Source organism: Dreissena polymorpha, chromosome 12 (genome assembly GCF_020536995.1).
Source record: "Dreissena polymorpha isolate Duluth1 chromosome 12, UMN_Dpol_1.0, whole genome shotgun sequence".
Taxonomy (NCBI): Eukaryota; Metazoa; Mollusca; class Bivalvia; order Myida; family Dreissenidae; genus Dreissena; species Dreissena polymorpha.
The window spans coordinates 19,374,313-19,603,566 of record NC_068366.1 but is presented as its reverse complement, the minus strand read 5'-3'; the positions used below and the strand labels follow the sequence as shown (position 1 = coordinate 19,603,566).

At 35.7% G+C, this 229,254-nt stretch overlaps 3 protein-coding genes across 5 annotated transcripts in view; all 3 read right to left on the bottom strand.

Annotated features, from left to right (window-relative positions):
* Positions 1 to 18,863: 18,863 nt before the first annotated feature.
* LOC127852419 (uncharacterized) lies at positions 18,864 to 189,485 on the bottom strand. Its single transcript, XM_052386374.1, has 35 exons — positions 189,332 to 189,485; positions 173,749 to 173,877; positions 172,670 to 172,825; positions 171,479 to 171,598; positions 170,656 to 170,844; positions 169,941 to 170,162; positions 168,985 to 169,140; positions 167,852 to 167,974; positions 167,114 to 167,305; positions 166,597 to 166,818; positions 165,671 to 165,826; positions 165,056 to 165,178; positions 164,214 to 164,405; positions 163,431 to 163,649; positions 161,838 to 162,011; positions 160,613 to 160,735; positions 159,908 to 160,049; positions 159,241 to 159,314; positions 158,926 to 159,068; positions 157,757 to 157,860; positions 156,071 to 156,201; positions 39,877 to 40,110; positions 38,585 to 38,749; positions 37,813 to 37,938; positions 36,953 to 37,132; positions 35,534 to 35,673; positions 29,798 to 29,978; positions 28,873 to 29,046; positions 27,041 to 27,184; positions 23,253 to 23,438; positions 22,325 to 22,512; positions 21,936 to 22,039; positions 19,709 to 19,934; positions 19,346 to 19,561; positions 18,864 to 19,139 (listed from the first exon to the last, which is right to left on the bottom strand). Exons 1-35 carry the CDS (start codon positions 189,483 to 189,485, stop codon positions 18,864 to 18,866), a joined length of 5,784 nt encoding a protein of 1,927 aa, XP_052242334.1.
* LOC127853146 (uncharacterized) lies at positions 79,086 to 91,431 on the bottom strand. Of its 3 annotated transcripts, none has more exons than XM_052387382.1 (5): positions 91,115 to 91,431; positions 81,207 to 81,371; positions 80,528 to 80,638; positions 80,063 to 80,233; positions 79,086 to 79,844 (listed from the first exon to the last, which is right to left on the bottom strand). In XM_052387382.1, the coding sequence occupies exons 1-5, from the start codon at positions 91,344 to 91,346 to the stop codon at positions 79,600 to 79,602; spliced, it is 924 nt and encodes a 307-aa protein (XP_052243342.1). In that variant the 5' UTR covers positions 91,347 to 91,431; the 3' UTR covers positions 79,086 to 79,599. The 3 variants fall into 3 exon arrangements, with proteins under 3 accessions (XP_052243342.1, XP_052243345.1, XP_052243343.1); XM_052387385.1 differs by having other exon boundaries at positions 80,063 to 80,213; XM_052387383.1 differs by lacking the exon at positions 80,063 to 80,233.
* Positions 189,486 to 228,630: 39,145 nt separating the features above from the next.
* Positions 228,631 to 229,254, bottom strand: part of LOC127853147 (uncharacterized) — a 2,589-nt gene continuing 1,965 nt past the window's right edge. Inside the window, exons 2-3 of the mRNA XM_052387386.1 lie at positions 228,895 to 229,040; positions 228,631 to 228,770 (exon numbers count right to left, since the gene is read on the bottom strand). Coding sequence (XP_052243346.1) covers positions 228,633 to 228,770; positions 228,895 to 229,040 — 284 coding nt within the window. The 3' untranslated portion in view covers positions 228,631 to 228,632. The remainder of the gene's footprint in view (positions 228,771 to 228,894; positions 229,041 to 229,254) is intronic.

Below are 229,254 nucleotides of genomic sequence, written 5' to 3'. Positions count from 1 at the left end.
ATATGCATAAACGGGATCTATAACTAAATGCGATATAAACGTCCACATACCGAGTGGACTCAAATCTCAGAAGATAATTGACAGTATACGTGTTGTATGTTGATTCACATGCAAATAAGCAATTAATTTATTATGCATATCGTGTAATAAGCAATCAATAAACAACCATAGAAAGAAAGTCACCAAGTTATTTTTTATGTATTCGAGATTGGCAGTTGAATATACATAAGATACCGTAAATAAACATTTTTGTTGTTGTTTTAACCGACCAATAGTTGTAAACCAATTTGCATCTAGCAGAATGATTGGCAATAACATTGAAATGGATCTAAGGTGATATTAACGTTGAGAAGAGAGCTTGACCTTCACTGGTGGACGTACCTGCTTTATAAAATACACCGTCAGGTGTGTTAAATCTTACAGCGTGTTTCTAGATTACTTACATTTGATTTCGAAGTCGAACGAAGGATTTACATCTTCGAAAAATGAGAGCCTTTTTGTCAGTGACGCTGTCCCGGTAGTGAAGTTAATGTAGTTTTCGTTTACACGCACACACGGCACGGTGTAGTCATAAAACTCAAAAGCATTTACGCAGAACTCCGCAATATCGCAATCGTCGCACAATTTGTTCTGACATTCCTTCTTATAGACCGCAAAACCTGAGTGGCATGCATGTTTATAAAATGACATTTTATAGCATGTTGTATTCATTTTTTAAATTATTTTAAGTAATTGGGACGATGTTTATTAATGTCTTATAATTGTTATGTAAAACGTAGTTCGTACACTCGTTACGCATAATAAAGCGTAAGCAAATAAAAAGATATCAAGTAAACAAACCTTAAAAACGCAAAAGTGTGCTGTTTTCGTAATAAACAGCTTTTACTATATATATTGAATATGGTAAGACATTACGAAATATAAATAGTCATTAGATCTAATTATCTTAATGAAATTTAGTTATAATACCATCAATTCCAAAGAAGTTATCAGAGTTGGAAACGGAGCAACTGTCGCAGTCTACGCTCTTTGAGCATGTATAGTTTGTGAAACATGTATACGTGATTTCGCAAGTGGCCCTGACGTCCCAAATGAATTTCTTGTCGTCCGTGTTCTCGTGGAGGTCAGATATATATGGGACACTGGTAATGCTATTGTAGTCTGGAATACAAACATGTATCGGTATAATTCTTAGTTAAAGTCTGATGTGCAAGTAAATAAGAACAAATTGAAAAAGCAACAGAACACAAACATTAATTTAACTATTACAAAACAACAAAACAATAACTACAAATACTTCTTTTACTATAAAAAAACTTTAAAAACAACCACAACAACTACTACTACTTCTACTTGCATTACTTCTATTACTGCTACGTATCCGTTCCCTACTTATATTACTTCTATTAATACTCCTATTATTACTTCTCCTCTTCCTCCTTTTGCTACTGCTAAAACAACTATTAGTACGATAACATTTTATGGCTGAAAACACAACACATATATTTAGCATATTTTCGAAATGCTTCATGTACTTACACATAGTTATATCAAGGTCATTGCACGTTGCCAAATTTCGTCGGTTTTTCGCACACACGTTGACTGTGTAAGACTGGGAAGTTTCAGACGTCAGTGTTGATATAACCTTTATATCTCCGTTGACTACAACGATGCATAAAGTACTTAAATACTTAAAGGATTTACGTTTCAATGCATTGGTCGAACAGTTTAAAAAAATATTCACATTTGCGACCTTCTTTTGTAGGCTTTATTACAGTTTTCAAATAACTTACATAGTTGCAATCATTCAAACTAGAGCTTGTCACAGTAGAGAAGTGGTGATATAACTGAACTATTTTGAAATTATGCCCCGTTATCAACTCGGTATATGATTTAACCATTCCTCTATCCTGATTTATAAGAAACAACTAAATCTTTGACAATTCATTGGGATTGACCTATTCCGATGGCATTCTCTACGAGAAACATCTATGTAGATGAATTTTGACCAAACTATTCGGATGGAATTCTTTACGAGGAACAACTAATGATATTTATTGTGATTTATCTATTCGGACGGTGTGCTTTATGAAGATCAAATAATGTGATAAATTATGATTGAACAATTCCGATGATTTGCCTTTCGAAGATCAACTAAATTTATAAAGTATTATTTATCTATTCGGATATCATGATTTACGAAGATAAGCTGAAATGATGAAAGAATGCCTTGCACATGAAGTTACGGATTATTATTGGGATAATCTGATACTTGTGTGCAATACTTGGGTCAAATATTGTAAATATTCTGATTGTTTGCAATGCCAAGCTCAAATAAAAAGATGCTTTGTAATTGAACTGTTCTTAAAGCATACCTTTAAGGGAATCGTCTAAGGTCGTGACTTTCGCTTGAACTAGTCTGACGATCGATAAAGTGATTTATTTACCGATGCATCCAAAGAAAATAAGAAATATAGATCTGGACACAGTAAATACCTGAATCGACATTTAACCAAGACGGTCTGCCCCCTTCAATGGTGAATGTAACGTTGTCGTTGTCATCACTTGTCTCCTTGGGGTTAGAGAAGACCTTGTTGACGACGCTGCCCGTTCGGATACTTTGTCCTATCGTTATGCTAGAGCCCACTTTTTTACGAAAGAGTGTTAAAAAGAACGATCACATTTTTAGTATGTGTTAATTAATAAAAGTACCTCAGACTTATTAATCTCTAGTATTAACTTATTGTGAAAGTGATGTAAGGAATTGGAATCGGTTTTTGGACAAAATTATAGGGAAATGAGTTTCAATGCAAGTCAGCAGTAAATATTTTCTCCGAATGTGTATATAAAATCTCTTCAAAATGAGGCTTAGGTGTCATTTGGTAACAACGGATCCAGGCTTGAAATGTGTTAAGGGACTTGTTCACAGATTTGGAAACATAATATTTTTTCAATACATTATCATTAAATCCCAGAAGGAAGTAAAAATCATTCAAAAATGAATTTTACAATGTTTGTAAATTTTTTCATAGATAATTTGGACAATACTTATATTATAAAAGATCGCATTGAAGATTCTCTAAAGCCTGAATGTCTAAATGGTAGAACACTTGATTTTGTCGTAAAGGATTCGTGTTCGAAATTTGCAATCGCCAAACATATTTGTAACTTGTTTAACTGGTAACAGTGCTTAGGACTGACCGTTCCAAGGCGGCGATCCCAGTTTTATTCTACTATATGTGTATGTTGTTTTGTATTGTTCCGTAATGTTTTGTCCGTTGGTCACTTGCCATAAATAAAAGACCACGAACGTGTGTCTAATAGGAATGCAATACTGCTGGAACAACTGGAGTTTCACTTCTTTATATAAGTTTATATCCAAATAAATTAACCAAAACAATTAATTCAGATTTTCTTAATTCACATTCGTTTAATTAACATTTTAACAAAATGCGAACATATGTGAACAAGTCTTTTTTATTCAATTTTGATTTTTTTTACAGACACTATACATAAGCAGTATCAATTAAACAAACACAACTTTTTGGATATTGTAACAGCTGGTTTAACTCACGATCGACCGCAAACGCAAACGGGGGCTTGACGTCAGCCGTAAAAGTTAAAGTCGCTGATGCTGTCGCAGTTCCAGTGGATATATATCCAGTAGCTGTACACGAAACTGTGTAGGGTATTGAAGTGTCTTTAGTTCCACAGAAATCGGATATATAGCATGGGTTGCAAAGTCGTTTGGTACATGCTCGTTTGTAGATGTTTAAAACTAAAAATATGCAACACATAAGTAGTTATGTTATACATTATTTGTATGAGCATTTAAGACATTTGGAAAATTTATCTAGCAAAAATGTATCGTGAAATATACAACACAAAATAAAATTGATGTCTTATATAATCTAAAGATATATTGGACTTTCTGGAACTTTTCTAGAAAAAGCGTGTAACGAAATATGACAAACAAAAAGCGTACTGATATATGACATAATCTATAGACCTTTTGGATATTTCAGGGGCGTTTCCGGCAAAAGTGTACAGTAAAATATACAAAAAAGAAGTAATGTCCCTCATTATTTATGAGCATGCTAGACATTGTAGCATCTGTTTTAGTACAAGTGGACTTGAGAAGTATGCAAAAAAAAATAGTACTAATGTCTAAAATTATTTTGAGAAAATATATATTGGATATTGCAGGAACTTTTCTAGTTAATGTGTAACGTGAAATATGCAATACATAAATAGTGCTAATGTCTAACATTGTGCCATTGAGACATTCAGGACACTTTGGTAGTAAATATGCTGTAAATGGCGGGCGTAGGTTGTTACCGTCGACCAATACACGTATTGCCAGTTAGGAACTAAAGATAAAGAAAGAAACTGCAAAAGTATTTACCATTTGCGCCAAATAGGCCATTATCAACCGAACACGAATCGCAGATTGCGAGTGAGGAGCACGTGAAAGCTCCGCAAGTATGTGTTACATCACATCTAGCGGCTACTCTCCACACGTTCTCCTGATTGTCTGTGTTTTCGTGCAGCGAGGTTGTGTGAGGCAAGTTATTCACATAGCTGGTATCTTGACAAACACTTTTAGAAATTACAAAGTAATTCAATAACATAGTGCATTTCAGGTTTGGTGTACTACATACAACAACCTCAATTAAAAAGCATTTGAAAATACTTTCCAATTAATTTTTATTAAACGTTGTACAGTATTAGAATTATTGTCAACTCAGTCTTGATGAAAAGAAACTATATAAATCAGTAATTCAAATCGCAGATTTTATTCGTTTGCAAGTCAAAATACATACATATAGTGATTGTCAGCTTTTTACAGCTGATTTTCTCTCGACGATTCTTAGCACATATTGTACAATTTATCTTCCCGGAATCAAAAATTGGTCCAGTTACAGAGATATCGCCAGAATCTGAAACATTACTTCTGTTTAGCAGTAAGCCAATTGATTGAAATACGAATGCATCCCATTTATGCAAGACGCGAACAACAGAACAATTTACTCAGGTGCTCATCATGATGTTAACGTTAATAAAGTCACAATTTGTACGTCTCAAGTACATTTGTTTGTTTCTAGTGTGCTGACACGAATCGACCAACCTGGTTCAACGAAAAGCCAAGCAGGAGCATCGTTGGTGTAGAAAGAACAAAAGTCCTGTTCCTCTGGAAAATCGGTTGTGTTACAGTAGACCTTATTTATCAAGCTTCCTTTACTGATAGATTGTGACACCTCCATGTTGTTTGTAACTTAAATAAAATAAGCAAGGCAATTGTTTAATTCCCTTCCCTACGAACGGCTAAAATAAATCACAACTACTTGCAACAACAATACGAAAATTTGCCAATTCGACATGTCCACATTATTTCATTTCCAGATGTGCTATGAAATGATATGGACCACACAACTATCAAATACCGGTATTTGTTGACAGTTACAACTATATTACAGATTAAAAATATGTGTTATACTGTGCATAGTTATTATGTGAATTATTTAAGCAGTGCCAGTCTAGGATGGTTTTGGTTTTCAAATTGGACACGTATTTTCTATCTCGTTGACATTTGTGTAACGGTAAGTTTCATCTTTGCATGTCACATTGTCAATTTGAGCTAAGATTGAAGGCTTTCGTTATGTTACGAAATTCTACCTGAACCTTATTAAGGTAGCTTAGTTTTAGCAATTGGAGGATTGCTACGTACTGATCAACCATCCTTGAAAAAGCTCACATTATTATGACATGTGGAACGTGTGCGCGTGGTTTCTATCCAACCTACCCAAGGTGTCAAATGTCAGCAGTGGTTTCGCGTCGTCGATGAACTTCAGCTCAAACGTTTCATATAATGTGTCACTTGTGAAATTACTCAATGAAGAAGGATTTGTAGCAGTACAGGTCACCTTGTAACGCAGGGTTAGAGGAGTTGCGCAAGGTGGTTTGCACAACGAGTTGGTGCAATTGTGATCGAGGCATTCACTCTTTTTAATGCTGTTACCTATAAAGATATTTCTTTCACGAAAAAACGCTCTTGAAAAACGGGCTTTTTCAACGTGCGTAAAATGTCGTCCCATATTTGCAGTGACGTTTGCAAAGGCTTATCAGGGACGACGCTTTCCGTGTTTATTGAATGTGTAGTAACAAGGAAGTCTCGTCGAAACGAACTCCTGTTCAGGCCGAAATTGTCGTCACAGATTGTGACAACACAGGCTTTTTTGGGACGAAATTTACGCACATATATTAAGCCTGGTTTTCGAGAGACCGGCTAAAATATGAAAACTAACACAACTTTTATTTTGTTGTTCATGCAAATTCAATGAGTTACTTTCATTAGTGTAATAAAAATTTATTTAGATAAAGACTTTTTTTTCAAAAGATATGTGCTGTTTGTTAATACTATGACTTTGTTGAACTAGAAAAATGCGCAAATCAATTTGATTTGTTTTTTTTTCTCTTCTTTTTATCGTTGTTCTCAACATTTCTTATACAATATGATTGTTGATTTAAAAGCATACACATTTCGCCATTTTAAAATAATGAATTTAGAGCTTATACATCACTACATGATCTGGTGTTAAATAACACGTGCGCATTTTTGAAATTTAAAGCTGGTTTATTAATTCATTAACACAACATGATTTCGCACATGCACTGTTATTTTTCATCTGCAGGCTTTATTAGCATTTGCCTAACCTATGCATTAAGTTGGTGTATCAACTCATTTATTAACTACCATTATTCGATTGCATACATACCATCAATGTCTAAGTATGCTTTTTTATTGATGCTGCAGCTGTCGCAATTTATCAAATCATGAACTGTTTCAATGCACGTATAAGAACAGTTATTTGGGTTTATTACCTCTCCATTTGCTTCGATTTGATTCGACCTTAAACAATAAATGCTTAAGAGTAAATCATTGCATAGATACAGTTCATGTTTTCGAATGTGTTTAATAACAAATGCAATTAATATAAACATATTCAGGAGATGTGTGCCTTAACATTAGATGTAAGAAAGTGAAACTTGATATTTTAATTATAATGGCTTCTGGTTTAAGTATTAGATTGGTTGCTGAATAAAAACCTCAAAGCAAACAGAAATGCTTTATATGGGATAAAAGGTCAAATAGAGAATGTCCAATAACAAATCTATGATAGTTCCGCAAAACCTTTTTACAAATTTTAGAGCATATACCATATCGATACGAGCGATAACAAAATTTCACATTGAACACATTTCTCAAAAACAAGAATTAATAGATACATACTGACAATCACTGTCTATACATGTCTTTTCTTTTGTATATGTAACACCACATTCTGCTTGCACATTTTCCCATATCGTTATTTCATTATCGAAGTTCACGTCAAGTGAAGTCACGTTAGGTCCGTTTAAGAAAGCAGAGCTGTCTGCAAAACAAAAGTATGCAGTTTATCTGTAACATTTGCTTTATGCAGTTTATCTGTAACATTTGCTTTATGCAGTTTATCTGTAACATTTGCTTTCATAAAACATCATTTTAGGGTTACACTTGTATTTCATAGAACGTAAGATAATCTAAGCGGTGGCTGTATTGTATTCGTTTCTTTATGTCTAAAAAATATATTTGTGTCACAAAATATTATCTACATGTAGATTGAAAACGCAAATCATTCTTTGTTTTTATTATTCAATAACAACTAGCACTATTCGGCGGACCTAAAAAAGTGTATGCATTACACTTAATACTTCCTATTTATCTTTAAAAAAGACAAATAGACCACTCATTATAAAATCTAAACACATAACATACCCAGTTTGTCCACAGAGAGCAACAATAAATGGCAAACTAGAAGATAATTAACTTGAAAAGCACCCATTTTTCATGTTTCTCGCAATTGTTTAAAAATAAATCCACACAAATATATTCAGCAAACTCCAACCCATTGCAATCCACACCACTAGTTTCCACAAAAGTGTTTGTGAATGTTCTTTCAAATTCGTGTTCAATGTTATTTGATAGTGTCAAGGTTGATGAGATTTCATAACGAATATAAAAGCGACACTTCTCAAGTGTTTCCCAATATTTCCGTCCTTAAGATTATATTGATTTTGATCGGTACTCAAACCTTTGACTTAGGTACAAATGAAATTAGTCTGTTCATTACGGCAAATGAAGAACAATGGCTTTGTCATTCAAATGTTCAGGTCATGAATCATTCAGCTCAAGTGTTGTTTATAAATAAATGACATTGTTAATACGACTTAACATACACGCGTGCTTCATTGTTTTGAGTTCTTTCCTATAATTTCATTCATTAATACAGATTTAGCCAACCCCATATTTTGTTTAATATATTACCTATTTTTGTATCAAACTTGATTTATTAATCTTTATTTTAAAAAAGTCAGTCGAATAGATAATTGTTTTCATCACATGAGTGTTAACTGTACTTTTAATGGATATTTTCACGTACCTTTATTAACCATAATTAATTTTTTGGGGGTAAAATGACCGAATTTACAAGAAAAGCACATTATAGCTATACATCATCACAGGTGCATTGATCGATTATCAAGATTCAAAAGAGGATTTTGAATTTCAATGGAAAGCACACCAGCGCGATACATTTAAGGGCCGACTGATGTTGGAAAAAGAAGAAACAGTACAGTTTACAATATCATCAAAATGATAATATTGTTTATATTTATTAATTAATGCGAAACTCTCTTTACGAGCATTGCGTGTAAATCACGTTATTTGCGCATCAATGCATTGACCAATTATGTGATCCGACAGTATGAGGTAAACATATTTGATAAACATCAATGACACCATTTGGCTGCTATTAATTTATTCCATAACCAAAATGACGATGCACAACAAGATAGCACCACAGCTTGACATATGTAATACAAGAAACCGTCGGAGACGGGTGATGCTCCCCAAAGTTTTTTTTGTCACAATATTGCACTATATATTCAGATAAAATGAAACGTCTTGAGGGCACAGTAGTTGGGGGGACAAGAATTTTTTTTATAGAAAATTTCAAAGGGCCATAACTCTGTGAAAAATAATCCGACCAGAACCCGCTGATAATAGGCACATCTCCTCTTGGTAGTGAAGCTTCCCATAAAGTTTCATTGAATTCCTGTCATTAGTTGCCGAGAAATAGCCCGGACAAAAATTGTGCACGGACGGACTCACGGACAGACGAAGCGGCGACTATATGCTCCCCCCAAAATAAATTTTGGGGGAGCATAAAAATACCAATAACAATAAAGTAATGCAAACACGAATGACATTAATATTCCTTAGAAATTATAAAAAGCGCGATTTTTTAAACATGCAAATTAAGTGTCGATGTAATAAATATTTTGCAATCCTTATATTTTATATGATGAAGGTGGACAGCGAGATACATTAAAATCAACACATTAAAACCAACAATTTTAAATATTTAATCATGTGGTACAACAACATATTTACGATGATTTGTATATATTGCACTAACAGAAAACACGCTAATATAATGTTTTTTAATAACCTGATGCTTAGTAGCAATTTGAACTTTCAGAAAGAAAACGCCTTTCTCAAGAACCAAAAAGTACAGATTTCTACTTTTGCGTGCCGAAAGGATCGGTAACCTCTTTTTCGAATGTCCATCTCTGGGTCTGTCACGTTGGGTATCTACACAACTGTCTTTAGTCGATTTCTGTGCCATCTTTATGACTGATCTGGTGATAATAAAAAGTGTACGTGCTTCTGACAGAGCTCTCAAAGCCATGGTCCAAGATAAATTCATTGTTTGCAAATTACGAATCCGTTTTGTGTATTATCAATTTAAAACATTTTTGTTCATGTTTGCTGAATAAGCGGTTAAGCTCTTGATAATGAACGGAATGTAATTATGTAAAGAACCGCACAATTGCATGTTTTTTTTTAATTACTATTCTTCAGATCGAATAATCAAAGTGATAAAAATCAAATTTAAAAACTTGAATTGTGTTATGAAGCGATGAATCGGGTAATATTTAAAACGCATGCATTTTATATTCATTTAAAATTAATGTGTAGATCTACATGTTGGTATTTAGAAGACAAAAGTAATGACTGAAATATATGTTTCCGTTAATATGAAACAAATTACACTGCAAAACACAATAAATAAAGTCATAGTTAATCAGCATAAATGCACGCGAATGAAAGTTGTGTGAATACTTCATACTGCTTAATGTACTTGTGCCGAGCTATGTGAAAAGGGGTTTTAATGCATGCTCGTACAGTGTCTTCCCAGATTAGCCTGTGCATTCCGCACATGCTAATCAGGCAAGACACTTTCAGCTTAAACTGCATTTTTTGCTAAGAAGAGTCTTTCTGTAAACGAAAAATATCATGAAAGCGGAAAGTATCGATCCTGATTTGCCTGTATGGACTGCGAAGGCTAACCTGGGAAGACACTAATCGCACATGCATTTAACTCCCTATTCAAATAACACGGTCCATTCATATTATTATACATTGGACAGGCCCCTTTTGAAATATAAGACACCTGAAAATGACGTCATCAACGACGAAATGACGTCAACCATTCACAGAATTTTCATAAAAACTAAACATAAATAAACGTTCAGATTGCAAACTGTGTTGAATTGTTTTTAAACGGTAAAATAAGACATTTATATATAAAAACGCATTGAAAAAAACCCACAACACTGTGTAATATTTGCATTTGTGAAACACAATCTACACATGCTACATTAATAAACGAACGCCTTTAACTAATTATTTTCCGACTAAGGTGTAGTTGTTATGGAAGCTGTGTCTGCATTTATCATGTGGTTAATTACGTTGATTGGGTCATTGTCGACCTAAAGTGGCTTGAAGTCACCCGGAGGTGACTAGAAGCCGATGCTTGTCACCCTAGGGTGACTTCAAGTCAGTTCATGTCACCCTGGGGTGACTACAAGCCGACCGGGTTACTAGAATCCGCTTGAAGTCACCCCAGGGTGACATGAATCGGCTTCTTGTCACCCCCGGGACACTTAAACCCATTTCAGGTCGACAATGACCCAATGAGCGTTAATTATGATAAATACATAAATATTTTTTCAATAAGAAATACAAGTAAGCAATATATTATCGATGGACATTTTTCGAAAAACATTCAACAAAATAATACCAACAATACATGCTCCAATACTTAAGGATTGTCATGTTAAAGAACCCTACTACCAATGCAGAAGTGAAAAGCGAATTTACACATGATGATAATAAAACACAACACATCAAAACGTCAGTTCTATAACAAAAAGGTAGTTGTAAGAAAGGCAACGGTATTTGCAAAGCTGACGATATTTGCCGTATTAAACGGACAATCTGCGAATTTGGTATTTATTCCACAGCCTTATATAGGCATACAATCGTATCATATACCTAGATATTTACATGCAATACTATAAATCTGTAAAAAAGACAATTCAAACATAGGAACTCATGTAATTTAGAATGGAAAAAAAACAACACATTTTTATGAAGTGCATACACATTATTATATGCCATGTTTACATGATGCCATAAGTTAGACATGCAATTTAATAATATGCAGGTTTGTAGTAATCACTCAACCGTGTTTAGTTGCAATAAATCATTTGTTTAAAAAAATAAAAAAAATAAAGAGGCGCGCCAATGCCACCAACGTAATTATTGGATCATAAATACGATCGTGTTCGTTCATTTAAAAAAATATGATTTTTGTCATTCTTTCAGGAAAGTTTTATTACTATGGAACTCATTACACGTTGACGAAGTGACACATGCAAGCACTAACGCGCATATTTATAACATCAACTCACAATGCGTAAACACTTTCTTAACAAACTTTTCACAGCATGTTATATGTCATTCAGGATAGTGTTTATGAACGGTCCGCATTTTTGTGCGAGCCAACATAGATCCCGCCAGGCAAGCCCGTTGACACACCGCTGCCGCCAGCATAAATCCCCGAAGGCAATCCCGTCGACGCTCCGCTGCGGGGTGCATTGGCCGGATTAGCGATTGTAAATACACCACCCGTTTGTCTGTAATGTAGTTAAGAATAAAACCGAGTGATTCATCAATAATATTGGGTTTCAGAGAGTTGTCTTTTGTTAAGTGGTATTCAATAACTCTAATATTGTTTGCGCTTGGGTCCAATAGTACAATAAGTGAAAAGAGAACGCATTCACTGTAAATATTAAACTACATCCTAAATATGGTATGAACGCTTTTTAATAGCTATCTTTTCTTCGTTAAGTCACTGACACCAGTAAGTTAAAGCATACAACAACTTCCACATAAAGTGCATACCTTGATGTAACTTAAACGCCAATAATGAGAAAGTACTTGCATCAGTTTCGTACCACGTGAATGAACACCTATATAGCACGAAACCGGTACCATGCCCGCAATTACTAATTATACACTACATATTGAAGAGGTTGTAACAATTAAAACTAGTAAAAGCTCGAGATACCTACCACACACAACACAATATTGTTTTATGCTCAAATACAGTAAACGGAAAAAAAGTATGATGCCGATGTTGACATTTTTCTGCCTTACCTTTCACTTCCAGAAGCGTTCCTGCTAGATAGACCACTCTTAGATAGAAAGTGGACCGGGTGTGTCCGCGACAATGACCCGGTCTGTGGCATCTTGATCTGACGGTCATAAACTGGTGCGGGAAACCCCGAATTGGAAGGCACTTTTGAAGCAAACCTGTTCAGGCGTGAAGTCGCAAAGAAGCCAGATTTTGCGACATGGTCTCGTCTGTCAAAAGACGTTATTGTAAGACTTTATTCCAAAGAAAATCGATTAACATCATTTTCAAATTCATGCTTAAGGGTATTAAGTGACATGTTGAAAGTACACAACACGTCGACTGTTTCTAATATATATATAAGACAAGTTGTGGGACGTGAGATAAAAAAGCGAAGAACCATGTTGATTATTTTATTTTGCATTTCTCGAATTAAGCTACACCTGGTTTCCCTACCTATATCGGACCTTAACATTGTTAATTGCCCTAAACTAGAACAAAGCGCACACTCCAATATGTTGAACATGAAAAGTGTTAATTGAACCGTTGCATAATAATCGATCTGCTTTTAGTCTGTTTGAAGTATGCCAATAGGTTACAATATACTAAATACTCGTTTCATGTAGGGCTGTACTCTCTAAAAAAATATCATAGTTGACTCGAAGGCATGTTTTACATCTTAAACTATTGTTCGGGTTTTATCTTTCGGAGATAATGGTAGGGCATAAATAGGTGTTCACGACCGAATCCCTGAAATATGATAAACTTGGAGACTTTAGTAAAGCCTTGCACTGAAAAAGGTTACATTCCACTAAGAAACGGCCGAAAAAAAAGTTGCAAAAACAGTCGATTTTGATTAGCGTCAAATTCTTTTTTGGTTTGAACATGACATATCTTTTTTTAGAAAACATACTTGGAAGAAAAAACAAAACAAATAAAATATTTTACACACTACAAATTAAAAACCCTACAGAAAACTCCAAAATCCAAAATAAATGGCAAGTCCATTTTGGAGAAAATGAACTTAATTGGAAACACATATTTACTATGCCATATAAAGCAACTATTGAAAGCACACTGAGAAATTTTCAATATAAATACATCCATAGAATTATAGCTACAAATAAATATCTCTTTAAATGCAAATTATCTAACTCAAACCTTTGTGACATCTGCAGTGAAAACATTGAAACTATAGAACATCTTTTTTGGGAGTGCAAACACATACAGCCTATTTGGAATCAATTAATATCTTTTCTTGAACAACATCAACTAAACGTTAAACTATCTTTCTTAAATGTAAGTTTCGGAATTAACTCATTGAAATCAATAGACTGTAATAATATTGTGAATTTTATGGTTATATTGATGAAATATTTTATCTTAAACATGAAGTACAAAAAACAAGTACCAAATTTTAATTGCTTTGTCGCTAGTCTTAAACTTAAAATCCAGATTGAGAAAGAAATAGCCCTCAGTAATGACACATTACAAATCTTTGAACAAAAATGGAATCGGATTAAATTCTCATAATGTTTTGTCCACTTATATACATTTCACTCAAATGTTAGTTTATCACTCTAAAAAAGTTTTGTTGATTTTTTTTTTAATTTTATTTTTCAATCTGACAAGATCGTTGTGAATATAAAACAAAAATCACAAGTCCAGTATGCTTTCTTCCGACTTTATACAACTCATCATTTTTCATAACTATTCCTCCGTTGTGCTTTTCTTTTCTCTCTAAAAAATATATATATATATATTAGCATATCTTGTAAAACATGTCTGAACTTTATTGCTTTGTAAATCACTATGTTGTATGATCATATACATGTTTACATTATATGTATGATATTGAATAACAAAAAAAAAATGACATATCTTTTTTATTGCATAAATCGATTCCGCTAAGAATGGTCTTTAAGAAAAGGTATAGTTATGGGGGTCTCTATGTGCAAAATGTTGCATTTATTTTCGCTCAAAGTTGTCGCTTTTACATTGAATTATATAGGGAAACTATTTAGTATATTGTGACCAATAGGCTATAGAGCTGAAAATCGGAAACACGTTTTGCAGTAAGGTGCTTATTATTGCGGTCCGAAAAATGCCCGGATGTTGGCTGACGGTATAGATAACGTTCACTTTAGGAGTAATGTTTCGCGGCACTGCAATACAGTTTTCGTAGCACAGTGGTAACGCATTCGCTTACGGTCCTAGAGGACAGAGTTTCGAATCCCAATTGCTTAAGATTGTTTTTGTTCAACCGTTTGTCTTACTTTAAAAATTATTAAGACTATTCAAAACGTTAATAATTTGTAAGCATATTTGAAACAAAAAGACAAAATCTGTGAACCCTTAAAAACGTGGAAGGGATTTGATTTAATTATCGCAGTTTCACAGCTAATTCCATAGATGCTAGAATTCCATTAAAAGTGTTCCTAACATTTAAGCTAACTTTTTGCATACTTCGTTATGAGTTTTTAGCGAGATGAATCTCATCTCGTCGTTTTTGATGTTGTGATAACATACTTTTCAATGCAGTTATTAATGGCGTACGTTACTTTAAATAGTTTTAACAGATAAATTATTGTCTTGTTTCTTACAGGAGACAGACGAGTTCTTTTAAGGCTGTTATATCGTTAAACTTTGTGATGGCAATCATTCACCTTGCGATTTTAGGCGGCGAGACAGGATGGGAAGGGGGAGGGGGATGAAAGTCAAGTATTTTAATATTAACTTGCTAATTATGTTGCTTATTATTTGAATACTTTGAATAAGGATAAATACCTTAAAAATGTGTGCTCCAAAATTCAGTGTGCATGCAATATTTTGCGTAATTAAAGTGGTCGGTACATATAACAACAGAAACAACACAACAACAAATACGAGTTGTTTCTTTCTGCTGTAACGAAAATGAAGCGTTTGTAACAGTAGAAGGAGATATAACAGAGACAACAAGTTAAACAAAGATGGCCTTAGCTTCCGAATGCAAAAGTCGTTCAGTCTCATGAATAATAATGATGTAATGATCCGATCATTTACTGCTCGCACAAAACCATGATTCCGTGATACGTGTTTATAATTTTCCGATAGGATCTTTTGCGCTATCTCATCCCTTCTTGTTTCATTTATTTGTACTTATTCTTTGAAAAACTGTTTTTGCGATATCCTTTTAGATTTTAATTCAGTCAACTCTTCCTTTATCATTTACTTCAGAAGACACTTCCCAGTATCTTACCAACCGACTTTAAACGTCGTCGGCGCTTTGATGTACATGCAACGCTGATTCCGTTACTACGGCACTCTCTGTTGGTCGGGAAAATGGCGGAGATTAACGGTATCTATTTGGCTGATTAATCAGTAAAAATAGCAACTAGATAAACCAAACAACTTAATGCGACAATGAAATAAATAACTTAAAAAAGCGATTGCAAACCTTCTGTTAACATGCACGGCTTGATCGCTGTCACTCTCAGATGAGGAACTGCTGTCGCTGCTGCTGTCCAAATTGGTCAGGGTCATCGTCTTTGTCGACGCAAGCGCCGTCTCTTGTATTTTCAAACGGTGTGCTTCCTTTGTTATGTTTCCGATTTGAGTCACACGATTCTTGTTGAAATGAAATCGCTTGTTTCCCGGATTATTGGCAAGTATAGGCGGTCTAGAAAAGTTTAAAGATAACAAGGCTATTGTCAAGCAATATGGTCCCCTACCGGCTCCACCATTGTCAGAAATTCCACCATTTTCAGAATATTTTTTTTTGGTTGCCATAGCACACACAATTTTTGACGTAGGAACAAAATGAAATGACGTGCATAATGTCTATATTGCCATCTATCCATGTTGCAAGTTTCATGAAAAAATATTAAGAACTTTTAAAGTTATCGCAGGATTCAGAAAAGTGTGACAGACTGACTGACAGACTGACTGACTGACAGACAGACGGAGTGCAAACCATTAGTCCCCTCCGGTTTGACCGGTAGGAGACAAAAACACTTTATTGAAATGCATATAGGTTGTAAAAGGAATTGTCTCCGCGAGTGAGACAGAGGTTAACATGAAGGCAACACTTATCTCCCCTCTCACACACAAAACAAAAAATAACAATAAACAACCAAAAACAAAAAACGAAAGCTATAGGAAACAGTTTTAATTAACGTTAGTAAAAAATGCATTTTCGTGTCTTTTTAAGGGTATACAGTCTAAAACAAACGTAAACAATGCCATGATTGCGTGTTGGATGAATTGGAACGCATTGTCGCTAGCGTAGCTGTAATATGTGTGTACACACTGCATATATCAAGACAATCCTACTACAGGTAAAAGGTTGCCTTCGTGTTTAAATAAGAATCTAATTTTCTTTGATGAAATTAAATGTTAAATATGCCTGAACATTATCAGTTCTTTACATATTATCAGCGTATAATTAAATAAATAAAAACGCGATAAATCCACAAAGAGACGTCGCGATTTCAAAAAATTTTCAGTTTGTTTTGCAGATTTTATATCTTACTTGAAAATAATGTAAAGCTCGCAAAACGGCAATGTTAACTAGAGCTTTGTCACAGACGTGACGAATACCCCCACATGCTGCATTGACACAGAATATTTTGCCTGTTGTCTTCACTAAAAACAGCGGACACCATGCTCAATGTTTAAAACGCACAAAGTGACCCCGTGACCTAGTTTTTGACCCGGCATGACCCATGTTCGAACTTGACCTACACATCATCTAGATACAAGTTCTGACCAAGCGTGGTGACGATCGGATGAAAACTACTCGAATTAGAGAGACACCATGCTAAATGTGTAAATCGTACTTAGTGACCCCGTGACCTAGTTTTTGATCTGGCATGGCCCATGTTCGAACTTGGCCTTAAGATCATATGGATAAAACTTCTGACCAAGTTTGGTGAAGATTGGATGAAAACTACTTGAACGAGTAATTTTAAAATCTCACAATGAATGACATAGTTATGGCCCGGAAAAGATCATTTATGGCCTTTTTATACGTTTGACCACAAAGTGTGACCTTGACCTTGGAGATATTGATGTAATTCTTTTGCATGACACATCGTCCAATGATTGTTAACAAATATACCGAGTAATTTTAAAATCTCACAATGAATGACATAGTTATGACCCGGACAAGATCATTTATGGCCATTCTTGACCTTTGAACTCGCAGTGTGACCTTGACGTTGCAGATATCGACGTAATTCTTTCGCATGACACAACGTCAAATGATGGTGATCAGATGTGTCAAAAAATTAAATTCTCACAATGAACGACATAGTTATGGCCCAGACAAGCTCATTTATGGCCATTTTTGACCTTTGAAATCAAAGTGTGACCTTGACCTTGGAGATATCGACGTAATTCTTTCGCATGACACACCGTCCAATGATGGTGAACAAAAAAAAAACGTGCCAAATGATTTTAAAATCTCACAATGAACGACAAATTTATGGACCGGACAAGCTCATTTATGGCCCTTTTTGACCTTTGAACTCAAAGTGTGACCTTGACCTTAAAGATATCGACGTAATTTTTTAGCGCGACACACCGTGCATTGATGGTGAACAAATGTGCCAAATATTTTTAAAATCTTTCAATGAACGACATAGTTATGTCCCGGACAAGCTCATTTATGGCCATTTTTGACCTTTGAACTCAAAGTGTGACCTTGACCTTGGAAATATCGACGTAATTCTTTCACGTGACACACCTTCAAATGATGGTGAACAAATGTGCCAAATGATTTGAACATCTCACAATAAACGACATAGGTATGGCCTGGGCAAGCTTATTTATGGCCATTTTTAACCTTTGAACTCAAAGTGTGACCTTGGAGATATCGGCGTAATTCTTTCACGCGACACACCGTCCTATGATGGTGAACAAATGTGCCAAATGATTTTTATCTCACCATGAACGACATAGTTATGGCCCGGACAAGCATTTAACCTTTGAACTCCAAGTGTAACTTGACCTTGGAGATATCGGCGTAATTCTTTCGGTCGACACACCGTCCTATGATGGTGAACAAATGTACGAAGTCATTTGAAAATCTAACCATAAATGACATAGTTATGGTCCGGACAAACTTTCGGTTTAAAACTCACTAAGTGACCCCGTGACCTAGTTTTTAACCCGGCATGACCCATATTCAAACTAGACCTAGAAATCATCTAGATACAACTTTTGACAAAGTCTGGTGTAGATCGGATGAAATTTTCGGGACAGACCGACAGACCGACAGACAGACCGACAAAGTGACTCCTATATAGCCCCCATAACCAATAGTACTGGGGGTATAAAAACACAGTCATACATTTTATCAGAAGAACCAATGATCCTTGTGGCGAAGAGCGCGTGAACAATGAGGCCAAGCGCTATGGCACACTCGACTGCCAACACCGCTATCAAGCTCTGACCGGATTTTGAGCACGTTATGCATTTGGAGATGTCCGCCGCTTTTGGAACGTGTGGGTCGGGGCTGTATTGGACGGTTATTTCTAACGTATCGAACTGAGGAGGCGTCCCACCGTCACTGATCTGTTGTAATATGAGTTGTATAATACGAGAGTTGTATACGAGGTATTAATTGTCGTAAGATATCGTTTTTGTATAACGAGATGTATATGTAAAGCATTTAATTGCATAGCTCTACTCGAAGATGCACATGCAATTGCATATTTAAAAGTCATATTCATTGACAGAAGAGATAACAAGATAGGGATTCCACTAAAACAACACACTACCTTTACATAAAAGATGAATGTTTTCGTGTTGCTAAAGTCTAATGGTTGTCGCAACTTCAGCTCCGCAGTTGTCGATGTCGCGCGCTTCCTGGAAACACGCTTCTCCATCCGGAAGTACTTTCTACCGAGGCCATTACCCAATATGTCGTACGAAATGTCTGGATCCGTGGCACTGAGCGTCAGCAAGGATGTCGACAAGGAGGCGTTGGAAGCAAGCTGAATTCAGATCAAATGACACAATTTTGATGCAAATGAATATATGGAAGTTTAATAACATGATTTACCTGAAAAGAGTATTTGTAATACATTAAATGATATTCAACTTTCCGACTGTCAAGGAATACAGATTCAAACAAATCTTACTTTAAATTTAAAGTCGGTCTGACCAGGCGGGAGAGTGTAATTAAACACCGGCTTGTGGTCATTGACGTCCTCAATCAGGAAATAGAGGTACACGTCGGAAGTGAGGCCCCCGGAGTCCTCGCACTGCACCACCAGCATGGTACTCGTAACCCCGTAAATACTCGCCGTCCCGTCCTCAAGATCCCATGATTTTGTCAGGTATATGAGAGGACTTGAGCTGTCCATCCTAGTATAAAGCATGTGAGTTTGGTTGGTGGTCACCATACCGGACAAGTGGGGTACTCAAGATCCCCCCCCCCACCCACACACACACAACATAGGATCACAACAAAATTAAACAAACAGCAAATAGCTAGACATTGCAGCTTAAAGTTAAAATTCGTCCAAACTTTGTGTGTCAAATAGTTAATTAGGTAGGAGTGCTGAGACGCAGGCCAGGTCGTCACATAATTCAGCGTCAGACACGAAATGACCTCGTAAACTTCGAAATACACAAGTGAGTTGTAATGCGAATTGCAACGTTAAGCTCAAATTTATATTGTGATTGATTTAATTATAACCAAGAAACGTTGTTTAAAAAAGACAAGCGGCGTTGTAGTAAAAATGAAGATGTCAGTTTCGCCCTAAAATAATGCACGATTGCAAAATGATCATTTATGTAACTCTCGTACCCAAGATTATTCGGTATACACTGAGAAAACATCACGGATCCGAGATTTGTCGTAGACCGTCAGAAAAAATAAATTGGACAGAAACTCAAACATAAATATCAGTGATGAGAATAAACTGCTGTTTTTACCAATGTTTTCAGTATCTTTGACCTAAATATTGGTAATTTACGGAAAATAACGTGTAAACGAATTCTAAAAAAGGTATACATACTTAAATCACATAATTGACTATATTTACCAGTAGAGAGGCAACTAGTGTATTCTTGCTTCGCAGATGCCACTAAAGTAATATTGATAACAATTTGTCGAATATCGAGACTTATTAAAAAAAAATATTGGCTATTTTTGAACGATGTTCTGTACTTTAAATTGGACTGCCACAACGTTAGAGGTTCATAAAAGCACAACTATACATAACTCGCAATCACGCAATCTCAATTCATAAAAAGTAAAAATGCGCAGTAAATTTACAAATATAATTGACCATTTATTTAACGCTCTCCTAGGAATCCGGAACGAGAGCTCAACAAGCATTTGTACGTTTTATTCTCGGACCTCGCATTATCGCAGCATACAATGTATCGCGCTATTTTTTTTTAACTTTAACGTCGATACCTTCGCCACCTATCGTTCGTTTACATAGAGAATAATAGGTTAGTGTTGAATATAGATCAGGTTTATCATGCGAGGCTTAGAAAACAAGGCCAAGGCTCGTGCTTTTTCGTTTTCGTGCCGAGCATGATAAACCTGATCTATAATAAACACTAACCTATTATTCTATTTATTCCACTTTTTATTCAGTAAACCTTTTTATTTAAACAAAATTAGTTTAACTTGATAATTTCGCGTTTTCATGAGTGTTTGTCGTACTTTGAAAATGACTGTAATTTAACCAAGGTCAGTGTATTACTCCGCGTTCCAAAAATAACCGCTGATCAAAGAATCATTTTTTAAAATCAGAATATCGTTCTGTGACAAAGAGTCGTGCGTTATTAATTACAAGTGTATTCATGTTGAATTGCAAATCTAGAAGTTGTAAAACATCAATATAACATTTAGTTGTTATATACAAGGAACTACATTTGTTTACAACGTAGCCTAACAACGTAGCACGTGCCGTTGATTACAGATGAAATTTAATAAACGGGGCTTTAATCAACCGAATTCGCTGTAAAAGTGGGATAAATAAGTTACTTCAAACTTTCGATATCGAATTTCCAGCGAATAGCTGTTGTAATTCGTGATAATAAGCTTCATTTATCAATCGAAAGTGATAGTGTAGTTGATTTTATCATTTTGTTTAAGAGTTTGTTATAAATAGTGTGTGTTTTTTTTTTGCTAAAAAATACGTTTTAATTTTGCGGTCGTCTGTTTAGTTTGACAGTCACGTCATATCCTCTCTTAAAAATAATTACGGAAGTGCAGATGGGTCAAATGTTTTAATTTTGAATTTAAGCTTTGATTTTTTGCATTGCATACTGACACTGAAACATTGTGTGTGCAATAGGTTTTAGCGAGCATACATATTTTCAAGAAGATAAAATATAAAATAGTACCTGAAGTAGTCTTTGTGTGTTCCACTTTTTATGGAAAACGTTTGCGTGTCAAAATCATCAGCATCCGTACACCTGAGGCCAAAGTTAAACGACGTCCCAACTTTCTGTAACCAATGAGACATGTTCAAAAACATGGGTACTTGTAATTAGAAAAATAAATAATAAAAAAACAGCCATTGCAAGGAATTGCATAATGACATACTCCTTATGATTCATGGAACATTCTCTATATGATTTTGTTATGTCGTTTGTTATTCAAACGGTTAACGTAAATGGAATCCAACAGGTTAAAAAGCATTTTCAAATGTTAAAGTTATCAGTCTGTGGCGCATACAATCAAACTCATACAACACACGCAATCTAGATGCTAAATAAGTATTTCATCTCACCCGCGTTTCCTTAAAACTAATTGTTGTTTTCTTTGCCGTTAACGTGTTTGGTTCGTTGACGTTAGTGACGTTAATTATCAGACGCCCAGACGACTGGCTCGATAGGTATGGGTCCTTAACGTCGATGTATAGGGAATATGACGATGTTGTCTCATAATCCAAACCCTTCGCTAATGTAACAAACCCGGCTGAAAACAGGAGATACCCAATACACTATCCCATCACATGTAAATAGGTTGAATATATATTTAAAAGCTTTGATACCGGTGTGTCGTTGAATTCTGTTAACATCTTAGAATATCAAAATAGTTTTCAGAAAGGGAAAAGGATTTTGTACTGAACTGAAAAGATTAAAGGGAAAAAAACGTGAAAGATTCCTGTATAACTTTTGAACGAGGGACCGAACTTTTACGTTTTGTCCCTCGTTGGACGTCATGTTCGTACGCATGCGCCACATTTTGTACCCTACTTGCTGTACAACGACGGGGTATTAATACCCTATGTTTAACGATGTCATGTAAAATGAATTTTTTCTGTACAGTGTTTATTTTTTAAATAGTTATTTCATACATCTGCTGAGCTCTTAGCTTGTGTTAGTAAAGAGAAATAATGATGAAACCAATAACGGAACATGTTTAACAGCCGTTTCCATGTGAATAATATATATTCTGTCATTTTCAAGTCCATTTCTTGACAAAATAAATAATCACTTAAATACCCACCAGGTGTATTCAGAAGATATAAATTACTAATACAGCCAGGGATGTCGCGGGTTCGATCCAAACTGTGGGCGATCGCAGAGTTTCAGACCTCCAATAGACACCAAGTACTGGTTCTACCCAGAAAAAGGACTCGAGAGTGTTTCAATAAGCCTTAGGCTTTCGATGCAATATATCATAAATAAATAGGTTCAATCTAATTTACTCACTGGTTTTATCCAAAAGAAAATAGGAAGACGCCGACGCCGGTACGACTTTCATGGAGAACTGTTTGGTCTCCACGGGAACGTCCAAATCAAAGACAACGGGCTCGAACAGCGTGGATCCTACTGCCTTATCCTCTGGCACCAAGATGCTCGTAGGGAGATTGGTGATGGAAGGATACGTGTGCTTGGCTTGATATAAAATATAAGCATAATTGAGTCGTGTTCTGAGAAAACTGGGCATAGTGCATGTGCGTAAAGTGTCGTCCTACATTAGCCTGTGAAGTCCACACAGGCTAATAAGGGACGACACTTTCCGCTGTTATGGTATTTTTAGTTTCAATGAAGTCCCTCCTTACCGAAAACCAAGTTTAGGCGGAAAGTGTCGTCCCTGATTAGCCTGTTCGGACTGCACAGGCTAATCTGCGAAGACACTTTACGCACATGCATTAAGTCAAGTTTTCTCAGAACGCGTCTAAATTGTATATCGTCTGATAAGTATAACACCGCCAGGTGAACATGTTATATATAAACCTCGGTAGGGGGAAACTAAGCTTTATGCATGTGCTTTAATGGTGATTTAAGTTTTGTTGGGAAGTGTTGTCCCTGATAAGACTTTGCGGAGTGCACGGGCTAATCTGTGACGATACTATAAGCACATACATTTAGCCAAGTTTCCAAAGAAAGGGGTTTCTTAAAAAGTATGTTATTGTATAGCGTTATATCATTATAAAAGTGGCATATTAACATGTTATATATGCATTTGGAATCTTTAAGGTTGTTTTGTTTACAGTCCAATAATTATTGTGTTTTGATATATTTTGAATTGTTTCGCCTTTGGAAGTCACATGTCGTTTCTTTCCTTTTTTACAGTGATTATATTTTGTTCAATATAAAAACATCAATTAACGCTACAATCCATGTTTTCAATATACTATATGAAAGGTCAGATGTGTCCATAACTGTGCTTTTAAATGATAGGAGGATATCCTACCTTGACATAATTGCTAAAAACGTTGTTTCGAAATGTGCTATGTGCACGTACATATTTTTATGCGGTATCCCATGTCTGACTCACGCTTTCAACCGGTATGAACATTTTTATGCAATACCTAAACATTTAAGATGTATGGGCGTGGAGCTTTAAAATACATACATCTATAAATGTCGATTTATACCACAGGTGGTTAGCGTTTGGCAATTATATTTATTAGTAAAAACATCATTTTGAATGAAAAATTATCAAATTATAACGAAAAATCAACGTCTCTGATAAAAATGTCACTATCAAGTAAATAAAAATATAAAAATATAAATATATAAATATAAACATGCATATATTAATATAAATAAGTAAATAAATAAATAAATATTTGATAATTAATTCTTTTTCAGAGAAGTTGATTTTTCGTTCAAAATGATGTTTTTTAATAATTAATATCAAAGCCACACGCTAACCACCTGTGCTTTATACTCGAGTTTACGATTGAACGTCAAACTGGCGTATCTATTACAAAATATTAGGAATTTACAACAGTGTAACAACCATCGAGTCATCAAGTCATCGATTTATAAAATGTCTGTGCACTATGTATACGTACCTGTAAATACTATAGTAAGGATACCACAGCTATGCTTGACGTGTTTTTCGTCGCCTACACACACGTCGATAGAAAACACTTTGTCGTTTTCCCTTCCGATACTCACGTTCCGTCGCATCTTTATTGATAACGTGTTCTTGTCTAGAAGCCAATTAGAAATAATTGAATGTTCCGTATATGCGCCCCGTTCTGAGAAAACTGGGCTTAATGAATGTGCGTCAAGTGTCATCCCAGATTAGCCTGTGCAGTCCGCACAGGCTAATCAGGGACGACACTATCCGCTTATATGGTATTTTTATTTTCAAGGAAGTCCGTCCTTGCCAAAAATCAAGTTTAGGCGGAAAGTGTCATCCCTGAATAGCCTGTGCGGACTGCACATCTAATCTGGGATGACACTTTACGCGCATGCATGAAGCCCAGTTTTCTCAGAACAAGGCTCATATGCATTCAATATCCAATCGGTAGTTGATTGCTCGGTAAGAAAGTCCGATATAATAGACGGTTAATTTTATAAAAGGAAAAAGACAAATAAACAATATTTTAGTAGTACAATTGTGTAATGTTTTATTTATATTTTGCATAAAACCACAAGGTTTGCATAAGTAACACCATCAACTAAGTATTTATCAATATTTAAGACCGTGCTATCCCGTTGGACATCAAACGTTTTACGAACGTTGCTGCAACGTAATATTCGGCAACCATTACCGAACGTTTCCATAACGTTGCATACAAAACATAAACAGGACGTTTCATCATAACGTTGCAATGACGTTGCATTCTGGTCGCGAAATTAGTAACCACTTCCTAACGTTTCTGCAATGTTGCACGCGAAACGTCGGTCGAACGTTTGAGAAGGATGTTGCAACAACGTTGCTTCTAGGTAATTGTACACTCTTTTAGCGTCTGCAGTTTTTTTTTCTGCAGTTTTCTCCCTCATATTCAGTATCGCCGCTAGTTTTTCCCTTAAATTTAGTATCGCCGCCAGGTGGAATATATACTTTATTTCTTTTCAAAATAATTATTTTGCTTGTAGGATAACATAAACATTTGTTAACTATCGATATTTGAGCTTTTAAAGACAGAATATTTAAATAAAAAGAAAAACGTACATTACTCTATAATAATACAGTCATCGCATGAATGAACAGATGAGTTCTTGTACATTTTAGAAATTCATTTTTTTATTTTTCAGATCAGTTGCAAAATGCTTAAGATTAACTTTTACTCAAAATCGCTGGATAAAATAAATTATTTAAGTCTAAGATAACAAAATTTGCTGAAACTGTCAATTGTCACGGTGGTGTTGTGTATGAGGTGTCCGCCTAGCGATCGGGAGTTAGTGAGTTCGAATCCTACTCGGTGAGCGTTCTCATTATCACCTCCATATACTCGACAGTGTCCATGTCTGCCTATAATACTCGAAACAGAGACAGATAGATCGCAAAATATGTTTTTTTTTTACATACTTGATAGTAAATATATAATTAGTTTTAAATTTAAAAATACTGCAACGTTGAAATGCAACCTAAATACAACGTAGTAGCAACGTTCGGAAGAAACGTCATAAAAACTTTCATATACACCATTGTGACAAACAAACTGCAACGTTTGAATGCAACCTAAACACAACGTTGTATGCTCACTCGGATTATTCAGATACACAAACTATTTAAAAAGTGCACGTCGCTATTAAAATACAAATACAACTGTACCAACAAATGCGTTATGCTATAAGGTAAACCATTTAAAGAATTTTTAAATGGTTTGTTCTATAACAACAGAAGTCTACACACAGCGTTATTAAGACAAGAGCTAATATAATATGCATACAATTTTTTATACGCATTTGTACTAAGCTTAGCCATCAATCCAAATATCACGGATTGTAAACATGAGTGAAAGACCTTTATCGGAACTCAACTAATCCATCTGTATTAAAACACGTATTTTAGAGTTAATGTGATCCCATGTCACATGAATATTCGCATACTGACAAACGAGTGGTTTTTTTTTAAGCTGGAGTTATAATACATAATCCCATGGATTTAGGCCAGATGTACATTCACCACATGCATACTAGCGAAAACAACCTAGTTGATATATAGTTCTGAAACACAACTCTTATCAGACAAACAAGTTTGAACTGATATCGGAAAATCACTTTAACCACACTACTGATATGTAACCTACCCACGGCGCATGTTAGTGGGTTGTTGCTGCTGTTCACAGTGCACGTGTACGTCAGCGCATCGCCCTCGGGGTCTTTGGCCGCCTCTGTCAAGAGCACGGCTCCTTTGAACACCGTCGACTGGTCAACATTCCTGCTTATCGTGCCTAGAAAATGAGCATCGTTCTGGGGAAACGGGTTTAATGCATGTGCGTAAAATTTTGTCTTATATTAATCTGTGCAGTCCTTACAGTCTAATAAAGGACTACACTTTTCGCCTTAACTGAATTTTTCCAAAGAAGAGGCTCCCTTTAAACTAAAAATACTTTAAAAGCAGAAAGTGTCGTCCCCGATAAGCCTGTGCAGACTGCACAGGCTAATCTGGGACAACACATTAAGAACATGCATTTAACATTGTTTTACCTTTGTAAGGCTAAAAAATGAACATTACATTTAAACGTTAGAAATATAACACCCGCTAGTCCTTTATTTAAGGCAAGTGACCAAATTCCTATACAATACAAAGCAATACAAATATCAAACAATACTCCTCCAATGAAATGAGCATGATGTCTGATTATCAATTATTTGAGATCGTATTACGGACTATGCAAACGGATGATCGCGCATTCAGATAGATATGAACTGCGACTATGACATTATTGTAACGTAATGTACATATAATATATATAATAATAGAATTTATCTCATAGAACCTTCGGGTAGGGTATACATATAATATATATAATAATAGAAAAAAATCATTTGAAAGAGTGAGTTGTGTAACGTCATAGAACTTTCGGGTAGGGTATACATATAATATATATAATCATAGAATTTATCTCATTGTACATTATTGTGTTGTTATTGTCGTGTTATTGTTGTATAAACAAACTAATTTAGGAAATAGAACCTTCGGGTAGGGTGTAATGAAATTTGAAATTGATTATGTAGATGTGTAATGTAATGGGTTATAATGAATATGTTACTTTATGAAAAGTCAATAGAAATATTTCAGCGAGATGTAACTAACAGAAAACATGGGGGTCGTGACTCGCAAAATGCATATAGGCAATTAGTAAATCCATTAAGCAAGATTCGTGACTCGTAAAATGCATATAAATGGTTGGTAAATACGTTAAGCGAGAGGACTGACGTTCCGATGCGTGTTCCAGGTGTGAATACACCTGTGAACACAAATTGGCTTGTCAAATTACATAGGGGCCCGCGATTACAGGCGGTGTAAAATCTGTAGGGATCATACATCATCTGTCTATATACGTCAAGATACACACGTTGACGTCCATTACTTGTTGACAGGCGTGGGTCACGAATTAAGCGAATACACAACGGGATCAGTATAAATGACCCTCAAAATAGGCAGACGGGGCATCGCTTTCTCTTAGAAATTATTCACGTTATGTTATTTACTTTGACTTTGGAATTATTATAGTACAATTTTGGTGTTAGGGAATAGAGTAAAATAAAAGAAATATTTTAGACATCAGAGACTTGTTTTATCTTCACTAATGTACATCCGATTACGTGACATTATAAATGCCTTGACACGACTTATTCTGTATACATTTAGAATACATATGTCATTTATCTAAAATAACAACAGGCGACCGGTTTTCTTAGTTAAAACGACTATGGTATTATGATTTTTATTTTTCATTAAGAGATTACTATTGTAACTAAAACAATAAGTCTATGTTAATGCTCATTATATTATCGTGTACTATTAAATTTTTATCATATAGAAGCACTACGTGAGCATAAAATAATAACAATAATTTATTTGAGCTTTTGTTCAATTCGGTTCAAAGCTACTTTCCTGAAAAAAATAACCTACCAATAATTGTGGTGAGACTGGGCCCCTCGTTGGGTATGACGTTTATCTTGAGGTCGCCAGTGTCGCCCTGACCGATGCTGTCGTTGCAGCTGATGCTGACGGTATACGCAAGCTTTGCGGATGAGAGCTTCCGTTCTGTGTTTGTCCCAGCTACATAGTTCTTCACAACAAACACTGCATACAGAGACACAAATTTACTTTCTACTGAATGCGTTTCAATCATAAATTTGGATGCCCAACTTACGGCTATAAACGGTAGTTAAAAGAACACGGTTCCATTACGTCCTGTTATTAAGCATGATTAGCATGTAAAATACTGATCGGTCTAGACGTTAATATTGTTTATTAAAATGCTTTTTATATATAGCTTTTTATCATATGTGTCTTGTTCTGAGAAAATTGGGCCAACTGCATGTGCGTAAAATGTCGTCCCAGATTAGCCTGTGCAGTCCGCACAGGCTAATCAGGGACGACACTTTCCGCTTAAATGGTATTTTCCGTTTAAACGAAGTCCCTTTTTGCCGAAAATCTAGTTTAAGCGGAAAGTGTCGTCCCTGATTAGCCTGTGCGGACTGCACAGGCTAATCTGGGACGACACTTTACGCACATGCATTATGCCAAGTTTTCTCAGAACAAGACACATATGAATTATTCGTGAATGAAAGACTAGCAAAGCTTAAAACTCATAAAGATAGTGTTCAAATTAAAAATAAACTAAACATTATTTAAAACATTGGCTTTTACCCATGTTTGAATTTTAGAGCATTTGAATAGCAGTTTTCTGACGTGTTTCATTTTGTTGGTTTTGATGATGATGCATAATATACCAAATGATAGTGTTTTCCGAATTTTTTTTTTATAAATAAATGAATAAATCAATAAATAAATAAATATATCATACGGCGGTGCTGCTTTTTTTTCCTACCTCCCGATCCAATGAATGTTTCAACCATGTAAAACGGTTTGTTGTCATTGGGATTGGTTATAGCACATATGACTTCATCATCGGTATTCTGGTCTGACGTCATAACAGTGAATAGCAACACGGTGAAAGACGTATCTTCTTTTATTGTGACTGTAGCTGGCAGGTTCGTTATATTTAGCGGCTTCAGAATAAAAACGCATGATTACAGGAACACATATGCTGAGTAAACAGGTAAACTTTACTTAGTTTATAAGTATATATAATTTATCAATTATTTTGTTATTGCTTTTTCATTAGTACATATAATTTATCAATTATGTTGTTGAATTTTCCATGACAATAACAATTGCAAAACATGTAAGTGCACAGATTGAATTTGTATATGTAAAGGCCAAATACATACAAACAGAACAATACATACAAAATACGAAATGGGAAAGCTACATAAACTTTATACAAGTTAACATTAATTTAAACATCCACCATATTGAGCACGATACAATAGCGACCTACTAGTGATCAGTGATGCACGCATGATAAACATTGAAATATGTGTGATTGAAATGTACACATGCACGTTTTGTAATTTGTATAACCTGACAGCATTTTGTTAACATTGTATACAGTTATGCCTCAAAGTCTATTAAAAATGTGCTGATTGTGGAACAATGCTGCATTCTTACGATGCCGACTTATCACGTGTATCAAAGTATACATAACACTTTTCATATTTTGATTGCAGTAGTTGCTACAATCTTAACTGCATTAATGTTAATTGTTCAATCCTATTTAGACACTTTGCTACTGTTAACTTGGTCAAGATTTTGCTGACTCATATCATAGCAAATAATTACTCAAATGTTAATAACTATTGTGACACCCTTTCTTATTTGGCATATGTTACTCAAACCTGTATACATATAGCATAGTTGAAATTATGTCCATTGGACATAATTATGTTGACATTTTTTGCTATTATCTACTTTTATGGAGTCGCTGATCATCCAAAACATAGGTAACACTTACTCAAAGGTAAATAAGTAGTCTTAACACTTTTAAGTACTTAAAGCACGATACCTGCTAGTGATTATCGAGCATCACAAACATTGGAAAAACTCTGATAACGAAATACGCCCATTTGCGTTTTGTATTTTTCTAACAGCATTGTGTTAAACGTGTATACAGTTATTTATCAAAGTTATTGAAACTTATAATGACTTTTTTGTAACAATACGGTTTGCTCATGATGTTGACTTATCATGTGCAAACAAGTACATACAATACTCTGCTTAATACGACTGCTCTTGTTGTGACTCAATGTAAATGTCAACTATGTGTATCTCATGTATTTTAGTCAACTTGTTAATCTTCATGTTGCTTCATGTAGGAGTTCTATTTTTCACGAACTATGCTTTACGAAATAACTTTTTTTTAAAGCTTACATATACGTATATAACTTTGCATACTTAATATCACGTGCTCCGACAACATCTATATTCACTTGCTCAAGCTGAACGTTCGCATACAAAAGAATTTAATGATTATCACATGTGCCCATAACGTCCCAACCTTCATCCCAAACAGCATGCTTTTGCATTTCTTTTCTTTTTTTTTTTATCTCTATCTGTATAACTTTGTCACACACGTCAGTGGGTCTCGGGCGGTTTCTGATCCGTATCATTCTCTCTACGTTTCTGATTCGTTCGTTTATGGCGTCAAACATCAATATGCATGACGTCTTACCCCCATAGTATGTACTCCCTTATAAGACGAACGACCACGACGCCATCAGCCTGGATGCGTATTCACAATTTATTCATTTGTCCACTATCAGCTGCCCTCTATCTACACATTCTACTCATCTGTAGATCTGGTGATGTTGAAATCAACCCTGTTCCTTCTTTAGAGCCAAATATGTCTGAGTCCACGTTTCATTCAATAACGGAACTTACTTCTAATGGTCTTGCTATAATTCAACTCAATATTCAAAGCATACGACCAAAACGTGATATTCTCGAACTCGAGACTCAACCTTATGATATCCTAGTCTTCACTGAAACTTGGCTTAATTCAACCGTGTCTAACGACGATTTGGTAATAGCAAACTTTAATCTTCCGTTCCGCTGTGGCAGACGAGACAGAGCTGGTGGAGGAGTTGCTATATATGTCCGGAACATAATTAAGGCGGTTGAAAGACGGGATCTCTTAGTGGAAGGTCTGGAAGCCCTTTGGATCGAAATTCATATTAACCAACGCAAACTTCTTATTGGTGGAATATATCGTCAACCCGACTCAAACAACACTCAGTGGCTGAATATGGAGCATAGTCTTGATCAGGCCTTCAGTGGACACTACGACAATATACTTGTAACAGGCGACTTTAACATGAACATCGAAGCCTCACAATCAAATAAAATCTGCAGATTGATAAACTCCTACAACGCAACACAACTCATAAATTCCCCAACGCACTTAACTGAACACTCACAATCTCTCATAGATCTGATGTTTGTAAAACACTCACGGGACGTCCTCTCCAGCTTTGTTGCAGATCCCTTCATACCAGATCTCACACGTTTCCACTGCCCTATTGTCTATGTCTTGAAACTCTCCAAACCAGTACAGTCTTGTTATAGGCGTCGTATATGGCTCTATAAAGATGGCGACTACAACAAGAACAGACATCTTCTCAATTCTAATGATTGGACCGCAATTCTTAATAACGAAAATCTCGACAACGCTGCCGAAACCTTGTCCAACGTCATTTTAGCTGCTGCATCTTCAAGTATTCCTAACAAAGATGTTATTATAAGACCCAACGATGTACCTTGGATGAACAATACAATACGCCATATGATTCGGAAGCGCACAAGACTTCACAGACTCGCAAAAACCTCAAATGATATCACAGCATGGGCCAACTTTCGAAATGCAAGGAACCAAACAACTTCTTTAATCCGCAAAGCAAAGGCAGATCATCACAAAAGGGCAATTGACCAAATCAACTCAGATAACATTACTGCCAAGAAATGGTTCCAACTGGCCAAACGCCTTACCGCAAGAAAAACCTCCAATCCTATTCCAACACTTATTGACAAAGGAAAAGAAGCAGTAACTGACGAGGACAAGGCAGCTGTACTGAACGCTTACTTCTGTGAACAATTAACCTTAGAAACTGTCAACCATTCTCCCCCATCTCTACCTTATCCCACTGGTGCCGCCCTCTCTTCAATAATACTTTCCGAACAAGATGTTAAAAATGCTATATCAGTCCTCGACCCATCGAAAGCCAGTGGCCCGGTTTCAATCAGCCCAACACTATTAAAAGAGGGAGGCAACGAATTGGCTACCCCACTATATCTCTTTTCAACATGCTTTTATTAAACTCTAATTTTGCCTCATCTTGGAAACTTGCTAATGTCACGCCTATATTTAAGAAAGCAGATCCTTCCCAACCGTCAAACTATCGACCAATTTCCCTACTAAGTTGCATCGGAAAACTTATGGAGCGTTGTGTACACAAACACGTTTACAATTATCTAATCATAAACAACATTTTTACACCCTTCCAATCCGGATTTGTTAAGGGTGACTCTACCATAAACCAGCTTACTTATCTGTATGACGACATCACTAAGGCTATGGATGATGGTAAAGAGGTCCAAGCAGTCTTTTGCGACATATCAAAACCATTCGACAGAGTATGGCACCAAGGTCTATTATCCAAATTATCTTCTATTGGTATAAGCGGCTCTCTTCTGGACTGGTTTTCTTCCTACCTATCTAGCAGGAAACAACGGGTTGTCTTCGCTAATACCTCTTCTTCCTGGTCGTCCGTTACTGCCGGTGTCGCACAAGGATCCATTCTAGGTCCATTGCTTTTTTTGAACATCGTTAACGATATCAGGGCCAACATTCGCTTATTTGCTGATGACACGAGTCTTTATATTATTGTTGAAAATCCTCAATCGTCTGCCCACTGAAAACTGATCCTGGTCGAATACCTGGCTGGTCTCATTTAATCCAGCAAAACAGAATCAGTCCTCTTCTCACGTAAACGTAATAAACACCAACACGCTGACCTATTCATGAACGACGTTCCAGTCACGCAAGTCAAGTCCCACAGGCATCTTGGACTAACCCTTTCAGAGGATGCAAAATGGGCAACTCATATCTCTATCATGGTTGACAAGGCTTGGCAGAGAATCGGCATCCTTAGCTCCTTAAAGTATGTTTTGTCTCGAAAAAGTCTAGAGCGCATGTATTTTTCATTTGTCCGACCCCTTTTGGAGTATGGCGACGTCGTGTGGAACAATTGCTCTAACGAACTCAGTAACGAAATTGAAGCTGTCCAAAAAGAGGCTGCAAGGATCGTAACAGGCGCTACCAAATTCTGTAGCCTTGACCGTCTCATGATGGATCTTAAATGGGAATCCTTAGCCAACAGAAGAAAACATCATAAGCTCATTCTACTTTTTAAAATGAAAAACAACCTTACTCCACCATACCTTTCCAACCTGATACCCGTGCATTATGATCGCACCTACTCGCTTCGTAGCAATAACGATATTCCAACAATCTTCACAAAGACTCAGTTGTACGGATCTTCATTTCTGCCCTCAACTATCCGGTTATGGAATTCTCTTCCAACGCCCACACGAAATGCCCCTATGTTAACTGCCTTCAAACATCTACTGACAGACAGAGAACGTTCACGATCGGCTATTTATTACAATATTGGTAATCGAAAATCGGAGATCTACCACTGCCGTCTACGTCTAGGCTGCAGCACATTAAACTATGAGTTACACCGTAGAAATATCATTAACAGTCCTCTTTGCTCATGTGGTGCCGAACAAACGCCATCCCACTACTTATTGCAGTGCCCAAATTTTGATAACATACGCAACTCTTTCCTTTCCAATCTGCCGTGTCCATTGACTTTAAACAATCTACTATTTGGCATGATCGGCTTTCACTTGAACACAACACTTATTTATTTCAGCCTGTCCACGGCTTCATTGCAGCAACAAAACGCTTCGACATATAGATATATATGTTCGGATCGACCCCCTCCCCCTGATCTCTTATAGGTGTGTGACAGCACGAACTTTCTTCTTTTACATATATTTATGGTCTATAATTACTGTAAACGTTGTGGAAACTCATATAGCTCGTTTTTACTTTTTAATAACAACAAAATGTCATACAAGGAATTATATAAAGATATTTAAGCTGTATAAGAACGACATGAAAAAGTGATGATCATACAATACTATTCTTAACTACCTGAACCATATTGCATTTTATTCTCTAGTAACTCCAGCATGGAACAGAACTCAAATAAGCATCATTGATGCTTGTCTTCTTATCCATGAAATGTTTTTTTTTCTTTTTTGATATTCACATGAATGTAATGTATTATACTTTGAACCAATAAACATGTTTAAACTAAACATCCACCTCTTGGATTGCGTGTTTCATTCATTAATTTTTATTCACGAAATCAATTTGTTATAAGATGTTAAGAAGATTCATGACATGTCTTACACATACACGTTGCTGATTACAGAAACGCCAACGTATGCGCTTAACGACAATAGCATCATACAGTTAAACAATTTGTGTTATTAAATAGTTCTAAACATACGCGAATATAGGGTGCGAGAATAACATTATATATGATATTGTTTGAAATGTGTCGATTTCGATTCTACCAACAACTATAATACGTACAAAGTTGATATAGGTGACGACCACACTCAGTGGGCACACGGAGTAGAAACCGCACGAGTTAACGTCGGTAACAAAGGCGTTCAAACTGTAGGCAGTCGATGGATATGAAGCGGTAAGTTTGGATGTTGTTTTGACAACTCCTGAAACGAGGATTTTATTGGTTGATCATGTTGCGTCAACATTTCGTGTATAGACAATAAGCAATTACAATGAAACGTAAGTTCATACTCTCTGTATTATATCCTCTAGGTGTTCTCTTGTCCAATGTCATGTTTTATATCATTCATGTGTTACCCATTTAAACTTGTATACAGTAGGTATTATGAAGTTAAAATATTAGGAAAATGAATTTCTCTGTATTGATGCTTATTTATTTAAAGCTTGTGTGATTGGCTCTCTCTCTCTCTCTCTCTCTTGAACTCTTTTAATTCTTGCATTACATAAATTGCTTTCCCATTCATTCATGTAAAAGTTTATATAGAGGATATTTGTGGGATCCGGTGGATTATCGATTTTAATTCACGAGTGATCATAGAAAATAATATTTTCACGAGTGGCGCAGCCACGAGTGAAAATATTTGTTTTCTCTGATCACGAGTGAATTAAAATCAATAGTCCACCGAATCCAACAAATTTTCTTTTTATTTAATGCGTTTTTCACAGTTTATATACATTGTTCAAGAGTTCAGCTAACGAATTTTGCTGGGATAATGACGTCATTTCGTCAAAAAAATGACGTCATTTCACAGTAAACAATGAAAATTATCGATAATTCTCACTGATAATTTTCACTGTTTGAAACAGTGAAATTATCAGTTTTAAATCACTGATATTTCTCTATAAACCACCGGAAAGCATTAAATAAAATGCATTATTCGCAACACTTTACAAAGCGTATTTTTTACAGACGGACAAAGTGAGCGATTGCCATATAGCCCGATAGTAAATTAATGTAAAATTTTCTAGTATTGATATTACTTCCTGTTTATTGATAAAAAAATAATTTGATCAATTCAGCGTTAACATGTTTTTCCCGTTGCGTTATTAATGATCACTGCAGTGTTAAAATGTTTTACCAATTGCGTTATTAATGATTTATACAGCGTTAAAATGTTTTACCCGTTGCGTTATTAATGATCAATACAGCGTTAAAATGTTTTCCCCGTTGCGTTATTAATGAGCAATACAGCGTTAAAATGTTTTCCCCGTTGCGTTATTTATGATCAATACAGCCTTAAAATGTTTTACCCGTTGCGTTATTAATGATCAATGCAGCGTTAAAATGTTTTACCCGTTGCGTTATTAATGATCAATGCAGCGTTAAAATGTTTTACCCGTTGCGTTATTAATGATCAATGCAGCGTTAAAATGTTTTACCCGTTGCGTTATTAATGATCAATACAGCGTTAAAATGTTTACCCGTTGCGCTATTAATATCAAACATATTGGCGTATTGCGCTGTCAGGGAAAATTCCATGCTTGTGTAGAGGGCAGCGTTCGTGACGAGGTCAGCAACGCTAAATATCACAGTGCCCGCAGGTGTCTCTGACGTCACCGTCGTGGAACTACTCCTACATTCGGGAGTGGGCCCGCAATAATCTGAAACAGTTAATCCGAGTCTCGATCTGGGAAATCTGGGCTTAATTCATGTGCTTTAAATGACGTCCTAGATTAGCCTGTTCAGTCCACACAGCCTAATCAGGGACGACGTTTTCTGCCTTAACTGGATTTTCGTTAAGAAGAGACTTCGTATAAATAAAAAAATCCATAAAAGCGGAAAGTGTCGTCCCTGATTAGCATGTGCGGACTGCACAGGCTAATATGGGATGGCAATTTACGCACATGCATTTAGCCCAGATTTCCCATAAAGAAAATTTATTTTAATCATTCGATAGCTGCGTCTCTTCAGGGTCTGCGCTGTTTGCTTAAAGGAAATTCTGTAAATATAGAAATAAATATACTAGACATCCCTAATGTTGAAAATACATTGATCCAATTTAGAAGGATGGGAGAGTCCACTAGGCATAAATGGGTTAATGAAAAAATTAATGACAAACATCATTCTAACATGAAATGCCCAATACATGTTTTAGATGGTATTAAGAAATTTAATGATATGTGTTACTTTTTACATTCAAAGGTAAACATCATATGGCAAGCTCAAGATGGAAATAAAAATAACGAATATAAAGCTTAATATTTACCGTATTTTGGTATGCACATGTTAAAAGTAATATCTGAATATACATGTATGCAAATCATATACTGAACTGTCTTACCTCTGAAATCCACAGTAAGGTATTCGCATATCTCATTCCGCCGCTCGTGGCCACATATTAGTATCTTGTACGTGGCGTTGGGCGTTTCGTACATATACGTCGTGAGGGACACATTGCCAAGCTGGTCTAAAAGACGACAATAGTACTTTTCAAAGCAGAATGAAACACCCATGATAAGCAATAATACTAATTTATAGCTTGGTTTTGTCTACTACACGAGGTTCGTAAATAAGTCAGCTCAAAAACACACAGATGAGCAAGTACTTGTTTTTATCAAGCATTATTGATTCATCTTGTGGATGGGTATGCAAATAATCAGAAAACCGAGGATCTTAAGCAATCTAAGTAAAAACATTGCACCTTTAAACGAAGATTTTTAAAGAATCATCCCATAAGGCTTGTAACTAATATATCGTATTAAATATTTACACTTAACACAATTTTTGTTGTTCTTACATTTTGAACACGATTTAATCGTGGCATGAAGATTCAACAATAAGTATTGTTGAACTGTATATAATCATATTTTGTTGTAAGCCAGAACGTTATGTCTTTCTTTTAAATTCTTTTGCATTCACGTGAAAAGTACAGCCATTAAAAGTTGATCCACATAAATCATTTCTAGATGTAAATCATGCGTATTATAGTATGACAAGAGTGTAGTTAAATATGAAGGTTTAACAACAGGACAAGACGATTCTTTTTGAACAATAGTGACATAATTGTCACTGGTGGTGATCTAATTGTTGGAATATTATCAAACACATTATACTGAAATAGTTTCCACTGGGATCGCCTTTAAAGTAGGTCACGTCGCCCCCGCCCTGTTTAACGAACGTATACTCATATGTGAGATTCTCATTCTCAGCGTCTCGGTACATGGTGGAGAAAATGATGTCATGTTCACTTCCGGTCTTTACGTTCAGCGTTATGCTCTCTGCAAGATTACACGTTTATTAAAGTAACATTACAACTCAAAATCAACGAAAATTTCGTACAATATTTCGTTAAAAATAATTGTTCCTTATGGCAATTGCCAAACTTTCAACGCCTGATGTGGTCTGGTAAAATAGATGTTTGTAGATACAAAATGCTCGTTTTTATTATTGTTTTGCATATTTAATTCCATTTTACTTTCCCACAACGATATCTATTCATACGACACATGAACACTAACATGGTACCATTTTAGTGTTCGTGTGTCGTATGAAAAGGCATATTCGCGGGAAATTAAAATGAAATTAATTGTGTCAAAAATAAATAAAAACGAGCATTTCGTATCTACAAAAATCTATGTAATTATACCACATCTAGCGTTGAAATTGTAGCTATTGCTATAAGGAACACTGATTGTTTAGGTGTTAACTTTATTTTACGAAATTTTCGTTGATCTTGAGCGTTATAGAGGCTTTAACCGACTATGTTCTAAGCGGACCGCATTAGTGTTTCCATTCTTTTCAGTATCTTATTCTACGGCCTGACTTCTAATCCACAAACGTCAACAATTATAGTTATCATGAAACGCTTGAATCCGCTTGATTAACGATGTTAGAAATCTTTCAGTATCGGACTGAAGTCATGTAAATATAAGAATATAGTACAATAAACGGATGATCCTTACTTAGCTTTGTCAATAAGTACAATTGCAATCAGAAGGGCAGAACAATTAAAATGGCAAAATATGTATACAATTAATAGCTGCATAACTATACCTCAAATCAAAAGAGACGGATAGTTACTGTTTAGTTGGTTACATGTTTTCATCCCAGTTGTTATTAGACCAGTATTTACGGAGAGATATCCCAAAAAGTACCCACCTATCTATTTTTCCAATCTTCAAACGTACCATAACTTTCAGTGGGCATTGATTCGGCTTCATCAGAGACAAATCGACAAATCGGGAACGACGGCTTCCCAAAACTTCCCGCACAAGAGTCCGATATTACCCATGTTTTTTTAGCTTTAGCGACAATTTCTGGGCCATAATCGGGGTTGTGTAACTGTGTAACTATGAGTTAATAGATATTGCGATATACATACACAGACAATTCAGGCAATACATACTAGGTAAATTCCTATACGTCGGAGCCACGTTATGCACGGGATAGAACGAGAAGTTTCGGTTATCCTCGGCCCCATATCCGTCCCTGCATCGGATTGACACGTCGTACCACTGAGTCACGTTGTGGGTCATGCAGCCCGTGTGTTTCGGGCACGTGAAGTTTTCCCGCTTGTACCCGCATGGTGGGGTATACGGAGAGCCGGGGACGCGGCACTCTCGTTTGTACAGCGAATAAGCTTTGTAAAGCAAAATGTTTTTTCATGAAGAAGACTTTCAAATATGACCAGTGCCTTTCATACATTAGTTTATATACAGAAACATGTGTCGGGCATTATTAATTAAGCTAAATATGCTTGAATCAATTGATGTTTAAACAAAAAACGTACTTATTAAAGAACTTAGTGTGTCGTCATCGTAAACTCGCTTTGAAGTTACTGTAGGACTTTTACAGCAAACTTCATAAAGCGAATCAAATCGAGAATACTTTAATATAATAATTGAACAGTTTTATTAATTGAATTAAAATATGCATTTCGCGTCAACATAATGAAAAAAAACTAGTCCATAGTCGATAGTTAGTACTTAAGTCACAATAATAAATTCAATGTCTGTTACAATTGTTTCACATAAAACAATGACTGAAACTCACAGTTCCATCTTTTCGGATTGTTTGGATCCTCTTTCAGTTCAAAGAGCTCCATGTCGTTCTCACCCCACTGATCGAACACGTATTCAATCCAGCAAGTCGAGTTGTCCTCAAGCGCATGGCCGTCCGCAGGCCTTCAATTACAAAAGCGCAATAATAACCTCTACATAAATATGTTACTTGATACGAACAAGTGAATCAAATCAGTTCAGCTGTACTAACAAACGTCTATCTCGTTATGAAAAAAGAACACCATGTGAAACTTTAAACCCTTGTTTTTTGAAGGTTACTTTTAATGTGTTTTTTTAATATAAAAATTTGATGTGTAATAAATCAATCGTTATTAATAAATTTCACATTGTGACAATATGCCTGTATCATTATAATGAAAATATATTTTAATTGAAATGTTGTAAAAAGTAATTCTTTTTTCTTTTCAAAATTGTTTCCACTAAATTTTATCATTTAAAATCTAAATCAAGATATTTCGAGGCGTTTAGGGTTTTAGTTCCATAACACTTATTTCCGTTTTATTAAACTCATCATTCATTTTATCTGATTGATCTATAAAACCTTTTGTGTTGCTCTTTTTGAAAAATGTCGTTATTTACCGTTCTACTTTGTATTCACGTTTATCTATTCATATCATTTTGTTTCACTAGTTTCATTACTAAAACGTTTAATTTTTCTATGTTTAAATGTGTTAAATAGTAATAAATAATAAAAGTATTTAATATTTAGTGTTGTCTCCCTTTTTCTAAATAGTGTACTTGAATTACTTAACATACAATTTAATCATTCTTTGTTTAAAATTACAATATCAATACAATGTACGACATTTAATTAAAAAAAACACAACATTTTTATTATAAAGAAGCATCCTTTTTAGGAAGATGTGCCAAAATTCAGCTTGATATATGAAGAAACAAACGGATATAGTATTGCACGAATACAATTAGCACCGCCCCGTCCCCTCTATTTTTTTCTAATGATTTCTTTTTAAACCGTGTAAAGCGCATGCGCGGAAAACTGATGTTGGAGTGTGCTATCTATAAAAAAAACATTCAAAAGTGTATATAGAGGTAGACAGTAGGTTATAATAGTTTATTTTCATCCAGGTTTCTTCTGTTGTGTCACTGTATTATATGAGTCGCGTTCTCAGATAACTGGGCTTAATGTATGTGCGTAAAGTGTCGTCCCATGTTAGCCTGTGCAGTCCGCACAGGCTATTCAGGGACGACACTTTCCGACTAAATTGGATTTTTACTAAGGAGAGACTTCATTTCAATGAAAAATGTCATTAAAGCGGAAAGTGTCGTCCCTGATTAGCCTGTGCGGACTGCACAGGTTAATCTGGGACGACACTTACGCACATGCATTATGCCCAGTTTTCTCAGAACACGACACATATTTTAGCTTTTGGCATTCCAACCTTAAATAGTGAGATTTCGAACAGTGAACTACACACGTAAAGTTTTCTGGCTCCAATTGTTATATTTTGATTTGCGTCGTATTTTAAACACAGTTCTGCCTGCATAGAAGGAAAGATTTTCATATGAAATATTGACAACACTCTTAAGGAAAGTGTTGCACCCAAGTACTTTTATCAGCGAGTATCATTCTACATTAATAGCTATCCTATAATTGTTGTATGGCTTTTTCTGATCACAATATTGAAAAGCCGCATCCACATACCTGTCGTAGTTGTAGTCATACACTTCAAGGTTGTGGAGCCACGTCTCAGCGTCCGTATCCTCGTGCAGGGATTTCTGGGCTGGTAAGCTGCTAATCCGGGGTTTCTGAAAGTTCAGATTTTTTATCAGAACCCCATGTATAGGCCGTAAAACGATAATCGTTCAGAAAGACACTGCACAGATTGTTGTTGGCTTGCAGCAAAAAATCCCATTAATTGTAAAACTGCAAAAACAACAGTTGTTTTCCTGCAAAACTCTTTACTTATTTATTATGTATTCTTCTATCTGCATAAGATAATAGTACAACCATATATAAGTAAGGATATAAGATGACCATTTTGTTATTGGTCGATCAACGCCTTGTTATAGGTTTCCGTTGTGTGTTTCCAGATAGCTTTTACTTTCAGATCGATACATGATGATAACAAAATATATACTTTCTTTTTGCAAAGCATGATGGATTACAATTGATATAATGATACATTTCCTTGCCATAAGTTCTTCGAAATACCTTATATGGTAATGCAATTATCATATGACCATGATATACAACAATGCGTTTTCAAAGTATATCGAATTTCTGATATATACGTTATTTTGTTCACTTCTGTATGCGGCGGATTGATGAAAGTGCACAGAAAATTCAACATTATTTTTTTTATTCCACGGAATCAATGTATATTCCTCTATTGTCCTTTCGAATGTAGTATTTCTAAATAGTTTGTTTTGTTTTCCGGTATAAAATCCATTTAGGATTTGCATTGAAGCAGTTTGTGGTTATTTCCTATATATCCGATGTGTGTCTGCAACATTTAATTGGAGACTACGGTGGAACATGAATCGTTAGGGCGTCTTTGTGTAATGCGCTTTTGTTAAATTTCACTACCGAAACCCAGTTTTCTGAGAGTATCAGCATTCACACAAATTGCATTTTCAAATTGTAAGAATTACACCACATATCTTGGTATTATATTGTTCTGAAGAGTACATACTTATCTTTAAATCCATAATATATTGTCACAATCGGAAATAATAAAATGCTTTACACATGACTTGAACGTTGGCAATGTATACATTGTAATTGGACACGATTTGTGAAACTTACAGTTAATGTATACACTTTAATTAAATACTTGTTACAAATATCTTAGATCCAGTATTTTAGTTGTTCGCACTCACCCAGTTCGTATACCAAATGGTGACATCCATTTGACACGTGGTGGTGTAGCATGACTCGGAGTTGGCCACTGTTACAGTCTCTATATAGTGTCTGGTCGGCCACGATGGCCAGATACTGATGTTCTGTGTCAAGTAGATTTCACCTGAAATAATATCACAATATAATCGGCAAATTATGCGTTTAGTCCGAATGTTCTTTGCGATCATTGTGTCCACAGGTGTCGCTATCAAAATGTTACTATGCTTATTATTAATTGTTTAGTACAATATAACGTTGATGGTGAAATTATTCAATGTATTCAATGTTGGTCCTACCCGTTAAAGGGTTGATTGTTGATTCAATAAATCCACCATTATCCAGCGTCCACGTCAGATTTGACCAAGTATTCCTGAAAGGGACCATATTATAAATGTCTACAAATGCTTAATCCCGTATGTTATTTAATTTCGTGTTAAATTAAGTAACATTAATGATACATGCTTCATCTTTTCTGTATATTATAACAGGTAAGGCCGTTCATAAAAAAAGTTTTTCATAAGAAGACAAAAGAGGCGAAATGAAATTCAAATTACATGCCTGCATATGGAGACTGAAATAACATATATTAAATATTTTGGCTATTATTTTAACTATAAACAATGCTTCATTTTGTTGAAGATGCTATATGCATATTTGAATGGAGATAATTGTAATCGCGTTGTTAGTAATAAATATCGATATATACAATAAATTAGGCATTCCAAAAGGAAGAATAATGGAGAAAAAAACTAGAAAACCTAGGAATTAGATTTCATATCACACGTTATAAAACATTTGTCAAAAGAAAGAACTTAATAAACGAGAAAAGAAGCATAAGCAAATCATTCGTATACCAAGCGTTTTAGAAGAAACTTAAACAAGAAAAAAGACAGTACAATTTGTGGAAATCACTAAAAAAAGGCAACAAAACATAGGTAAATGTAACAAGAAATAAAACCTTACCTGAAGTTGGGGAAGTGGTAGGTGGGTTGTGGGTAGATCATCTGGAACAGGGATTTGTTGTTACTGTGTCCATAGATGCCATGGGTATCCTTGAGGTCAAGTATTTCCTGGTCCGTGCAGTTCGGAGTCTGGTAACACGCCCCTGAATGCATTTAATAAAAAAATATGAGCCGCTTCGTGCGAAATTTGTATTATGTTGCTTGCAGCCAGCGTAGCACCATACCAGCCTGTGTATTTGCGCACAGTCTGACCAGGAGCTACCACGTCCACTTAGAATCAAGCGTGGTGTCATTGCAGGACATTACGACTCAAAATCAGAGGTATTGCTGGAGCCACTGTGTTCGGATATTTCCTTTAGTCGATTTTCGCTCGACATGGCTACTAATGTTATAAATGAAATCATGTATGAGAGTGGATAGACATTAACGTTTATATTTACATGTTTTCATTTGTATATTATACGTTTGAGTATTACGTAAAGTTTTCAAACACAAGCAAAAGATCACGAAATCAGCCTCTTGTGGGGTGTATTGCTGCTGTAAAATGAAATATTCTGTCATAACCTGATCGAATCCTTAAACTATTTTTTTGCTCAAACCCAAGTTAGCTTCATGAGGAAAGACTGGGGTTCTATTTCAATAACAGTTGAGCACTCTACCAACGAAACACGCCGTTTTTGCTGATTATTTATGTGCGGTGATCGGTAAAACTTACACAGTGTTATGTCGAATGTGTCACAGTTAATAAACTGTCGACGATTTCGGACGCACAGCCTCATGTCGAATGTGTAGGAAAATTCAAACTCGAGTGTTTTATTGACTTTAACAAAGCCATTGCCTGAAAAGATACAAAACACATTTAAAACGATAAATTTAGATGGGGAAACATGTGCTAATATAATCAAGTAAATATGCCTGATCTGTTCTCAAAAATTGCTTTTACGGTGTGTGTTCTATTGCAGCGATGCTTTCGTAGTTAGTGAAATACTACGAAAAGATAGCATTATAGTCATAAGCGTTGCACAGTTTAGGGCGCAGGATCAGGTGACTTTGTTGGATTTTCCCAATTAAACATTATTATATGTTATACCCCCCGAAAGTGCTCCTTTTTTCCAATTTACTTTTTAAAAACAATTTTTCTTAAGAATTTCAACTAGTGCACAAAAGACATATTTTTATGCTGCTAATGGCAACGTGAAGTACATCAGAATTAATTTATTTAATAAGCCTGTGCTCTTGTTCGAAATTCCATGTTGACTGCACGACTATGCGTCACTCAAGGTGAAAAGTCACCGATTTCACACGTATTCAAGAATTTATCCTTATACCTTAAGATATCGGCACAAACTGCAAGAAAACCTGTCTTGTATGCACTAAAGGTTTAAAAAAAATAAGTGTTTAACGTTGTGTTTACATTTTGTCTAGCCCGTGTGTAACCCAGTGAAAACCCCTTTGATTCTGCACCCTGATATATAACAACTATAAGTTTTAAATACTTGATAAATAAACATGGTCAGTATGTTTTTTTTCACATACTGTGCACACATCTTTCAGCAAGTGACTCGTTTCATATTTAAACTTATAAATAATACTTTGGTTATCACAAATGATTATTGCTATCTTTAAAATTGGTCATAAATAAACCGATCATAAATATATTCAAAATATCTAAAACAGCTAAATAACATGCTGTTTATCGGAAACAAACATTATATTGACAACCATGGAACTGCACCAAAAAGCAAGACATGCTCAATACACATTCATCTTTCAATTAAATGCTCCGAAAAGTGGCACACATACAAACACACAAATAGGATATAGAAAATAACCACAGATGGCATATCTGCGATTTCTTATCTTATTTTATACCAGAACTAAAATGAGATGTACAATTCCAAGAAAAAACAAAATCTACATACTAGTGTCCAATACGAACAGGATATTTTCGTGTATCCAAGACGGTCGCGGTTCGCGGTCCGTGTAGTAGAATATCTCGTCATTATCGTCGGATTCGTCAACCGGGTTAGAGATAATCTTGTTGATGATGGTGTCCTTGTAGGAATTGTTCTGGAATACGACGATGTTATTTCCGTCTGTAAGAAAAGAATCAATTAAAATTGAGTTGCGCTCAGGGAAAACTGGCCGGTACGCTCAGGCAAATAAGGGACAGCACTTTCCGCATAAACAGGATTCGCTAAAAAAATCTCTCTTTAAACGCAAAATTCAACAAAAGCGGAAAGTGTCGTCCTTGATTAGCCTGTGCGAAATGAACAGGTTAATCTATGATGGCCATTTACGCACACGAATTAAGCCCCGCTTATCCTGAGCAAGGCTCAATTACAGTGTTACATATCACCTTATTCATTATTCATTCAGCCTTTTATCCTCGGAATCATTGTACAAAGTACCTGTTATGAAACATTTAATGAACCCGTGTAAAATGTCGTGTTCATTTACTCTATTATATCATTCAACAGGATAAGGCTAGTATAATTGAATGTTGAAACAATAAAACATGTTCACATTCGATCGCTGTATCTGTACATGTAGTAACTGGCGCATACCCTGTCAGAATTATCAAGAAACATATTTATGAGACAAGTCCTTACTCACAAGGTTCACTAGTTGAAATGTTTTAAAGATTATACATGTGAATCTCTGACAGCAATACGTTTTGGTGACTCAAACAATCCGAAGGTCGAAAGGACGGACGGTTTAACGAAGAGAATAAACGACACACCCTGCTCTCATAGCGGAGGCCATTATTGAAATTTTATGTTTCCACAGGAGAACTCCCGTTGGCAGCCAAGCGCCTTTTTTATGAAAAACTAGCAATTGAAAACAGTTTTACTGCTTAACTTACTTACAGTCATACTTGAACGGTGGTATAATATCCGTGTAGAAATACAGAGACGGTGTTCGCACGGCGTGCCCGGTGGTGAATTGAGAGAAGCTCCTGTAGTTTGTCTTGACGCAGTCCACGGTATACGTGTACGTCTCAGCTTCGTTGACGCAGAAGTCGCTGATAGAGCACGGCTCACAGAGTGGCTTCAGGCAGGTCTTCTTGTGCACATCGTGGGCTGGCTCTGAAAGACCGGTAAAGCTTTTCAGTTTAAGGTTACCAGCGAAATACTATGCATGTTTTCATTAAAACTGTACGGGAAGTAGAGACAAAAACGTTTCATTCAATGTAACATTGTTATGAACTAAAAAAAAAATCTTAAATTTTTGCACATTTTTTTGTCTCTCACTTTTCTCACGTTGAGTGTATACAAAACGTTTCAACTCACCGTTCCATAAAGGTGCATTTTGTATACTGATTTCGTGATGATTTAAATAAAATGTAATGGAAAGTCCTTTGTAGATTTTGACATAAAGAATATCTTAAAACATATTTCAACACAGTTGTTTTGTAACATTTAAAGTTTCTTGTTCAATATCCTCCCTTCCTTATATACAAATGTAGCCGTACCTTTAAAAAGAATATTTGTAGAAATAAAATCGCATGCACAGAGGCATAGAACTTGTGGACGCCATACGTATACCCGTTTACCAGTTTGAATAGCGACGACAAGAAAGCAAAATAATTGCCAACAGCCAGTTTGTGTAAGAAACCACAATAGAAACTGAATAATTAAAACACAAAATACCATCAATATAGAAGAATTTGTAGGTGTCAGTAACAACGCAGCTATCACAAACGTGAGTCTCGGCGCACGTGTACACCGAGAAGCACTGGTACGTGATGTCGCACGTGCCCGTAACGGTCCATAGCAACTTGTCGCGGTCCGTGTTCTCGTGCAGACGAACGATAGACGGGTTGTTCGTAATGGAGGTGTAATCTAAAACAGAAATGTAATTTTCGACTGCGGTCTTATTGTTGAGTTCAACACCTATTTAACATCATATGCTACAGTGCAGACTTTACAACTGTACGTTTACACGCACGTATAAACATTGAATCACATGCGTTGTCACGCCGGACACTTGTCTTCCCGACACAGTCCAGAAGTCAATCCGGGCGTCTGTGTTCTCTAGCAATGACATCGTATGCGGAACACTTGTAACCGTGTTTTAGAATAGGAATAATTGATCCGTTTCAATCGTCATACGTATATGGCAAATGACGAACTTTTAACAATTAATTATTAACCAAACCTTTAAACAAAACAAAACAGGTTTTCAAAATATGTTTTCTCAATATGATTCAAAATGTTCAAGAAGTGATGCAAATTATAAAAAAACGAGGATTCGCTAAACAAACAAATATAATTATGGTGTCGACATTAATATGCATGTAGTTATTAATAACACATAAGCAGTTATTAATGTACTAATAGATCAGTCCATGTAACATGTTACCAAGTTCCGTAATAAACACGTCTAGGCGAAACACGTGTAACAGCCGTGTATTTAAAAGTAGAATTATTGAAAAAGGATTTTTTCAACGGACACATGACAATCTTGTTCGTTTAAATAAATGCGGTGCACGTACAAATTGTTATATTCAGCGTTTGGCACGTTTTCTGATGACGTCTGTTCTCAGCGCACATGACCATGCTCATGGAGGTAGCAGTCTCCGAGGTCAATGCTGACGTCACTTTGATTTCACCAGTGTCTGCAAACACATGACATTAGCAAGATAATGAAAAATTAGATATATAAGTAAATTAATACATTTTTACACTGACGCTGGGGACGTTTTTATATTTAAAAATACAGCTAACGAAACGCAAGCGGCGTCGAAAGGATAGCTATCATTAGCTGCACGTGACCTGTATGGATGACAAGTGACCATTCGCCAGACAATTCGTCGCAATACGTTAACAATTATACACACAAACAAATAAGTTGAAAACTTGCGTCTTTGTGTTGGATCGGAAATAAACGTGTAGAATTGTTCGACTCTTGGATAGAGTTCGTCTGGAATCGAGAATCATAGGTAGACTTGTGCGTCTTGCCGTGGATCGTATATAACAGACTTTTTCGACTTGGATCGCTAATTTAAGTGTAGACTGGTTCGTCTTGGATCGGTAGTAAAAGTTAACTCTGATTTACGCTGCTCGAACCCCACACGTGCTACTTCTATATTAAAAATGCACTTATATTTACGTACAGAATATAATATCTTTTGCGTGTTATCTTGTTTGGTTTTTCACTTAATAGAATCGTATAACATCATTACAAAGATTTCCTCAAAACTAAAATTTCTACACAAATAGAAATATTTTTTAAATTGCTGAAATCAGTTTTCAAAAGACAGCTATTCAAATGTCACAATAAGATTAATACAAATGGACATGAACCATCATTTAATTAAGATATTTTGCATTAGCAGATATTTAACCTTTGAAGCTTACGAATAACCAATAAAACATCCATGGTGGACATTTTCTTATCGTAAGTATACGTAAAAAGTGGTTATTTTTAGCATAAGAGACGCGACATCAACTGAGTTATGTTCGAATCCTCTATATAGCCTTGTACTTTAAGTTGCTGTGCTCTACAAACACCGGAAGATAATATTTTGGACAACTGTTAGCGAATGCACGGAACGCAATTGTTGCATTAACCCATTTATGCCTTGCGTCTAGAAAAAAAGGCCTTGACAAACAGCGTAGACCCAGATGAGACGCCGCATGATGCGGCGTCTCATCAGGGTCTGCGCTGTTTGCTTAGAGCAAATTCTGTAAGAAATATACTAAATATAGAAATAAATATGCTAGACATCTCTAATTTTGGAAATAAATTGATCCAATTTAGAAAGATGGGAGATTCCACTAGGCATAAATGAGTTAACCATACATACACAAATAAATTAAAAAATGAAACGCTCACACCAGATGCAACATAATTATAAAGATAGAAACATCCACCTTGAACAACGGTCAGCCAGGCGGGGTTGTCACCGGAACTGCGGTAATAAATATTCAAGTCGTTGTCATCTGTTGTCTCCTCTGGGTTGGAGAAGATCCTGTTGACCATCTGACCCGTGCCTGGGATGCTTTTACCGATGTTTATGGCGCTTCCGACTAAACAACATACAGTCATAATTCTTGTACATGTATATAAGCTGAATCAAGCACAGCCTTAAGAAAAACGGTTAAGCGCATACGCGCTGTGATATAATGGTATATTGTTGGAGTGAGTCGTAGTTTGCGCAATAAACATCAAACAGTCAATCAATCTTTATAAGCAATACGTACACCGTTAATAAAGCAGGTTCAGGGTATAGTGGTAAGTTTGTAATATATCATGATACATGTATTTGTGTTGTTGGTAAAGTATTGAGTTTTAAAGAACCATGCTTAGAGACCCGTCGCTTCTGATGTAAAACGCACAGTTGCTGATAGTATGGTAGTGTTGAAGATTCGTATTTATTTTGGCTGATTTCTGCAATATCGTTCTGACGTTATGGTGTGTTTGAAGTTTGCCAATTGATACGAGAGCACGCAGAACGTTTTGGTGGGTGCATTTGTCGTTCTATTGTGTTTGCGTTTCGTTGACCGTCTTTAAACCCACCATCAAGCCAGAACGATTTCGAGGGACTAAGCAACCATACATATTATGATTAAGACAATTGTGGTACATAATTTTATCAGCAGTGCTTTGATTTATGCCTTCTATAATAAAGTGGCACGATGCTCGTTATATTGAACCTCCTCTATGATAACAATATAGCGAGCCATTTTTGAAAGCATCTACTACAGTTCTTAGAAAACTGAAGTTTGGAGTGTAGAGACCCATCTATCGGCGTATTGCATATTGCCTATCTCGAATATAAAATACGATCTTTAGGAATTGGCATATGTGACTATGTTTATCTGCTTATTGGAACACACAGTTCGATTCAACACAAACCTATATTGGGAGTATTAGCATCCCGAAATATATTCTGTCATAAACCTTTAATGTTCATTATGATAATGTATATCAACGTATCAAAACTTACGACTGGACTCGAACGCAAAAGGCGGATTGACATCAGCGAAAAACGACAGAGTAACTGTCTTTGAAGCTGTTCCGGTCGTGAAGCCTGAGTAGCCGTAGGTGTTGGTGCGGACGCAGGACACAGTGTAGGTGTAAGTCTCCCCTCGGTTAGCACAGTAATTGCTTACGCTGCACGTGTCACATAAAGGTGTGGTGCATTCCTTCTTGTACACGGTGTGAGTACCTGTTTGGTGATAAAATTTATCGAAGAGTCAACATATGGGTCGAGTTCTAAGAAAACTGGGCATAATGCATGTGAGTAAAAAGTCGTTCCAGATTAGCCTGTGCAGTCCGCACAGGCTAATCAGGGATGACACTTTCCGCCTCAATTGGATCTTTGCTAAGAAGATACTTCATTTAAATGAAAAATGTCATACAAGCGGAAAGTGTCGTCCCTGATTAGCCTGTGCGAACTGCACAGGCTAATATAAGACGACACTTTACGCACATGCATTATGCCCAGTTTTCTCAGAACACGACTCATATGTTATCGCTGTTATCGATGTTAGAACTGTGATAGAAAATATGCCAAACTATGATGGGGTGCATTTTGACAACACGCTTAATTTATTTCTACTACATGGTCCGTGATTCAAAATATTAAGGTATTTTATTTAAAATAGACTTATATAATGCGTAACTTGTGTGTTCTTCCCAAATTTTTCTATATTTTACCATAATTTCTGTATACAAACCCATTTTAGCTGTATATCAAGCTATTTCGTTTGGACTAACGTTTAGGATGCGATATGCAGATGCAGACAAAAAGAAATGGTTCTACTGTTTTTAACTTTTCGATTTCTTGCGAATGAGATCTGTGCAATACGGATAAACATAAATAAGTAAATAGATTCTTGTTTTGCATGTTTCATTTTTATTTATTAATTCATACATTGAGAGCGCAATGTTATTTACATACATTGTATTATAGTGCTTTTCAATATATCAGTATACGCACCCGTATTGCACAAATCTCGTCCGCAGAAAATCGAAAATCGGAATTGTTTTATTACAGTTTCGGTGTAAAATATTACCACTCATCGCAAAGAAGTTCTGTGTATTGCTGACTGTGCACGAGTCACAGTCTGGTAGGGCCGAGCACGTGAACCCTCCGCACGTGTACGTGATGTCACACTTCCCCGTTATAGTCCACAGATTCTTTAGCGCGTCTGTGTTCTCGTGCAGGGACGTTATGGCCGGTGAGTTGCTAACGTAACTGTCATCTACATGAATACATTTATTTCAAGTCAAAGCCATACATATCAATACAGAATTATAGAAACAAAGTCCTTATTATTACGCGTTAATTTGCTAACAGTTTGTTGTAATATAGTTAGTGGTAATGGTAAAATATAATTATATAAATAGGCGTTTCATCATCAAATTAGCAAGTTTCAAGTGGTAATGCTTGTAAAGTGTGTGTGAATAATTTATTTATCGCTCATTCGATTTTTGTTTCATGTAATTTTTTATTAAAATATATTTCTTTATTTTTAATATTATTTTCTATAAATTACTCGAGCCCACAAGCCCAAATGTGTAAAGGATGGTTATGTCATGATATGCAATGCCTACCCAAAGATATCATACAATGTTTAAAGAAATACATGTATGCGGATCAGAGTGTTTTTCCATGCACGGTTCTATATCTCCCAGCTTTTGTACAAGGACTTTCTTCAATTTATCGAAACTTACAAACACAACAATGCGCACTTCGGAAAATCATAGACAACATGCACGATCACCAAATGACCTAGCTTAACCCATTTATGACTAGCGTCTAGAAAAAAGGCCTTGGCAAACATCGTAGACCCAGATGAGACGGCGCATGATGCGGCGTTTCATCAGGGTCTCCGCCGTTTGTTTTAAGGAATTTCTGTAAAAAATATTCTAAATATAGAAATAAATATATTAGACATCTCTAATTTTGGAAATAAATTGATCCAATTTAGAAGGATGGGAGAGTCCACTAGGCATAAATGGGTTAACAAATGGAAATTGAGTGACCGGTACAAGACTTTACAAATATTATTTTATAAAATACTAAACTAAAATATATTTAAGGCGGAAAGCAGTCGCGAATTAACCTATGAGCCTTGTTCTGCGAAAACTGAGCATACTGCATGTGCGTAAAGTGTCGTCCCAGATAAGCATGTGCCGTCCGCACAGGCTAATCAGAGACGACACTTTCCGTCTAAATTGGATTTTTGCTAAGAAGAGACTTCATTTCAACGAAAAATGTCATTAAAGCGGAAAGTGTCGTCCATGATTAGCCTGTGCGGACGGCACATGCTAATCTGGGACGACACTTTACGCACATGAATTATGCCCAGTTTTCTCAGAACGCGACTCATATATTAAAACGGTATGAGAACTTACACACTGTGATGCTCAACGTCGCACATGTCGTCTTCGAGCGTCGGTTCCGGGCGCAATACACTATACTGTATGTTCCCGCAGAGGTCGAAACACTGCTGGTCACTTGGATATTGCCATTTGCTGATCAAGAAAGCGATTAGCATTTGATTCGTGCTTAACGACAAAACGATCGGGTAAAATTATATTAAGTGATGATTGACTAATTTAATCAAATAATCAATAAGTTAATTCATGTAATACGCGCATTCGTCGATCGATAAATACACGATATATAAATATGATAAGTTTCTTAAATATATACATATAAATACATATAAATATTTATTTATTTATTTATTTATTTAATTAAATATAAATATTGAAAGGAAGAGCTATTTGATACCAAATGTCAATAGTCCAGAGGCACCATCGGTAAAGAAAAAAAGTTAAGCATCCGCTGGTACTTTTTTTAACCCATTTAAGCCTAGTGGACTCTCCCATCCTTCTAAATTGGATCAATTTATTTCCAAAATTAGGGATGTCTAGTATCATTATTTCTATATTTAGAATATTTCGTACAGAAATTCCTTTAAGCAAACAGCGCAGACCCAGATGAGACGCCGCATGATGCGGCGTCTCATCTGGGTCTACGCTGTTTGCCATGGCCTTTTTTCTAGACACAGGGCATAAATAAGTTCATTGCAGGAAAGAAAGTGCCTAAAGATCGGCCGACTCAGGGTGCAGAAGAAATGGGGGTTTCAGGGGTTAACACACGGGCTGGACAGAATGTAATCACACCGTTAAGAATTTTATTTTTGCAAATATCTTAAGTTATTGAAATACATATGCAAACAATCTTTAGTGCAAAAAAGACAGTTTTTCTTGCAGTTTGTTCCGACGTCTTAAGGTATAAGAATAAATCATTGAATACGTTTGAAATCGGTGACAAAATTTCGCTTTCCGTGAAACATAACCGTGAAGTACAAATCGAAATCTGAACAAGAACACGGGCTTATAAAATTAAGTTATTCGAATGTATTTCACATTGTTATAAGCAGCATAAACATCTGTCTTGTATGCACTAGTTGAAATTCTTAAAAATAAATGTTTTACCAAGTTATTTGAAATAAAGCACCACTTACCGGCGTGATTAAATCCATTAAAGTTAAAAGGGGGAACCCCACAAAGTCACGTGATCATGCACCCTTCAACTTACATGATCCAAGGGATAACCACGAGAAACTACTGCCACTGCTTCTGTAGAAGGTCACAAAGTCTTTGTCCAACGAGTGGTCCACGGGATTGGAAACGATTGTGTTGACAAGGTTGCCGTTGCCCGCCATGCTTCGTCCAATTTGTATGCTTGAACCCGCTAGAATTAATTTCAACGTGTTCAGTTAAACTTTGGCCATGAATGCATTTCATTTTTCTCGAAACAATTGTACATTTATATCATTTAAGGTTTTAAAAATAACGGATGTTATTGGATGTGGAAAATGTTGGCGGATAATAATTGATAATCTTATACATACAAGTTTTTTCTGATTTACTGTAAACAATTATGTTAGATAATACCGTATATTGTATTCCTTCATTTCATGCAATATGAACCATAAGCATGGGTCTAGCAAGAACCAAAAGGCGATTACATAGAAATGCTTGCGAACAAATGAAATAGCATACAGAACTTATAATGGAATTCACAGCTTCTTCGCTTACTTGTTACAAGTTGTGCTTTTCAAAAAATCATTAAATTAGTGTGAAATTGTATTTTGTGTTCCAAGTCTATAAAGCAATCTTTGCATATAACCTTTTGACTCCTGTGTGAGCGTCCAGTTTCAGAAAATACACATCAGAAGAGCTTTGCGTATTTCTAATGTTGGTTTGTAATTTGTCTGCATGATTACTATAAACGAACTTTACAAAAAATGTGTCTTGTTCTGAGAAAACTGGGCATAATGCATGTGCGTTAAGTGTCATCCCAGATTAGCCTGTGCAGTCCGCACAGGCTAATCAGGGACGACACTTTCCGCCTAAACTTGAATTTCGGTAAGGAGGGACTTCATTGAAACTAAAAAATACCATAAAAGCGTAAAGTGTCGTCCCTGATAAGCCTGTGCCGACTTCACAGGCCAATCTTGGACGACACTTTACGCACAAGCGTTAAGCCCAGTTTTCTCAGAACGCGGTTCAAATTATGGTCAACGTTATTACCGCTGTAAGAGAACGGCGGTGCGATGTCATCTGTGAAAGTGAGAGTGTAAGTCCCTGACGCGGTGGCAGACCAGTAACTTCCGTAACCGTTGTAGTTTGTAGCATAGCAGCTCACTGAGTAGTAATAGTTGCCGGCATTTGGGCATGCGTTGTAAGCACTGCAACTGGTACACAGAGGATCAGAGCAGCTCTTCTTGTACACGGTTTTATCTGAAGTGGAAACAAACATGAGCCTCGCTCTGTGAAAAGAGGTTTAATACATGTGCGTAAAGTGTCGTCCCAGATTAGCCTGTGCGGACTGCACAGGCTAATCAGGGACGACACTTTCCGCCTAAACTAGATTTTTTTTGCTAAAAAGAGACTTTCTTTAAAAGAAAAATATCGATTAAGCGGAAAGTGTCGTCCCTGATTAGCCTGTGCGGACTGCACAGGCTAATCTCTGGACGAAACTTTACGCACATGCATTTAAACCTCCTTTTTTCACAGAGCGAGGCTCATATGCATGTTCAAACGGCGTTCACGTATTTTGTAATCCGTTTGCTAAAGCTTTGATTTGGAAACGGATATTTATGGCAAACAAATATAAGAGTAGAAAATAACTGGTAAAAGAGAATAGATTGTATTGCGTTCACGTATGATGTGATTTTGTGCTAAAACCTTTGTTTTGCAATTTGATATAAATGCACAACAACATATAAACGTTATAAACAATTTGGATAAAAGATAATAATTTTACAGAAAAGAGAAATGCACATAACAATCAAAACGGAACAAATTCTTGGGGAAAAGATTATTATTTTTTAATGTTCAGATAGATGCATATTTAATGAAAAAAAGTGTTTTCATTGAAACAATGTTAATGGACAATGGGTCTCAAGCCTTATCGGTATGGCGCAACTTAGGGCGAATGGTACACAATCAAACAAAGGTCAAATACCGCTCAAAGCGAACATAGAATACGTATCGCTGATTGAGCACGCGTTGCAAGTCACAGTGTTGTAGCATGTTTGTGGGCACCAATCCAGACACGATCCGTATTGTGCTGGAATGTTCCACCACCCCCACCCCCAGCCGTCGTCTAGATCAGGTGAACCTGGTGGCCTGCATTACAAATATTGCACGCACATACAATCATAAACAAGTGCTTATATAGTTATAACATTTGGTAACTTAGTTCATCTTATAAGTCCGAAAACGGATTCGAAACCGCAACAAAACGATCCGAAATAAGTACAATTAAATAAGTACCATTTTTTCTAGAAATAAAAGAGCGGAATCCGTTTTAACTTAGCTAAATATATAAAACTTTTGCAAGCAATATCTTGTCAAAAGTTTTCCAACAAACGAAGTAACGTAGATCAAAGAAATGTTGATTTTTGTCATTGAGTTGTTGCCAGAATATATGGTATCTTTTATTGTCTCATTCCGCCATGTATATATGTGAACATATGAACGCTATGCACCTTTCTGTTTAACATAACATTACATTAATAATATGAATACCCAATAAGCAATAGAAGGAACGTAGCATTTCACTTAAGATGTAATGATGCACTTACAGACATTGGGAACAATCCGTTGGCAAATCATAGTAATATCCGCATTGGTGATTCCAACAATGGTGCGAGCAGTCCCACGAGGTTTCGCACTGAGCGGACACGGTCCACAGATTCTGTTGACTGTCCGTGTTCACATGCAGAGATGTGGTGTAGGGAGAGGAGGTGAAGTAGGCGCCATCTGTTAGAGAAAAACACGTGTAAGTACCGCAATTTGTTTAAATCTCCACTAATAAGTATGTCAATCAGGAAACTATCTGAATAATCGTATTATCAAATGTTATTGTAAAGAGGAGTCGCCTTTGTTTCATTATATGAACCAGGGTCACAAAAGGATAAGGATAATTTGTGCCAAGTTAAAAGTGTTTATAAATAGCCATAATATTGTAATCCAGCGAATTGTTTGCTTAACGATTTTACTGTCGCCCCTTAGTCTTTTATATAAGGTAATGTGATTTTAAATTAGGAATATATTCAAAGGGAACAATATTCCCATTTAAATTCTAGTATACTTTAATTAAACTGTTTCTTCCACCGATCCGATGTACCGGTAAGTTACCAAAAAAAAAGTCGCATTTCTTTCGTTTGTACTTCTCTTGCCTCTGTATAGACAAAAATATTAATTTGACGCAAACACATATCTTTCCGGTCAAATTGCGTTTTTGGGTGCATTATGTATCAAGCGTTTTAACTTGTATAAAGTCCGAAAGGTTGATACGCTGGTCATGGCTGGTTGAGCTTTCATCAGGCAACGAATTACGGGGCTGCACGCCAGAAGGATTTTTTCTGTGTTTTCAGACGGAGAGATTTTATGACTGGTGTTCAAACCCGGTTCTTGGACATGGGGTTTACCAATGCGGCGAGCTTCAATAATTCCATATTCATGTAAGTCCAGATTGGCCTTGCTTTTAGAAACAGCTCAATCTTGAATGCTGCCACTAGAATTTTGTGGATGACCACTTAATATCAAATACGTTTGCGACAAGCGGGCGTCCGTGTATTTATATTTGTTTATTTCACACGTCATCGACTAGACGAATAGATAAAAAAGATGAATATCAAATGATACCAATGCAATTACGTGGCTGCAGGTGAGTATCAATTCTATTTACAACAACGATTCCGCATAATAGTGATAATAATAAAAAAAATAATAAATAAATAAAATAATAATAATAATAATAATAATAATGATGATGATAATAATAATAATAGTAATAATAATAATAATAATAATAATAATAATAATAATAATAATAATAATAATAATAATTAATAATAATAATAATAATAACTATAGTTGTGTAATAGTTTGATAATTACACTTTTATTCAACATGTAGCGGCCGCAATAAAACAACAACTAACAGATTTGACGGTTTCTGACGCAATTATATGTTCACATGAGACACGACATGTATTAAACGGATAATACAAAGGTCTTTTAATGTGTAGCGGCAAAAATAAATTAGATTGGATATATATTACCAACATCATTTATAATATATAATTACATCAACAGAAATACACTATCATTCGATGTATTCTTACACATTCATATATGTAACTTGTACACAAAATAATACAACAGTCACTTTATGTGTAGTGGCCACATAAACATCATATATGCAGTTGATACACAGAAAATAAAACATTTAAACACTGACCGCCATATACGTTCGAAAATACGAACGTAGCCAAACGTAGCGAATAAGAAAGAACCATCAGTTTTTAACTTTATGTCAGTATATATGTTAATGAAGTTATTAACGCCAAAGTAAAAAAATCACAGACTTAAATATCATATTTATTCATGCAACCATAATTTTACATAACAATAAACATCGCAATTTTATTTCAGCGCAAACTTTGAAATCATTACTGACAATAATAAAATAAGCCGATCTTAATTTTTCGTCTGGTAAGTTGTGAGGCAAACCAAAATCTATACAATTAAGCGGTGATTATCTTTTCTTCTATATGCTAATGAACTCGATTGGTCATTGTCGGCTCGGGTACTACTTAAATGTACCCGGGTACTTTTTAATTATACTTAAATGTACCTGGGTACGGAAAATATACTAACACGTACCCGGCCAATTTAGACTGTTCCCGACCTTAATTCACGCCAAAAAAAAACAATGTCGTGAAACGCGCTACGGAATACGAAACAAATTCTCTTTGAACAAAACCTTCATCGACATGTATGCTTTTATGAGTAGGAGTTTCTATAATATAGAGGCCATTTTACAGAATATTAACATAACTGTGAACATAATTAATTTGAAAAAAAGCCGACAATGTCCAATTTAGCATAAGAATTCCCGGGTACGTTTGAGTATATTTTCCGTACCAGGGGTACATTTAAGTATACTCAAGAGTATCCGGGGTACATTAAAGTAGTACTTGAGCCGACATTAACCAATCTAGCGTTAATGAACGTACACCAAACTCACTTACCACATGGCATGATGACAAATATCGCCAACGCTAAACTTAATATAACATTTTGCAATGCGTTCATCGCTTTTGTCGAGCTAGACATTTCCAGTTACCATTTCACATTTGAAAAAATAATTCTTTTCTTAATGCGCTGACGATTATGGGCTGAAAACGTTGTACGTAATATTATATATATCAAAATGATTAAGCGTTGATCGGTAAGTGCCAAAACGTCAAGTACTATACAATAAGTGTATTACATTCAATAAATTCAGTGTTTCGCTCGACCAATATTTTGACGTTCTTTGTTCTAAATGAAAGACATTGTTTACCCTTATCTGTGATATTAGATTTACAAATATCTAAATTGGCACAACGCTCACCGCAAATGAAAAGAAATACAATTAAAAGATCCCCAAATACCACCAGTAGCTCTTCTTAAATAATATTTTAATGTTCAGGTGACATTTGAATTATAAGTCTCATTGGTTCATCCATATCGCATCTGGCATTTCACTTTCTTGTATAGAAAAGTGTTCGTTTCGGGTTCGAGTTTGCCTCACCGCACATAACCGAGTTTGTACAAAACAGAAATAAACAAGTCACGTGCGGCCTTCAACTCTAATATTTATTGTACTATGTTTTGGCACAAGACAAGTAGTGTGCATTTCGTATATAAGACGCGTTCTGACAAAATTGGGCTTAATGCATGTGCGTAAAGTGTCGTCCCAGATTAGCCTGTGCAGTCCGCACAGGCTTATCCGGGATGATACTTTACGCACATGCATTTAGCCCATGTTTCTCATAACGCGTCACATCGTATATTACATAAAGTGAAACTTCAGCCGCATACCAAGGAGAGGAACCTTATGATACTATGGCGTCCTTATTTATGACAAGAAACCTATTTTTAAGGGGCCTTTCACGTTTTGGTAAATTGAAAAAAAATAATAAAAAAATGTTTCAGATTCGCACATTTTCGTTGTTCTTATGATATTTGTGAGGAAACAGTAATACTGAACATTTACCATCCTTAAAAATATCCATTATATGCATCTTTTGACGATTTAAAACTTCAAATTATAAAGCGTTGCAACGCGACACGATTACAAAATTTGGACAGTTCTATTGGTGTCGTTAGTTTTTGTGATACTACGAGGATTGCTTATATATAGTATAAAAATACATCGCTCATTACATGAGCACGGATGGCCGAGTGGTCTTAGCGATAGACGTTTACTCCAGGGGTCAGTGGTTCGAGCCCATTTGAGGGTTGCTTTTTCTTTCTTTAATCATATCACTTTTTTACTGGAGCTTTTAAGATCCATTGTTTACATATATCAATATAAAGCATTTAATGATAAACTTCAATACCTGCCAAAATCTGTGACAAGGCCTCTTTAAACTTTTAATAAGCTCAAAACTTCCCTAAATTAAAAAATAAAAGCATAATTAGAGAATTAAATTGCATTACAATTTAACTTCTCCATGGGTGGATAAAAACCAGAGCATCAGAATTGCGACTATTTGATGAAATGAAAGGAAAAAAAACTGGGTATCGGCCACATCGTGTTTGATTAAATATACGGCTTATGAGCCAAAGCATTACATTGCAGGGCAAAATAATGTAAAGGGCAAAATAAGATAACATGATGGATATGTCTTTCTTTAGCTTCATAAATATAGTAGATATTAGTTTGTTTCCAAACATGAAGAATCTTACAGCCAATAACACTCTGCATGTTTGAATCTATGTAAAAGTCAACTTTTGTCATTGAATTTTTAAAATAAAATAATACTTTTAGCCATGTTTACGAGGTTGCATCTTCGAGATTTGAATGCAGAATGATGGAATCATTGAAAATAAACCTACTGGTATACAAGCTATTGTTCTTCCGGCGAAGATCGTGTTTGGTCCGTATCGCTGCCGGCCTTGTCCGTTTCGTTGTCGTGTCGGTTCGGGATAGTCCATTGATCCCGTGATGGTCCCTGTTTATCTGTGTCTTTACCAGGTAGGTCCTTAGTTCTCCCAAGACTGCCCGTGTAGGCACCGCGTTGAGTGCGTGTTGCTACTGGGTCGGTCCGTGTGGATGCCGTGATGTCATCGGATCGATGGTCGTTGGAAGACCGTCGACGGTAAAACAAAATCCCAAAAGGCCACGGATCATCACGGATCTTGATCCGTGGAGGGGAAGGGTCCGGGACTACCGTATCCATCCGTGCTTATATGGGAGTTGGGCTTTACTTAAAGTGAGTATAAACGATTTCAGAGTCAACATTTTATTACAGCAATCTAAACCCAAAATATGCATAGTACATAGGAAGGTTATATAGATATAATTATAATTAGCAATCTGTATAAGACACTATCAACCAAACATTGCTTGCTTCAAAGAACTATTTTACGAACAAGTTTACACCGAAACCTACACGTTTGGTCGTATATGCCACAGGCTCTAAATTGTCTTTATATGTCGTATGAATAAATCTTAACATAATTATGGGGATTTCCGAACAGTGATTGAGTTTTCTGCTGAATACCAGAAAATTACTTGCTACTGTCCACTGAATAAAAAATATTCTACAGTGGATTTCTGCTATTACTTCTTCTGAACGTGTATTACTGCTTCGCAACGTTATTGCACTTCTGTTACATTAACTTATATATATTTTGATAAACAATCGTATATACTTGCTTTAAGTATGTCTGTCCTTAAATAAGTGTGCTAATTTGTTTGTTGACCGATATATTTAAACGCCTTTATCTTATAATCAGAGTGTTTATTCCTTTTCGTATCAATTTACACCAATGGACACTTAGGTAATTTTTAAAGCTGCGTAATAACAAAAGCTAGGGTTACTTTTAATTGTTCGTTAATAACAAGGCTCAACAACCGCATGTTATCTGATATATATGTCAAACATATGGGGCAACTATATAGTAAGAAATAACACAATACGACATTAAATCACTCAAGACATTTGACATAAAGCCAATCAGGCTGGTTATAGTAGTTAACCGAAATTTTATGCACATGAACATTGTGACAATTAAATGCAAATACGTTTAAACCTAGTTTAGGTTAAGAGTGAACAATATTTATTTACCATGATATTTTATAATTCAAGGGCATAATCCTTACGAGCTTAATGCAATCTTTACAGTTTTCGAACTTGACCGAGATTTCATGCCAACACACATTATCACGACGTTTCATCATGATCCGTTTTGAGTTAGAGAGCAGACAGGGTTCATTTGGTCATTTTTGTATCACTCAATGGCCTTCATTAAAAAGTGATACGTGCAATCTGATAAGTTATCGATCTTTGTACAAAAAACTCTGCCCTTTAATATCATCCATATGTTAAATTATTATCGGATATGAACTTTTTCGCATTAATGAGCGGACAACGTTCTCTGGCCCGCCACCCACCCTTCTTTCGCACGCAAAACCGCCGCCTACCCTCCCGCCGCCCGCCCGAAATCCCGCAAATCTTCCGTCACACACCAGCCCTCCCGCCGCCCAAACACCGGCCGCTCGCTAACATTCCCAATTCCCGCCTTCAAGCCGCCCACCGCGACCCGCGTATCCGTCATCCTTCTGCCACCTTCCCACCCGCCACCCGCTTTCCGCTCTACAACCACCCGCCCGTCATCTATCCGCCCGCCCTATCGCCGACTGCCCCCTTTCCGCTTGCTCTTCCGTCCGCCTATATGACGCCCGTCCTTTTTCCGCCCGATTAACCTCCCGCCCTCCCTTTCAAGCATTTCCACCACCCTTCCGCCGCCCGCCCTACCGTTCACCCTCCCGTCCTATGATGCCCACCTAACCGCCGCTCGACCTGAAGCTGACCAACCTCCCGCCCTACTATTGCCCGCCTTCTCGTCTCGCCCTACCGCCGCCCTCCATCCGCTGCCCGCCCTCCCTCCGCTCATCCTACCGCCGCTCGCCCTTCCGCCGCACACCCTTCTGCTGCGCGCCCGCCTTTCTGCCGCCCGCCCGCCCTTCCGCCGCCCGCCCTACCTTCCCTCCTCTCGCCGCCCGCCCTTACCTCCTCTCGCCGCCCGCCCTTCCGCCCTCTTGTATCCCGCCATTCCACCGCCTGGTCCCGACCCAGATTTTACCTTTTTATGTAACGGTCTTATAAAACTAAAATTTTAAGAGTTCAGAAAACAAAAAAAACGTATGGGTTAGGGTGAAACACTAAATGAAACGTTTGCTATGCATTACTTATTACTTAGCACCTAGTTTATTTAACAATATCTTTGAAAAATGCGTGTGACTGAAAAATATGGGTCCGTCTCTATTATTTGTAAGTGTATTTACATTCATAACAAAACAAACACATACATTAACATTTTGAAAGCGCCTATTGTCTTCCTAAAATGAGACCTAAGTTTATCAAATTTCCATACGACCTCTTTTAAAAATAGGGCAAAATTGGCAAGCCGTTTGACTTGCCTTTCCTTGATTTCATATTTTGAAAGCCTGACATCAATTTAAATATCATTAATAAAAAAAACACGTCACACGTCATGTTACTTATATAAGAACATGAATCGACTCAATACAGGCACTGGTATACAATGGTTTAGTGAAAATTTGCCTAAATAAATAAGTTTAATGGAATTCAATAAAAAATAGCATGAGATACATAATTTTTTTTTATTGACGACCATATTGAAAAAAAAATCAAGGGAACATACGCCATCAACGCTTCGCAAAAACACGAGACGTCACTCTAAGTCCACAGGCTGGACATACGCTGGTCTTCAGTCCATACGCTACACAGGTCCACAAATGTCCGCACGGTAGGAGGACCACACGTCTCTCTCTACTGATACGAAGCATGCACAGGTACAGCTGTTTCAGTGATGCGCTCTCTCGCTGAATGTTTCTAACTGGAATTTTGTTAATTATTATAAAGTATCTTATACTATCACAGTATTTTTTATTTTATAACGCCTAGTTGCTTTCTTCAAAAATCAACAATTAAAAGGCTGCGGATATGTCCTAACACAGCCAAAGTAGTCAAAATGTTCATTATTTGTTGTGGAACACGTATTTTTACTTATGTAACTAATCGCTAAAGAAAAAAAAAATCGAAGAATAAGTGGATTTTAAAAATCATGATCATTTCGTTTGAAAACATATTAAAACTACATTTTTTGAACAATTCTTAATGAATAATAAAATCAAAGACAAATAAACAAAATGAGTACATTTTCTTAATGAACATTCTGTAATTGCTTGCCTACCGTCTGAAATATCATTTAGTTATATGGTTAATTATAAATACATGTAGCGTGAAATATATATTACCAAGAAGAGTAAAAGGTTTGAAGGCATTAAATAATAAAACATCTTACCGTCCTCGTTCCAATTTCCATTATTCCGAAATCAAAAATATCTGTTGCCATGGAATCTATATTGTATCTTTGAGCGTAGATTGTCAAGCATGACCGGACGTTCAAGATTTGGTAAAGAACGCCCCATTCGCAACGTATCACCATCTGCGCGCCGAAAGTCACAATTTGGCTTTGTAGTATAATTGGCATTGGTCTTGAATTATTGAGCATGCAGACGTCTATAACCGTTCACGAGACACTGCAGAGAAGTTTACCAAGCTAAAAAAAGTGATAACTTTCATGAATACCGAGTCATCATATGGCGGCACTGGTTTTGCCATCATTTAGTTCCCTTTACTTCAAATCATCAAACTCGTCTGAACGTACAGTGAGATTTAAGTTCCGAGTAACGATTTGTAAATCCTTATTTTTACCTACGAATGTACAGAATTTGAAACCCCAACTGTTCTGTGCCGATGTTCAAAGATACATTTTTGTTTTACTCAAAACAAAGACGCAGTGTAACAATACGGAATACCGTTAGTGCCATCGTGGTTACACATTAAAATCCAGAGGGCGACGATGCAATAGTGCGATAGTACGATGGCGACAATGCGATAGTACGATGGCGACAATACGATAGTACGATGGTGACAATGCGATAGTACGATGGCGACAATGCGACAATACGACATTGTGATAGTACTATGACGACAATGCGACAGTGCGACAATACGATGGCGACAGTGCGATAGAACGATGGCGAAAATGCGATAGTCATATCGTACTGTCGCCATCGTATCATCGCATTTTCGCCATCGTACTATCGCGTTATCGTACTGTCGTCATCGCATTATCGAATTGTCGCCATCGTACTATCGCAATGTCGTCATCGTATTATCGCATTGTCGCTATCGTACTATCGCACTATCGCATTATCGCATTGTCCCGATCGTACTAGCGCACTGCCGCTATCGTATTTTTGCACCGTCGTCATCGTATTATCGCACTATCGCCAACGTACTGTCGCACTATCGGCATCGTATAATCGCATTGTCACCATCGTACTATGGCGTTATCATACTGTCGTCATCGTATTATCGTATTGTCGCCATCGTGCTATCGCATTGTCGCCATCGTATTGTCGCACTGTCGTCATTGTACTATCGCACTGTCGCCATCGTACTATCACACTACCGCATTGGCATTGTCGCCTACCGGATTTTAATGTATAACCACGATGGCCCTAACGGTATTCCGTAGTAAAATACGTTTCGTTTGTAAACGCATGTATTTGCAATTTCGCTTAGCGAATATATATTTGTTAAGGGGACGCAACCTTTTCGAATTCGAATGAAAACCATTGTTCAAGCGGGTCAAACCATTTCTTCGAGTCAGTGTTAGGTCGGCGGGTAGTAGTAAAAAAATAGCCGTTGAATTCTGGTCGGTTCGGGTCAGGATTTAAATACATATTTGTATGTGTGTGTCGAGTTCTCATTTATATGTTAGCAAATAGTTTTATATATAACTAATTCGTTTAAACAATTCAAACAAATCTCGGCATACGCATGGTAAACAATACGTATAAATACTTACTTTTACAAAATTGATGCAAGTGGGCTAAGTTAAGACTAACAATGTGTGTATTATGTGTTTTTCTCCATAAAATCCACGTTTGAATATTGTATTAAACAATATGTTTGACATTTACAAAATCGTAAAATATATTAAATAATGTGTATTGATTGTGATCGTTTGTTGTAATTGTAAACTTAACTTTTCGAGACTTGACAAGATGTATAGAAACACTCATTGACTGATATGCGTTATAAATTGTGCGTTAAATTCTAAATGGAACAAGATACGATTATGCTCTAAAAAAATACGAAGTGGTCTGTGGAAAAAACCCATAAATTCGATAAATATAACTTGACCTCGGCTTTTCCCATGCTAATTTTAGATTTTGCTTTATAGATTATCCCATTATAAACAATAAGTTTACCGTAAGGAATGTCATTGTGTACACACCGGTCTAACTAACTAACAATAACGTAGTGACGTCATCATCTATGTATAGAATGTAAGTAATGTAGCTAGTTAGTCAAGAACTCGCGTAAGTACTGGAAGCGCGACCGCAAAATAGATTTTGTACACTGATTGTGTAATATATGAATATTTGGTATTATATTCCACACCTTTGTTAATGTGTATCTGCTGGTATACAAACCAATGTAAACTTCGCACGTCTTCCTACAAGTTTATGTACATGTACATGTGCAAGCCAGTATTATGGACATTGCGATCAAGCTAATGACTGGCCTAGATATAGCTTGGAACAACTTTTGTTACCGTGAAGAAACAAAAAGTTACATATACACACTTTTAAAAGAATGGAATAAGACGCAGTTTGTAAAATTGGTTTATGTATTAAAAGGCTGTTTGTTCATTGACCGTGAGATCCAATTTAAAATGCACATTGTGCTTTAAAGTCACATTTTGTAAATATTATTTTATTTTGTGTGCGCTAAAGTATACACAAAGCTTTACCTGCTACTAACATATTCTTTTGTTTTCATCATCATGTGAATGAGCTATTCATATATTAAAATTACGATTTATTCCCAACAACACAACGTTTCATTAGCTGTATCTCTTACGTCGGTGGCAGACAGTACATGTCGTGTGGTTGCCTTTCATAGTAACCTTAGCAAAATCAGGGCATCTTCATCCTTCATAAAATCATGTTTAAAGGTCAAATATAAAGAAAAATCAAAGGTCAATTAATTTTACTTCATTTGGCAAAATTGGCAGGTTCCAAAGTTTCAATGACATGCTTTTGTTCCGCGTCGAGCACTGTGAAAACATCAAAACATTTGCTCATGTAAATGAAAATTTGAGTCATATACAAGCATTTTTGGCTGTTTATTTACGTCTCTTTTCTTTTATTCTCTAATAATTCAAATGAAATAAGATGAACAAACAAAACAGAGAGCAGCAAAAAATAAATAAGTGTAGTTAAACTAAAATAAAAAATAACTTACATCCCAGATAGTTAATTTGGAAATACATGCATTAACAAAAAATGTGTTGTCGTATTTAACACATCTTAACATACATCTAAGTGAGATTGGCAGTAGGTATAGAGAATATAAAGTGAGCGCTGGGAAATAATGATACGTTTTTATCATATGGATTAGCCGAAAATATGTCTTAACATATCCTCAAGGAATACACGGACCTCAGAACACAGATGAGAAATGTATGACCGCAAGCTGTGAGCCTTAAGAAGATGCTCTATGGACATATGAGGCACTACAAATGAACTTCCGTTACATCCTGGCCTCCAAAGTTCGAGTAGAATCGATCGAGAAGAAGATCATGCAAGTCTTAAACAAGAAAAAAGCGATGCTTATCGACCGCTTAAAATTTTGTGCCGAAAATGTTATTTATTTATCCAGTACCATATGTATCTGACAGTCAACTCATATTATTTGTGTTGTATGAATCAAAAGGTTTGTAACATAATTGAATGTATGTAAACAATACAAAACAATAATTCATACAGATTATAATTAACACATGCTCGGAATACTCAATTCCTCACCACTGCAAGAATATGTTCACGTAGTCTTGATATGCAATAATTACTTGGTGCAATTAAAGTTACCGATTTTTACCTGATTGGCCAAAGAAGACCCTTTCAGCGGAAAAATTACAGCTCAGTCCAGTAACCGCATTTACCAACCCATGCTTATACTTAAGAATAAAGAATTGACTTAGAACCAAGAAAATACGTCTAGTTTTTAAATATGTTTAGGTACCACACCCAGAGGGTCAGATAAGATGCGTATTTGCGTAAAATACGCATGAAAACAAAGAAAATACGCATGACTTAAAATTGTGCTGAGTAAAAAAACTCTTGGCTAAATTCGGATTACGCATTGTGTGCAACTTCAATGCGTATTAGCCGTTTATATAAGTGACATCACCATCTATGTTTAGAATGTGGTTCCCGACCTAATTTACTCCTCAGTCAGATCATTTAATTTTGGCCCACGATAAAAGCCGATGTTTGCACAACGGGCTCCTCGCTGCATTGTTGAGAATCGAGATACGCTTACGGTGAAAACATTTGACATCATCTTCGATAAAACCCCAATCGTCCAACATCAAGCATATAACTTTTGCTATCAGTTCATCTCTTGTGTGGCAATATGGAAAAACCTTTTTCTACAAGCACTTTTTTAAATGGCGGCCGACATACACATATAATAAACAAGTTTTGTGGGCCAAGCTTAGATTTTGATCGTGGCTGTATAGTGTGTGCTAAACAGTGGCTTGCTAAATCAAGACGGAAAAAGAGAGTAATGGCTGCTTATTGTAATATTATCACAACGAACATGCTAGATTCCATTTGATGACGATGATTTGATGTCTATATAAATATACGACACTTATAAGCCAAGGGCAAATAAAACAGAAAAACTGTTAAATAAAACAAAAGGGATTGCTTTAATGTGTACAAGACTGCTTGTTATAGAGAGTTAACACTACATGTACAATTTATTATTAATTCTGATCCTTTGAATATAAATGCTTCTTAAAATTATCGGATTTCGATTTATACTCCTCAATAAAAAATTTGTTGAGTGAAATACGCCTGGGCTGAAAACATTATCTGGAGCTCTGACCACATCACTTGTGATTGTTTAATTTTCAAAATGTTCTATATGAAGATTGGCGTAAATAAGGGTGGTTAATGCCAAGTTTGACTCAGAATTTAAGCAATTATTTAATGTTCCAATTTAAAGAATATAATTTATTCTCTGGTTTTTGTCAACGAATTTGTTGCTGAATACGGGCCCAAAGACATGCTGGTTCGCAGGGTGGTCAGTCAAAAAATGTAAGAACTCTTGGTGGTTCTCGCCGTGAAGTGTAAACTCTTAATTTTTTACTTGTTTAAGTAAAATACACTGATATTGTATTGTTTATGTTGCCGTTGAAAATGTTAGCTACCACCGACATTTAAGTTCCACCAAAGTCAACATTAAAAGAAACATAACCATCGTTGAAATCTTAGTTGAATATTTCAGGAAAACCATATTTACTTAATCCTGATATTTACAAAATGAAGAATCGTTTGTCTGAAATCAATCGTGATACATCGGCTATCTCGGATTCCTCCGTAAGATAGGCCTCGTGGCTAACGGTCGCCATCTTGCCTTGTATTACTACTTTACTACCCAAAAGGTTATCAGTCTATTGTTATGAGGCTTTAAACGATGCGCGTTGAACTAGCGCCAAACTTTTTACCGAACTTTGATATTAAGAGCCCTATTAACGTTCATTTGTATTGCATTTTGACCTATTATCCAAATGATTTACTTTTCTATTATTATTTAATCACCATATTTTCCAGTTTTTAAGATGCAATTACGGTATTTACAAAACCAACCAAACCGAAAGTGAAACTGTATGCATAACGTTACGCTATGTAAACATTAAATATATGTTCAGTTTGAGGAAGCGAATCGATCAGAGACGATAGAATATGTATGCAATACAGACTATCATTGCCGATTGTAGTACTGGCTAAAAAATACCTTTGATGACAGGTCATGTATAGAATGTTAATCAAAATAGTGACCATAAATCACTACAAATGTCTGGGTTGATCATTAATATAATTAATGCACGTTTCTGATATAATTACCTGCATCTGGTTGTAAATACCATGAAATTGATAAATTAAAACGTTTTTTCATAAATTAACATTTCATGTGTTATTATTATCATTTAGGTAATTTAGAATCATATCATTATCATCATTTACTATTCTTAAAATTGAAAAAAGCTTATATTATCATTATTACTTTAAATTAGAATTTTTAAATTTTACTCATTATTTTAATAAATTTCCACATTTGATTGATTTAAAATAAAATGTATGAATAAGGGTTTCAGTTTTTAGTTTTAACCTATTTTTTGTTCCATTAAATTTAAAGAACTAACTACGTACATGTATTTGAAATGCTCTTTGAGTTCGTTTCCTGGGCCTAGAACCAGTACTTTGGTGTCTCTTGGAGATTTCCTTAAGAATACTCCCACACTGGGGATCAAATCAGTGACCTCCAAATCATTAGGTGGACACCACATCCGTTACACATCAGCGACCTTTAATTATTTTAGTATTGCAGCATTACATAATATAATGTTGCTACATAATTTTGGAAAATGATTTATGTGCAGTACTAAATAAATCTAAATGCATACAATTTTAATTGTGTATATTGTGTGATTATTAGTTACAAATTCACTTTTAACAAGTATACTGGTATACAGGGAAAAGTCTCGATTTTTTACTATATACTATATATACTAACGTTAGTATATATAGTATATAGTAACAAGAGCTGTCACAATATGATGACTTATGCCCCATATAAACGCTTGATAGAAGTTATGAGCTTTTTTCGAAAACTAAACGCAGATTTCGAAACCTAAACGCGGACCCTAAGTTCAAGGTCAAGGTCACAGGGGTCAAAATTTGTGTGCGTATGGAAAGGCCTTGTCCATAGACACATGCATACCAAATATGAAGGTTATATCTCATTGGACATAGAAGCATTGAGCATTTTTCAAAACCTAAACGCAGATTTTAAAACCTAAACGCGGACCCAAACTTCAAGGTCAAGGTCACAGGGTTAAAAAATTGTGTTCGTATGGAAAGGCCTTGTCCATATACACATGCATACCAAATATGAAGGTTATATCTCAAGGAACATAGAAGTTATAACATTTTTTGAAATCTAAACGCAGATTTCGAAACCTAAACGCGGACCCTAAGTTCAAGGTCAAGGTCACAGGGGTAAAATTTGTGTGCGTATGGAAAGGCATTGTCCATATACACATGCATACCAAATATGAAGGTTATATCTCAAGGGACATAGAAGTTATGAGCATGTTTCGAAACCTAAACGCAAAGTGTGACAGAAAGACGGACAGTCAGACAGACGGTCAGACGGTTAGTCCGATCACTATATGCCCCCTTTAATTCGATGGGGGGGGGGGGGCATAAAAAATCGAGACTTTTCCCTGTGTACTGGATTATGAAAGACTGATAAGCATAAAATTGACAACTCATCTCCCCAATGATACATGTACTTTGGTGTGGCTCATTCTCAGAACAAACCCACAGTCAGTGAGAAAACTACAGTGTAAAAAGTCCACTAAAGTGTTACAATTATGGCTGACCAAGCAAATGTTATCATTTAAAACAAAGAAAACTTCCAGTACAATATAGATGTTATACCAATTATGGCATTGACCAACACAGAACATAATTCTAAGGTTGAATTTCCCAAAATTGACTGTTACAATTGGATACTGTTTTAATCTTCACTCTACTTTGTCTGAAAATAAAAGTCTTAAATGATGTAATAGAAACATACATATTTAATTTTCAGTTTACAAGTATATATATACATATATTATAATATCGTTTATCAATGGTCAATAAATTTTAGTTTAACTAATATACATGTATATATACATGTTTATGCTTTGATTTGTTTCTATTGAAGCCAAATTAATATCCCATTTCATAAATTAATATCACAGCAGATAATTCCTTGTTTGTCTGCAAGTACTGCAGAAATTAGGGATAATTAGTTTACTGACTCAGCCTTAATCTTAATATATTATAATTGTTAAAACAGATTTGGATGTTTATAATACAATTGAAGATGCATCAAGATTAAAAAATGATACATGTATAAATTAATGAAGAATCAATAACAATCATAAACTGTGCAATTTTTTTTCATTGTGTGAAAGGATATGAAGTAACTATGTGTTTTTGAAATATGATTTATGTGAATTTTAATAAAAATATAAATATTTTGTGATTTTTCAGATAAAACAGTTAATTACATATTAAGAATGTATTATATTATTTAATATTCATTCGATTTTTTAGTACAAAAAGCACTTATCTGGCATTTGTATTTATAGTAATTGCATATTTTATCATTCTGACAGCATTTATAAACTGTGTTCATGCAAGCATGGACACGGTTTCATTGTTTGAGTATTTAAAAAATCAAATTAAAAATTTAGTTTTGATGTAAAATCAGTTTTCATATGCAAGTGTCTATTTCACTTATAAATTAAAACAGCATATTATACATTATTGAAAATATGATTTCAAGCTTGATGTCATATTCCAACTTTGCATAGTGTAGTTAATCGAACATTGTATTGAACTGTATGGGAAGCTATATTTTTTAAGAAATGTATGTTGTATTTACTAGTATACACAATGCATTATTTCTACCACAAGTAGACCATATAAGGCCTACTGCTACTAAATAGGCACTGGTATGAATTTGACATTGTATTTGATGCACATACAAAACTTCAATTATTAATACACAGTATTTTTCCAAGGTTTTGTACGACGTTTTTTGCAAAATAGTGTCTTAATGCATTTGAAAATATACTTAAAACAAACTTAAAATGATTTTAACATACCTTTTTCCTGGTAAAGTGTATTTTGGATGATAAAAAAATACACTTGAAGAGTATTAATGCTGGAAAAATGCAGAAAAAAACATTTTTTCTGTTAGAAGTGTATCTTGTCTGCATTTTTAAGTGAATTAAATGCACATTAAATGCAGATAAATACAATGCCAATACTGTTACATGTAATGGACATTAAATACACTTTTTTTAATGTAATAAAATGCTTTAGTGAATTGAAATCATCTTTTAATAACGTTTTAACAATTTATAATACCTTTTTATATAAATTTTCTTTTGAAATGTGACACTTTAATGATTTTTGCACCACTAGTTAGAGATATAATTTGTGCTCATATGCTTTATCATTACACTATATAATATAATTTGTTGTATGAAAATAACCCGTACAATTCATGTGAAAGCTCAAGAGATAAATAGCAGCGTGCTACACCCTGCTCCTTTTTACATGACTTGATGGTATTTATTTAGTCCCCAATTTTACATGGCCAAGGGCAAATGTGAAGATTTGACAAAACAGGCTTAACTGGGATCCCATAGGCAGACTTTCATCTCACTTGTATTTAAAGGGGCCTTTTCACGTTTTGGTACATTGACCAAATTTAAAACAGTTGTTTCAGATTCGCAAATTTTCGATTTAGTTATGATATTTATGAGGAAACAGTAATACTTAACATTTACCATGCTCTAATATAGCTATAACATGCATCTTTTGACAATTTAAAAACTTGAAAATTATAAAGCGTTGCAACGCGAAACAATTGAATAATTTGGAGAGTTCTGTTTTGTGTTATATTTTGTGAAACTACGAGGATTACTTATATATAGTAATAAAATACATCGTACATTGTATGCGGAAGGTTGGGCGAGGGGTCTAAGTACGAGACATTTTAGGCCAGAACTCCAGGGGTCAGTGGTTCAAGCCCTGTTGAGGGTTACTTTTTTTTCTTTTTTGAATTTTATTCTTAATTTTTTACTGGAGCTCTTTAGAGCAAATGTTTACATTTATCAATAGAAAGCATTTAATGACAAACTACAAAACATGCCAAAATCTGTGAAAAGGCCCCTTTAATTTAATTCATGATCGGAATTGCTATTTGGCAAATCTTCAGTTGTCACAGTATTCAACTGAATTTTTTTCACTTTGTAGTGATTATATTTTCATTATTTACCAGACAACATCTCTCTTCAAAAGTTTAACATGATTGCTTTGTTAATTTAGAAACAAGATCAATAACATAAATAACATATAATGAAAAAATGTGTAATAGTAAAAATGGCAGCAAAAAAGCACTAGATTATGTGCCTTTAATCTGAGATGATATGGTGATGTATTGGAATTTCTCATAAATAATGTGTCCCATAGTTGTAACTTGTATAATTGTATAGTCGCATGCATGAGTGGTGTCAATGTCACAATACCAATTAAAGCCTATAATTTACTAAAAGAATGTGAAGTTTGATGTGTGTTTTTTTTTCAAGATTTGTTATATATAACATAATTTTATATATATATTGTTGAAAAGTTAACATGCAATAAAGTTACTGTAATTAAGTGACAGTAAGTTTTACTGATTTTATTGGATGCATATGCAGATATATCATGGTTTGTGCAGAGGACAGTAGCAAAAAAACAATTAAGTGCTTTATCCATAAACGCTTTGATAGAAGTAATGAGCATTTTTCGAAACCTAAACGCATTTTCAAAACCTAAACACGGACCCTAAGTTAAAGGTCAAGGTCAAAGGGGTCAACATTTGTGTGCGTATGGAAAGGCCTTGTCCATATACACATGCATACCAAATATGAATATTTCATCTGAAGCGACATACATGTTATGAGCATTTTTCGAAACCTAAACGCTAAGTGTGACGGACATACAGACAGACGGACAGTGCGATCATTATATGCCCTCCTTCGGGGACATAAACATGTGTTTCACATTGTTTTGGTAAATTAGAAATGTAGTTATTAAAAAAAACAGATTCATCAATTGTTATTGATTATAAAGTGTTGCTGGCATATTGGATGTGTTCATCTAGCTATTAGAAGGTCCCTGTTTTATTCCCACTGTCACTAAGTGAGGGTTCTCAAAATCTTTAAACAAAATGAATAAGTACAGATAGGATCGAGAAAACCTTGTTGATAGGGGGGCTAAACACCTGAAATCAAAGCGAACCAGGTTAAAGGCAGAGGTCAAATAAATCAGAGGCAGCATGAGCCTGCTATACTCTGAACAAGTATTACTCAGGAAACTGGCTTTAGTGTCTTACTAAGCTTTAGAATTTAAGTTTCAGTGCAATCTAAATTGGTTAAAATAAATGATAATTTGTAAAAAAAAAAAAACATTCTGCACAAATTCAATTATTTACTTTACCTGTGTGCAGGAATTATTTCAGTGTTGATGGTTTGTGAACTATCTCAAAAGCACCATAGCTATGAAACACGTGTATTTTTAATATTGCAATGTTCCACAGAAATGATGCTGATGATAATTCTACACGATGATGAATTATTAGATATATTTCTAAATTCCATTTCCACCAACAATTCCACTACCAGTTCAAATGCGTTCGTAGATCTACACAGTTGAACATAACACTATTCCATTCAACAACCGTGACACATGTACTCAATTTTTCAAATTTTCGCAATTAAAATTGACTTCTACTGTTTATATTGTTGTTGTTTATTTTTGAAAGTAGTTCGTAAGATGGCGACCATTAACCCAGAGATTGATTTATGGAATAAATCGTCTGCTGATCCAGAGTGGTCTGAAATATGCACCAACTCTCTGAAGAAATCAATGTTAAGCACGTTATTAAATTATCTTGCGATGCGCATCGCGATGTTTTGTCAGAGTTAATGTGACAGAAGGTCGTGTTATCAGGAACAAATCATTTATTAATTCAAAAATGTATTAAGAAACCTTTGCCTCTCCAACAATTTACTGCACTTCGATGTAATAATACTAGACGAAACGCCATCACTTCGCGCCACTGCGGTCTTTGCTAACGCATCATCCTAAAAAACGTTACCAGATTCGGATTCTATTTTGACAATGTAAAGATTGCTTCACCAACTGGAATTGGGGCCGAATGGGTGAACCGAGTACTTAGTCGTTTACATAGACTGCCCTGCAAACCTTTTTCGCAGCAGTCAATCTTGTTTGTATGTGTAGTAATTATGAATTGTAAGCAAGCTTTAATTATGTTCACAGCGACTGCACTGAGAGTACAAGTACTTTCGATTATGCTTAAGTAGTAGTTTCACATTGTCCATACGCAAAATATTTACTAATTCACGTTGTTCAGCCGCGAAATAACGTTGATCCTAGTCGGAGAGGAAAATACAATTAAACTTTGATCTCAAAAGAATGTGATTACAAAAGTCAACGTCTACAATAAAATAATTTAATAACCATCGGCATTGCTTCCGTGTTAAATCTGTTTCAGGTCAAACTGATTCCTTACAAAAATGAAAGATTGGTTATTGTCCTCTGGTGTTGTTTTATTAAGGGAGATAAAGACAACAACCTAAACGTGAAGACCGGAATTACATTTCTTCATTTGAACACACACATGTGCGTCAGTTAGATCATAGTCCTAAGCAAAGGTATTCTTGAAGATATATTACATGACACCGATCACCGATTAACGGGTACATGGTGCGATGTTTATATCGTATAATCAAAATTCTATTGCTTGTTGATAAATCTTAAGTTTAAAAATCAAAACTAATCACAGCTCATTATCTTCACCTTGAGTGCCACATAAACTGGTACATGCTATCAATTACTTACACGGGGCGAAAGGACCATATTTATTTGGCCATGCGTTATACAATATGAGAAGTAATTAATTCTTCCTGATTTATATTCAAACAATATTAAGCAATTACTCTACAATTTAGTTATAAAAAATGAACTTCTTTTATTTTCTTCAATTCGGATAATTTGTTCCTGACATCTTGCCAGGAAAACACATCCATTAGAAAATAATATTTTAATATTCGAATGGCAATAATTTCCTGACAAAAAGTCAACCAAATAGGGATTTTGCATATCAAGTTTCATAAAAGTCGAATCACTTGTTCCTGAGATTTCGCGCGAAAACGCAACATGTTTGTCTATGTTTTTGTTCCATATATGATTCAGTCTGTGAAGGATACAATTGTACCTTTTTATTTCTTTTAATGCAAATTTAGTTGTTGAATCGAGCTACCATTTGTATTATTCTTTTCAATTTTGTATTTTTTTACATGAATTCAATACAAAGATAATTCACGTGACCAGCAAAGTCAAATGTATGGTTCATGAAAACTGAAACACAACATCTAGCGTTGAAATTTTGGCTATTGCTATAAGGAACATTGAATTTTTATGTGTGAACTATATTTTTTCGAAATATTGTACGAAATATGCGTTGATGTTGAGGTTTATGGGCTTTTAGGTATTTACAAGGGAATACGAAAATGTTATTCACTGGAAATATTGAGAAGAGTTTATGCATGTACAAACTTACAGGTGTAAAATTTGAGCAAATGTTAAAAAAATGTAAAAAGTTAAAGATGCATTTAACCAGGTATGAAATCGGTAAATAATCACGACCAGTGGCACATTAGGCCATGCCAATGGTGACATCTTCGGCGCATGGTCGTTTACATCCTCTGTGATGAAATACAACTCCACGGAGGAAACGTACCTTCCAGTGTCTAAGTACTGAGTAGAACATCGTGCTGGTTGGAAGGTATTCCATGTAAATGAAGATCTCGAGATATCATTGTTTCTCCATGTTTAACTATATTTCGTCATTATTTCTGCTTGTGTTCATTTGCATCGATACTAAATGCATACGCCTTTCCCTTGGTGTGTGGGTTGTTAAAGTGGTGTAAGTGATGCGGATTATACCACTGCACGTTCAATAAACAAAATCAGTAAAAGTAATATTAACTTCATATTGTTAAAACATATTTCAACAAATATTATTTTTAATATGTTGGAATCTAGTGTGTATCTTTGCAATTCATACGATTATATAACTGTTTACATAGACGAACGAGATTATTGCGTATATATCGATATAAAAAACTTAAAACACTTTAAACTTATGTGGAATTTTTAAATGTCTAATAGTCGTGCATTGAACTTAAGAAATTCACCTATAACAAAGTTACTGTACGTCGATTATCAATAGTGAACTGTTTCCGCGAAGAAAAGACATTTGGAAGATTCAGCTATATATTGAACAACGCCGAGGTGAAATGGGATATTATATCAAAACAAAACATAAATAAATAGAAGAAGCTCGTTAAAAAAGAGTTTCCACAAAAATATCACTGAACTTGCGTGTTATGACACTTGTGTTTGTTTTGTTGAATCTGATTCCATTGTACTATAATATTCTTCATCGATCACATAAGTGATGTAAAATATTATGATCACTATTATACAGGTTGCAGGATCAAGTGATCCGTTTGTGGAGTTCCAAATTAACCGTGAAAGGATGTTAACACAGATAAAACAATTTTTCTTAAGAATTTCAACTGGTGCATAAAAGGCAGATTTTCATGCTGCTTATGTAAAAACATTAGAATTACTGTATTTCATAAGCATGTGTTCATATTTAAAAATTATATCTTTACTGCATTCATGTATACGGTTATGCTTCACGTGAAATATAAGATTCAATATTAATTTTCCAATTATATTACTTTTAAACAACACAGTCATTATAACGATTCCAGTATGATCCAGCCGTTCATGGCTTATCATTACGTTAGACATTTAGGCCCACAATTAATAGGAGAAACAATCTTTTGAACACCAGAACGGAAATCGTTAATTGTCCTTTTGCCTTTCGCGTGGGCATCACTATAAGGTAAAACTCGATGAGATATTTGTGCTTCTTTGGTCTTTTTGATATTACGTTTTATAGTATTGAACTCATTAAGGGCTTCTCGGACTGTGTAAAGTATACCCGGAAGGTGATGGTCGATCGTAGAGCACTTCTCACACCCTAAAATGAAGAATATATAGTTTGTTATATGAACGCATTGTATACATTTTGTACTGAACACTATTAGCATACGTTGCACAAGTACAAACATAATTGTGTACAATTTTAGCAAAGTAAATACAACGTTGGGAACGTTTTTGATTATGCATTTGTTTTCGACGTTTGTAATTTAAATGTAAATATTAACGATATTGTTAATGTTTGCTGTATGCATATACCTGCATCACACATTTCAACGCTTATTTCACGTGTGTCGTTCAACCAGTGTAGCATATAAATGCCCCTCTGGCGTATGTAATCTTTTAGAATTGAATTGATAGAGCCCATGTGCTGCAAACAACGTGTACATGCCTTCATCAGACCGACCTTCTGTAACCATGTTTGACACACTGCAAATTTAAGGACGATGAAATTCAGAAAAATATCGAGGAAAAAACCCCATATCTTTTTCGTCTGTAGGGTTAAATGAAATGTCTAATTTATGACTGTCATAGAATCCATGTTTATTGGTGGGTAACAGTGGGATTGGACATTACCATTTGTGGTGTGCATATTCACTATACTACCGTTACATGTTTGTTTATTCTATATTTGAACATAACATATACTTTCTGAACAATAGTTTACATGTATTTCGTAGTAATAGTCTGAAAAGCATATTAGTGTGATTAAATATCATTTACCCCATTTCGTGAGCACAATCTTTGCTTCTGGCATCCAACTTCGAACAACTGTCAGAAGCTCATGCTTTTCGACATCAGAAATGTCATCGAAAACAACAATAGTGAATACACCTGAAAATGTGTGAGAAAAGGTCAATATACAAACTATTAATATAGTTCCACATTTTAACTGTTATCATAAAAACAAACAAGATTTCTTATTGTTATTTTTTTGACATTGGAATATAATATATACTGTTATATATCAATTCGTTTTATTTTCATGAAAACTCTAGACACATCAGCAATCAGTAACATGTCTTTTCAGTAAAAACTTAAAAACAGAAGAGAACGATTTGTTACAAGTTGAAGAATACATCACGCCAAATGTGCAGTTGATAGATAAGAAGTTAATTCATTTGTTCTTTCGCAATAAAACATAAAAGCCACAGTCAAAGTTTTTCTAAATAATTGTTCACGGTGTATAAACATGGGATTTTTTAAGCACGGATGAAGTCATCATCATGACTAAACATTAGTGATGACTCAGATGCCATCTCTTAGTAATGTGATAAACATACGTTTGTTGCTACTGTGATTTTGTTTTATGTTGTTTCTGGTATAGTAAAACTGATACTTGAACAATCTATTGTTAAAATACAGGAGTTACGTTATCGATGATGTTCCTATTATCCCTTACAGTTAGCCACTTGGTGCAAATGAACCAAGCAATGCTTCTGTGCAAAATCCGTCATCAAAAGAGCTGTATCGAGTCGTCCGACGATAATCAGTAAGACTTGCAGATACAGTATGCGTTTCTCCTCCGCAAGTGTGAATGCCACCAGACATGGATTTTCCAATGGATCTGCAATAGTATACATATAAGTATAATTAATAACTAATAAATATCAGCATGCATGCATAAATAAATAAATAAATAAATAAATAAATACGTAAATAAATATATAATAAAAAAAATATATATATTAAAATAAATAAATTGATAAATAAATATATAAATTAAAAAATATACATATATATGATGATAAATATGTGGTCTTCCGAGAAAAGACATTGTAATGTGCAATTTCATGTAGTAGCCTAGGGACCTAATCCGATCGGTAATATTCGGCAATGATTAGTTATCTACGTCAAAGTCCGGAAGTAATTCTTAAAACACGAAATAAATGAGTGCGTTTTAATTTTACAACTAAAAAAATGAAATAAATGTGTGTTTTTATTTGAGAACTTAATTTGGTCATCTTCTAAATATTTACTTTAAAATAAAAATATTATATTCTTTTCCGCTTGAAAAAAACATTTTTCGTTTATTACGTCATGGCCGTTGACATTCTGTTGCAAAATGAAAGTGCGTGAAAAGAGCAGCTTGTTGAAAACACAAAAAATGACAATTATACCGATTACTAACGATGTTAAATGAAGGCAGTTTATTGCAGACACATTAATATTACGGTATGTTTTATTCACATTTATTGTTCATAAACAAACAATACTATTATCAATTGTTGCTTCTGAATTACGCTGTTTTAGAACTGCGTGATGACTGATGTATCAAGAATTTCTGTGACTTATTGACACATTGACTTGCAGTTTTTTTTTTATTTATGTGTCGGATTTCTCTCAGATTTTATGGGGAAGCATTGCCTGGAGCAGTTTCCAGAGGCAATTTCCATCTTGTCAAGTTTGAGTAAGAGTCAGCCTAAGTTACCTTTCACATTGGAACAACGGATCTAAGTAAGACAAAATTGTTTTTGGATTTTTTTCATGCGATTAAAATAAAACTCATTTACAAGACTTTATATTGTTTAGAGTTTCAACGTTTCAAAATATTACATAAAGCAATCTTTTCATGTTTGATAATTTGTGGTCAACGATTTTGTGAAGTTCTTGTTGTCCTTAAAATTGATTGTTTCTTAAAACACACAATTGTATAAGGCGTTAGCATCAAACTTGAAAGTTGTTATTGTACTCATGGAAATGGCATTGTTTGAATTAAAGTTTTTATTACAGTTCGATGTACGGTTATTACGGAAATAACTCTGATTGCTGCCGTGGATTTGGAAATGAGTTCAAAGTTTACCACATATGTGAAGCCGTGAGTGCCTTATTCTGCTACCCACACAGTAGCTGGTATCTATGTTTATGCTAATGTAAACATGTTTGTAAATGGTGGCAATGTGGACAGTGTCTCTATGACCACATATATTATTTGCTATGTAAGATTTGAAATGTTTTGTCATTTTGTGGTGAACTAAGGCTCTATGCATGAGTTACTTTTTGCGTTTGGGTTACTTTAAGATTGTGTTATTAACGTATTATTATATCAATATTAAGCCAAATTGAGCCAAAATTGTACAATATATCAGAGTTTATAACTGTCGCGTTTAATGAGCAACTACAACCCCCAAACGAGATGTGATATACAAATGTACACTTAAATCATTCCAGTGCATAATTAATGAGGGAAAACTTACTCAAAGTGTAATTTCTTGATATAGAAATGGTAAAACAGTCGCACATTCATTTAATATATAGAAAATATGTTGTGTAAAATAAATAAGTACAATATATGCATTTCATCCCATTACAAGTGACAAAAAACATTATTAAAGTTTCTTGTCAATGAATTATTTGGTGTTTTTTTGCCATTTTATCCAGATAATTGTACATATTATTGGAGATTAAAGGGAGATTATACGATTTTTTTATGTGTTAAATTGTAATATATTGAAAAAAAATTGTTACAATAACGCAAATAGGCCAACAAAAATTATACACTGAAAACGAATTTCATAAAATGCAGCAAAAACAAATTAGCGCCACGAGCCGATTGTGTCGAAGATATTTCGTACATATTTTCCTACGATAACCGAAGCATTCGTCTTTTTATAAGAATCGGAGTTCGTGTCGTATGAATAAATATCGTTGCAGGAAATTAGAATGATCCATAAAACTAAATTAAGATTCACATCGTACATGCATGATATACATGCGAATTCGACTGTACAGACATTTTCGATTTCAAAATTAAATATCTGTCTTATTTCGGATTTGCGACACATGTTCTTCTTTACTTTTATTGTAATTGATATTGAATTATATGTATAATAATTTTTTACACATTTTATATAAATTCATAAATATTTGAAAAATCGTATAGTCTCCTTTTAAAAGCACAGTTCGCTTTCAATGACACTTTTTTCATGCTGTGTCTACTAGTACAATCCAGTTGAGTTCGTTTATTATGTTGTGTAGAATACAGATACTACTGCACAAACCACTTACTCATCAGCTGGGAACTGCCTATCATCAAGTGTTTCTATCCTTTAATCCCAGGACACTATCCGGGCAGTGGATCCGTAGTGTTGGCCAAACACTACGGGTCAGTGGTTTAGCGTCCAGCTCTTCTCCTCTGTCATCATCCACAGCCAGTTGGATGCTCTTTCTGCAGCTTGTCCAAGTCTGCCTACAGCCCTCTTCCTGTCTACTCCCTTGATCCCAATGTTGCTGAGCATTCTCCATACTGATTGGGCTGGGAATCCTTTGCACCCTATTTCAACGGGGAACAGACAGGCACTCCAACCACGACTTTTACACTGTTCTTGTAGTTCAGTGTACTTTCCCATTTTCCGCATAACACCTTGTATCCCAGGGTACAGTGAGTTCTATCATCACCAGTTTCTTGTCCTTGGGAGACCATATAACTATGTCTGGTCTCTGTGTGGTATGGACTAAGTCTGGGAATACCAGCTGTTTTCCTAGGTCGACCTTCATCTCCCAACGCTCTGATTCATCAAGAAAAGATGTTGCTGCGGTTCTTGCCTTCATGGCAGTATGTCCTTCCTTGACGAATTTGATTGTTGGTACTGCCTTATTGTTGGTAGGTCTTGTCTTCCTTCTCTCCCGCTCTAGTATGTCTGCTAGCTGTTTGAGGACCGTGTCGTGCCTCCATCTGTAGCGGCCTTGCGTTAGCGCTGTCTGGCAAGATGAGAGGGTGTGCTGCATGGTTCCTGGTTTGTGGCACAGCTGACACTTTGGGTCTTCCACTTACCCCCATCTGTGTAGATTGACTGGAGATGGCAGCAGATCATATACGGATCTCAGTAGGAATTTGAGTCGTAGTGGTTCGTAGTGTCAAATGTCTACCCATGTCCGGTGTCTTTCTTTGGTCTGCCATTGTGTCCATGCGCACTGTCCTCCCATCCCGACTGCTCTGGCGCGCCTGTCTTCCTCTTCTGAAAGCCTGATCTCATGCTGGATCATTTGGCTTCTTTCTTTCTTACCGGCAGTGCTCCAGCGTTGTGGTTTTGTACTGCCTAGGCTTTGTCTTCCTATAGCTGTGGTGCCTACGATGTATTTTTGTCGTAGCCTGCTTTATGCCTTGGTGACTGCCTGACTTGCTGACCACTCTCGCCCTTTGCGTGTCTCGATGCCTGCCTTCCATATCATGTCATCTGATGACTTTTTGAGGGTTACGAAAAGTTTTCCTTTGGCAACCTTGAACTCTTCAACTAGTGAGGTCATTGGGAGTTGAAGTTGGTTGGTTCTGCCATACAGTCCAATGCTGGTGAAACTAGGAGTGACACCAAGCCATCTCCGGAGATGCCGGTTGATCACTCTCTCGAATCCTTCTACAGTGGTTGTAGCTATCTCGTACAGCATAAGGGGCCACATAAGCCTAGGTAGTAACCCATGTTGGTAGAGCCATGATTTTAACTAGCCTGGAAGTCCTGTCTGGTCTATAAGTATCAGGCCATCTTGGAGCTGGTTTTTGACTCTAGTGATGTTGTAAGTGTCCTTCAGGCTGGCGTCGTACCACTTGCCGAGGCACTTGACTGGTTTGTCAATAATGGATGGAATGTCTTCCCCTTGGACCTGTAGATTATATCTTTTGGTGACCTTTCCCTTCTTGATGATCAGGCTCCTTGACTTCTTGGGTTTGAACTTCATTCGTGCCCATGTGACCATGTCCTCTAGGGCTGTTAGTACCCAGCGGGCCTGTGCATGTGTGGTGGTAGTGATTGTCAGGTCATCCATGAACCCCCTGCTGGATAGGAGGTGTATCTGACGCTGTTTTTGGTCCTCTGGTTTCCCTCTTCGCGGCATTGATGATCAAGTTCATGCCCATCACGAATAGTACCACTGATATGGTGCAGCCAGTTACTATCCCCTTCTCTAACCTCTGCCATGGCGTTGTCTGGTCACCGATTGAGAATCGAAGCTATTTGCTATCAAAGTAGCCATGTGTGGTCCCCTGCATATGCTCTGGGATATGAAAGTGCTTCATTGCTTCTTCAATAAGCTTGTGTGGTATGGAGCCATAGGTCTAACCAGACGACTGTGAGGTCATTTTCGTTCACCTTTGCTTTACGGATGTCTGACTGATGGCACTGGAGTGTTCAATGCAGACAGAGAAGCCCGGACCCCCCTTTCTGTACTGATGTGTGAATGTACTGATTGTTTGTAAGGAACGTGGTCATTCGTCTTGCCAGGACAGCGAAGAATATTTTCCCCTCCACATTCAACAGTGAAATGGTTCGGAATTCGGTCACATGTTTGGAGCCCTTTTCCTTTGGAGTAACTATTCCCTCTGCCTGTTGCTAACAATCTGGGACTTTTACTTTCCTCCATATCACCTTAAGTAGGGTCCATAATCTTCTTAGTAGCGTCGGGCACATCTTGTATACCTTATAGGGTATACCGTTTGGTCCTGGTGCGAAGCCGCTTCTTGCTTTCTTCACTACATCAGATACTTCCTTCATTGTGGTTCTTTTATGTTAAGTGCAGTTGTGGGTTCTGGTACTGGTTCAATTCTTGGACAGCTTCCTAATGGATTATCGCTCGCTGGATCGGAGTGCGTGTCCTTTAGATGCTGGTGTATCTCCTCCATACTGCTTTCAAGCTTCCCAGATTTTTCTTTGTCTAGGAGTCTTTTGGAAAACTTGTATGGATAGGCTATGAACTCAGCTCGCCTCTTGGGTCGCTTCTTCCGCTTGTATCGCAGTTGTTCTGCCTTACGAAGATCGGTCAGTTTCTGTCAGAGTTCATCTCTAAGCTGCTGACGTCCGGGTCTTTCCCCTATATTTGCTTTTTGGTAGGATTTCCTCAGTGACTTCAGCTCTTTCCTAATCTCTGTGATCTGTTGTTGTCTTCTATTTGGCTATAATGGATGGAATGTCTTCCCCTTGCACCTGTAGATTGAATCTTTTGGTGACCTTTCCCTTCTTGATGATCAGGCTCCTTGACTTCTTGGGTTTGAACTTTATTCGAGCCTATGTGACCGTGCCTCTAGGGCTGTTAGTACCCAGCGGGCCTGTACATGTGTGGTGGTATTGATGGTAAGGTCATCCATGAACCCCCTGCTGGATGGGAGGTGTATGCCTGACGCTGGTTTTGGTCCTCTGGTTTCCCTCTTCGCGGCATTGATGATCAAGTTAATGCCCATCACGAATAGTACCACTGAGATGGTGCAGCCAGTTACTATCCCCTTCTCTAACCTCTGCCATGGCGTTGTCTGGTCACCGATTGAGAATCGAAGCTGTATGCTATCAAAGTAGCCATTTGTGGTCCCCTGTATATGCTCTGGGATATGATAGTGCTTCATTGCTTCTTCAATAAGCTTGTGTGGTATGGAGCCATATGCATTGGCAAGGTCTAACCAGACGACTGTTAGGTCATTGTCGTTCACCTTTGCTTTACGGATGTCTGACTGATGGCACTGGAGTGTTCAATGTAGCCAGAGAAGCCCGGACCCCCCCCCTTTCTGTACTGATGTGTGAATGTACTGATTGGTTGTCATGAACGTGGTCATTTGTCTTGCCAGGACAGCGAAGAATATTTTCCCCTCCACATTCAACAATGAAATGGTTCGAAATTCGGTCACATGTTTGGAGCCCTTTTCCTTTGGAGTAAATATTCCCTCTGCCTGTTGCCAACAATCTGGGACATTTACTTTCCTCCATATCACCTTAAGTAGGGTCCATAGTCTTCGTAGTAGCGTCGGGCACATCTTGTATACCTTATAGGGTATACCGTTTGGTCCTGGTGCGAAGCCGCTTCTTGCTTTCTTCACTACATCAGATACTTCCTTCATTGTGGGTTCTTTTATGTTTAGTGCAGTTTTGGGTTCTGGTACTGGTTCAATTCTTGGACAGCTTGCTAATGGATTATCTCTCGCTGGATCGGAGTGCGTGTCCTTTAGATGCTGTTGTATCTCCTCCATACTGCTTTTAAGCTTCCCAGATTTTTCTTTGTCTAGGAGTCTTTTGGAAAACTTGTATGGATAGGCTATGAACTCAGCTCGCCTCTTGGGTCGCTTCTTCCGCTTGTTTCGCAGTTGTTCTGCCTTACGAAGCTCGGTCAGTTTCTGTCAGAGTTCATCTCTAAGCTGCTGAAGTCCGGGTCTTTCCTCTATATTTGCTTTTTGGTAGGATTTCCTCAGTGACTTCAGCTCTTTCCTAATCTCTGTGATCTGTTGCTGTCTTCTATTTGGCTATAATGGATGGAATGTCTTCCCCTTGCACCTGTAGAGTGAATCTTTTGGTGACCTTTCCCTTCTTGATGATCAGGCTCCTTGACTTCTTGGGTTTGAACTTCATTCGTGCGTCTGTGACCGTGTCCTCTAGGGCTGTTAGTACCCAGCGGGCCTGTACATGTGTGGTGGTCGTGATGGTCAGGTCATCCATGAACCCCCTGCTGGATGGGAGATGTATGCTTGACGCTGTTTTTGGTCCTCTGGTTTCCCTCTTCGCGGCATTGATGATCAAGTTCATGCCCATCACGAATAGTACCACTGAGATGGTGCAGCCAGTTACTATCCCCTTCTCTAACCTCTGCCATGGCGTTCTCTGGTTACCGATTGAGAATCGAAGCTGTATGCCATCAAAGTAGCCATTTGTGGTCCCCTGTATATGCTCTGGGATATGATAGTGCTTCTTTTCTTCTTCAATAAGCTTGTGTGGTTTTGAGTCATAGGCGTTGGCAAGGTCTAGCCAGACGACTGTGAGGTCATTGACGTTCACCTTTGCTTTACGGATGATCTGACTGATGGCACTGGAGTGTTCAATGCAGCCAGAGAAGCCCGGAACTCCCCCTTTCTGTACTGATGTGTGAATGTACTGATTGGTTGTCAGGAACGTGGTCATTCGTCTTGCCAGGACAACGAAGAATATTTTCCACTCCACATTCAACAATGAAATGGTTCGAAATTCGGTCATATGTTTGGAGCCCTTTTCCTTTGGAGTAAATATTCCCTCTGCCTGCGGCAAACAATCAGGGACGTTTACTTTCCTCCATATCACCTTAAGTAGGGTCCATAGTCTTCGTAGTAGCGTCAGGCACATCTTGTATACCTTATAGGTTATACCGTTTGGTCCTGGTGCGGAGCCGCTTCTTGCTTTCTTCACTACATCAGATACTTCCTTCATTGTGGGTTCTTTTATGTTTAGTGCAGTTGTGGGTTCTGGTACTGGTTCAATTCTTGGACAGCTTCCTAATGGATTATCTTTCGCTGGATCGGAGTGCGTGTCCTTTAGATGCTGTTGTATCTCCTCCATACTGCTTTCAAGCTTCCCAGAGTTTTCTTTTTCTAGGAGTCTTTTGGAAAACTTGTATGGATTGGCTATGAACAGTTGTTCTGCCTTACGAAGATCGGTCAGTTTCTGTCAGAGTTCATCTCTAAGCTGCTGAAGTCCGGGTCTTTCCTCTATATTTGCTTTTTGGTAGGATTTCCTCAGTGACTTCAGCTCTTTCCTAATCTCTGTGATCTGTCGTTGTCTTCTATTTGGCTGTGCAGGCGTTCTGGTGGGTTTCCGTTTCACCTCACCAAATCGTTCTTTGCCGAAAGAGTGGACAAGGTTGGTCAGAGACTTCAATTTCTTCTCTGCTGGTCCTTGGAGTGTTGTTTCCAGGATGGTGTTGAAGTCTTCATCGAACTGTTTCCACAGGTTCCTGTCACTAGTCTTGGGCCATATAATTCTCACCTTCTGAGCTGTGGCATTAGTATTGGAAGCTGTATTTCGGGTGTTGTGCTGTGCGTCTGTGTTTGGCCTCAGGTCTTAAGGATTTCCATACAGCTCTAGAAGAGGGTCATCCTTTTCGAAGATGTCGCTGACTTGCGAGACAATATCAGGATCTGCCGAGTTTGTGCGTGGCTTCTCAGCTGCGTAGAGGTTCCCAGTACTGTGGGTTGAGTCCTGACTAGGATCCTCCAACGTCTCAACAGATGTTAAATCTGAGCGTTGCCGCTGCCTTGCCGTGCTCCCGGAAGCCGTTCTCCCTTGATGAATACGCAAGCTTCTTAAGGTTCTTGCACACCTTTCCACATCTACACTTCACCTCTGCCTTTGCTCCGGTCAATGTCGATTGGACTAGCCGTGTGGTTGTCGTTGAATCCGTCTGATCGAGTCTCTCATCCTTCCCCCCTCTCGGGAGACTCTGGGGGTATTCTTCTGAATTGGAGTCAGAAGCTTGATAGTGGGTGTCTTCTCACGAAGACTGCAATCCGGGATGCTACCCCGTCATGCCCCGGGTCCAGTCTGTTCCTGGTGTCATCTGTCTCTCCAGTGTCACTGTTCTATTCTCAGTCGTCATCCAGTCTTTCCTGGATGTCACTGGTTGCCCAGATGTGTAGAATACAGATACTACTGCTCAAACCACTGACTCATCAGCTGGGAACTGCCTATCATCAAGTGTTTTGATCCTTTAATCCCAGGACACTCTCCGGGCAGTGGATCCGTAGTGTTGGCCAAACACTACGGGTCAGTGGTTTAGCGTCCAGCTCTTCTCCTCTCTCATCATCCACAGCCAGTTGGATGCTCTTTTTGCAGCTTGTCCAAGTCTGCCTACAGCCCTCTTCCTGTCACTAACCTTGATATCAATGTTGCTGAGCATTCTCCATACTGATTGGGCTGGGAATCCTCTGCACCCTATTTCAACGGGGAACAGCCAGGCACTCCAACCACGACTTTTACACTGTTCTTGTAGCTCAGTGTACTTTCCCATTTTCCGCTCGAAGGCCTCATCACACCTAGTCTCCAAGGGTACTTGTCCTTGTGAGACCATATACCTATGTCTGGTCTCTGTGTGGTATGGACTATGTCTGGGAATACCAGCTGTTTTCCTAGGTCGACCTTCATCTCCCAACGCTCTGATTCATCAAGGATAGATGTTGCTATATTATATGCAAAAATATATATTTATCCATTTACAAAAACTAAACATTTTGGATAAACGAAATCGAAATCGTCCTACCGAATCCAGGGGTATGTGTGTATTCAAACAAGTATAAATAGTTAAATGTCTGGTGAAAAGTTTTCAATTTTGCAATAAGTCATGATACATGTATATAATATACACTTTGGAAAAAATAACAAATTTCGTTTCTGGAAAAGTACCCATAAGGCTCCTACTACCTTAATGCCAGATGTAGGTTTGGTGAATGGTAAAATGTGATCTAATCATAAATGGCTTTTATTTTAACCAAACAATGTGATTCTTGTCTTGGGTACTGAGAAGATTACTCCACATTCATGTTGTTTAAACGAATATTTGTCTTATGATAGAGCCCATAGGCACAATTGTACTTACAACTAACGCTATCTTTGTTTACCAATGCCGCTATGTCTTGAAGTTCAGATTCTTGTAATTTACCAAGCAGACGGTGTAACTGATCCTCTGACAAATCGTTGGGTGTTTCAGCATTCACAGAATTCACAGCTTCACATCTATTTCCAATAAGTTCAACATCTACAATGTTACTTCGAACAATATTCTCATAATCGGAAACCTTAGAGGCTGATATCGTTGATTTCGTACCCATTTAAAAAGTGATGAAGAAAAATACATTGGTTGTTTTAAATCCTTCTCCTTGCGACTGATAAATATCAAACTACTACTAACCAACCCATGACGCGATGATTGTGTAATTGAAACATGGCAGATTTTTATCTTATCATAAACAACACAGTGACACGATAACGTTTGTTTCATATCAGACAAATTTCGTGGTATGAATACATATATCTTTTTATCCTGTCACAAGCCTTTAAATCAGCTGATAACCAGGTAACCTAATACCCCAAAAGATGGTAGGCTAGTTGACCACGTGACCTCGAATATCCGTCAGTCGGTAAAAAGGCTTTATGTACGAATGTTGTAAATGTGACTTGATAAATAGAATAATAGGTTGGTGACGTGGATGGAGAATGGTTATCTGGCTCGTCGGAGGATCGTAACGGGTATGCCGAACTTGCCAGATAACAATTCTCCACCCACGTCAATAACCTATTATTCTCTAAATCAACTTTGAATCCCGGTTGAATATTTTGCGATACATAAACTAAATGTTGTACACATTTTTGTGAGGGCCTTTTGACAAAGCTCTTAAATATGGTGCATTTGTATAGACATGGTACAATTTAAAAAAGAGCGTTATCATGAACTGCGTGTTACCATTCGATAGGATTTCATTAGAACCATGCGACTTAATTACGATAAAATACCGGAACAATTACAACTGCACAATACTTCGTGTGAACAGGATAGGGTTACTGACCTAGAAATACATTAAAATGCAAATATTATTTTAATTATCTGGCTGTTTAATGTATCGGGATTTTTATATTACAAAAGCACACAAAAACTGAACAAACTAGAATATAATGCTCAACTGATCATTTATGTCGTTCTGTATGCATGAATCTGTCAAATGGAATGGATGAAGCTACAGTTACAATTTTTTAAATTAAGATGTTAAAATTTCGTTCATTTGCGTCGTCTTAACCGGCCAAGCAATTAGCTTATTCAGCAATTTTTCAAATAAATGCACGCAAGTAACTTTGTTAAACGGCAATTCACTCGTCATAAATATATAGCAAGTTTACTATATATATATAACTGCAGTTTACAACTATATTACATCTATATAAATTAATGGAAAAAACTATCAATTAAATATTATAATGGATATTTTCTGTAAAAAACGGCATTTTCTTTTAAATAACAAACAGCCTAGACTAAGCAACATAATGACTCCAGAACACTCCTTTGAAAATGTGTAGGATTTGATATTTTCAAGAAACATTGTGTGTGTCAGTATGATGCATAAGCTTATTAAATGTTTTACGACTTGTTTTTCATAAACCACTTAAGAGACATTGATGAGTCAATTTGCTCGTGTTTTCAATGTACATGTATATGGGAACTTATAACGACAATAACGAGTTGTACGAGTAAAGTCTTTTTTTATAAACATCATTATACATATGAAGTGTTATTAATCTATGTTTCTTTTTTATCATTTGTATTACTGGCACACTGACGTTCTTAAAAACCATTCAGACAAACGTCGGCTGTTTAATATAAAACTTGAAGATAAAACATAAATGTCATCATTTCAATATATCGGCACATTTGATCATTAAAATGAACAAGCGAGAACCATGAACTTATTAAACAATTTGAATATACATTAATTAAGTATTGTACAGTTGATAATATCGTATGAGTAATAGTATTGTTCGAGCATGACGTTGTTTTCAATTGCGATAATGTTATAATTAGAGAGACAGAGTAGTATGAAGAGTGTAAAGCGTTGTGTTCGTTAACATCGGTAACCCTGGTGACACATATATCCTGGCTGAGATAAAACTGGACAGATATGGACCATGGAATCCGTCATTATCTAAAACGTGACAAATAATTCAGCCCATTACTCATCAATAATTGGAGCATTTATGCCACACTGCGAAGAAAACATACAACACTTAAACCGGTATTGTTTTACCTAGGCAATCGTATAAATAGATATTTAATTAATCGTAAAATACTTTGACAAATATATAAACAATATTAAGCCATGCATATCGATGCTTTGTTTACATATAAATTGTATTAAACATTAAATAATAAGTACGAATGTTGCTGTGTGAATCGGCCAATGTTAAAGAGGCGACAATATACCAATGTGCATAAAGAGTAAACATTAAACTGTACCTTGCTGTAAATGCGACGTACTAGCCCGACCCTGTACACACGTAACATTGAGTACGCGATGATAGACTGCTAGTGCAAAAACTTGAACACATGCTTATGTCTATATGTACTAATGCATATCCTATTCTAGATCAACTGTTACATCAAATAACGTTTATAGACTATTTTTTAAGCCTTATTGAATATATGTTATTTAATAACTTGATGTCATGTTCATAATATATTTTGCACAAATGACCACAGATGGTTAGCGTGTGGCTATGATATTCATTAGTAAAACCAATGCGGGGAATCAGGTGGTTAAACTTGAGAAAACATGGCCGCCGATGCCTCGATAAGATGGAACATTTGAGTGTTTAAACATGTACATCTTCCTTATTACTTATTTGTTTTCAATCGGAAGACGCCTATCATAGGGCCAGCCGGACGCGGTTTCATCGAGTATCAACCGTTGTCTTCTGGTTTGTCTGAGTGGCGAGATTACTCATGGAATATCAAATATAACTTTTTAACCATTTGTTTAGTAGATTAAATAATTGTACCCCACTCTTGATTTTCCCAACGATGGTAGCTTCCAAGTCCATATTAAACCATCTTGCTATTTTACTATAAAGGTCGTGTCCAAAACATATTTGATACGTATTATACGTTATTCTATGTCTGATATTTTCAGTACTAATTCATAATGTAATAGCTTTTTTAGCAAAGTACTACAGAAAAACTTACCTGCGGTCACGCTGGCCTAAACTTTATATTGCCACTGTAATGAAGTTATAGGATCAAAGCTTATCGATGAGTGTTGTTCTAAACTAGTTACCTTGTAAATTGAAATGTGTCTGAGTTGGTGTCTGTAGCTATAAGGTTTTATGTCTACTTCGGGGTTATATGTACAGTCTGTCCTCTATCCGGCTCATGTACAACGAGTACTGAAAAGAGACCAATGCAACACTATCATTTCAATAAAAATATTCTTGATAATACTAACCTCGGACGAAAAAAAATGCTACTAATCTACATCATCAAATGTGTTAAGTATATTCACTCGAAAAAAATATACTTTTTACAAAAATACTTGATGAATTGATCTCTGAAAGCGTAAAACACAGTGCACAATCTGTAGGAAATAACATACATTTTCAAGTTGTTTAAATTCATGCCCAATTCCAAATCATATTCACCCTTTATGTTCTGGTCACACACTGTATAGTAATAGGGTAAAATGTTATCCTGTCTTTATAAAGTTTATATGTACTTGTCCCTTTAGCATGAAAAATTGTTCTGAAAACAATTGAACATTCACTTAAATGACAATATCATGAAGGGATTTCTTTAAGCAAAAAAAAGCATTCCAAAACAAATATAAATAAAACTGTCTGGAGAAAAAGCAACATTTTCAAATACTCGCAAGCCATTACAAAAGGCAGCTACACCGAAAGAGGCTAGCCATAAAATTCCTATTGAAAATAAAATGTTAATGATCCAGATTTTCAGTGCGTTTGCATAAGCTATGTATCGCTACATGTATCACAACATGCCAATGTGACGTTGTTTTAGACTTATTCGGCGGAGAATATGGTATTCCTTGACATGTGCGTGCTCAACAACAGTTGTTCTAGAAGTTGTCCGTGTATAACCACCATGTGCGTGCTCAACAGCAATCGTTAAAATCAATCGAAACTCCACTTTATCTTGAAAATAACGCCATTAGCAATCGATGTATCCATTTTTTGCCAGTTTCAATGCGTCCGCATGAACAACTGGTTCTTAAACAGTGCTAATTAGTGTGAAAACAGTTATATTATTGTTAGTCCGTGTACAACAGCAATTGACGGTTGAGGAAATCGCAAAATATTCCATGAGTAATCTCCACACTCAGATCAACCAGAGGGAAACGGTTGATACTCGATGAAACCGCGTCCGGCTGGCCCTATGATAGGCGTCATCCGATTAAAAACAATTAAGTAATAAGGAAGATGTACCTTTTTAAACACTCAAATTTTCCATCTTATCGAGGCATCGGCGGCCATGTTTTCTCAATTTTGACCACGTGATTCCCCGCATTGAAAACCATCATTTTGAACGAAAAATAATCAAATTATAACGAAAAATCAACTTCTCTGAAAAAAACATCTCTATCATGTTTTTATTAATTAAGTTATATCATAGCCATAAGCTAATCACCTGTGCAAATGACGTATGACGTCATAGCCTTTAAACACTGGCAAAACAACGAAACGGTCACTTAAACTGAGGCATCGCCAAAAAGGTACCCTGAAGGACATTTACCCAATCGAGTTGGGACATGAATTACGCAGCTGACGAGAAATTACCGAAAAGAACGCTGTGCTAGTATGACATCTTTTTAACAAGCAGTCGCAATACCTGAAATAATCCTTGTAAGTCCCACTGACTATTGTCAAGGTCTGTTGGTCGTAAAAATCCTCGTCAGAGCATTCGAGTCCAAAATCGAACTTGATTCCCCTTTTCTGAAACAAAGAATGGCATACACTATTGGATCAACAATTGTGTGCACGAAACTGGAAAATGAAAAAAACGTACAATACATTTGTACACTGAGTACATTAATTACAATATTCCAATTTCGTTTGCAGTGACTAGCAAATAGATTGACAAATTGACTGTCTACAAAAGGGAGCCATACAAATCTATGAAAAAGGAATTCGACTGGAAACCATTTTCGTTTATCACTAATCATCATTTTGAATCGAAAAAAGGTATACACAATTTATAGTGTTTTTATTTTATATTCTTATATATATGTATATATCTTTATTGTCTGTTAAACTATTAAACTTTAAATTGTCGAAACATCTGCCACCAAGAGTGCAATCCGTATACAAAATCTTGTTTTATACTACTTCAGGAACATAACATACACATTGAATAACAAGCAAAACATATAACCTTTGTCTCCTTAGAGGTCTTAGTTGTGAACTTGGCACTGATTTTATTCGGCTCGTTAACATCAGTGACGTTTATAACGAGCACCTTGGAACTTTGACTGCGCAGGTACGTATCGTGCACCCTCATCAGTACGTGGTATTTCTGCAGTGACTCGTAGTCCAATTTCTTCGAGAGTATTACGCTTCCCGCTGAAATTACACTACTGTGTTTTGTACTTTACGATTTTAAACCATAACAAAATAGAGGAACAGGTCATGCTAACACGTTTGACAAATCTTATTTTCAAGATCGAATACTTTTGGACCATCTACACATTTCAAGCGCGATCATGGAAGTTTAACATTTGCAATTAAATACAATTAACGAAGACTCAAACAATGCTCCTAACCTCAATTCTCAGTAGACACACACAAAAATTAACTGGTACGTTAAGATTAACCATTTACCTCTCAGATACACACTTTGACGCTGTTGAAGTTGCTTAGAAAATCACATTAAATGAAAGCCTTTCTTCTTACAAGATTCAAGTTTGAAGGGTTTTATTTCCAACCTTAAGGTACTGGTGAGCAGCAATATTCATACAACCTGAACAGTCGGCATGCAACTCGCAGGCTGTTTTGGTTTTATGCTGGTTGCAAATAGCCTTTTTCACTCTGTTTCTGAGTGGGAAAATGGTCTATACCCACCTGGGGCGTTATGCACGTACTTGATTTATCGAGTGAGAAGTACCCAGACGCCGAGGCCGGTAACACGGTTATGTCGAATGTCTTTGGTTCCACAGGAAGGTCAATATCCTCTACTTCTGGTGTGAACAGAACGGTCCCTATGACACTGTCGTCCGGTACATGTTTTACGAATGGGAGATTGATGATGGACGGGTAGGAATTGGAGGCTGAAATAAAGATGCATAAAATGAAGTATGCTTTTGCAGTCCAATTGGTCGTCTTAAACGTTTGATCTTTTCGCTTGGGTCGACCTTGACTTGACCGAGTTAACTAAAATGCCAAAAGTAATTTTTGTACTGACCGTTGTCACTAGAATAATTCGTGGTGTTATGAATTTATTTACTTCAAGGGAAAATAACGAAAAAACTAAAAAGACCGATAAATAACGTACCATCAATGACTCTTTTTATTGAATGGCTATGGTTGTGATATAAGACAATGTAAGTAAATGAATTATCAAACAACCCATTGAAAAGAACACAGTCATAACATGAACCTTCGAAGACAAAATATCAATCAATACTTCAAAACTCGGGTGGTTTAAACATCATTTAAATGTAAGAGCTTCATTGTCGATGGTCTACCTTAGCAAATGTTTACCGATGAAGTAGATTGAGACTCTCTAAGGTTATAAATGTTTTACGTTTTGAGCCGATTTGATGTTTTATAATAAAATGAAGGCATTACAAGAAAACTTACAGTTGAACGTAACTTCCAGTCTTCCGCAGTCGTGATTTGGATGTTTTGGGTCGCCGACGCAAACGTCAATAGCGAAAACCTTTCCTCGTTCCTTCGTGATGCTTACATTCCTTCGAAGTTTGATTAAAATAAATGATTCGTCTGAAACAATAGTTTTAATTGTTTTCAGTTTCAAAACATCATTATACCTATGTCAAAAAACTCTAAGAATGTCGTGCAAAGTAGTGAATAATCCAATATGATATATTCTTTATAAAAACACAACTCTTATACTGAACAAACAATATTATGTATCCTTTGAATTCGAATTATTTACTAAAATTTTGATAAAAGCATTTCATGACGATAAGTTAAATCAGTAAAAATTATCGAAGCACGTACCGACAAAGCACGTGAGCGGATTGTTGCTATTGTCAACTGTGCACGTTTAGTTGAGAGAATCTCCTTCAGCGTCCATCGCCCTCTCGGTTATCAATGTCATCCCCATAAACACCGTTGACTGATCAACGTCTCTATTCAACGTGCCTGTGATAAAACGTACACTAAACAGACCTATCCAAAGCATTACGCCTTCTGATATTGATGAAAGTTACAATAAACAGCCTCATACGCGTGTTTGGGCATCATTTCTGCGATAAACGGTACACTAAACAGTCCGCTCAACGTGTTTGTGCATCGTGTCAGGAATGAAAGGTTCAATAGACAACCTGGTACACGTGATTGGGCATCATTCCTGCGATAAACGGTACACTAAACAGTCCGCTCAACGTGTTTGTGCATCGTGTCAGCAATGAAAGGTTCAATAGACAACCTGGTACACGTGTTTGGGCATCATTCCTGCGATAAACGGTACACTAAACAGTCCGCTCAACGTGTTTGTGCATCGTGTAGGGTATGAAAGTATCAATAGACAACCTGGTACACGTGATTGGGCATCATTCCTGCGATAAACGGTACACTAAACAGTCCGCTCAACGTGTTTGTGCATCGTGTAGTGTATGAAAGGTTCAATAGACAACCTGATACACGTGATTGGGCATCATTCCTGCGATAAACGGTACACTTAACAGTCCGCTCAACGAATTTGTGCATCGTGTCAGGTATGAAAGGTTCAATTGACAACCTGGTACACGTGATTGGGCATTATTCCTGCGATAAACGGTACACTAAACAGTCCGCTCAACGTGTTTGTGCATCGTGTAGGGTATGAAAGGTTCAATAGACAACCTGGTACACGTGATTGGACATCATTCCTGCGATAAACGGTACACTAAACAGTCTGTTCAACGTGTTTGTGCATAGTGCCGGGTATGAAAGGTTCAATAGACAACCTGGTACACGTGATTGGGCATCATTCCTGCGATAAACGGTACACTAAACAGTCTGTTCAACGTGTTTGTGCATAGTGCCGGGTATGAAAGGTTCAATAGACAACCTGGTACACGTGATTGGACATCATTCCTGCGATAAACGGTACACTAAACAGTCCGCTCAACGTGTTTGTGCATCGTGTCAGGAATGAAAGGTTCAATAGACAACCTGGTACACGTGATTGGGCATCATTCCTGCGATAAACGGTACACTAAACAGTCTGTTCAACGTGTTTGTGCATAGTGCCGGGTATGAAAGGTTCAATAAACAACCTTGTACTTGTGTTTGTGCAATCGATCCAGGTATTAACGGTTCAATAAACAACCTGGCACTCGAGTTTGTGCAATCAATCCAGGTTCAATATTTTATTTGTGCATCGTGACTGGGATGAAATGTACAATAAACAGCCTGAGCCAATTGTTTATAAATTGGTCCCTGGAGGAATGGTAATATAAACTAATTCAAACCGGTTTAATCTCCCCATGTGTTTTTTGCCTTGTTTTCCCGATAAGGTGACCTCATATTTATTTAGTTTCCGTATTTGGTTTGTTTTAAAGTTCTCCGTGTTATAAGTTTGTAAGTTGTGTCATTTTATAATAGAATAGCTCTGTGCTAAGTGTGATGTTTTGACCTCCATAAAACCGATTTATAATCCCAGCACTTTTGCATAGACCGATAGATGGCGATGACCTCAGTTATTTTTCATTTTGTGCGCTTGTTATGTACGTGTGTGTCATGTCTGGTGTGTTTGTGTTTGTTTTTTCACCTTGTTTTGGCATTTGGTTCATTTCCATGAATGTAAGACCGCATTGCGTTTTAAGGATTTTGAAGTTTAACTTTAAGTATATATTATATAGCTTTTACTAAAATTAATAATAATAATTTAAATACACAGTTAACAAAAATAAAATTAAATATATCCACGTAGTTACAGTTAACAAAAATAAAATTAAATATATCCACGTAGTAGTTTTTTACATATTTTTTACACAAATAACATGATCCGAAATCGGGAAAACGGCTTTGTATTGCAATCGGTTATCAATGGCTTATAAACACCACGCACAAACCTTCCAAACAGATACGGTTTTTGAGCATTTTTATGGTTTTAATACAGCCGATCGTCGGTAATCAATAACTTTGGCGTAAATCTTGTTTTGTAGACTGATCATAATATATACCTTATAATGTGGTCAAGGTCGGCCCAGTGTTTGGGATGACATCAATAGAAAGGTCTCCATTATCGCCGTCCCCCAGGCTGTCGACGCACCTTATCGTGATGGTGTATGAAGGCTCTACCAGCTGCCGTTCTGTGTTGGTTCCTGCGACATGGTTCTTGATTACGAATACTGCAAGATAAGTTATTATGTTTTTGTTTTTGTTTTTTTGTATTGCGCTGCTTTGTTAACATGTAGGTACTTGAAAGTTTTACTGAGTTTTTATATAATCAACTTAATATAAGCAAATGTGCAATATATTATTAATATGTGCTGGGATTTAATATGACAGATGCGGCAAAGCTTTTACAATATACTAGTATATGTTTATAAAAAATTTCCTTTTCACTTACTTCCAGAGCCTTTGAAAGTTTCATCAATGTAAAATGGTTTGTTTTCATCTGGATTTGATGCAGAGCAAAGCACGTCGTCGTCAGGATTTCGGTCATATGTTTCTATGGTGTACAACAACATGTTGGTGTCTTCATCCTCCAGTATTTTCACTGGGCTCGCGTTTGGTAGATTGGTAATATTTAAAGGCTGTAACATGCAGGACACCATTATTAGAAGTCATTAATTTTAAATGCACTATTTCTTATATTTCGAACTCAAATTAATTGTTTCTTTGATTGTCACTAGAATACGAACGCAATGTAACACGAAAGCTACACTGGCAAATGTAAGGGCCAGTAGAAAGCTATCCGCATAGTCATAGAATGGGCGGAACGTTCGTTTATTGACTTGCAAGACCTTTCTTTGTCAACTTTTTATTTTTTTGCAGTTAGAACAATTAAATACAATGTAACTATTGTCGCATTTGTAAGCATACTCGAACAGTATTTATAAGTATGTTGTTGTGTGATTATGCAAAGATTCAAACAGTTATTACACAACTTAAAATTTTCTATACCGTTTAAGACATAAGACAAGATTAGATGAAGTATCGGCTTTATCCTATAGTTCGTTATTTATTCAAACAAGAAGATACTATTACGATCAATTTTTTTAACCGGACTACATTTTTAAATTAATTGCTGAACCCCGTCTGGGTATTGTTATAATTATATCTGATGGCCATTACCACAGTTTATGTATGCATTTAAATATATAAACTTACGTAATTGACGTATGTAACGTGGAGAATCAAAGGGCAGACGGAATAGGTGCCACAGGAATCCACATCTGTCACAAACGCGTTCAGTACATAGGTGGTAGACGGGTACTTAGCGGGTATCTTAGAGGTGGTCCTTATTAGACCTACGTGCAGCACCAAAAATACGTGGATTCAATAATAATGCTATTATTATTATAATAATAATAATTATTATTATTATAGTTATTATTATTATTATTATTATTATTATTATTATTATTATTATTATTATTATTATTATTATTATTATTATTACTATTATTATTATTATTATTATTATTATTTTTATTATTATTGATATTATTATTATTATTATTATTATTATAGTATATATTAGTATTATTACAAGTCTATAAGTCTTTTTATTATTTGCACTATTATCATCTTCTTCATTAATATCATATTATTATCAGAATAAAAAAAACACGTGGATTCATATTATTTCGTTGAGATTCATAAATTCCATGGAATCAAATAATCTGATATATTCGTTTGATCTTAAATTCGTTGATATTTTTATAATTTCTTATATAACACTTGGATATAAATGTCAATTATAATAAAATTAAAATAAATAAACAATACTATTATGTTGTATTATGTTATAAGACCGTGTATTTTTTTATGAACACAACATTTTTGAAATATATTTCTCATCACACATAATACACATAAACATACATGATTGCTTATATTTAGTACTTGAGAATGCTGTCGTCAATATTGTTACATTATAAGAAGCAGTTGCAGTACACCATCATAATATATATAAGTACTAAAATTAAAAACAACTTCATATAGTTGTAAAATCAATGTTTTAATAAATAACAGTTATACATGTAGACAACATACCCGTAGTTGAGTTAATTTCGAACAGGTCCGGGTGTTTCGTTGTCAATGAATACTCCAATGCCTGGAAGGAGTTGGGATTTGTAACCAAATTCTGGACATTGAAAATCACGCTGCTTACAGCCAGCTCGGTGTCATTGGTCACAGAATCTGATGAACATTATGGGGAAGTACCGCAGTATTCTGTCAAATATACAGATAGTATACAGATCCCTTTGAACTAATTTAACAAATCGATCGGATGTGGGTATTAAAAACTGTGGTTAAAGCAAATAATGTTTATTACAAATTTGCCTTTCCAATATCCGACACTCATGCAGGTTAACAATGAAACATTATATAAGGCTTGGTTCTTAACTGGAGGTTTTTTTTGAGCAAGTAACACATTTTTTCACTTAATAATAAATATCTTTATTAGAGTCTCCTCATGGTTTCACATACATACAACAATTATTTTTTACAAACAAGGTTAACAATGCCATTCATATTTGAATTATAAGAGACTATAAAGTAAGCATTAAAATACATACAATAAAACTTATTATTAAAACTAGCATATGCAGTGCCTTTACACTGTTAGTGCCCCTGTCTAAAACTAAAACATCCTGTTAAAGCACATAAAATAGTTTAGTTAAATATAAAACCATCATATTTATACTAAGATAAAATAATATAAGACAAGCTAAAATATACCATGCAAAGAAATATTATATACAACTAACAATGAAATTTGTAGGTACATCAATATTAAAACTCTCTATACAGCTTTCCATTTCTACTTTTTAAAATTAGGAAGCTGGTTTTGGCAACATCTCGAACAATTGCATTGGTGGAGAATAAAAATCTATATTTATCACAGTCAGACAGTTGACTTAAGTTGCTATTATATGAATTGGCCTTCATAAATAGGGAGTTTCGTTCACTTATATATTCTGGACAGTGTATGATAACATGTGCTTCGTTTTCTATAACATTGACACGAAACGGGCATGACCTTTCCTCAACTAGCTGGCGGATATATCTACCAGTTTCTATTTTAAGTGGATTAACTCCAAATCTAAATTTAGCACTTTTGTTCTTTGTGATTCAACGTTCAAACATGTCAAATGCAAATCTTGACATTCATTGTAGTACTTAAGTATTAAAAGCTATGGGATTATACCTTTTAATTCCACGGTCAGGTAGTCGCATATTTCGTTTCGACGATCATGACCACATATTTGTATCTTGTATGTCTTGTTTTTCGGCGTATCATACAAATATGTTGTCAATGATATGTTACCGAGCTGATCTGAAAACAAAATTACAAATAAAAAATACACATATATAAAAATATTTGTTTAAATAAACATGTCCATGTTATATCTGAAAAGCCGAATATCGAAAACACGGTCAAGTTGAACGTAAGATTGGGCGAGATGGTCGGCTAGGAAACGGTCATTAAAACACCAGGGTACGTACCAAAGACTTGTTTGAATCAGTGTTTTTGCAAGTAGAAATGGTACAATATACTAACTTAATCCAAACAGAAGGACATGTATTTGTTTTGAATAACAGCAAAAACGCTCGAATGCGTTCTTAGGGACAAATCTAAGCTAATTTTTGCATATTTGCATTTGGAAACTAGTGACTCAATACACTCATTTGATATACTCATTTGATTATGGGAAAATTATCAAACATATTTTACTGTAATAGTTTCCGCTGGGGTCGCCTTTAAAGTAAGTCACAGGTAGTCCGGTTTCCTCTTGAATGAAAGTGTACTCGTAAGTGAGATTCTCGTTCTCCTCGTCACTGTACATTGTTGAGAAGATGATGTCATGTTCGCTACCTTCTCGGAGATTGATTGCGATCTTCTCTGCAAAATCAAAGCTTTTGCATTTTCAAACTTCTATATGTTTCGATGCAACATTCCATTTTATTGAACGTAGAATATTGTAATCAAACTCAACTCTAGCACTAGAAATAGGATGTGTTTTTTGTATGTATATACAAATACATATTGGAACACACTTGATAAATTCCTAAACGTGGGAGCCACGTTATGCACGGGATAGAACGAGAAGTTTCGGTTATCCTCGGCCCCATACCCGTCCCTGCATCGTATTGACACTTGGTACCGCTGGGTCACGTTGTATGTCATGCAGCCCGTGTGTTTCGGACAGGTGTAGTTTTCCCGCTTGAATCCACAGGGCGGTTGTACAGGGAGTTTGGGACGATACACTGTCTCTTGTACAGCGTGTAGGCTGGTTTTGTTAAAAAGCAAATTTACAGAGACATTTTACACTGTCTCTTGTACAGCGTGTAGGCCGGTTTGGTTAAATAGCAAATTTACAGAGACAATTTACACTGTCTCTTGTACAGCGTGTATGCGGGTTTGGTTAGAAAGCAAATTTACAGAGACTTTTTTATGTGCATTTGGATAAAAGCTAATTGTATGCATAGACATTTGGATTTGTAAAGAAATATGTTAATTGTTTCAGGGAAGTGTGAAATCTCTTATTGAAACAAAAGGACATTATTCTGGAAACAGAGACAATCTTATTTCAAATAGACACGAGACGAACGGAAGTCTCATGACTTGTATATGTTAAGTGTTTTAAACAACTTATTAAAACGAGACTGTTAACGTCGGTAATAAGAAAGCATATACATAAAAGGAGTATCACATATCACATATGTTATTTATTTACCGTTTTCAATATGAGTTTGTAGACAATGTAGTGCCATACTCACAGTTCCATCTATTCGGATTGTTAGGATCCTCTTTCAGTTCAAACAGCTCCATGTCGTTCTCTCCCCACTGATTGAACACGTGTTCAATCCAGCACGTGGAATTGTCCTCAAGCTCGTGGCCGTCCGAGGGTCTAAAGTTATGACGGGTTACGTTTTTGATTGTTTTTTATTTCATGTTGTACAAAACGGAAGGCTGATATGACATATATATGTCATATACTAATATAGGTAATAGTAAAAAAATGTCATATTATGTTTTGTATTTCGATGTGAATCCATAGTAAATTAGAAAATTGCAAGTGGTTTATTTGTTGCATTTTTCGCAAATGTTCACATCGGCTAGAGAAAGCATTAACATAGATATGGTTAACACAACATATGTTTAAGACGTAAACAAGATTTTTGATTTCGTGTTTGATAATTTACAAGTATTTTTTGCACATTTGTTGTATGGAATACTCTTTGCTTACCATGTACCAGAAATTGTGTAGCTTATTTCTGTCTTTAAATAGTACCAATTAAATTACACTATAATTTTTCAATATTTATATGAAATGAATCACATATAGTCTTAAATAGACACCTTTTTATTTTGCACGTTACTTTGTTCATAGTATTATTATTTAATATAATTTAAATTATTTGAAACATTTTTCTATTAATATAGGCACAAAAATAGTCGCGAAACATTACACAGTAATGCAAATAATTATTTTAAATTACTTGTTGCACATAAAGGCCTACATATCCATTCACAATGACTATAGATGAAACAAATATTGGAAGAAATAGTACATGATAAGAAGCTTAATTGTGGCACACGATACAGGTGGTAATACTTCAACTGTTTTATATATATATATATATATATATATATATATATATATATATATATATATATATATATATATATATATATATATATATATATATATATAATTGATACCTATCATAATTGTAGTCATACACTTCCAGATGGTGCAGAAGCGTCTCCTCGTCAGTGTCTTCGTGTAACGTCATTTCCGCTGGCAGGCTACTGATACGAGGCACCTAAAACGTTAGTTCTGTCAATCACCAATTACGCTGATAGTAAGTACTCAGGGCGGTTGAAAAATAATAAGATTTATTATATACCTGTTTATTGCTTTTTACAAAATACAGGTTGTATCAATCGTTGAAATAAAAAATCCCGTATTACGCTACTCGCTGTTTCCAATTCCGTATTACCATACAAGCCGGACTACTTCGACCCTTTTAATGACGTCACATTACGCGCACCGAAAATAGAAATATTTTATATTACGAAATATATTACGAAGTACATCGTGTGACGTCATTTCTGTGACGAAACACAATGGTTTTATCTAAACTCTCTCGAATTTAAGGACATGTCGGACGTGGTGTTTTTAACAGTAAACTATTTGTTAAAACATAGAACAAATTCAAAACGTATTTTGGAGTGTGTGTTTATCATGCATAAATGTATATTTCGATAGGAATACAATAAAATAGTGTGGTTTAAACTAAGTTTCGATAAAGACATGGAAGATAGAAGTGGAAGTGCATATCGTTTCAACGTTTTTGTTATAAACATCGGATTAAAATTTAAAGTTGTCAATTTAATTGTTAGAAACATTGGATTAACGATGGCATTAAGGTAAGCGTTTCGGAAACCTGTGTTTTCCCGGTTAGAATGTTTACACGTTAATTTACATAAACTGTATTCATACGCGTCTTAAATAAACTATGGCGTACCGAACTTTTAGTCATTGTTTTGTTAAAGTAAAAATACAATTGTTAACTGTTTTCGTAAGTTGTTGTATATAATAAAAGGAATATTACGGTAGTCAATTGTTCCAAGAGTTTGTATCACTCTCGTGGCTTGTGCAATTTCGCATCACACTCGAGGCTCCGCCTCTCGTGTGATACGTCATCACACAAGCCACTCGAGTGATACAAACTCTTGGAACAATTGACTACCGTAATATTCCTTATATATTTGGTTTCTTCAGTATGCCTATGGCCTCGACATCGAATGTATAATTTATAATTGTTCAAGTTTTCAATTCATACCAAAAAGCGAGTGTGATAGTGACCTTGTAGTGCATGTTGCGTTTTTAAAACACTTTTGTTTGCTAATTAAATGTGCACGTTTATAAAACTCTTCTAGATTTGAGTTTTCAGATAAATATGATATAACAAAGCCTTCAACTCACAAATACCAACTTTGTGTTTAAAATAGATGTATGCCCCTTTTAACACTTTTCGATATGCGTACAAGTACTCTTCAATGTATGTTCTTGCCCATTTACGTTCGCATATAGCAACGTTAATTTCCACAAGGTCGTACAGTAGAAATGCAAACTTTAAATACTACAATAATTAATACACATACCCAGTTCTAGTACCATATTTTGACGTCAATTTGACACGTGGTGGTGTAGCACGATTCGGAGTTGCCAACAGTCACCGTCATGATGTAGGTCTTGCTTGGCCACGCGGGCCAGATACGGATGTTCCGTGTCAAATATATTTCTCCTTGATTAACAAAATATAATATGTATTTATTTATCGTAAAGTATCTATGGCATAAAGTGGAGCTGTAGACTCACGTATACTTATTTATTTCAAAACCACCTGTTAATTGTACACATTTATTGCAATTGTTTTTATGTGAATACGGCGATATCTTATGAAAACATAATTGAGAATTATGTTTTGTAATAGTATATTACGTTAGCCAGTATCTTAAAACCTTTTCAATTAATTATATTAACTAGTATATAAAACAACGTTTTACCGGTTAATGGATCTATGGTAGCTTCCTCAAAACCACCATTTTCTAGCGCCCATGTTAGTTGCGACGACGTATTTCTTTCGAAAAAGAAATCCAACTGATACTATTTCAAGTTTGCAAACAAATTCATATACAATATAAAAATAACACAACAAATTATGCAATAAGAGATGAACAAGCATATGCAACACATCTAAGTTATCTATATAATAGAATTTAATTACATCCAAAGGATATATGCTAGTAAAGCGTAACTATCTTTACTACACACATGTTGTTTAATTGAAATATTCAACAAAGGCATTTTCATATGAAGTTTCCTGTATATAAAAAACTCGTAAGGGTGAACATATTATTTGTGTCAATATATAACTGAGTTACAAGAAAGAGTATCTTCGTTTGGGATTACATAACTTAACAGTACAAAAGAGATGCTTAATGTTAATAGAACTTTAAAGTTAACATACGTAGTGTCAAATGAAATTAAAGCTTCACGTTTAATCTACGGAAATGGTTACATTAATGAATAAGGTAAACACTTTAAGTATAACATAATTACATGTAATTTTGTGATGGAAAAATGTTTGAGAAATATAAAAAAGAAAAACAATCCAGAGTGTAAAAACAAACAAGGTGTAAACATCGTATTAACAGACGAAAAGCGTATGGGGAAACAATAATATTTGCATATAATTATATTTTTTGACACATAAATCAAGCATATAATTTAATTCTTAGAACGAAACGCTATCAATTGAATTTTTTCTCAAATTATCAAATATATATCTTGTGTATTTCTGGTTTCTAGTTATGCTTGGAATGCATCTATTAATTTTACAATTTTATAAGCATAGCTAAATAAACAAAATAATGCATGGCTCAAGCAGACTTTGTTATATATCCAATTCCCTGAATAAATGTTCTTCATTGTCCTATCTTTGTTTGCGAAATAAACAGAACTGATAATCAGTAAATTTCTTCATTTTATTTAAAAGACTATTAGATTTAAGTATCCTGCAAATTAATCTGTATTGGAACCCCTGAACCTTAACATACCTGTTTCTCCAAAAGAGTAGCTGAAATATGCAATTCCATACCTTTTACCATTAAATATGGCATTGAGTTTTGTAAACCATTTCTCTTTTACTGATGTGATGTGTGTTCATTATTTATATGAAGATTGCGTGAGGTCTTTTTGTACAGGATTCTTTTTTCAGCATAAGTTATAATAAGGGGGCAAAAAGGGTTTGATATTTGCTGGGGAGAGCAAGATATACAACATTTTTTCACAAATATATCTATTGCTTTTATCACTCCTGTATTATTAACGAAATTTATGTTTACATTGTACATTCTTATATACATCAATTATAAATATCAATTTAAATTAAAAAATACCCTTTTTCCGAAAACATTTTTTTAGTAACGGCCAGTGTGCATGTATAGCTAAAGAGAGCAAGACTCTAACTATACCTGAAATTCGGGAAGATGTTTTTAATGTTAAATAATATTTAATTCGTATATGTATTATATTATAATAATGGGTATTTTTATACATGTCATAACATGCTATATTATATTCACCTAAAGTCAGGAAAGTGGTAGATGGGTTGTGGGTAGATCATCTTGAACAGGGAGTTGTTGGAGCTGTGTCCTAGAATGCCGTGGGTGTCCCAGAGATCCAGGATCTCCTGATCCGTGCAGTTCGGAGTCTGGTAACATTCCCCTTTTTATCGACGATATCAACATTTTTTTCATGGAACACTAATACAAAGAATGACTTTACAACGTTGCTTTAAAAATAAAAATATGTATCCTTATTCATAGCAGAATGTGTTTTTTTATCTGTGCACTCATTATCAAATGCAATAAAAGAACACAATATTCACTATTTCTGATCGGTAAAATGTAAACAGCATGCCTAATACAATTTAGGTAAAAGGTGAAGTATGCACTGCCATCATTGTTTAAAGTGATTGATTTATATTTGAAATATCACTAGCTTTGCGTTAATAATCTAATCTTTATCCAATACATACAGTCAGCCTTATGCACACATAATAACTTACAGAGGGTGATATCGAAGTTTTCACAATGTTCAAAACCACGACGATTGATCACACAGTTGGTCATTTTAAAGGAATAAGAAAATTGGTCTGTTAATGGTTCGGCCACCTTTATATATCCGTTACCTATACAAAAGATAATACTTCATATATTCACGGCACTATTTGATCCTTTGTTATCAGTAATAAACCATATACAATTGCTAGTTTCGTTGAATAATACATCAATAAAGAAGTAATCTTAAAAAAGGTCCAATCTCACTTAAGCAAACTAAGCATTACTGGTTATCAAATATCATAAACAATTAGTTTTGTTCTGCGTTTATCCAGAAAGATTAGTCCGAAACCAACTCGTATATAAAATGTTCCAAACGATGTTCTACAGTAGGTACCATGCTATGTCATATTTCAGAATACTGGAGTTGGATATACATTTTCGTTTCCTCCAATCGTTTTTCAGAACTAGATTTGTGTATATACACACATACCATGGTTCATAACCAAAACGCGCAACTTCAAAGCGACACATTTTTAAGACAAGCTTAAATTTACAAAAAAAGAATTATACTTGTGTCTAATGTGAATAGTTGTTTGTTGTGGATCCAAGATGGTCTTGGTTCAATTGTTGTGTAATATGTAATGTTGTCATTGTCATCTTCTTCCTCTATTGGATTTGATATCATCTTGTTGATCACTGTTCCCACGAAGGAATTGTTTTTGAACACGTTTACGTGTGTTCCTTCTATAAACACATAACATGAGATATGTTCTGTTGAAAAAAGTACTGAATGAATCGCTTATATGTATTACTACATTATAAGAGTGTGTAACTAAATAACAAATGAGATTGTTTCTGACATTTCAATTTGATGCGGACATACTTGGTTTTATTATGCTGTATATTGTATTCGTACTTTTACGATTGCTAGAAGTGTACAAACATGAATTAGTTAGTATTTTTTTTTGTACACAACCTATTGTTATTATTTATACCAACACATTAGGTTGATGTAAACACGCTTATAATTCATAACTATAAAACTTTCTATTTACATTTAAGTTTGAATAGACAAACTATCGTATAGATGTGTATTTGTTTTCTCGTATTGTGCTTTTTTAAATTTACAGTTAAATACGTCAGGGCCCTTAGCTTTAGCACACCATTTAGCTTAAAATTAAGAGATAGACCTAGACTCAATAAAAATACTACAGAGTTTAAATATCGACCGACTTCCAAAAGAACTTTGTCATTCAAAATCGTTCAAAATGAAGAGCACTTACAATTACACTTTTAAATTTAACGTCTAAAATAGTTTTGTATCATTTACCCAAAACTCTAATATATACTGGGTTTGCATCACACGTATCTTAGTCACTGAAAAAGGAGAACGTTATAATGTTCATTTTGAAGTTCCTTACCAGCGTAATAGAGTTCTGGTACAACGTCCTTGTAAAATGAAAGAGAGGATGTATTTATACCATGGCCACTTGTGAAGTTGCCGAAATTGTTGAAGTTAGTCTTCACACAATCCACGCTGTAATGGTAACTCTCATTCTCGTTAGCACAGAAGTCCGCTATATAACATGTCTTACACAGCGGAACCTTGCATTGTTTCTTGTAAACCTCATGCTCGGGCTCTGAAAGATAATTTGACTTGTAAATAACTTGTAAACATATTGTTAGGTGAACTATGCCATACTTTACATCGTACATCCACACATTGGACGTATGCTTCATACTTTGTTGTTCGGCATGGTATTACCGATACAAATATTAAAGATAAAACGCAAAATTAGTGAACAAACTGACGTTTGGAACATGTATTAGGTCTTTTTTAGTTCCCATATCAAATCGGATTGTCAGAAATTAAGGTAAATGAATTATGTTTTGAATAAAGAAAAGTATGATTGGTAAAATGACTGACAAGTGACAGGATCAAACTTTGTGACAACTATCTCCTTATGTTAAGAAAATAGAAAATAGCGAGCTTCAGCGTTTTGTTGTGTTTTTCTGTATCTCTTTGGCGCAAGTAAATACATTTCTTATAGGCTGAACACTTTCCTCTTTCTGTAGACAGGAGATACGACGGCGAATAACGAAATCAAAAAAATGAAAATAAGCATCGTAATGATAATAAATATACAATTCATACCAACCGAATTATAGGAGAAAATAATAACACATGTGTATGAAACTGTAATTATAATATACGCAAAAAACTAATAATCATAATTGTTAGTTATCCTTTTAAAACTGCGCATGTACATAAAAGCGGATCACACTCATGACTTCTACACATAGGATCTGATTTGACTTTAGCCCAAACGTAAAATCTTTAATTTGAAACTCATCAGCAATGCGAAAGAAATTGTAATCGTCTGTGACAAGGCAAGAGTCGCAGTCGTGTGTTTCCGAACAGGTATAAATTCCATGACACGTGTACGTGATGTCACACGTGCCAGTGACTCGCCACAGCATCTTCACTCTGTCGGTATTTTCATGAAGCTCCACCATGTCCGGACTATTTTTGATCGACGTATGATCTACATGTGACATAGCATGAAACATAATTGTACAAGGAATTACACGTTTTACAAATTGACTAAAGTCAGTAATTCAGTACGCATATACACAGGTATGAATATTTCACATTTTTTATCGGTTGTATTAAGGAAATAACGTGAATGAGCTCTTGAACGTGGTTAACTTAACATTTACCATTAAGAAAACTGACAATATATTTTTTTTTAAAACACACGTAAAACTTTTTATAAAGCGATAGACGTCTCAAAATTATAGTAAATTATTATATTCTTTGAAAAAAAACGACTATCCAATATGTGTTGCTTACATTTTGTTATGGTAAGATTTGTGCATGTTTTATGATGTCGACGATTCTCCACACATATTTCTGTGCTCAGCGAATCAGCAATCTCTGAGGTCATCTTTTGGGTCACTTGCACTTCCCCTGTTTCTTCAGAACACAACACAACAACATCAATGTATAATAAAACAATAAGTACAATGCCGAGTTAAATAATATGTATAACATTTACAGAACAGTCACCTTTTTATCATTAGTCATACAAACAACAATAACAACATAACACCAAGACGCTTCCGTGAATCAATTAATTCACTTGAATAAATGGAATGTACAATTTCCCTGTGAATCAATTAATTCACTTGAATAAATGGAATGTACAATTTCCCATAGATCTTTTAAACGCAATGAGAAGAGGCAGCAAAGTTAAGATGCACATGTACTGTTATCCACTTTTTACACATGAATTTTTCTACAGTACAAATCTACATAAACTCTGTTTATTGTTAATATATAATGATAAGTGTAATTTCAAATTCTTTTTACGCATTACCTCTTATAACAGCTAACCAATCTGGTTTGTCTCCTGACTCTATATAAAATTTGACATAATCATTGTCATCCGATGTCTCATTCGGAGAAGAAAACACATTGTTCACCGTTTGATTCGTTCCATCGATGCTTTTGCCGGTGAAAATATTGTTCCCCACTGACAAATATATGCATAAACGGGATCTATAACTTAATGCGATATAAACGTCCACATACCGAGTGGACTCAAATCTCAGAAGATAATTGACAGTATACGTGTTGTATGTTGATTCACATGCAAATAAGCAATTAATTTACCATGCATATCGTGTAATATGCAATCAATAAACAACCATAGAAAGAAAGTCACCAAGTTATTTTTATGTATTCGAGATTGGCAGTTGAATATACATAAGATACCGTAAATAAACATTTTTTTTTTTGTTTGAGCCGACCAATAGTTGTAAACAAATTTTCATCTAGCAGAATGATTGGCAATAACATTGAAATGGATCTGAGTTAAGGTGATTTAAACGTAGAGAAGAGAGCTAGACTTTCACTGGCGGACGTACATGCTTTAAAAAATACACCGTCAAGTGTGTTAAATCTTACAGCGTATTTCTAGATTACTTACATTTGATTTCGAAGTCGAACGAAGGATTTACATCTTCGAAAAATGAGAGCCTTTTTGTCAGTGACGCTGTCCCGGTAGTGAAGTTAATGTAGATTTCGTTTACACGCACGCACGGCACGGTGTAGTCATAAAACTCAAAAGCATTAACGCAGAACTCCGCAATATCGCAGTCGTCGCACAATTTGTTCTGACATTCCTTCTTATAGACCACAAAACCTGAGTGGCATGCATGTTTATTTAATGACATTTTATAGTAAGTTGTATTCATTTTTTTTAATTATTTTGGGACAACGTTTATTAATGTCTTATAATTGTTCTGTAAAACGTAGTTCGTACGTTCGTTACGCATAATAAAGCGTAAGTAAATAAAAAGATATCAAGTAAACAAACTTTAAAAACGCAAAATTGTGCTGTTTTCGTAATAAACAGCTTTTACTATATATATTGTATATGGTAAGACATTACGAAATATAACTAGTCATTAGATCTAATTATCTTAACAAAATTAAGTTATAATACCATCAATTCCAAAGAAGTTATCAGAGTTGGAAACGGAGCAACTGTCGCAGTCTACGCTCTTTGAGCATGTATAGTTTGTGAAACATGTATACGTGATTTCGCAAGTGGCCCTGACGTCCCAAATGAATTTCTTGTTGTCCGTGTTGTCGTGGAGGTCAGATATATATGGGACACTGGTAACGCTGTTGTAGTCTGGAATACAAACATGTATCGGTATAATTCTCAATAAAGTCTGATGTGCAAGTAAATAAGTACAAATTAAAAAAGCTACAGAACACAAACATTTATTTAACTATTACAAAACAACAAAACAATAACTACAAATACTTCTTCTACTATAAAAAAACTTCTCCTTATATTACTTCTATTAATACTCCTATTATCACTTCTCCTCTTCCTCCTTTTGCTACTGCTAAAACAACTATTAGTACGATAACATTTTATGGCTGAAAACAAAACACATATATTTAGCATATTTTCGAAATGCTTCATGTACTTATATATAGATATATCAAGGTCATTGCACGTTGCCAAATTTCGTCGGTTTTTCGCACACACGTTGACTTTGTAAGACTGGGAAGTTTCAGACGTCAGTGTTGATATAACCTTTATATCTCCGTTGACTACAACGATGCATAAAATACTTAAATACTTAAAGGATTTACGTTTCAATGCATTGGTCGAACAGTTTTACAAAATATCACATTTGCGGCCTTCTTTTGTAGGCTTTATATCAGTTTTCAAATAACTTAAATGGTTGCAATCATTCAAACTAGAGCGTGTCACAGTAGAGAAGTGGTGATATAACTGAACTATTTTGAAATTATGCCACGTGATAAACTCGGTATATGATTTAACCATTCATCTATCCTGATTTATAAGATACAACTAAATTTTTCACAAAAATGTTAATCTTATGGCATCCATTGGGATTGACCTATTCCGATGGCATTCTCTACTAGAAACATCTAAGGAGGTGAATTTGGACCAAACTATTCGGATGGAATCCTTTACGAGGAACAACTAATGATATTTATTGTGATTTATCTATTCGGACGGTGTGCTTCATGAAGATCAAATAATGTGATAAATTATGATTGAACCATTCCGATGATTTGCCTTTCGAAGGTCAACTAAATTTATAAAGTATTATTTATCTATTCGGATATCATGATTTACGAAGATACGCTGAAATGATGAAAGAATGCCTTACACATGAAGTTACGGATTATTATTGGGATGCTCTGATACTTGTTGCAATACTTGGGTCAAATATTGTAAATATTCTGATTGTTTGCAATGCCAAGCTCAAATAAAAAGATGACTTGTAATTGAACTGTTCTTAAAGCACCTTTAATGGGATCGTCTAAGGTCGTGACTTTCGATTGAACTAGTCTGAAGATCGATAAAGTGATTTATTTACCGATGCATCCAAAGAAAATAAGAAATATAGATCTGGACACAGTAAATACCTGAATCGACATTTAACCAAGACGGTCTGCCCCCTCTAATGGTGAATGTAACGTTGTCGGTGTCATCACTTGTCTCCTTGGGGTTAGAGAAGACCTTGATGACGACGCTGCGAGTTGGGATACTTTGTCCTATCGTTATGCTAGCGCCCACTTTTTTACGAAAGAGTGTTAAAAAGAACGATCACATTTTTAGTATATGTTAATTTATAAAAGTACCTCAGACTTATTAATCTCTGGAGTTATCTTATTGTGAAAGTGATGTAAGGAATTGGAATCGGTTTTGGGACAAAATTATAGGGAAATGAGTTTCAATGCAAGTCAGCAGTTAATATTTTCTCCGAATGTGTATATAAAATCTCTTCAAAATAAGGCTTAGGTGTCATTTGGTAACAACGGATCCAGGCTTGAAATGTGTTAAGGGACTTGTTCACAGATTTGGAAACAGAATATTTTTTTCAATACATTATCATTAAATCCCAGAAGGAAGTGAAAATCATTCAAAAATAAATTTTACAATGTTTGTAAATCTTTTCATAGATAATTTGCACAATACTTTTATTATAAAAGATCACATTGAAGATTCTCTAAAGCCTGAATGTCTAAATGGTAAAACACTTGATTTTGTCGTAAAGGATTCGTGTTCGAAATTTGCAATCGCCAAACATATTTGTAACTTGTTTAACTGGTAACAGTGCTTAGGACTGACCGTTCCAAGGCGGTGATCCCAGTTTTATTCTACTATATGTGTATGTTGTTTTGTATAGTTCCGTAATGTTTTGTCCGTTGGTCACTTGCCATAAATAAAAGACCACGAACGTGTGTCTAATAGGAATGCAATACTGCTGGAACAACTGGAGTTTCACTTCTTTATATAAGTGTATATCCAAATAAATTAACCAAAACAATTAATTCAGATTTTCTTAATTCACATTCGTTTAATTAACATTTTAACAAAATGCGAACATATGTGACCAAGTCTTTTTTTTTATTCAATTTTGATTTTTTTTACAGACACTATACATAAGCAGTATCAATTAAACAAACACAGCATTTTGGACATTGTAACAGCTGGTTTAACTCACGATCGACCGCAAACGCAAACGGGGGATTGACGTCATCCGTAAAAGTTAAAGTCGCTGATGCTGTCGCAGTTCCAGTGGAGATATATCCAGAAGCTGTACAAGAAACTGTGTAAGGTATTGAAGTGTCTTTAGTTCCACAGAAATCGGATATATAGCATGGGTTGCAAAGTCGTTTGGTACATGCTCGTTTGTAGATGTTTAAAACTAAAAATATGCAGCACATAAGTAGTTATGTTATACATTATTTGTATGAGCATTTAAGACATTTGGAAAATTTATCTAGCAAAAGTGTATCGTGAAATATACAACACAAAATAAAATTAATGTCTTATATAATCTATAGATATATTGGACTTTCTGGAACTTTTCTAGAAAAAGCGTGTAACGAAATATGACAAACAAAAAGCGTACCGATATATGACATAATCTATAGACCTTTTGGACATTTCAGGGGCGTTTTCGGCAAAAGTGTACAGTAAAATATACAAAAAAGAAGTAATGTCCCTCATTATTTATGAGCATGCTAGACATTGTAGCATCTGTTTTAGTACAAGTGGACTTGAGAAGTATGCAAAAAAAAATAGTACTAATGTCTAAAATTATTTTGAGAAAATATATATTGGATATTGCAGGAACTTTTCTAGTTAATGTGTAACGTGAAATATGCAATACATAAATAGTGCTAATGTCTAACATTGTGCCATTGAGACATTCAGGACACTTTGGTAGTAAATATGCTGTAAATGGCGGGCGTAGGTTGTTACCGTCGACCAATACACGTATTGCCAGTTAGGAACTAAAGATAAAAAAAGAAACTGCAAAAGTATTTACCATTTGCGCCAAATAGGCCATTATCAACCGAACACGAATCGCAGTTCGCGAGTGAGGAGCACGTGAAAGCTCCGCAAGTATGTGTTACATCACATCTAGCGGCTACTCTCCACACGTTCTCCTGATTGTCTGTGTTTTCGTGCAGCGAGGTTGTGTGAGGCAAGTTATTCACATAGCTGGTATCTTGACAAACACTTTTAGAAATTACAAAGTAATTCAATAACATAGTGCATTTCAGGTTTGGTGTACTACATACAACAACCTCAATTAAAAAGCATTTGAAAATACTTTCCAATTAATTTTTATTAAACGTTGTACAGTATTAGAATTATTGTCAACTCAGTCTTGATTAAAAGAAACTATATAAATCAGTAATTCAAATCGCAGATTTTATTCGTTTGCAAGTCAAAATACATACATATAGTGATTGTCAGCTTTTTACAGCTGATTTTCTCTCGACGATTCTTAGCACATATTGTACAATTTATCTTCCCGGAATCAAAAATTGGTCCAGTTACAGAGATATCGCCAGAATCTGAAACATTACTTCTGTTTAGCAGTAAGCCAATTGATTGAAATACGAATGCATCCCATTTATGCAAGACGCGAACAACAGAACAATTTACTCAGGTGCTCATCATGATGTTAACGTTAATAAAGTCACAATTTGTACGTCTCAACTACATTTGTTTGTTTCTAGTGTGCTGACACGAATCGACCAACCTGGTTCAACGAAAAGCCAAGCAGGAGCATCGTTGGTGTAGAAAGAACAAAAGTCCTGTTCCTCTGGAAAATCGGTTGTGTTACAGTAGACCTTATTTATCAAGCTTCCTTTACTGATAGATTGTGACACCTCCATGTTGTTTGTAACTTAAATGAATAAGCAAGGCAATTGTTTAATTCCCTTCCCTACGAACGGCTAAAATAAATCACAACTACTTGCAACAACAATACGAAAATTTGCCAATTCGACATGTCCACATTATTTCATGTCCAGATGTGCTATGAAATGATATGGACCACACAACTATCAAATACCGGTATTTGTTGACAGTTACAACTATATTACAGATTAAAAATATGTGTTATACTGTGTATAGTTATTATGTGAATTATTTAAGCAGTGCCAGTCTAAGATGGTTTTGGTTTTCAAATTGGACACGTATTTTCTATCTCGTTGACATTTGTGTAACGGTAAGTTTCATCTTTGCATGTCACATTGTCAATTTGAGCTAAGATTGAAGGCTTTCGTTATGTTACGAAATTCTACCTGAACCTTATTAAGGTAGCTTAGTTTCAGCAATTGGAGGATTGCTACGTACTGATCAATCATCCTTGAAAAAGCTCACATTATTATGACATGTGGAACGTGTGCGTGTGGTTTCTATCCAACCTACCCAAGGTGTCAAATGTCAGCAGTGGTTTCGCGTCGTCGATGAACTTCAGCTCAAACGTTTCATATAATGTGTCACTTGTGAAATTACTCAATGAAGAAGGATTTGTAGCAGTACAGGTCACCTTGTAACGCAGGGTTAGAGGAGTTGCGCAAGGTGGTTTGCACAACGAGTTGGTGCAATTGTGATTGAGGCATTCACTCTTTTTAATGCTGTTACCTATAAAGATATTTCTTTCACGAAAAAACGCTCTTGAAAAACGGGCTTTTTCAACGTGCGTAAAATGTCGTCCCATATTTGCAGTGACGTTTGCAAAGGCTTATCAGGGACGACGCTTTCCGTGTTTATTGAATGTGTAGTAAAAAGGAAGTCTCGTCGAAACGAACTCCTGTTCAGGCCGAAATTGTCGTCACAGATTAATCATTGTGGACAACACAGGCTTATTTGGGACGAAATTTACGCACATATATTAAGCCTGGTTAACGAGAGACCGGCTAAAATATGAAAACTAACACAACTTTTATTTTGTTGTTCATGCAAATTCAATGAGTTACTTTCATTAGTGTAATAAAAATTTATTTAGATAAAGCCTTTTTTTTTAAAGATATGTGCTTTTTGTTAATACTATGACTTTGTTGAACTAGAAAAATGCGCAAATCAATTTGATTTGTTGTTTTTTCTCTTCGTTTTATCGTTGTTCTCAACATTTCTTATACAATATGATTGTTGATTTAAAAGCATACACATTTCGCCATTTTGAAATAATGAATTTAGAGCTTATACATCACTACATGATCTGGTGTTAAATAACACGTGCGCATTTTTGAAATTTAAAGCTGGTTTATTAATTCATTAACACAACATGATTTCGCACATGCACTGTTATTTTTCATCTGCAGGCTTTATTAGCATTTGCCTAACCAATACATTAAGTTGGTGTATCAACTCATTTATTAACTACCATAATACGATTGCATACATACCATCAATGTCTAAGTATGCTTTTTTATTGATGCTGCAGCTGTCGCAATTTATCAAATCCTGAACTGTTTCAATGCACGTATAAGAACAGTTATTTGGGTCTATTACCTCTCCATTTGCTTTGATTTGATTCGACCTTAAACCAGTAATGCTTAAGAGTAAATCATTGCATAGATAAAGTTCATGTTTTCGAATGTGTTTAATAACAATTGCAATTAATATAAACATATTCAGGAGATGTTAGCCTTAACATTAGATGTAAGAAAGGGAAACTTGATATTTTAATTATAATGGCTTCTGGTTTAAGTATAAGATTGGTTGCTGAATAAAAGTCTCAAAGCAAACAGAAATGCTTTATATGGGATAAAAGGTCAAATATAGAATGTCCAATATCAAATCTATGATAGTTCCGCAAAACCTTTTTACACATTTTAGAGCATATACCATATCGATACGAGCGAAAACAAAATTTCACATGGAACACATTTCTCAAAAACAAGAATTAATAGATACATACTGACAATCACTGTCTATACATGTCTCCTCTTTTGTGTATGTAACATCACATTCTGCCTGCACATTTTCCCATATCGTTATTTCATTATCGAAGTTCACGTCAAGTGAAGTCACGTTAGGCCCGTTTAAGAAAGCAGAGCCTTCTGCAAAACAAAAGTATGCAGTTTTTCTGTAACATTTGCTTTCATAAAACATCATTTTAAGGTGACAATTGTATTTCATAAAACGTAAGATAATCTATGCGGTTGCTGTATTGTATTCGTTTCTTTATGTCTAAACAATATATTTGTGGTACCAAATAGTATCTACATATAGATTGAAAACGCGAATCATTCTTTGTTTGTATTATTCGATAACTACTAGCACTATTAGGCGGACCTTAAAAAAGACAAATAGACCTCTCATTATAAAATCCAAACACATAACATACCCAGTTTGTCCACAGAGAGCAACAATAAATGGCAAACTAGAAGATAATTAACTTGAAAAACACCCATTTTTCATGTTTCTCGCAATTGTTTAAAAATAAATCCACACAAATATATTCAGCAAACTCCAACCCATTGCAATCCTCACCACTAGTTTTCACAAAAGTGTTTGCGAATGTTCTTTCAAATTCGTGTTCAATGTTATTTGATAGTGTCAAGGTTGATGAGATTTCATAACGAATATAAAAGCGACACTTCTCAAGTGTTTCCCAATATTTCCGTCCTTAAGATTATATTGATTTTGATCGGTACTCAAACCTTTGACTTAGGTACAAATGAAATTAGTCTGTTCATTACGGCAAATGAAGAACAATGGCTTTGTCATTCAAATGTTCAGGTCATGAATCATTCAGCTCAAGTGTTGTTTATAAATAAATGACATTGTTAATACGACTTAACATACACGCGTGCTTCATTGTTTTGAGTTCTTTCCTATAATTTCATTCATTAATACAGATTTAGCCAACCCCATATTTTGTTTAATGTATTACCTATTTTTTTTTATCAAACTTGATTTATTAATCTTTATTTTAAAAAGTCAGTCGAATAGATAATTGTTTTCATCACATGAGTGTTAACAGTTCTTTTAATGGATATTTTTACGTACCTTTATTAACCATAATTTTTTTTCGGCGTAAATGCCCGAATTTTCAAGAAAAGCACATTATAGCTATACATCATCACAGGTGCATTGATCGAATATCAAGATTCAAAAGAGGATTTTGAATTTCAATGGAAAGCACGCCAGCGCGATACATTTAAGGGCCGACTGATGTGGGAAAAAGAAGAAACAGTACAGTTTACTATATCATCATAATGATAATATTGTTTATATTTATTAATTAATGCAAAAATCTCTTTACGAGCATTGCGTGAAAATCACGTTATTCGCGTATCAATGCATTGATCAATTATGTGATCCGACAGTATTAGGTAAACATATTTGATAAACATCAATGACACCATTTGGCTGCTATTAATTTATTCCATAACCAAAATGACGATGCACAACAAGATAACACCACAGCTTGACATATGTAATACAAGAAACCGTCGGAGACGGGTGATGCTCCCCAAAGGTTTTTTTTGGTCACAATATTGCACTATATTCAGATAAAAGGAAACGTCTTGAGGCCACAGTAGTTGGGGGGACAAGAATTTTTTTATAGAAAATTTCAAATGGCCATAACTCTGTCAAAAATCATCCGACCAGAACCCGCTGTTAATATGCACATCTCCTCTTGGAAGTGAAGCTTCCCATAAAGTTTCATTGAATTCCGGTCATTAGTTGCCGAGAAATAGCCCGGACAAAAATTGTGCACGGACGGACTCACGGATAAATAAATTTTGGGGGAGCATAAAAATACCAATAACAATAAAGTAATGCAAACACGAATGACATTAAGATTCCTTAGAAATTATAAAAAGCGCGATTTTTTTAAACATGCAAATTAAGTGTCGATGTAGTAAATATTTTGCAATCCTTATATTTTATATGATGAAGGTGGACAGCGAGATACATTAAAATCAACACATTAAAACCAACAATTTTAAATATTTAATCATGTGGTACAACAACATATTTACGATGATTTGTATATACATGTGTATTGCACTAACAGAAAACACGCTAATATAATGTTTTTAATAACCTGATGCTTAGTAGCAATTTGAACTTTCAGAAAGAAAACGCCTTTCTCAAGAACCAAAAAGTACAGATTTCTACTTGTGCGTGCCGAAAGGATCGGTAACCTCTTTTTCGAATGTCCATCTCTGGGTCTGTCACGTTGGGTATCTACACAACTGTCTTTAGTCGATTTCTGTGCCATCTTTATGACTGATCTGGTGATAATAAAAAGTGTACGTGCTTCTGACAGAGCTCTCAAAGCCATGGTCCAAGATAAATTCATTGTTTGCAAATTACGAATCCGTTTTGTGTATTATCAATTTAAAACATTTTTGTTCATGTTTGCTGAATAAGCGGTTAAGCTCTTGATAATGAACGGAATGTAATTATGTAAAGAACCGCACAATTGCATGTTTTTTTTTAATTACTATTCTTCAGATCGAATAATCAAAGTGATAAAAATCAAATTTAAAAACTTGAATTGTGTTATGAAGCGATGAATCGGGTAATATTTAAAACGCATGCATTTTATATTCATTTAAAATTAATGTGTAGATCTACATGTTGGTATTTAGAAGACAAAAGTAATGACTGAAATATATGTTTCCGTTAATATGAAACAAATTACACTGCAAAACACAATAAATAAAGTCATAGTTAATCAGCATAAATGCAAGCGAATGAAAGTTGTGTGAATACTTCATACTGCTTAATGTACTTGTGCCGAGCTATGTGAAAAGGGGTTTTAATGCATGCTCGTACAGTGTCTTCCCAGATTAGCCTGTGCATTCCACGCAGGCTAATCAGGGAAGACACTTTCAGCTTAAACTGCATTTTTTGCTAAGAAGAGTCTTTCTGTAAACGAAAAATATCATGAAAGCGGAAAGTATCGATCTTGATTAGGCTGTATGGACTGCGAAGGCTAACCTGGGACGACATTAATCGCACATGGATTAGACTCCATATTCAAATAGCACGGTTCATTCATATTATTATACATTGGACAGGCCCCTTTTGAAATATAAGACACCTGAAAATGACGTCATCAACGACGAAATGACGTCAACCATTCACAGAATTTTCATAAAAACTAAACATAAATTAACGTTGAGATTTCTTAATATGCAAACTGTGTTGAATTGTTTTTAAACGGTAAAAAAGACATTTTGTTATAAAAACGCATTGAAAAAACCACAACACTGTGTATTATTTGCATTTGTAAAACACAATCTACACATGCTACATTAATAAACGAACACCTTAAACCTTAAACTAATTATTTTCCGACTAAGGTGTAGTTGTTATGGAAACTGTGTCTGTATTTATCATGTGGTTAATTACGCTCATTGGGTCATTGTCGACCTGAAGTGGCTTGAAGTCACCCGGGGGTGACTAGAAGCCGATTCTTGTCACCCTAGGGTGACTTCAAGCCGATTGATGTCACCCTGGGGTGACTACAAGCCATGTGGTATGAATCGGCTTCTTGTCACCCCCGGGTGACTTAAACCCATTTCAGGTCGACAATGACCCAATGAGCGTTAATTACGATAAATACATAAATATTTTTTCAATAAATACAAGTAAGCAGTATATTATCGATGGACATTTTGCGAAAAACTTACAACAAAATAATAACAACAATACATGCTCCAATACTTAAGGATTGTCATGTTAAAGGACCCTACTACCAATGCAGAAGTGAAAAGCGAATTTGCACATGATGCTTATAAAACACAACACATCAAAACATCAGTTCTATAACAAAAAGGTAGTTGTAAGAAAGGCTACGGTATGGTCAAAGCTGACGATATTTGCCGTATTAAACGGACAATCTGCGAATGTGGTATTTATTCCACAGCCTGATATAGGCATACAATTGTATCCTATACCTAGATAATTACGTGCAATACTATAAATCTGTAAAAAAAGACAATTCAAGCATAGGCACTCATGATATTTGGAAAGGAAAAAAACAACACAATTTTATGAAGTGCATGCTCATAATGATATGCTATGTTTACATGATAGATAATCTATTGTGAACATTTATTTTACGGAACTAAATATGTATCTTTATGTATATATGTAACACACATGTTTGATTATACAATTTGCTGCCTTATATAACCCAAGCAATATATGTTGGCTATTTCCTTCTATTTGGTAGCATTATACAATTTAGTTCATTTTTCATAAATGTTAACATCATAATAGCTGATTGCCACCATGTCGCATACATACTTTGTAAAAATGCGATTACCGGTATTTTGTGTTTTTCAACTCCTGTCATATATTATGTTTTGGTTTAAACATATTTATTCAAGAATGTGTGTTACAACGTAATTTACACGCATCTAAAGTTTATAGGATTGGAACGATAGCTAGGCTAGTAGGGTTCTTTTCCTCAATGTTTTATAGTATATACACTCCTAAATTCTGTATTATCAATAACTTTTCACATTTTTTAAAATGTCTATTATAGCATAGTTAAGACTGACGATGTGCTTTGTACAAGTCGTTATAAATATCTGTTCTGTTCTAATATGACAATATTCCTTTGTGCATTATAGCGTTCATAGTGAAATCACAACTTTTTGTTAGCGGAGTTGTTCATTTGGCAGTTAGACACATTTTGGTTATGCAACTTACACGAGTATACGTGTTGTTCATGGCTTTTACAAAGAATAACGGTACTTTTGCCGAAATGCGAATATCGGAGCCTAATTGTATGTAACTGTCAGTTCACGCAAAATGCTTATGGTTATCTTATACATATGTCTGATAAATTGTGATGCGAATATAACTAAATAAAATGTTATTTAAACCTTAGCAAAAAAGGCTTCTCAACGTGTGTAAATGCAAATAATTTGGAAAGTATTCACTTTTAAACACTATGCTGGTGTTTATTAGTCTATACCAAGATTTATGTAATGCTTTATATCAAAATAAATACACAAAAATAGTATGCTTCAATAAAAATGATGACTTAACATATTGATAGGAACCACATAACGAATCAGTGTTACTAGGATGCCTTCGTAGAATGGGTATGTTACCAAGGAATAGCTTATATGCTTATTTTGGGGGCCTTAATTTTGTTGTAAAGCAAATGTGAAATTAAAAGTCGCTCTTGCGTTGAAAACGTTTTTATTCAGTACTAAAGTCAATCTAACTCCGAAGTGGCCGAATAAACAAGAAAAGCGGCTTATAGCTATTCATCATCACAGGTGCATTGCTCGAATATCAAGATTAAAAAAAAGAGGAGTGCCATACTAAATATAAAGGACTGGATGATATTGGAAAGAGAAGAAACAGTACAGTTTACATTATTCACATAATTATAATATTGTTTATATTCATTCCTTACTGAAAAAAACACTCTTTTTGAGCATTAAGTCTAAATCACGTTTTACGAGTATCAATACATTTACCAATTATGTGATCCGACAGTATGCGTTAGATCATATTAAGAGACGATTGTTTCAAGAAATTTAATTAAGAACAGCGATTACGAAATTACGCATATGTACACATAACCTGGAACTACAGACTGGAAGATATGATGGAATGGAACGAAGCGTGCGACAATGCCAATTATGTGACAGCGATAAAATAGCAGATGACTACCAATTTTTGTTGAAATGTTCTAAATTTGCTCAAAGTACTTAAAACAACATTAAAACCTATTATAGAGTCGGACCTAGAATGTTCAATCTCACAAAATGACAGAAACTACAGAAAATTAAAATGAAATGCTAAAGTTATGAAAGTTCATGTCAGAAGCACTCAAGATTCATAATCGTTATATTAATAGTAATGTGTAATTATTTTATATGTTCAACTTTATACTATACATATACAGTCATTATGGGTTATATAAAACATAAACTTATTTATTTTGATTTATATTAAATACATTATTACATCATGTGATATGCCATATTTGAACATATTATATTTTGAAATTTTTATAATTGTTATATTTTACTGATTAAAGACTGTATGCTGATTATGTATTATACATATACACCAAGTATAATTATAATTCGTAATTTTGCCATTGCTGCTTCAATAATATGTGGTTTGGAATCGTATTGTATTATTTTATGCTCATCAAAATTACAATTAATGTTTGACCTTAATGATTATAAATACATTCATGTATTAGAAGGATTCCACATGTTGCTAGATACACTGCTAACATGCGATATAAAACGAGTTTAGTTCAATTATCTGTAAGGTGCATCCATTACTTTTTTTATAACATTTCTGCTAAATCCACTTACTATATTCATGTATTTTGTATCGTTATTTTGTTTCACACTAGAGACTGGAAAGTTTATGTGTAAAACAATTTTGTTCCGCCCTGTTCCTTTAAACATATTTGATAAAGAAAACAATGACACCATTTGACTGCCATTTATTTATTCCATAACCCAAATGAAGATGCACAACAAGATAACGTCACAACTTTACATATGTAATAAAATAGCAATAACATTAAAGTAATGCAATCACGTATGACCTTAAGATTTTTTCGGAATTATAAACAACGCGGTATATTTTTTTCACATGCAGAGACATTTGTTGATATCGTTCATAATATGCAGTCTTTAAATTTAAAATGCGGATGGCGGACTTTCAACAGCAAGATACCTTAAAAGCCACACATTAAAAACAAAAACTATTAATCTTTTGTCATATGGTACAATAACATATTTGATGATTTGTATATATTGCAGTAATATAAAACATTCTTATTACATGTTTTTGAATAACTTCTTAATGGGCGCTTAGTAACAGTTTGGAAATGCTTTTTTTGCGGACTTTCAGGAAAAGAACGCCTTATTCAAGAAGCGAAAGATACAGATTTATACGAGTGCGAGCCTAAAGGATCAGCTGTCAGCTCCTTACTTTGTGTTTTTAATGTCCATCACTGAATTTTTCATGTTGGGTATTACACAAGTCTTCAGTCGATTTGTCTTCCACCTTTATTACTGATAAGGCGATTATAACAAGTTAAGGTGCTTTTGATAGAACCCTCAAAGCAACTGTCCAAGACTTTTGATAGAACCCTCAAAGCAACTGTCCAAGACTTTTGATAGAACCCTCAAAGCAACTCTCCAAGACTTTTGATAGAACCCTCAAAGCAACTGTCCAAGATAAATTCACTGTTTGCATTATTGTGTCGATATAACCAACTTTACAGGCAACCACGTGAACAGACACTTAAAGAGACAAATAAGCAAAATGTTATAATTGCTAATAACGAACCCTTTTTGTGTATTGTCGATTCAAAAGATTTTTGTTAATGTTTGTTGAATGAGCGGTCAAGCTATTGATAATGTATAGGATGTACATGTAACTATTTAAAGAACCGCAACATAGTATTGTATCTTCAGATCGAATAACCAAAGTGATACAAATCAAATTTTAAAGCTTGAATTGTGTTATGTAGCCTTAAATCAAGTTATATTTAAAACGTATGCATTATATATTTTTTTATTAATGTGTAGATCTATATATTGGTATTTAGAAGACAAAGATAAATGACTGAAATGTATGTATCCGTTAATATTAAACAAATAACACTGCAAAACACAATAAATAAAATCATAGTTAATCAGCATAAATGCACGCGAATGAGAGTTGTGTGAATACTGCATACTGCTTAATGTACTTGTGCCGAGCTATGTGAGAAGGGGTTTTAATGTATGCTCGTACATGTCTTCCCAGATTACCCTGTGCATTCCACGCAGGCTAATCAGGGAAGACACTTTCAGCCTAAACTGCATTTTTTGATAAGAAGAGTCTTTCTGTAAACGAAAAATATCATGAAAGCGGAAAGTATCGATCCTGATTTGCCTGTATGGACTGCACAGGCTAATCTGGGACGACACTTTACGCACATGCATTAAACTCCCTATTCAACGAGCACGGTCCATTCATATTGTTATACATTGGACAGGCCCCTTTTGAAATATAAGACACCTGAAAATGACGTCATCAACGATGAAATGACGTCAACCATTCACAGAATTTTCATAAAAACTAAGCATAAATTAACGTTGAGATTTCTTAATATGCAAACTGTGTTGAATTGTTTTTGAACGGTAAAGTAAGACATTTTGTTATAAAAGCGCATTGAAAAAAAAACACAACACTGTGTAATATTTGCATTTGTGAAACACAATCTACACATGCTACATTAATAAACGAACACCTTAAACCTTAAACTTATTATTTTCCGACTAAGGTGTAGTTGTTATGGAAGCTGTGTCTGCAATTATCATGTGATTAATAACGTTGATTGGGTCATTGTCGACCTGATGGGGCCTGAAATCACCCGGGGGTGACTAGAAGCCGATTCTTGTCACCCTAGGGTGACTTCAAGCCAGTTCATGTCACCCTGTGGTGGCTACAAACCGACCGTGTGACAAGAATCCGCTTGAAGTCATCCACAGGGTGACTTAAACCCATTTCAGGTCGACAATGACCCAAATGAGCGTTAATTACGATAAATACATAAATATTTTTCCAATAAGAAATACAAGTAAGCAATATATTATCGATGGACAGTTTTCGAAAAACATACAACAAAATAATTACAACAATACATGCTCCAATACTTAAGGATTGTCATGTGAAAGAACCCTACTACCAATGCAGAAGTGAAAGGCGAATTTACACATGATGATAATAAAACACAACACATCAAAACGTCAGTTTTTTAACAAAAAGGTAGTTGTAAGAAAGGCTACGGTATTTGCAAAGCTGACGATATTTGCCGTATTTAACGGACAATCTGCAAATTTGGTATTTATTCCACAGCCTTATATAGGCATACAATCGTATCATAGACCTAGATATTTACATGCAATACTATAAATCTGTAAAAAAAGACAATTCAAGCAAAGGCACTCATGATAATTGGAATGGAAAAAACAACACATTTTTATGAAGTGCATACACATTATTATATGCCATGTTTACATGATGCCATAAGTTAGACATGCAATTTAGTAATATGCAGGTTTGTAGTAATCACTAAACCGTGTTTAGTTGCAATAAATCATTTGTTTAAAAAAATAAAAAAAATAAAGAGGCGCGCCAATGCCACCAACGTAATTATTGGATAATAAATACGATCGTGTTCAATCATTTAAAATAATATGATTTTTTTTTGTCATTCTTTCAGGAAAGTTTTATTACTATGGAACTCATTACATATTGACGTAGTGACACATGCAAGCACTAACGCGCATATTAATAACATCAACTCACAATGCGTAAACACTTTTTAAACGATCTTTTCACAGCATGTTATATGTCATTCAGGATAGTGTTTATGAACGGCCCCCATTTTTTTGCGAGCCAACATAGATCCCGCCAGGCAAGCCAGTTGACACACCGCTGCCGCCAGCATAAATCCCCGAAGGCAATCCCGTCGACGCTCCGCTGCGGGGTGCATTGGTCGGATTAGCGATTGTGAATACACCACCCGTTTGTCTGTAATGTAGTTAAGAATAAAACCGAGTGATTCATATCGGGTTTCAGAGAGTTGTCTTTTGTTAAGCGATATTCAATTAATCTAATATTGTTTGCGCTTGGGTCCATAAGTACAATAAGTGTAAAGTACGCATTCACAGGAAATATTTAACTACATTCTATATATGATATGAACGCTTTTTAATAGCTAACTTTTCGTCGTTAAGTCACTGACACCAGTAAGTTAAAGCATACAACAACTTCCACATAAAGTGCATACCTTGATGTAACTAAAACGCCAATAATGCGAGAGTACTTGCATCAGTGTCGTACCACGTGAATGAACACCTATATAGCACGAAACCGTTACCATGACCGCTATTTCTAATTATACACTACATATTGAAGAGGTTGTAACAATTAAAACTAGTAAAAGCTCGAGATACCTACCACACACAACACAATATTGTTTGATGCTCAAATACAGTAAATGGAAAAAAGTATGATGCCGATGTTGACATTTTTCTGCCTAACCTTTCACTTCCAGAAGCGTTCCTGCTAGATAGACCAATCTTAGATAGAAGGTGGACCGGTTGTGTCCGCAACACTGACCCGGTCTGTGGCATCTTGATCTGACGGTCATAAACTGGTGCGGGAAACCCCGAATCGGAAGACACTTTTGAAGCAAACCTGTTCAGGCGTGAAGTCGCAAAGAAGCCAGATTTTGCGACATGGTCGCGTCTGTCAAAAGACGTTAATGTAAGACTTTATTCCAAAGAAAATCGATTAACATCATTTTCAAATTCATGCTTGTATTAAGTGACATGCTGAAAGTACACAACACGACGACTGTTTCTAATATATATAGAAGACAAGTTGTGGGACGTGAGATAAAAAAGCGAAGAAACATGTTGATTATTTTATTTTGCATTTCTCGAATTAAGCTTCATCTGGTTTCCCTACCTATATCGGACCTTAACATTGTTAATTGCCCTAAACTAGAACAAAGCGCACACTCCAATATGTTGAACATGAAGTGTCAATTGAACCGTTGCATAATAATCGATCTGCTTTTAGTCTGTTTGAAGTATGCCAATAGGCTATAGAGCTAAAAATCGGAAACACGTTTTGCAGAAAGGTGCGTATTATTGCGGTCCGAATAATGCCCGGATGTTGGCTGACGATATAGATAACGTTCACTTTAGAAGTAATGGTTCGCGGCACTGCAATACCGTTTTTGTGGCGCAGTGGTAACGCATACGCTTACGGTTCAAGAGGACAGAGTTTCGAATCCCAATTGCATCTGATTGTTTTTGTTCAACCGTTTGTCTTACTATAAAAATTATAAAGACTATTCAAAACGGTAATAATTTGTAAGCATATTTGAAACAAATAGACAAAATCTGCGAACCCTTAAAAACGTGGAAGGGATTTGATTACATTATCGTAGTTTCACAGCTACTTCCATAGATACTAGAATTCCATTAAAAGTGTTCCTAACATTTAAACTAACTTTTTGCATACTTCGTTATGTGTTTAAGCGAGATGAATATCGTCGTTGTTGATGTTGTGATAACACACTTTTCAATGCAGTTACTAATGGAGTAAGTTACTTTAAATAGTTTTAACAGATAAATTATTGTCTTGTTTCTTACACGAGACAGACGAGTTTTTTTAAGGCTGTTATATCGTTAAACTTTGTGACGGCAATCATTCACTTTGCGATTTTAGGCGGCGAGGGAGGATGGGAAGGGGGAGGGGGGGGGGGGTGAAATCAAGTATTTTAATATTAGCTTATTATTTGAATACTTTGAAAAAGGATAAATACCTTCAAAATGTGTGCTCCAAAATTCAGTGTGCATGCAATATTTTGGGAAATTAAAGTGGTCGGTACATATAATAACAGAAACAACACAACAACAAATACGAGTTGTTTCTTTCTGCTGAAATGAAAATGAAGCGTTTGTAACAGTAGAAGGAGAAGTAACAGAGACAACGAGTTAAACAAAGATGGCCTAAGCTTCCGAATGCAAAAGTCGTTCAGTCTCATGAATAATAATGATGTTATGATCCGATCATTTACTGCTCGCACAAAACCATGATTCCGTGATACGTGTTTATAATTTTCCGATAGGATCTTTTGCGCTATCTCATCCCTTCTTGTTTCATTTTTTGTACTTATTCTTTGAAATACTGTTTTTGCGCTATCCTTTAAGATTTTAATTCAGTTAACTCTTCCTTTATCATTTACTTTAGCAGGAACGTCCCAGTATCTTACCAACCGACTTTAAACGTCGTCGGCGCTTTGATGTACATGCAACGCTGATTCCGTTACTACGGCACTCTCTGTTGGTCGGGAAAATGGCGGAGATTAACGGTATCTATTTGGCTGATTTATCAGTAAAAATAGCAACTAGATAAACCAAACAACTTAATGCGACAATGAAATAAATTACTTAAAAAATCGATTGCAAACCTTCTGTTAACATGCACGGCTTGATCGCTCTCACTCTCAGATGAGGAACTGCTGTCGCTGCTGCTGTCCAAATTGGTCAGGGTCATCTTTGTCGACGCCAGCGCCGTCTCTTGTATTTTCAAACGGTGTGCTTCCTTTGTTATGTTTCCGATTTGAGTCACACGATTCTTGTTGAAATGAAATCGCTTGTTTCCCGGATTATTGGCAAGTATAGGCGGTCTAGTAAAGTTTAAAGATAACAAGGCTATTGTCAAGCAATATGGTCCCCTACTGGCTCCACCATTGTCAGAAATTCCACCATTTTCAGAATATTTTTTTTGGTTGCCATAGCAACCAATATTTTTGACAAAGGAACAAAATGAAATGACGTGCATAATGTCCATATTGCCATCTATCCATGTTGCAAGTTTCATGAAAAAATATTAAGAACTATTAAAGTTATCGCAGGATTCAGAAAAGTGTGACAGACTGACTGACAGACTGACTGACTGACAGACAGACTAAGTGCAAACCATAAGTCCCCTCCGGTTTGACCGGTAGGATACAAAAACACTTTATTGAAATGCATATAGGTTGTAAAAGGAATTGTCTCCGCGAGTGAGACAGAGGTCAACATGAAGGCAACACTTATCCCCCCACTCACACACAAAACAAAAAATATCAATAAACAACCAAAAACAAAAAACGAAAGCTATAGGAAACAGTTAAAATCAACGTTAGTAAAAAAAATGCATTTTCGTGTCTTTTTAAGGGTATACAGTCTGAAACAAACGTAAACAATGACATGATTGAGTGTTGGATGAATTGGAACGCATTGTCGCTAGCGTTGCTGTAATGTGTGTGTACACACTGCATATATCAAGACAATCCTACTACAGGTAAAAGGTTGCCTTCGTGTTTAAATAAGAATCTACTTTTCTTTGATGAAATTAAATGTTAAATACGCCTGAACATTATCAGTTCTTTACATAAGCGTATAAGAAAATAAATAAAAACGCGATAAATCCACAAAGAGACGTCGCAATTTCAAAAAAATTTCAGTTTGTTTTGCAAATTTTATATCTTACTTGAAAATAATGTAAAGCTCGCAAAACGGCAATGTTAACTAGAGCTTTGTCACATACGTGACGAATACCCCCACATGCTGCATTGACACAGAATATTTAGCCTGTTGTCTTCACTTAAAACAGCGGACACCATGCTCAATGTTTTCAACGCACTAAGTGACCCCGTGACCTAGTTTTTGACCCGGCATGACCCATGTTCAAATTTGACCTACACATCATCTAGATACAAGTTCTGACCAAGCGTGGTGACGATCGGATGAAAACTAATCGAATTAGAGAGCAGACACCATGCTGAATGTGTAAAACGTACTTAGAGACCCCGTGACCTAGTTTTTGATCTGGCATGGCCCATATTCGAACTTGGCCTTAAGATCATATAGATACAACTTCTGACAAAGTTTGGTGAAGATTTGATGAAAACTACTTGAACGAGTAATTTTAAAATCTCACAATGAATGACATAGTTATGGCCCGGAAAAGATCATTTATGGCCATATTTTACGTTTGACCACAAAGTGTGACCTTGACCTTGGAGATAACGACGTAATTCTTTCGCATGACACATTGTCCAATGATTGTTAACAAATGTACCGAGTAATTTTAAATTTTCACAATGAATGACATAGTTATGACCCGGACAAGATCATTTATGGCCATTTTTGACCTTTGAACTCGCAGTGTGACCTTGACGTTACAGATATCGACGTAATTCTTTCGCATGACACACCGTCAAATGATGGTGATCAGATGTTTCAAAAAATTAAATTCTCACAATGAACGACATAGTTATGGCCCAGACAAGCTCATTTATGGCCATTTTTGACCTTTGAACTCAAAGTGTGACCTTGACCTTGGAGATATCGACGTAATTCTTTCGCATGACACACCGTCCAATGATGGTGAACACAAAAAAAACGTGCCAAATGATTTCAAAATCTCACAATGAACGACTAAGTTATGGACCGGACAAGCTCATTTATGGCCATTTTTGACCTTTGAACTCAAAGTGTGACCTTGACCTTAAAGATATCGACGTAATTTTTTAGCGCGACACACCGTGCATTGATGGTGAACAAATGTGCAAAATATTTTTAAAATCTTTCAATGAACGACATAGTTATGTGCCGGACAAGCTCATTAATGGCCATTTTTGACTCTTTGAACTCAAAGTGTGACCTCGACCTTGGAAATATCGCCGTAATTCTTCCACGCGACACACCTTCAAATGATGGTGAATAAATGTGCCAAATGATTTGTACATCTCACAATAAACGACATAGGTATGGCCTGGACAAGCTTATTTATGGCCATTTTTTAACTTTGAACTCAAAGTGTGACCTTGACCTTGGAGATATCGGCGTAATTCTCTCACGCGACACACCGTCCTATTATGGTAAACAAATGTGCCAAATGATTTTTATCTCACCATGAACGACATAGTTATGGCCCGGACAAGCATTTGACATTTGAACTCCAAGTGTAACCTTGACCTTGGAGATATCGGCGAAATTCTTTCGCGCGACACACCGTCCTATGATGGTGAACAATTGTACGAAGTCATTTATAAATCTAACCATAAATGACATAGCTATGGTCCGGACAAACTTTCGGTTTAAAACTCACTAAGTGACCCCGTGACCTAGTTTTTGAACCGGCATGACCCATATTCAAACTTGACCCAGAAATTATCTAGATACAACTTTTGACCAAGTCTGGTGTAGATCGGATGAAATTTGCGGGACAGACCTACAGACAGACCGACACAGTGACTCCTATATAGCCCCCATAACCAATAGTACTGGGGGTATAAAAACACAGTCATACATTTTATTAGAAGAACCAATGATCCTTGTGGCGAAGAGCGCGTGAACAATGAGGCCAAGCGCTATGGCACACTCGACTGCCAACACCGCTATCAAGCTCTGACCGGATTTCGAGCACGTTATGCATTTGGAGATGTCCGCCGCTTTTGGAACGTGTGGGTCGGGGCTGTATTCGACGGTTATTTCTAACGTATCGAACTGAGGGGGCGTCCCACCATCACTGATCTGTTGTAATATGAGTTGTATAATACGAGAGTTGTATACGAGGTATTAATTGTCGTTAGATATCGTTTTTGTATAACAAGATGTATATGTAAAGCATTTAATTGCATAGCTCTACTCGGAGATGCACATGAAATGGCATATTAAAAAGTCATATTCATTGACAGAAGAGATAAAAAGATAGGGATTCCACTTAAACAACACAGTACCTTTACATAAAAGATGAATGTTTTCGTGTTGCTAAAGTCTAATGGTTGTCGCAACTTCAGCTCCGCAGTTGTCGATGTCGCGCGCTTCCTGGAAACACGCTTCTCCATCCGGAAGTACTTTCTACCGAGGCCATTACCCAATATGTCGAACGAAATCTCTGGGTCCGTGATGTCTGGGTCCGTGGCACTGAGCGTCAGCAAGGTTGTCGACAAGGAGGCGTTGGAAGCAAGCTGAATTCAGATCAAATGACACAATTTTGATGCAAATGAATACATGGAACTTTAATTACATGATTAACATGAAACGAGTATTTGTAATACATTAAATGATATTCAACTTGCGGACTGTCGAGGAATACAGATTCAAACAAATCTTACTTTAAATTTTAAGTCGGTCTGACCAGGCGGGAGAGTGTAATTAAACACCGGCTTGTGGTCATTGACGTCCTCAATCAGGAAGTAGAGGTACACGTCAGAAGTGAGGCCCCCGGAGTCCTCGCACTGCACCACCAGCATGGTACTCGTAAGCCCGTAAGTACTCGCCGTCGCGTCATCCAGATCCCATGATTTTGTCAGGTATATGAGAGGACTTGAGCTGTCCATCCTAGTAAAAAGCATGTGAGTTTGGTTGGTGGTCACCATACCGGACAAGTGGGGTACTCAAGATCCCCCCCCCCACACACACACAACATAGGATCACAACAAAATTAAACAAACAGCAAATAGCTAGACATTGCAGCTTAAAGTTAAAATTCGTCCAAACTTTGTGTGTCAAATAGTTAATTAGGTAGGAGTGCTGAGACGCAGGCCGGGTCGTCACATAATTCAGCGTCAGACACGAAATGACCTCGTAAACTTCGAAATACACAGTTTGTTATAAGTTGTAGTAGTTGTAATGCGAATTGCAACGTTAAGCTCAAATTTATATTGTGATTGATTTAATAATAACCAAGAAACGTTGTTTAAAAAAGACAAGCGGCGTTGTAGTAAAAATGAAGATGTCAGTTTCGCCCTAAAATAATGCACGATTGCAAAATGATCATTTATGTAACTCTCGTACCCAAGATTATTCGGTATACACTGAGAAAACATCACGGATCCGAGATTTGTCGTAGACCGTCAGAAAAAATAAATTGGACAGAAACTCAAACATAAATATCAGTGATGAGAATAAACGGCTGTTTTTACCAATGTTTTCAATATCTTTGACCTAAATATTGGTAATTTACGGAAAATAACGTGTAAACGAATTCTAAAAAAGGTATAAATACTTAAATCACATAATTGACTATATTTACAAGTAGAAAGGCAACTAGTGTACTCTTGCTTCGCAGATGCCACTAAAGTAATATTGATAACAATTTGTCGAATATCGAGACTTATTAAAAAAAAATATTGGCTATTTTTGAACGATGTTCTGTACTTTAAATTGAACTGCCACAACGTTAGAGGTTCATAAAAGCACAACTATACATAACTCGCAATCACGCAATCTCAATTCATAAAAAGTAAAAATGCGCAGTAAATTTACAAATATAATTGACCATTTATTTAACGCTCTCCAAGGAATCCGGAACGAGAGCTCAACAAGCATTTGTACGTTTTATTCTCGGACCTCGCATTATCGCAGCATACAATGTATCGCGCTATTTTTTTTTTAACTTTAACGTCGATACCTTCGCCACCTATCGTTCGTTTACATAGAGAATAATAGGTTAGTGTTGAATATAGATCAGGTTTATCATGCGAGGCTTAGAAAACAAGGCCAAGGCTCGTGCTTTTTCGTTTTCTCGCCGAGCATGATAAACCTGATCAATATACAACACTAACCTATTATTCTATTTATCCCACTTTTTATTCAGTTAACCTTTTTATTTAAACTAAATTAGTTTATCTAGATAATTTCGCGTTTTCATGAGTGTTTGTCGTACTTTGAAAATGACTGTAATTTAACCAAGGTCAGTGTATTACTCCGCGTTCCAAAAATAACCGCTGATCAAAGAATCATTTTTTTAAATCAGAATATCGTTCTGTGACAAAGATTCGTGCGTTATTAATTACAATTGTATTCATATTGAATTGCAAATCTAGAAGTTGTAAAACATCAATATAACATTTAGTTGTTATATACAAGGAACTACATTTGTTTACAACGTAGCCTAACAACGTAGCACGTGCCGTTGATTATAGATAAAATTTAATAAACGGGGCTTTAATCAACCGAATTCGCTGTAAAAGTGGGATAAATAAGTTACTTCAAACTTTCGATATCGAATTTCCAGCGAATAGCTGTTCTAATTCGTGATAATAAGCTTCATTTATCAATCGAAAGTGATAGTGTAGTTGATTTTATCATTTTGTTTAGAGTTTGTTATAAATATAAATAAATATTTAAAAATAACTACGGAAGTGCAGATGGGTCAAATGTTTTAATTTTGAATTTAAGCTTTGATATTTTGCATTGCATACTGACTCTGAAACATTGTGTGTGCAATATGTTTAAGCCAGCATACATATTTTTAAGAAGATAAAATATAAAATAGTACCTGAAGTAGTCTTTGTGTGTTCCACTTTTTATGGAAAAGGTTTGCGTGTCAAAATCATCAGCATCCGTACACGTGAGGCCAAAGTTAAACGACGTCCCAACTTTCTGTAACCAATGAGACATGTTCAAAAACATGGGTACTTGTAATTAGAAAAAATAAAAAGCAAAAACAGCCATTGCAAGGAATTGCATAATGACTTACTCCTTATGATTCATGGAACATTCTCTATATGATTTTGTTATGTCGTTTGTTATTCAAACGGTTAACGTAAATGGAATCCAACAGGTTAAAATGCATTTTCAAATGTTAAAGTTATCAGTCTGGGGCGCATAAAATCAAACTAATACAACACATGCAATCTAGATGCATTTCATCTCACCCGCGTTTCCTTAAAACTTATTGTTGTTTTCTTTGCCGTTAACGTGTTTGGTTCGTTGACGTTAGTGACGTTAATTATCAGACGTCCAGATGACTGGCTCGATAGGTATGGGTCCTTAACGTCGATGTATAGGGAATATGACGATGTTGTCTCATAATCCAAACCCTTCGCTAATGTAACAAACCCGGCTGAAAACAGGAGATACCCAATACACTATCCCATCACATGTAAATAGGTTGAATAAATATTTGAAAGCTTAGATACCGTTGTGTCGTTGAATTCTGTTTACATCTTAGAATATCAAAATAGTTTTCAGAAAGGGAAAAGGAATTTGTACTGAACTGAAAAGATTAAAGGGAAAAAAACGTGAAAGATTCTTGTATAACTTTTGAACGAGGGACCGAACTTTTACGTTTTGTCCCTCGTTGTACGTCATTTTCGTACGCATGCGCAACATCTTGTACCCTACTTGCTTTACCACAACGGGGTATTAATACCCTTTGTTTAATGATGTCATGTAAAATGATTTTTTTTCTGTACAGTGTTTATTTTTTAAATAGTTATTTCATACATCTGCTGAGCTCTTAGCTTGTGTTAGTAAAGAGAAATAATGATGAAACCAATAATAAAACATGTTTAACAGCCGTTTCCATGTGAATACTATATATTCTGTCATTTTCAAGTCCATTTCTTGACAAAATAAATAATCACTTAAATACCCACCAGGTGTATTCAGAAGATATAAATTACTAATATAGCCAGGGATGTCGCAGGTTCGATCCAAACTGTGGGCGATCTCAGAGTTTCAGATCTCCAATAGACATCAAGTACTGGTTCTACCCAGAAAAAGGACTCGAGAGTGTTTCAATAAGCCTTAGGCTTTCGATGCAATATATCATAAATAAATAGGTTCAATCTAATTTACTCACTGGCTTTATCCAAAAGAAAATAGGAAGACGCCGACGCCGGTACGACTTTCATGGAGAACTGTTTGGTCTCCACGGGAACGTCCAAATCAAAGACAACGGGCTCGAACAGCGTGGATCCTACTATCGTATCCTCTGGCACCAAGGTGATGTTAGGGAGATTGGTTATGGAGGGGTACGTGTGATTGGCTTGATATAAAATATAAGTATATAATTGTTTCTTTTCTGATAAAACTGGGCATAATGCATGTGCGTAAAGTGTCGTCCTACATTAGCCTTTGAAGTCCACACAGGCTAATAAGGGACGCCACTTTCCGCATTTATGGTATTGTTAGTTTCAATGAAGTCCCTCCTTACCGAAAACCAAGTTAAGGCGGAAAGTGTCGTCCCTGATTAGCCTGTTCGGACTGCACAGGCTTATCTGGGACGACACTTTACGCACATGCATTAAGCCAAGTTTTTTTCAGAACGCGTCTCAATTGTATATCGTCTGATAAGTATAACACCGCCAGGTGTACATGTTTTATATAAACCTCGGTAGGGGGAAGTAAGCTTTATGCATGTGCTTTAATGGTGTTTTTAGTTTTGTTGGGAAGTGTTGTCCCTGATAAGACTTTGCGGAGTGCACGGGCTAATCTGTGACGATACTATAAGCACATACAGTACATTAAGCCAAGTTTCCAAAGAAAGGGGTTTCTTAAAAAGTATGTTATTGTATAGCGTTACATCATTATAAAAATGGCATATTAACATGTTATATATGCTTTTGGAATCTTTAAGGTTGTTTTGTTTACAGTCCAATAATTATTGTGTTTTGATATATTTTGAATTGTTTCCCCTTTGGAAGTCACATGTCGTTTCTTTCCTTTTTTTACAGGGATTATATGTTGTTCAATATGAAAACATCAATTAACGCTTCAATCCATGTTTTCAATATACTATATGAAAGGTATGATGTGTACAGAACTGTGCTTTTAAATGTTAGGAGGATATCCTACCTTGACATATTTGCTCAAAACGTTGTTTCGAAATGTGCTATGTGCACGCACATATTTTTATGCGGTATCCCATAACTGGCTCATACTTTTAACCGGTATGAACATTTTATGCAATACCTAAACATTTAAGATGTATGGGTGTGGAGCTTTAAAATACATACATCTATCAATGTCGCTTTATACCACAGGTGGTTAGCGTTTGGCAATGATATTTATAAGTAAAAACATCATTTTGAATGAAAAATTATCAAATTATAACGAAAAATCAACGTCTCTGATAAAAATGTCACTATCAAATAAATAAAAACATATATTAATATATAAATACATATATAAATATAAATAAGTAAATAAATAAATAAATATTTGATAATTAATTCTTTTTCAGAGAAGTGGATTTTTCGTTCAAAATGATGTTTTTTAATAATTAATATCATAGCCACACGCTAACCACCTGTGCTTTATACTCGAGTTTACGATTGAACGTCAAACTGGCGTATCTATTAATAAATATTAGGAAGTTACAACAGTGTCACAACCATCGAGTCATCAAGTCATCGATTTATAAAATGTCTGTGTACTATGTATACGTACGTGTAAATACTATAGTAAGGTTACCACAGCTATGCTCGACGTGTTTTTCGTCGCCAACACACACGTTGATAGAAAACTCTGTGCCGTTTTCACTTTCGATACTCACGTTCCGTCGCATCTTTATTGATAACGTGTTCTTGTCTAGAAGCCAATGAGAAATATTTGAATGTTCCGTATATGCGCCCCGTTCTGAGAAAACTGGGCTTAATGAATGTGCGTCAAGTGTCATCCCAGATTAGCCTGTGCAGTCCGCACAGGCTAATCAGGGACGACACTATCCGCTTTTATGGTATTTTTATTTTCAAGGAAGTCCCTCCTTACCAAAAATCAGGCGGAAAGTGTCATCCCTGAATAGCCTGTGCGGACTGCACAGTCTAAACTGGGATGACACTTTACGCGCATGCATTAAGCCCAGTTTTCTCAGAACAAGGCTCGTATGCATTCAATATCCAATCGGTAGTTGATTGCTCGGTAAGACAGTCCGATATAATAGTCGGTTAATTTTAGAAAAGGGAAAAGACAAATAAACAATGTTTTAGTAGTTTAATTGTATAATGTTTTATTTATATTTTGTATAAAACCACAAGGTTCGCATTAGTAACACCATCAACTAAGTATTTGTCAATATTTAAGACCGTGCTATCCCATTGGGCATCAAACGTTTTACGAACGTTGCTGTAACGTAATATTCGGCAACCATTACCGAACGTTGCCATAACGTTGCATACAAAACATAAACAGGACGTTTCATCATAACGTTGCAATGACGTTGCATTCTGGTCGCGAAATTAGTAACCACTTCCTAACGTTTCTGCAATGTTGCACGCGAAACGTCGGTCGAACGTTTGAGAAGGATGTTGCAACAACGTTGCTTCTAGGTAATTGTACACTCTTTTAGCGTCTGCAGTTTTTTTTCTGCAGTTTTCTCCCTCATATTCAGTATCGCCGCTAGTTTTTCCCTTAAATTTAGTATCGCCGCCAGGTGGAATATATACTTAATTTCTTTTCAAAATAATTATTTTGCTTGTAGGATAACATAAACATTTGTTAACTATCGATATTTGAACTTTTAAAGACAGAATATTTAAATAAAAAGAAAAACGTACATTACTCTATAATAATACAGTCATCGCATGAATGAACAGATGATTTCTTGTACATTTTAGAAATTCATTTTTTTTTATTTTTCAGATCAGTTGCAAAATGCTTTAGATTAACTTTTACTCAAAATCGCTGGATAAAATAAATTATTTAAGTCTAAGATAACAAAATTTGCTGAAACTGTCAATTGTCACGGTGGTGTTGTGTATGAGGTGTCCGCCTAGCGATCGGGAGTTAGTGAGTTCGAATCCTACTCGGTGAGCGTTCTCATTATCACCTCCATATACTCGACAGTGTCCATGTCTGCCTATAATACTCGAAACAGAGACAGATAGATCGCAAAATATGTTTTGTTTTTACATACTTGATAGTAAATATATAATTAATTTTAAATTTAAAAATACTGCAACGTTGAAATGCAACCTAAATACAACGTAGTAGCAACGTTCGGAAGAAACGTCATAAAAACTTTCATATACACCATTGTGACAAACAAACTGCAACGTTTGAACACAACGTTGCAGCAACGTTGTATGCTCACTCGGATTATTCAGATACACAAACTATTTAAAAAGTGCACGTCGCTATTAAAATACAAATACAACTGTTACAACAAATGCGTTATGCTATAAGGTAAACCATTTAAAGAATTTTTAAATGGTTTGTTCTATAACAACAGAAGTCTACACACAGCGTAATTAAGACAAGAGCTAATATAATATGCACACAATTTAGTATACGCATTTGTACTAAGCTCAGCCATCAATCCAAATATCACGGATTGTAAACATGAGTGAAAGACCTTTATCGGAACTCAACTAATCCATCTGTATTAAAACACGTATTTTAGAGTTAATGTGATCCCATGTCACATGAATATTCGCATACTGACAAACGAGTGTTTTTTTTAAGCTGGAGTTATAATACATAATCCCATGGATTTAGGCCAGATGTACATTCACCACATGCATACCAGCGAAAACAACCTAGTTGATATATAGTTCTGAAACACAACTCTTATCAGACAAACAAGTTTGAACTGATATCGGAAAATCACTTTAACCACACTATTGATATGTAACCTACCCACGGCGCATGTTAGTGGGTTGTTGCTGCTGTTCACAGTGCATGTGTACGTCAGCGCATCGCCCTCGGGGTCTTTGGCCGCCTCTGTCAAGAGCACGGCTCCTTTGAACACCGTCGACTGGTCAACAGTCCTGTTTATCGTGCCTAGAAAATGAGCATCGTTCTGGGGAAACGGGTTTAATGCATGTGCGTAAAATTTTGTCTTATATTAATCTGTGCAGTCCTTACAGTCTAATAAAGGACAACACTTTCCGCCTTAACTGAATTTTTCCAAAGAAGAGACTCCCTTTAAACTCAAAATACTTTAAAAGCAGAAAGTGTCGTCCCCGATAAGCCTGTGCAGACTGCACAGGCTTATCTGGGACAACACATTAAGAACATGCAGTTAACATTGTTTTACCTTTGTAAGGCTAAAAAATGAAAATTACATTTAAACGTTAGAAATATAACACCGCTAGTCCTTTATTTAAGGCAAGTGACCAAATTCCTTTACAATACAAAGCAATACAAATATCAAACAATACTCCTCCAATGAAATGAGCATGATGTCTGATTATCAATTATTTGAGATCGTATTACGGACTATGCAAACGGATGATCGCGCATTCAGATAGATATGAACTGCGACTATGACATTATAAATGCCTTGACACGACTTATTCTGTATACATTTAGAATACATATGTCATTTATCTAAAATAACAACAGGCGACCGGTTTTCTTAGTTAAAACGACTATGGTATTATGATTTTTATTTTTCATTAAGAGATTACTATTGTAACTAAAACAATAAGTCTATGTTAATGCTCATTATATTATCGTGTACTATTAAATTTGTATCATATAGAAGCACTACGTGAGCATAAAATAATAACAATAATTTATTTGAGCTTTTGTTCAATTCGGTTCAAAGCTACTGTCCTGAAAAAAAATAACCTACCATTAATTGTGGTGAGACTGGGCCCCTCGTTGGGTGTGACGTTTATCTTGAGGTCGCCAGTGTCGCCCTGACCGATGCTGTCGTTGCAGCTGATGCTGACGGTATACGCAAGCTTTGCGGATGAGAGCTTCCGTTCTGTGTTTGTCCCAGCTACGTAGTTCTTCACAACAAACACTGCATACAGAGACACAAATTTATTTTCTACTGAATGCGTTTCAATCATAAATTTGGATGCCCAACTTACGGCTATAAACGGTAGTTAAAAGAACACGGTTCCATTACGTCCTGTTATTAAGCATGATTAGCATGTAAAATACTGATCGGTCTAGACGTTAATACTGTTTATTAAAATGCTTTTTATATATAGCTTTTTATCATATGTGTCTTGTTCTGAGAAAATTGGGCCAACTGCATGTGCGTAAAATGTCGTCCCAGATTAGCCTGTGCAGTCCGCACAGGCTAATCAGGGACGACACTTTCTGTTTAAATGGTATTTTCCGTTTAAACGAAGTCCCTTTTTGCCGAAAATCTAGTTTAAGCGGAAAGTGTCGTCCCTGATTAGCCTGTGCGGACTGCACAGGCTAATCTGGGACGACACTTTACGCACATGCATTATGCCCAGTTTTCTTAGAACAAGACACATATGAATTATTCGTGAATGAAAGACTAGCAAAGCTTAAAACGCATAAAGATAGTGTTCAAATTAAAAATTAACTAAACATTATTTAAAACATTGGCTTTTACCCATGTTTGAATTTTAGAGCATTTGAATAGCAGTTTTCTGACGTGTTTCATTTTGTTGGTTTTGATGATGATGCATAATATACCAAATGATAGTGTTTTCCGAAATATTTTTTTTATAAATAAATGAATAAATGAATAAATAAATAAATATATCATACGGCGGTGCTGCTTATTTTTCCTACCTCCCGATCCAATGAATGTTTCAACCATGTAAAACGGTTTGTTGTCATCGGGATTGGTTATAGCACATATGACTTCATCATCGGTATTCTGGTCTGACGTCATAACAGTGAATAACGTCACGGTGTACGGCGTATCTTCTTTGATTGTGACATTAGCTGGCAGGTTCGTTATATTTAGCGGCTGCAGAATAAAAATGCATGATTACAGGAACACATATGCTGAGTAAACAGGTAAACTTTACTTAGTTAATTAGTATATATAATTTATCAATTATTTTGTTATTGCTTTTTCATTAGTACATATAATTTATCAATTATGTTGTTGAATTTTCCATGATTATAACAATTGCAAAACATGTAAGTGCACAGATTGAATTTGTATATGTAAAGGCCAAATACATACAAACAGAAAGCCAAGTCACAACAATACATACAAAATACGAAATGGGAAAGCTACATAAACTTTATACAAGTTAACATTTATTTAAACATCCACCATATTGAGCACGATACAATAGCGACCTACTAGTGATCAGTGATGCACGCATGATAAACATTGAAATATGTGTGATTGAAATGTACACATGCACGTTTTGTAATTTGTATAACCTGACAGCATTTTGTTAACATTGTATACAGTTATGCCTCAAAGTCTATGAAAAATGTGCTGATTGTGGAACAATGCTGCATTCTTACGATGCCGACTTATCACGTGTATCAAAGTATACATAACACTTTTCATATTTTGATTGCAGTAGTTGCTACAATCTTAACTGCATTAATGTTAATTGTTCAATCCTATTTAGACACTTTGCTACTGTTAACTTGGTCAAGATTTTGCTGACTCATATCATAGCAAATAATTACTCAAATGTTAATAACTATTGTGACACCCTTTCTTATTTGGCATATGTTACTCAAACCTGTATACATATAGCATAGTTGAAATTATGTCCATTGGACATAATTATGTTGACATTTTGTGCTATTATCTACTTTTATGGAGTCGCTGATCATCCAAAACATAGGTAACACTTAGCTCTCAAAGGTAAATAAGTAGTCTTAACACTTTTAAGTACTTTAAGCACGATACCTGCTAGTGATTATTGAGCATCACAAACATTGGAAAAACTCTGATAACGAAATACGCCCATTTGCGTTTTGTATTTTTCTAACAGCATTGTGTTAAACGTGTATACAGTTATTTATCAAAGTTATTAAAACTTATAATGATTTTTGTAACAATACGGTTTGCTCATGATGTTGACTTATCATGTGCAAACAAGTACATACAATACTCTGCTTAATACGACTGCTCTTGTTGTGACTCAATGTAAATGTCAACTATGTGTATCTCATGTATTTTAGTCAACTTGTTAATCTTCATGTTGGTTCATGTAGGAGTTCTATTTTTCACGAACTATGCTTTACGAAATAACTTTTTTTAAAAGCTTACATATACGTATATAACTTTGCATACTTAATATCACGTGCTCCGACAACATCTATATTCACTTGCTCAAGCTGAACGTTCGCATACAAAAGAATTTAATGATTATCACATGTGCCCATAACGTCCCAACCTTCATCCCAAACAGCATGCTTTTGCATTTCTTTTTTTTTTATCTCTATCTGTATAACTTTGTCACACACGTCAGTGGGTCTCGGGCGGTTTCTGATCCGTATCATTCTCTCTACGTTTCTGATTCGTTCGTTTATGGCGTCAAACATCAATATGCATGACGTCTTACCCCCATAGTATGTACTCCCTTATAAGACGAACGACCACGACGCCATCAGCCTGGATGCGTATTCACAATTTATTCATTTGTCCACTAGCAACTGCCCTCTACCTACACATTCTACTCATCTGTAGATCTGGTGATGTTGAAATCAACCCTGTTCCTTCTTTAGAGCCAAATATGTCTGAGTCCACGTTTCATTCAATAACGGAACTTACTTCTAATGGTCTTGCAATAATTCAACTCAATATTCAAAGCATACGACCAAAACGTGATATTCTCGAACTCGAGACTCAACCTTATGATATCCTAGTCTTCACCGAAACTTGGCTTAATTCAACCGTGTCTAACGACGATTTGGTAATAGCAAACTTTAATCTTCCGTTCCGCTGTGACAGACGAGACAGAGCTGGTGGAGGAGTTGCTATATATGTCCGGAACATAATTAAGGCCGCTGAAAGACGGGATCTCTTAGTGGAAGGTCTGGAAGCCCTTTGGATCGAAATTCATATTAACCAACGCAAACTTCTTATTGGTGGAATATATCGTCAACCCGACTCAAACAACACTCAGTGGCTGAATATGGAGCATAGTCTTGATCAGGCCTTCAGTGGACACTACGACAATATACTTGTAACAGGCGACTTTAACATGAACATCGAAGCCTCAAAATCAAATAAAATCTGCAGATTGATAAACTCCTACAACGCAACACAACTCATAAATTCCCCAACGCACTTAACTGAACACTCACAATCTCTCATAGATCTGATGTTTGTAAAACACTCACGGGACGTCCTCTCCAGCTTTGTTGCAGATCCCTTCATACCAGATCTCACACGTTTCCACTGCCCTATTGTCTATGTCTTGAAACTCTCCAAACCAGTACAGTCTTGTTATAGGCGTCGTATATGGCTCTATAAAGATGGCGACTACAACAAGAACAGACATCTTCTCAATTCTAATGATTGGACCGCAATTCTTAATAACGAAAATCTCGACAATGCTGCCGAAACCTTGTCCAACGTCATTTTAGCTGCTGCATCTTCAAGTATTCCTAACAAAGATGTTATTATAAGACCCAACGATGTACCTTGGATGAACAATACAATACGCCATATGATTCGGAAGCGCACAAGACTTCACAGACTCGCAAAAACCTCAAATGATATCACAGCATGGGCAAACTTTCGAAATGCAAGGAACCAAACAACTTCTTTAATCCGCAAAGCACAGGCAGATCATCACAAAAGGGCAATTGACCAACTCAACTCAGACAACATTACTGCCAAGAAATGGTTCCAACTGGCCAAACGCCTTACAGCATGAAAAACCTCCAATCCTATTCCAACACTTATTGACAAAGGAAAAGAAGCAGTAACTGACGAGGACAAGGCATCTGTACTGAACGCTTACTTCTGTGAACAATTAACCTTAGAAACTGTCAACCATTCTCCCCCATCTCTACCTTATCCCACTGGTGCCGCCCTCTCTTCAATAATACTTTCCGAACAAGATGTTAAAAATGCTATATCAGTCCTCGACCCCTCGAAAGCCAGTGGCCCGGTTTCAATCAGCCCAACACTATTAAACGAGGGATGCAACGAATTGGCTACCCCACTATATCTCTTTTTCAACATGCTTTTATTAAACTCTAATTTTGCCTCATCTTGGAAACTTGCTAATGTCACGCCTATATTTAAGAAAGCAGATCCTTCCCAACCGTCAAACTATCGACCAATTTCCCTACTGAGTTGCATCGGAAAACTTATGGAGCGTTGTGTACACAAACACGTTTACAACTATCTAATCATAAACAACATTCTTACACCCTTCCAATCCGGATTTGTTAAGGGTGACTCTACCATAAACCAGCTAACTTATCTGTATGACGACATCACTAAGGCTATGGATGATGGTAAAGAGGTCCAAGCAGTCTTTTGCGACATATCAAAACCATTCGACAGAGTATGGCACCAAGGTCTATTATCCAAATTATCTTCTATTGGTATAAGCGGCTCTCTTCTGGACTGGTTTTCTTCCTACCTATCTAGCAGGAAACAACGGATTGTCTTCGCTAATACCTCTTCTTCCTGGTCGTCCGTTACTGCCGGTGTCGCACAAGGATCCATTCTAGGTCCTTTGCTTTTTTTGAACATCGTTAACGATATCAGGGCCAACATTCGCTTATTTGCTGATGACACGAGTCTTTATATTATTGTTGAAAATCCTCAATCGTCTGCCCACTGAAAAATGATCCTGGTCGAATACCTGGCTGGTCTCATTTAATCCAGCAAAACAGAATCAGTCCTCTTCTCGCGTAAACGTAATAAACACCAACACGCTGACCTAGTCATGAACGACGTTCCAGTCACGCAAGTCAAGTCCCACAGGCATCTTGGACTAACCCTTTCAGAGGATGCAAAATGGGCAACTCATATCTCTATCATGGTTGACAAGGCTTGGCAGAGAATCGGCATTCTTAGCTCCTTAAAGTATGTTTTGTCTCGAAAAAGTCTAGAGCGCATGTATTTTTCATTTGTCCGACCCCTTTTGGAGTATGGCGACGTCGTGTGGAACAATTGCTTTAACGAACTCAGTAACAAAATTGAAGCTGTCCAAAACGAAGCTGAAAGGATCGTAACAGGCGCTACCAAATTCTGTAGCCTTGACCGTCTCATGATGGATCTTAAATGGGAATCCTTAGCCAACAGAAGAAAACATCATAAGCTCATTCTACTTTTTAAAATGAAAAACAACCTTACTCCACCATACCTTTCCAACCTGATACCCGTGCATTATGATCGCACCTACTCGCTTCGTAGCAATAACGATATTCCAACAATCTTCACAAAGACTCAGTTGTACGGATCTTCATTTCTGCCCTCAACTATCCGGTTATGGAATTCTCTTCTAACGCCCACACGAAATGCCCCTATGTTAACTGCCTTCAAACATCTACTGACAGACAGAGAACGTTCACGATCGGCTATTTATTACAATATTGGTAATCGGAAATCGGAGATCTACCACTGCCGTCTACGTCTAGGCTGCAGCACATTAAACTATGAGTTACACCGTAGAAATATCATTAACAGTCCTCTTTGCTCATGTGGTGCCGAACAAACGCCATCCCACTACTTATTGCAGTGCCCAAATTTTGATAACATACGCAACTCTTTCCTTTCCAATCTGCCGTGTCCATTGACTTTAAACAATCTACTATTTGGCATGATCGGCTTTCACTTGAACACAACACTTATTTATTTCAGCGTGTCCACGGCTTCATTGCAGCAACAAAACGCTTCGACATATAGATATATATGTTCGGATCGACCCCCTCCCCCTGATCCCTTATAGGTGTGTGACAGCACGAACTTTCTTCTTTTACATATATTTATGGTCTATAATTACTGTAAACGTTGTGGAAACTCATATAGTTCGTTTTTACTTTTTAATAACAACAAAATGTCATACAAGGTACATGTATTATATAAAGATATTTAAGCTGTATAAGAACGACATGAAAAAGTGATGATCATACAATACTATTCTTAACTACCTGAACCATATTGCATTTTATTCTCTAGTAACTCCAGCAAGGAACAGAACTCAAATAAGCATCATAGATGCTTGTCTTCTTATCCATGAAATGTTGTTTTTTTGATATTCACATGAATGTAATGTATTATACTTTGAACCAATAAATATGTTTAAACTAAACATCCACCTCTTGGATTGCGTGTTTCATTTATTAATTCTTATTCACGAAATCAATTTGATATAAGATGTTAAAAAGATTCATGACATGTCTTACACATACACGTTGCTGATTACAGAAACGCCAACGTATGCACTTAACGACAATAGCATCATACAGTTAAACAATTTGTGTTATTAAATAGTTCTAAACATACGCGAATATAGGGTGCGAGAATAACATTATATATGATATTGTTTGAAATGTGTCGATTTCGATTCTACCAACAACTATAATACGTACAAAGTTGATATAGGTGACGACCACACTCAGTGGGCACACGGAGTAGAAACCGCACGAGTTAACGTCGGTAACAAAGGCGTTCAAACTGTAGGCAGTCGATGGATATGAAGCGGTAAGTTTGGATGTTGTTTTGACAACTCCTGAAACGAGGATTTTATTGGTTGATCATGTTGCGTCAACATTTCGTGTATAGACAATAAGCAATTACAATGAAACGTAAGTTCATACTCTCTGTATTATATCCTCTAGGTGTTCTCTTGTCCATTGCATGTTTTATATCATTCATGTGTTACCCATTTAAACTTGTATAGGTATTATGAAGTTAAAATAATAGGAAAATGAATTTCTCTGTATTGATGCTTATTTATTTAAAGCTTGTGTGATTGGCTCTCTGTCTCTCTCTATTGAACGCTTTTAATTCTTGCATTACATAAATTGCTTTCCCATTCATTCATGTAAAAGTTTATAATGCATTATTCGCAACACTTTACAAAGCGTATTTTTTACAGACGGACAAAGTGAGCGATTGCCATATAGCCCGATAGTAAATTAATGTAAAATTTTCTAGTATTGATATTACTTCCTGTTTATTGATAGAAAAATTAATTTGATCAATTCAGCGTTAACATGTTTTTCCCGTTGCGTTATTAATGATCACTACAGTGTTAAAATGTTTTACCCATTGCGTTATTAATGATTTATACAGCGTTAAAATGTTTTACCCGTTGCGTTATTAATGATCAATACAGCGTTAAAATGTTTTCCCCGTTGCGTTATTAATGATCAATACAGCGTTAACATGTTTTCCCCGTTGCGTTATTTATGATCAATACAGCCTTAAAATGTTTTACCCGTTGCGTTATTAATGATCAATGCAGCGTTAAAATGTTTTACCCGTTGCGTTATTAATGATCAATGCAGCGTTAAAATGTTTTACCCGTTGCGTTATTAATGATCAATGCAGCGTTAAAATGTTTTACCCGTTGCGTTATTAATGATCAATACAGCGTTAAAATGTTTACCCGTCGCGCTATTAATATCAAACATATTGGCGTATTGCGCTGTCAGGGAAAATTCCATGCTTGTGTAGAGGGCAGCGTTCGTGACGAGGTCAGCAACGCTAAATATCACAGTGCCCGCAGGTGTCTCTGACGTCACCGTCGTGGAACTACTCCTACATTCGGGAGTGGGCCCGCAATAATCTGAAACAGTTAATCCGAGTCTCGATCTGGGAAATCTGGGCTTAATTCTTGTGCTTTAATTGACGTCCTAGATTACCCTGTTCAGTCCACACAGCCTAATCAGGGACGACGTTTTCTGCCTTAACTGGATTTTCGTTAAGAAGAGACTTCGTATAAAATAAAAAAAATCCATAAAAGCGGAAAGTGTCGTCCCTGATTAGCATGTGCGGACTGCACAGGCTAATATGGGATGGCAATTTACGCACATGCATTTAGCCCAGATTTGCCATAAAGAAAATTTATTTTAATCATTCGATAGCTGCGTCTCTTCAGGGTCTGCGCTGTTTGCTTAAAGGAAATTCTGTAAATATAGAAATAAATATACTAGACATCCCTAATGTTCGAAATACATTGATCCAATTTAGAAGGATGGGAGAGTCCACTAGGCATAAATGGGTTAATGCAAAAATTAATGACAAACATCATTCTAACATGAAATGCCCAATACATGTTTTAGATGGTATTAAGAAATTTAATGATATGTGTTACTTTTTAGATTCAAAGGTAACCATCATATGGCAAGCTCAAGATGGAAATAAAAATAATGAATATAAAGCTTAATATTTACCGTATTTTGGTATGCACATGTTAAAAGTAATATCTGAATATACATGTATGCAAATCATATACTGAACTGTCTTACCTCTGAAATCCACAGTAAGGTATTCGCATATCTCATTCCGCCGCTCGTGGCCACATATTAGTATCTTGTACGTGGCGTTGGGCGTTTCGTACATATACGTCGTGAGGGACACATTGCCAAGCTGGTCTAAAAGACGACAATAGTAGTTTTCAAAGCAGAATGAAACACCCATGATAAGCAATAAAACTAATTTATAGCTTGGTTTTGTCTACTACACGAGGTTCGTAAATAAGTCAGCTCACAAACACACAGATGAGCAAGTACTTGTTTTTATCAAGCATTATTGATTCATCTTGTGGATGGGTATGCAAATAATCAGAGAACCGAGGATCTTAAGCAATCTAAGTAAAAACATTGCACCTTTAAACGAAGATTTTTAAAAGAATCATCCCATAAGGCTTGTAACTAATATATCGTATTAAATATACACACTTAACACAATTTTTGTTGTTCTTACATTTTGAACACGATTTAATCGTGGCATGAAGATTCAACAATAAGTATTGTTGAACTGTATATAATCATATTTTGTTGTAAGCCAGAACGTTATGTCTTTTTTTAAATTCTTTTGCGTTCACGTGAAAAGTACAGCCACTAAAAGTTGATCCACATAAATCATTTCTAGATGTAAATCATGCGTATTTTATTATGACAAGAGTGTAGTTAAATATGAAGGTTTAACAACAGGACAAGACGATTCTTTTTTAACAATAGTGACATAATTGTCACTGGTGTTGATCTAATTGTTGGAATATTATCAAACACATTATACTGAAATAGTTTCCACTGGGATCGCCTTTAAAGTAGGTCACGTCGCCCCCGCCCTGTTTAACGAACGTATACTCATATGTGAGATTCTCATTCTCAGCGTCTCGGTACATGCTGGAGAAAATGATGTCATGTTCACTTCCGGTCTTTACGTTCAGCGTTATGCTCTCTGCAAGATTACACGTTTATTAAAGTAACATTACTACTCAAAATCAACGAAAATTTCGTACAATATTTCGTAAAAATAATTGTTCCTTATGGCAATTGCCAAACTTTCAACGCCTGATGTGGTCTGGTAAAATAGATGTTTGTAGATACAAAATGCTCGTTTTTATTATTGTTTTGCATATTTAATTCCATTTTACTTTCCCACAACGATATCTATTCATACGACACATGAACACTAACATGGTACCATTTTAGTGTTCGTGTGTCGTATGAAAAGGCATATTCGCGGGAAATTAAAATGAAATTAATTGTGTCAAAAATAAATAAAAACGAGCATTTCGTATCTACAAAAATCTATGTAATCATACCACATCTAGCGTTGAAATTGTAGCTATTGCTATAAGGAACACTGATTGTTTAGGTGTTAACTTTATTTTACGAAATTTTCGTTGATCTTGAGCGTTATAGAGGCTTTAACCGACTATGTTCTAAGCGGACCGCATTAGTGTTTCCATTCTTTTCAGTATCTTATTCTACGGCCTGACTTCTAATCCACAAACGTCAACAATTATAGTTATCATGAAACGCTTGAATCCGCTTGATTAACGATGTTAGAAATCTTTCAGTATCGGACGGAAGTCATGTAAATATAAGAATATAGTACAATAAACGGATGATCCTTACTTAGCTTTGTCAATAAGTACAATTGCAATCAGAAGGGCAGAACAATTAAAATGGCAAAATATGTATACAATTAATAGCTTCATAACTATACCTCAAATCAAAAGAGACGGATAGTTACTGTTTAGTTGGTTACATGTTTTCATCCCAGTTGTTATTAGACCAGTATTTACGGAGAGATATCCCAAAAAGTACCCACATATCTATTTTTCCAATCTTCAAACGTACCATAACTTTCAGTGGGCATTGATTCGGCTTCATCAGAGACAAATCGGGAACGACGGCTTCCCAAAACTTCCCTCACAAGAGTCCGATATTACCCATGTTTTTTTAGCTTTAGCGACACTTTCTGGGCCATAATCGGGGTTGTGTAACTGTGTAACTATGAGTTAATAGATATTGCGATATACATACACAGACAATTCAGGCAATACATACTAGGTAAATTCCTATACGTCGGAGCCACGTTATGCACGGGATAGAACGAGAAGTTTCGGTTATCCTCGGCCCCATATCCGTCCCTGCATCGGATTGACACGTTGTACCACTGAGTCACGTTGTGGGTCATGCAGCCCGTGTGTTTCGGGCACGTGAAGTTTTCCCGCTTGTACCCGCATGGTGGGGTATACGGAGAGCCGGAGACGTTGCACTCTCGTTTGTACAGCGAATAAGCTTTGTAAAGCAAAAAGTTTTTTCATGAAGAAGACTTTCAAATATGACCAGTGCCTTTCATACATTAGTTTATATAAAGAAACATGTGTCGGGCATTATTAATTAAGCTAAATATGCTTGAATCAATTGATGTTTAAACAAAAAACGTACTTATTAAAGAACTTAGTGTGTCTTCATCGTAGACTCGCTTTGAAGTTACTGTAGGACTTTTACAGCAAACTTCATAAAGCGAATAAAATCGAGAATACTTTAATATAATAATTGAACAGTTTTATTCATTGAATTAAAATATGCATTTCGCGTCAACATAATGAAAAAAAACTAGTCCATAGTCGATAGTTAGTACTTAAGTCACAATAATAAATTCAATGTCTGTTACAATTGTTTCACATAAAACAATGACTGAAACTCACAGTTCCATCTTTTCGGATTGTTTGGATCCTCTTTCAGTTCAAACAGTTCCATGTCGTTCTCACCCCACTGATCGAACACGTATTCAATCCAGCAAGTGGAGTTGTCCTCAAGCGCATGGCCGTCCGCAGGCCTTCAATTACAAAAGCGCAATAATAACCTCTACATAAATATGTTACTTGGTACGAACAAGTGAATCAAATCAGTTCAGCTTTACAAAGTACTAACAAACGTCTATCTCGTTATGAAAAAAGAACACCATGTGAAACTTTAAACCCTTGTATTTTGAAGGTTACTTTTATTGTGTTTTTTTAATATAAAAATTTGATGTGTAATTTATCAATCGTTATTAATAAATTTCACATTGTGACAATATGCCTGTATCATTATAATGAAAATATATTTTAATTGAAATGTTGTAAAAAGTAATTCTTTTTTCTTTTCAAAATTGTTTCCACTAAATTTCATCATTCAAATTCTAAATCAAGATATTTCGAGGCGTTTAGGGTTTTAGTTCCATAACACTTATTTCCGTTTTATTAAACTCATCATTCATTTTATCTGATTGATCTATAAAACCTGTTGTGTTGCTCTTTTTGAAAAATGTCGTTATTTACCGTTCTACTTTGTATTCACGTTTATCTATTCATATCATTTTGTTTCACTAGTTTCATTACTAAAACGTTTAATTTTTCTATGTTTAAATGTGTTAAATAGTAATAAATAATAAAAGTATTAAATATTTAGTGTTGTCTCCCTTTTTCTAAATAGTGTTCTTGAATTACTTAACATACAATTTAATCATTCTTTGTTTAAAATTACAATATCAATATAATTAAAAAAACACAACATTTTTATTATAAAGAAGCATCCTTTTTAGGAAGATGTGCCAAAATTCAGCTTCATATATGAAGAAACAAACGGATATAGTATTGCACGAATACAATTAGCACCGCCCCGTCCCCTCTATTTTTTTCTAATGATTTCTTTTTAAACCGTGTAAAGCGCATGCGCGGAAAACTGATATTGGAGTGTGCTATCTATAAAAAAAACATTCAAAAGTGTATATAGAGGTAGACAGTAAGTTATAATAGTTTATTTTCATCCAGGTTTCTTCTGTTGTGTCACTGTATTATATGAGTCGCGTTCTCAGATAACTGGGCTTAATGTATGTGCGTAAAGTGTCGTCCCATATTAGCCTGTGCAGTCCGCACAGGCTATTAAGGGACGACACTTTCCGACTAAATTGCATTTTTGCTAAGGAGAGACTTCATTTCAATGAAAAATGTCATTAAAGCGGAAAGTGTCGTCCCTGATTAGCCTGTGCGGACTGCACAGGTTAATCTGGGACGACACTTACGCACATGCATTATGCCCAGTTTTCTCAGAACACGACACATATTTTAGCTTTTGACATTCCAACCTTAAATAGTGAGATTTCGAACAGTGAAGTACACACGTAAAGTTTTCTGGCTCCAATTGTTATATTTTGATTTGCGTCGCTTACTTTAAACACAGTTCTGCCTGCATAAAAGGAAAGATTTTCATATGAAATATTGACAACACTCATAAGGAAAGTGTTGCACCCAAGTACTTTTATCAGCGAGTATCATTCTACAGTAATAGCTATCCTATAATTGTTGTATGGCTTTTTCTGATCACAATATTGAAAAGCCGCATCCACATACCTGTCGTAGTTGTAGTCATACACTTCAAGGTTGTGGAGCAACGTCTCAGCGTCCGTATCCTCGTGCAGTTTTTTCTGGGCTGGTAAGCTGCTAATCCGGGGTTTCTGAAAGTTCAGATTTTTTATCAGAACCCAATGTATAGGCCGTAAAACGATAATCGTTCAGAAGGACACTGCACAGATTGTTGTTGTCTTGCAGCAAAAAATCCCATTAATTGTAAAACTGCAAAACAACAGTTGTTTTCCTGCAAAACTCCTTATTTATTTATTATGTATTCTTCTATCTGCATAAGATAATAGTACAACCATAGATAAGTAAGGATATAAGATGACCATTTTTATATGTCGATCAGCGCCTTGTTATAGGCTTCCGTTGTGTGTATTCCAGATAGCTTTTACTTTCAGATCGATACATGATGATAACAAAATATATACTTTCTTTTGACAAAGCATGATGGATTACAATTGATATAATGATACATTTCCTTGCCATAAGTTCTTTGAAATACCTTTAATGGTAATGCAATTATCATATGATCATGATCTACAACAATGCGTTTTCAAAGTATATCGAATTTCTGATATATACGTTATTTTGTTCACTTCTGTATGCGGCGGATTGATGAAAGTGCACAGAAAATTCAACTTTATTTTTTTTATTCCACGGAATCAATGTATATTCCTCTTTTGTCCTTTCGAATGTAGTATTTCGAAATAGTTTGTTTTGTTTTCCTGTATAAAATCCATTTAGGATTTGCATTGAAGCAGTTTGTGGTTATTTCCTATATATCCGATGTGTGTCTGCAACATTTAATTGGAGACTACGGTGGAACATGAATCGTTAGGGTGTCTTTGTGTAATGCGCTTTTGTTAAATTTCACTACCGAAACCCAGTTTTCTGAGAGTATCAGCATTCACACAAATTGCATTTTCATATTGTAAGAATTACACCACATATCTTGGTATTATATTGTTCTGAAGAGCACATACTTATCTTTAAATCCATAATATGCTGTCACAATCGAACATAATAAAATGCTTGACACATGACTTGAACGTTGGCAATGTATAATTGGACACGATTTGTGAAACTTACAGTTAATGTATAAACTTTAATTAAATACTTGTTACAAATATCTTAGATCCAGTATTTTAGTTGTTCGCACTTACCCAGTTCGTATACCAAATGGTGACATCCATTTGACACGTGGTGGTGTAGCATGACTCGGAGTTGGCCACTGTTACAGTCTCTATATAGTGTCTGGTCGGCCACGATGGCCAGATACTGATGTTCTGCGTCAAGTAGATATCACCTGAAATAATATCACAATATAATCGGCAAATTATGCGTTTAGTCCGAATGCTCTTTGCGATCATTGTGTCCACAGGTGTCGCTATCAAAATGTTAGAATGCTCAATATTAATTGTTTAGTACAATATAACGTTGTTGGTGAAATTATTCAATGTATTCAATGTTGGTCCTACCCGTTAAAGGGTTGATTGTTGATTCAATAAATCCACCATTATCCAGCGTCCACGTCAGATTTGACCAAGTATTCCTGAAAGGGACCATATTATAAATGTCTACACATGCTTTATCCCGTATTTTATTTAATTTCTTGTTAAACTAAGTAACATTAATGATACATGCTCCATCTTTTCTGTATATTATAACATGTACGGTCGTTCATAAAAAAAGTTTTTCATAAGAAGACAAAAGAGGCGAAATGAAATTCAAATTACATGCCTGCATATGGAGACTGAAATAACATATATTAAATATTTTGGTTATTATTTTAACTAAAAACAATGCTTCATTTTGTTGAAGATGCTATATGCATATTTGAATGGAGATAATTGTAGTCGCGTTGTTAGTAATAAATATCGATATATACAATAAATTAGGCATTCCAAAAGGAAGAATAATGGAGAAAAAAACACGAAAACCTAGGAATTAGATTTCATATCACACGTTATAAAACATTTGTCAAAAGAAAGAACTTAACAAACGAGAAAAGAAGCATAAGCAAATCATTCGTATACCAAGCGTTTTAGAAGAAACTTAAACAAGAAAAAAGACAGTACAATTTGTGGAAATCACTAAAAAAAGGCAACAAAACATAGGTAAATGTAACAAGAAATAAAACCTTACCTGAAGTTGGGGAAGTGGTAGGTGGGTTGTGGGTAGATCATCTGGAACAGGGATGTGTTGTCACTGTGTCCATAGATGGCATGGGTATCCTTGAGGTCAAGTATTTTCTGGTCCGTGCAGTTCGGAGTCTGGTAACACGCCCCTGAATGCATTTAATAAAAAAATATGAGCCGCTTCGTGCGAAATTTGTATTATGTTGTTTGCAGCCAGCGTAGCTCCATACCAGCCTGTGTATTTGCGCACGGTCTGGCCACGTCCACTTAGAATCAAGCGTGGTGTCATTTCAGGACATTACGACTCAAAATCAGAGGTATTGCTGGAGCCACTGTGTTCGGATATTTCCTTTAGTCGATTTTCGCTCGACATGGCTACTAATGTTATAAATGAAATCATGTATGAGAGTGGATAGACATTAACGTTTATATTTACATGTTTTCATTTGTATATTATACGTTTGAGTATTACGTAAAGTTTTCAAACACGAGCAAAAGATCACGAAATCAGCCTCTTGTGGGGTGTATTGTTGCTGTAAAATGAAATATACTGTCATAACCTGATCGAATCCTTAAACTATTTTTTTTGCTCAAACCCAAGTTAGCTTCATGAGGAAAGACTGGGGTTCTATTTTAATAACAGTTGAGCACTCTACCAACGAAACACGCCGTTTTTGCTGATTATTTATGTGCGGTGATCGGTAAAACTTACACAGTGTTATGTTGAATGTGTCACAGTTAATAAACTGTCGACGATTTCGGACGCACAGCCTCATGTCGAATGTGTAGGAAAATTCAAACTCGAGTGTTTTATTGACTTTAACAAAGCCATTGCCTGAAAAGATACAAAACACATTTAAAACGATAAATTTAGATGGGGACACATTTGCTAATATAATCAAGTAAATATGCCTGATCTGTTCTGAAAAATCGCTTTTACGGTGTGTGTTCTATTGCAGCGATGCTTTCGTAGTTAGTGAAATACTACGAAAAGATAGCATTATAGTCATAAGCGTTGCACAGTTTAGGGTGCAGGATCAGGTGACTTTGTTGGATTTTCCCAATTAAACGTTATTATATGTAATACCCCCCGAAAGGGCTCCTTTTTTCCAATTTACTTTTTAAAAACAATTTTTTTCTTAAGAATTTCAACTAGTGCACAAAAGACATATTTTTATGCTGCTAATGGCAACGTGAAGTACATCAGAATTAATTTATTTAATGAGCCTGTGCTCTTGTTCAAAATTCCATGTTTACTGCACGACTATGCGTCACTCAAGGTGAAATGTTGTCACCGATTTCACACGTATTCAAGAATTTATCCTTATACCTTAAGATATCGGCACAAACTGCAAGAAAACCTGTCTTTTATGCACTAAAGGTTTAAAAAAAAAAATAAGTGTTTAACGGTGTGTTTTCATTTTGTCTAGCCCGTGTGTAACCCAGTGAAAACCCCTTTGATTCTGCACCCTGATATATAACAACTATAAGTTTTAAATACTTGATAAATAAACATGGTCAGTATGTTTTTTTTTCCACATACTGTGTACACATCTTTCAGCAAGTGACTCGTTTCATATTTAAACTTATAAATAATACTTTGGTTATCACAAATGATTATTGTTATCTTTAAAGTTGGTCATAAATAAACCAATCATAAATATATTTAAAATATCTAAAACAGCTAAAAAAACATGCTGTTTATCGGAAACAAACATTATATTGACAACCATGGAACTGCACCAAAAGGCAAGACATGCTCAATACACATTCATCTTTCAGCGAAGTCTCCAATAAAATGCTCCGAAAAGTGGCACGCACACACAAACAGGATATAGAAAATAACCACACATGGCATATCTGCGATTCCTTATCTTATTTTATACCAGAATTAAAATGAGGATGTACAATTCCAAGAAAAAACAAAATCTACATACTAGTGTCCAATACGAACAGGATATTTTCGTGTATCCAAGACGGTCGCGGTGGTCGGTCCGTGTAGTAGAATATCTCGTCATTATCGTCGGATTCGTTAACCGGGTTAGAGATAATCTTGTTGATGATGGTGTCCTTGTAGGAATTGTTCTGGAATACGACGATGTTATTTCCGTCTGTAAGAAAAGAATCACTTAAAATTGAGTTGCGCTCAGGGAAAACGGGCCGGAACGCACAGGCTAATCAGGGCCGACACGGGTCGGTACGCACAGGCTTATCAGGGACGACACGGGCCGGTACGCACAGGCTAATCAGGGACGACACGGGCCGGTACGCACAGGCTAATCAGGGACAGCACTAGCCGGTACGCACAGGCTAATCAGGGACAGCACTGGCCGGTACGCACAGGCTAATCAGGGACAGCACTGGTCGGTACGCACAGGCTAATCAGGAACAGCACTGGCCGGTACGCACAGGCTAATCAGGGACAGCACTGGCCGGTACGCACAGGCTAATCAGGGACAGCACTGGCCGGTACGCACAGGCTAATCAGGGACAGCACTGGCCGGTACGCACAGGCTAATCAGGGACAGCACTGGTCGATACGCACAGGCTAATCAGGAACAGCACTGGCCGGTACGCACAGGCTAATCAGGGACAGCACTGGCCGGTACGCACAGGCTAATCAGGGACAGCACTGGTCGGTACGCACAGGCTAATCAGGGACAGCACTGGCCGGTACGCACAGGCTAATCAGGGACAGCACTGGTCGGTACGCACAGGCTAATCAGGGACAGCACTGGTCGGTACGCACAGGCTAATCAGGGACAGCACTGGCCGGTACGCACAGGCTAATCAGGGACAGCACTGGCCTGTACGCACAGGCTAATAAGGGACAGCACTTCCCGCATAAACTGGATTCGCTAAAAAAATCTCTCTTTAAACGCAAAATTCAACAAAAGCGGAAAGTGTCGTCCTTGATTAGCCTGTGCGAAATGAACAGGCTAATCTATGATGGCCATTTACGCTCACGAATTAAGCCCCGCTTATCCTGAGCAAGGCTCAATTACAATGTTACATATCACCTTATTCATTATTCATTCAGCCTTTTATCCTCGGAATCATTGTACAAGGTAACTGTTCTGAAACATTGAATGAACAAGTGTAAAATGTCGTGTTCATTTACTCTATTATATCATTCAACAGGATAAGGCTAGTATAATTGAATGTTGAAACAATAAAACATGTTCACATTCGATCGCTGTATCTGTACATGTAGTAACTGGCGCATACCTTGTCAGAATTAGCAAGAAACATATTAATGAGACAAGTCCTTACTCAAAAGGTTCACTAGTTGAAATGTTTTAAAGATTGTACATGTGAATCTCTGACAGCAATACGTTTTGGTGACTCAAACAATCCGAAGGTCGAAAGGACGGACGGTTTAACGAAGAGAATAAACGACACACCCTGCTCTCATAGCGGAGGCCATTATTGAAATTTTATGTTTCCATAGGAGAACTCCCGTTGGCAGCCAAGCGCCTTTTTATGAAAAACTAGCAATTGAAAACAGTTTTACTGCTTAACTTACTTACCGTCATACTTGAACGGTGGTATAATATCCGTGTAGAAATACAGAGACGGTGTGCGCACGGCGTGCCCAGTGGTGAATTGAGAGAAGCTATTGTAGTTTGTCTTGACGCAGTCCACGGTATAATTGTACGTCTCAGCTTCGTTGACGCAGAAGTCGCTGATATAGCACGGCTCACAGAGAGGCTTCAGGCAGGTCTTCTTGTGCACATCGTGGGCTGGCTCTAGAAGACCGGTAAAGCTGTTCAGTTTAAGGTTACCAGCGAAATACTATGCATGTTTTCATTAAAACTGTACGGGCAGTAGAGACAAAAACGTTTCATTCAATGTAACATTGTTATAAACTTAACTTTTTTCTGAAATTTTTGCACATTTTTTTTGTCTCTCACTTTTCTCACGTTAAGTGTATACAAATCGTTTCAAATCACCGTTCCATAAAGGTGCATTTTGTATACTGATTTCGTGATGATTTAAATAAAATGTAATGGAAAGTCCATTGTAGATTTTGACATAAAGAATATCTTAAAACAAATTTCAACACAGTTGTTTTGTAACATTTAAAGTTTCTTGTTCAATATCCTCCCTTCCTTATATACAAATGTAGCCGTACCTTTAAAAAGGATATTTGTAGAAATAAAATCGCATGCACAGAGGCATAGAACTTGTGGACGCCATACTTATACCCGTTTACCAATTTGAATAGCGACGACAAGAAAGCAAAACAATTGCCAACAGCCAGTTTGTGTAAGAAACCACAATAGAAACTGAATTATTAAAACACAAAATACCATCAATATAGAAGAAGTTGTAGGTGTCAGTAACAACGCAGCTATCACAAACGTGAGTCTCGGCGCACGTGTACACCGAGAAGCACTGATACGTGATGTCGCACGTGCCCGTAACGTTCCATAGCAACTTGTCGCGGTCCGTGTTCTCGTGCAGACGAACGATAGACGGGTTGTTCGTAATGGAGGTGTAATCTAAAACAGAAATGTAATTTTCGACTGCGGTCTTATTGTTGAGTTCAACACCTATTTAACATCATATGCTACAGTGCAGACTTTACAACTGTACGTTTACACGCACGTATAAACATTCAATCACATGTGCGTTGTCACGCCGGACACTTGTCTTCCCGACACAGTCCAGAGGTCAATTCGGGCGTCTGTGTTCTCTTGCAATGACATCGTATGCGGGACACTTGTAACCGTAATTTAGAATAGGAATAATTGATACGTTTCAATCGTCATACGTATATGGCAAATGACGAACTTTTAACAATTAATTATTAACCAAACCTTTAAACAAAACAAAACAGGTTTTCAGAATATGTTTTCTCAATACGATTCAACATGTTCTAGAAGTGATGCAAATTAAAAAACATCGAGAAGTCGCTAAACAAACAAATATAATTATGCTGTCGACATTAATATGCATGTAGTTATTAATAACACATAAGCAGTTATTAATGTACTAATAGATCAGTCCATGTAACATGTTACCAAGTTCCGTAATAAACACGTCTAGACGAAACACGTGTAACAGCCGTGTATTTAAACGTAGAATTAGATATAAAGGATTTTTTCAACGGACACAATCTTGTTCGTTTAAATAAATGCGGTGCACGTACAAATTGTTATATTCAGCGTTTGGCACGTTTTCTGATGACGTCTGTTCTCAGCGCACATGACCATGCTCATGGAGGTAGCAGTCTCCGAGGTCAATGCTGACGTCACTTTGATTTCACCAGTGGCTGCAAACAAACAACGTGTGCTTTTAAATTAAACACGAGTTGATTTAGCAAATTGATACGCTAAATATTGACATTAAATGGTTTTCTAATTTAAATATAAACACAATAAAACGCAAGCGGCGTCAGAATGAGCGCTATCATGGGCATCACGTGATCTGTTATTGATGACAAGTGGCCAAATGATTTAAAATCGTTGAAGCCCACAAACCTCAACTAACGAATCAGTGTTGGAAATATTATTATCGTATTCATTTGTAATAAGTTGCAATTTTCAGCATAAGAGACGATACATCAACCAATTTATTTTTCGTATCCTATTCATAACCAGTTACTCATAGTCAATATGGTCTACACAAACCGGACGATAATGTTTTTACATATATTACCGAAAGCACAGAACGCGTGTGTTGCATTAATCATAAATACACAATTAAATGAAATATGTAACGCTTATACCACATGAAGAACAATTATAAACAAAACACAACCTACCTCGAACGACGGTTAGCCACGCGGGGTTGTCACCGGAACTACGCCAAAAAACGGGTACATCGTTGTCGTCTGTAGTCTCCTCGGGGTTGGAGAATATCCTATTGACCATCTGACCTGTGCCCGGAATGCTTTTGCCGATGTTTATGGAGTTGCCAACTATACAACATTCAAGCTTTATACTATAATACGTGTTATATGCAACAAGCACGGACTTTAAAAAAATAAAGTTAAACGTTGGTTGTGTAGTTGTATGGCGTGTTTGAAGATGGCCTACACGAGATCACATCAGAAAAAACAATAAAAAGGCGTCAAATGTCACGCGTGTTGTCCTTTTTTTGTTCTGAAGGATACCTTTTTTCTAGTTTTCGTGTTAGCGAATTTAAAGATAATCAACATGACAACCTGTCAGAAAACGATTGTCAGAACGACAAAAAGGTCGACAAATGGCAATATTGTCGTATAAACGCTATTTCTTTTTGTTGTTCAGCCAACAGGCAAGGACGATATTGCACAACTCAGTAACCATACATATTATTACAAAGACAAGTGTTGTTCACCGTTTGATTTGCAGTGCATAGTTATATGCCTTCAATAATATAGTGACCAAAAGTTTGTTATATTGAGCCGACTTTATCATAACAATATAGTGAGTAATTTGTGAAAGCATGTAGACAAGTTCCAATGTGAGTGAATTCTCAAGTGTAGAAACCCACCTACTGATTTATTGCTTCTAGCCTATCAGGAATATATAGTATACGATCGTTAGGAATTTTCAAATGCTATTCTGTCAATCTGCTTATCTAAACAAACGGCAAGATTTAACACAGAAAACTTGTTTGGTAGTATAAGCATTCCGAACCATTTCTGATCATTCAATCGCATTTAATGTTTAATATGATAATGCATTTCAGCGTATCAAAACTTACGGCTGGAATCGAACGCAAAAGGCGGATTGACATCAGCGAAAAACGACAAAGAGACCGTTTTCGTAGCGGTTCCAGACGTGAAGCCAGAGTAGCCGAAGGTGTTGGTTCGGACACACGACACTGTGTAGTTGTAGGTCTCCCCTCGGTTGGCACAGTAATTACCTACGCTGCACGTGTCGCATAAGGGAGTGAGGCATTTCTTTTTGTGCACTGCATGAGTACCTGTTTGTTGGTAAGGAAATGAACGAAGACTCAAGATATGTTATTAATCGTCAACGCTGAACTTTATTTTCGATTTTCAAAGATTCGATGTCCTCCCTCCTTATATACAAATTCAGCATTACCTTTCAAAATGATATTCGAAAAAAAAAACACACACGTGCACAGAGTCATAGAACTTTGGGACATCGTTATACCCGTTTACCAGTTTGAATAGCGACGACACGAAAACAAAATAATTGCAAACAGCCTGTATCTGTAAGAACCCACAATAGAAACTGAATAATTAAACAAATACCATCAACATAGAAGAAGTTGTAGGTGTCAGTTACAGCGCAGCTATCGCAGACGTGAGATTGGGCGCAGGTGTACACCGAGAAGCACTGGTACGAGATGTCGCATGTGCCCGTGATGGTCCAAAGCAGCTTATCGATGTCAGTGTTTTCGTGCAGACTATCGTTAGACGGATTGTTCGTAATGGACATGTGATCTAAAACAGAATAAGTATTTGAGACTTTGGTCTAATCGTTGGGTTAAACACCTTTTTACCGCCTCGGTCTTACGCTGTTGCTACTGTGCAGATTTAACAACTGCACGTTTACACGCACGTATAAACATTGAATCAAATGTGCTTGGTATCGTACGTGGCAGACACAGTCCCGTCCGGGCGTCTGTATTCTCGTGAAATGACGTCGTATGCTGAACACTGGTCACCGTGTTGTAATATAGGAACAATTGACACGTTTAAATCTTCATATGTATATGGCAAATGACGAACTTCTAATAATCAATTATAAACCAAAAATAAACAAAACAAAACAGGTGTTCAAAATGTTCTGGAAGTGATGCAAATGAAAAATGAGTCGTTAAACAAACACATGTATAGTAGCGACATTAATATGCATGTCATTATTAATAACACGTCTTGACGAAACACGGGTAAAATCCGTGTATAAAAAATAAGAAGTAGAGATAAAGGCTATTTTAAACAGTCGCAAGACTATCGTGTGATTATAAATAAATGCAGTGCGCTAACAAATTTGGATAGTCAGTGTATGGCACGTTGTCTGATGACGTCTGTTCTCAGCGCACATGACAATGCTCATGGAGGTAGCAGTCTCCGAGGTCAATGATGACGTCACCTTGATTTCACCAGTTGCTGCAAACAAACAACGTAAGCAATACAATTAAAAACGAGATTTGATACGCTAAATACTGACATTGAATGTTTTTATTATTTAAATATAAACACAATGAAACGATAGCGGCGTCAGAATGAGCGCTATCATAAGCATCACATGATCCTTTATTGAAGACACGTTGCCAAATTCCAGAAAACCTGAGTCATGCATAACAATTATACACGTAAACAAACATGACGAAAACTTAGGTCTTTGTCTTGGATATCGGAATGAAAGGTAGACCTGTTTGTCTTGAATCAGATTAATATGTAGACCGATTTATGGGAGCTTGAACCCCATATTTGCTGCTTCTATATTAAGAACGCATGTAAATGTTTATGTAGAACATATTTATACCATCCGTTTTATCGTGTGGTTTTAAGTTAAAAGTTATTTCGATTAAACGGAATATATTGTTGTGGTGGCTTTGCAATTTTGCACTTGCTGCACGCGATACCGCTATCAAGCATACACTATAAAGGAAGCGTCTTTGTTCTCTGTTTTAATTTCGGAATATAACATCATAGCAATCATTTCCCCGAAAGTCGAATAGCTATATAATTGGAAAATCTTTTTTTTTTCAAATTGCTTAAATCTGTTTTCAAAAGACCCAAATTCGAATGTTCAATTAGATAAATACAAATAGAAGGAATCATCATTTGACATGTTTTGCAATTGCAGATATTTAATCGTTAAATCCCACGAACGTCAGCTAACGAATAAAACATCAGTGTTGGCAATATAATTGTCGTATTTATATATAATTAGTGGTAGTTTTCAGCATTAGAGACGAGAAATACACTTACTTTTTTTTCAAATCCTATTTATAACTTGTTACTCATAGTCACACAGACCGAACGATAATGTTTTTACATATGTTACCGAAAGCACGGAACGCATGTTTTGCATTAAAGATAAATACACAATGAAATGAAATATGGAACGCCTATACCACATGAAGCACAATTATCAACAAATCACAGCCTACCTCGAACGACGGTTAGCCACGCAGGGTTGTCACCGGAACTACGCCAAAAAACGGGTACATCGTTGTCATCTGTGGTCTCCTCCGGATTGGAGAAGATCCTATTGACCATCTGACCTGTGCCCGGAATGCCTTTGCCAATGTTTATGGAGTTGCCAACTAAACAACATTCAATCATTATACTATCATATACGCAACAAGCACAACCTTTATACAAACTGTTAAACGTTTACGTCTAGATGGAAAATGGTTTAAAATTGAGAGGGTCATAAATACTCGTATATACAAAACATGCACAGACTTTATACAAACTGTTAAACGTTTACGTCTAGTTATATACAGCCTTTATACAAACTGTTAAACGTTTACGTCTAGTTGGAAAATGGTTTAAAATTTAGAGGGTCGTAAATACTAGTATATACAAAACATGCACCGACTTTATACAAACTGTTAAACGTTTACGTCTAGATGGAAAATGGTATATACGCAACACGCACAGACTTTATACAAAATGTTAAACGTTTGCGTCTAGTTGTATAATGGTTTAAAGTTCAGATGGTCGTAGTTAGCCCCAACCCAACACAGATTCAATCAACGTGTATTGTACTAGTATATAACAAACGAGCATTTATAAAAACGGTTAAACGTATACGTGAAATGGTGTAATGGTTTAAAGCCCAGCTGAACCCAGTGGTGCGAAACAACATTCATATTTTATGCAATAAATTTAGAACATTTTAAGATTAAATATATTGCACACCGATAGTGAATAGATTAATAATTTTTAAAAACACTGGGGATTTGTTTGTAGTTCAATTATATTAAAGCATGAAATAACAAAAATAATAATTAATAATTGTAAACAGAACAGGGTTTCATTCAATCATTTATTTATGTATAATGTATTTATTTATGTATTAATGTGTTCAATATGATAATGCATGTCAGCGTCAACTTACTACTGGAATCGTACGCAAAAGGCGGATTGACATCAGCGAAAAACGACAGGGAGACCGTTTTCGTAGCGGTTCCAGAAGTGAAGCCAGAGTAGCCGAAGGTGTTGGTTCGGACACACGACACTGTGTAGGTGTAGGTCTCCCCTCGGTTGGCACAGTAATTACCTACGCTGCACGTGTCGCATAAGGGAGTGAGGCATTCCTTTTTGTACACGGTATGAGTACCTGTTTGATGGTAAGAAAATGAATGAAGACTCAAAAATGTTATTGTTCGACAACGAGGAACGTGATCTTTGAGTTTTAAGATTCCGTTCGATGTATTAAAATATGAATTGTTTCTGTCCAATAACATTTAACCAGTTTCTACGCATAGCATATTCTTAGAAACTTTACCTTTATAATGGTGGCGTGTTAAACCGATATATAGCTTTTACAGCTTTATAACATAAATGGACGTTGGGGATACGATTTGTAAATATTGACAAACAGAAACGGTTCTTTTGTTTTAAATATTTCGATTTCATGCGCACGAGATTTGTGGAATGTGGATGCTGAAATGGATATAGTCAAAAGCGCTATGATACAATACATGTAAATAATGATGCGCATTCAATTTATAATTTTAAAAATAATTAAACCAGAAACAAACTATACAATGACCTTAAACTTGTTTATGTTAAAATCAGACTAGTTATTGAATATCGCAGATAAATAGTACCACTCATTGCGAAGAAGTTCTGTGTATTGCTGACTGTACACGAGTTGCAGTCTTCTTGGGCAGAGCACGTGAATCCTCCGCACGTGTACGAGATGTCACACTTCGCTGTGATAGTCCACAGATTCTTTAGCGCGTCTGTGTTCTCGTGCAGGGACGTTATGGCCGGTGAGTTGCTAACGTAGCTGTCATCTAAATGAACAAATTGATATGTCCACTTAAGTAAAACCCATACATATCAATACATAATTATAGAAACTCGGTCCTTATCATTACGCGTTCATTTGCTAACAGTTCGTTATAATGAAGTAAGTGACAATGCTTGTAAAGTGTATTTGCATAATGCATGTATCACTCATTCGAACAATAAAAACACAATTACATTTAAAAAAAAAATATGCGAATTTTAATTTTAATATATTTGTTTATTTTTTATCATGCTTTCTATATAGTACTCGAGCTCACAAGCCCAAATATGTACAGAATGGTTATGTCATGATATTTAATGCCTACCCAAAGATATCATACAATTATTAAACAAATATGCGGATCAGAGTGCTTTTCCATGCATGGTTTCATACTTCCTAGCTTTTGTAAAAGCATTTACTTCCATTCATCGAACATTACAAACACAACAATGCGCACTTCGGAAAATCATAGACAACATACATAATCACAATATGACCTGGCTAAACAAATGGAAATTGAGTGATCTGTACAAGACTTTGAAAATATTATTATATAAAATCCTAAGCTAAAATATATTTAAGGCGGGGAGCAGTTGCGAATTTACATACATGTATATTAAAACGGTATGAGAACTTACACACTGTGATGCTCAACGTCTCACATTTCGTCTTAGATCGTCGGTTCCGGGCGCAATACACTATACTGTATGTACCCGCAGAGGTCGAAACACTGCTGGTCACTTGGATATTGCCATTTGCTGATCAAGAAAGCGATTAGCATTTGATTCGTGGTTAACGCCGAAACGATCGGGTAAACTTATATTGAGTGATGATTGACTAATTTAATCAAATAATCAATAAGTTAATTCATGTAATACGCGCATTCTTCGATCGATAAATACACGATATATAAATATGATAAGTTTCTTAAATATATACATATAAATACATATAAATATTTATTTATTTATTTATTTAATTAAATATAAATATTGAAAGAAAGAGCTATTTGATACCAAATGTCAAAAGTCCAGAGACACCATCGGTAAAGAAAAAAGTTAAGCATCCGCTGGTACTTTATTTAACCCATTTAAGCCTAGAGGACTCTCCCATCCTTCTAAATTAGATCAATTTATTTCCAAAATTATGGATGTCTAGTATAATTATTTCTATATTTAGGATATTTCGTACAGAAATTCCTTTAAGCAAACAGCGCAGACCCAGATGAGATGCCGCATGATGCGGCGTCTCATCTGGGTCTACGCTGTTTGTCAAGGCCTTTTTTTCTAGACACATAGCATAAATGAGTTCATTGCAGGAAAGAAAGTGCCTAAAGATCGACCGACTCAGGGTTCAGAAGAAACGGGTGTTTCAGGGGTTAACACACGGGCTGGACAGAATGTAATCACACCGTTAAGAATTTTATTTTTGCAAATATCTTAAGTTATTGAAATACATATGCAAAAAATCTTTAGTGCAAAAAAGACAGTTTTTCTTGTAGTTTGTTCCGACGTCTTAAGGTATAAGAATAAATCATTAAATACGTTTGAAATCGGTGACAAACTTTCGCTTTCCGTGAAACATAACCGTGAAGTACAAATCGAAATCTGAACAAGAACACGGGCTTATAAAATTAAGTTATTCGGATGTATTTCACATTGTTATAAGCAGCATAAACATCTGTCTTGTATGCACTAGTTGAAATTCTTAAAAATAAATGTTTTACAAAGTTATTTGAAATAAAGCAGCACTAACCGGCGTGATTAAATCCATTTAAGTTAAAAGGGGGAACCCCACAAAGTCACGTGATCATGCACCCTTCAACTTACATGATCCAAGGGTTAACCACGAGAAACTACTGCCACTGCTTCTGTAGAAGGTCACAAAGTCGTTGTCCAACGTGTTGTCCACGGGATTGGAAACGATTGTGTTGACAAGGTTGCCGTTGCCCGCCATGCTTCGTCCAATTTGTATGCTTGAACCCGCTAGAATTAATTTCAACGTGTTTAGTTAAACGTTGGCTAGGAATGCATTTCATTTTTCTCGAAACAATTGTACATTTATATCATTTAAGGTTTTAAAAATAACGTTTGTTATTTGATGTAGAAGATGTTGGCGGATAATAATTGATAATCTTATACAAACAAGTTTTTTTCTGATTTATTGTAAACAATTATGTTAGATAATACCGTATATTGTATTCCTTCACTTCATGCAATATGAACCATTAGCATGGGTCTAGCAAGAACCAAAAGGCGATTACCTAGAAATGCTTGCTAACAAATGAAATAGCATAAAGAACTTATTATGGAATTCACAGCTTCTTCGCTTACTTGTTACAAGTTGTGCTTTTCAAAAAATCATTAAATTAGTGTGAGTTGTATTTTGTGTTCCAAGTCTATAAAGCAATCTTTGCATATAACCTTTTGACTCCTGTGTGAGCGTCCAGTTTCAGAAAATACACATCAGAAGAGCTTTGCGTATCTTTAATGTTGGTTTGTAATTTGTCTGCATGATTACTATAAACGAACTTTACAAAAAATGTGTCTTGTTCTGAGAAAACTGGGCATAATGCATGTGCGTAAAGTGTCATCCCAGATTAGCCTGTGCAGTCCGCACAGGCTAATCAGGGACGACACTTTCCGCCTAAACTTGAATTTCGGTAAGGGGGGACTTCCTTGAAACTAAAAAATACCATAAAAGCGTAAAGTGTCGTCCCTGATAAGCCTGTGCGGACTTCACAGGCCAATCTTGGACGACACTTTACGCACAAGCGTTAAGCCCAGTTTTCTCAGAACGCGGTTCAAATTATGGTCAACGTTATTACCGCGGTAAGAGAACGGCGGTGCGATGTCATCTGTGAAAGTGAGAGTGTAAGTCCCTGACGCGGTGGCAGACCAGTAACTACCGTAACCGTTGTAGTTTGTAGCAGAGCAGCTCACTGAGTAATAATAGTTGCCGACATTTGGGCATGCGTTGTAAGCACTGCAACTGGTACACAGAGGATCAGAGCAGCTCTTCTTGTACACGGTTTTATCTGAAGTGGAAACAAACATGAGCCTCGCTCTGTGAAAAGAGTTTTAATACATGTGCGGAAAGTGTCGTCCCAGATTAGCCTGTGCGGACTGCACAGGTTAATCAGGGACGACACTTTCCGCCTAAACTAGATTTTTTGCTAAGAAGAGACTTTCTTTAAAAGAAAAATATCGATTAAGCGGAAAGTGTCGTCCCTGATTAGCCTGTGCGGACTGCACAGGCTAATCTCTGACGAAACTTTACGCACATGCATTAAAACCTCCTTTTCAAAGAGCAAGGCTTGTATGCATGTTCAAACGGCGTTCACGTCTTTTGTGATCCGTTTGCTAAAGCTTTGATTTGGAAACGGATATAAATGGCAAACAAATATAAGAGTAGAAAATAACTGGTAAAAGAAAATAGATTGTATTGCGTTCAGGTATGATGTGATTTTGTGCTAAAACCTTTGTTTTGGAATTTGATATAAATGCACAACCACATATAAACGTTATAAACAATTTGGATAAAAGATAATAATTTTACAGAAAAGAGAAATTCACATAACAATCAAAACAGAACAAATACTTGGACACAAGATTATTTATTTTTTTTTAATGTTCAAATAGATGCATAATTATGAAAAAGAGTGTTTTCATTGAAACAATGTTAATGGACAATGGGTCTCAAGCCTATTCGGTATGGCGCAACTTAGGGCCAATGGTACACAATCAAACAAAGGTCAAATACCGCTCATTGCGAACATAGAATACGTTTCGCTGATTGAGCACGCGTTGCAAGTCACAGTGTTGTAGCATGTTTGTGGGCACCACTTCAGACACGATCCGTATTTCGCTGGAGTTCTCGACGACCACCACCACCCGCCGTCGACTAGATCAGGTGAACCAGGTGGCCTGCATTACAAAAATAGCACGCACACACAATCATAAACACGTGCTTATATAGTTATAACATTTGGTAACTTAGTTCATCTTATAAGTCCGAAAACGGATTCGAAACGGCAACAAAACAATCCGAAATAAGTACCATTAAATAAGTACCATTTTTTTCTAGAAATAAAAGAGCGGAATCCGTTTTAACTTAGCTAAATATATTTAACTTTTGCAAGTTTTCCAACAAACGAAGTAACGTAGATCAAAGAAATGTTGATTTTTGTCATTGAGTTGTTGCCAGAATATATGGTATCTTTTATTGTCTCATTCCGCCAGGTATATATGTGAACATATGAACGTTATGCACCTTTCTGTTCAACATAACATTACATTAATAATATGAACACCCAATAAGCAATAGAAGGAACGTAGCATTTCACTTAAGATGTAATGATGCACTAACAGACATTGGGAACAATCCGTTGGCAAATTATAGTAATATCCGCATTGGTGATCCCAACAATTGTGCGAGCAGTCCCACGAGGTTTCGCACTGAGCGGACACGGTCCACAGATTCTGTTGACTGTCCGTGTTCACATGCAGAGATGTGGTGTCGGGAGAGGAAGTGAAGTAGGCGCCGTCTATTAGAGAAAAACACTCGTAAGTACCGCAATTTGTTTAAATCTCCACTAATAAGTATGCCAATCAGGAAACTATAGGAATAATCGTATTATCAAATGTTATTGTAAAGAGGAGTCGACTTAGTTTCAGTATATGAACTAGGGTCACAAAAGGATAAGGATAACTTGTGCCAAGTTCAAAGTGTTTATAAATATCCATAATATTGTAATCCAGCGAATTGTTTGCTTAACGATTTTACTGTCGCCCCTTAGTCTTTAATATAAGGTAATATGATTTTAAATAAGGAATATATTCAAAGGGAACAATATTCCCATTTAAATTCTAGTACACTTTAATTAAACTGTTTCTTCCATCGATCCGATGTACCGGTAAGTTACCAAAAAAAAAACACAGTCGCATTTCTTTCGTTTGTATTTCTCTTGCCTCTATATAGACAAAAAGATTTATTTGACGCAAACACATATCTTTCAGGTCAAATTGTGTTTTTTTGGGTGCATTATGTATCAAGCGTTTTAACTTGTATAAAGTCCGAAAGGTTGATACGCTGGTCATGGCTGGTTGAGCTTTCATCAGGCAACGAATTACGGGGCTTTACACCAGAAGGCATTTTTCTTTGTTTTCAGACGGAGAGATTTTATGACTGGTGTTACCGACCGGTTCTTGGACTGGGGATAACCAATGCGGCGAACTTCAACAATTCCATATTCATGTGAGTCCAGATTGGCATTGCATTTAAAACAGCTCAATCTTGAATGCTGCCACTAGAATTTTGTGGATGACCACTTAATATCAAATACGTTTGCGACAAGCGGGCGTCCGTGTATTTATATTTGTTTATTTCACACGTCATCGACTAGACGATTCCGCTTAATAGTGATAATAATAAAAAATAAAAAATAAAAAAAATATTAATAATAATAATAATGATGATGATTATAATAATAATAATAATAATAATAATAATAATAATAATAATAATAATAATAATTATAATAATAATAATAATAATGAATAATGAATAATAATGAATAATAATAATAATAAAAATAATAATAATAATAATAATAATAATAATAATAATAATAATAATAATAATAATAATAATATCAACAACATTATTAATAATAATAATAATTATTATTATTATTATTATGATTATAGTAGTAATATTTAGAATAATAATAATAATAATAATAATAATAATAATAATAATAATAATAATAATAATAATAATAATAATAATAACAATGATACGGGATTGCTTATCATTGCAGTTCTTACCAATAGTAAGTGCGCGTACTTTTGCCAGTAATTGATATTATCACAACGATCCGACTTGAAGCAGAGGTAGGAAGTGAGTATCCTTACAAAGAGATATCAAGTACCAATCCCACGCTAGTTATCCGTCCGGGCTAACGACCATATCTGCGATCCTGGGATGGTAAGTCCAGCGCTCTTCTATCCGAGCTAGCCGCCACGACTGATACTAATTTAACTATAGTTGTGTAATAGCTTGATAATCACACTTTTATTCAACATGGAGCGGCCGCAATAAAACAACAACAAACAGATTTGACGGTTTCTGACGCAATTATATGTTCACATGAGACACGACATGTATTAAACGGATAATACAAAGGTCTTTAAATGTGTAGCGGCAAAATAAATTAGATTGGATATATATTACCAACATCATTTATAATATATAATTACAATCAACAGAAATACACTATCATTCGATGTATTCTTACACATTCATATATGTAACTTGTACACAAAATAATACAACAGTCACTATATGTGTAGTGGCCACATAAACATCATATATGCAGTTGCAGAAAATAAAACATTTAAACACTGATCGCCATATTCGTTCGAAAATACGAACGAAGCTAAACGTAGCGAATAAGAAAGAACCATCAGTTTTTAACTTTATGTCAGTATATATGTTAATGAAGTTATTAACGCCAAAGTAAAAAAAATCCCAGACTTAAATATCATATTTATTCATGCAACCATAATTTTACATAACAATAAACATCGCAATTTTATTTCAGCGCAAACTTTGAAATCATTACTGACAATAATAAAATAAGCCGATCTTAATTTTTCGTCTGGTAAGTTGTGAGGCAAACCAAAATCTATACAATTAAGCGGTGATTATCTTTACTTCTATATGCTAATGAACTCGATTGGTCATTGTCGGCTCGGGTACTACTTAAATGTACCCGGGTACTTTTTAATTATACTTAAATGTACCCGGCTACGGAAAATGTACTAACACGTACCCGGCCAATTTAGACTGTTCCCGACCTTAATTCACGCCAAAAAAACATTGTCGTGAAACGCGCTAGGAAATACAAAACAAATTCTCTTTTAACAAATCCTTCATCGACATGTATGCTTTTATGAGTAGGAGTTTCTATAATATAGAGGCCATTTTACAGAATATTGGCATAACTGTGAACATAATTAATTTGAAAAAAAAAGCCGACAATGACCAATTTAGCATAAGAATTCCCGGGTACGTTTGAGTATATTTCCGTACCAGGGGTACATTTAAGTATGCTCAAGAGTATCCGGGGTACATTAAAGTAGTACTTGAGCCGACATTAACCAATCTAGCGTTAATGAACGTACACCAAACTCACTTACCACATGGCCTGATGACAAATATCCCCAACGCTAAACTTAATATAACATTTTGCAATGCGTTCATCGCTTTTGTCGAGCTAGACATTTCCAGTTACCATTTCACATTTGAAAAAAATAATTCTTTTCTTAATGCGCTGACGATTATGGGCTGAAAACGTTGTACGTAACATTATATATATATCAAAATGATTAAGCGTTGATCGGTAAGTGCCAAAACGTCAAGTACGATAAGTGTATTACTTTCAATAAATTCAGTGTTTGCTCGACCAATATTTTGACGTTCTTTGTTCTAAATGAAAGACATTGTTAACCTTTATGTATGATATTAGATTTACAAATGTCTAAATTGACACAACGATCACCACAAATGAAAAGAAATAAAATAAAAACGTCGCCAAATACCACCACTAGCTCTTCTTAAATAATATTTTAATGTTCAGGTGACATTTGAATAATAGGTCTCATTGTGTTATCCATATCGGATCTGGCATTTCACTTTTTTGTATAGAAAAGTGTTCGTTTCGGGTTTGAGTGTACCTCTGTCGGACCGTATTTGGTACAAAAACGAATATGGTACATTTGTACCATATTCGGCCGAATATGGTACAAATGTACCATACTCGGACCGAAGATGGTACAATTTTCGACCGAATATGGTACAAACATTGTACCATATTCGGTTGGAATATGTTTTTCTATGCTCGCCAAAACGTATTTGGTACATACCAAAAAAACTCATAAAAATGAAAATGGCCTACGTATATGGTACATAAATTATGTATTTCTTAATAAATGAAATAGTCTGCCGATGTGTAAACTTTTTTTCAAACTCAAATACATTGTATTAACCTAATATTGGAAGTGACAAAAGTATCATCATCATCATCATCATCATCATCATCATCATCATCATCATCATCATCATCATCATCATCATCATCATCATCGTCGTCGTCGTCGTCGTCGTAACTAGCAGTAACAGAAACAGCTAACCTAACCACACTTTACATGGATTTTGCTGGTTGTGTAACTGTTTCGCCGGCTAGCTCAGTCGGTTGCGCGTCAGATTGGCACGCAGGCGGCCTGGGTTCGATTCCCGGGCGGGCCAGATACTTTCGTGGAGATCATTAATAGCAATTTTCAAATTTTTAAAACTTTTTTTTTCGAAAGTGTATTTTCACCAAAATCCGATTTAAGAGATTTTGAGCTCTTTTAAATGAATATATCTCTCCAAAAATAAGGATGTTTGACTGGCTGCTTTAGACAGGTGTGACTGTATTCCTAAACATTACTTTGTAAAGTTGATTTGTCGTTCCGACGTCATATTGCTGAGAAGCCGACAAAGCTTTGAAGTTTCCGATTTTTTCTTTGATAACGTGCCGCTTTAAAAAGGCGGGAATTTTGCACACGAGTCTTACTCAGAAGTCAGTAACCATATTTGACTTGGCGGTCGGCAAGAAAAGTTGTGATTTTCGACTAGAAAGAATTGAAATCCAAACTTTCTTCAAACTTCAAAAGAATTCTTGACAGTAAGTACTGTACATAATTTTAATTTTCAGTTGTCTTAATATGCATTGATGTTTTAACATGCATTGATTTTTATGTTTTATGCCCCCACCCCCCCTCAGAGTGCATTTGCAGTTGTCCGTCCGTCTATCCAATTGTCCGTGGCATTCCTTCCGGGTGCGTAACTCCTAAACTGCTAAAATATTTAAGCTACAGTCATTTTTTCGAAAGTGTATTTTCCACCAAAATCAGATCGAGCTCCTGTAATCTGTAGATTTGAACATTTTAAATTTTATGGAGTTTATAGGTCTTTGACCTTCGAACCCTGCCTAGTCGTGACTTCTGGTGAGCGACCTAGGCCCCCAGGGCCCCTTCTTTATATCCCTTCCATCCACGTAGCATTGGTTTCTACAGACCGTTTGTCCGTTGACCGCCATAAGTTTGCCCGCTATTTTTCCCCTGAATTTGAATTCGGTTGGATTTCAATGAAACTTTACATGAAGTACTTGCTACTTTCATTGCGCATATTGCCCGGAAGTTCGGATTGTAAATTTTAGCGGAGCTATCAGACGAGTGATTTTAGCTCAGCTCATGTCGTGAGACATTCGTTTTCGACACGCGGTGTTCAATACAAGCTCTATTAACTAATGAAGTATAAATGTATAATAACTTATTATATTATTTCAGATGAAGGAAGCAATTAGGAGAAAAAGGAAGCAATTAGGGTGCTTGCCCAGGTCGAAGTACGACATTATTGTCAGATGTTTAAACGGATCGTTCGATGTCCCTGTGAAGAAACGGACACCTGAAGAGAATAATTGTTTGGCCATGATTAGAAAACGTAAGGACTTCGAGCTTGGTGACCGGGGTTCTTTATTGTGTGGCGGAAAGCAAGTCCTTGTGAAAGAAGATCTTCCTAGATTTGTTGAGAAGATGTTCATGGAAAACAAAGGATGTGGAGCAAGGGTTATTTACAACAAACTGAAAGTAAATTACACGGGGTTCTCGGAACAAGCTATCCTTGAAATACTGTACAATAGCAAGTATTACCATGAGAAGTATCCGAGATTTACAAACAAGCCAAAGCCAAAGACAATTACAGAAGAGGAACCAGGCAAAAGATGGCAGATTGACATAATTAACATGAAAAATCAAAGTGTTAGCTACAAGGGGTCCACATACAGTTATATTCTACAAGTCGTGGACGTTTATTCTAGGTACGTTATGCCAAAACCCCTGAAAACGAAGAGTTCGCGTGAAGTTGCAAAGGCATTAGAGGACGTGTTGATGGTTAACCTTGCCCCTGACATCATCCAATGTGACAACGGACTGGAATTTAAAGGCCCTAGTATGAAACTTTTGTTGAACAAGTACAACATCAAAATGATCAATAGTAGGCCGTATCATCCTCAATCACAGGGCAAGTGTGAAAGGTCAAACAGTGTTATAAAGGCCAAGATTCTATTTGCAACAAAAAGTAAACGTGGATTTAACTGGGTCGAAGGGCTTCAAGATTTAGCCTATGCCATAAACACAAGTTTCAATTGAGTTCTTGGGGGTCTCACGCCCTTTGAAGCCTACTACGGAAGAAGTCATGTTTTTACCAAAGAACGTCATAGTTCTCGTGAAATAAAGAAAACCATACGGCGAGCAAATAAAAAGGCTTACAGGTCGCTGTTGAAAAACGCAACTTCCCCAAGCAAGTACAAAGTAGGAGAGACAGTATTAATTCGCTATCCCTTTCGAAAATCCAGGGTGCCAACCAAAAGATATGTTATCGAAGGCAAGGTAGAAAAAGTAAAACGAAATGGTGTTTATATCGTGTCATTTCAAGTACCGAACAAACCCGAACTTGGATTCGTAAGCAAATCGGTTGGGGTCGAAAACATGACTAGCCTAACTGTTGCGTTAGAGAAACAACGAAAAATTAAAAAACATTCATTAAAACAGAACCGCTCAGAGAAACAAAATCACAGAACTAAGTACTATCATGTTTTAACACACCATGAAAATCTGCAGTTGTTGGATGGGGTGAATATTGCCATGGACCCAAATCCGGATGGAAATTGTCAATTTGCTGCTATATCGCATCAACTTGGTAAAATTGGTATATACAAAGACGTAGATGCTTTACGTAAGGAAGCAGTCCATCACATTGTAGAAAACAGATATTTCTATGAAACTTTTGTCTATGATGAAACATTTGATGAATACGTTAAGAATATGTCTAAGAATGGGACATACGGCGACAACCTCACGCTCATTGCACTTATGAGAGAATATAATTTGCAGTGCCTGGTAGTTTCTACCCGAGGACTAGAACACTCATCAATTGTGTCAGCAGATGGAAAGTTCGATGGTGATGTTGGAACAATTGCATTGGGGTATTTCCCAGAAGGATTTGGCATGCATTACGTTAGTATCCGTATCAATCAACGCGTGTACAAGGACATAATATCACGCTTAGAACAGTCGTATGACAACGGTGACTCTGGCGACAGCGCTGCGTCTGGCGACAACGCTGCGTCAGGCGACAACGCTGCGTCTGGCGACAACGGTGACTCTGGCGACAACGGTGACTCCGGCGACACCGCTGCGTCTGGCGACAACACTGCATCTGGCGACAACGCTGCGTCTGGCGACAACGGTGACTCTTGCGACAACGGTGACTCCGGCGACAACGGTGACTCCAGCGACAACGGTGACTCCGGCGACAACGGTGACTCCGGCGACAACGCTGCGTCTGGCGACAACGGTGACTCCGGCGACAACGCTGCGTCTGGCGACAACACTGCATCTGGCGACAACGCTGCGTCTGGCGACAACGGTGACTCTTGCGACAACGGTGACTCCGGCGACAACGGTGACTCCAGCGACAACGGTGACTCCGGCGACAACGGTGACTCCGGCGACAACGCTGCGTCTGGCGACAACGGTGACTCCGGCGACAACGGTGACTCTGGCGACAACGGTGACGTCTCTGTGTGTTCAGCCCTGAAAGAGCTTCAAGATATGATAAACAATAGGAGGGCACAGAAGCGAACGACTTTTCCATTTCTGATGTTACCACTTCACATTCAAGTTGAAATTTTTAAGTTCTGCATACAATCAAACCCGTCAATCCAGTTTGTGTTGGCGAAGGTCGGCAAACCCTTTAGAGATTTAATAAGGTCAATGAGTTTGCAAACACCTAGAATTTACATTCGGCCGGATATTGGACTAGATACTAGTAACAGAAATCCTGTTAGCGTTCGTTTCCTATTAACAAGAGCGGGCAGAAACAGCGGTCTTATTTCGGCAATAAAAGAAATCATCAAGGGGCCAAAATGGGCAAACGCATGGCTGCGTTTGCGTGTTAGTGGAATCGGTTGGTATGATATCATAGATGTCATGTACAGACATTACAGGTGAAATATACATGTATATCGGTGTTTGGAAACCTGTTATGTTATTTTTGTGATTGATGATTATGTTCTTCTACCGGAAATTTGTTGTCATTTGCTCATTTACTGGTAACTTTTTACGAAGCACATTTGGGATATTTTGGCTGCTACTAAAATGAATGTATATATGTATATTATGTCTTGTCAAAATGCTACAGTTGGATTAAAATTTAAATGCTGTTCTATGTTCTTCAATATTACTTTGAAAAATCCTGTCAGTATACCAATAAATGAAAAAAGTACAAGTTTGTTGAATCTCTTGAATGAAACAAATTATAAAATACAAAATGTAAAATGAATATGTGATGATGATGATGACAAAACATTTGTGATGATGATGATGGTAAAAAAATTGTGATGATGATGGTGGTGGTGATGATGATGACAGTGGTTATGATGATTGGGGTTTGATGATTGTGGTGATGATGATGATGATGATGATAATGATGATGATGATGATGATAACAAACGTTTTGGGATGATGATGACAGCGATGTTTATCGGACGATGATGATGGTTATAATGATGATGATAAGTTTTTAGATGATGATGACGGCGATGTTTATCGGCCGACGATGATGATAATGATGATGATGATAACAAAATATTTGTGATGATGATGATGGCGATGTTTATTGGCCGATGATGATGATGATATTCTCATCGTCGTCATCATCATCACAACATCCTCATTATCGACCGAAAACATCGCTGTCATTATCATCACAAAAAAAACTTTTGTGATCACCATTACGATCATGATAATGGATATGATGATGTTGGTTTTGATGGTGATGATGATGGTGGTGTTGGTAAAGATAACAACGATGATGATCATTGGGGTGTTGATAATTGATGTGATGATGATGATGATGATGATGATGATGATGAGATAACGATGATGATGATGATGATGATGATGATGATGAGATAACGATGATGATGATGATGATGATTACGATGATGAGTGTGTATCATATTCGGAACGAATGTGGTACATTTTTCATCCGAATATGGTACAAGTTTGTACCATATTCGGTCAGGCATTTTACCCCAAAACTGCAGATACGTATATGGTACAATTAGACAGTTGTACCATATTCGGCCGAATATGGTACAAACTTGTACATATTCGTTTTTGTACCAAATACGGTCCGACATACCTCACCGCACATAACCGAGTTTGTACAAAACAGAAATAAACAAGTCACGTTTGGCCTTCAACTCCAATATTTAATGTACTATGTTTTGGCACAAGACAAGTAGTGTGCATTTTGTATATAAGACGCGTTCTGACAAAATTGGGCTTAATGCATGTGCGTAAAGTGTCGTCCCAGATTAGCCTGTGCAGTCCGCACAGGCTAATCAGGGACAACACTTTTCGCTGTTATGGTATTTTTCGTTTAATTGAAGTCTCTCTTCACCGAAAATCTAGTTAAGGTGAAAAGTGTTGTCCCTGATTAGCCTATGCGGACTGCACAGGCTAATCTGGGACGACACTTTACGCACATGCAATTTTGTCAGAACAAGGCTCATATTATGATTTAATGTAATTCTCCAAAATCGAAAGGCGTAACTACTCTATAATACCGCGTGATGAAATTTCTTTGAAAATGCGGTGCTTTTAAATTTAGCTCAAACATAATTACAAAACATGGACAAAAGAATAAAAACATTTTGAATACATTCGATTGACAGTCAAGTTTAGAAAAGTTTACTTGAGTTTTCCTACTAATTTGCAATCGAACAAATAGTATTGAGATTTGTAAAAACATAATGTGACCCAGCACGGCGAGACTGATAGATCACTGTTGATACATTGAGTCGCGTTCTGAGAAAACTGGGTTTAATGCATGTGCGTAAAGTGTCGTCCCAGATTAGCCTGTGCAGTCCGCACAGGCTAATCCGGGATGATACTTTACGCACATGCATTTAGCCCATGTTTCTCATAACGCGTCACACCGTATATTACATAAAGTGAAACTTCAGCCGCATACCAAGGAGAGGAACCTTATGATACAATGGCGTCCTTATTTATGACAAGAAACCTATTTTTAAGGGGCCTTTCACGGTTTGGTAAATTGAAAAAAAATAATAAAAAAATGTTTCAGATTCGCACATTTTCGTTGTTCTTATGATATTTGTGAGGAAACAGTAATACTGAACATTTACCATCCTTAAACTTATCCATTATATGCATCTTTTGACGATTTAAAAACTTGAAAATTATAAAGCGTTGCAACGCGACACGATGAAAAAAATTTGGACGGTTCTATTGGTGTCGTTAGTTTTTGTGATACTACGAAGATTGGTATAGTATAAAAATACATCGCCCATTACATGAGCACGGATGACCGAGTGGTCTTAGCGATAGACGTTTACTCCAGGGGTCAGTGGTTCGAGCCCATTTGAGGGTTACTTTTTCTATCTTTAATCATATCACTTTTTTACTGGAGCTTTTAAGATCCATTGTTTACATATATCAATATAAAGCATTTAATGATAAACTTCAATACCTGCCAAAATCTGTGACAAGGCCTCTTTAAACTTTTAATAAGCTCAAAACCTCCCTAAATTAAAAAATAAAAGCATAATTAGAGAATTAAATTGCATTACAATTTAACTTCTCCATGGGTGGATAAAAACCAGAGCATCAGGATTGCGACTATTTGATGAAATGAAAGAAAAAAAAACTGGGTATCGGCCACATCGTGTTTGATTAAATATAAGGCTTATGAGCCAAAGCATTACACTGCAGGGCAAAATAATGTAAAGGGCAAAATAAGATAACATGATGGATATGTCTTTCTTTAGCTTCATAAATATAGTAGATATTAGTTTGTTTCCAAACATGAAGAATCTTACAGCCAATAACACTCAGCATGTTTTAATCTATGTAAAATCAACTTTTGTCATTGAATTTTTAAGATAAAATAATACTTTTAGCCATGTTTACGAGGTTGCATCTTCGAGATTTGAATGCAGAATGATGGAATCATTGAAAATAAACCTACTGGTATACAAGTTATTGTCCTTCCGGCAAAGATCGTGTTTGGTCCGTATCGCGGCCGGCCTTGTCCGTTTCCTTGTCGTGTCGGTTCGGGATAGTCCATTGATCCCGTGATGGTCCCTGTTTATCTGTGTCTTTACCAGGTAGGTCCTTAGTTCTCCCAAGACTGTCCATGGGGCACCGCGTTGAGTGCGTGTTGCTACCGGGTCGGTCCGTGTGGATGCCGTGATGTCATCGGATGGTCGTTGAAGACCGTCGACGGTAAAACAAAATCCCAAAAGGCCACGGAACATCACGGATCTTGATCCGTGGAGGGGAAGGGTCCGGGACTACCGTATCCATCCGTGCTTATATGGGAGTTGGGCTTTACTTAAAGTGAGTATAAACGATTTCAGAGTCAACATTTTATTACAGCAATCTAAACCCAACATATGCATAGTACATAGGAGGGTTATATAGATATAATTATAATTAGCAATCTGTATAAGATACTATCAACCAAATATTGCTTGCTTCAAAGAAATATTTTACGAACAAGTTTACACCGAAACCTACACGTTTGGTCGTATATGCCACAGGCTCTAAATTGTCTTTATATGTCGTATACATAAATCTTAACATAATTATGGGAATTTCCGAACAGTGATTGAGTTTTCTGCTGAATACCAGAAAATTACTTGCTACTGTCCACTGAATAAAAAATATTCTACAGTGGATTTCGGCTATTACTTCTTCTGAACGTGTATTTCTGCTTCGCAACGTTATTGCACTTCTGTTTCATTAACTTATATATATTTTGATAAACAATCGTAAATACTTGCTTTAAGTATGTCTGTCCTTAAATAAGTGTGCTAATTTATTTGTTGACCGATATATTCAAACGCCTTTATCTTATAATCAGAGTGTTTATTCCTTTTCGTATCAATTTACATCAATGGACACTTAGGTAATTTTTAAAGCTGCGTAAAAACAAAAGCTAGGGTTACTTTTAATTGTTCGTTAATAACAAGGCTCAACAACCGCATGTTATCTGATATATATGTCAAACAAACAGGGCAACTATATAGTAAGAAATAACACAATACGGCCTTGAATTGCGATAATATGGCTATTAAGTACACGAAAAAGAAGATTGAATTACACAATTTCGACACGTGGTATTTCCTAATGTCCTTTTTGGGTCATATGTCGTATTTGAGGCATTGTCTTATGTATTTAAATTACCAATAGGATTCATGTTTCTTAAGTTTTATTTTGAATAATAAATATCGTGAAGTGTAGTATCACGAATTGCTTAATTTCATTAAGTTATCTCTTCTGTGCACAGTAAATATAAAACAAAACATTGATCATGTTCGCTCCAAAGGCGTGTGTCTATTTCAGGTTCTGCAATGTACATGTATGTACCTTGTTGTTGCAAAGTTGCAATCTAACTTTTTTGCAATCAAACCTGAGCCATAAACATAACTTCTTTCCGTCACACCTATTTTATTTATTTATCATTCAAATCAAATAAGATGCGCAAACAAAGCAGGAAGGAGAAGCAAAAGAAAGTGTGGTTAAGTTTATAGCAAGTATAACTAACCTCTTAGCTGTTTAATTTGCATACGCATACATTTGCAAAATGTATTTCGTCGAATTTAATATATCTTCGTCATAAGTCTGAGTAATTGTATCAGTATGTATAGAGAGTATATTGCGAGCGAACTATAAATGTAAGTAAATCATGTAGAGATGCCGACAAAACTGCTTACCACATCCTTCAGTAATAAACCAGCTACTGATGAGAAATCTATTGCCAGAGTCTGTTAGCCTACCTGATATGGTCTATGGACCGGTGGAGGCTTTACGACAACCCGTTTCCTCATTGCCTCCTAACTACAAGTAACTGTAAACGAAAAGAAGAAGATTCGGGTATATGAAAAAGATAATGCTCAACAGACGAATTGTCCTTGCCTTGAATACTCGCCATGTCCTAAATATATGAGTCGTGTTCCGAGAAAACTGGACATAAAGCATGTGCGTTAAGTGTCGTCCCAGATTAGCTTGTGCAGTCCGCACAGGCAAATCAGGGACGACACTTTCCGCTTTTATATTTTTCGTTTACATAAAGTCTCTTCTTTGCATAAATGCAGTTTAGGCGGAAAGTGTCGTCCCTGATTTGACTGTGCGAACTTTTTTTCTTTCTTTTTAAATTTTATTCTTGATATTTTTACTGGAGCTTTTCAGATCCAATGTTTACATTTATTAATATAAAGCATTTAATGACAAACCTCAACACATGCCAAAATATGTGAAAAGGCCCCTTTAAATACGTATTTGTACATATGTTAGTTGGTAAATCAAACGTAAAATCACTCAATACATTTGACATAAAGCCAATCAGGCTGGTTATAGTACTTAACCGAAATTTTATGCAAATGATCATTGTGGCAAAATTAAATGAAAATACGTTCAAAACTAGTTTAGGTTAAGAGTGAACAATATTTATTTACCATGATATTTTTTATAATTCAAGGGCATAATCCTTACGAGCTTAATGCAATCTTTACAGTTTTCGAACTTGACCGAGATTTCATGCCAACACACATTATCACGACGTTTCATCATGATCCGTTTTGAGTTAGAGAGCAGACAGGGTTCATTTGGTCATTTTTGTATCACTCAATGGCCTTTATTAAAAAGTGATACGTGCAATCTGATTAGTTATCGATCTTTGTACAGAAAATCTGCCCTTTAATATTATCCATATGTTAAATTATTTTCGGATATGAACTTTTTCGCGTTAATGAGCGGACAACGTTCTCTGGCCCGCCGCCCACCCTTCTGTCGCACGCAAAACCGCCGCCTATCCTCCCGCCGCCCGCCCGAAATCCCGCAAATCTCCCGTCACACACCCGCCCTCCCGCCGCCCACACACCGGCCGCTCGCTAACATTACCACTTCCCGCCTTCAAGCCGCCCACCGCGACCCGCGTTCCGTCGACTTTCTGCCGCCTTCCCACCCGCCACACGCCTTCCGCTCTACCGCCGCCCGCCCGTCATCTATCCGCCCGCCCTATCGCGCCCGCCCCCTTTCCGCTTGCTCTTCCGTCCGCCCATACGACGCTTGTCCTTTCTCCGCCAAATTTACCTCCCGCCCTCATTTTCAAGCATTCCCACCACCGTTCCGCCGCCCGCCCTATCGTTCACCCCTCCCATCCTCTGATGCCCACCTAACCGCCGCTCGACCTCCAGCTGACCAATCTCCCGCCCTACCATTGCCCGCCTTATCGCCCCCGCCCTACCGCCGCCCTCCATCCGCTACCCGCCCTCCCTCCGCTCATCCTACCGCCGCTCGCCCTTCCGCCGCACACCCTTCTGCTGCGCGCCCGTCTTTCTGCCGCCCGCCCGCCCTTCCGCCGCCCGCCCGACCTTCCCTCCTCGCGCCGCCCGCCCTTCCGCCCTCTCGCAGCCCGCCCTTCCGCCCTCTTGCTTCCCGCCATTCCACCGCCTGGTCTTGACCCAGATTTTGCCTTTTTATGTAACGGTCGTATAAAACTAAAATTTTAAGAGTTCAGAAAAAAAAAAAAAAAACGTATGGGTTAGGGTGAAACAATAAAGGAAACGATTGCTATACATTAATTATTACTTAGCACCTAGTATCTTTGAAAAATGAGTGCGACTGAAAAATATGTTCCGTCTCTATTATTTGTAAGTGTATTTCCATTCATAACAAAACAAACACATACATTAACATTTTGAAAGCGCCTATTGTCTTCCTAAAATGAGACCTAAGTTTATCAAATTTACATACGACCTCTATTTAAAAAATTGGCGGGCCGTTTGACTTGCCTTTCCTTGATTTAATATTTTGAAAGCCTGACAGCAATTTAAATATCATTAATAAAAAAACACGTCACACGTCATGTTACTTATATAAGAACATGACTCGACTCAATACAGACACTGGTATACAATATGGTTTAGTGAAAATTGCCTAAATAAATAAGATTTATGGAATTCAATAAAAAAATAGCATGAGATACATAATTTTCTTTTATTGACGACCATATTGAAAAAAAATCAAGGGAACATACGCCATCAACGCTTCGCAAAAACACGAGACGTCACTCTTAGTCCACAGGCAGGACATACATTAGTTTTCAGTCCACACGCTGCACAGGTACACAAATGTCCGCACGGTAAGAAGACCACACGTCTCTCTCTACTGATACATAGCATGCACAGGTACAGCTGTTTTAGTGATGCGTTCTCTTGCTGAATGTTTCTAACTGGAATTTTGTTAATTATTATATAGTATCTTATACTATCACAGTATCTTTTTATTTTATAACGCCTAGCTGCTTTCTTCAAAAATCAACAATTAAAAGGCTGCAGCCGAAGTAGTCAAAATGTTCATTATTTGTTGTAAAACACGTATTCTTATTCATGTAACTAATACCTTAAGAAAAAAAAATTCGAAGAATAAGTGGATTTTCTAAATCATGATCATTTTGTTTGAAAACATATTAAAACTACATTTTTTGAACAATTCTTAAGGAATTATAAGATCATAAAGAGGCATAAACAAAACGAGTAGATTTCTTAATGAACATTCTGTAATAGCTTGCCTTCCGTCTAAAATATCATTAAGTTATATGGTTGATTATAAATACATGTAATGTGAAATATATATTACCAAGAAGAGTAAAATGTTTGAAGGCATTAAATAATAAAACATCTTACCGTCCTCGTTCCCATTTCCATTATTTCGAAATCGAAAATATATGTTGCCATGGAATCTATATTGTATCTTTGAGCGTAGATTGTGAAGCATGACCGGACGTTCAAGATTTGGTAAAGAATGCCCCATTTGCAACGTATTATCATCTGCGCGCCGAAAGCCACAATTTTGCTTTGCAGTATAATCGGCAGTGGTGTTAACTAGTAGAGTATGCAGCAGACGTCTATAAACGTTCACGAGACACTGCAGAAAAGTTAAACAAGATAAAAAATTGACGACTTTCACAAACACCGAATCATCCCGTGGCGGCACTGGTTTTGCCATCATTTAGTTCCCTTTACTTCAAATCAACAAACTGATCTAAACGCACAGTGAGATTTAAGTTCCGAGTAATGATTTGTTATAATCTTTATATTTACTAATGAATGTAAGGAATTTGAAACCCAAACTGTTCTGTGCCGATGCTTAAACGATACCTTTTTGTCGGTAAACTTTGTCGTTTTGAATGTCACTGAAGTAAACTCATTTGAATAAAGATATGATGGTACCATCACAGTCGTCAATTAACAAATAACATATTAATTCATGTTTTACTCAAAACGCAGTGTAACATCACGGAATACCGTTAGTGCCATCGTGGTTACACATTAAAATCCAGAGGGCGACAATGCGATAGTGCGATAGTACGATGGCGACAATGCATTATCGCATTGTCGCCATCGTACTATCGCATTGCCGCCATCGTATTGTCGCACTGTCGTCATCGTATTATTGCACTATTGCATTGTCGCATTGTCGCCATCGGTCTATCGCAGTGTCGCCATCGTACTGTCGCACTGTCGTCATCGTATTATCGCCATCGTACTATCGCGTTATCGTAACTGTCGTCATCGTATTATCGCATTGTTGCCATCATACTATCGAACTGCATGTCGCCATCGTATTGTCGCACTGTCGTCATCGTACTATCGCACTGTCGCAATCTTACTCTCGCACTACTGAATTGTCGCCCTCTGGAATTTAATGTGTAACCACGATGGCACTAACGGTATTCCGTAGTAACATATATTTCGTCTGTAAACGCATGTATTTGCAATTTCGCTTAGCGCATATATATATATATATGCGTTAACGGGGCGCAACCTTTTTGAATTCGAATGAAAACAATGGCTCAAGCGGGTCAAACCATTTTTTCGAGTCAGTGTTAGGTCAGCGGGTAGTAGTAAACAACAACCCCCTGAAATCTGGTCGGTTCGGGTCAGGATTTATATACATATTTGTATGTGTGTGTGTGTGTGTGTGTGTGTGTGTGTGTGTGTGTGTGTGTGTGTGTGTGTGTGTTTGCGTGTGTGTGCGCGCGCGCGCGTGTGTGTGTGTGTGTGTGCGCGCGCGCGTGTGTGTGTATGTGAGTTGTCAATTATATGATAGCAACTAGTATTTTAATATAAATAATTCTTGTAAACAATTCAAACAAATCTCGGCATACGTATACTAAAAAATACGTATAAATACTTACATTTACAAATTTGAAGCAAGTGGGCTAAGTTAAGACTAACAATGTGTATATTATGTGTTTTTCTCAATAAAATCCACGTTTGAATATAATCATTTTATTTTATTAACTCATTTATTTCTAGTGGACTCTCCCATCCTTTTAAATTGGATCAATTTATTTCCAAAATTAGAGATGTCTAGTATATTTATTTCTATATTTAGAATATTTCTTACCGAAATCCCTTTAAGCAAACAGCGCAGACCCTGATGAGCATCATGCGGCGTCTCATCTGGGTCTACGCTGTTTGCCAAGGCCTTTTTTCTAGACCCTATGCATAAATGGATTAAACATTATGTTTTACATTTACAAGATCGTTAAGTTTATTAAATAATGCGTATTGATTATGATCGTTTGTAATTGTAAACTTAACTTCTCGAGACTTGACAAGATGTATAGAAACACACATTTGCTAATATGCGTTATAAATTGTGCGTTAAATTCTAAATGGAACAAGATACGTTTAGAGACCTATTTTTGCTCAACAAAAAAACACGTGGTGGTCTTTGGAAAAACCATAAATTCGATAAATATAACTTGACCTCGGCTTTTCCCATGCTAATTTTAGATTTTGCTTTAGGATCCCATTAAAAACTAAATTTATCGTAAGGAATCTAGCTATTAGTCAAGAGCTCGCGTAAGTACTGGAAGCGCGACCGCAAAATAGATTAGGCTATGTACAATGATTGTGTAATACATGAATGTTTGGTATTATATTCCAAACCTTTGTTAATGTATATCTGCTGGTATACAAACCAATAGAGCTGCAGCGAATCCAAAGTTTCAATCGAATCCTTATTCGAATTCAAAGGCCCGTCTATCGAATATCGGTTCTAATCCTAATGTGAAAGTAAAAATGCGCAAAATAATTATAATTAATATTGCTATAACCAAAATTATGTTTTGAAACACCAGAACTTATATATTTCTTATGAAAAAAAGTAATTGACTTATATTATTATTATTAACTTTTTTACTCTTTTTTACGGTTGAAGAATTAAGTCTCAAAAACCTTTAAAATAAACAAACATTCTGCAATATGACTAGATTAAAGTACACTGTTTATTTAGGTTGGATGCTGTTCCGGCTCTGTATACAAACGGAACCTTACATACTTTGCAAATGGCGTTTGCTTTGTCCAGTTATGTTGAATTAGTATGCTGATAAAACCCGAAATGCTTCCACACCGAGGTTTTTAATTGTTTAGGTGCATCGTGAATTTTCTTTTGCGCCATTTTGCACCATCGAAAACGATCGTAGATTGTGTACCATGTTTTTGTCGAAAAAGTAGCGAAAATCGTGAAAAACTACGTACTTGTCAGGCTTTCAAACAGAAAGAAACAATTTAACATAAAGTATAATGGCGAAAGAAACAATAACCGCAAAGGAAAGGTTAAACTCAAATAAGATCCCGATTCGAAACCGATTTTACCAATCACGGTTAGATCCGCGAATCCTCGTTTGGATCCGCGAATCTCGGATATTTCGGATATCCGTTGCAGCACTACAAACCAATGTAAACTTCGCTCGTCTTCCTACTCATGCACATGTACATGTGCAAGTCAGTTATACACATTGCGATCAAGCTAATGACTGGCCTGGAGAATCCAATATTCTGACATTTTAAATTTCTACTATCAATACTTTTAACAAGTGTTAAACTCATTTTACTGAGAAAAATAAACATGTAAATTGACGACTAGGCTTCTCGTGCCAGAAAAGTGAGCCGATCGAGAGGCTTCCCGTGCCACAACGAAAGCGAAAGTAGGCATTTTTTAAGTAAAATTGATGAAACTTACTATATAGCGAACATTGAATGTAACGATTTGATCATAAAGATGATATCAATGACACTAGATATTTGACATATTACAGAAAAGCTATGTTATAAAGTCATCAAAGTGGCATGTATGCACGATTGTTCCACCACCCTCGCAATCATTCCATCTTCAATAGAGTTTGTGATAAGTGTTTTGACCTGCGGATTACTGTTAACCTGTGCCTGGATATATGCTTCAACTCATGGACCAGCTCTTGTTATGCACAAATGTGTTTACGGGTTATAATTTTAGATTTTCTGACCTGTTTTGTGCATTACGATCACAGATGGGAAATGTATGACCGCAACCTATGACCATAAGATGAAGCTCTACGGACAGATGAGGCTCTATGGAAGATCACCCGTTACACCCTTGCCTTCAGACTTCAAGTAGCGTCGATAGAGAAGAAGATGCAAGTATTAAAAACGAAAGAGCTAAATGTTTAGTGCCGAACATTATTCAATATCATATATATCTTTAAGTCAAATTGCATTATATGTATTCTATAAATTAACAAGTGTTCCGATCGGAGACATATGCCGCCCCCCCCCCCCGAACGTGACCTTGACTTTTGACCCAGTGACCTGAAAATCAATAGGGGTCATCTGCCAGTCATGATCAATGTACCAATGAAGTTTCATGATCCTAGGCCTAAGCGTTCTTTAGTTATCATCCGGAAACCATTTGGTTGACGGACCGACAGACAGACCGACCGACTGACATGTGCAAAACAATATACACCCTCTTCTTCGAAGGGGGGCATAAAAAGTTTGTAACAGAATTGAATGTATGTAAACAAAAAACAAAAAATAACTCATGCAAAACATTACTCAGAATACTCTATTCCTCACCACTGCAAGAATATATTCATGTAATTGTCTTGATATGCAAAATTTTATTGTAGAAACGTTACGCTTAAAGTTACCGGTTTTAACCTGATTGGACGAAAAGGACTCTTTAAGCAGGACATTTATAGCTCCGTCCAGAAACCGTATTCACCAAGCTATTTTTAAAATTAAGATCAAGAATAGTCTGAGAGCCAAGTAAAATACGTCCGGTATTTGAATATATACAGGTACCACTGGTGAGTATGTCATTTACAAAATGTTCAACATGAAGAGTGATGTAGATAGAACTGGTTAATACCAAGTGTGACTCAAAGTCAGGTTATTATTGAATGTTCCAATTTAAAGACTATTACTTTTTCTCTGGCTTTTGTCTAAGAATCGTTTGGTGAACACTGGCCCAGAAGACATGCTGGTTCTTAGAGTGGTCATGACAAAAAATGTAGGAACTCTTGGTGGATCTCGTCGCGAAGTGCACACGCTTCGTTTTTAACTCGTTTGAATAAAATCTAAAGAGACACTGACACTGTATTGTTTATTTTGCAATTGAAAATTGAAGCTTTCACACACTATAGAAGACATTCTGGTTCCACCAAAGTCAATAATAAAAAGAAACAATTCAGTCAATCTTGTTTTTATCTGTAGTAAATTATGAATTGTAAGCCAGATTCAAACATGTTCACAGCTGCACCGTGAGTACAAGTACTTTCGATTATTCTAAAATACCATACGATGCTTTAGTTTCACATGGTATATACACAAAATATTAACTAATTCAAATTGTTTATTCGCGAAAAATCGTTGATCCTAGTCGGAGAGGAGTATACAATTAAAATTTGATTTCAAAAGAATGTGATTACAAAAATGTACGTCAACAATAATATAATTAAAGGGGCCTTTCACGCTTTGGTAAATTGACAAAATTGAAAAAAAATGTTTCAGATTCGCAAATTTTTCTTGAAGTTATGATTTTTGTGAGGAAACAGTAATACTGAACATTTGCGATGCTCTAAAATATCCATTATGTGCATCTTTTGACGATTTCATAACCTGAAAATTATAAAGCGTTGCAACGCGAAACGATTGAATAATTTGGAGAATTCTGTTGTTGTCGTTGTATTTTTTGATACTACGAGGACTGCATATATGAAGTGAAAAATACCATGCATATTGTATAAGAGCGGATGGTCTAGTGAATAGAGCGGTGGACTTTTGCTGCATGGTTCTAGGGGTCAGTGGTTCGAGCCCCGTTGAGAGCTGCTCTTTAAAAAAATTCTTTATTTGTATTCTTGTTTTTAACTGGAGATTTTTAGACACAATGTTTACATTTATCAATATAAAGCATTTAATGACAAACTTCAAAACATGCCAAAATCTGTGAAAAGGTCCCTTTAAATAACCATTGGCATTGCTTCCGTGTTTAATCTGCTTCAGGTTAAACTGATTCTTGCGAAAAATGAAAGATTGGTTATTTTTCGCTGGTGTTTTTTTAAAGGGAGATAAAGACAACATACTTAACGTTAATTGCTCCAACGACTATCACACAACTATCGTCTAAACACACTATCTCTAATCTATGTAGAAATGTGGGATCCCAATTAATACAAATAAAAACATGAAATATTTATATAAATAGCTCGCAAGAATAGACTTGGGTTTTCAATGATTTTTTTAACTTATTATACCTTAAAAGTATTTGCGATCTTAATGATAGGAGTGTCCATTTGCTTTGAAATGTATATTTTGAAGATGAATGTCAGTCTTTGAGTAACCTCGTCAATGCTGTAATGGTAGTCCGGCCTACGAGGACCATCGAAAAGTTCCAATGTTCTAAGTGTTTGTACAAGTGCGAGTACGAAAACAATTAAGCAAATTCAGATGGCGTATGTTTCATTTGCAATTTGCTATACACCATTTATGTCTGAACATTTACATGCTCTTGTTGGAGGCTAAGTTGAAAGATGACTAAATGTTATACAATTACTGTGCCAAGGGCCTTTTGTCTAAATTTGTTAACATTTCACTGACGTCACTGTGATTTAGCAGATGTCGGCATTAAGCCGAGATGCATCTATAAGATACCATTGTTTTTATTGTAATTTTTGAAATAGGAAAGATTCGTGTACATGGATTTCAGGACTGCCCAATCTGTGATAACGGAATTGCAAAAAAAGCTTGGTCGGTTTTTTAATTCGATCTTTAAGCTGATTGTGGACGTGAGATCAAAGCTTTACTGACCTCATGCTGCCAGGTACAATTACTTATATCACTTGATATAATATCGAGATTTTCGTGCTTTCAGTGTGTTAGACTAACCATTTTTTCTCATCGCCAATTTATTCAATCGCAATACTACAAATGCACCATCTTCAAATTAAAACAACTTTCTAAAGGTAATGATATTTAACAGATTTAATATGAAGTGAACCAATGATTTATATTTAAAAACGATATTTTGCATGTCGAACTTTGGTGAATCAACTGCATTCATGCCTCAACTATTGTGCTTGTTTTAAAATGCTATCGTTTATGTATTCTGCTATTAAATAAATAAATTTAACAAGTGCCTTGTCATCCTATACCTTAGCTAAACTAAGTTATACTGATTTTTGATAAAAAGATGGAATTAGTATCATACAACTAATATGTCTAGGTGTGTACATAAACGCGTTATTGTACGATGACGACACTATCGAAAGCCCAATACACTAGTATATGATATAGTATATATACATATGTGGAGGGTTCTTTCCTTTGTTATCAACTTATAATGCCCCTTCAAAAACGTTGGGGTCAGTTGCTTTGTCTATAAGAAGTCGATGGTCGGTCGGAATGGTGGTCGGTCGGAATGTTGGTCGCTCGGTTCGTCGGTCAGTTGAAAATTCGCTACCGCGCGATTTCTAGAGAACGCTTACCTTAAACCATACTCAGTTGCATGTTGGTTACTTGTGAGGAGTAAAAGGCCTCTTGCTTTTGAGGTTATCATGGCCAAGGCCAGGGCGGGGTTGGTAACATGAAATGTTGGCAATGTTAGATGTGATACACATAACATTTTGACACACTTTCACTATCGTCCAACTCGATATGCTGGTTAGTCAGCAGGGAAGAAAGATGTCATTCAACTTGGAGTTAAACGTGTAAAAGAACAATGCCACAGAGGCGACCGTAAACATTATTTGCCCCGATAGACACAGGATATATTCTAAACTTTTTTTAAAAACTAGGGCGATACCCACTTGTATATGTTCTATACATTATGTATATTTGTCCTATTAACAAGTCTGCGCAGCCAGAATAGATTTTCTAACATCGTTCCTGTCCATCAGTTAACCTGGGCACTAGTTGCTCAAGGTTAACTATTGCTATCAGTCTATGCCAACCGTCCATATTAGTGCATCGTGCGGCGTGCATCGTCGATTGTTCTCTCGTTACCACTTAAAAGAAAACATTCTTGTGTTCAGTCTTAACGAAACTTTTTCAGAATGTTTATCTTGACTAATATCTAGTTCGAGTCATGGTCAAGAGCGGAAAAAATACTAGGTCACTATATAAAATCTTAGAAAATTTTGAAACCAATAAAGAATCCATTTTTATGACTCAATCTTGACGACAGTTGGTTAAAATGTTAATTGTATCTCAAGAACAATGGAAATCCGGACCAAGACTGGTCGAAAACTTGATCACTAGGTCAAATCATATAACAAGCGTATGAACACTCTAAAACTGTTATAATAAAAGCTTTATTTATTTACAGAAGGTTACACATAAAGACAATGACACATTATACATATTATGCAAATGAATCAATACTTTTTTACAATGTGGCCTTCTTAAAATAACATACCCAAATAGGTTTATAATAAGTATAACATTCAAACAATATTTTCTTACAACCATACATACCACACATAGATACACAAACATGAAATATTATTGTTTATAATAATAATAATAATAATAAAAGCTTTATTAACAGAAGATTACACATAAAGACAATGACGCATTATACCTATTATGCAGATGAATCAATACTTTTTTATGTGGCCTTCTTAAAATAACATACACAAATAGGTCTATAACAAGTAAAACATTTAAACAATATTTTTTACACCAATACATAACACACATTTTGCCTTTTAGACAGACAGACACGATATATCATTGATTAGAAAAAAAAGACAACAACATATGACATATTATTGATTGGAAAATAAATGTGATTTATATTGCCTTTTAAAAGCAGAGATAGAGCATGCCATTCTTATTCCAATCGGTATACTGTTCCAAATATCCATGCTATGGTATGAAAAAGCTCGTTTCTTATAACCTGTATTTGCTTTGGTATTAACAATATCGCTATGGGTGGCAGATCTTAAGTTATATTTTTGATTTTGAGAAAAAGTTATAATATTATTTAAATATTCTGGAGTCTGATTGTTGACACATTTATATATCAAGATTGCTGTGTGGTATTTGCATCTATTATTAAACGAGAGCCAATTAAGCTGTAAAAACAGTTCTTTGGATGGTGTTCTATTTGGTGTTTGTAGAATGACTTTCGCTGCGCGTTTTTGTAAAATATTCACTTTGTTAAAATTGGTTTTATTAGCGTTGCCCCAGATCGTACAACAGTAATCGAAACATATTAGAATATATGAATTATGAAATAATTTCTTCATATCAAAAGTGAGATAATTTGATATCTTTTTTAGTAGAGTTATTTTACTGCTTATTTTAGAGCATGTTTTATCAATTTGTACTTTCCATTGAAGATGTTTGTCAATATAAAGTCCTAAAATGTTATGGCTAGTGACATTTTCAATAGCATTATTATCTATTTTTAGATCAAGGTTGATATTCTTTATTTTTTGTTTTGATCCAATAAGCATGCATTTTGATTTACTAGGGTTTATCATCATGTTATTGAGGGTGCACCATTTTTGTATGGAATAAATATCATTTTGCAAGTTAGTTTGAATTTCTGAAGGATTGGCCCCTGTAGCATGTAGTGTCGAGTCATCAGCATACAAGTCTATATCTGATTGGTTAAGTAATAACCCAATATCATTTATATAAATTAGAAACAAGAGAGGGCCCAAAATAGAACCTTGAGGGACACCACTCTTAATAGTAAGAGGGGTAGAAAAACTAGTTCCTAGTTTAACGCATTGTTGTCTTTGACTAAGATAAGAATGAAAAAGGGACAAGGTACCATCCGAAAAGTGATGAAGTTTTAGCTTGTATGACAGAATTTCATGAACTACTAAATCAAAAGCTTTTTTCATGTCAATAAAAACAGAACCAATACAATTACCGTTATCTACATTTTTGAGCCACTCATCAATAAGTCGAATCAATGCTGTTTGACAAGAATGATTTTCTCTAAAGCCTGACTGATGTTTATTCAACACATTTGTTATTCGAAAGAATGTTTTCAATTCATTTGAACGATGTCTTTCGAATATTTTGGATAAAGTTGGCAGTATTGAAATCGGACGATAGTTATTACAGTCCTCTCTGTCTGAACCGTTATATATTGGTAGAACATACGCTTGTTTTAACAAATCGGGGAAAATTCCTGTACGAATACAATTATTAATTATCGAGGAAATTGGTAAAACAATATGCTCTCCACAGTATTTTATAATGTTTGCACTGATCCCGTCGAGTCCCGTAGCCTTGTTAACATTTAAATTGCCATTTATTATACTTACTTCGAGAGGGGTAATGTAATTTATAGAAAATTCATGCTGTTTTAAAAATTTGTCGAGATATAACTTCAAATAAGCAAAGTTTTCTTCGTGAAATTTAAGCTTATCAACAATATTTGATATGTTTGTAAAATGCTCATTTAAGGCAATAAGGATCCTACTTTTGTCCTCAACATACACACCGTCCACTAAAATTTTATTTGGCAAATTTACTCCGCAGTTTTGATCATTGTCATTATTAGATATCATTTTCAAATTTTTCCAAATATTTGTCGTACTAGTACCATTTTTAACAGCATTGTTGTGATATTCTTTCTTGCTTTTGCGAATTAATGCCGTAGTTTTATTTCGTAACAGTTTATAATTGTCCCAGTCTTTAATTTTGTGGAAGTGATCTCTATCGCACATACTTTTAATAACTTTTTTGTTTATCCATTTTGGCATATGTGTGCTTTTTAGTCTCTTTTGCTTGTAAGGGGCGTTTTTTTCTAAAACGTTAATTAAAATTCTATATAAAGATTGAAGGGACATATTTGGATCATGAACAGTTTCAATTAAGTTTAGTTGCGAAATTGATAGATCAAATTGGAAATCAGATATTGAAAACTTTTTAAAGCATCTATATCTAATATTCGAGTGAGTGCCTTGTTTCGAGATTTTATAGTTAATTTTCCTTGTCATGCATACCGGATAGTGGTCGCTTATAGATATTTGTGGGACATAAGCAGTACTTACTCTGTCAGTTCGATTAGTATATATATGATCAATTATTGAAGACGATTTATCTGTGACTCTGGTTGGTGTGTTAATAAGTTGCAAGAGGTCATGCTTTAATACCGTTTTTGACCACATTTTGCATTCATAGGACTTGCTGTCAGCAAAGTATTTAAAATTGAAATCACCTAATATGTGATACTCAACGTTTAAACCCTCAAACTTAACAAGTAACGCATTAAATTTTTCTATCCATTTTTGCGTCTCATTAGGTGGACGATAAATAAAATTTAACAAAAAAGATTATGTGTTTTTAAAGCAAATTTCAATACAAACTGATTCAATCCCATCAGGCTCTAAGTCTGGCCTATGTTTAAATGGTACATGGTTACCTACATAAAGCAAGATTCCGCCACCCTTTTTCTGACTTCTGTCTTTGGCAAAAAGTGTTGAATATTTAAACTTACGATATGAAGTCCCTTTTTTGAAAATTCTAAGGTAGACGCTGCTGAATTATCGTTATCCTCGCAGAAATTTAATCTTTCAGTTGCAATAGGGATTGAGATTGAAACATCATTATTATTGCATGACATATTATGACAGCGTTCTGAGTAATCAAAAACTTTAATACTGGCATCAAAGACACGGTCTATATCACCATATTTTAGCACTATTTCGGATTCATTACATATACAAATCTTAAAATTACAATTATGACAAACCTTGTTAAGTTCTTTAAATTTGTTGTCTATATCACCATATTTTAGCACTATTTCGGATTCATTACATATACAAATCTTAAAATTACAATTTTCACATACCTTGTTAAGTTCTTTAAATTTGTTGTGTATCAGTACATGTTTGTGTCTGTCTACGCGTTCCTACTGAGCCGAACTCAATCGTCTGCATTCACTAGTGTAGTGATTATTGTAATGACAGTACTCACAATGTCTTTGTTGTTGTCCATAATTACTACTGTTTTTATATCTAGATAGATTATGCTTCTTGCCATCCCTTCCGTCACGTGAACCGCCATTCCTTGAGCCTCGATCAGAAGCGTAACTTCGGAAACCGTTACTTCCTTTTTGCGTCTGATAGCCATCTCGCCCGTCACGTGAGTCGCTATTTCTCAAGCCATAACCTGGTGCATGATCTCCGTAGCCGAAACTGCCGGTTTGTGTGTGAAAACTGCCTCTTCCGTCACGTGAAAAGCGATTCATCGAGCCACGTCCTGGTGCATACTTTTTGTAGCCATAACTTCCGGTTTTCAACTGATAATTACGTGAATCGCCGTTTGTCGAACTGCCTCGATCAGGAGCATAATTACTGTATCCATTACTTCCGGATGGAGTATAGTGAGGGGTTACGCTACGATTCGCTTGTCGATCTTGTTGTCCGCTCGTCTTCTGTTTAATGATGTGCACGGCTTTGTTTATGTTAGCCACCAGCGTACTGCAGCCTTTAGCTTGCAGATGTATCCTATCGCTGCCATACAAATGTTTTGCCATGTTACCATTTCCATAAATAAAGGATGTATACAGTTCAATATATTTAGCATCTGTTTCGTCGCATATTTGTTAAATTATATCATTCAGTGGAACTACATCTGCATCTCGTCTTGGGGCAACTGTGCACAAGTATACAGTGCATTTATGTCCATTTAGTTCATGTAGCAGTTGCTTTATTTCACGGTATGCTTTTCTTGCGTCGCCTTCTTCCGCCATGTCATTACCACCAATATATATTATCACATTTTCGTATTTTGTCATGTCCCATGAATCCAGTGTCAAACGAATGTCTTTAATTTTCCGCCCTGGCAGAGTTTTAATGTGTGTATTTTCATTTAATCCACGCCTGTTAATACCACTTATAATTGAGTCACCTATTATTAGAGTTTTCAAAGTATTCTTTGATCTATCTGCCGTGTCCACAATATCAGTATTCACTTCAAGTTGTTGCTCAGTTACAGACTGTTCTCTCTCTTTTGTATCATGTCCGCTTCCGTTATTTTTACTTTTTTGTGATTGAGGTGTTTCCGTTGTAGCTCTTTCACTGCGTTCAGTTTGTGCCAACTGTTCTGCCATATTCGCTGTCGATGGGATCATCTTCTTTATATTGTCATGAACTGATTGTAATTTCCTGTGAAGTGCGTCGTTGGCTTGTTTCATGTCTTTACTGAGTTTATCCGTACTCTGACTAACTGTTTGTACTTTATCTGTTGATTGCTGGTTAGCTAACGAGATTGTATTTTTAACACTTGCGATTTCATCTCTTAATTGCGAAAGTTGCAATGAAGTCTCCTGTTGAAAATTGTTCAATTGGAATTTAGTAGCTAACAGAACTTCATTCACCATCTTCATTTCCTTAAGAATGGCATTTTCTACCGAGTCTATTTGGGTGGCACAATTAATATGAAAACTAGCCTCGCTTTCTGCTTCTAAATTAGTCTCGGAATTTTCAGTCAACTCATCTTCCGCTTCTGTCTCTATCTCGATATTTGTGTCCGCTTTATCATTCTCTTCTTTTCGGGAGTCCTGTTTTATATTACTGTCTAGAAGCGTGTGAGGTTTATCAACACCATGCGTTACAGACATTTTCGGTGATGGGCGCTCGGGATTTTTACGCTCCAAGTATGACAGTATTTGCTGTTGCATGTATACATTTATTTCACTTATCGAATAATTATTTGTCTGAATGTCAGTTTCCATTATTTGGAGAATGTTTGGAAGGTCTATGTCAAAGAAGTGAGCCACGTTTCTACCATTGATCAAGCACGAGGAAGTTGTGTGGTACATGTTAAACGTGTACAAGTGGTTCTTCTCATCTGCGACTTTATAACGAAGCTCCACTTCATTTGATTTTCTGTCGTTTGCTGGTTTACATAAGTACTTATAATTAAGTGAATTGTCTGAAAAATACTTTTTTGCTAGCAAATTTTAACAGTTCATAAGAACCTGTGTTTAGTACGAGTTTTGTTCCTCCGTTAGATTCTATAATCCCAAACGGTTCCTTTTTAGTAGATGACAATTTCTTCTCCATATTCACATGTTCGTTCAAACTGCAATTTCTCACTTCCACATCTTCTCCTTGTTCGCTCCCGCCGGAATTGACTTCACTGGCGCAAGTTCATAATTATTTATTTTCCTTCCCCTTTCTTCCATTTTGAGTTTTTTCCTCAACAGCTTCGTTAATGTCAAATAATTTGATTTTAGAGTGAACTTCCGGTTGATCTTGCGCGACCGCTGAATCTTCGTTGTTCATTTTTGGCCGTCAACAATCACTTACGAAAATATTTTTAACATGTAAATGTAGAGAATTTTTGAAGCTTTCTTCCGCACTATTTTTGTTTAATTTACTATATTTATGACCGAAATATTAATAATTTCTCATTTTTAACTTAACGTCTTTTTTAAACTTGTTTATCCGGACGTGACGTCACATTTGAAGTGACCTAGTTACGATGAAACATAGCCTAAATATTTGTCCTGACCATTTCTAGATAGTTCTAAACTAGATCAAAAGGTCAAATCTTTGTCAATTCCGTTACCATATGAGCTCAAGTGCACGCTTTTGGGTCCCCATTGATATCTTTTTTTTTACTTTAAAGTGTTCGACAAAACACATATGCAATTACATAAACCTCTTATATCGATAATGTTTTGGTAAACCATTTCGTTTAAGCCGTTTAATTATATTTTGTTACTTTAAATGACTAATTGCAAAATCATGTTTAAACATGTTAAGCATTCCTTACGAAAAATAAGAATAGATCGAAACTTATTGCGAAAACAAAAACCCTCAATTGTGTATTCACCCTAGTATAAACATTTTAAAACGGAACCCCAGTGAATTACATGTAATAAAATGAACGTATGCTCAATGTGTTTAGCCACCAATTTTTTTTTAAAGAAAAAACAAACATATCGAATATCCTTCAACTAAATGATTTACAAATGTATAGCCGAAAATTATGCATGTCGGACAAACATAAGCTTTATCCGACACCTTGAGGCGCATGCTCTGTTAAGAATTGTTCCAAATACATGACTGTTGCTTTGTTCATATTTAAGGTAAAACATACGAGTTGATTTTACAGTAACAATTGCTCGAAAAACGACTATTGCCATTTTAAGAAAACATCTGAATATTTTCGTTTAAGGTAAACATTTCAAAATAAACTATATAAATGTAATGGAAAAGAATCGAACCATACGCTATCAAGGCAATTCAATGTTAATACTAAGCCCACTGCTTGAAAAAAACTGAATGCGACAAACAAAACACCACACTACATACGCTCATGATTACACAATCCACATTTGTCCATGATGTTGTTTGCTATGTAAAATACGCACTATTGCACATTTATTCGTAAGTGACGACAAGGTATCTTGCAATAACAATATGGAAAATAACTTAAACACGGCTTTAAGCCTTTTGTTATTTTTATTTAGAGTTCATGTGTTCTGGTAACATGAAAATCTAATATTTCAATTGAATAAAATATTATTTTGATTCGCATACTATTTTAGTATGTTTATTTTCAAATATACAATACAGTCGGTCCCATCATCACATATTAGTTATATGATTCAAACTTCAGTTCTTTTTAACGGACATTGCGTTCCAGGAAATGTTTGCATTGTCATCAAGCGAATGATTTTTGTTTTTCATATTGTCGGATTTCCAAATAAAACTTCCTACAAACGTTGGTATCAGTATCACATAGCAACATCCCGGAGGATGAAAATTTGTGTAAGCTAATTTCATTGTCTCACCATAACACTTACGCAATACATCCTCAAACACCTCTGCTCGAATTACATGAACCTTCATCCCAGGTATATCCGCAGAGAGATCTGATAGCTTTATATCCGAATTACTTTTTATCAAACGCGTAATAACTTTTTTTACAATTTCGTTATCTCGTTTTCGATATGGGCGTACACTATGTCCTTCAATAATATCATTCATCACAACCATACGAATGCCTCCATTGTCGGTTTGTAAAGCATAAATTTCACAGACAGGTCCACTGTTCAGTGTGGGAATAACTCTAAACATGCTTCTTTCTATTTCGATTTGCTCATTAGACTGATCAAAAGCAATATTCTTACAGTTGTTACAAAACAATAAGTTATCGAAATTATCCGATTTGTTGATAATCGTATTGTAAACGTTTTCACTTAATGTTGTTTCGTTGCGTTGGTTTCCTGGGAAAATTTCGTCTTCCGATGTTGAAATATTCTCCGTTTTTTTTGCGTTTAATTCTGTCTTCTGATTGTCATTAATTTCGTCCGGTGTATCATAGTTTCCTTTTCCATTCCCGATTGTTTGAAACCGTGAATAATTGAACGCACCTTAAATACAATGAGATTGCATATCCAATAGGTTTAATAACAAAGGTGTTACACAAATAGTGCAAATATAAATGGTCAGCAAACCTCAACACGGCATAATTATGATAAAAGCTTGCGTGTACATCGTTTCAGTTTCTTTGTTTCTGTTCTCCTTTTTTTGGGGGGGGGGGGGGGGGGAGGGGAGGGGGGAGGGGGTGGGGTGTTATTTTCGAAAGTATTATGTATTTCGATTAAAAATACATATAAGAGAGTGCCTTTACACCACAAGTCGATATTTACAACACAACATTAAATAAACATTAAATAATAATTAAAGCCGGATTGAATCGATTTGGAATTAAAAAAAAATAAATGTGATTTAATAGTTTAGTGAACTCAGAGGAATTCTAATGAAACCTAATTTAACACATATATTTAATCTATACAGAAGTCATGAAACACAAATCGTTTTAAATTCAGGATTAAAAGCTTAAGTTTCGAAATTATTATAGACATAACATAACTTTTAAAATATAAATGAATATGCTTATCGTTACAAAGAATATTATCGAACGAAACAAAGGTGATACAATAAACTATAAAGTAATTTCTCTGCAGACATCGCTATAAACAAATAAAACGAAAATACTCACAAGGTGTCATATTTTGATGACAACTCACTTATGAATCCATGAGCCGTTTGTAGAAATAAGTCCTCTGTTCACTCAATTATAATATAATCACGCGTCCTCCGTTATTTTGGGAAACCACAATTGTATAAAAATAATAACAAATTAACAATGGCATCCCAATCTACGTAAACCATCTATAAATAACAGTATCATTGGCGAAAAATACTTCCGCATTAGTTATATATGTTGTTTATTATTTCCTCACTCAACACATTCGCAAGGGGTATGCTAAATTTAAGTTGTCATACGTCCGTTTTTTTTTTCGTTTTACAATTGGTGCTTTTGCCCAGTACATTTAGTAAGGTCAATATACAATTCCCCCCCCCACCACACACACAAACAAATTGCTACAACAGGTATTTTAACTAATCCTAGTAGGGTAGAAGTTAATTTATAACATATCAAAAGTTTACCGTTATATGATCCCCGAAAATTTGTTTTTTTATTGTATAATAGGCTTGTCTTTGAGGTCTGGGCAAGTTCATTCTTCTGCTGCTCTGTAGCCGTCTCGAGTTTGATAAAAAAAAACCCAGAACTCGTAGCATCTGCTAGCGTCGTCTCGCCCATAAGAAGCGAAGAGTACAATTCCTCGGCTTGATCCAGCAGTAGTTTAATTGTGGGATCTACCTGGGTCACTTCGGCTATAAGCTGGTTGTATAGACACATATCAACAAAAAAGGGCCCCGCAGAGCCCTCTGGAAAGCTTTCTCGTTTTTGCTTATCTTCATCTTTAGAACGACCAGATTTTCTGCGTTTCATGCTATGTGAAGTACCGGCATACACAATTTACCCCGGTTACGGTAACTATACGTTAAGGCACTTGGCTATACACCGGGTATTTTTAGTGTCCTTTTTCCTCTTTAAGTAATACATCATATTTAACTATATAAGTGTCAGTTAGAGTTAAAATAAATAATTAAAACATGCAAAGTTAATATTGTGTAGTACCTTATGTATTTGTTAGTTAAATAAAAATCAATCATTGAAAATATTACATTTTAACTGTTCATAAATGTAACTTTTTATTGAATACATGTTTATGTTCTTGAAAGTTGGTTTTACATTTATCACCTGTATACTGTTTAAACATTAATTTAACAATTTGCATATCTAAAATATTTATATAATACAAATGCAGTCATGCAATTGTTATATATAAACAAATAATGCAGTAATTGGTATTATTGTATCTGTAATAATTGATGGCAAGTTAGGTTCAATTTGTCGTTGTCGGCTCAGGTGCTACACACCGCTACTTAAGTATAATATAATGTACCCGGGTACGGAAAATACGCTTAACGGCACTCGGCTATGCTATAGGATAATTTTTAGCATATTTTCCCAAGTACTTTGTTGTATACTTAAAAGAACTCGAGGTATTATTAAGTAATACCCGAGCCGTCGTTGACTAATCAAACTCAAGTTATAAAAATTACATGAAAGATATTGTTATAATTAAGTTACTTTTCGCGGCTAAGCGGGTTTCGCCACAAAAGCTTCATAAATCAAAGAACATGTTTAATTATTGGAATTTGAATTTGTTGTGATTATGATTCTTTTGTACTTGTTATATGAAAAAGAATAAGAAAGAAAAAGAAACATCTGCTCGATTATTAAGGCACGAAGGAAATGGCAAAATGACCATTAACTAATACGAAAACAGCGGAAGACGCCAAAAGCATTGTAAAAAGACCATAATTAAGAACTATTGTTTGTGTAATTCACCTGATTGCGTCGACGATATGGTTCAATTTGACAAATGCAAAAAATGACTTCACGCGTAGTATGTGCTGTAAAGAAAACAAATTGCGTCAAATAATTAAGTTGTGTTTTTTTTTCATAACGTGGCTTGCAATATCTCCTCGTTTTTGAAAATGCAAACTTGTATATTTATTGTGAAAAGTACATATGGCACTTAACCAATGATATTTCCCTCTTAATGACTTAACATACCAAATGAATGAATATACAATATATACATACATAAAGACAAATAATTTAATCAATGTAATATTAATTAAGCAAGTGCATATGAATGCACGTAAAAAATATTAAATTGATAAGGCACACGGAAAAGTATTAAGATTGTAAATACAATAATAAATAAAATGAAATTAAAAGGTTAACATTTCAACATATAAAAGCAAATATCTTCAAAGGCCCTTTTCTGTTTACAATTCTTGATATTATATTAAGTAATGTATATTTAAATATTTTTTATTAATAAAAACAATTTCAAAGTTTATTCAAATATATATATATATATATATATATATATATATATATATATATATATATATATATATATATATATATATATATATATATACATTTTAATTGTCATTGTTATTATTTTCCATCTTATAATAGTCGAGGTTTCTAATTCAAATAAATATTTATAACAATACTATTTTAATTCTTTATTGAGTTAAACATCTTTTTTTTTTTATCTTTGATGATTTATAATAAATAATAAACAAATATCGTGAAACCGTAGCCTTTACCTGCTTTATCTATATTGGTGCTAAAAGCTGCGTTTTGATATGCTTTTCTAACCCAATTTGAAAAGGGTGACATAATATATCAGGATTAAAATAATTTAATTTTATTTAGGCTATCGCGTTTTTCATGGGCAATTTGAAGACTTTCCCCTTGACCAATAAAAAGGCAATAGTAAACACATTTAATTGTAAAACATAATTTTATATATTACACCTCAGAGATATTGGTCCTTCTATATCTATATGACCGGTTTCAGTCTTTAAAATGCGATAGAGAAACCTAAGAGTATATGGACAGGTCACTATTTTTGTGAATGAACCGTTCGGGGTTACACAACACTAAATGTGCACTGTGTTGAAGCGTTTTATTGAACAGCATTGACACTATTTCAGCTCAAGAGTAAAAAAACATAATTTGAAAAAAAACGACACGCTTACCTCAATGCCAACGTTTATCCAATGTTTATAACAATAAAGTCGAAATGATATTAACTTCCATTTTCTATTCTTTCATCCCTTTATCGAAACTTATATTAAATCACACTATTTTATTGTATTCCTATCGAAGTTAACAATATACATGATAAACACACAATCCGAAATACGTTTTAAATTCGTCCGATGCCTTTCACAAATATTTAAAAAAAAAACACCACGTCCGACATGTCCTTAACATTTTAGAGAATTTAGCTCCAACCGGAATGTTTCGTCAAAGAAACTAAGTCACACGATATACGTCATCGTTTGCGCATTCAGTTGCATAAAAAATAAAAGTACGGAAAGCCGGTACAACACTGTTCTATGATACAGGATACACTCTTCGGTGTAATATAATAAATAGTAAACTCCACTTCGGTCCCAATGGCATTATAGTGACCAGCCAGGCAGCCAAAAACTGTATATGCCTACGGCTTCGGGCCATATACGGTTTGTGGCTGCCTGGCTGGTCACTATAATGCCAGAAGAACCTCAGTGGGGTTTACTATTTCTTAATTACACACTTTTCTTTTACCTCATTGTTGTGATTTGCAACATTTGTTTCAGTAAACCTGATGATATCTTGCGAGACTCAAATTCTTACTACTTTTCAAAATATTTTGCTCTTATAAACTCTAACACGATACACGTTCTGTTTCCATAGACAGTTGGTGGATGGGGGGGGGGGGGGGGGGGCAATTAAACATTCAGAAATCTTCCGGGTTGTTGTGAACCCTTATGACTCAAACAGTTCCGAAGAATTCAGAAATATTCGTGGTTGTTATGATACCTCATCACGCAAATCATGTTGCTGCGTTTTAATGGGAATCGCGCGACCATCGTTTTGTCACCATGCGAGTAAAACAGTTCTCTGCAGATTCCGCGAAACATTGAAAGGGCCTGTCAGACTTATTATCATGATCGATTAAACATCCGATATCTCGCCTATCTATCCAGACATTAATGAACTTTGAATGTCTCGTGAACCCTTGATTCTGTTTATCATGCCAATCAGCACGGCGTAGTTCTCATGAGCTGCGCGAAGCCACTCTTGCGTTCGCTCGCAAATGTTCGGATGTTGCAGCAGAAAATTCACATGAAATATATTATCACACAAAATATAAAAACATGCATTTCGTATCTCGTTAAATCTATGTTACCACATATAGCGCTAAAATTTTTGTTATTGCTTTAATAACCATTGATTTGCGTATCGGTAAACTTCAAATGACAAAATATTTTTACAAAATATTCGTTGATTTTGATTATTTATGTTGCTTTAAGTAGGGCAGTCACTGGCATAAGTATGTGTGCACTTACTACTGGTAAACTAGATATTCGTCGAAAAGTGTGAGTTGGTAAACTGACTGCTTCGATATGACTGACATTCTGATGTAAATGGCGAAAAATCCAAAATGCAAACAAACTAAACCAAACGTAGATATTTTACGATATTCTTAAGATTAATTAAATGTTACCAACAATTTGTGTAGCACTATTATGCTTAAATATCATATTCAGAAGTTATTCAGCTTTATGTCTGGTCTGTCACTTCATCATGTAATTTTATAAATATATATGCACACATTTTCACCGTTTCCAGATAGCCTCTCACATATGAGACTCTCTCTGGCTCAAATGTCCAGGTCGTTCTTAAGATGACGCATGCCAAATTTGAGCATGCTATAGCAACTTTCGACTGCAACTTAAGCATTCAGCACGCAAGTTTTAGTAACTTGCTACACATGTTCATAATGTGGAGACGACACATGGTATGAAAGACCTATATCCATTAATTTAAATTACACATTCAGTATCATTTTTACGAAATTTGCAACATGTTTCCGACAGGCATTTGTTATCTGACACATGTTCATAAGTGAAACTCTTCGTTGTATCAGCATACCTCACATTTTTTATTAACAAAATATTTTATTACAAACTGTTTATATTTTAAAAAACCGAGTTAGAGTCAAAGTTGTACACTTATAAAACCAAAGTCGTGTGGGGTTAATAAACAAAAAAGTAGAAATTATGAACTGTGCTGTCTAATGAGTTATACTTTAACATATGCCGCATTTATTCATTCGCATACACACAACTGAAGACATCTAAATAATGCGATAAAAATGTATATAGTTTTGACAGAGCTTTGATTTCCGTCTGACTCATTTAGTCTACATTCATTAACCACGATGAAACATTCATGGTACGACGTAAACTCGCTACAAGATTGTATCTGGGCTCAAAAGCAAGAACATCATTCTTCATATGGTGGTTAAAACTGTCCTTTTCTCAGCTAAACGTTTTATGGAATTTTCTCCGAAATGAATTTATTTAAACGAAGTGTAATGTAGCGGAGGGTATCAAACTACTAGATGATCATGCTGGTTAAGTGACTATATGCTGAGCGTTGACAATTACACGGGGTTGTGGGGGTATCAAACTACTAGATGATCATGCCCGTATAGTGACTATATGCTGATTGCTAAGCGTTGACAATATCATGGGGTTTTCGGGATACCAAACTAAAAGATGATGATGTCCGTGCAGTGACAATATGCTGAACATTGCGAATAACTGGGGTTTGCGGGGGTATCAAACTACTAGATGATCATGCCCGTATTGTGAATATATGCCGATTGCTGAGCGTTGACAATAACATGGGTTTTTCGGGATACCAAACATAAAGATGTTGATGTCCGTGTAGTGACAATATGCTGAACATTGCGAATAACACGGGTTTGCGGGGTATCTAACTACTAGATGATCATGCCCGTATAGTGACTTTATGCTGAGCGTTGACAAGGGCATGGGGTTGCAGTGCTTCAAACTACTAGATGATGATGTCCGTAAAGAGATTATATGATTTGCTTTGGCAATAACATGCCGCTATAGGGTTTCACTTTTAATTATGCTGCTAAAAATTAGAATTTATTACCCAACTTAATTTGTTTTTCAACTTCAGGCAAACGTCCTTCATATTATAAACGTTCTCATTTGATGAACATTATGCTTTCTTTTGTTGTTTCAATAGAAAAATGCAAACGTTATGTGAGGGTTTCTCGAATTAAAGAAATTCTGTTAAAGGCTCGTGACGGTAGATTAGGATAGGGTAAATTTCATCTGCACATATATTGTTCTTGTAAGTAAGAAACCAAAACAGATATTGCAGATTGCTATTTCATGGATAATTTTTTATTCACAATACAATCAAATATATAATTATTTATCGTGTGTAACCTTGTGGGAAAGAAACATATTTCATGATTGTGTAACGCTTTACAGTACAATTATATGCACCTCAAATACATTGCAGAAGGTACTTACAATTCGTTAATTAGCAATATTGCGACAACTGTCATTATAACCGGACATTCAAACAAAAGGTTCGCTATATATATACACACGTATGAAGGAGACCAACTTATTTTTTAATGAATAAATAAGTTGTACATACGGTGGTTTACAACTCGAACTCTTTTAAGTTATTAACCTGTGGGGACATTTTGTATAAGCTCAATTTAACAATAATAGCGATTGCATAATTTTATTTTCATCTTATCTTGGAGGGACATGCCAAAGAGTGAATTCTTATAATAATCGCCTGACTTATTGCGACTGGTATATTAATATAAGTTACAGAAGAACACATTTGATGATGTTTATTAAGGTCTATACTTAACCACACAATAAATGTCGCTTGCGATAACATTAATACATGTAATAACTTATTGATTTAATGATTGAAACTAAAGCTTAAATGACATAAAAATAACCGTAAATGATTAGCTCTTCCAATATACAGCAAACGGGCATTTACAAATATCTGCTACGATAATGGCAACACTGTTTTTGTAATAATTCTGGTATATCATTTCTGTGTAGTTTAGATGCATATACATGTTGTATGGTTTATGTATATTAGATAATTTTCTATTGAGTGCGTTCTTCAAAATTATTTATGACACAAACCTCTAGATAAGACATCACTAATTTCAGATTTATTGCTGTATATGTAAATGAGAGAGCATCGAAAAATCACTGGAGAGTGTATGATAAATACTTCAAACAATAAGCCAACTATTGGGAATTGAACCCAGATCTCACACTTACTTTGTTAGTAGGCGTGTTTTCTTCACATTATGAAAACGATAAGTTAAAGGAAAAAGCCTATCATACTGTTATCACAATATACAATGTATTTAACAGAATCAAATTTTAGAAGTTATTTTGCTAAAAATCTATGTCCCCAAGAGTATGGCAAGTTTTATGATATGAGAGCATTGCGTTCACCACTTTTACATGTACATTTAAACGATGTTATGCTGAATAAGTAATATCTAGGCTGTCAGCATCATGGCTTTGTTTTTTTTTTAATTTATCACATTATACATATTACGAAAACAAGATAACAAATGTTTTTTAAGGGACAGTTTGGAAAAAATGACAATTTTACAAAACGTCAAAATATAATACAAGAGGGCAATGGGCTCTATGGGGAAGGAACTAAACAATGCTGAGAAGGCAGAATAAGAATCATACAAATACTTTAACAAATAAATCTTTAATTTCTAGACATTTTTTTTTTCAAACTTACCTGAGATATCCTTAGAGTACATATTTTGACTAGGTATCTGTAAATTCAGCCAAATGATACTTCCAGAGTGTTAACAAGCTTTTTCTTTGAATATAACCTATTGACCTAGTTTTTGACGTCATGTGACCCAGTTTGAACCTCAGCCGATATTTTATGTGAACAAATATTCTAAGTAATTTTCATGAAGCTTGGACAATAATGGGGCCAATAAAACGTTAACAAGGTTATAATATAGCCATATAAGGAAAACAGCGGAACCCCCTAGCTGCAATGTTTTTTTTTCAGAAGACTGGAACAATATTAGAACCTGCCTGAGCTATTATAAGAACAAATATTCTGACAAAAATCACGAAGACTGGACTAAAATGTGACTTCTAGAGTGTTTGCAAGGTTTCACTTAAGCCAGATAAGGAAAACTGCCCTCTCACCCTAACAGCCATGTGTTCCGACAAACCACAACTATTTCGAATACGGTTTCAATATAGCCATATACCCGGGTAAGGTAAAATTACCCACATCCTGGGGGCAACACACGATGCACAAAAGGCAATCATAAAAGCTCACCACACGCAGGTTTTGCTCAGGTAAGCCAAAACATGCTTGTATTCAAACAAGCCCAATAACATCAAAGACTAAGGCCTAAAAAATGGTGTGGTTCTGGTAACATTGCCAAAATTTCTAGGTAGGGTAGGTCGATTTTTTATATTTTTTTATTTCATTTTTTATTTTCTCCAGACAAGATGCCTGTTTTTAAAAGTAATTATATGCTGATGATTTGCACATAAAACCTCTATGCACACCATAGAAAAGTGTTCCCATTATTGTGCAGTGATCTTCTTTGTATATTTATCATTTAAACAACTGTTTTTTTCAGCCAGGTGAGATTCAACCTATGATAAAAACCAACAGAACAACCACCATGATTCCGGTTTACGCCAAAAACTACGTTTAATACGGGTGTAGGAACGTAATGAATGCAACTTGATTAAGGAATATATCAATGTTATTAAATCACGTAATTGAAAGTTAAAAAACCACCTTTTTTCCCCACCCACTCACGATCGCATGAAACTGACCCAGTGCTTTCCACATGATTTTTTTCAGACACCCCGGGGCCGTTGGAGGGGGGAGGGGTATGTGCTGCACCCTTCATACGTTATTTTTATTTCAATTGTAGAGTGAAATGACGTTATTTGGTGCGTTATGACTCTTCATGAAAATCAAAGTACTGACAGTACTGGTGTGACGATGCTTTTGAAGAGGATGGATATAAAAGCATCAATTTAATTTTATCTACATCACCATAATTGTGTATTTGGGTACGAAAAATTTGGCTACGAAAAAAATGGGTAGGAAAATTTTGGGTACAAAAATTATGCCAACAAAAATTGGTAACGAAAAGAAATTTGGTTATGAAAAAATTTGGTACAAAAAAATGGGTACGAAAAAATGTCGGTACGAAAAAGAGTTTGGGTACGAAAAACAAATTTGGTACGAACAACATTTGGGTACGAACATTTGTTTGGGGGTACGGGGAAGTAGTAGTACCCGTGGGGAACTTGACCCGTTCAGCGAAACTGGGAGGCGGGTTACATTCTCGATCAAATATAACAAGAAATATCTTTAAAAAGATTTTCGACGTGTATTTTCGGTACCACTTATCTTAAAAAATGTTACAGTAAAATGTGTGTTGATTATAACATTACGTTATGTAGCAGATCTATTCAAAACTTGACATGCTCTCCTATTACACCATGCTCTTTAATTTCACATGTATATCATAACAAACTATATATTTCGTTGTTTCCTTTCCTAAGTTAATGATGTGTACGGACGTCATTTCACATGCCCATGTGCATGAACATATAACTTTTCACTTTTGATCAATTGTTTTTTCTCTAATTCAATAAGCTTAGGCATGTTTGTTCGTTAAGTACGGCAATACTTTCATGATGTTTCCCGAAAGTAGGTATGAGCACATAGTCGAATACGACTTGAATACGTGAGTTCGCCCATGAACACATGGTAAGGTTAACTAAATCTCCGCGATATGACCTAATATGTGTTTAAAACAGAAAACAATATCCAACAAACGAATGTATAATCAAACATATTGTGTGCACTGATGTGGCTCTTTGATTTATGTTTGAAAACTTTATTTAATATGCAAAATAATTGAGCGCGCTTAAGAGCGAGTTTCATATATGTCGTATGGCTATAATGCTGTTTATATACCATACTCGCTTTAACGTTTACAAATGCCAGTTTCGAAATAATTCGTTTTCATTACACCCATGATCGCGTTAAACGTTAATTATACACGCTTTCATTCGCAATTTATTTACAGAATCACGACAAATGTCAAATGCAATACAGAAAATGCATATTTGGTTCATTGATCTATAAACATATAATGGATTGAATATAACTGATTTAAAATTAACGGTTTCAAACTATTATAAAATCTTTTCCCAGAATATGCTGTCCTATATATAGCTGAGCTTCCTTTACCTTTATCAATGATAATCAGCGAGGTATGCCGATTAGAACAAGAGGGCCAAGATGGCCCTAGTTCGCTCACCTGAGAGGAGTCGTTTCATTCAATCTTTACCAAATGTCAAACTTGACCTAGATATTGTCCAGACAAACATCCTGGCCAAGTTTCATCATTATTTTATCTGCGAGTCATGATCAAAGTACCTATGAAGTTTCATGATCCTAGGCGTAAGCATTCTTGAGTTATCATCCGGAAAACATTTTTCTAAGTTGAGTCACCGTGACCTTGACAGCCATTGTGTGAATACGTTTTTTGGCACTGTGACCTTGACCTTTGATCTAGTGACCTTATAATCAATAGAGGTCATCTGCGAGTCATGATCAATATACTTATGAATTTTCATGAACCTAGGCATAGGCGTTCTTGAGTTATCATCCAGAAACCATTTTACTATTTCAGGTCACCGTGACCTTGACCTTCGACCTAGTGACCTGGCAATCAATAGGGGTCATATGCGAGTCATGATCATTGTACCTATGAAGTTTCATGATCCAAGGCATAAGCGTTCTTGAGTTATCATCCAGAAACCATTTTACTATTTCAGGTCATCGCGACCTTGACCTTTGACCTAGTGACCTGAAAATCAATAGGGGTCATCTGCGAGTCATGATCATTGTACCTATGAAGTTTCATGATCCTAGGCATAAGCGTTCTTGAGTTTTCACCCAGAAAACATTTTACTATTTCAGGTCACCGTGACCTTGACCTTTGACCTAGTGACCTGAAAATCATTAGTGGTCATCTGCCAGCCATGATTAATGTACCTATGAAGTTTCATGATCCTAGGCTTAAGAGTTCGTGAGTTATCATCCGGAAACCATTTTACTATTTCCGATCATCGTGACCTTGATCTTTGACCTAGTGACCTGAAAATCAATAGGGGTCATCTGCGATCATTATAAATGTACCTATGAAGTTTCATGATCCTAGGCATAAGCGTTCTTGAGTTATCATATGGAAACCATTTTACTATTGAAATGCCCCAGCATTTCTGAATGACTTTGAAGATGCTTGTTTTAATAGTTCTTACCTTTTCAATGTTGTTGTTTTGTCATCTTAAACAGGCACCCACCGCGAGTAGTCATGTCCAGCATCGTTTTAGAATAAACTATGCTCATCAAATTTGATTATTTTATAAGCACAATTTTATACTTCATATGTATTTTATGCTGGGCTTGTTTTTTGTTTCGATTTTTCCATTGCAAGTGACATTACGACTCGCGAAAGTTCATTACACTGATCCTTAAAGCATTTATTCAACTTTTTACTCACTTTGGTGATTGGTAATATCCATCGCATGTAAACAATTCCAACTTAGTCTGTTAATATGTTTAATCCTTTCCTCATTAGATGCCACTATCCCTGTGCAATCGTAAAACTCCTTTGCTTGCAATCACATTTTTGCCAGCTGTCAGCCATCTTACTTCCTGTGTTCGAAACGGTTGAATTGTTCCGAGTCAAGGTTGTCGGCAATGAATAGAAAACGCCCACATAATTTTACGGTATTATGCACCGCTCTTGTAAATTGTCATAATTTAACTGCGCTCATGTTTAATTCTTATTTTAAATCCAAGATGGCTGTCATTTGTCAGCTATACTCAGTCAGTTGTTAAGTTGACGTTCGAATGTGGTTAAGTAGTAATGACGTCTTGACCAATTGTTTCGTCACTGACCACTTTTGTCCATGTATTCTTGGTCATTGGCCAATATTTGGTCAATGACCACATTTCGACCATTTTTCGACCACTTTTCGCCCAAGATTTTTGGTCAATCCCATCCCAGAGTATATAAGGAGCCGATTTTTTACTCCGAGTCAGTCTCGCTCAGTCTTTTCATAGGAACCAACTCCACGTCATTTTTAACAAAAATCTAACTTAAAAGTCTTTCGAGTACGTGGTTTAATTGCTATAACTTTTAAATGGTTAATTTTTAATACTTAATACTTTACTAACAGTCTAACATAAAAAGTAACTATTTAATCGTAAGCTGTATGTATTGTATTAATGCACTTGTGTGAATTGATCTGTCTTTGATTAGCTGATTATATTGAATATTTTTTAATATCGCCATATTGGGAATAATCTGTATCTGTTTAAGAGGATCATGTAAACAATACGCAGAATTTGTTAGCCAGTGGGTGCCTGCATATGTGTTATATCGACTTTAATTGTATAATGTTTAAAGTTGAAGGTGAACGGAAATAGTGAATAAAAAACAGTTTGAAACGTTTACTGTCTTAAAGTCATTTTATTAACCATCCGTAATTTATCTGTAAAGTAACAATAAATAGATCAACGCAATCGGCAGAACGCTACACTATTTCGGGTCACCGTGAAATTGACCTTTGACCTAGTGACCTGAAAATCAGTAGGGGTCATCTGCGAGTCATGATCAATGTAGCTATGAAGTATCATGATCCTAGGCATAAGCGTTCTTGAGTTATCATCCGGAAACCATTTTACTGTTTCGGGTCATCGTGACCTTGACCTTTGACCTAGTGACCTTAAAATCAATAGGGGTTATCTGCGAGTCATGATCAACGTTTCATAACTATTCCTCTGTTATTCTTTTCTTTTCTCTCTAAAAAATATATATATATTAGCATATCTTGTATAACATGTCTGAACTATATTGCTTTGTACAATCACTATGTTGTATGATCATATACATGTTTACATCGTATGTATGATATTGAATAAAAAAAAGATCAATGTTTCTATGAAGTTTCATGATCCTAGGCATAAGCGTTCTTGAGTTATCATCCGGAAACCATTTTAATGCATTGGGTCACTGTGACCTTGACCTTTGACCTTGTGACCTGAAAATCAATAGGGGTCATTTGCGAGCATGATCAATGTTCCTATGAAGTTTCATGTTCCTTGGCATAAGCGCTCTTGAGTTATCATCCGGAAACCATCAAGTGCATGGACGGACCGACATGAGCAAAACAATATACCCCCTCTTCTTCGAAAGGGGGGGGGGCATAATGAGAAAACTGCCCCCCTCCCAGCAGCTTTCGGTTTTCGGTTTCGGAAAACATGTGAACACAGTAGAAGTCACATTTTTGGCCCAATTTTCATGAAATTTGCTCAGAACATTTGTTTCCTTGATACGAGAGTTGAGTTCAAAAATAGTTCCGGTCAGTTGAATAACATTCTGCATAATATTCCATGCGTATTTAAATTTTTGGTTGCGAGTCAGGTATATGTAAGGCTTTGTTTCTTGTTAAAAGCCCATACATTGATATGGAGGTGCAATATTTATGAAGACGAAACTCTATATCCAAGTCTGTTGACATCTGACTACAACGCACAAGCGAAATAAACTTAGACCTTTATCGGCACTACATTCGGTCCGGACTATCTATAGAATTCCTCGTACAGCCTGCAATGGTGTTGCACGAAGAAGGTCCCACGATCATGAAAGGCGTGATCCAGGGCTGCGCTGCTGGTTCCGTAATCCTTCTAAAAACAAATGCCTGTCTAACGGTGATTGTGCTGGAAAACCGTGTGTAGACAGTGCGATTGTTAAAGAAGCGGATACAAAATCGGATGAGAATCAATCGAGTCGTTCCGTTGAAGACTAATCGACACAGCATGAAAACTCGTTCCGACCTACCAACGGAATTTAAAAGTACTGCATAGAATATGCATATTATTGATATACAATTTTTTATCCAGGTGACCTTGACCTTGAATTTGAGGTTAGCGTTAAGGTTTTGAAATCTGCGACCGCGATTCAAAAAAGGCTCATTAATAATGTACCCCTTTAGATATTACTTTCATATTTGGTATGCATGTGTATCTAGACAACACCTTTCTATGCGCATACAATTTTTACCCCTATGACATTGACCTTGAACTTGAGGTCAGCGTTCAGGTTTCGAAATCTTCGACCGCGATTCGAAAAAGGCATAACTTCTGTGTCCCTTCAGATATTGCTTTCATATTTGGTATGCATGTGTATCTGGACAACACCTTTCCATGCGCATAAAATTTTTGAACCCTGTTACCATGACCTTGAACTTAGTGTCCGCGTTTAGATTTTGAAATATATTATGGGGTTATCTCCGCCGCCTGTCCGTCCGTCTGTCCGTCCTGGCCACTATCTCCGCCTACACTATTAGCACTAGAACATTTAAAACTTACACACATGGTAGCTATGAGCATATGTGCGACAGTGCACCATTTGGAATTTTGATCTGACCCCTGGGTCAAAAGTTATGGGGGTTGGGGTGGGGCCGGGTCAGAGATTTTCACTCATTTTTAAGGTTATTTTACATAAACTTCTTCATTTCTACACCGATTTACTTCAAATTAATATTTAACATCTCTTATGACAATACGGTCAATCCCAACTATGCATGGCCCAATTACCAACCCTGGGGCGCCCCTTGGTCAAACATGCGGCGTGGGGCTACGCGTTGGCCTCTGTCACGCCATTTCTAGTTGTGTCTATATTTCAATTACACTGTTTACATGTTTTATGGACGGTGTATAGTCGTTTGTCTATTTTATGCGCTTACCGGCTTCACAAACAGACGCGATGTGACGTCACCGCACGAAAACATCGATTCTCAGACTACCATTTGGTCATCAGTTGAAGCAACGTGTGAATACACCTATACATGTAATGAAGACTGCGACTATCAATGTGGATACCACTTTCGGTTAGACTGTGACAACTGTGTGTAAGTATTTGCAAATCATTCTTTTGACATTACACAACGCATTTATTTAGAGCACCATATCGTAACTGTGACCAATCTAAAAAGTATTTTGTATCTTGTAAGCTTTCAGCAACAGTCTTAAAAATGGGCATGTTAATTGTGACAATTCAGGAGAGATAACGACCTAAAGTTTCCTATTGGCAAATCAATTTCTGCATTTTCGCTCTTCATAAATAGTGCAAATAATACAGACCAAATCTGATCTTAGTCAGCGAAAATGAAACGACTTGTGCCATACATACGTTATCAGTTTGTACATATGTGTATACAACCTTTACATAGAGCCTTATTTGGTAACACATTCTTAATAATGGGCGAGTACAGATTGAATATCACTCTTTTTTTTATATTAAAATACACATTGTATTTCAATTTTCTCTCATAACCGACTAACCTAACCTGCGTTTACGATCCCATCCGGAATCCTTTGAATACCCCTGTGAACAACTGGTTAAGAATGTGTTTTGTTATCTATCTATCTTTTCTATCTTATCTAATATATATCTTCTATCTATCTATCTATCTATCTATCTATCTATCTATCTATCTATCTATCTATCTATCTATCTATCTATCTATCTATCTATCTATCTATCTATCTATCTATCTATCTATCTATCTATCTATCTATCTACTATCTATCTATCTATCTATCTTCTATCTTCTATCTATCTACTATCTATCTATCTATCTATCTATCTAATCTTCTATCTATCTCTCTATCTAGCTATCTATCTATCTACTATCTATCTATCTATCTATCTATCTATCTATCTATCTATCTATCTATCTATCTATCTATCTATCTTCTATTTATCTATCTATCTATCTATCTATCTATCTATCTATCTTCTATCTATCTATCTATCTATCTATCTATCTATCTATCTATCTATCTATCTATCTTCTATCTATCTATCTATCTATCTATCTATCTATCTATCTATCTATCTATCTATCTATCTATCTATCTATCTATCTATCTATCTATCTATCTATCTATCTATCTATCTATCTATCTATCTATCCATGTAAAAAAATATTGTGGCAATAATGTAGCAAAGTTTCAAGTTAATATATTAAACAAAGAAAGACGCACTTGAATAAAAAAATCGCTTGTTTGATAAATGTCAACACCATTCCGCCATCTTAACTTCATTGACATCAAATGCTCGATCTAACCCTACAGATGAATCGTTTATGATCGTCCCGTCATTGGCATGCGAAAGGCAAAAGTATGTCCGTTTTTACTCGTAAAATAGTCTTCTCATATTAACTATATTGCTATTTACCAAATGTATACCTAGTATCCTTACAAAGTTATACGACTGGAATTTATTTCAGACAAAGTCATCTACAAAAAGGCGTGTTCGGATACCTCGTGTGAGGATTGTAATGCGCCCTGTGCAAACGCCGGCCTTATCGACTATACGGTGTCTTGCTCTGCCACGGGGTCTCTGCCAGATTTTAGCAGCAAAACTGCCAGCGATTCGTACACCCTTACATTTATAAAGGACTCCGATCTAACGCTAACTTTCGATACAAAACGTAAGGACACATTGTATTTTATAGAAGTTTTAGCACATGTAATTACCATGTAATGTAATTTATATTTGCACAAAGCTTTGCACGTTAGAATTTTTATGTTTAACGATAGAATATATTTTCAAAGCCGAACTCGTGGGAAACATTCGTCAAGTTCGTAAAATATAAATAAACCCCTAACGAACAATTAGCGTGTTTAACTCTCTGTAAAGAAATTAAACTTTAATAAAAACTGCCAATTGCCACACATACCGTAGTGAAATGTTGCACATGATTATTAACAAATCAATCAAAGGATTTAAAAGAACTTATGTGTTAATTTTGATTGACATGGACTTTGATTTGAGCACCATAATAGACATCTGTAGAACATAACGGTTCTATAACTTAATAAAATACGTATTTTAACTTAAAAACAAATGCATAATTGTCGAATGGATGGTGTAAAAATTTGCGATTGAAATTTTAAATAAGAGACGAAGAACATGAGGGTTGGTCACGCTGGTAATGCGGATACTTCGATAACTGATGGCACTTCGATAACAGAGCAAAACAAAAGCCACGCGCGAAAGGCAAGTTCCTCAGCGTGGTTTTTTCAAGTTATATCCTAAAGATTAGTTTTTAGACAAGGCACATGGCCGAGTTGATAAATGGTGTATCCTTTTCTATTAAAGAGAAAAATCCGAAAGAATGGTAGATTTTTGCCCAAACAATAGAAAATTCGGTCGGAAAAAAAGCATGAACTGGGTGAACAGTAAACATTTCAACAAAATAAAACTACTTAGAAACATTGCACGAAATCGTTTGATATTCCAGCATGTAGAGTAATCCCTGTGCTTCAAATACTGAAATGTTGATAGTATTTAATGAAAAATAAAAGAAGATAGAGCATGTTTTAATAGGTGGTATTCATGAATTTGCAGACACTTCGATTCCACAGAGACTTTCAACAAATTTGGCACTCTGATAACCGAGTTTTATCTTTTACCTGAGATGCATTTCTGTATATTATGGCTATTCTTACCAAACATTATTAAGTACGAATCAATGTGCATAGTTATGCACGACACATTGGGAATCTATGCATAACTTACGGTAATTACAAACACACGTTAAATATAACCAATGGCGTTGTTCGTTTTTAGAAATCACATTACTATTAATTTATACTACTATTATTATAATTGCAATTTTTAAATAAGATCAAAATGCTTATTTCTGAAGAAATATACTTCTTTCTTTCGTTTATATACATACACTATTTAGGAAACTGTTGAAAATCGAAGCAGGCTTGCATAATTCGATCACAATACTGGACGCTGTTAAACAATATTTTAGTGCATCTATAATTCAGATAGCACCTTTTTTTTACACCCGATCACGATGTTCTGTACTTTATTGAGCGATATGAAATCAATGAATTTAAAATTATGTTTGAAGGATTAAATTTGCCAATATGAATGAACGAAGTTATTAAGGCTTATAAGGAAACTCATCTTGGTAAAAGTGCAGGACCTAATTTGTTTTTATATGAAATTTGTATTCGTGTTCTTACCTTCTGACGCCGTATATACATACATTTTTTTTAAAAGTTATTACATTGGGGTGTTTTAAATCTTCATGGTATGAGGGTTACGTAATACCATTACATAAAAAGGGCAGTCTGAACGAAGTAAATAATTACAGAGGTATCAATTTGTCCAGTACTTTTGGCAAACTTTTTATAACAATTCTCAAAAACAGGTAAATTGAGTGGGCCGAACGATATAATGTATATATAGGGAAGAACCAGCTGGTTTATGGTCGGAAATGCGTACCGTCGATAATTTATTTGTATTGCACAGCTTTTTGACTCATATTATAAATTAAAGGTAAACAGTTAAAGTGTGCTTTAATTAACTTCACTAAGGCCTTCGATAGTATTATTAGATATAAAATATGGTATAAATTAATTCAAGTAGGTATACGTGGAACGCCGTAAAGTCAAAAGTTAAACATTGAAATACGTTGAACGACAGCTGTTAATGTATGCTTGATGTGAGGCAGGGTGAGTGCTTATCGCAATGTTAATTGCCATTGTAACTAAATGATTTGGAAGCTGAATTTTACGTGAAAGGAATTCATAGTACTGATATTTACTCTTTTAAAATGCTTCTCTGACTATAAGCCGATGTTATGATAATCTTTACTAATACCGCTGAAGAATTGCACAACGGCTTAGATATATTGTACGATTACTATCACAAATGGAAACTTCTTGATAATACTGAAAAATCTAAAATTATTATTTTTCGTAAAGACGATCAACCCTTTACCAATTTATTTCATTACGATAATTAAAACATCTATATAGTTAACCGATTAAATAATCTTGGTAATGTGTTAACATCTAGTGGTTCATTTATCGACGCAGAAAACACTCTTGCTGGGCGGACTCTAAAGGCTTTTTTCAAATTAAAGAAATATTTGTACACATTTAACGACATCCCATTTAGTCATAAACAATATCATTTTGATAAACTCATAACGAAACTTCTTCCAAGCGGAAGCGAAGTGGGGATTTTGTCCAAGGTTTACCAATTGAAAAGGTTCATTTGCAATATTATAAACAAATATTTGGCATCAAAAGAGGCACTCAAAACTATTTTATATATGGTGAACTTGGGTGTGTAAACCCAAAAGGTATTAACATAATTAAACACTGGATAAAACATTTAAGAACATCAGATAATAATTCACGCAATTTATTTTATTTCACCATGTTAAATGGTAGCATCCACAAACGAAAACTTGGTGCACGTCGATAAAAGATCTTCCAGATAATTTGGGATTTTATGATGCTAGGCTTTTCCATGATGTTGGAAATGAAAATATGTTCATATCAGTCGTAAGGCAAAGATTGAGCGACACGTTTGTGCACAATTGGAATGAGGTACTTCTTAGTTCTACTAGGACATATTTTATAGACATATCGATGTTTTTCAATTTCAACCGTACCTTAATATATCATTTAAAAAATTTGTTTAAGTTTATCAAAATTGTATATGTCATCACATAGATTTTATATTGAAAGAGGCAGATGGACTAGAAATACATTAATGCTTTTAGATCAAAGACAGTGTACTGTTTGTAATAAACTCGAAGATGATTTTATTTTATTCTTGAATGTAAGTTATATTCGGAACTAAGATAAAAATATATTCCATTGTATTACAAGCAAATACCAAATATGTACATCTTTATCGAGCTAATAACATCAAATAATGAACGTTTACTTAAACATTTGAGCAGTAATGTTTATAATTTCTTTCAGATTCGATCGGAACAATAACTTTTTAGCATCAACTTAATGTATTATGTGCTTTGTTCTTTACAAATTGTAATGTTTTGAATTATTGCTAATGTTTCAGATTTATTAAATCTTCTCATAACTGCTATTGTTTTATATAGCATACTCCATAAGATATATACTATCGATAGTTATCAATATACTAGTATAAAATATAATAATGCGTGTATATTTTGTTGCAATGAAACGTTTTATTCTTTTGTATATTATTTTTTTTTAGGGGGGGGGGGGGGGGGGGGGGGGGTATAATCATATACTTTTTATTTGTTAACACTATCCCTGCGAAATGTTTAAGAATGCTTCATGAACTATTCGCATTGTCTTGATTTCATGAAGACTTCATGAGAAACATGTGAAGTCAAAATGAGACTTATAATATTTTATGCACACATAAAAGATTTTATGTCATTGTACGATTTCTTAATTGTTGAACATTATATTGGTTCAAGCCTTATATTTAATTACTTGTGTATAACCTCAGTGTGGGGTCACATGGGCTCTTTTGACCAATCAAATTCAGTGTTGGCCATTGTGGCCCTTTGTATCCTTTTAGACTAACGAGGAATCCAATGTGGTCGAAATTAACAATTACGCTCTTAAGCGATACTTCCAATGATTTATTTTAATAGGATATGATGCCGTTTCATTCCGTTTATGTGAAGGATTATCTCTCGTTGTACGAAGACTTACACCAATGGTGTTATCCCGTGTGATACTAAGTTTAAAGGGCAGTTGAACAAGTACACATGCTTATCACTATGGTTACCAGACAACTCGCCCCAAAGCCAACTCGCCCCAGGACAAGTCGCCCCGAAAATCTGGACAAGTCGCCCCAAATATATTGGACAACTCGCCCCAAATAAAAGACAACTCGCCCCAAATTAAATGACAGCGTGCAACGTACTCTAGAAGGTCGGAGAGGCGTTCGTCTGTTGTTTTTTCTTTTAGTCTGAAACAAATAAAAATGAATCAGTACTATTACAAGAGACCAGTAATGTGTAAAGTAATAGTCTGAACGGTTTTTCGAATTATTTCTAAATAAGTGAAACGTGGCCATCCAGTTATTTTTTGTATTTCTTTGTGTATTTGTCAAATATATAATCTACCTCATAATCGCTGGTTCCACATGTTCCGCTGGCAGGAACGGTATAGACATGACCTTGCGGACAAAAGTGAATACAGTGTCGCGTTGACTGTAGGCGCTCTGTAAAATCAATGAAATACTATATAATAAGTGATATGAAACATCGGCATTTGTATGTGTTATTTTTTTCCTAGATTTATATAACGGCGAAAATTTAAATTTTCGTAAGTACAATCATAAAATTATTTATACACATCCATAATTATATTTATTACCTGGAGACCGAGGCTTTGCACGTGCCGCCATACGGCCTGGTTCCAGTGAAAGGCACATCCTTTAATTGTTGGGTCGACGAAAACTGTTTAATATCGTCAGAACCGCACAATTATAATCAAACTAATTCGCGGAAGGGAATATTAAATAATATACTTACGTGATGGATTACTGTTGATTCTGCAACCGGGGCGGCCATAGGAGAATAAACGTCCCCATTCAGAAATGTCGCGTCAGCACTATCAGGTTCTACTAACTAAAGGAGAAACATTTATGTGTTCAAACAACATAAACAGAAAGATTGAGTAATCTTTGTGATACAATATCAACAAAAATAACTGAAATTCAGAAAACGGAAAGCATTTGTTATGAGCGAATACCTGTGTTAAATCTGGGTCAACATGTGATACCCTTTCGTCCTCAGGCACACTATGAATAGTGGGAACGCTTCTGCAACATTCTGCACATAGAAAGTGAATTTCTCTTTCGCCTCTTGTTGCTGCTTTGTATTCTGCCAGGGATATACCTATGATTTAATAACAAATTCATAGTATGAACATTCAACGACAATATGGGATGAATATTTTATAACAATTATACACATGTGTAAACGTATCTTTAAATGACACATTTTTATTTATATGTTATACATGTTATTAGAGCTAAGCAGTCAAAAGTATATTTTAAAATGCCAATATGGGTGTAAGACTCGCGTTTCTGACTTGTATGTTTACATCTCG

Excerpts from the sequence above, each read along its gene's own strand:
- LOC127853146 (XM_052387382.1), bottom strand. The coding sequence starts at position 91,346 with ATGGGTACGAAATCAACGATATCAGCCTCTAAGGTTTCCGATTATGAG. Across the intron at positions 81,372-91,114 it reads AAACAAAGATAGCGTTAGTT|ATCCATTGGAAAATCCATGT; the intron begins GTAAGTACAATT and ends ATACTATTGCAG. Across the intron at positions 80,639-81,206 it reads TTTGCACCAAGTGGCTAACT|GTGTATTCACTATTGTTGTT; the intron begins GTAAGGGATAAT and ends ACACATTTTCAG.
- LOC127852419 (XM_052386374.1), bottom strand. The coding sequence starts at position 189,485 with ATGGCGGGAAGCAAGAGGGCGGAAGGGCGGGCTGCGAGAGGGCGGAAG. Across the intron at positions 162,012-163,430 it reads ACCACCGTTCAAGTATGACG|ACGGAAATAACATCGTCGTA; the intron begins GTAAGTAAGTTA and ends CTTTTCTTACAG. Across the intron at positions 37,939-38,584 it reads TCCCAGTGGAAACTATTTCA|ACCAGCTTGGCAATGTGTCC; the intron begins GTATAATGTGTT and ends GTCGTCTTTTAG.